Here is a 288,358-nt window from a genome sequence, read left to right on the forward strand (position 1 = left end):
TAAGCAGCACACAACAGTCCTGTCTCAGAGCTATGCCACATCTCCAGCTCTCATTCTTAATCTAACCCACAGGAACTTCGTTGCCTTGCTATCCAACAGACTTCACAGTGGCCTCCGACATTAATGACATAATGATGATTGGAACAAGGGAGAGGAATTCGCAAATACTGTTTATGTTTCTTAAGGCATGTGATAGAGGGTGGAAAATCATCTCCCAACAGACTTCACAGCCTGCCAACTTGGTAAAATGTCTAAAAATCCAATGATTCAAGTATATCAAGATGCTACCTGAGGGAACGACTAAATTTCTGCAACTCGAATTCCCTCTCATTGAGAGTAACTCATACTCTATGCAGTCTCCAAAAATTTCCTTTACTACCTGAGGGTAATGAGTCACGTATTATTCGTTGGTACTCAGCACCACTTCTAGTACCTTTGATACTCCCCTCTTTGTGTCAGGGGCTGGATGAATGAGAACTACATTTTCCATGGTCCCTTGCCAGAAGGGATCCAAATACAGTTTAGATTCTGCCCATGGGGTGTATGTGCACTTGAATGAAAAAAGGCAGAAGAGGGATAGAAGCCATTCATTCCTCTTTCTTCAGCCATAGTGGGGGACATGCAAACTTAAGATGTGACTTTTTGCAGCCAATTCTCTGTTCCCCTGCATCTTTCACCCCAGGGCTTCAAAGCAACTATGATTATTGACTTTGGTCTCTTGCATCTTTCTGACTTCTGCATGAAAGCAAGATGTTTCAGATTCTTTGAACTTCAGTGACTGTGAAAGCTGGTGGCAGCTCCTCTGACTTTCACTCCTCATGCCCTTCTAAGTACAGTACCTAATTCTCTGTAAATTAAATGCCTTTATCTGTAAATATTTAAATTGATTTCCATTTTCCTGGCTGAGACTTGACTGCCTGCAGGAACAGGATCTAATTCATTTTTGCATTTTCTATAATATTCAACAAATTTCGTTAACAGAGTGCAGCAGGTTGAATGACTAGATCTTTCCTGTACCATATTCTAATCATTTTATTTGTCATGAAGCCCTGCGGCACCGTTATATTTCCTATAACGGCACAGATCATTACTGTTTGTGTTTAAACCTCAAGCAAACAAGTCCTCCTAAAGGATTAGTACAGAGCATTATCACTCAAGCCATCTGGCTGTCTGTTATAAAGATATAAACAAGATATCAGTTGAGATAAAGTCCTTGTTTTAATATGGTACACAATTTGGTCCTATGTTCTGGGGCCACTTGGGCATCATCTCTTAGTAAATAATCTCAGGAGCATAGAAAACAATGAAATGTAAAATAATTTGAAAGTGGTATTTTAAATATTTATGACTTTTTTAAATTAACAGCTCATTGAGATATAATTTACATACTATACAATTCACCCATTTAAAATATACAATTCAATGGTTTTTAGTACATTTATAGAGTTGTGCAACCAGCACCACAATCTAATTTTAGAACATTTTCATCATTCCAAAAAGAAACCCTATAACCACTGACGGTCACAAGCCTCCCCCAGCCCTAGGCAACTCTGTCTACTTTCTGTCTCTATGGGTTTGCTTATTCTGGACATTTTTCATTTCTCCATATCCTTGCCAGCATTTGTTGTCTTTTTTTTTTTTTTTTTTTTTTTTTGAGAGACAGGGTCTGGCTCTGTCACCCAGGCTGAAGTGCAGTGGTGTGAATGGAATTAAAAGATAAAAATAAAAAATACAACTTTATTTCTCAACATTAAGCTTCATCAAGGTCAAGACACTTTTGTAAGCTATGGTACCAGTCATTTATTTAGTGAATCTCTAGAGAACTGAGGGTCCTGGGAATTTAACCATGGCAATGTAGTCTTTTCTACATTATTAAAAAAAAAGAAAAAGAAAAAAAGGCCTGCCCTTTAAGGATTTTTTTAAGATTAGGAAACAAAGAGAAGGCAGAAGGAGCAAATCAGGACTATAAGGTGAATGCCTAATGACTTCCTATTAAAACTCTCTCCAAATCTCCCTTGTTTGATGAGAAGAATGAGCAGGAACATTGTTGTAGTGGAGAAGGACTCTCTGGTGAAGGTTCCCAGGCGTTTTTTTTGCTAAAGCTTTGGCTAACTTTCTCAAAACACTCTCATGATAAGCAGATGTTACCATTCTTCGGCCCTGCAGAAAGTCAACAAGCAAAATGCCTTGGGCATCCGAGAAAACTGTTATCATGACTTTTGCTCTTGACTGATCTACTTTTGCTTTGACTGGACCTCTCCCACCTCTTGATTGTGCTTTGTCTACAGGATTGCACTGGCAAAGCCACGTTTCATCTATTACAATCCTTCAAAGAAATGCTTCAGGATCTTGATTCCACTTGTTTAAAATTTCCATTGAAAGCTCTGCTCTTCTCTGTACCTGATCTGGGCATAATGGTTTTGGCACCCATTGAGTGGAAAGTTTACTCAACTTTAATTTTTCAATCAGAATTGTGTATGCTGAACCAGTTGAGATGTCTGTGGTGTTTGCTATTGTTTCTGCTGTTAATCATTGGTCCTCTTCAATTAGAGCATGAACAAGGTTAATTTTTTTCCTCAAAATTTGATGTGGCTGGTCTGCCACTGTGTCATCTTCAACATCCTCTTGTCCTTTCTTAAAATAAGTTATCCATTTGTAAATGGCTGATTTCTTTGGGGTACTACCCTCATAAACTTTTCGTAAAGCATCTATGATTTCACCATTCTTCCACCCAAGCTTTACGGTAAATTTAATGTTTGTTCTTTCTTCAGTTTTAGCAGAATTCGTGTTGCTCTGATGGGGCTTTTTTCAAACTGATGACTTATCCTTCTTACCCTTTTTAGTGCCTCAAACTAGATCCTGTTCAGACATGTTACAACAAGTTAGTATGAGTTTATTTTGGTGCAAAAAATTGAAATCTCCATATAATTTTTCATAATATGCATTTTCCATGAAATTTTAAAAATCCATTTATATGATTTACAAATATTTTCTCCCATTGTGTGGGTTGTATTTTTGCTTTCTTGAAAGTGTCCTTTGAAACACAAAACTTTTTAATTTTGATGAAGCTCAATTCAATCTATTTTTTTCTTTTGTTTTTGGTGTCATATTTAAGAAATCATTGACTAATCCAAGACGCAAAGATCAACTCCTATGTTTTCTTCTAAGAGCTTTATAGTTACCACTCTTTTAAATATAATTTATTTCATTATAAATATCCACAATTTAATTTTTTTTTTTTTTTTGAAATAGGTTCTTGCTCTGTTGACCAGGTTAGAGTGCAGTGGCGACATCATAGCTCACTGCAACCTCCAATCCCTGGGTTCAAACAATCCTCCTGCCTCAGCCATCTGGGTAGCTGTGACTATAGGTGTGTATCAGCATGCCTGGCTAATTTTTAAATTTTTCGTAGAGATGAGATATTGCTATGTTGCTCAAGCTGGTCTTGAACTCCTAGGCCCAAGTGATCCTCCTGCCTTGGCCTCCCAAAGCACTGAGATTACAGGTGTCAACCTCCTGGCCCATAATTTAATTTTTAATAATAGCTGAGCTTAGTAACAAGCTCTCAAAATTCCCTAAAGTTTAACGATTGGCTCTCACAGTCTGATGTGAGCCAGTTTCATCAGCACACCATTGGTACGAAAGGTATACAGTGCTGGGTGGGCCTACAAGAAAGACAAGCTAAAACTCTGACATTGGGACCAATGGGGGTGAAAAAGAAATTGTTAGACACTCACTCATGAAGGCAGAGGTACCCAGGGGAATCTAACCCCACTCTGAAAACTGGTCTTCCTGAAGGGAACTAGGAAAGTAATCTAAGGCTAATCCCATGAGAAGTTTCAGATTTGGTTCTAGAAACTGTAGTTATGACACACCAATAAGAATGGGATCCCTGAGGACTAACTCAGAAGACAAGTTGGGGTAGTGTTTTGGAAGCATTAGATTGACCTATATTCTGTAAAAGAGATTAGGGCACAAGGAAATAGATTCTAACCTCAGTGAAAGAGCACTGGTAGGACATAAATGTGGTAGTTTGCTTGAGTCATTAGATTGAGCTCAGAGCAAGGTTCCATACTCTGACACTGGACAGATTAGCAGTCTTTGCAGAGTATGAAAGCAAAGAAATGGCACTGACTACTCTGGACTAGACCCATTCGGATTGCAGAGTTAGAAGGAATGAAGGATGGAAGGATATATTATTCCTACCTACCCCCTACTCAAAACAACTAGAAATATTGGATTTACTATAAAATAATATTTTAAAACATTTTATATAGCTGGCAAGATAGTAAGAAATCTATAGAAACAACAAAGAAAGAAAAGACTCCTGAAAGGTACATGATTTTTGAAACTGGTTTTCATCCTAAGGGCCAACCTAAGAAACCTTGAATTAACATTTGAAAATTGGTGTTCAGAAAACAGTAGACAAAGCTAAAGATCTACCTAAGGTGAGGAAGCTAATAAATAATGCTTGCATAGAGCTGAGATTCTAATGGGCAACGCTTTTAGTATAAAAGTGAGAAAAAATAAATCTTCCTTAAAGAAGACAACATTGAAAACTTACCTTTCTCAACCTTTGCCCTGGAAGAATGAAAAAGAAAAAATTCCCTGAGAATTCATAAACTCTAGCAAGCTGTTATGTGGGTTTAAAGCCAAATTCAAGCAACTCTGTAGAGTTGCCAGATTTAGCAAATAAAAATAGAGGATTCCTAGTTAAATTTGAACTTCAGATAAACAACGAATAAATGTCTAGTATAAGTATGTCCCAAATATTGCACTAAAAATTACTTGTTGTTTATCGCTCTCACACATACTGCCATACAAGTATTGCGAGCTAACCAGTTGCACCACTGGAGCACGCTTTATCTGAAATTTAAATTTAACTGGATGTCCTGTATTTTATATTTGGCAACCCTACCAATGTGTATAAGACATCAAATAAGAAACTGAATTTAAGTTGTTTCAGGTTAATAGTGCCCCCTGGTGACATAGAAATAAGCCCATATCCTCTTTGAAGGAATGCAATTTCAAACCAGTTTTCAAAGAATTTCCACAGATAAAGGTCCAACACAAGCTCACAATAAAAAAAAAAAAAAATCACAAAGCATATAAGAAATGAAGTCAATATAATTATGAACCAGGAAAAAGAAAATCCAAAAAGTATAATCAAATCCATGAAAACTTCAAATATTAGGTTTATCATCTATGGAATATAAAATAAAATGGTTAATATGTTTAAAGAAATAGGAGACTTAAAAACATGAGCAAGAAAAAAAATACAAGCATATTTGGAAAAGAACCAAACAGAGGCCCTTGGAATGAAAAATACAGTACTCCAAATTCAAAACTCAAAGCCTGGGTAAACAGTATATTAGACAAAGCTGAAGAAAGGATTAGTGAACTGGAGGAAATGTTTGATGAACTTATCCAAAATGAAGTTCAGACAAAGAGATGGAAAATACAGTAAGTCCCCTTATCCTAAAGGGATACATTCTAAGACCTCCAGTGGATGCCTGAAACCGCTGATAGCACTGAACCCTATTTACATGGTACTGTGTTTTTTCCTATACATACATACATACCTATGTAAAGTTTAGTTTATAAATTAGGCACAGTGAGCAATTAATAATAATAAATAATAAAATAGAATAATTATAATAATATACTTTAATAGAAGTTATGTTAGTATTGTCTCTCTCAAAATATTTTATTGTACTATACTGCCAGTAACTGAAACTGTGAAAAGAAAAACCACAGATACAGGGGACCACAGTATAGAGAGGTTAAAGAAATTGAGGACAAAGTCAGATTTCTAACATAATTCAATTAGAGGTCTAGGAAAAGGAAAGAAAGATTATGGAAGGGGTTAACAAACAACAGGAGCCCAGTCATTGTGGAGGGTACACCAGAGACCAGGACTGAGGAATAGGATGCTCTAAGCCCTTCCAGATGGTACAATGAAGCTGCTGAAAAATTTCTTTCTTCTGTCAGGATTAAGCTCAAGGTCTTGAGGTCAAATACTTTGAGCTTCAACATTGGGGACTATGAAAGGTAGATCTCCACAGAGAAAACGAGGCAAAGATTGATTTAAAAAAAGTGTAGCTGCTCAAAGTCTTCAGTGAGGAAATTACTAGAAAAATCAATGTAAAATATTGTTATTTGGAAATTTTGTAGATTTGTCACCTAACTTTTTTAGGACAGATGAGATGAGGCCTTGATGTGTCAGCATGAATCAGTCAAGTCATCATTTATTTCAGAACAAAACGATATCAAGTCTGTCCTATGTGCTAAGCAGAGTGTTAGCCTCCATTAAAGTGCTAATTATTCAATGAGAGGATCATGGCAGGTAGAATATTTTAACTACTCCCAAAAAGATAAAAATAGAGGAGGAAGTTTTCACAGTGCAGAATATGTCCCTTTGGTTTGAAAGATCAGATGAAGGGGACCTATGGAATGGATATTACAGGAGGATTGAAATTTTTTCTGTAGGTAATAAAGACATTTTAGGTGAAGTGAACATCATACCCTAGAACATAGCTGCTGAAATCTTCAAGGATGCTCTTAACCACTTCATTACACTGCCTATAGACAATGTTGCCTATTTACAAGACCCAAGGAATTTCTGGCAATTTATTAAGCCAAATAAATTTAGAGTTATTGATAAATATTTGACCAATAGAAAACTTTCAGCATTGCTGATGATTTAAGAAGTGCAACTGTAACCAATTAGGAAGTACCCAGTGAATAATAAAACTAATGTCGTGAGGGCTTTTGGGAAGTAGATCACCTTTACACCACTTTTTTCTTCTTTTTTTTCAAAAAAAACCTATAACATGGAACATTGTTCTTAATTTATCTTAGTGATAAATTTACTTTTGATGTATGTGTCAAGTAAATAGTATAAAAGAAAGGAAAAAAATCCAAGGATATGTGTAAGTATATTCTATTAGAAAGGCAAATGTCACCAAAGTGATGAAGATTTGGGAACTGGTTAAATAAATGATGGCATATTAATACAAGAAAACACTATAATATAGTACAAATTATGCAAAATATAAAATACTTATTTGAAATAGTTATTTGAAAAATGTTAATAAAGTGGCATAAACAGTATTATATATTGTTTATATATATAGAAATTATATCTAAAAAATGTACTGTTGCTGACTGGGTGCAGTGGCTCACGCCTGTAATCCTAGCACTCTGGGAAGCAGAGGCAGGAGGATCACTCGAGATCAGGAGTTGGAGACCAGCCTGAGCAAGAGCGAGACCCCGTCTCTACTAAAAATAGAAAGAAATGATCTGGACAGCTAAAAATATATATAGAAAAAATTAGCCGGGCATGATGGCTCATGCCTGTAGTCCCAGCTACTCGAGAGGCTGAGGCAGAAGGATTGCATGAGCCCAGGAGTTTGAGGTTGCTATGAGCTAGGCTGATGCCACAGCACTCTAGCTCTGGCAACAGAGCAAGACTCTGTCTCAAAAAAAAAAAAAAAAAAAAAAAGTACTGATGCTAAAAAAGTGATAAGGATTGAAAGAAATCAGAGGAACTTGGGTAATTAATACTTTATGGTGAAGGGATTTTTTCGGTTTTGTTACGTATAATTATTTTGGCTTTCTTTCACTGTATAACTAGATCAATAGACCATGAAATATATTTTTGGAATTGAAACCACACAATATTTAGACAAAGAGCTTTTAGGTGGTTGATGTATTTAAACATATGACTATCTGTAAGGAAATCCTTTATTGTGTATGGGAGAATAGACTCAAGTTTCCTCCAACTCTGATTTATTTTTCTCTGGTACTCAAACATTTTCTATTTTTCCATTTCTTATATCTTCTAACAATAGTCAAAGAAAACCTCATAGTATAATTGTCAATTATACTCTAATTGGAATGCAAATAAGATTAGTCTTGCCAAAGAAGGCTTGTGTGATGTCTGTTTTAAATATCAGTTGCACAACTAAAAAATGAGGAATACTTGTGCCAAATAAGCAATGAGATTAAATTTGAAAGATGTGAAATCTGTTAACCCAGATATTATTATTAACATCCAATTAATACAATCTATGTTAATATCTCCCTGGAAAAAAAATAATTATAGCTCACATTTAAAATGGACAATCAATGAGAAGTTTAAACATGAACTGCATCAATACTTTCAGGTACATTAGGAGGACAATGAAACCAATAAATAGTAACACAGAGCCTTCATGACCCAGAAAGTGGAATTTGATATAACTCTTAACTCTTTCCTTTTAGTATTCAGGAAATCTTACTAGAAAATAACAGTAACAAATCATGAATGGAGATTGGTCTATTGGAAATTATAATGATGGTTTTACAAAATGTATATGATACAAAAAATAGCCAGGAAAACACAGTTTCAAGCTAAGAAATCTTGTAAGATACACTATCAAATGAGAAGCTAATCCCCAGCACTAATCAAATTCAGGAAGCCTAATTAGAGCTGTTAAGCCTAATCCGCCAATCTGGCATTTGCCCAAAATGTGGTCAAGAGGAATAACTACTTCAGTGTATAAAAATAAAGATTATCTCAAAGCCAGCAATATAAGACATCATTATCTTTGGAGTAATTATACAAACTAGCATATACCTCATAATAAGTAAATGATCCCTCTTATTTTGACTGAAGAAAAAGAATCAGTGTTCTTGATGTGATTGAAATGTTTTTACAGTGATTATTTCTTATTCTTAGCCAGAAAAGAAGAAATGCAGTAAGCATAAAATAATTTAGGCAGCTGATGAAGTGTACCAAAAAAAAAAAAAAAAGAAGAAGAAGAAGAAGAAGATTCAGAGATAGTGAAAGTGTCCAATCCAGAACCCCCTAATTTTCTAACTCCGTATACCTTCTCCCTGGGTGACCTCATCCACACCAGAGTTTCAATGACCACCTGTACATCTACAACTTCCAAATTGGCAAAAGTCCTCCCTCAGTGTCTACCTGTCCTCCCAGCAAGTGACTTTACCACCTATTTTCATCAAGAAAATTGACATCTTTTGAAAGTAGTTCCCTTAACCATAACCCCCTCCGAATATTTGCCAGGATCCATCTTTCCTAACTAGCTTTCCTCTATGTGAGATTGATGACTTCCTTCTCCTTCTCATTCTGACTCTAAATCCCCCTATTATTCAATCAGTTGTTGTCCTTTACTGTACTTTTGGGCATTTACTTGTCTTTTGGGGCATTTAAATAGAATCCAGCTCAATGTCACTCTCACCCCCCAATATCTAGCTAAAGTGGCTCAAATTCTGACAGCATGTGACAATCCAGCCCCTCCCAAAGATTTCTGTGCATTCTTAAGGGCTTACAATCATAGGAAACTTCTAGCCTACAGGCACAGGAGACCTTGTGTGTTCTCTGTTTCTCAGCCCTCTCTGGTTTCCATGATAAAATCACTCACAACTAAGATTGGGGAATTTAATTAATGACTTTGCTGAAGATATCTGAGAGATCCAGGGGAGCATCCTACTACCCAGCACACTCTTTGTGCTATCATGCTCACTTACTCATCCTTCTCCCCACTCTCCCACTTCTCTTCCTCCTTGTTCTGGGCTGCTCTGGGAATACCCAATTCATCCCACTTCTAATGCCCTGGTGCCAGCCAACTGATTTTCTCTTTCTGTGCATTATCAATCATTGAATTTTAGCAGCTATTGTCTTGCAATCTCTTAATTCTATCACTTTTATTTTATTTTGAGACCAACATCTTTGTGTAAGTTTCTGTCCCTCACACTTGGATTACTGCAGTATTACAGTGAATTAACCGGAGCTGGGGCTTCGATTCTCTGCCCTCTCCTATAAATCCCACATGGGCCTGATAGATGTGTCTTTCCAGAGCCATTCTTCACCATGTCAGTTCCAAGGTCAGAGTTCTTTAACAAATCCCAATTCTGATGTAATAAAGTCCCAATTGCTTAGCCTGGCATTTAAGACCTTCTATAATCTGGTCCCAACCTAATTTTACAGCCTTATCTCCCAGTCCTCTGCTACCTGACCCAGTCAAACTGGCAGACCCACTTTCTTTAGCATCTATTTGCACAGTCCTGCCTCTGCAACTCTGGATTGTGTCACCCTCACTGCTCCAGCTCTCTTAATGCACTCATTTTCAAATCTGGTCTCAAATATTACTGCCCCTTCCCAGCCTTTCCTGGCTCTCTAACTGAGGGGTTTCTTGGGGCATGGGACTTTCAGTGCTAAGACAGAATAGTCCTGGGCAAACCGGGACAGTTGGTCACTCTATCTGTAATACATGTGTTGAGTGTCTTGGGCCAGGAAAGGAAGGCAGTGTTTTCTTGTGGATGCCTATTGTGGAAATTCAGAAATTGTGTGGCAGGACTGGCCATAAAAAACTCCAGGGAGGGAAAAGGAAGGTGAATGAGAAAACTTGTTGGACCGAATGATAGGCCTGGGGCGAAGATCTTCAAATAAACATGTAGTCAAAGGGATCCTCCTTTGGCAGTTTCCTTCATTTTACCTTTTTTTTTTTTTTTTTTTAAATGGAATTAAGAAGAGCAAGGAGAAATGTATAAAAAAGCTGCATTCCAAGTAAAGAAGTTTTAATCAGTATCTAAGTGGGGGTGGGAAACGTACAGATCATAGGAGTGAGAAGAAAGGCTAGATAGGTAAACAACCTTTTCCTTTTATTGTTACCTTAGAAATAGTAAGAATCAGAGCTATTCATTACAAGGAGAAATAAATAAAAACCAAAAGTTAAGGCCAAACTTTTGAAAGGATTTTGATGCCAAGTTGAAATTCAAGATCAGTTATAAAGGTTTGGTAAAAGAGCAGCAGATTAAGCAGAGAATTGTGTTAGAGATTTGTAATATGCCCTAGTTGTATTGTTTGAGAACATTCAGATCTGTTATTGAAGGAAAGAAAACAAATGAAATGAATGAACTAATATGTGTTATGAATAGTAAGTGGTTAGTAAGTAAAGCAGGTACATGTTAAATGTAGATGCACATTAAAAGAGATGGAAGGACCAAGAGGTGTCTAATAATCATGAGGCATTACATATACATGAAGCACCTGTGGCCAGGTGCACTTGTCCTTCCATCTTTCTAATAGAGCAAGTGGCTTAGGCAACCTTCCATGTATGGGCCCCTTTGCTTGAACCTCGGTTCTGCTTCTCATAACCACACTATGAGCAGAAGGCTGATGGAGCAGCAGAGAGACAGGTTGAATGAATACGGACTCCAGGATTCAGGGTAGTATAGCCCAATCACACCACTTGCATCCGATCCTAAGTGTGTTAATGTATCCCATTTCTTTTCCCCTGGTTCTCGCTATGGGTTTGTTTGTTTTGAGATAGGGTCTTGCCTCTGTAGCCCGGGCTGGAGTATAGTGGCATAATCATAGCTCACTGCAACTACAAACTCCTGGGCTCAAGCAATCTTCCTGCCTCAGCCGCCCAAGTAGCTGGGACTATAGGTGTGTGCCACCACTATTGCCTAATTTTTCTATTTTTTGTAGAGAGTGTGTTGCTCAGGCTAGTCTCGAACTCCTGGCCTTAAGTGATGCTCCTGCCTGGCCTCCCAAAGTACTGGGACTACAGGCATGAGTCACAGTGCCCGGCCCTCACTGTGTGTTTTAAATTGATTTAGTAAACTGTGTGATGTAAGTAACTTAATTAGCTGTGGGAGTCTTTTTTTCCATGACCTCTGTGATAGCTTGCCTGACAGTAGATTTGAAGGCCATGTGACATCAAGATAATTTCAGGCCGGGTGAGGTGGCTCATGCTTGTAATCCTAGCTCTCTGGGAGGCCGAGGTGGGAGGATTGCTTGAGCTCAGGAGTTTGAGATCAGCCTGAGCAAGAGTGAGACCCGTCTCTACTAAAAACAGAAAGAAATTAGCTGGACAACTAAAAATATGTAGAAAAAATTAGCCAGGCATAGTGGCACATGCCTGTAGTCCAGGCTGTTCAGGAGGCTGAGGCAGAAGGATCGCTTGAGCCCAGGAGTTTGAGGTTGCTGTGAGCTAGGCTGACGCCACAGCACTCTAGCCCGGACAACAGAGCGAGTCTCTGTCTCCAAAAAAAAAAAAAAAGATAATTTCTTACATGACATGATTCAGAAAATTGTCCTGTCTGTCATGAAGTCATTCTCTCTTCAATTCTCATTGTATTATAAAATAACTATTTACCTTAATAAATAAGTTATACTTCTGAACAAATTTGAAGCTTAAGACAGTTTATAACAATTTATCTTGGTAAACACACTTATGGCTCATTATTTACAACATGTAACAACACTATAATAGGATATGCTTGTTGTCTTTTCTTTCTTACTTTATTTTTTTTTCTTTTTGTTGGAAACAGGCAGAGTACCAATAATTACTAATTACAATATTCCTGCATCTCAAGGGTAATGCTTGGGAGGTGAATTAGCTATGTGGATGCTGAAACAATCTCCACAAATGTAACAACTTATGATGAGGGTGGACGTAAATGTCTACAGGCACTGTTAGACTTATGAACAGGCAAAACAGCAGACAAAAGGCCTTCATGTCTCCAAAATCTCCATCCTTGGTTTCCATTACAGTCACCTCTTTAGGATCAGGTTCAATCTCTAGAAAGTTCATGAAATAAATAACTCATTCAATAAATATGTATTTAGAAATTCCTACATGCTAGACTCTAGATGAAGACCACAAAATCCCTACCCTCATGGAGCTTACATTCTAGTAAGAAAAATAAATAATATGTGAGTAGTCAAATGATAGTATAATTTTAGATAGTGATAAACATTAAAGAGAAATTAAAGCAGTTTAATGGCTAACAAAGTGGCTGCCTACATATGTATATAAAGTGTATAGTATGTTTCCCTGCCATTATTTTGTCAAAATAATTCGCTGGGACTTATTAGTACATTAGCATAGTTGAGTTTGTGAGACAACTAGTTTAGCAAAAGTATGACCTGAGAAAAAGTGACAGGGCAGGTACGTTTGTGTGGGGAACGGACCTTGAAGTTCTTGACTGTAGATTGTATGTCATGATGGCACTTGGACACTTGGTTTCTTTGGAGGAAAAATAAAATCTCTATCTCATATGATATAATCGAATGAGTTCCAGATTTATTAAAGAATTAAATGTTAAAGGAAAAAAGTAGAAGTCTCTATAAACAATCTTGTGAAGTGAAAACACTTGAAATCATTGGAACAAAGAAATAAAACCACGAAGGAAAATTAATACATAAGATTACATACAAATTTTTAAAATTGCCTGCTAAAAACTGCATACGAATTAAAATACAAGTAACGAGTTAGCGAAAATGTTCAGTATATATGACAAAGTTTTTTAAATAATCAAGTAGATTTTATGAAGTAATAGAAAAAGATAACTTACAAAAAAGCAAAAGCTCTTTACAGAGACGTGCAAGTGGCTATTAAATATATGAAAAATATTCAGATTCATTAATAATTAAAATAAGATTTAAAATCATAATGATTTACTCCTTATAAATGAAAAATTAGAGTAAATGGTACAATTTCATAAACTTTTAGGAATTGCTTATAAGCATGTAAATTTGTATGAAATTTTTGGTGGATAATTTGCCAATATGTTTTAAAAAACTTACAATAATTCACGATCTTTTACCTATCAAGCCTCCTAGGAACTTATTTTAAGGAAATAAATAAGATTCTGAAGGTCAGAGATGGATGGGATAGGAACGGTACAGTAGCTTGAACCTGAACTCTTCCCATCTGGTTATCTTGGCAGTGTACATTTTTCTCTAGGGAGAAAAAGGGCTGTGTGTGTAAAGGAACTTGCTATCTCCATGAGTTCTAGAATTCTCATAGGTCCAAATAGTCTTCTGTGATACCTCCCACCTGGCCCTAGACCTAGCAGAATGAAATATATATGGAGGAGTTGTTCTCATTTGCAAGAGACTGTCACTGTGAATACTGAGAGAATCCACTGTGGCCAGGTGAACTATTAATAGCTGCTGATCTGTGGTGAGAGCAGAGGACTTTCTAGAATGAAGACTGGACCAGTGGTGCTCAGTAAGACATGGGCTGAGAATGGTTGGCAGCTTGGAATAATTCACTGGTGATGCCAGACACTGTTTGAAAATCTGGAGGTATTTTGGAGGGATTTCAGAAAGGACTGGTGTCCTGGTATGAGTTGGTAGGTTCATTTAGCTATCAAGATGAAGACATTAATGTTAGCTAATTTGTGGCCTCAGGGTGGAGAAGCTTGGGGGGGGGGGGTGAGCAGGTATATGCAAAGCTACCCCCTAAGGGCCAAAGAAAGAGGCTGAAAAATCTAGTTTCTCACTTTTTTTTTTTTTTTTTTTTTGAGACAGAGTCTCACTCTGTTACCTGGGCTAGAGTGCCATGGTGTCAGTCTAGCTCACAGCAATGTCAAACTCCTGGGCTCAAGCGATCCTCCTGCCTCAGCCTCCCGAGTGCCTGGGACTACAGGCATGCGCCACCATGCCTGGTTAATTTTTTCTATTTTTAGTACAGATGGGGCTCTAGCTCTTGCTCAGGCTAGTTTCCAACTCCTGAGCTCAAGCAATCCTCCCACCTTGGCAGCCCAGAGTGCTAGGATTATAGGCATGAGCCACTGTACTTCAGCCTCTTAGAAATATTTAATAAGGACTGATGAACAGAAGCCATGTTTCAGACAAGTAGATCCCTGGGTGGATCCCGCACCTACTCTCCAGAAAAGTATCCTTTGTGTAGCAAGCTTCTAGAGTAAAGACTTGTGCAGCTGGCCATGTCTCAGACTTACTTTGCCAAAACTCATTGCATAGAGTTAGCTACGCTCCCAGCAAAAAATCGGTGCCTTTGGCAAGGATCATCACAAGAGATAAGGCAAATAATAGAAAATAGAAAATAATAGAATATAGAAATAAAAGAATACACAGAGATGAAAGTACAGCTTTATAAAGTATAGATTTTATAAAAGTTGGGGGATCGGGAGACCTCCAGCATTCCCATGAGCTGTGAGGCCCCAAGCAAAGTGTCACATCAGTATTTATTGGTACAGTGATCAGTTGCCAGGGGTAACAGATTTACGTAATAACAGGTAGTTCCTTTTAGGTCAAAAGTCTCCCAAAAAGCTTGTAGAGATCCCTTAATTAACTTTATGTGAGCAAATGGTTACAAAATCTTTCTTTCTAACACAAACTTCTAAGATAAAACTATCATTTAGCAGAAAGGTTAAACAGAGATATAGTGGCTCTATATTTCTTTATCTAGTTTTTGTGGATTGAGACAGGTAGTCAGGAGTGAAGCAGGAACTGTCCCTTAGGCTAACTGCTTTTGGCTGCAGGTGTCTGTCTGTCGGGCAGGGACTCTTTGATCAGTTCTCACCCCGTGGCTCCACGCATGCCAAGCTTTGTCATGCAGAAGTGGGGGTAACAAACCGACAGGTCTGAGACACAGAGTCATTTTAGAAAGCAGCTGACTGACCAGTGAGATGTCCTCCTGAGGCGAGACAGCTTTTGATATGTGAACTAACACGTTCACATATTCCTTTAGGGCAAAGCCCTGCAAAACTCTTGAAATCCGCTGGGCGCGGTGGGTCACACCTGTAATCCTAGCATTCTGGGAGGCCGAGGAGGGTGGATCGTTTGAGCTCAGGAGTTCGAGACCAGCCTGAGCAAGAGCGAGACCCCGTCTCTACTAAAAATAGCAAGAAATTATATGGACAACTAAAAATATATATAGAAAAAATTAGCTGGGCATGGTGGTGCATTCCTGTAGTCCCAGCTACTTGGGAGGCTGAGGCAGGAGGATCGCTTGAGCTCAGGAGTTTGAGGTTGCTGTGACCACCTAGGCTGATGCCACGGCACTCACTCTAGCCTGGGCAACAGAGTGAGACTCTGGCTCAAAAAACAAAAACAAAAACAAAAACAACAACAACAACAAAAAAAAAACAAAGAAAACCCAAAACACTCCTGAAATCATTTCTGTCTCTATAGGGCAACAATTCTATAGAGCAATATTAATCTATGGAGCAACAACTCATGACCACTGGAGAGGTTAGATAAGCATCTTTATGAAGGGTTATGTATGCTACAGGCGTTATTTAAAGACCTTGCTGCAGAACACCTTGGTATGCAGGTCAAACATCCGTCATCATGGCAGCTTTGCTTCAAGATGGCATCACTCTTGCCATGCAACAACAGGCTGTTATTCTACAAAGCTTTATGACATTAAGATTACCTATGATATCTTTTCTTTAAAAAATTATTTGGGTGTGTTGCTTTCTTTTTTGACAAATCTGAGTAGCTAAGAGATCTAATGCTTACAAAAGTTTTATGCATTCACTAAACTACTATTCATTGAGCAACCTTCATGCGCTTGGGAATACAAAGATGCTAAAATGAAGTCTCTGCCTTCAAGTGGCATAGAGTCTATTATAGGAAATGGGAAAATGCGGTAAAGGGGATAGTCAGGGCAGGCACAAGGTGTATTAAAGCCCACAGGGGGCACACCTAACCCAGGTGGAGATGAGGTCAGGGACTGCTTCCCAGAGGAGGTTGCTGACAGTTCTGGACCATAGCTGTGGTCTGCTGTGATAGCAGTAAGCTACTTCAGTTCACTGACATGGGGAACAAACCCCGTTTTATTATTGTTAGATGGTGCTGAGAATGAATTAAGGTTAGAGATAATCAAACTAAAAAAAAACACTAGGATTTTTTTAAAACCTTGACAGAATCAATAGATATTAAAAATCAATTAAATAGACAAATTTGTAGGTATTTATTTATTTTTATGAAAGCAAAAAAGAACCAGGTTGTCCAATGCCTTCAGGCTAATGTTCAGGGTCTTCAGCATGACTCCAGAAGGCTTTGATAATCTGGTCCACGCTTCCCTCCCTCTCCTTACATTCTTCCCATTCCTTCCTGTCACAGTAAACAGCCCTTCTTTTCCCCAGAGGACAATGTGCACTGCCAAGATGACTGGACTGGAAGGCTTCAATTTCAAGCTACCCCACTGTTCCTGTACCACAACCCCTGATGTATTGAAGAGCTAGAGCCCATGTTCTCATAGAATGTTGCACATTCTGGATTTGTCTGATTCTTTCCTCATCATGTTATTTTATTTGTTGCTTTAGTCTCTGTATTTCTAGAAAACTGGAAATTATGTTTAAAGCCTTAACGGCTTCAGGTGAAACATTTTTGGCAAGAATATTTCCTAGGTGATTATATAGCCTTCACAGGAGGCACAGGTTGTTCCATCATTATTGATGCTAAGTTTAATCACACATGAAAGGTGGTGACACCTAGATTTATTTATACTGTGCAAAGATATGTTTTCTCTTCAGCAATTAGCAAAGTGTTTTGTGGGGTAATATTTTGGCAACTTATAAATATCTTGTTCCCCATTAGACTTTCATGTAATGGTTTTAGGATATATTGATGAGGTAGTAACTTTAAATCAGTTAGAATGGTGGGAAAATGGTAATATTCTAATTCTTTCATGTCTTTTACATTTATTATCCGACAGTCTTCTGTGAAAACCAGCTTTCTCTTAATACCACTTCTCCTAAAAAGGCATAAGAAATGCTTAATTCTTTCCCTTTAATTACCAATTCTCAGAGTAAGGATACTTAGGAGTTGTGTAATTGTCACTTCCAATGGTGGCCTGTTAGTTTTTCTTTTTCATTTTTTGATTATCATTATGGACTTAAGGATTTTATGCAGTCAGGGTGTTATAATATCACAGTTGTTATACTTTCTTGATGTCAAGTTGTCTCCCACTTGCTCAAAGAAAGCTGTTTCAACCTAGTTCCTGTGTTTTGGATAGTCCCCATTTGTCTTTGCTTTTTGGGACAATAAGATGTCCAACGTTCACCTTATACTTCCCCTGCCCCAGTCGTTTCTCAAAGAAGCTCTGTGAAAAATATTTTTTAGGACTTGGGTAATTCAAATGTTCCTTCACATGAGAGGTGTTGGGTAAGACTCTATATTCATAATACCGGTGGTCGACAATAGGTGGCATTTGGGCTGATAACTCCGCTTGGGTAGGGAATGAAACGTTCATATTTCTCTTGGTATTTATTAGAGGAGGAAAAAAAAAAATCTTTCCCCTACCCTCTTGGTTCAGTAGCTGAGGCATGTGAATTAAACTGACAAAAGACAAGTTAATAGGAGAAAAGTTTTATTATGCATGCATGTAGGGGTTTTACAAGAAAGAAGTTAAAAGCCCAAAGGAGCAGTTAGATCTGGAGGCTTATCTACCATTTTAAAAAAAGGTGATAAAGTGTGAAGAGGCTAGAAAAAAGAAAAAGGGGGTTGGGCTTCTGGTAGGGTAAATTGTGGGAAAGCTACTAGGAAAGCAAAGGTAAATAAGGGTTGCTTAGTAAGGTGTGTAATGCAGGTAAGACTCCTTTCTTCTTCCTGGTATGGGAGAGCTGGTACACCATTAAAAATGGAAATTTACCGTCACCTTTACAATGAGAAATTTATGCCCTGCTTTTAGGCAGAAAGGGGGAGAGTTCTTTCTGAGTCTGCAGTTTCTCAATTGCCTCCAGCTCAAAAGTAATCCTTATGCTAAAGTCTAATATTTGGGATGGCATAGTCTCATTCCCCTCAATGTTAACGTGGATTACTTTGTCAACGGAAGAGAAGCCAAACTCTGTAAAATAATTTTAAAAGGTTTATTCTGAACCAAATTTGAGGACCATGGAGCCATACCTAAGAAACCTTGAGCAAGTGACCTCACTGTGGCTGGGTTACAGTTTGGTTTCATATTAATACATTCAAGTGAGACAGGAATTACAGGTAAAGTCATAAATCAACACATGGAAGGCATACATTGGTTTGGACTGAAAAGGCAGGATATTTCGAAGTGGGGGTTTACAAATCACAGGTGGATTTAAGGATTCCTTAGTTGACAATCGGCTGAAAGAGTAAGGCTTTGTCTAAAAGACTAGGAGTCAACGGAAAGAAATGCTTGAGTTAAGATAAGGGTCTTCTATCTTTCATGTGATCCTATACCAGAATCAGCTTAGGAAGTAAACTACATTATATAGGGTTAAAAAAACCTGTTCAGGGAGATTTTTATCATTTGTAGGTATGACTCACCAGGCCCAACAGAAAGGAATTTGGAGAAAAGAAAAAGATCAGAGTTTAGTCCTCAACTTTTTGCAGCTGTTATTTTATTACTTACTGCAGTCACCTGTTTCTCTGCTATTAGATGATCAGCTCCTTAAGAAAAGACCTGTCTTACTCGCACAACCTCAGCATTGCATAGAGCTCAGGCATTGAATATTAAGAGACCTGACTGGACTGTACCTCTCTACAAGCCCATAAATGCTGTGGGCATGGAAACCAGATACTCAACTTGTTAGAATTATTTTAAAATCAGAGTAACTAGCTTGATGACTTCTAGTGTATGGTCTTTATGCCAACTTTATTGTGGTTGTGCAGGGATCTTCTCTTCCACCCCCATTCTAAGATGTACTGAAGGTAAGTGAAGTGTTATTATTTGCAAAAGGGACTGGATTATTTTGTTTATGTATGCGCCTAATTTTTTTGTCCTTCCCCTGGTTTCTTTGCACTGAAAACAAAAAACAGGCAAACAAATCCCAGTAGTATTCTGCCCATTATAGTCACATCATTACCCTATTCTGCAAACACCAGTAGCTGGTTTCCACTGAATGTCTAGGCATAAAACCATTGCTAAAAATTTGAGACTTTGCTACAATTTGCATTTTTTTAAAAGCCAGGTAAAGAAAATATTTCATGATACAGATGTGCAAGGTCTAGTTGTTGTACATCTCCCTCTTCCCAAGTATTTTGCAATCAGAGCCCTGTGTTTTCAAAGCTCTTTGCAAAACTAAACACATGGGTTGTCAGGAGACACCGGGCCAGGGAATGCTTTCAGCCCAGTCCCAATCTCAACCCTCAAAGCGTGGGACGGGAAAAGCCGCGCCACAGGAAATAACTGAGGGCTGCCAAGGGCCGTCGGGGCAGCCAGGCTCGGGAGGGCGGGCGGAGATCCACCCCAGCGCCGCAGGAGGGGCCCGAGCTCTCCGCGGCGCCGCGCTCGCCGGTCTCGCCTTCCCCGCCCGAATCCGGGTACCGCCGGCGCATCGGGTCGGCCCCTTCCGGCTCGTTCCGGCGCCCGGCGAGGCATGCGCCTGCTACTGCTACTGCGGCTCGGGGGGCTGCGGCTCGGGGGCCTCCGCGCCTCCGCAGGCCTGGCCGCCCCGGCCGGGGCCCCAGCCGCCCGCTGCCGGCCCCTGACCCGCCCCCGGCTCCGCCCCGGCCTCGCCCCCAGCCCGGGGCTGCCGCGCCGAGTGGTAGCCACCGCCTCCGCCGCCCGCCCGGACTCGCTGCCCGCTAGCGCCGCCGCCATGGAGCGCCCCGGAGCGGGTGAGACCGGGCTGCCGAGCGGGCCGGAGGGGGGCGACGGGAGCCGCGGGGGCTAGGGCCCAGCTCTGCTGCTCGGCCTCGGGAGGGCCGGGCCTCGGGGAGAGCTCGGCCCCGCGCCGGCCCCGCGCCGGGTCTCCTCTCCCACCCTCCACAAGGACTCGGTGTAGCACCGGGCAGCCCACTTTGCAACCCCGGCGTGCTCAGAGCTGCGGCGACGGAGCGTCGTAATGCACGCTTTGTGGGCACCACGGAAGGCGAGGGGTGTGAGCCCATCCCTACGTTTCAGTTTTGTTTTTCCCTTTCTCGTCCTGTGACCCTTAGCGCAGAGTTCATGTCAACACACCTCCTGACGGCGTTGGTGTGGTAAACAAAACCCAGAACAAGAGCGATTTCATCTTATATAACAAATATTAAATATCTGAACCACCGTGCTGTCTCGTTTAGGATTTTACGCTAGGTTTGGAAATGACCGCTTTAAAAAGTGGCGCCAAATCTATACTGGCGCCCGGAATGAATTTCCAGCTTGGGTCAGCATTTGCTGCGTGCGAGCGAGTTATGGGCAGGACTTTCCATGAAAGAGGCTAAAACCCAATTAGAGAAGAGGTGCTCTGCTGCAAGATTTTGGCAGCATAAACATATATAAAGGCCTAAAAAGCATAAAACGTTAAAATGTGTTATATAAATAGCCATTAACTAGTATGGATATGTTTATAATTGTTATGCAAATGAAGTGATTAAAACCTTGTGGGCGGATGCCTATGGCGTGAATTTTTGAGATGCATTTATAAAATGCAAGGGAATGGAGATTGCTTAGGAGAGGAGTCACACCCCTGTTCCTTAAGTGTTAGAGCCTTGCAGTTCTGGATGCTGTTAGCATCTGTATCGTTTCCTTACATTGACAAAGTTTAATGGAGGTTACAGCTTCCTTTCATTACTTTTCAGATATTACTCACCTGTTTTGCCTATCTCCCCCTAATAATTTGGATTGTACTTTTGTTCTCTTTTTATGATGAGGAAACCAAAGCTTGAAGGTCAAGTGAGTTGTTTATTATTGCACTGCTCTCAACATTTATCCAGATGTAAGATGCTATTATTTTTAGCAGCAAAGGCAGGAGGAGAATGGATGGCATTGGCTCTGTCTCTTGGTTCTTGGAGAACAAACTTAACTATTTACCTACTAGAGAGAGGAGAGTCTTGCTTTTTTTGCTGTGTTAATAATTCCTATCTATTAATACAAAATTTTTTCAATTCTATAACAATGGAAGATAGTTTCTAGACTCCTGTTGATTTTGACATAACATTGCAGTCAAGTTTAATATGCTTTATTTAACAAGATGGAGAAGGATGTTGAGCAAGTGATATTATGCCTCAGTTTTTATTTTTATGTCAAATCAAAATACCTTAGTACCTTTCCTTCATTCATCTTGTGAAATGAGAGAATCTATGATGTGCTGAGATTGCCATTAAATATTGAAAATTATTTTTCATGGGCACTCAGTTTTTTGTAATGTAACCTGAGTGATTGATTGATTGATTGAGACAGGGTCTTGCTTTGTTGCCCAGACTGGAGTGCAGTGGCATAATCACAGCTCACTGTAACCTTCAACTCCCGGGTTCAAGCGATCCTTCTGCCTCAGCCTCCTGAGTAGCTGGGAGTAGTAGAGGTGTGTGCTGCCACACCCAGCTGATTTTTCTATTTTTTTGTGGAGACGGGATCATGCTACATTGCTCAGGCTGGTCTTGAACTCTTGAGCTCAAGTGATCCTCCTGCCTCAGCATCCTAAAGTGCCGGGATTACAAGCATGAGCCACTGTGCCTGGCCCATTTGCTTCTTAATAATTGAATTTCCAGAAAAACATATTTGCAGCCATGTATTTTTAACTGAATTTCCAATGTTAAATGTAATGTTGGAGAGAAACTACTTAAAAGTCTTTATGGAAGAAAAAAATAAAGTCAGAATTTACGGAAATAATAACACATAAGTGATACTGTTAAAAATAAACATGAAAAAGACTGACAAAACCTTGTTGGTTTGTTCAGGTAGTACATTTCTTAAGAGAGATTAATTTATATTGAATCAGCTGAGTTGTTTTCATGTAGGGTATGAGTTTAAAAAAATAACAAGTTAAATAGTCCTTTTTTCTTGTTGTGATATATTAAAGGAGAAATTCATTCTAATGAGTGTGAACATGTGTCAAAGAAAGAGAAAATGTCAGAGGAATTTGAAGCTGATACTATGGATCGTCTGGTAGACCTGCCATTTGCTACTATAGATATTAAAGATGATTGTCGAAGTAAGTACTTTATTAAGTAAAGATGTATTTAGAAGCAATGGATAATAAATTTAGTCATATATATTTTTTCTTAATAAATTATTTCACTTTAAATACTCATGATGTTTTTGAGTTTTAGTTATTAATTAATAGTTGTTGTCTGTATCTATTGATATTGTCAGAACTATCACAGATACCATTAAGACATGTCTCACAAAATTTTGAGCCAGATGATTCTATAATGTGTAAGCTACTTGCTACTTCGAAAATAATGGGCCAGAACATTCCATGGTTTATAACTTCCTTCAGTTATTCTGGAGCCACTGATAATTTCAGCTGTGCCTATTCATATAACAAATGTTTACTATGTACCAGGCACCTGCCTAGGCCTTGGAAAGATCCGTCAGTGGACGAGATAGGCGTTATCACTACTCTCATGGAGCTCAGCAGGTAGTGTTTAAAACAGTTAAACTTTTAATTCCTTTTTATTTTTTATTTTTTTAGAGATAGGGTCTTACTCTGTTGCCCAGGCTGGAGTGCAGTGGCACCATCATAGCTCACTGCAGTCTTGAACTCCTGGCCTCAAGTGATCCTCCCACCTGAACTCCCCAAATCCCTGGGATTATAGGCATGAACCACCAGGCTGAGCCTGTTAAACTTTTAATTAAATATACATTTATTGGATTGATTCAGTCCTTGAGAATTCTGTTCACAAACTTTAGGAAACCAATGCTTACTTGATTAAAATACTGCTGGAACTACATAGATATCTAAATCTGCATTTCATGTCATTCTAAAAACAATACTGTATTTGATATTTGGGGCTACCTTCACTGAAAATGTTAACAGATTTGCCTCTTATGCAGGTTGTTTGTGGGTAGGAAAATAAGGAGAAAAGCATCAGTGTATTCAGCAAATATTTATTGACTACATGCTCTTGCCATTCATTGTTCGCAGCTTTCCATGAAGCCTGGCTATGATTTGATGTAGTTTTTTCATGACTGTGGTTCTAAGCTGGGAGGCTTAAAAAGAAATTATCTACTTTAGTCTCTTCATTCTGAGAAGAGAAAAATGAGACTTAGAGAAGTTACATAAATTAGCTAAATTCACACAGTTGAAAAGATCCAGTTATAGAATCTGATTTCTGGTTTGTTAGTCATTTCTTTGATGAACATTTATAGACAGACATTGGGCTAGACATTCAAAATATTAAAACACAAGACAATCTTTACCCTCAAGAAGCTCACAGCTTCACTGGGGTACCAGTATGTTAATAATTATAATCTCATGAGATGAATATCATACAGGATGCTCCGGGAGCACATGGGGTGGGGATGTGTGTGGGGAGGCATCTAACCTGGGTGTGGGAGTAGAGGGTGTCCAGGAAGCCTTCCTAGAGGTTTGGTAAAAGTAGAGGCTTGAAGGATGATTATGAACTATATCCAGGACTCTTGAACTTACCTGATCATCAGAATTTTCTGTAGAGCATTGTAAAAGTACAGATTCCTTTCTTCCACCGTTGCATCAGGCCAGTGAATGTTTTTTTTGTTTTTTAAACATCCCAGATGATGCTGAGGCTCAGCTCAAAAACCATACTACTCTCTGTCACACTTTCTTCCAGATACAGTGAACCTGGTTTATATTTTGGGGAGATTGTAAGAAGAGAGAGATACTTAAAATGTATTAAATCCTGGTATTTTATTAATCAGTCTTTCCCATTCCATAATCCAAGGGGAAAAGGAAGCAGGAAGAGGTGTTTGCTCAGCCAGAGTGTGTGTTTCCCATCTTTTCCTTCACAGCTGGTCTGGAGAGAAGAACAGCACAGCTGTTTAGGGAGACCTTCATTTGAAGAATTTGCATACCTGTTAAGTAGGAGAAGATGCCCTTTGGAACAGAGAGGCAAGAATAGCAAGGATTTAATGTTTTCTTCTTAACACATCAACTGCCATGTGCGTTGTATTTAACTCTCTCAGGTTTTGAGCCTGGGACCTCATGAAGCATATGTAACTTACGTCTCTTCACCTCGGGAGCCGAGAGAACTGTTTTTCAAATTGCATATAACTCACACACAGAAAACAATGAAAAATAACAATTTTTTCATTAAATGAGAAAGGATTGTTTTGTTTTTGAAAGGATTGTTTTGTTTTTGAAGTTTTTATTCTATTTTCCTAATACAACACTGTGGCCCCAAGGAAAATTTTTTTTTCCTAGTGTGGCAGTCAGTGCATTAATTCCCTACTTGTTGAGCAAATAAAGTGAGTATGTCTGAAACATTCTATCACTTCCTTCTGATTTTATTACTCTCTCCAATTTGGATATAAAATGAAGAATTCTCATGAATAATCGTGCCCCGTGTGCCCATGGTAGGTGCCTCCCATCCCCCACTTCTTCCCTCTGAGCTCTTTTCCAGTCTCTGAATCATTCCTATTGGAGCACTCAGAAGTTAGACTGGAACAAGAAATGACAGTGTTTGCTATTCTGCCTACAGGTACTTCTGACTCATACGTATCTTACACGTACCTAATATATATGAAAAAACAGCTTCTACTAGAGATGGACAGCAAGATACATCCAGAATCCCAGAGAACAAATAGTATTTCCATAGCCACTGTTTTCTTGTATCTCTCTACTGGTGAGGAGACCAGTGGCCACAAGGGCTGGAAGAGGGAAGGGGATGGATGTGTTTGTGGCCTGCATTCCCTTCCTGCTCTGAAAGGGACAGCTGCTTCTTCAGAGGATAGGCATTGGGAAGGGTAGCCAGTCCTTCATCAAAGAAATAATGTTATCCATGTATATTACGGGCTCAGGCCAGTCCACAAAAGTCCATTTTTAACTATTAATATATAGTATTATACTGCTTTTTGGTAGTTCAGGCTTTATGAGTTAAAATTCTTTGTGGGTGAGTCTAGTCTCCAAACCACCACGTACAATATTACTTTTGCGGGAATTGGATTTCAAATACCAGGCTCCAACTTATACATGGTAGTGTGATATAATGAGAGAAACAGAAAACTTGTATTTTAAGTTTTGGTTATTTCGTTTTCTACTTGTGTGACCTTGGGCACTTAAAATGTGGATAATAATTATCTCCTGCTTACTTCATAGCGTGGCTATGCAGATAAGAGATAATATATGTAAGAAAGCAGTTAAAAACATTATATACAAATGTTATTTATAAAACCTTTGAAACATACCCCTTAGTTATTTGGGGACAACTTATTTTTTTAATTTTTTTAATAGCATTTACTAAATCATTAAGGCAAAAATAATAAAATTCTTTGCAAACTAGAAACAACTAGTTTTTGTGAAGTGACATTTTTATAGAAATGTACAAAAACTGGGAGTTTTGTTGCCAACCCTTAAACTGTAAGATAGATATAATAATGGTGTTTGTACCCCAAAGGATAGTTTGTGGCTTGAATGGACTTAATTTGGCTTTCTCTTATTTTTCAGTTGCATGGAAATTTAATCAGTCTACTTTACTTGTTCTGCGGTAGATAGCGACCTTAAAATTCTCAGGTTCCTGGTCATTGCCTGTGGTTCCTCCAGGTTTTTTTTTTTTTTGCATGTGGAAATTGTGAGTTAACTGCCAAGAAATTCTTGCCGATAGAACCCCTGGCAGGGCAATGAGGAAAGTAGTGTTGACAAGAACAGCATGGGAAGGGGAGTCCTTTCTAGTCAGAAAACTCCTAAATTGGTTAGTTTAGTGTCTCTCAGTAGTCAACTGTTTGACCTTCAGTGTGGGTGCAGTATCAGGATTAGGCAGCATGTGGTGTGGTTGGGTGAAGTGGATCTTTACATTTGGTGGCTAGTTTTACTTTTAAGGAGACTTTTTACTAGAATTATATGTTAGAATATTAAGTGCATTAAAATATTACATTATTAAATCTTAGACTATAGCATATTAGAATATAAAAATATATTAGAAAAAATTCAAATGTATGTACAAAAGAAAATCTTTTAGAAATGGTGAGGAAACAGTGCAACCTATGCCACATCTTCAGCTCCATAGGTTGGACATGTTCCAGGAGAAAATCCAGCATTGGTGAGTGGTTGACCTTGACCTAGATGGGTCTCTTCTCTTTACAACTGTGGTACCCAACCCCTGGTACCGGTCCGTGGCCTGTTAGGAACTGGGCCACCCACAGTAGTGGGTAAGTAGTGTTGCTAGCCATCCCTCCCCACCCCGACTCAGGTCTGAGGAAAAATTGTCTTCCATGAAACTGGTCCCTGGTGCCAAAAAGGTTGGGGACTGCTGCTTTACAAGGGAAGTGTTGTGAGTGAATGGGTTGGAAACCCAGTAACCCATCCCGAAAATGTCTGGGGTTGCTGTTATAATGTTCTGCGTCTGAAAGTTGAATGGGTGTCTGCAGTAGAGTCATTCTGCTGCTAATGTGAGTAGCTTAGTGTGCTTCCCACAATGTGAATTTGTGGGCAGCTTTAGTTTAATTGATTCTAGTCTCTTAAGAGAATCACAATTCTTAACTGTCAAACCACATTTAAATCAAGATTCAAAAGAAAATATTTGAGAAGTTCTTTTTTTTTACTTATATGTCTTTAATGAGTGTGGAATTCAGTTCTCCTTATATTGAAATAATTATAATCCTTATTTCACCTCACATCAAATTCTAATCTTGTAATTATTGGAGATTTGAGAGATATGGGAAATTATTTTGTTCCTCATTTAGTAACCAATATTATTGTTATATTTTAAAAACTACTTAGACTCTTAAATATTTAAAAATATATTTTTTCATAGAAAAGTGCCATACCTAATTAAGATTAAATCTCAGTACCAGATATGGTGATTATCCTGAGTCAATTAAAAAAAAGTTAAATTATGTTCTGTGTCCTGTCTATAATTAATTGGGGAGGCATATACTATATATTCCAGATTTTATTATGAAAGGGCTTAAGGCAAATATTTGTCTCAGGTAATACAAAAGGTGGATATTTTTTCTTTTTTTGTTAAAAATAAGACCACGACTAAAAATCAGAACAAGTTCAATAGATATATTAAGTCAACACATTTATTGAGTGTGCTATATACCAGGTACTATTACTGGGGCTGAGCAAAAGATGTAGAAAATAAAATTCAACTAGTAAACAAATATATGGAAAGTTATTCAACTACATAGGTAGCAATGAATGCAAATTAAAATATGATTTTAACTTATCAGGAAAGTTTTTTAAATGGCAATACTCAGTGCTTTTAATGTATCTACATTGCTTCTGACAATACAGTTTATTGTTATAGTTTTTTTTTAGGATGTAATTGGTTGGGATCACCAGCAATGTTCATATATGGGATGGATCCAATCATGAGACTCCAATATAAGGACATAATCTTACTAGTGAAAAAATTTGATTCACATTTTAATAGTAAAAATATTGGGAAAAGAGGGCCGGGCGTGGTGGCTCATGCCTGTAATCCTAGCACTCTGGGAGGCCGAGGTGGGCGGATCGTTTGAGCTCAGGAGTTCGAGACCAGCCTGAGCAAGAGTGAGACCCCATCTCTACTAAAAATAGAAAGAAATTATATGGACAGCTAAAAATATATATATAAAAATAAAAAAATTAGCCGGGCATGGTGGTGCATGCCTGTAGTCCCAGCTACTTGGGAGGCTGAGACAGGAGGATCGCTTGAGCTCAGGAGTTTGAGGTTGCTGTGAGCTAGGCTGACGCCACGGCACTCACTCTAGCCTGGGCAACAGAGTGAGACTCTGTCTCAAAAAAAAAAAAAAAAATATTGGGAAAAGAATGCAAATGTCCACGATTAGGGAATGGTTGAATATGCTATATTAGTGCCTCTAGGTTACACATTATGCAATTATTTGGTATTAAATAATATTTCTGAAAATGATGTTATAGCATTGGGTACATTCCTATATGTGTGTGTGTGTGTGTGTGTGTGTGTACACGCATATTATATCATGCAAGGTGAAAAAAGTAGGGCAAAAATTGTATGTGCTATTTACAATTGTGTAAATACTATATGTGATCTGTCACCAGAATTCATAATGACTGTGTTAAGGAAGTAGGTTTATGAATATTTTTTTTTTGTTCTTTTCTCTAGTCCTCAAATTTTATGAGTGTTCTTTATTCTATATAAAAATAACAATTAAAATTTTAATTTTATTTATTTTCTTTTAGAGATGGGTTCTTGCTCTGTTGCCCAAGTTGGAGTGCAGTGGTACAATCATAGCTCACTGTAGGCTCAAACTCCTGGCGTCAAGTGATCCTCCCACTTTGACCTCCCAAAGTCCTGGGATTAGAGGTGTGAGCCACTGCGCCTTGCCCTAAAAGTTTTAAATGTGGTTAAAAAACTTGTACATTTTCATTAATTTAATTTCACCAACATTTTTCCTAAATATATTTGCTAAATTAAATATTTATAGAAATTTTCCCTTTAAGAGCAGTATTTCATAGTAATAATATTGAGTCCTTCCAGCACATTGTTAAATGCTTTATATTTTCTTAATTCTCATAGAAACTTGGAGATAAAATTATTTTTTTAGAAAGTTTTAGTAACTTGCCAAAGTTTGAGATAGCAAGGGGGAGTGATTCTAGAAGGCAATGTTCCTAAGTCAGATAACTGAGGAGTTTTAGTAATGTTTACTTCAAAGTTTATTTTAACTGCTTAAATAAAAAGAAAAAAAGAATATCAAAACAAAATCTAATTCATTATTAGCTGTTTAGCTAAGAGCAAGTGTGAAAACAATCAACCCATAATAAGAAATGGACATATTAATTAAATTAATTTCTCCCATAATTCATTCCTTTGTAATATTTGAGGGAATGAATAAAACCTGAGGAAAAATTAGATAATTTACATAAAATGACATGTGGTGCTTTAGTTAAAAAAATGCATGGATCAGAGAGTTACAGCCTTTGTCAACAAGACCAGATTCATTAGAGCACATTAAAATGGCTACTGAAATCTTGAAATTTAACAAGTAGTATAAATTAAATTTATAAGACAGGTTTACAGCTGATGACTTTTTTGTTAACCAGTCAAGTTACTCTAAATAATCCAGGGAAAAGATCCAGGACACATAGCCAGAATTTTCTACATTTTGTTTCTGTGGTCACTAATCTTTAAAATTTTTATCAATAAACTAGATGATTACATGAATATTTTGCTCTTTATATTTTCAAATGAAGCTAAATAAAAAGAATAACAGAAAATTGTATTGTAGCACCTACATTATGATTTCAGTGTTGGAAATAAAATGAAGTTCAGTAAGGAAAAGCAGAGGGATTTTACACTGTGGCCACACTAATAAACTTTACAAATAAAAGACAGGGATGATATGCAAACGGGAGAAGAGATACTGGGCTTGATGTGTAATAAATTGACAGAAAATCAGCAGGACTCACTGAATTAAAAAAATAAAAAATATACATATAAGGGTTAGTAAAACTGTACTGTAGCAATAAATACTTCCGGGAACTTTTCCTTTTTTACCCAGCTCTCACCAGATAATTTTAAACTTTGTATGGTCTGTGATACCTAACAAAAGAAAATTTTATATTATCCAATTCAAAGGAAAGTTAAATAGTTATTTATTGTAAGATTATAGAAAGCTAAAGAAATTTAAATAAATCCTGTACTATATTATTTTTACCTAAATGTATTCTGAGTTGGGTTTTACACTATGTCATTCTCATGACACCAGAATTGTTAGAATCGTTTTGTGTTATAACCACTACCTTGAGAGACTATGGGTTTTTTTTTTTCTGGATGTTAGCAAAATGGACTTATGGGATATTTGAAATGGCAAAAATAAGTTGCTCCAGATAGGAAGACAATTTAGTGTTAATGGATAATGTATAAAACAACTTAAAAGTGTCAGTGATCTTTTAAACACCATGTTAATTCGGTTCCTGTCATTAGTATTGGAGTGTGAGTAAAATATAACAAAAATGATTGTATATCTTACATTCACAGTAAGGAATATATTTTACATTGTCACTCAACACACACGTGTATGCAAAAAACTGAAATAAATGTTTTGCAAAGCAATAACTTATACTTACTGTCTACATGACTGCCATTCCATTCCATTCCATTCTATTGCATTCCATTCCAGGTTTTGAAAAGTACTCTTTATTATCTTCTAAGCTGATTTCATAACTTACTAGTGGGTTGATGCTTGCAGTTTGAGGAAAAAAAACAACCAGACTCTAGGTTCTGAAATCATTCTTTAACTTCACCATGAAATGTCCTAATTGGTACTGATGTTAACAGTACCTTTACCACAGATTACTAGAAAACTAGTACTGGAAGAGACGCCAGAGAGAGATTATCTAGCTGTCCCTCCCTGTCCCTGTTTTTCTTTTCTTTACTTTTTCTTTTTTAATGGTACATTATAGAAACTTTCCAGTGTATGTATAGTGGGAAAAATAGGACAATGAGCCTCATGTATTAATTAATTCTTCCTCAGTGGATTATTTTGAAGTAAATCCCAGACATGTCACTGTATCTGTAAATACTTTAGTATGTATCTTTAAAAGATAAGAGATCTTTTTAAAAAAATCATATTCAAAATATTCTTACCATATCAAAAAAATGTTGGTAATTCCTGATGTCATCAAATATCCAGTCAATCTCTGATTGTGTCATAGTTTTAAAAAATCTAGATTATTTGAATAAGAAACCAAAGTCTGTGCACTATGTTTCATAGATATGTCTCTTCAGTTTCTTTTCCTCTATAGATATCCTCCTTTTGTTCTTGTATGTGTGCATGTGTGTGTTTATTGTTGTTGAAGAAATCAGATATTTTGATATTCTTGTCATTTAATATATTTCTCTGTCCGTTATATTCCCAGTAAACTGGTAGTTAGATCAGGAGGCTTAAGTTTCTCAGTGTTGGCAAGAATGCTCCAAAGATAGTATTTTGAATTTCCTATTGTATGGCATCAGTAGGCATATCATGTTTGCTTGTCTTGCCTTTTTGTGATGTTAAGATTGTCAGCAGTTGCAGGTCTTATGACCCTAAATGTATCCATTATTAAAATTCACCATCAGCCAGCAGCTAATGGATCATCCATTGATGATCTTTGAGTTGATCCATGACTTTGTTAAGCATTTCAAAATGGTGATATCCTAACTCTATCATTTGGCATTTATTAGCTGGAAATTTCTGTAAGGAACTTTACCTTAGTTAACTATTTGATTTCTTTATGACTATTTGGTTGTAAGGAAAGGTGGAATATGCTTGATTTTTTTCCCTTTATCATCAGATTTTTAGGCTGTTTCTCTAGACTTGTCCAAAGGTGACCTGTCAGTTTTTGGTTTTAATTTTTCTTTTTAGTATCATTATGAACCAATGGATTTAAACATGTGATTTACTTCACACCACTGAAGTTATTATTCTATTTGTGGCCCAAATTGTCCCATCTTTGGCCAGTGGGAGGACTTTCAAATAGACTCTAGAGACCTTCTGACATGATCCCAGGAATCATTGAATTTCCAGGCCTACAAGAGTACATTGTATTTCCAGACCTAGAGTCAGCTCTTTCTCCAAGCATTGGTCAGACTTTCAAGTTCTCAGATAAACAAGTTAAATAACTTGATTAAAAGATGCTTGTTGGAAAACCAGTCTTTGGGCCAGTGCCCTTTTAACCATCTGCTGCCTCTACAGATTGAAACACACAGTGCGAGTTACCTTCCCCATAGTTGTAGCCCCTCCCTCTTCTTTTTGGAGAGTATTTCTTCCACAGCATAGGTTGATGACTGCCAGATTCTCACTATCCCAGCTTCCTGTTGCTTGAGGTTAGTCCTGTGTCCTGATTTGGACGTTGAGATGTAAGGGGACAGATGCTGGAAACATTAGAATTGATTTGTAATGTTACCTTAAAAAATGGGTGTCTTGCTTTTGAAATTTATTTTTCAATATTTAATTTTTTGAAAACTATTCAAAACAGCTTTTCCTGCTCCATACCCATAGAAGGTACAAGTGATCTGGATGATAAAAAACAATAGATAGTTTATAAATCATCTGTTTCTCTTTGGGAGTTGCTTAAATGACCTTTAGCAGATGCAGATTTATCTCCCTAATTATGTTTAGTTTGGGGTAATATCTCATAATAGATAATAATGGTACTTGCTTTGCACCAGGAAGTGGTTTAAATGCTTTCATGTATTAACTGACTGAATCCTCAAAAAGATCCTATGAGGTAGCTATTTTATTCCAAATTACAGTGGGGAAACTGAGGTAAGGAGAGTTTATAGTACTTGTCTAAGATCTCACAGCTCGTAAGTGGGAGAGCCAGGATTCTAAGCCAGGCACTCTGGTTCCAGACTATATTAAAATTGGTTTCTGTTTCCAGAGTACCAATTATCCCAACAGTAGGTGGAAATGGGCTAGAAATGTATTTATTAACTGAAATGGATTAAAATGTATTTGTTCTTCATTTTGTGGCTTCTGTTTAAAGTTAGTACATTTAGTAATGAACTAAATTACTACAGTCAAATCTAAGACCTTTTCTTAGGTATCTAAAATTGCAGGCAGCCCTATAACCTATTGATTTGATTTTTCCATATTAAAAAACTTGCATAAACCAGGCACGGTGGCTCATGCCTGTAATCTCAGCAATTTGGGAGGCTGAGGCAGGAGGATTGCTTGAGGCCAGGAGGAGTTCAAGACTAGCCTGAGCAACATAGTGAGACCTCATCTCTAAAAAAGAAATTAGTAGTCCCAGCTACTGGGAAGGCTAAGGCAGAAGGATTGCTTGAGCCCAGGAGTTCGAGGCTGCAGTGAGCTATGATTATACCACTCACTCCAGCCTGGGTAACAGAGTGAGCCTCTGTCTCAAAAAAACAAAACAAACAAAAATAGGAATAAAGATTTAACAGACAAAATCATTCTGCCCAATTGTTATGAAAGTTTCTAAAGCATTCTCTTAATTTTTTCAACAAATAGTTTGTAGTGTGGCAAGGGCCACAAACCAAACTTTGAGTGGCAGTGCTACATCTGGTTATGTCCTAGATAACCAGGTGTCCAAATAAATATACATACACAGGATAGGTAGAAAAATAAATGATCTTTCCTAGTGTTATGAAAATTGTGGCATTGAGGAGAGAAGAGTTGTTAGCTATGCTGTAGATCAGGGATTAGCACACTACGGCCTGTGGGCCAAATCTGGCCAACCACCTGCTTTGTAAATAAGGTTTTATCAGAACACAGGCATACCCATTCATTTATGTTTTGTCTACAGCAGTTGAGTGGTTGCAAGAGAGAGCATATGACCTGCAAAGTATAAAATATTTACTATGAGGTCCTTTACAGAAGTGTTTGCGAATTTCTGCTTTAGATTTGAAAATGATAATTATGAATGATTGCTACTTATATATCGCTTGTTTCTTTTTTTCTCACTATATTACCTTTGTTTAAATGTATTAGACGTACTGTTGTTTGACTTTTTTCCTCCAGTCACTGATGAACCTCAAATAAATTTGGAGAGAAGTAAAGAAAATGAACAGAGCAAGAGTGATCAAATAAAGAAGAACAAAAAGCAAAAAGATTATCAACCCAACTATTTCCTTTCCATTCCGATCACCAAGAAAGAGGTGCTATTTTTTAAAAACTATTTTTACTGTGAAGTTTTATTCTAACATATATTTAAAGTACACTAAATGCTTATAAGTCCACTTGCTCTCAGCTTCTAAGACTCTTCGGTGGCATTTTGGCAAGACCATACAGGGAATATTCCTGTGTAAATAGTAGGAATGTATTTAAACAATAATTTTGAAAAATATTATTTAAACAATTATTTCTAAACAATAATTTTGCAAAGGTCACTTGAAGTGTCATCGGATCACATCAGGGTCCTTTGCAAGCATTTGTTCACGACGTCGGAGAAATCCTTTGGAAGCAGAGAGCAGTGACCCGCTGAGAAAAGAGGATTCTGAAATCCTGGGAAAGTAACTCAGGTTTCTTGCTGGTTTTTCTTGTTTATGGTAGTGATTATTGCAACATACTTTCTTTAAAAATTACTCATTGTTGTACCAGCTTAATATTGTACCATGAACTTGGTAGAAATCTATTAAAAATCTGAAAAATTAATGTGGTATGAATAACAGGAAATGGGACCAGCCAATTAGCCCATACTGAGGAACCCTTGAGAGGGAAAACTACTGTATCTAATTACAACCGCTAAAGCAGTGTGGTAGGAATTAAAAATGCCTCAGGAAAGAACACCTCCCTTGGAAGACTGACTGTTTTTACATCTTGGCCCAATTTAGGAGCCAGATCTGAATTTCTGTTTGATTGTGGATTAGTATCTCTTTGACCAGGCACATTTTCAGGTTGCTTCTCCCCTTATTTCACCAGAATGTCTCTAGGGAATGCTAAGGAATTTTTAAAAATCAAACCAAATTGAGATCAAAGAAATATATATCAAAAGAAAATTCTGTTGGGGGCATTCTAGGGAATATCTAGTCTGTGAGGCATGGTTTATCTGGGAAGAAAAGATACATGGAAAGAGAAAAATTGCCTAGCCATAGAGATTTTAGATTTGATGCAGTGAAGAATCATATTCTGATTTTACTGATACATATTTGATTCCTTTGCCTGGTTAACAGTAAAATAGTCCTTAAAAGTGTTTAGGTGGTACATAGTTTAGTGTAATCTGCCATTATATATTATATTAAAATACTTGCAAGTTGTTTGGATAGGTTTTCTTTGAAATTTAGGATCATGTATACATGTGGGGATTAGCAGAGCTCACGGAGTGAGAGTTGGTGCTGCTTTAATGAGCAGTCCGACAGAAGCCAGGTCCTAAGGAGACTGAATGTCAGACAGTTAAAGTGACTTCCCTAAGGACACATGATTTGTGATTGGAAGAGAATCCAGGTTCTTTGTTTTGGTTTGTTTCTTAGAGATTGTTCCAGCACAGAGTCTCTCAATGTAAATGTTCCAGAAGCACTCCTAGGAGTTGCTTTCATTAGGCCACTCATTTTATTCTTCTCCCCTCACACCTCTGTTCTTTGCTCCCATGGTGGACTGAACAACAACTCTGCATCACCCTCACGCCTGCCCCCACTCTCCTCTTGGCCTGGTTCTGGCTTCTTGCCTCTTCCAGTGAGGATGGGAAGATTGCGGGGATGTGCTGGTGGGGTAGGGAAGGTAGGGAAGGGGACAGAGGGGAAAGAGAAATTCTTCCGTTCTAGGGTTTAGGCCACAAGGGTGTTGGGAGGAAGAGGATGAGGGAGTCCTATCTACAGCACTTAGTTTTCGCCCTACAAGCTGCTGTAGCCTTTGTTTCTGCTTCCCCAACCCTGTGTGCAGATAGTGGAAAGAGTGTGGGCCTTGCAGTTCAACAGACCTTGCTGGAGTAGCAGCTGGGTCACAGACTCTACTGTGGGTGTAGGTCAAGTTACCTAATTTCTTTGCGTTTCCATTTCTTCAGGTGTGCAATGAGGTAGGTGTTAATACCTACTTCAAAGGATTATTTTCTAAACCCAAATCTGGACATATTACTGACTTGCTTATACAATTCAGGATTTTCCCGTTGTTAGCAGAATAAAGACAAACCCTTTAGCATGCTCTGTCAGGCTTTGTCTGTTCTGCCTTGGCCATTTCAGCCCCTACTCTTCCTGCTTGAGCTCCTCCGGCCTGCCTGGGACTTGCCAGGTTCCCTCTGCGCCACGGTAAGCCTCCTCCGGCTGGGAGTCTTCTCTTCCCTCCTCTTGGTTTTCTTAATGCCCAAATTTCAGCTCAAACCTCTCCACCCGTGACCACCCTGACTAGGTCAACAGCGCCTGTTTCCTCACCCCATCCCCCCAGCTAACGGCTTTCATAGCTTTCTGTTTGTCCTTTGTCATCCTAGCAACTTGACGCTTCCTTCTTCCCAAGGTTTTTAGAACATTCCCAGTACATAGACCAATGCTTGTCTAAGAGTAGGTGCACACACACACACACACACACACACAGCTGTCATTTCAAGGGGGAAGGTGTGTTTCTGCTATAACAAGTAATAATCAGCACACTTGAAATAATAAATACAGTGTTACAAATGCTGGTTTCATGATATAGGTTTAGTAGCAGTTATTTGTTTTCAGAGAGGTAGGGTGATGTACAATAGTAGGAAATGCAGGTTTGAAGTGACCTTGAAACCATATAATTTGATGTTTCCCCCCAAGAAACTTATTTGTAGTTAACAGTTTAGAAAGCTTACATATAAATATGGGGAGAAGATGTAGGGATTGGGCAAGATTAGGAGATATATTTTATATCTTCTACATGAGTACCTTTTTTGTTTGTTGGTTTTAAAGTATCTAATGTTAATTTTCATTTTAAACTACTTATGAGCTTTTGTGGGAAGGCTTGGGAAAAGAAGCACCATTTATAACATTGTTTCAATGGAAGACTGTATTCCAAGTTCCAATTAAGTGACCTGCAAACAAGCTTTTGGAAGCTAGCACATTCACAATGAGTTGCTCTACTTTTGGCCTCTACTTGTTGGCATCTAGTTTTAAAGAAAAAAGTGTTTGAAATTACACAGGTCTTTGATTTTAAACACATTCTTAGAAGTTTGTAATTCGTTATTAATGGAAAATCTTGATTTCATATTTTTAAGCAATAGAATTGGAAAATGAATTAAAATAGTTGCATAAAAATATCCTAATTGGAAGTATATGAAAGTATGTGTTTCTTTGTTGACGTGCAATTACATGTTAGTTTGAAAATAAAAGAAGAAAAAATTTTGATGGGGTTATAATAAATCCGTAATGTTTCTTAAATGGCTAGAATTGTTTAGTTATTAATTCTAGCTGGATTTACCCACATGTTGGTTTTGTATAATTTCTTAGATAATAATGTAAAGTAAATCAACATGGAAAAAATACAAGGCATAGTCAGAAGCTGGTTGAAATTAGGAATATATTAACTTTTTTGGGTATCTTTTAAAAATATACTAGTGGAAAAAGATGATTTTCTTCAGGGGTTTTAAAAGGCATTTTTTAACATTTAATTCTGTATTTCATCATTTTGTAATGTGAAAATTACTGGTTTTATGAAAATGTGAAAGTAGATTAGTGCATTTAGTTTTTTTCTGGAAAGTGTAATAGTAAAAGTATTTGATACCATCATGTATATGTTAAGCACTTGGTAGATATAGAACATTCTTTTATTTGAGTATGATGTTTTTACTTTTACTCCAGTTATTGCTATATGATAAGTTTTTCAAGTTCTTTTCATGGTTGTAGGCAAACAATACAAATGAGAATATTCAGCTTTAAAAACAAGTTAGTTAGCAAATTGATGTGATAATTCCAGTAAATGTGAATAAGGCAAGAAATTTAGGAAAAATGTATGTAACAGCTTGGAGAAATTTCAAAAACGCTATCAAAAGATAAGGTCAAAGACATTCTCCTACCATGTGCTAGAATGCAACTCTTTTCTCTCATGCAGAAGCATCCTAACTTTGAGGCATTTTCTTTGAACTGACATACGATTTGAGTCAATTAGAAAGCTTAAAAGATACAGGAACAAATTGCATTATTTTTAGGCATGTGGAATATGGCTTAGTGGTGATGTTTAGCAGATGGGTGTCTGCTTTTATTCTTTTAATGCAAAGAAATTACTCAATGAATGAAATATTGAAGATTTCAATAAAGTTTTTATTTTTAGAAGTTTCTTTCACTGTCATATTTAAATTTGACTTTTTAGTATTAGATTTTAAAAATGTACTTTGTACAATACTGCCAATAGCTGGGGATTATGGTGACAGATAAGCTTTAATGACTTTATAGAATTTTAAACAGTGGCTGTTAAAATTAGTTTCCTTTGGCCTTTGATGACATTGGTACTTTAAAAAAATGACATATAAAGAAGACTCTGAAGTGTTTTTCTTTTTCTTTTCTTTTTAAGAATGTAATTGGGAACAGAAAGCATTAACAATTTTAAGATGATATCAAGGAACATATAAATTAATTTGGAGCATGAAAGCATACTTAGAATATATTGGTTGATTATATTAACTTTGAAATTTTCATACATTTGAGGCTAATCCTGCATTGTGAGTACTGTGTGACTTCAGGGAGATAATAGACTTAAAAGTGTTTTAGTTTTTAATTTACAATTTTATAAGCTACTGGGTAATTCAAAGATATTAATACTAATGGTCTAAAACTGTGATACCATGTTGGCATTATACTAAAATGGAGAATATACAAATGGATAGAATTTTGAACATTGTCCTGAATTTACATGTATTGTAATTAGTACTTGAGCTTAGAATAAAGACTAAGTTATTATGAAAATGCAAACATTCTACCCACCAGGTACAAATAGCAATCTCTCTTCCCCCCAAGATTGAGACAACCAAAAATGTCTCCAGGTATTGCCAAATGTCCCTGGGAGGCAAAATTGCCCTGGTAGAGAACAACAGATTAATAATATTGTTAGTGTTGTAACTTTATATTAGGCAATTGTGGAGAACTTACAAAGTACTTTCATGTACTAAAGTGATCTTTAATGTAACCATGTTAGTTTGGCAATGCAGGTTTTTATTATTCCTATTTTGCAATTGAAGAAACCAAGGCTCAGTGAGACTAGGTGACTTGTATGGCATCACAGCTCTGGCAGACATGGGTTAAAATCCAGGATTTGTGACCTGAGTCTAGCACCCTTAATTTACATCACTCTCTATTATATAACTAAATTCTTACCTTAAGCCACTTTCTCATCATAAATTAAACCAGAATAACCATGGTACCAGCTGAGATTTGAAGATGTAATTGCATTGTTTTGAGGTCTGACTTTTTAAGTACCTATGATGTACTTGACGTTGGGCTAGGCCCTTTCCATATGTACCTGGATTCACTTGAGGTACTCCATTATTCCTGTAAGCCAATCTCAGCACTGCATTGCATCTGGAAAAAACTCTGAAAATTCCAGTTTAAAACATTTCAGAGTAATGTGGACTTAGGCTAAAGGCTTTTTAAAAGAGAGCCAGTGTGTTCCATTGTCCTAGTCCATTTTGTGCTGCTGTCACAGAATACCTGGGACTGGGTAATTTATAAAGAACAGAATTTTATTTCTCACAGTTCTAGAGGCTGGGAAATTCAAGATTGAGGAGCCAGCATCTGGTAAGGGGCTTCTTGCTGTGTCATCTTATGGCCAGAGAGAAAGCGCGAGAGAGAGCAAGAGGGGGCTGAACTTGTCCTTTCATCAGGAGCCCACACCGGAGATGATGAGCCCACTCCTGTGACACCAGCATTAACCCCTTAGTGAGAGCGCTGCCCCATGCCCCAAACACCTCCCATTAGGCCCCACCTCCCAACACCCCCTCATTGGGGATCAAGTTTCTACCACATGATCTTTGGTAGAAGATCAAACCATAGCACATAGTATCCAGAAAGGCTTGCTAAAAATCCACTTCAACTGTCTCTTCCCTTGGTATTTCATTTCTTAAGTCAGTTCCCACATCTCTGCCTCTTTTTTTGCGCCCCCCCCCCCCCCAAAACAAACTCCTTGTAACTCTGTTGGCATTTTTTCTTACTCCATTGCTTTCTAGATACTTCTCCTCAACCCTCCCAAATCTTTTCCTCCAGGTGCTCCCCTCATCTTTTCTCATATGCACTTTTTTCTTTTCTCAGGCTCCTTTGCTTTGTGTGGTATATGGTCTTTAAGGGGTGTTTAAAAATCGTGTTTCAATTTATTTTAATAGAGATAATACCAATATCTACTTCATAGGATTGTTGAGAAGCTTCATTGAGCTAATATATGTAAATGGTTACTGTGGGACATAGAACCTAGTGAGCACACGTAAAGATCGGTTGCTTTGCTGCTGCTGTTGTTTAAATATTGTTTTTATTATTATCACCCAGCATTATGGTGAGACAGCGGTGTAGAAGAAATAGACATTGTCCTCAAGGAATTATAATTTCTTTTTTTTTTTTGAGACAGGATCTCACTCTGTCACCTTGGCTAGAGTGCAGTGATATGATCATAGCGCACTGTAACCTCAAGTTCCTACGCTCAAGTGGTCCTCCTGCCTTGGCTTCCTGAGTAGCTGGGACTACAGGCATGTGCCACCACACCTGGCTAATTTTTTATAGTTTTTGTAGAGACAGGGTCTCACTATGTTACTCAGGCTGGTCTTGAACTTGTGACCTCAAGTGATCCTCCTGCCTTTGCCTCCTAAAGTGTTAGGATTACAGGCGTGAACCACTATGGTTGGCCTTATAATTTCATTTTATTTATATAAAGTAGAGAAAATAGTGACTCTATAAAATCTTTGCATACCATTATGTTTGGAGCATTTTATTTATCAGGCTATCCATATTCTTTAATTGGGTATCACAGAGGTGACATCTTGTATTGGTAAATGTTATGTTAGGTGTCATTGTGTAACTTTCTGCTGGAAAAACCATTTCTTCTGTTAATCTCTTTTACTTACAAAGCATAGAGAAAGACTGAGATTATTTTGGGTGATGTGGATTTATTGTAAAAGTACATGATGTTAAAGAAAAAATATTCATGACACGTGTTAATGATGGTAAGGCAGGCTTCATGCAAAGAGGGACCATGGTGATAGGTGCAGACCACTGCACTGCAGTCTTCCGGTGGGGCAGAGAGATTGAACTCAATTCTGACTCGAGCAAGGCCAAGTGGGGATTTATGCCAAGGAGCAGGGTGGAGGTCAGTGGATGGAAAATTACTGAAAGGAAACATCAAGAATAAGAGCTTTCTGGCTAAATTGACTTGATAGGATTATCGGTGAAGGCAGGCCAGGGTGGTAAGGTCTCTAAGATGGGTGGTCAGATACAAAGGTGGTATCTGACTTAGTAGGATTCTTGCTCCAACTAGCTTCTATAATACAGGGAAGAGAGAAGAGAGAGAAAGCCAAGGTCTGGCCTAGTCAGAGGACTCAGAGGAGCCTGAATAAAGTTTTAGTCAAAGGAGAGAGTCTTTGTCAATGAGAAGTCAGATTCCAGGACAGCATCTCATGATTTGCCCAATCACATTCCACAGATAATGGGAACATTGTTCAGGATAAAACAGCCACTCTAGTATCAGAACAGTCTGCTATGCTCATGATTCAGTGTTTTCTTATCTCTGCTTTTTTATGGGTCCTGCTTCTGCTGCCGCCACCCCCACCCCTTCTCTCTCACTAATTCTGCTGCATCGGGGCCCTCTGTTCCCTTAGGGCTTCTATGTGCTGTCTCCTCTCTCTTTCTCTCTCTTTTCCTCTCTCTCTTTTTCTGGATCTGCTATTTCATGTCCAAACTGCTTTCCATTACGCTCAAATTTAGAAGTTGACTAGAGTTGGATCTAACTGGAAGTGGAGAAGGGAGGATGTGTCATTCCTCCTCCTGTTTCAGAGGAGTAGGTACTGAGAGGGGAGGCAGGTGGGTGACGAGGTCAGTGGGGTGTCACCTGGAGGCAGGCTGTGACTGTTTTCCTAAATTGTGCATTTGAACTTCTTTGCAACTCTGTCTTCATGGTAGTGCCCCTCCTCACATTTCTGGACAAGTGACTGTTGTCAATCCTATTGAAATTATTGCTGTCCTAAAAAAATTTTAAAGGTTATGAGGAATGGGTTCTCAGACACATTCATTTGGTGACAAATAAATATTGCTTCTAACAGAAATGGAATGTTCTTTGCTGGTTTGACCTTTCTGTGGCAAGAATAAAGCCTTTTTCTTAGGAAAGATCATAATTATTGAGTCATATTGTGTATTTCAAGGACAAATTTCTGAAAAGATGCATGGTCATTGAGAGTTTTTCCACTCAACCACTGATCTGATCTGCAAAATAAGGGTGTTGGGCTCAATGTTCTTAAGATGGACAAGCATTATGTGATTTTTAAAAAAACGTATACATCCTATTAAGCTGTCCAAGTCAACTATCTAGGATATTTGAGAACAAGTAGACAATTAAACATTTGTTGGGTAGAAGAGTCTTGACATTGTTCTAATTTTGGTCGTTGCTTATTTTTCTTCTTGATTTCCATTTACCATTAAGAAATTTTCTTACCTAACCTCCTCTGTGTCTTTTTTTTTTTGTGTGTGTGTGTGTGTCTGTGTGTTATGTGTGTGATTAGATTACAAGAGGAATCAAGATCTTGCAAAACGCAATAATACAACAAGATCAGAGACTGGCCAAAGCAATGGTTGGTGATGGTTCCTTTCATATTACCCTGCTAGTGATGCAATTATTTAATGAAGATGAAGTAAACATGTGAGTAATATAACTTTCTTGAATATTATTTTCCAAATTATTACTTTAATATGAGTAAACATAGAACCCCAAGAGGCACTGAAATTCTAAAGAAGTATTCTTTATTATAATTTATTCCAACTAATAGTTAATGCACATAATTAACTATATAAGTATCCTTCTATTTAATCTAGACTTTTTTTCTCTGTTAGGGTTATCAAATGGTAGCCCTTGGTTATGTAATTGTTTTGCCTGCACTCATTATATAAACACTCTGGAGTTTGACCCTTTAGGTTAGGATTCTAGGTAAGGAGTCTGGAACTATGGCACAACCGCCTCTTACTAGCTGTCCAACTTTGGGCAAATCATTTATTTTGTAAGTAAATGGAGAAAATAATAGTACCAATACGTGCAAGAGCTCTTTGTATAGGGCCTGGCACATGGTAGGTACTCTATTATTAGATATTAGAGCTGCCATTTTACTATGCCACTGGACAATTTCAGTTTCACCTTGGTCATTCTTAGAGTCCCTGTACTCCATTCCACCCCACCCCCATGCCAAGATAGTGCCATAAAGGTTGAGTATGAGTCATTGGTTACTGTCTTCTAATCTGGAATGGAGAGACCTTGTTCCTCCCTGAATTCTGTGGGACACTCCATCTGTACTTAATATTCTCCCTTTCCCTGTTATCTCCTATATTGTCCACTGTCTTAAGCTCAAGCTTAAGCTCTTTGGAAAACCAAAGCCAGAGTGAATTGCAGGTTACTTCTGATTTCCACCTTGACATATATTGCTCCTGAGGGAATGAAGAACAAAAACTTGAACTTGGAAGGGGATGAAAAAAAGGAAAAATAAAAGGGAGAAAACAAAACAATTAATAATTCAAAATGTCAAGCCCCATTATGATTATTATAGTTATGTCTTTTAAACAGTAGAATCTCATCTCTTTAGAGATCAATCTTTTGATCTGTCCCAAGCTGATCTACCGCAGAGCAGCCTTGAGCACCCTGCAAGAGGCAGAGAGGAGCAGAGATTTCACTTTACTTACTTTGGCTGATGACTTTGCCAAGCAATAGAAAAAAATAAATGCTCTAATGCTCTTGAAAAAAGAGAAGCCAAGGAAGATGTGGTATAAGAAGATGACAGGCTGAGAGAAAGGAGTAGTACTCTGAGTTAGAATGGTCTATTAGTCAAGGTTCTCCAGAGAACTAGCAGGAGGTATATCTATATAGATATCTATGTCTATCTGTGTAGACATGTGTATCTTTATGCAGAGAGATTTATCTTAAGGAATTGTCTCACATGGTTGAGGGAGTTGGCAAGCCTGAAACCTGCAGGGTAGTCTAGCAGGGAAGAGTCAATGTTGGAGTCTCAAATCCAAAGGCAATCTGGAGGCAGAATTCCTTTTTTCTCAGGGGACCTCAGTTATTTCTCTTAAGGCCTTCAACTGATTGGATGAAGCCAACTCACATTCTGGAGGGGCAGAGGTGTCAGTTTTCAAATGATGGTGAGATTCTTCTAGGTGTGGCCTCACTTTGGGCAGCTGTATAGTGACAGTGAAATTGATTGAATTTCTGGGAAGACATTGTTTATATGCAGGATTTTTGAAAGGTCTCCAATTTTTAATTTTTATCTTTTATCCTATACTGTAAAATATGCTAGACACCTAGATTGTCTTATATTTACTCTTACTTTTCAAAATCTAATATCAAATTTTAGATGTTTAATAAAGTATTGATCAATAGATTGGGTATGGAATATACAGAGACTTTTTTTTTTAAATCATGAATTTCTTCAGGTAGATGTTGCCTAAGGTCTTCTGTGTCCTCACAGTGTAGAAGAAAGGAATAGAAATAAATATATTTGGCTAAACTCAACTACTGATTTGAAAAGATGGCTGTCTTGTCTTAATTTGAAATAGTCTTTGGGTCTGAACTCCAGTTTCAGAATTTTATTTTTTACATAACATATACTTTTTACTTATTTTACCATAAAGAAGTCTTTCCACATACCACTTTTGAAAACATACTCTATTTAGAAGAATTGAAAGTTAGTAATACACCCCAGTAGATACTGTGATTCCTTGTCAGTCTGTGAATCAATGGCTTCTTATTGGGGCAAATTTATTTGTTTATACTACTAAGAGAACTGAAAATTGGACTGAGTGTAGATCATTTATATTTCTTTAAAGAAAAACAGTATATAGAGTTCACTATCTCTGAAAAGTCTTAACTTTTCTCATGGTCTGCTTTAGCGTTTAGTTTCATTTAAAATAAGTATCTTGGATTCTCCCAGTTTATCATGTATGAGCCAGAGGTGGCTGTTTTGTTATCACATGCTTTAATTCACAGCATACAGTGAAGGACAGTGTTGAATTAGATATGTGTTCATTGTGTCGTTTTGAATTAACATAAATACTGTTAGGTAAGACTGGATTTAGAATGTGGATTTGGGGGTACAGTGAGAAATGTTGACATTTACAAAGCTATTCTAAAATATTATACATTGTGTTATGACAGAGAAATAAGACTGAGTATGGAAGTCATCAGAAAATCAGTTAAAAACTTTACATGATGACTAATTTAGAAGTATGAAATATTTAGAAAAATACCTAATTTTTTTCAAATATTTGACTGGTGAACAAATCACAGATCAAAATAGTTTACATTAGTGATACTTCACTAGAAGGGCATTTTAGAGCCCTCTCCATTCTGTAAGAACATGCTTATTTCTTTTGTAAGTAATTGCTGCCCTCTAGTGAGAGTTTATTTTTTTCTTATAATAGAGTACCTATACCAAAATTCTCTTCAAGATGAAAAGTAATTGATCCTAATTTTCAAAAAACTCAAAATCTGATAATGTCTAATTCAATAATATAGTAAACATTTGTTTTTATAAAGAAAAATAAAGCATCACATGTACTCACCAGAAAATTGGTTTCCCTGAACATCACCTAAATACACATCTAGGAAGGACACCAATCGGATATCAGACTGAGGTGGGGGGTGGGGGAGGGGATGGGGGTATGACTACACAATGAGTGCATTGCACACCGTTTGGGGAGTGGTAACACTTGAAGGTGCTGACTCGGGAAGGGGGGGGGGGAGGGACATATACCTACATGATGGGTGCAACGCGCACTACCTGGGGAACGGACACGCCTGGAGCTCTGACTTGGGGGGAAAGGCAGTACATGGGCAACGTATGTAACCTGCAATTCTGTATCCCCCATAACAATAAGATGAAATAAAAAAAAAAAAAAGAAAAATAAAGCATTTGAAACACAGGGTAGCCCTATAATCACATAGGCTAAACAGCTATAGCAACAAACACAGTTGCAATTGGGGAATGTAATTAAACTTATATTTTGTTAATATTTGAATCCGAGTACAGTAAATTATCTTATTATAGAGACTATTATATTTTAAAAGATTATATATATTAAGTTTTAATAGAGTGCCTCATAAGTAGTAAGTTCTATATAAGTATCAGTAGTTTTATCAAGAACCTAGAACTTTTAACATAGCCTAAGATACAAGGTCTTTTGGTACTGTGTTTTTGGGGATATGTTATCAGTAATTTTTTTTTAATTGTCCATGAAGTATTTCCTTGGTTAAAAATTTTTTGGTGAGCTATAAAATGGTATCACTTTCATTTCTTTATAGCAATTTATAATTAGGTAAAGACTTAATTCACTTCTATCATAGTTTTTGATAGATTTTTTTTTTTTTTTTTTGAGACAGTATTGCCATGGCATCAGCTTAGCTCATAGCAACCTCAAACTACTAGACTCTAGCGATCTTCCTACCTCAGCCTCCCAGGTGGCTGGGACTACAGGTGTGTGCCACTATGCCTAGCTAATTTTTTTTTTTTTTCTATTTTTAGTTGCTTGGTAATTTCTTTCTACTTTTAGTAGAGACAGGGTCTTGCTCTTGCTGAGGCTGGTCTTGAACTCCTGACCTCAAGTGATCCTCCCACCTCGGCCTCCCAGAGTGGTAGGATTACAGGTGTGAGCTACCATGCCCAGCCTTTTGTTAAAAAATAATATTAGTTTTATTCATATAGGGTAGATTTAGAAGACATTTTAAGCTTTAAAATAATTAGTACAAATATCAAAATTAATTTATCTTTCTAAAATTGAGTACTTTGTTTCTTATTTGGTTTTGTATATTTTATTACTTAATGTGTTACTGAAAAGTATATTGTCTCTTACCAGGGGTATTGATGCTCTTTTGGAATTAAAACCATTCATAGAAGAAATCCTCCAAGGAAAACATTTGATTTTGCCCTTTCAAGGTATTGGCAATTTTGGAAATCAAGTTGGATTTGTGAAGCTGGCAGAAGGAGATCACATAAACCCACTTTTGGAGATAGCAGGTAAAACAGACAGCAATACACTCACGAAATCTCATCTGTTGAGGAAGCAATTTTTTTTCCCCAATTTTTGTAATAGAGACTTGACATCTTTTAATTTTGGGGAGTCAGTATAACCTCACTTTATAAGTGAGCTGCTTTGTTGTTTGCTTGTGTAAGTAAATGGTAAAATAAAGGGCCTGAAAAGTTATCTTGATTGTTGGACTTGAGGAATATGTTGATTCTGGGGCTTTCTGGAAGGTGGTGGACTAGACTTAAGTATTTGTTAGGACTGTCCCAATAATAAGTCTGAAGAATCTCAGTGCTTCTCATGACATTTGACATATCGTTGTCACTTAATAAGTTTTGAATGAATTAATAAGAATCTCCAGTTGCTTATTCAAAGGCTTGTGGGAAGAGTTAAGTGTTTGATGTGAGGCTTTATTGGGTGTACATAACGGAAGGCAGTGGAGTCTGGATGGGGTAATGCTTGGAAGAAAATGGAATAATAGGACTGAAGATTAGGGTTAATACAAGTATGAGTGAGAAAGTTAGAAGTTGTGATCAGAGAGTTATATGTTGGATTTTAAGAATTTAGGAGATTTCTGGTTAATAAAGAGTGTGAAGAAACCTTTCTTTTTGACTTCACAAAGAAAAACAAATGGTAGGTAGAAGTTTCAAAACAAGACAAAATACTGAAACTAATTATAGGATTCAGCAAGGTTGCTAGGCATAAAATCGGTACACAAAAAAACTGTAACTAAATTATTTTTCTATGAGATATAATTTATAACAGCAACAAAATAGTAGGAATGTGTAGAAACAAATCTACCAAAGGATATGCAGAACTTCTGTGGAGAAAATATTTTGGCTATTGCATGTTTACAAGGTTTGTTTATCACAACACTTTTCTACGTTTCTCCTTTCTTTTTCTATTGTAATAGCATCTATTTCTCTCACTGAGAAATATATTCTTAGACTAAGCCAGTCCATGAAAAAATTGCATGTGTACTTAGAAAAAAATCATGTAAATCTCTGTGGAATTCATATTACAGAATTGCTTTTACCATAATTCTTTTGGCATATATTGTTGATTTTTTATGAGAAATGGATTTATAGAAATCCTCTGTTGTTAAGTATTTTTTACAAAAATAAATGTTGATTATATTTTGTTAAGTAATATAAGAACTGATTAGAAAAATTTCATTTTTAATCTCAATGTCAAGATTTTATGCCTTGAACAAATTAGTTTTTTCACCTCATGAATGTTGAATATTTAACTTGTGTTTTTGGGTTAGAATTGGTTGCTTGAAACTTAGAACCTAAGTTTATGGCTTATTACAATTTAGAATATAGAATATAATGTCATCATTTTTGAGCACTTACCCCATACCTAGCTTCATCTTATCTTTCCAGTTTTAGTTTTTCTTTGTTTCATTTTCCTTATTTTAAATTAATTTATCCTATTACAGAATATACTTCTTTGGAGTCATCTTAAATCCAATTTTGGGGGCGAGAGTGGAACAAAATATGTGTAAACAATAATGCAAACAAATAAACAATATTTAAAAGTCAAGTAAGACTTCAAATCACTATTTGGCCAAGGAGAAGGCAATTCTAATAGTTTCGATGGCAAATCATTCAGAAACTGATGCTTACATTTAAACTTCATCTGTTCTTCGTGACTGCTCTGGAGAAAATGCTAGACTTATATCTTTTCTTTTGGAATATAAATATGTCTGCACTCAATAAACGTTTCTAATCAGTCATTCATTCATTGTCCTTTTAAATAATTCAATGGGTGCTTGCAACATTGAGAATTCCATCCATTCTTTGCAAATATTCTCACAAAGGCGTTTTCCAATATTGATGAAAGATCCATTGTGTGCTGAGGAATGTGGAATCTCACCAGCTTTAATATGAATATGACTGCAAGGATGTTGGTTTGTCATTTTAGCAAAGGCCACTGCCCCTGTAATTCCTTTCTTGATTATAGAGGTATTAGGTGCTATCGTTTAAAAATATTTATGTTTTTCCAAAAATTTCAACAAAACATTATGAAAAATGGAGGGAGAACAGTATTCTTTTCCCCTTATTCCATCACTGTTATACTTTTAATCTTTTATGTGTATATTGCATTGATGCTTTTGATTATAATTTTATGTACTTTTATAAGAAACCTAAGTATTTGAATATGTTCATTTATTTATCCACTCACTGAAGCAACATGTATTTATTAGTTATTGAGGATTTACTAAGCCAGGCATTGAAGTTTAGTTGGATCCTCTATTTACATAATGTTCAGAGAGTGAGATTATTCAATACATAGAATTTTTGTCAATATTTTACTTCTTTAGATTTATTTTTTAAATAATGCCTCAGGATTAGTGCTACTAAAATAATGTTTGTTTTTGTGTTGTATTTTAGAAACCACTTGTTCAAATGATATATTTTACCTTTCAGAAGAATATATTCCATTGACCAGGGCGCTACATTTCTTAAAATTTTGTAATAAACTACACAGGAGTAGCAAAATCTTGTTTCTTCAAAATACTGGAGGCAGAGCTAGTCTGACTTAATGGAAGACAGGAGAATTTGTGAAGAATGTAAGTACAGTTGACCATGAATAACATGGGGGTTGGGGTGCCAACCTCCCTACCCTTAGTCAAATATCTGTTTGTAACTTTTTTTTTGAGACAGAGTCTCACTCTGTTGCCCAGGCTAGAGTGCTGTGGCATCAGCCTAGCTCACAGCAACCTCAAACTCCTGGGCTTAAGTGATCCTCCTGCCTCAGCCTCCCGAGTAGCTGGGACTACAGGCATGCACTACCATGCCTGGCTAATTTTTTATATATATTTTCAGTTGGCCAGATAATTTCTTTCTATTTTTAGTAGAGACGGGGTCTCGCTCTTGCTCAGGCTGGTCTCGAACTCCTGACCTCGAGCGATCCACCCGCCTTGGTCTCCCAGAGTGCTAGAATTGCAGGCATGAGCCACCGTGCCCGGCCCCTATTTGTAACTTTTGACTCCCCAAAAACTTAAGTACTAATAGCCTTTCTTGTTGACCTGAAGCCTTACTGATAACATAAACAGTGGATTAACACATATATTTTGTACGTTATATGTATTATATACTGTAGTCTTACAATAAAGTAAGCTAGAGAAAAGAAAATGTTATTAAGAAATTTATAAGGAAGAGAAAACATTTAATATTCATTAAGTAGAAGTGGATCGTCATAAAGGTCTTCATCCTCATCGTCTTCATGTTGACTTGGCTGAGGAAGAGGAGGGGTTGGTCTTGTTGTCTCAGGGGTGGCCGAGGCAGAAGAGGTGGAGGAGGGGGATGGGGAGGCAGGAGAGGCAGGCACAGTGGGTGTAACTTTTATTGAAAAAATCCACGTATAGGTAAACCTATGCAGTTCAAACCTGTGTTGTTCAAGGGTCATCTGTGGTCTGCTACCTAATTTTCATTGAGAGTTTTTGGATTTACATGTTAAAAAAATAAATTCTTAAAGTATACATAATTGTTATGAAAAAAAGAATGAATTTTAGACATCATTGTTTATACTCCTTACTGAAAATTTTCAGGATAAAGAATAATTTAGAATTTTTAATGCGTAAAATTGAAGGAAATTATTGTACATTTTGAACTGGTAGAATCTGAATTGATGAGTTTTTACCATTGATGGGAGTCAAGACAGCTACCCCAAAATATTTTAAGCTGAAGGAATTTGAGACCTCTCACCCTTTTCCCCTGAAGCTGGTCACAAGACCCACGTTTGGGAGGTGCCCTCCCTGTACCGATAGGAACATCCTTATCTCTAGGACACAGGGAGGAAGAGAAGCTACATTCCCCCCAGTTTACTACAATTAGGTCATACTTTTTTACTCAGTTGTACTTCTCTCCTGCTATCTACTTCTTCATCAAACCTAGCATTAAAAATATACAGGTTTACATGTTTCTTTGGATCTTCATTTCCTGTTGAAGTCTCCCGTGTCACAAGAAGCTTATATTAAATACATTTATATTCTTTTCTCTTGTTAATTTGTCTTTTGTTATAGGGTTCTCAGCCATGAACATAGGATGGGTGAAAAAAAGATATTTTTCTTTTCCTACACCACCAATACTTGAATTATGCTGCTACCGAGGGTCATTTTTGATATGTGCTGTGGGCTGCAGAGACCAGCCCATCTTTGCACCCCTGGTACATGTGGATTTGTGGTGGTAGCCACTTGGGGGTAGGTAAGGTGTGTGACATCAGAGACTGTGTCCACTTTGACCTTGAGTGATCTCGTTTTTCCAGAATAAAACAGGACCTTCTCCTTTCCCAGTATTACCCAGTAGTTCATAGAAGTAAAAAAAATATTGAAAATTATGCATCTATAGAACATGTCCCCACATTTTACAATGATGAAATTGCACTGAAAAGCTTTTTGCATAGAAATGGATATGTGATTTCATTCATTTTTTTCAGCTAAATGTAATTTTGTTAAGAAGGTTATTTGATGGAGAGATTGCTGAAAATTTAGCCTACTAGAATTATAATAGTTCTTGCAAATCTTTTTTTTTTTTTAAATGGGAAGAGTGCCTTTGGTTATCATGATAAAAAATTTTAAGTACATTTATTTCATAAAAGAAAAAATGAAGTGTTTTTAGGATGTTCATTTGAACATTATGCTTTCTCTTATTTTGACTGTCATTTCCCCCCAAAGGTGGGGAGAATACACCCTGTGTTTTCTGCTCCTTGTGGGGAATCTGTTCAGTTTCTGGTATCTTTGGTCCCTTCTAGGTTGCTCTGTTACTACATGAAGTCTTGGACTTCTAACCATCAAAGGCTGGTGGGTGTCCCAACAGCTTGCTGATCTTTGTCCTAATGACTTCGGCTAGGCTCACTTCAGAAACATCAAAACAACTTAGCCACATTTCATTTAGAACTAAGGAAAGACCAGCTTCTCTCCCAACCAGGAAGTCTGTGTTCACAGTCCTGGACCACTGAGGACCATCAGAGCCTCAGTTTCATCCCCTGCCTCTGTTTGCTTGCTCCTTCAAGCACACTGCCTCCATTCTTCCTTCTTTTCTCACCTCTCTCTTCACCCTTTCCATCATCCCCTTTCTTATTTACTTGATTTTCAATCAAACACCTTCTAAGTGGACTTACTTTGTACCATCATCTAATCATCTTACAAATATTCATTTAGTCTTAACAAGTGTATGAGCTAAGGGCCTGTCTTAGTCTGTTTTGTGTTGCTATAACAGAATACCTTGAGACTGGATAATTCATAAAGAAAAGACATTGTTGACCTCACGAATCTGCAGGCTGGGAAGTTCAAGACCATTGCACCATGTCTGGCCCCTCTGGCCAGCTTCTGGTGAGGGCTGGGTCAAAACATGGCAGAGAAGTGGAAAAGTGAGTGGGTTTGTGCAAAGAGATCGTGTCATGAGAGCAAGCAAGAGAGAGTCTAGGAAGCTGAATTTGGTTTTATAACAACCCACTGTCCAGTAACTTAGCCAGTCCCCTGGGAACAAGAACTTACTTCTAGGAGAGGGCATTTATCTATTTATGAGGGATCCACCCCCATGACCCAAATACCTCCCACTAGGCCCTACCTCCAGTACCACCACACTGGAGATCAAATATCAGCATGAGTTTTGGTGGGGACAACCAACATCCAAACCACAGGAGGAGCATTATCCTCACCCCCCCATTTAACAGTGAAACTGAGGCACAAAGAAGTTAAGTGATTTGTTAGTAAGTGGTAGAGCCAGGACTCAAATCCAGATAGTCTGACTCAAGATTCTGTGCTCTTAATCACTATGCTGGTCTATTACATTGTAAATTAGCAACTGGACTCCCTAAACATTTTCCTAGAACACCCCTTTTACCTTCTTGCCTTAGCTGAAACTTGGCTTTTATCTGAGCTCACAGCTTCCTCTAGGTGAAGGCTGCTCCTTTCACCCAATCCCTCATCCTATGGGGCCTGGAGGTGGTGTCCTTATTTTCTTAGTTCTCTGTCCCTTTGTCCTTGTTCTACTCCCAGACGAAGGCCTTTCCTTATTGGTGGTTCATGCTGTCTGGTTTTATTACTCCCTACCCCTCCCTTTTGCTGTTATCTGAATTCTTGCTGTCACTTTTTGAGGATGTTGTTTCTTAGCTCACATTGCGATACTGGCTTGCTTCAGCATCATGTGCCTGATCTGTCCATCCTGGCTGCAAATGAGATTTTTAGTCGCTCAGAATTGACTGAGGAGCCTGGTACCAGCTGAGTGGCCTTAAGCAGTTTACTTCACCTCTCAATACTGCAGTTTCTTTATTTGTACAATTGGCATCGTAGTATTAATAACTATTTTGAAAATCAAGTGAGGTAATGGATATGAAGTACTTAGCACAGTATTTGGCGCATATACAATGTTAAACAGATGATAACTATTATCATTATTAATAATAAATACCCCATTCCCACTACTACCATCACAGCAATTACTTTTCTTAAAATTCCTTAACTTCTTTAACTTAAGCATACTACGCCCATACACCCCTCCTGCAGTTCATCAGCCTAGTGAAGCCTTTGACTTTTCATGTGCCAGAACTAGCCAGTTTCTGAGACTTTAAACTTGGATATAGCTGTCTAGCACCACAACTTTCTACTCTTGCTATTTCACTTCCTTTACACCACTGCTTATTACTGAGGCATCTGGTCTCTTCCAGACCAGCGTGGATTTATTCTTTCTTAAACTAGTCAAAACCTCAGGTTACATTTTCTTGGCTCTGACAGTTGTCCTGTCTTCTTGTTTTTGTTTGACCTGACTGGCAAACATCAGTAGTATATCAATATAGTCATTTGCATTTTTGTCCAACATGTGGGCAAGTCTTTCATCCCCTTGGTTAAGTTTATTCCTAAGTATTTTATTATTTTTGATAGTAAATGCAATTGTTTTCTTAATTTCCTTTTTTTTTTTTTTTTTGAGACAGAGTCTTACTCTGTTGCCCAGGCTAGAGTGAGTGCCGTGGCGTCAGCCTAGCTCACAGCAACCTCAAACTCCTGAACTCAAGCGATCCTCCTGTCTCAGCCTCCCGAGTAGCTGGTACTACAGGCATGCACCACCATGCCCGGCTAATTTTTTTCTATATATATTTTTAGCTGTCCATATAATTTCTTTCTATTTTTAGTAGAGATGGGGTCTCGCTCTTGCTCAGGCTGGTCTCGAACTCCTGAGCTCAAACGATCCGCCCACCTCGGCCTCCTAGAGTGCTAGGATTACAGGCGTGAGCCACCACGCCCGGCCATTAATTTCCTTTTTGGATTGTATCACTGATCTTTAAAAAAGACTCATTTAAAGTGTCACTTCTAAAATAAAGGCTTTTTCTGATTCTTCAAAGCAGAAATGACAGTTTTCTCCTCTAATTCCCTTGCCCCTAGATAGATATCTACTGTAGAAACTGTAACACTTTATTGCATTTAATTGTTTAGAAATCTATTTTTCTCAACCAGAATGAAAGCTCCTTTGAGGGAATCTTTCAGCTCTTTGTCCCCAGAGCCTGCCATGTAATAGAGATTCAACAAATATGTTTTTAAAATGTGTGATGTAAACATAAAAGTCTAATTGAAAGAACATTTAACCTTTGGTGATCTCTCTTCCCTCATTTACATTCGTGTCTAAATCTTTGCATGAGAGTTAAACCCATTTCTGGTGTTTCACAATTTCCTAAGGATGATGTACCAGAGCTTTCTTACAGTTTACTTGGACTTGCTGGTTGTTAGGATAAGGAGGGACCTGAGAGATAATTTATTATGGTCTCATTACTTTTACTGTCAGGGTTAAGTGATATGCCTAAGAACACAAGCTGAATAATAGGAGAACTAGGCCAGTGTTAGAATGCTCAGTCTGGTTCTCTTTCTCCTCAACTGCGGTGGAATGAATATAATTCCTCTGGCGTCAAGGTGCAATTTTAAAGACTTGCTTTTAAGAATGAAACATTTAAAAATTCTATTTGACAGTTTTACATAGTAATCAATTGTAAATACTTAAAATGATGAGCATAAAAATTTGAAATTGGTTTCAATATATGTCAGCTTTTATATTGAAATATATAATTCAAATCACTTGTTAAAAATATCTAAAATGGTGGTTTAAGTAGCATATGGAAACAGGAATCCTTTATTTATTTATTTATTTATTTTTGAGACAGAGTCTCGCTTTGTTGCCCGGGCTAGAGTGAGTGCCGTGGCGTTAGTCTAGCTCACAGCAACCTCAAACTCCTGGGCTTAAGCGATCCTACTGCCTCAGCCTCCCGAGTAGCTGGGACTACAGGCATGCGCCACCATGCCCGGCTAATTTTTTGTATATATATATTTTAGTTGTCCATATAATTTCTTTCTATTTTTAGTAGAGACGGGGTCTCGCTCTTGTTCAGGCTGGTCTCGAACTCCTGACCTCGAGCGATCCACCCGCCTTGGCCTCCCAGAGTGCTAGGATTACAGGCGTGAGCCACCGCGCCCGGCCCAGGAATCCTTTAAATAGTAATATCATAGGATTAACAAAAACAGCTTTATGGCTTTTATTGATTTTGAGTTTTAGATGACTAAAAGGCAATTCTAAAATTTTATTGAGACTTTTCATATGTGACATAATTTCACTATAACTTTACAGTGGTATTAGAAAGTATCTTCCAATTGGAAAACATGGAAAGTACTCATTGCTTGCTATTATACAGTATATTGTTTCATTACAGATAAGTCTTTTTAGAACAAAAATCTAAGATTGTTTTTGTTAAATCTATATACTGAAATAGGATATACAGATACTCATCTTACCATGTGGCTACGTTCGAAAATGTGTTTAATACACCTGCCTTACCCAAACGTCATAGCTTAGCCTACCCTATGTTAAAGGTGCTCAAAACGCTTACTTTAGCCATTAGTTGGGCAAAATCATCTGGTAACACAGTGCACTGTAGAATATTGATTGTTTACTCTTGTGACTGTGTGGCTGACTGGGAGCAGTTGTTTGCTGTGGTTGTCAGGCATCTCAAGAGAGTATCATACGGCGTGTTGTTATCCTGGGAAAAGACTAAAATTCAAAATTCCAAGTACAGTTTCTACTAAATGTGTATCGCTTTTGCACCATCATAAAGGTGAAAAATCTTAAGTTGAAATATTGTAAGTTGAGGACTGTCAGTGTAAGCTTAAAAATATATCAGGACTACTTAATTTCTTTTAGCATTCCAGACTATTCAAATTAATAAACCTCATTATGATTATTCTTAAATCAGAAATCATGCTATTGTACAAATATTCTTAACAATTTTAGAAAAAGGGAGAAATGGCAAAAGGGAGGACGGGGTGGGAAATATTTGCTTTGCAAAAAAGGGTATATAGTGATACTTAAAAATATATGATTTTGTTAAAATTGATCTGTTAGAATTTACTTTGAGGCAACTTTTAGCAACTTCTTTACATTTTAAATATAAATTTATTGCTGCTATATATTTAAGAGAGTTCACCTAAAAAACGGATAAAGCTGTATTTTTTAGGGTTATAAAAGTATTGTTTCTTTATTAAACTATTTATTTCAGTATTCTTTTATATAGCAAAGTCTCATAATATTTAAAAAATATTTTAAAGAAATTGTTCTTCAGACAACTTTCTTCTTCAGCTGTGAGATAAATTATATTATTTAGGAAGCACCCTTACCTGACTTTTGAAGAATATCTTACATATTTGTTATGTGATTTTCTACTTAGTGCTTGAAGGAATGTCTGTGGTAGTAGGAGGAATTGAACAATCTCTTCAGGTGTTCATAAGCTTCTCTTCCAGAACATAAGTTAACACAGATGAAAAATGACATGTGGTTTTTTTCATTAGCAAAACTATTTTTATCTCAAATATGATGTATTTCTATAACCATGACCTAATTCTCTGGCTAAGCAATAGACTATACTTCTATTAAGAATATAAAACCAATAGTAAGAAGTACTTTTCAAAAAGAAGGCATTTTCTTTTTTCCTATTTCTGTGTACCTAGAGGATATACTGTTCCGAAAAAGCACACCAATAAAAATTAAATGTTCTTTGTGACAAATATTGTTTAAGACAGTATTTTGGATAAATATCATCAAAAATTTCAGACTCAGTGAATAATGAGGACTGTTGAGTCAAAATTTGATGTAACTGAAACTATTAATAGTAAATTGAAAAAGATTTTTTTAGACTCAGTTAATAAGATTGTTATATCAAATAAGATAATACGTAAACATTAATGTAGATAGTAAAAAGAATAGTAACAAGTAACTATTTTAATTTCTGTTAAGAAAAGTCCTTTTATTATATCTACTGAGTTTTTTGGTAACTCTGAACATTGGGGAGTCTTTCACCTTATTGGACTGAAATCTGTCCCATGACACTAAAAGTTCCATAACAGCAGGGAGATGTTTGCTGCCATCAGCAGATACTGTGCTTGGCACATACGGGAAGTGCTTAATAAGTAACTGAATAAAGGAATTTGTGCTTCCACACCTTTATGCTATTTGCTTTCTTAGGTGATACGAACATGTTGCTAACATACCACATTTTATGTGATAATTCTTCAAATACTTGAAGACTTAGGAATGATGCCCTCTCATCCTTTCATTGAACTCTTAGGAACTTAGTAAGTTAGTCCACCATGGTATTATATTACACCATAAGATGTTGCCAATATTTGACTGTTTTTGAGGCATAAAAATGTATGATTCAGACTACTATTTCAACATGAGGTTTTTTTTTTTTGAAGGACAGCATTTATTTAAATCATTACTCAGAATTCAATATGCCCAGTGTTGTCAATTTTCTACTGTAAATGTATAGTTGCAGTTTTGCCATCTTTTTGGGTCTTGTCTCATGAATGTATTGATGGACTTGAGGTCAAGTCTATGAATTTGTGCACTGAATAATGAAGGCTTGTAAGTCTTACAAACAAGAATGAGATTAGTTCATACATACAATTTGTTAGTAACAAGATAGTGACTGAATTTTCTACAACTATTTCCATGATCAGTGCATGTTTTAATATAAATTGGTTGCAGATGGTATATTAAAATGTGGACCTAAAAATAATTCCACTGTAAGTTTAGCCATTGTATATTTAAATTTACTCAGTTAATTTTTATTGCCTTATTTGGTCTCAAACTATAATCACTTCTGGCAGCAGCTATGGAACAATAGATAAAATTTAAAATATCTGGATAAAATATTTGTTACATAGCATCCAATGATATAAATGAGGGTCATTGAAGACAGTCCTTCAAAAGTGATAACATAAAATTTTTAAACTCATTATTAATCAAAGAAGTTTATATTTTAAAAACAATATGCCAACATTTTAATCTTGTAATTAAAACTTAGTGAATAAAGGCCAGTAAAATTGACATCTTAGTACTCGCCTGCTAGTGTAGCTATTTAGTAAAGTACCTCAGAAATACTTTCCAGAGCCTAGAAATATTCATATTTTTGATCCAGTAATTCAACTTCTAGGAGTTTATACAACAAAGCACACTAATTCCAAAATCTGAATAATCTGTATACTGTAAGAATTACTTTATACATTATTTGTTATTATTGTTTTTCATTCTTCTACATATGGCTATCTAATTTTCCCAGCACCATTTATTGCATGGTGTACTTTTTTGTCTGCTTTGTCAAAGATCAGTTGGTTGTAGGTATATGGTTTTATTTCTTTGTTTTCTTTTCTGTTCCATTGGTCAATGTGTCTATTATTATATTATACCAGCATTATGCTATTTAGGTTACTGTAGCCTTGTAGTATAATTTGAAGTCCAGTAATGTGATGTCTCCTGTTTTTTTTTTTTTGCTTAGGATTGCTTTTGGCTATATGGGCTCTTTTTGGTTCCAAATGAATTTTAGGATTGTTTTTTCTAATTCTGTGAAAAATCACATTGGTATTAATATTTTGATAGGAATTGCATTGAATTTGTAGATGTAGATTGCTTTGGAAAGTACGGTCATTTTAACAATATTGATTCCTCTCGTCCATGAGCATGGGATGATTTTCATTTGCTTGTGTTGTTTATGATTTCTTTCATCAGTATTGTATAGTTTTCCATCTTTCACCTCCTTCATTAAATATATTCCTAGGTATTTTATTTTATTTTATTTTTTACAGCTTTGGTAAATGGGATTGAATTCCTGATTTGGTTCTCAGCTTGGTTGTTATTGGTATATAGAAATGCTACTGATTTTTGTACACTGATTTGTGTCCTAGACTTTACTAGATTCATTTATCAAATCTAAGAGTCTTTTGGAGGAGTCCTTAGTGTTTTCTAGGTATAAGATCATATCATCAGCAGAGATAATTTGACTTCTTCTTTTCCAATTTGGTTGCTCGCTCTTTCTTTCTCTTGCCTGATTGCTCTGGCTAGGACTTCTAGTACTATGTTGAATAGAAGTGGTGACAGTGGGCACCTTTGTCTTGTTCCGGTTTTTAAGGGTGAATGCTTTTAATTTTTTCTTGTTCAGTATGATGTTGGCTGTGGGTTTGTCATATATAGCTTTTACTATTTTGAGGTACGTTCCTTCTATGCCTAGTTTGTTGAGAGTTATTACCATGAAGGAGTGCAGAATTTTATCGAATGCTTTTTCTGCATGTATTGAGATGATCACATGGTTTTTGTTTTTAACTCTGTTTGTGTGGTGAGTCACGTTTGTTGACTTGCATATGTTGAACCATGCTTGCATCCCTTGAATAAAACCCACTTGGTTATGGTGTATTATCTTTTTGGTGTGCTGTTGGATTTGGTTTGCTAGTATTTTGTTGAGGATTTTTGCATCTATGTTCATCAGGGATATTAGTCTGTAGTTTTTGTTGTTGTAGTTGCATCCTTTCCCGACTTTGGTATTAGGGTGATACTGGCTTCATAGAATAAGTTAGGGAAGATTCCTTCCCCTTCAATTTTTTGGACAGTTTCAGGAATATTGGTACCAATTCTTTGTACATCTGGTAGAATTCAGCTGTGAATCTGACTGGTCCCAGGCTTTTTTCTTGTTGTTGTTGGGAGATTTTTTATTATTGATTCAATTGCACTAGTCATTATTGGTCTGTTTAGGATTTCTGTTTCTTCCTGATTCAGTCATGGGAAGTTGTATGTTTCCAGAAATTTATACATTTCCTCTAGGTTTTCTCTTTTGTGGGCATAGAAATATTCATAGTAGTCTCAGATGATCTTTTGTATTTCTGCGGAATCAGTTGTAATGTCTCCTTTTTCATTTCTGATTGTGCTTATTTGAATCTTCTCTCTCTTGGTAGCTAGTGATCTATCAATTTTGTTTATCTTTTCAAAGAACCAACTTTTCATTTCGTTGATCCTTTGATATGTTTTTTTTTTGGCCTCAGTTTAGTTCTGCTCTGATCTTTGTTATTTCTTTTCTTCTTCTAGCTTTGGGTTTAGTTTGATCTTGTTTTTCTTCCTTGAAGTGTGACATTAGATTGTTAATTTGTGATCTATCTTTTTAATGTAGGTATTTAACGCTATAAAATTACCTCAGTATTGCTTTTATTTTGCCCCAGAGTTTTTGATATGTTCTGTCTCCATTTTCATTCGTTTCCAAAATTTTTAATTTATGTTTTGATTTTGTTGTCCTAAAGATCATTCAGGAGCAAATTATCTAATTTCCATATGTTTATATAGTTTTGAGAGTTCTTGGAATTGATTTTTTTCTTGTATTACATTGTAGTCTGAGAAGATACCTGATATGATTTTTATTTTTAAAAATTTATTGAGGCCAGTTTTGTGGCCTAACATACTGTCTGTCTTGGAAAATGTTCCATGCACTGATGAGAAGACTGTATATTGTGCAGTTGTTGGGTAGAGCACTCTGTAAATGTCTGTTAGTTCCATTTGTCCTAGAGTCCAGTTTAAGTCTGGTGTTTCTTTCTTGATTTTCTGGTTCAATGATCTGTCTAGTGCTTTCAGTGGGGTCTTGAAGTCCTCCACTATTATTGTATACTAGACTTCTTTTCTTAGTTCTAGTAGTATTTGTTTTATGAATCTGGGTGCTTCAGTGTTGGGTGAATATACATTTAGGATTGTTATATCTTCTTGTTGAATTGATCCCTTTATCATATAATGACCTTTGTCTTTTTTTACTGTTGCTGTTTAAAGTCTGTTTTATCTGATATAAGTACAGCTACTCTTGCTTGCTTCTGATTTCCATTTGCATGGAATATCTCTTTCCACCCCTTTGCTTCGAGTCTATAAAAGTCTTTACCAGCTAAGTGAATTTCTTGCAGGCTGCATACATACAGTTGGATTCTATTTTTTAATCCATCCCATCACTATATCTTTTACGTGGGCCATTGAGTCCATTTACATTAAATATTAACGAGGTTCTGTTCCTATCATAATGTTAATTGTTACCTAGTTGTTTTGTAATCTCAAGTGTATAATTGCTTTCTAAGACCTGTGAGTTTTATGGTTTCCTGTGCTTTTATGAGAGCGAGTATTGACCTTTCATTTCCATGTTTAGAACTCTCTTGAGCATTTCTTGTAGGGCTGGTCTAGTAGTGACAAATTCCCTTTGCATTTGCTTGTCTAAGAAAGACTTCATTTCTTCTTTATTTATGAAGCTTAGTTTAGCAAGATACAAAATTTATGGCTGTCAGTTCTTTTCTTTAAGAATATTGAAAATAGGACCCCAGTCTCTCTTGGCTTGTAAGGTTTCTGCTGAGAAATCCACTGTTAGTCTATGTTTTTTTATTTTTACACGGACTTCATATGGACCAGTCATTACAGCAAAACCCTTCATTTTCTTAGAAAGGATAATATGGTATCTTTGTTTGTTCATGCATCTGTTTCATTTTAAGTTCCCATGTAGGAAAACAGAAATCTTACACTATGTAAGAAATATTCAGGCAGGATGGAGATATACTGGGTTTTATTTTCATCCAATTATTCTGGTTACAATTATGTACATCATTAGTAACTTCCACACTACAACAGAGTTGGTGGTTAAAACTGAAGCTTACTATGACTCCAATATTGCATTAAAAACATCTTTTATTTTTAAGGGTTTCACCCCCAGGATTATACAGTGAAAACATGACCAGCATAGGCCACCTCACCTCCAGTTCCTTCTCTACCATAATGAGTTGTAACCTTAAGTATTGACTTCCTGTGTTTCTGTTGTCTTATCTTTAAATTGACTTATTACTAATAGCCCTACCTGTTTTTGGATAAAACGACCAAATGAAAAAAGTTGTTTACTAATGATCTTTGAAAGGTATGGATTTTTCACATATATGGCAAATAATTCTATCTTCCTATTTGTGAATTCTAGTATGATGCTTGTGCAATCATAGCCATGTTATGTTATTAATGTATAGTGTATTTGTTGTGTTTATTTATTTATTTATTTTTTGAGACAATGTCTTGTTCTGTTTCCCGGGCTAGAGTGCTGTGGCATCAGCCTAGCTCACAGCAACCTCAAACTCCTGGGCTCAAGTGATCCTCCTGCCTCAGCCTCCCGAGTATCTGGGACTACAGGCATGCGCTACCATGCCCGGCTAATTTTTTCTCTATATTTTTAGTTGTCCAATTAATTTCTTTCTATTTTTAGTAGAGACAGGGTCTCGCTCTTGCTCAGGCTGGTCTTGAACTCCTGACCTCGAGTGATCCTCCCGCCTCGGCCTCCCAGAATGCTAGGATTACAGGCGTGAGCCACCGTGCCTGGCCTTGTTATGTTTATTTTTAATTCAAAATAATACATACTCATTGTAACATTCTAATAATATACAGATATATAAAGAAAACATTACTAGTCTCCTCTGCCTTTATTGAATCTCAAATGTGATTTTTCCATGTTAGCAAAAACATATAGGGAATTAATTTTTTTTATCTGTCTTTAAAAATATTCCATGGATTCATGTTATAGATATAGTAACTATGCTACTTGCCTTTTTTTTTCCTTAATTGATCATGGAAATCTTCTCAGGTCCATATGTGTAGTTCTATTTAACTCTTTGTATTAGCTGCATGGCAGTCCTTAGTATGGCCATATGACAATTGATCAACCATTTCTTTATCAATGAAGGTTATTTCAAGTTTGTGCTAATTCAGATAATACTTTAATAAATACATTTTTGTAGAATTTTATGTACTGGTACTTTTATGTCTGTATTTTCCTAGAATTGGAATTGCTGGTTCAAAATGCTTGTGTAGTTTAAATTTTAATCATTACTGCCCAGATTACTTTCCACTGTGGTTGTGGCAACTCATTCCCCAACAGTCATTATTTCTTCAGTTATTTTCTCTGACCCCTCTCTCTAACCCTCTTTTCAAGGACTTCAGTTACACATATATTAGGCAACTTAAAGTTGCCCCACAGCTCACTGATGTTTTCTTTTTTTCTTCCCTATTTCCTTTTTCTTTCTGTGTTTTATTTTGGTTGGTTTCTATTGCTGTGTCTTCAGATTTACTATTTTTTGTTCTGCAATGTCTAATCTGTTATTTCCATAAGTTTATTTTTCTCAGACATAGCAATTTTCATCGGTATAAGTTTGATTTGGTTTTTTTAAAAAAATAGTTTTGATGTCTCTCCTTGACTTTTTTTTTTTTTTTTTTCAGGCAGAGTCCCACTCTGTCACCCTGGCTAGAGTGCTGTGGCGTCAACCTAGCTCACAGCAACCTCAAACTCCTGGGCTCAAGCAATCCTTCTGCCTCAGCCTCCCGAGTAGCTGGGACTACAGGCATGCACCACCATGCCCGGCTAATTTTTTCCCTATATTTTTAGTTGTCCAGCTAATTTCTTTCTATTTTCTAGTAGAGACAGGGTCTCGCTCTTGCTCAGGCTAGTCTCGAACTCCTGAGCTCAAACCATCCACCCCCCTTGGCCTCCCAGAGTGCTAGGATTACAGGCATGAGCCGTCGCGCCTGGCCTCTCCTTGACTTTTTGAACATAGGAATTACAGTTACAATAACTATTTTGATGCCCTATCTGCTAATTCTAACAGTTATGTCAGCTTTGGGTAACTTTTGATTAATTGATTTATTTCCTCATTATGGGTCGTATCATCCTGTTTGTTTGCATGCCTGGTAATTTTTGATTAGATGCTAGGCATTGTAGAGTTTACCTTTTTGGGCGCTGGATAGTTTTTTATACCTTTAAATATTCTTAGGCTTTGTTCTGGAGCACCATTAAGTTGGTTGGAAGTAGTTTTTTTCTTTTTGGGTCTTGTTTGTAAGAGTTGTTAAGTGGTATAGAACAGTACCAGTCCAGAGCTAATTATTTCCCACTGCTGAGGCAAGACTCTTCCGTTTGCCCAGTGTCTCATGGATCTTGAGATTTTCCAGTCTGGCTAATGGAACAGTTTTCCTAACGCTCTGTAAGAACTGGGCCCTGATCCCTCTAACTCTTTTGAATGTGTTTTCCCCAGCCTCCTTGCACACATGCACTCATCAGTACGCAGTTGACCATTCCTGGGAGACCCTGTACAGACCTCTGGAGTTTTCTGTCTGTTTAGATCACACTTCTCAAATACACTGTTCTACAAGCTATAGCTGCCTTGACCTCTCCTCTCAGCTCTTTTTCCTCAACCCAGGAGATGGCTGGGCTCCATCTGGGTTTCTCTTCCTTGCACAGGGGCTGGACACTCAAGGATGTAAGCTGGGGCAATTGAAGGGCTCACCTTGTTTGTTTCTTATTTCTCAGGGAGGGTTCTTGTTACTTCATCTTGGAAGCAGAAGTTTTAGATATGAAGGATTACAGATAAAGTAGCTCTTTTTTTATATTACTACACATGGAAACCACTGGGATGTTCAGTGAAAATCAGCATCATATCAGCCAAACAGTTATTTTTTAGATGTTTCCTTTTCAAATTATTGCTTTTGTGTTCTTTGCTCCATTTGAAATCATTAGAGATTTAACTGTCATAGTATTTATTATACACATGTGGATATTTTCTCTCTTTAAAAAAATTAATGATATCTCAAACAGATATATAAAATAATCATTATAAAATAGTTATTTTTGAAAGCGCCGAATCCAAGCCACTAGACCACCAAGGAGCTGTAAAATAGTTATTTTTGAATTGACATTTTTACAATTAAAGGCAACTATGTGTTATGGTAGCATTTTTATGTTTCTCTTTATTTTCTTCAGAGATTGCAAAAAGGACATTTCAAGAAAAAGGCATCCTGGCAGGAGAAAGCAGAGGCTTTAAACCTCATTTGACCTTCATGAAATTGTCAAAAGCACCATGGCTCCGGAAGAATGTGAGTGCATTTTTATTGTAAGCCTATTTACCAGGCTTCCTCAGCCTTAAGCATGGTTGGGGCATGAGTGATATTTGCAGTAGCCTTGGACGCCCTACCACTGTTGCTCCTGGGATTCCAAGTCAGGTTGGTTCCAACTCCCAAGGGTGCTGTGGATGCTAATGGTCCTCCATGCAGGCTGTTCCAGCTGTGCCTTCCTTTGCCACCGTGCCTTTTAGTTGCATACTCTGACCATCATCATTTTCTCCTTTTTCTGTTGCCACATCTGCCCTATTCCTTCAAGAGCCTAGAGGCGGTACCAGAGTTCACTTTTACTGCTTTCTTTGCTTATGGTTATTTGCATCCTCTTGCTCTCAGAGCTCCCTCCGCTGGCCTGCATACACTGGTGCTACTCACTGCAACTGGCTTCTTCAAGGTGGGCAGAGCTTTTTTACCCCTCGTTATGTAACTTTTTCAAAGTTTCCAAAAGACCACCTTGATCTGTCAGCAGTTGCCTCCCTTGAGGGCTTGAAGCAGGTGTGCTGGGGACTGGGGACTTCCTCCCAGAGGTACTTAAAAGTACTTCTCCCTAAGGATGGTCAACAGTGACCCAAGACAAGGGACTGGGCTTTTGACTTCACCTGTCTCAGGGTGCTTTACCGTCTTGCCAGACCACCCCCTCCTCCTTCAGAGGTTGGAACAGCTTTTGACTTTATTCTGGATTCATGAATATTTCTCCTAAAATCCTAAGGGCACCCTTCATTGTTTTTCCCATTTCAGCCTAAGGGATTCCTCATGCAAATTAAGACATCTGATGGCCTGATTTGATATTACCAGTTTTGGAGAGGGGCATGCAGGTTAATATCCTCTTCCTGCTCTCCATGACCCTTTGCTGCAGTTAAGACTAATTTGCAGCTCAATAAGTGAAGGTCATGTTTATTAGTAAGTGGAACTTTTTTCTAAATTTGGCATGTTTTGAATTTAATGTCTGTATCCTTACAAAGTCTTTTTGGTCCTTTAAAACATGGATTTGGGTGACTCACCATCCTGTGGTTATAGGTTTTCTACAAAGTATTATTAAAGATCTCCTCAAAAGGATATCTTGCATGGTTTTTTGGATAACAGTGCCACAAATTTAGTAACGTCTATGTTAGGTACCATTCCAGAATATGTTAGGTAAAAATAATTGGTATAAATGATAGATTTTTAAAATCTGTAATGGTAACAACTTATAAAACTTGTAGACTGACAGTTTCCTTCTTTACTGGTTATCTTTCTTGTTTTGCTTTCAAATGGATTGTCCTCTTCCAAGTGGTTTCAAACTTAATCACAGAATGACAAATCAGTGGTGAAGGTAATATCCCCATTTTAAAATGTTTCTTTGTCTTTACAGTATTAACTTTGAAATGAGAGTACCCAAGGACATTTATTAAAAGAATGTCTGCACTACACTAGAACCTATATTTCAACATTTCAGGCTATATTTAAATCATCTTTCGGTAGTTAATTTCACAGAATCAACTCCATCACCCTATATAGCAAAGGGATATGAGACTTAGAAAGTTTAAGTGGTATCAATGAGCTCACAGCCTCGTCAGTTACAGAGCCTTGTCTCTGTACCTGGGAGCCCATCTCATCTAATTCTCAGTCTTTCCTCCCACCAGCCAGCTCCAGTTCACCCAGAGTCATTTCTGTGTGTGAGGAGCTCTCTGGTCTAAATCGTGTTAATTTAACAAATATATATCGAGTGCCTACTGTGTGCTGGACATAGAGTGGTGATCAAAATAGAGACAGTCACTGCTTGAATGGTGTATAAAATCTAAATCAGATTGTATTTTGTTTAAATTAGAATGCTTAATTGTTAGAAAATAAAATAGATCTTACCATCTTCCAGAAAGCCAAATAAAATTTTTTTCTTTTAATTTATGGAATGACTCTATTCCAGTCACTATCATGATTATCAGTGTTCCTCAAAGCTTAAGGGAATAGGTATTATTCCCTTAATACCTACTTGTGAATTTTGGGATTCACAAGTCAGCTGGGGTGCTTGTTGAAGCTGCAGATTTCCACCCCCTACTCTTAGATCTGGAGGTGGACCCAGGTCCTAGGCTTCTGACGTTCACCGAGTGCTGTTTATGACTGTGATGCAGATGGTCTGCAGCGTAGTATACTTTGAGACATGTAGGCTAAAATAAATATCGAGCAGTTTCTTTATGTAGCAAATCCACTGTAAAAGTTAAAACCAGTATGAAAAGGTGGCATATATACAAGTGGTTTTCATTTTACTTTATTATAACTTGTGGTTTGGAATGTAGATTGTTTGAAAATATATGACTCCTCAATCTCTTTCTTCTTAACTTTTTTATATTTCTGGCTATTTTCCTTTCTCAGCACTAATTCCCTTCCTGGTTTTAATTGTGGGTATATTCATTTACAAGAGAGTGGCTATTAAGACAGTAATGGAATGCATTGCTAACTTTCCATATTATTTAGATTGATAATGAAGTAAAAGGGAGGAGAAGGGGGAGGGGGACAGAAAGGGAGGGGAGGCAGAGAAATGAGGGAGGGGGGAGAGGGAGAGGTGTGAAGTAAGTTTTTTTCCCTATTCATATATTAGGAGATTTGACTCATTTCAAGTACTTTATTTTTTATTTTAAAAAGTTGATTATAAAAGTATGTTCACTGTAACAATTCAAATATATATAAACTGATAGAATAAAAGATACAATTTCTCCCTCATTGTGACCTTGCCACGCCCTCCCTCCCTATATTATTTTTCTCTGTGTAGGGAACCATTAGTAGTAAATATATCCTTTCAGATCTTTCCCTATGCATTGCAAATATAGAGACACACATGCACACATATAATTTCTTTGAAACAGAAAGAAAACTGTAAATATTATTTTGATTTATCATAATTTAAACATCTTCCCTTGATGAATAATGAGTTTGATTTCTGTTTCTTTGCTATCACAACTGTGCTGCAGTGAACATCCTTTTTCATGTTTCTTTGGGTAGATATATTGGTATTTCAAAGAACCAATTCCTTGAAATAGAATTCTAAGGTCAAAAGGTATTATATATTATCAATTTCCAAAAAACACCTCAAATTGCATTTTAAAGCAATGGTGCCAATTTATACTCCCAACCCCAGTGTATGAGAAGAACGTTTGTTAGGGTAAATTTGTGGCAGAAGGATTATAAAAACTTATGAAGGTGACTTATAAGATTGATATGGCCCTTTGAGCTGTGACTTATGCACCTGACATCAAAAAACATTAGAAAATTCACATTCTTTAAGATGCCTTTGCTGCTGATATTATCCTAAAGAAATAATTTTAGAAAGAAAGTTATTTATTTGTAAAGATGTTTACTTAAACATTATCAATAATAGGGAAAAATTAGAAATAACTTCCACAACAATAGGAGAATGTTTAGGTCAATTATAGTGAATCATATCTATGATTTAAGCAGCTATTAAAGTAGATACTATAAGGACTCTGTAACATCATTAAAGGTAAATAAAATATAGGATGATACTGTAATTAAAGTTGTATAGAAATAGTTTCCTTGGGTTTGCCTTGTATAATACCTTGCCGTGTTTCAATGCATTTCAAAGGTAAAAAGTGTGTTCCCTAATTGCTCTTTTAGCCCATGATTTTTCTGGCAGATCAGTGAATAGAGCTGACCTTAATAGTCACCCAGAATACAGTAAACCCCCCTTGACATGCTAAGGATTCCCATCTTGGTTGATTGGAGGTTTGCTGGGGTTCCTAGGAAGGATGGGGCCTTGCTGAGTAAGAGGGGCAATGAGCATGTCAGGTGCCCCATGGCAAATCAGGAGTGAGGAGAAGCCACTGGATTCGGAAGACCTGAAGGGTTTCCATTGTCTTGGGCTGTGTTCTTTACTTTCTGGTATGGAGGGGTGGTACATAGTGAGAGTCTCTGGAAAGGAGCTAAATAATGTCTCTTGTTAAGATGCTCTGTTTTGAAGGTTGGTGCCAATTAACATACTCCTCATTTTGATTTGATCTGGTAGAAGGTAGTCTGGAAATAATTTTGTGTATGATATTGGTACACTCTTAAGATGCTAGTGGTACTATTTTTGGAGTAGACATGATGATTGTTGGTAAAAAGGGGTGTGCTAGGTAGATGAGTGCTCTGGATTATTATAGGAAAATTCATTCTGAGATAGTTAAGATAGATGGTCCCTTCATTATTGTCTGTAGGAGGTTTAATGAGATATTCTGTAGTAGTACCTCCGTTGAGGTTTTTTCATCTAGTAATTGTCATTTTTTAATGAACAGAAAGGCTGTTAATGCATATCAACTTGAAAAAAATAGTGTCAAAGTCAGAGCTGTGACCGGTCTGTTTATGAAGGTGAAACATCTCACTGACATCAAAGATGTAGAAACATGGCTGGTTCAGGGGATAAGTGTTTACCCCCTGGGGTGGTGCAGATCTAGTCTGAAGAGTTCCCAGTGGGGTGCAGAAGTCCCTGGACTTGTGGGGTCCTGTCCTCTGGTAGGCATCTGTTTGTAGGTAGTAGCATGCAGTGGAAGTAACCAAAATTCCAGTGGGGTAACCAAGACTTCTATATATTGTGTTTAGAATTTTGAAAATATAACAACTTTTCCTCAAATTTCCTGATGTGGAATTTCCTCTACCACAGCATGGAATTCTGGTTCCCAAGTTAAAGAGCTGACTCGAGGCTAAGGACTAATTGTAGGAAACATAAGGCTTTGCTTGGCAATTATATATTTTTCTAACATCAAGGAGACATTAGTCAGTGTATCAGCTTTGTAGATTCTTAATTTCATGAAATTCTTATGGGTACATTGAATAACAGAATATTGAGAGGAGGTCCTATAAATTTTAGAGCTGTTCTGATTATCACTGTGCTTTGTAATCTTTTCTCCATATGAATGAAGCCTCAGAAAATCTTATTACTATGTCTCTGAAATAGTAACTAAAATGCAAGTTATTTGTACAATTTCCTTAAAATATAGTTGTTTGACATGGTCAGTCTGCCACTTGTTTAGCTCCATGCTTTTTATAGTATATCCTTTTGGATTTATTTTTCTCATTGAATGACTTTGTGTTTCTGTGATTTAAACATTGCAAAACCTGGTTGGTTAGAAGTATGTGCTAACACTTGGTGGCAGAAGACGACCAGTTTCAAGTCAAACAAGCATCTTAATGCAGATCTGGATTCCTCAAGATCTCCTAATAGATAAGTTGTTTTTTAAGTGTAAGTTATTTTTCTGGGCTTCTTAGATACCTTCCCTGATTTATGACTATTTCAAATTATTAATACTACCATAACACTTTGAACTAACAAAGATATGGTTTATTAATTGGCACTTCTTGCAACAGCTTTTCAGAGTCAGACAATGAGAGTACTTTAGAATGAAAAAAGTGATCTTTGAAAATTCTCTCCTTTCCCTGAGACTGGTTTGTTTTGAGTGCAGAGGTCGATGTGCACATCACAAGGGCCGAGGGGCAGTGTGGGACCACATGATGATGAGGATGTTGAGGGGAAGTGGGAAGAGGGTACAGGGCAGTCATCAGTAGGAGTGGCAAGGGGAAGCAAAGAGGAGAACATGTGGGTGAAAATTCTGTTCTAACGGTACAATTAAGGGGAAACCCCAGTTCCTGAGTTGTTTGGTGACTAAATACACAGAACCAAGACTGTAATTAAAAATTTCTCTATTAGGTTGGCTGAATCCTTTCTCTGCACCCTTCTCCAGCTACAACCCCTGATTTCATTTTTCCTTACCCATTAACATTATTACCCCTTTCTATCTATCTGTCATCTATCAGGTAGTGTATTTTTTCAGGATTTGGTTAACTGGGCCTGGTGTAATTTGGCTGCCACTCACTTTTGGGGGGTCTGCACGACATTGGGCCTTTATAAGCCATTTATTAACTTAAGAGCACTAAGACTATTGCTTCTCAGAAGAGTCTCTGTAATAAATTTGAAGGAGCATGAGTTTTCTTGTTTTAGGTTTGTTCTTTATCCCTGGACAAGCCACATAACCTCTCTTGACCTCTGTTTACTCATAGTGAAAGGAGGAGCTTGGACTTAATCAGTGGTACCCAACCTTTTTGGTACCAGGGACTGGTTTCACAGAAGACAAGTTTTCCATGGACTGGGTCAGGGGGCATGGTTTCAGGATGATTCAAGTGCATTACATTTATTACATTTGCAGCCACTCCCCAGCTATAGCATCACCACCTCCACTCTACCTCAGACCATTAGGCTTTAGATTCTCATAAGGAGCGCAACCTAGATCCTTCACATGCAGTTTACAGTAGGGTTCATGCTCCTGTGAGAATCAGATTCACACTCCTATGAGAATCTGATGCCCCACTGATCTGATAGGAGGCGGAGCTCAGGCGGTGATGCGAGTGATGGGGAGTGGCTGTAAATACACCTGAAGCTTCACTTACTCACAGGCCACTCATCTCCTGCTGTGCAGCCTGGTTCCTAACACCAGGTACTGATCTGTGGCCTGGGGGTTGGGGACCACAAGTCTTAATGACTCTTGACTCCTGTGCTGTTCTGAAATGTCTATATGATAAGCACTTTGACCAAATAGGCTAATTTGGCTTCACATAGAGACTTTTTGGCTTTACATAGAGGTTTTGTGGTTTTTTTTTTTTTTTTTCCCCAAACCTCAGATTGGCTTTCTCGTCTTTCTCAAAGGAGAATGACAGAAAGGAGAAAGATCTTCAATAGGATGACCTGATAGGAAAATGGTGGCCATTTAGATCTCAATCTTTCCACCTGTCTTCTCGGAAACCACACAGAGCAAAAAGGACAATGGGAAAACTATCACATGCTGCATCTTTAGTGAAACTAGGAGAGAGAGAAATCCTGTAAATACCAAATTATACAGAAGGGCTGATGGTAGAGGCCTTCCTGACCTGGGAGGCAGAGCAGGCGAGCCTTCACAGGGATGTGTATTTTGTTTTATTTATTTTATTTTTATTTTTTTATTTCAGCATATTTTGGGGGTACAAAAGTTTAGGTTACATATATTGCCCTTGCCTCCCACTCCCCGCCCCAAGACAGAGCTTCAAGTGTGTCCATCCCCCAGACTGTGCATTGCACTCATTATGTATTACACCCATCCCCTCCTCCCCCCTCCCATCCACCCAACACCCAATTAATGTTATTCCTATATGTGTACTTAGGTGTTGATCAGTGAAACCAATTTGATGGTGAGTACATGTGATGCTTATTTTTCCATTCTTGGGATACTTCACTTAATAGAATGGGTTCCAGCTCTATCCAGGAAAATACAAGAGGTGCTATTTAACCGTTGTTTCTTATAGCTGAGTAGTACTCCATGGTGTACATATACCACATTTTGTTAATCCACTCATGTATCAATGGGCCCTTGGGTTGTTTCCACATTTTTGCGATTGTGAATTGTGCTGCTATAAACATTCGAGTGCAGATGTCTTTTTTATGGAATGCCTTTTGTTCTTTTGGGTAGATGCCCAGTAATGGGATTGCTGGATCAAATGGTAGGTCTACTCGTATCTCTTTAAGGTATCTCCATATTGCTTTCCACAGAGGTTGCACTAGTTTGCAGTCCCACCAGCAGTGTATGAGTGTTCCTGTCTCTCCGCATCCACACCAACGTTTGTTGTTTTGGGACTTTTTTATAAAGGCCATTCTCACTGGAGATAAGTGATATCTCATTGTGGTTTTGATGTGCATTTCTCTGATGATTAGAGATGTTGAGCATTTTTTCATATGTTTGTTGACCATTATTCTATCTTCTTTTGAAAAGTTTCTGTTCATGTCCTTTGCCCATTTTGTGATAGGGTTCTTTGATTTTTTTTCTTGCTGATTTTCCTGAGTTCTAAGTAGATTCTAGTTATCAGCCCTTTATTGGATGTGTAGCATGTGAAAATTTTCTCCCATTGTGTAGGTTGTCTGTTTGCTCTCGTGACAGTTTCCTTGGCTGTATAGAAGCTTTTTAATTTGATCAGGTCCCATTTATTTATTTTTGTTGTTGCTGTGATTGCCTTTGGGGTCTTCTTCATAAATTCTTTGCCTAGGCCAATGTCTGTAAGAATTTTTCCCACATTTTCTTCTAGAATTCTAATAGTTTCACACCTTAGGTTTAAGTCTGTTACCCATCATGAGTTGATTTTTGTGAGAGGTGAAAGGTGTGGGTCCTGTTTCAGTTTTCTACATGTGGCTATCCAGTTTTCCCAGCACCATTTATTGAATAAGGATTCTTTTCCCCAGTGTATGTTTTTGTCTACTTTGTCAAAGATTAGATGGCTGTATGAGGATGGTTTTATATCTGGGTTCTCAGTTTTGTTCCACTGGTCAATGTCTCTGTTCTTGTGCCAATACCAAGCTGATTTAATTACTATAGCCTTGTAGTATAGTTTGAAATCTAGTAAATTAATACCTCCCATTTTGTTTTTATTTCCTACAATTGCTTTTGCTAAACAGGGTCTTCTCTGGTTCCATACGAAGTGTAAAATTATTTTTTCTATATCTGTGAAAAATGATGTTGGTAATTTAATAGGGATTGCATTGAATCTGTAGATCACTTTGGGTAATATAGACATTTTAACAATGTTGATTCTGCCAACCCACGAACATGATATGGTTTTCCACCTGTTTACGTCCTCTGCTATTTCCTTCCTCAGTGTTTCATAGTTCTCCCTGTAGAGATCTTTTACCTCCTTAGTTAAATATATTCCTAGGTACCTTATTTTCTTTGTTGCTATTGTGAAGGCTATTGAGTCTTTGATTTGGTCCTCAGTTTGACTGTTATTGGTGTATATGAATGCCTCTGACTTGTCTGTTCTGATTTTGCATCCTGAGACTTTACTGAATTCATTTATCATTTCCAGGAGTCTCTTGGTTGAATCCTTGGGGTTTTCTAGATATAATATCATATCATCAGCAAAGAGTGAGAGTTTAATCTCTTCTGCCCCATTTGGATCCCCTTAATTCTGTTCTCCTGCCTAATTGCTCTCGCAAGGACTTCCAGCATTATGTTGAATAGAAGTGGAGATAGTGGGCAACCTTGTCGGGTTCCAGATCTAAGTGGCAATGCTTTCAATTTTTCCCCATTCAGTAAGATGTTGGCTGTGGGTTTGTCGTATATGGCTTGTATCATTTTTAGGTAGGCCCCTTCTATGCCTATTTTGTTAAGCATTCTTATCATAAAAGGGTGTTGAATTTTGTCAAATGCTTTTTCTGCATCTATTGAGAGGATCATATGGTCTTTGTTTTTGCTTCTATTTATGTGGTAAATTATATTTATAGATTTGAGTATGTTGAACCATCCCTGGATCTCTGGGATGAAGCCCACTTGGTCGTGATGGATTATTTTTTTGATAAGTACCTGGATTCGGTTTGCTAGGATTTTGTTGAGAATTTTTCCATCTGTATTCATAAGGGATATTGGTCTGTAGTTTTCGTTTTTTGTTGCGTCCTTTCCTGGTTTTGGTATCAGGGTTATGTTGGCTTCATAAAATGTGTTGGGGAGGATTCCATCCTTCTCAATGTTGTGGAATAATTTCTGCAGGATAGGTATTAGTTCTTCTTTGTAGGTGTGGTAAAATTTGGGTGTGAAACAATCTGGTCCAGGACTTTTCTTTTTAGGAAGGTTCTTTATTGCTCTTTCAATTTCAGTTCTTGATATTGGTCTGTTCAGGAATTCTGTTTCTTCCTGGTTGAGCCTAGGGAGGCTGTGTGTTTCTAAAAACACACAGATTCATAGATGATATCTTGTATCTCTGTGGCATCAGTTGTAGTTTCTCCTTTCATGTTTCTGATGGAGCTTATTAGAGATTTTTCTTTTCTGCTTTTCGTTAGTCTAGCCAAAGGCATGCCAATTTTGTTTATCTTTTCAAAGAACCAACTTTTTGTTTTATTAATCTTCCGTATAGTTTTCTTGTTGTCAGTTTCATTTAGTTCTGATTTAGTCTTATTAATTTCACTTCTTCTGCTGGGTTTGGGGTTGGTCTGTTCTTTCTCCAGCTCTTTGAATCGATTCATTAGGTTGTCTATTTGTGATCTTTCTGTCTTTTGGATATAGGAATTTATGGAAATAAACTTTCCTCTCTGGACTACATTAGCTGTGTCCCACAAATTTTGATAACTTGTGTCTCCTTTGTCATTTAGTTCGAAGAATCTTTTGATTTCCATCTTGATTTCCTCATTTATGAAATAATCGTTCAGGAGAAGGTTGTTTAGCTTCCATGACTTTGTATAGAAATGAGAGTTTCTGTTATGGTTGATTTGTACTTTTATTCCACTGTGATCTGAGAAGATGCATGGTATAATTTCTATTTTTTAAAATTTTTTAAGACATGCTTTGGGTCCTAGGATATGGTCAATCTTAGAGAATGTCCCATGAACTGATGAGAAGAATGTATATTCAGTGGATTTTGGATAGAATGTCCTGTAAATGTCAGTCAGGCCCATTTTTTCTAGAGTTCTGTTTCAGTCCATTATTTATTTATTTTCTGTTTGGAGGATGTGTCCTGTGCTGTCAGTGTGGTGAAGTCTCTGGCTATTATGGTGTTGCTGTTTATCACTTTGTTTAGATCAAGTAGGGTTTGCTTTATGAATCTGGGTGTACCTAAGTTGGGAGCATACATATTTAGAATTATTATGCCTTCTTGTTGAACTGTACCCTTCACCATTATATAGTAACCATCTCTGTCTTTCATTACTTTTGTTGATTTAAAAACTAAGTTATCTGAAATCAAAACTGCCATGCCAGCCTTCTTTTGGTTTCCGTTTGCTTGAAATATTGATTTCCACCCCTTTACCTTCAGTTTAAATGCGTTCTTGCAGGTTAGATGTGTTTCCTGAAGACAGCAGATACTTGACTTGTATTTTTTATCCATTTGGCCAGCCTATGTCTCTTGAGTGGGGAGTTCAAGCCATTCAGTTATTGAGAGAACTGATAGGTGTGGCAAATTTCTGTTCATCCTGTTGGGTAGAACTTCATTGCTTTGTTTTCTCTCTTGAGCCATTGTGGTATGTGGCCTTTGATCTTTAGCTTTTGAGTGGTTTTACATTCGTGAGTGTTTATTTTGCTGATCCGTGTGCAACTCTGTTTTGAGTACTTCTTGGAGGGCTGGTCTTAGTGAATTCCCTCAATCTTTGCTTATCTGAGAATGTCTTAATTTCTCCTCCATATACAAAACTTAGTTTTTCTGGGTATAAGATTCTAGAATGGGCATTATTCTGTTTCAGAAGAGTGAGAATGGGGCCCCAGTCTCTTCTTGCTTATAAGATTTCAGTTGAGAAGTCTGGCGTTATTCGGATGGGCTTTCCTTTGTATGTTACTTGTTTCTTTCGCCATACACCTCATAGAAGGGCCTTTTTAGTGGATACTTTAGTCAGTCTGATGACTGCATGACATGGTGTCTTCCTATTTGCAATGAATCTCCCAGAGGTCCTTTGAGCTTCTTGTACTTGTATATCTAGATTTTTAGCAAGGCCTGGGAAATTTTTTTTCTATTATATCTTCAAATAGCTTATCCAACCCTTGCATATTATCTTCTTCACCCTTAGGAATGCCCATAACTTTCACGTTAGGCTTCTTCACATAATTCCACATTTCTTGCAGGCTTTGCTCTTTCCTCTTATTTCTCTGCTCTGTCTCTGTGACTAATTGGAACGTGTTATCTTCAATCTCTGAGATTCTTTCTTCTGTTTGATCTACCCTGTTCTTGAGGCTTTCCACTATTTTATAGTTCCCTGAATAAATTCTTCATTTCTAGGAGTTCGGTTTGATTTTTCTTTAATATTTTGATTTGTTTAGTGAAGTTTTCTTCCAAGTCCTGGATTTCTTTTGCGGTTTCTTTGTGTTGGTTATCCATTTTTTCTTGCATAGCATTGAGTTTTCTTACAATCCATGTTTGAAATTCTTCTTCTGTCATTTTAGTGTTCTGAATTTGGTGAACGTCCTTTGCTAGAGAGCTGGTGTTCCTCTTTGGGGGTTTGCTTTCCATTTGATTCTTCATACTTCCAGAATTCTTTCACTGAGTCCTTCTCATCTGGATCAGCCATTGCTTGCCACCTTTCAGTTTTTGTTTGGAAAGTAACAAGCCCTGTGTAGGCTGTGTTCCAGTAGAAGCTGTAGGAGCAAGGCAGATTACAGCTGCTGCCTACCAGCCTGGATGTGTGCACGTCTATGCTTGCTTGATCTGCCGCTAGGGGGAGCTGCTGATATGTTGTTCAGGGTTCTTCTATCACAGTTGAGAGGCTGCTCCTGGTGGGAGGGGTTACTTGGGAGCTTGTTTTGGTCTCTTGCTGGGGTTTTTGTTCCCTGACTGCAGACCCCACTGTTGGCAGCCAACCAAATCCTGCCTCAGAGTTATGATCCTACTGGATGACCTAAACTGTTCTGATGAGCAAAGTCACTGGGCTGTCAACTTTTGATCTTTGTCAAGGCCTCACAGATTCATGCTGGTTGCAGAGGGAAAGTGGTTTTTCTTGTCTCTCCCTACCTGCAGAAGTGGAGCCTAGCACTTTCAGCGCAAAAGATGCTGGCTAGGGGGAAGGGGTGGTGCCACGGTCCGCCCAGCGCCCCAGCGTCTGTAAGTCCTGCAGGCAGGCATTAGCCACCCAAGACTAGGGAAGCACTCAGAGTTCACACATCAAAATGGGTCTGGCTAGTTGACTGTAGGTCATGTAAGGGCGGAGCTTGTCACGAGAGTCCCTGGTCTGTGGGAAGGGAGCCGCCTGACATCGTATCATACCACAGCGGCTGGGTTGTGGAACCCAAAAATGGCGACCACCCACCTGCAGAGCACTAGCACTGGGGACAACTTTTCAGGAGTTGGCAGGTGCCGGATCTGGGGACTAAATCATCAGGATGCCCCGTCGTCTCTTTTATGTCATCCTCCCACAATCTCGCACCTGTCCAGCAGGAGCTCTCACTCTTTCTGATCTACCCTGAGCGGGCCTATTAACCCATGGTGGTTTCCAGGTTAGAGTCCCCTATTTAGTGTTCACCTCTGTCGATCTGGACCTGCTGAGTGCCAGAGGCAAGTTACCTGTCTCCTGCCTACCTCCAGCCGTAGCCCAGTGCAGTCCTGGCACAGAGCTCGGGGAGTTCAAGATGCTTCCCGCTATTGTCTCCTCTCCACAGAGCCCCACGTCTCCCACGGTGATTTCGCACCGACTTCAGGCAGATCCCTGTCTGAGTGGGTGTGGAGATCAGTGGGGAAGCAAGACGTTCTCCTGTGGGTCTGATCCCACCTCACTTGCTGGAGAGGTGGGCGCAGCCGTCCCGCGCTCTACTCTCTATTGTTTGTCTCGCACTCTCCAGATTTCACGATCTTACCTCCCGTTTACCTTTTCTTTTTCCTGCTTTTTGTGTCCCGCGCTGATTCTCTGCCGATTCACAACGCTGTTCTTGTGGGGGAGCGATCCACTCATGTGTAGCAGACCGAGATCTACGCCTCCCTCTCTGGGAGCAGGAATCCAGGAGGTTACCTCCACTCCGCCATTTTTTTTCTCCAGGGGTGTGTATTTTAAAGTATGCTCATTCACTGTAGCAAAGGTGGAGGGAGCCCTTGAGCAGAGACGCCTTGGAAGACCACCCTGCCACTTCCCTACCCCTTCCCTGGCACAGGACACTTTAGATGCCCTCAATGTCAGTGAGCCTTTATTGTTCCAGACAAAAGCTTAAAAATTCCCTTAGTGTAAGATAAAGAAAATTGTTTTGATAACCTATTCCTGAATCTCCCAATGCCAAATGTCTTACTTGCTCACAGTTTTTAGTTGTTTTTGAGTCATTTTTCATATTACCCAGTGTACTTAACAACAGATCTTTTTTGTTGTTGTTGTTTTAGTGGCTTTTTAAAACTGAAAATTCAGTGAATTCTGATGTGAGATGGAATTACAAGAGCACTATTTATAACCAGTGACTTCACTTATGTTTCTAATGCCATTTTCAAATCTAGACTGTTGTATTATCTATTTCTATATATTGCAAAAAAACAAAATAAGTAAGTCTACAATAGCTTAACCATTGGAAATTATATTTACCAAGGTAAACCTGCTTTAATGTTCATTTGGAACCTTTCAGTAATTTAGATGTCTTTAAAAATTAAGAAACATGAGAAACAGTAAACAGGAAGCTAAATTATTTTAACAAGGGATTTTAGTAATTAAGTCAGGATTACAAATCATTCCTTGTTGGCCCTGATTCTACCAGAGAATTTGAAAACTTTGAAAACCCTAGAAAAAATGGCAGGTAAACCTAGTAATAAATCTTCAAAGTGGAATACAGATTTGAAGCAAGTATTTTCGTTAGCATTTTCTAAAATATTTCTCTCAGAACATCTCTCAGGGTTTTATGTGAGACAGGAATCTGTGATCAAATTATTGTTAGCAATGATGGGTTAAATAAAGAATCTGATTCGTTGTTTCAGAACTTCTTAGGCTCTCTGAAGTACAGATGTTTATTGTGAATCTCAGAAGCTTACAACAAAAAAGATTCTTTTTTTTGCTTATTTCATGGATCATGTGTGTCTCTGTGCCACCTCGTTTTTGCTTGGGACCTTGGCTGAGCAGCCTCCATCCAGGACATGGCTGGACTTCTGGCAGAAGGAAAAGAGAGTTGGTGAACTACATGCCGATTCTTAAAGCTTCTGCTACCAAGTGACACACATCATTCCTGATCACATTTTATTGGCCAAAGAAAGTCACCTGGTCCCTTCTGATTGTAGCAGAGCAGGATATGCAATCTGCTTGCATGCAGGAAGGGATATCACAGGAGGGGCAGTGAATATTTTGAACAGTTACATAGTCTACCTCAGCATTGTTTCCCAGCCAAATGCATTTGGCCAGCAAGTCCTTTTTTCATGGACCATCTTTTAGCCCTAACATTTGGTAGAACATGGTTTAGGAAATGCTGATCTTGAAAATTGTATTTTTACTTTAAACATCTATATTTTGTGGGCATTTTTACTTATTTTCTGGCATTTGCATCTGTAAACAAAATTCTGATTTAAGTGTTATTTAAGAAATAGAGTTTTAGAATTTATATTAAAAGGTACAATAATGAAGTGTTCAAGTTAATTAAAATTGTATGTGTTTGCCTTAACAACTATATTAAATATAAATTTTATATCTCAGCTATTACCATTAGTGATGGGAAAATTTTTTTCTCAACAAGTCATTTTTAGATATTTTGAAACTTCCATCAGCTGGTAATTAATTTCATTTTCTTAGTCAAGGACAGAAGGGAACATCATGATCTTGTAGGAAACAGACAAGCCCCCACAGTGGATTGATTACGGGTAGAGACAAAATAGAATATATGGTCAAGAAAACTTACATTTTATTTCAAAATTGTGTTGATACAGAACTATTTAGCTTTTTTATTAAGTAGCTAATTTCTGACCCTCTTGAATGGTCACATAAAAGCAAACCAGCTAAAATTATTTGGACATCAATAAGATTTTCTCTGTCACTGGAAAGATTGGCCGCCCTCACTGGTGAACCAGCTCTTATTAATTATAACTAACTGCATAATGAAAGAAGGTAAAGCTATATTTTTCTTGAGAGACTCACTTAGATTTGAGTGGATACTGAGGTTGCAATCCGAAACCATAACTAGTTTATATTGGACTTACACTACTGTTCCTAATATGAGCTGGTTTATTTTGACCATTCATTAGAATCTTATTCTTTTAAGGAATATACCTTAAAAATAGAATAGTGCTAATTATTTGAATTACTAAATTGTTCAGTTCTTTTTCAGTTTGTTACTCCAGTAAATTAAAAGGAAAAAAAAAACAAACAAACCGGTATTGGCTTCTTTGCCAGGGCCAAACTTCACATTGTCTATAGTTGCAGACCTAACAAAACTTGCTCACATCACCTTAGGGGCCAGCCACCCTTGGCTACAGGAATTTCTACTGTAGGTGTTCTGTCTCTAAAACCCACCTGATAGCAGTATTTGTAACTGTTGGCCAAGTTTGTGATGCCATTTTGGAGACCCATCTGTAAGACTTCGTACAACTGTATCTTTACACTGCCCTCAAGCTGATGGCCAGAGTATGAAACTATTTAATACTTCTCTTCCTTCCTTGACTACTGCCTTCCCCACAGCTGAATTTGGTTATACTATTTTGTTACATAACTGATAATAATTTCAGGTTTGGTCTCCAGCACGCCTGTGGACCTGCATCACCCATTACTAGGGAGAATGTTCTATGTGACTCCTTCTGCTGGTCTTGCACCTTTAGCAACAGCCCATCCCTATCTGTCCTCATTCCATTTTTCATTACTTGGTCCCCTTGGATTCCTCTTTGCTCCTCACCCTCCCTGACCCACTCACCCTGAGTACTTTGTGCTCCTGGACCTCCCACCAAAATATCTCCAGAACTTAGTTCAATGGAATTAAGTTGAGAGAGGGAGTGGCCCCTGGAGATAAGCTGAATGAATAGGGAACTCATGTCAAATGTACTTCTCAACACCTGGTAACTTTCCACCGCACATATTCCTACTGCCAGGATCCTAAAGTGTACAAACTGGGGATGGATGGATGTGGAGGGGATGGTGTTGTTTGGCTTGTCTAGCTTTCCTGGGGTCATGCGCACAATGATAGCACCTACTGGTTATAGCAAAAGGGGAATATGCCAGTGTATATAATTTTTTTGCATTCTGTCATCTTGCTTTTTGTTAGATTTTTCTTTTCCTACCACATCCACTGTTTATTTTATTAGTCTAGAAGTACTTCTTGAAATTTTGAAAAGATCGTTAATTTTTAAAATCTCTAGAAGAAAAGGCTGTGTGGAAATTACTGACTGTCCTGATGCCTTTTTAACTGTAGTTTTAAAAAGCAACATATAATCTAATATTCACAGGTGTAGGCTGACTCTGAGTGCATTAGAAAAACTATGTAATCCCTGTCATTCTATACAGATGTTCCTTAATTTATGATGGGGTTACATTCTGAAAAACTCATAAGTTGAAAATATCATATGTGTAAGATGCATTTAATAAACCTAACTTGCTAGTCTAGCCTAGCCTGCCTTGAGTGTGCTCAGAACATTTCCATTAGCCTACAGTTGGGCAAAAACATCTCATCTCATGCAAAGCCTATTTTATAATACAATGTTGAATATCTCATGTAGTTTATTGAATATTGCACGGAAACTGAAAAATAGAATGGTTGCATTAGTACTCGAAGTACAGTTTCTAGTGAATTCATATCACCTTGACACCACTGTAAAGTTGAACAATTGTAAGCATTTTGCAATTAAATATTTGATTAAATTTGAAATGTGGACAAAAGAGTTTCCAATTACATGTTATATATAAAATTATTTTACATAGCAGTGTGTGTCCTATTTAAAAAGAAATCTTTGAATACAATTTCTTGCTCTACCTAGAGAGAAACATTCATTTTTAAATTGGCTTAAGGGCCATACATGATTCCTGCATCATATGTTTAATGACTATTCTATATCTACTAGTGCTTATTTTTATACCAACCCCCCTGTTATCTATTGTGATATCCAGGGAGCATTTCCAGCCAAATAAGGTGAAGGGGTTTGTATCATTAAGCACCTTTCTTCCTTGTTCCATTTCCTAATCTATAGGACAGTCATTGTAAATCTCAGTGCCATCATTTGTTCCCCATTCCTTCACCCAGTTCTTGTATGACAACATTCAGTTGTTGGAGTCCTTCCTCTGTTAGGTAGGGGCTTCTGTCCTAAGTCATGTGCCGGGAATACTCCTGGGTAGTTAGAAGAGTATGAGTTAGCTGAAGTAAGGTGTTCTATTGAGAATAATGTTGACAGCCCAAAGAAGAGGGAAGGAAGAAGGAAGAATGTTGATAGGAGAGGAATCAGGGAAATTGATTAGTTCATAAGAAAGTGGGAAAAGAAGAAAGTACTAGGTGCATAGGAGCAGGATGAACTGGGAAAATGCTTTATGTATTGTTTAAATTATAAGGCTACAATTAGTGGTATCTATGGATGCATTTAAAATATTTTGCCAGTGTACAGTCCCTTCTGCACTGTCTAGGTGCAGTATTTAATTCTCATTTGGATTGTATCTGAGGCTACGTTTAGTTCCGAAGTTCTGTGTGTAGATAACATAACCAATTGAGGCCAAAGAGTCCATACTTTTGACCTGTAAGCTATAAAAGCAGAATGCATTCTACCATAATATAAGTATTAATATGTTGCATATATAGGCCAGTGTTATTGGATGAGTTAAAATTTTTAGAATTTTTCTGTGAACTTATTTCTGAATGATTTTCTACAGAACAGCCTCACTCTCCTGTTTCCTTGTTGAGGGCCTGGGAATTTTTTTTACTAGTGGCTTGCTGGCATTAATTACTTCATGTTGGAAAATATTGATTAGAAGGAAAATCTATGTCATTGAAAGAGGAAAACAGATTAAATTGTAAGTGTATAAACCCTACTTGGTGAGAAATTTGGGATGGAGGATTTTCATGTTTTATCTTTATATAGAGAAATAAATGGTTAAGTTGGTAAATTGAGGAGAACATGTACCAAAGAGCAAAATATTGGGAAGACAGATGTGATAGGGAGGAGGCTGTAGCTTGTTTACATTTGAGTGACCGGAGACTGCTGAACCAAGACCACAGCTGGAGTTTGATGAAGGGGAGCTGAGAGCTCAGCTGAGATTGGGCTGCCTGGGAGCCATGCTTGGATGCCTCACCATGGAGCCCCTTCTTTGTTTCATTATAAGGAGAAAAGCCACATGCAACTATAACACAGTTATGTGGCCTCTCGTGCTATACTTGAGAAGGAATTGAGAAGGAAGAATTGAGGTTGGCTGAGTAGACAAAGAAGGAGCTTATATGGGAACAGACTGTGTTGTAACTAAAAGCGTTGCAGTGTTCCAGTACCATACTTGAGCTGGCAACCTTGAGAACTTACTGGTGCCCGTGACCTTTTACCTCTGTGGTTAACACGGCCTTAGTCCATATAAATGAACCAAATGTTTGTGGACTGGAGCCATGTTTCTCCTGTTCTTTTTGATGCCAGCACCGCATGAAAAGAAACTCCATGACCGGAAAGCAATACAGCATCTTCTCTTGGTGGGTGGCCTTTGTGAAGTGGCTTGTGCTGTTAGGAGTTGTGTAACCTTCCCTCCGTGACTGCTTGCCTTGTCACTTGAGGCCACCAAGCAGCATCCAGGGCCTCTCAAAGTATTATGACAGGTAACAGGAGGTGTCAGCAGTGGATTTAAAACCTACAGCTCTAGCATCTGTTTCTACTTACTACTTGCTGAACGATGTAATATTGTAAATGTTACATAAAATGCTAGGGTAAAGAGTTTATACTTTTTATTTCCCTAAAACCTCAAGATTAAACCAGGCAAGAATGCTAAAAGCAAGTTTATAATTAGAGGAATTAGGTAGATGCTTGCTTAAAACACCTCCATGGTGAGCTGTATAGATGCTCTAGCATAAAGTAAAATGGAGAAGAAATATTATACATTCAAATAAATAGCTGGTCTAGAAAACTCAGACAATCTCTGCCAGTATTTTACTTGATTATTTGGATATTAGTCATGTAAGAAGAGTTCTTTTAACAGGCTGGACTATTTAGATAATTTTTGGTGTATATAAAATGTAGAGTCCATGAATTCTTTCTCATCTCCCTCTGTGAAATTAATTTACTATAGACACATACTTATCACTTGGTTTATTAATATTAATGCAGCTTATTAAAGGAAGGTATTTTAGAATGCCAGAGATTCTCAAAGTAATTTTGACATTGCTTTTAGAAACATGGTAGTATATATGATTATATCTTAAGAATTATTAATATTTTTAGAATCTTAATATTTTAAAGTAAATAGTGAAGAGTGTGAATACTATCATTCTGTTCTTCTTTTCAAATTATTATGTTCTCCACTTATCCTGAATCTAAATCCAAGCTCTACCTCTTACTAGCTGTGCCCTTTGGTAAGTGACCTAATTTCTCTGTGATTTGGTATTTTTATTAGGGGTAATAATGTTATTGTGATTATTCAATGAGTTAATAAAAGTTCTTATAGTACCTGTCCCTAGCGAATGCTATGTATTTTCTATTATTGTTATACAGATGATAGGAGGCATCATTTTTTCAGATTGGTCCAAAATAATAAAGTGACATTGTCTTTTCTATTTCTCGTCACTCACTCCTCATTTTTCTAAACTTACTGACAGGCACTAGGCAGGGTGTCAGGGCCTCATTGAGGCAGGAAACAAGCACATTCGAACAGGGGACCAGAGCAGAGCCCAGCCACGTAGGTTGGCCCAGAGCAGCAGGAGGGAGAAGGTAGGAAGGCTGCGAGGCAGTTTTCTGTGCTGAACACTGGATCTAAAGCCACCACACTGTTCTGGAGCCCACTGGCTGGGGTGGTGAAGCTCCTCATCTCTTTCCATCCCTGTCAAGGACAGGGGTGGGTGGAACCGAGCCTGCCTGGGAAGGGCCTCCGTTGTCCCAACTTAGAGGAATGGAGGGAAGGCTGCAGCTGGCAAGGAGGTCGTCAAGCGTTCTGTGTCAGGACGATGAAAATGAAATAGTACCACTAACAGCAAAAAATGTAGTTATGCAGAGGTAAAGAAGTCATGAAGAATTTTAAAGTCAGATTTGCCTCAAATAAGCCCTATGTCAATACATACTATTTTTATAACTTTGAATCCCCAATATATAAATTTTCATTAGGGGTAGTGATCACTAAAAATGATTTCCATTTTTTAACCAATAAACCACTAAAGAAATGTAACTTTTCCACTTAATGAAAATAAGATGTTGTGAAACCTTTTTTCACACACACGAAAAAGCATTTAAAATAAAGATTATACTATTCCTCTGTAAGCAGCCCCAAATGAAAAGTCAGTTTGGTTGGCTCTTCATTTACATGCTTAATTTTGGTTTCAAGTCATTATCATAGGAAATGTACATTTCTTTTATAGCTACTGTCATGGTAGGAACAAACTATTGGAAAACATAGCAAAGATCCAGGAATGCCAAGCTTACTATCAGTAGGACAAATAATTTCTTTGTCTGATATGGAGCCTGTTTATATTTTCATCATGGAAGTTGTGATTATTATGACAACTAACAATAAGAAGTTATCTTCTATTACAAAAAAGTTCTCAACCTTCGTAATAAAATTACTATTCCATTGCTCCGACCACAATAACTTTGTCATAGAAATTAAAGATGAATAATATGTGTTTTATCTTTCAGAATCTTAAATGAGTGATTTTTACTTTGGTTGTTAACTAACGTGAATTTTCATGTTTTGTGGCTCTATTTCCTGCATTGGAAATAGAGTTGGAGGCATAGTAATAAAAGTCTGAGCCCTCTTTGGTACATATTAAATTATGCACATCATTTAGCTAAATGTAAGTGTTATGATGAGTACTTCCTGAGTAAATAATTTCTGTTACTTATCTGATTCAGCCATCTGATGATTCTAAAAATACTTATGCTTTCAATGGCATTTGTTCTGGAGTTGGCTGTTTGGGTGCCAAGATATAATCAAGAATGAAATTCCTCAGTTTCATGGCACATTGTATGAACGGTTATCAAGTGGCTTTGAACATCACTGATAATTTCCTCTACATTACTACTTAAACTAGGCGAAAGGGAAGTAAAACTTCAGTCATTTCTCATCATTAATTATGACAGTCTTGAAAATATTTTTTCTGTTTGATGTTTCTTGCTACTAATTTATTGTTTCAAAGTCTGATGCCCTGTATTTAACTTTTTATTTTCTCTTTCAGTGTTGTGTTGTATAATTGATATGTTGCTTATACTGGATACAATTATAAATGTGAAGCTCTTAAAAAAATATGCCTTGTCCTTATTAGGTTCAAGGCAACAATAACCTTCACAAAAAGTACTAGACCATCAATAAATGTGAAGCTCTTAAAAAAATATGCCTTGTCCTTATTAGGTTCAAGGCAACAATAACCTTCACAAAAAGTACTAGACCATCACCAATCATATTCAAAATTCCAGGGTTGCAACACCCTTAGCATGATTTTGTTGACAATGTCCCACATATTGTTTCTCTACATTTGAAATAGTCCCAACTCTCTTAATCTTCTAGGTCAAATTTTCCTGGCTTTAATCATTTTTGTGATATTCTTTGAGCTCTGCTAACATGTTATACCTCCACTGATATCTAAATAGTGGGGTGCCTTGCGAAGATCTGACCTATGAGGAAGGGAAGCAGAGAATAATTTGGGGGTCCAAAACCTAAAAATAATGCTATCTCCCAGCCTTTTTAGCTTTAAAATATAATCTTGAAGACTGGTGTCTCTGAGACTGTTTTGGCAACCCAATGGATTCATTCAGAAAATAGGAGCCTTCTTAGCCTTATTCTAAGTGATATCCACTTTTGATATACTCATTTATTTTCTCAGAATGATAGTTTTTTCTTTTGTTATGAAAGAAAACCACCACCTGCTGCAGCTGGATGGCGAGATTAATTCATATATTGCTAGAAAAGAAATAGATTGCCAAGCAAAAAATTCTGCAGAGAACACAGATCATGCTAATGTTGTAATATAAATTAGACAAAGCATATTCCTATCTATTTCTAGATTGTTTATTATTGAAGATTTTTCTGATGAGGGAATATACTTTCAGTGCCTTCTAAAGGTCTCATGCCTTTTTGAACCACGGCTTTTTCTATAAATCATGAGTTAAAGAATTAATTACATTTCACTTGCTAGTAAAAATTAACTCCTTAAGACTCATGTTGTAAGTCATCTGTGCAGAATTCTTGCAAAATAGTTGATGCTTACCTTTTGCTAAAATTAAGTTAATTAGCCTTGCAGATTAGAGTAATTCTCATGTTTTCTTTATTTTTTACTTAAAAAAGTGACATTTTACAAAACTGAAGTAGAGATTATACTATTAGCGGCTAGTCAATGCTGGCATTGGTATCTTTAAAACTGAAGGTTCTTCTATGTTATCACTAGTTTTCTGTCTGATCTAAAGGAATGACTCCCAACCTCCAAACAAACATATACATACACACACAAATGAAAAAGCATTTAAAAGAAAAGTAAGAATGATCAGTTTCCATTTACTCAGAACATTTTTATTCCTGAAATCTTACTCTGACTGAAATTGTTCCCTAAATTTCACTAATAATAATAATGATTATATATGTGTTTTTAAATTATATATAATATTTACTACATTTCATCATTTTAAGGACTTTTATAAATTAACTTACTTAGTCCACATAACGCTTTGAGGTAGATGAATGAACGGAAGCCACATAGTGCACAGTGGCAGAGGCAGGATTTGAACTCACGCATCTGGCTACACCTCAGCATCATACCCCACTGCCTCTCTCAAGGCATCCTATTCTCCAAACCAAAAGAAATCCAGATGGTTTCATTCTTGTTGAACTCTGAATGAACAATGTTTGGAGTTGTCAACTATCCTCTTCTTGAGACTTTATTTTCCTTTGGGTCTGTGACAACTGTTTATTAAGTGATGCTCCATGTCAAGCACTGTTCTAGGCACTAGGGGGGTATTTCAGTGAATAAAATTCAGACAAAAATCCCTCCTCTTGTGGAGCTTACATCCTAATGGGGAGAGACAGATAATGACAATGAAAAATAAACATATACATAAGTTACATAATATTTTAGAAGATGGTAAGTGCTATGGAAAAATATGCATAAATATATATAAAGATAAAAGGGTAGAATGGATTTGGGGGTGCTTCTTGGGGTGGAATGCAAAATAAATGGGGTGGTCAGGATGCCCTACTAAGCAATATTTGAACAAGGAATTAAAGAAGATGAGGGATGAACCCTGAGGATATTTGGGGGAACATTCCAGGAAGAGGGAACAGAGAAAGGCAGTACAAAAACTTTGAGGTGGGCTTGTGCTTGTTCACGGGGTACCAAGGAGGTCAGGGAGGTGGAGGGGGTGAAGGTGCTGGGAGACAAGGTCCAGGAACTTCAGGAGTAGGCAGAATAGGACCTCGTGTGGAGACCCTCGCATTTCCTTTGAGAGAAATGGGGACCCTTTAGAGGCTTTTGAGCAGAGGCGTGAACAGATCTGATGTATGTTTCTATGGGATCACTCTGGCTGTAGAGGAGGCAACGGTAGGAAAACAGTCAAGAGGCCAATGGGATAATCTAGGTGAAAAACAGAAATGGGGGTGGCTCACACAAAGATAGCAATGGAGTGGTGAGAATTGGATATATTTTGAAGCTAGAACCAACACGATTTGATTGGATGTGCGGTTGAGAAAAATAGGGGAATCAAGGATGACCCCCCCCCCCCAAGGCTTTTAGCCCGAGGAACTAGAATAGAGTTACTGCCGACTGAGACAGGAAAGGCTGTGCGTGGAGCAGCGGCTGGGGAAGACCAGGAGCCCAGTTTGGGATGTAGAACAAAAACACATATCAACAAAAACATGTTTAATATAACATTGAAAATTGAGAGCAACCTAAATGTCCAACAATAAAGAATTGGATAGATAGATTATGATACTTCCATACAGTGGAGTACTACAGAGACAAAAGTATTTTGTACATCTATATGTTACTTTTTTGAAACAGCATATTTGCTGAAAAAAATAGTTATCAAATAGTACTCAGGGCACAACCACATTCCTACAAAAAGAGAAAAATGTATTTGCATAGGAAAAATAAAACATATAACAAAATCAGAGTAGTAGCATAGCAGTTTGCGGTGATTTAATTTTTTTGTTTTTATACCACCATTAAAAAGTTTCCTGTAATATGTTTGTGTCAATAAAAACTGAAAATATGTATTCCATTTACCTTCATCTTATGGACTGTGTTTTGGGACTATGAGGCTGAGTTGCACAGCCATCGTATAGTATAGGGAGGCAGAGATATTCTTTCCCATGTTTTGGGAAACTACAGAGGCACCAAGGGCATCGCACTGTAATTTTCGACAACCAGCTGTTCCTGCTAAGAAAGTACACTGCAAATAAGGAGGGACAGATAGAGAAGAACTTAGAAGACCCACTGACTTCTGACTCCAACTCAGATAACCTTTGTCTTTCAGATGATTGTCACATAAGGAGTTTAAAAATTGCATCCATCTTATTAGAACATTTTTCCCACTACAAAATATTAAGATCAACATTACTTTAAAAAAAATTCATCCATTTCTCTATTGTTGTTGGGGATGAATACCCTTTCCTTGCTATCTCAAATTTCAACTAAAAATGCTTTATTATTTCTGAGGCTTAAAGTATATGAAGTCCTGAATGCTGCCAAATTTAAACTCAACACTGTTTATTGATGGTTTTTTAAATACAACTCATCCTAGGCAGGGAGACTTTAAAAATAACTTTACAACATTTTTGTAGTATCCATTTTCAAGTGCCAGTAGGCAGTACTTTATACCAAAATGTAATATTAGTTTCTAGGAAAGTGATATAAATATGAACTGGCTGCCTGGGTGAAATGATTGATTGATGTGATTTTTGTTTTGTCATCTCAAGGGAGTGAAAAAAATAGACCCTGAATTATATGAAAAATTTATCAGTCACAGATTTGGAGAAGAAACGTTGTATCGCATAGATCTTTGCTCCATGCTGAAGAAAAAACAAAGTAATGGTTATTATCACTGTGAGTCTTCAATTATGATTGGTGAGTGTCATTTAAAAAATTATTTATTATCTTTATTTTTGATTTCTTTAGCATCACTTTATTTTGGCAAATATTCAGCCTTAGTTGTATATGTTTTTCTCAATGATGTATTTTCCTAAATATTATGTTTTGACAATACTATGTTGAAAATTTTATAAAGCATTTTTAGTATCTATATTTATCAGTCAAGATTTTACTACCTATAGTTGTTATACTTCTGTGCTTTAATTATAATTATATTGAAGTCTTGAAATGTTGATTCAAAATTAGTTTTGGTTATTTTATTTCATGAACATGAAGAAAGCATTTTTTCCAGTGAAGTCCTAAATGACCTTCCACACCAGGCATTTTCATGTTTGCTGCTTTAAATTAGGAATAGAATGACCCAGGCCAGAAAGTTTTACTCTGAGAAGAGAAAATGTAGTTGGCCTGCAAAAATCAAAAACTTCAGTTTCTTCCCTACAGAAAATTTGTTTTGAGGGGAAGCAAAGATTCATGCCTAAATTCTTCTGTCAGATGTCATGAGCTAAGACACAAGTATGTTTCCAGGTGGAAAGTGTGTATACTAAAGGAAGATCTTTTAACCAGAACAGGGCTAGTTCCTTCTTTTTGCAATGTGGATGTATTTCAAAGGAGCCTGCTCCGTTGTGATTCAAATTTACGATTTTAAACCAGACACTATTCTTATAACATTGTCAACTTCAAGACAACCTGATTTATAAACGTTTAAAGTAACATGAAGGCCGGGCGCGGTGGCTCACGCCTGTAATCCTAGCACTCTGGGAGGCCGGGGCGGGAGGATCACTTGAGGTCAGGAGTTCGAGACCAGCCTGAGCAAGAGTGAGACCCCGTCTCTACTAAAAATAGAAAGAAATTATCTGGCCAACTAAAAATATATATAGAAAAAATTAGCCGGGCATGGTGGCGCATGCCTGTCGTCCCAGCTACTCGGGAGGCTGAGGCAGGAGGATGGCTTGAGCCCAGGAGTTTGAGGTTGCTGTGAGCTAGGCTGACGCCACGGCACTCACTCTAGCCCGGGCAACAGAGCGAGACTCTGTCTCAAAAAAAAAAAAAACCAAAAAAAAAAAAAAAAAAAAAAACCATGAAAATACTCAAAGATGATATATACAGGCATACCTTGTTTTATTGTGCTTTGTTTTATTACGCTCTCCAGATATTGTGTTTTTTTACAAACTGAAGATTTTTAGCAACCCCGTGTCAAAGTAAGTCTATTGGTGCCATTTTTCCAACAGCTTGTGCTCACTTTGTGTCAATTACATTTTGATAATTTTCATGACATTTCAAACTTCTTCATTATTATTATGCCCGTTATGGTGATCTGTGATCAGTGATCTTTGATGTTACTGTTGTAACTGTTTTGGGGTGCCACGAACCGCACTCGTATAAGACAGTGAACTTAACTGATAAATGTGTATTCTGACTGTTCCACCAACCAGCCCTACAGTGGCCTCTAAGTGTTCAAGTGAAAGAAGGAATTGTGTGTCTCTAACCTTAAATCAAAAGCTAAAAATGATTAAGCTTAGTGAGGAAGGCATGTCAAAAGCGGAGATAGGCCAAAAGTTAGGCCTCTTGAGCCAAATTGTTAGCCAAGTTGTAAATGCCAAAGAAAAGTTCTTGAGAGAAATTACAAGTGTTACTCCGGTGAATACATGAGTAAGTGGAGCAGACTTATCATTGATATGAAGAGACTTTTAGTGGTCTAGATAGAAGATTAAATCCGCTGCAACATTCCCTTAAACTAAAGCCTACTCCAGAGCAAGGTCCTAACTCTCTTCAATTCTGTGAAGGCTGAGAGAGGTAAGGAAGCTACAGAAGAAATGTTGGACACTAACAGAGGTTGGTTCATGAGGTTTAAGGAAGGAAGCTGTCTCCGTAACATAAAAGTGCAAGATAAAACAGCAAATGCTGATTGATGTATTAATGTATTAATAGCAAGTTATCCAGAAGATCTAGCTAATGTAATTGATGAAGGTAACAACATTAAGCAATAGATTTTCAAAGTAGATGAAACAGCCTTCTATTGGAAGAAAATGCCATCTAGGATATTCATATTTGTAGAGAGGAGAAGTCATTGCCTGGCTTCAAAGCTTGAAAGGACAGGCTGACTCTCTTGTTAGGGGCTAATGGATCTGGTGACTTTAAACGGAAGCCAGTGCTCATTTACCAATATGAATATCCTAGGGCCCTTAATAATTATGCTAAATATACTCCGCCTGTCTCTATAAATGGAACGAAGCCTGGATTACAGCACATCTGTTGACAGCATGGTTTACTGAATAGTTTAATCCCACTGTTGAGTCCTACTGCTCAGAAAAAAAGATTGCTCTCAAAATATTACTGTTCATTGACAATGCTCCTGGTCATCAAAGAGCTCTGATGGAGATGTACAAGGAAGTGTTTTCATGCCTGCTAACACATCCATTCTGCACCCCATGGATTGAGGAGTAAGTTCAATTTTCAAGCCTTATTATTTAAGAAATACATTTTGTAAGGCTATAGCTGCCATAGATAGCGATTCCTCTGATGGATCTGGGCAACGTAAATGGAAAATCTCCTGGAAAAGATTCACTATTCTAGATACCATTAAGAACACTTGTGATTCATGGGAGGAGGTCAAAATAGCAACATTAACAGGAGTTTGAAAGAAGTTGATTCCAATCCTTGTGGATGATTTTAAAGGGTTTAAGACTTCAGCAGAGGAAGTAACTGCAGATGGGGTGGAAATAGCAAGAGAACTGGAATTGGAAATGGAGCCTGAAGATGTGACTGAATTGCTGCAATCTCATGGTAAAACTTTAAGAAAGTGATTTCTTAAGATAGGATCTGCTCCTAGTGAAGATGCTGTGAACATTGTTGAAATGACGATAGATTTAGATAGTACATAAACCTAGTTGGTAAAGCAGTGGCTTTGAAAGAGTTTGAGAGGATTGACTCCAGTTTTGAAAGAAGTTATTCTGTGGGTTAAATGCTGATTATCCAACAGCATCACATACTACAGTGAAATCATTTGTGAAAGGAAGAGTCAGTTGAAAGAAGAATCAATAAAGTAGCAAGCTTTATTGTTGTTTTATTTTAAGAAATTGCTGCAGCCACCTCAACCTTCTCCAGGCACCACCCTCATTAGTCAGCAGTCATCAACACTGAGACAAGACCCTTCCCCAGCAGAAAGATTATGACTCACTGAACAGTTAGATGATTGTTAGCATTTTTTAGCAATAAAGTGTTTTTTTAATGAAAGCATGTACATTGTTTTCTTAGACATAATGTTATTGCACACTTAATAGACTACAGTATAGTGAAACATAACTTTTATATGCACTGGGAAACCAGAAAATTTGTGTGACTTGCTTTATATTGCGATGTTTGCTTCCTTGTGGTAGTTTGGAACTCAACTGGTAGTATCTCTGAGGTGTGCCTGTATATGTATTTAATATCTAAATATTTCAAGGTTTTTAACCAATGTAATTTCTCTGGATATATACATCCTAAAAGAATCTAATACTGAAGTTTATTAAGGCATTTAAAAAATGTTCAAGAGTCACAACTTTATTTCCAAATCTCCATGTATCTTTAGAGAAGTCATCATTTTACCTTCCAAAAATCTTAGCTATCTTAAACAGAAGATATTCAGTATGTTATTTGAATTTTATATTCTGAAACATTTCAAGTCTATTTTAAGGAGGATTTTCATGTTGTCGGAATCTCTGTGAGAGACCTGTCTTCCATCCAAGTTTTGAGGAGGACCAAACATTTCTGTTTAGGTTTATTGTAAAGGAAAAATTTAGATTCTTCTTGTGCGGTACAGATTTTGGCCAGATTTCTCTATCTTCTCTGTGATTACTTGAGGGCCAGCCTCCAAAGAGAAAGAAGCACCTTATTGCCTCTCCTACTCCCATTAAAAAACAATGAGGAATTTGTAGATTTTACTTAAGATATTGTGGGACTGACATTTTACATCTTATAGCTCCATTAGACAGTTCTGTTCAGCTCACCCCACGTCACTATGTTCTAGCCACTGAGATTTCCTCTTTCTTTTTTTTTTTTTTTTTTTTTTTTTTTTTGAGACAGAGTCTCACTCTGTTGCCCAGGCTAGAGTGAGTGCCGTGGCGTCAACCTAGCTCACAGCAACCTCAAACTCCTGAGCTCAAGCGATCCTCCTGTCTCAGCCTCCCGAGTAGCTGGGACTACAGGCATGCACCACCATGCCCGGCTAATTTTTTTTCTATATATATTTTTAGCTGTCCATATAATTTCTTTCTATTTTTAGTAGAGATGGGGTCTCACTCTTGCTCAGGCTGGTCTCGAACTCCTGAGCTCAAACGATCCGCCCACCTCGGCCTCCCAGAGTGCTAGGATTACAGGCGTGAGCCACCGCGCCCGGCCCGAGATTTCCTCTTTCATTGCTCTTTTTCAGCTTAGTCTTTAAATTTCCCTTTAGTTGAGGTAATTTCTCTAGATCTTTCCTTCAGGTCTCTTTTTGTCTCTCTTCTCTAATTAAAATTTTGCTTTTTTTATACTTTGCCAGTCTTACATCCCCAGGCCAATCATTTAACATTATTTTAAAAAATGGGTTTTGCCTATTATGAATATTTTTTTGTCGTAATTGGCAATACCAATATGAACTTTAAAGTCATATCTGCATCTAAAATAATTTATTATGTTATAACTTACCAAGTTTAGTATACACCAGAGTTTTTATTTATTTATAGATAATTATCAATTTTCTCACTCTTACCTGAGTTTTATAATGAAATATTTGTCAGGATTTGGGATACTTTCTTTGTTTCATTTATTAATCAGATTTAATTGGCTTCCATTGGTTTGGTTTCTCTTTGATTTGATCCTAAGTCAAATTTAATGTCTGTTTCCTGAGCCTTAAACCAGTATTTTATATCTTATGCATTAATAGGACAGAATTCAGATCTTAAGATATTTTATATTCAGAGTTCTGAAGTAAAAGTTGGGCTTCAGGGACTTCGGGAACTTCCTGAAATTGTTTACAAAATTCTGTAGGAACATATATGAATTTTTCTGGGAAGAGAATTTAGCTTTCAACAAATTTGCATATTTCCTGTCTCCTAATTGGGTAATGATGCATTCTTGGAGAGTGCTGGATTCCAAGTCACTGATATCTTTTCAGCCATCTCTATTATACCATTTATGGCATTTTTTTTAATACCAATGACTATGTGCTGCATTTTCAATATTTCCAATTGATTCTTTTTTTTTAAATATTTCTTGTTCTACTCTTTGCTTCATTGATACTCTTTCTTCTTTTATTTATGTCTTTGAAGATTTCAATATAGTTAATTTTTTTTTTTTTTTTTTTTTTTTTTTTCAATATAGTTAATTTTTAAAATTCTTTTCACATTTTAAAAAATCTGTGGTTCCTTGGGTATGAATTCTTGTATTTGTTTGGCCTTTTGTAGCACTCAATTCACATTCCTTTTGTGCATTCAAGTTCCTTTTGTGCTTTTTAAGTTTTTTTCAGAGCTCATCTTATTGTGTATGTTTCCCCTTCAGAACCCCACGTGGGCTTTGCAGTTGTCTCAGCCCTGGTCGCGCAGGGTACATTACTTTGAACTGCATTAGGAACTGGCAACTGCAAATCATCCTCCTCCATAAGGAGTTGGAGCTAATTCTTGATTCTCTTACCAATTTGTGAGTTGGTAGTAAAGATGCTAGCCTTTTGTTTGCCATATTGGCTTCAGATATTTTCCAGATTTTATTTTGGCTTTAATTTTGGACAAGGAACTTTTTATATTAAGTGTTAAGTTTTATTAAATTATAGGTAAAAATTTCTCCTGTGATCTCTTTAATTACTATTATGATTAGAATTCTCTCCAAAAATTTGATATTCATTTATATTCTACTTTTTTTTGTTTGTACATTTAGACTCTTAATCTACTTGATATGATCATTAATGTAGGTACTCAGACACAGAGGATAAACACAGAAATCCAGTTCCATTTTTATCCATTTTTAATAGGTGTGACATAGGGATTTAGTTTTAGAATTTTTTAAGGATATTTTTATACCCCACCAATCTCTTATTGTATATATCAGAGACCACAATTTAGTAGCCCTGCATGTACTTGATGGGCACAGGGGTTTTTTGTTTGCTGGTTTTTTATAATTTGAATTACTTGCCAATACTGGAGTGATTTTATATTAAAAATCTGGATTTCTGCCTTCTTCTCAATAATCAGAAAAATGTGGCCACACTGATCCCACATTCTTGCATGGCACTATGATTTCCTGGGTGGAGTAATAGGCATAGTGACCTCTAACATTGTTGCCTTTTGTCATCCCCTTTAATCTGTTTTTCTTCTTGTACAAATCTGCCTGGCTCATTCACATTACCTACTTGGCTCCTGAGAGCATCTGAATTTGAACCTCCTGCTAGCTGTTGCTATTCCTTGTGCCTGTTTTACATTTCCATGGTGAACATTTTCCTCTTCATCTTCTGCCACTGCATACCTTTGTGGGGAGGGTTAGGGGAATTCGGTACGATATGGAGGCACCATTCATATTTTCAGATATAAGAAAAGGTACAACATTTTAGTGGTCTCAAAGCTTTGGGTAATACTTTGCCTACTTATCATTGGGCTACAACTCCTTGCAAACCTAACTGCACTAATCAGCTAAAATTCAAATCCAAAAAAAAAGAAAGAAATTAAAAACCGCATTTCTTTCTGGGGAAAACCAGGAATAAAATATGGTTCAGATATCCTGGGATTATGAAAGCTGTTCTCTGTGAGCCACTTACTGGAGTTGGGTGAATTAATTTTTCTCAGGCAGCTATGTTCCATTTATATTTCCCTTGGGAAGGTAATTGACTAAATGACACCCTTTGTAAGATTGATGAGCAATTTAGTGCTTGCAAAGACTAGTTTACTTTTACCTGTCAGACATATCTTATATGAGGCAGTGGGGAATTTGGAAAGGTCTAGAAGTTTTTTTTTTTTTTTTTTCTTTTCATTTTTTTGTAGGCCAGTGTATTTGTTTATAACTTCTGCAAGCAGAAGTGGAAATAGAATGCTTTTTTGGGGGAATGCCAACTGCCTGTGTGTTTTGTTTTTTTTTTTGCTTAATAATAATTATTCAACATTAATTTGATGAATGGTATTGAACATGTACAATGTGCCTGCTCCTCTCTTGGGTTTCATGAGGTACAGAGAAGTATAAGACATAGCCCTTAAGAGTGATATAGAGTTGCTGGACAGCTAAGAGTACGTCTTAGAAATGGAGAGAGCAGAGGAACAGTTGAATAGGGCTTGTCCATAGCAATAACGGGCTTTGATAGGACACAGTGGGAGCAGCTTATAATGTCACCTTCTAGGAGAGTTGTGGTGATAGGGAGTAGCAGAATTCAGCTGAATGGGAATGAGATTGAAGGTCAGAGAGATGGATAGTAGAGGAAACTTTCTAGAGCAATAAATATGATTTACAGTGGGAGAGAAGCAATGGATTGGGAGGCAGGGTGGAAGCACTAACAGTGATAGGAGATACCTTGATTGAACCTACAGTTTAGTTAGGTAAGGCAGCTACAGAGTGGGAAGTTGCGAGGTTTGTGTATATGAGGAGTTGGTGAGGGGATGGACATAGTTACACATACTGAGGCAGTGAACATATAATAAGGGAGACTGAGTAGATAGATATGGGGAAAAAAAGGTGAAGTTTAATACTCAACATGACCCAAGACTGGATCCTAAAGATAAGACCTTCAGTTAATTCCAAACTATAGCACAGAGGCAATGAGAAGGTTAGGGTTGGGCCAACCATAGGCTCAAGTAGAAGCAAAAAGGTCTGCACAGACATGGTGATAGAATAGGAAAGGGTCACAGTCGGGTCAGTCAGAGTCACCATTGCTATAGTTTACTCAGTCTGTGTCCAAAGCCAAATAGGTCAGACCGACAGGATGCCAGACTCAGACTTTATGGGCTGAAATATTAAGGAGAATTCTGAGTGAGCTGGGTGAATGAATTTATTCCCTTCAGCTGTCCTTGCTTTTTGAGAATCACCCTTAAGACACCCAGACAACTTAGATTAATCCTGTTAGTCTTAAAGGCTTGTCATGGCCCACCCAAGGATTCCTGGTAGTCACCTCTGGGAGGCGGTTCAGCCAGAAGAAAAGGACGTTTGGCGTTGTATCTGAGGTTGGAGTCCTTTCGACTGAGGAGACCCTCAGCTCTGACTTTGATGTCCTAATCTTTAGTGCTCCTTCACCCTTAGGGGCCAGGGCAGAGCTCCAAAAGCGTGGAGTTGCTCTCCCTGGATCTGCCCAGTGGTAGTGTGTGGGCATGGGGTCTTCTTGGGGGGAGCTAGTAGTGCCAGTGTAGTTGTCCCATTGTTTGATGTGGCAGGAAGGGGTGGAAGAAGGAAACCAACAAATTTTTTCATTGGGTGAAAGGCATAGCTAGGACAGGAATCTCTGAACTTTCTAGAATCCTCACACCCGGACCTTTGTCTGACAAATGATAGTTTTAAAATGTTTAATTTGTGGTGACAGGCACACCAAAACCCCTTATTTAAGCAATATGCAAGTTATCCTTGTAAAAAAAAATCACCTGTACCCCGTTAATTAATATTTTGAAATAAAGTTTAATTTGAAAACATTTATATTGCTTAAATGCTTTATGCCCACTTGAATGTCCACTTAGTGGAGAGGGATGTTGGTGAAAGATATGTGACTGAGTGTCTTTTTTAAAAAAATTTACTTTTTGCAGTAGAAAAATGTACTTCACTGTGATTATCTTATAAATGATTTAATATTCTAATAATTTACAAGGGTATACTTTTGTTGGGTTTTAAATTATTTTAAAATATACTGTAGGTTAACCAGTTCTTACAATTTGCTCCATGGATCTCTAGCAGTCCCTTAGATACTGTTAGGGGGTCAGTGAGGGCAAAACTATTTTTATAATAATATTAAAACATCATTTGCTTTTTCCACTGGGTTAAAATTTACACTGATGATGCAAGACCAATGGTGGGAAAAGCTGTGTGTGGCCAGTATCAATCAAAGCAGTTGCAATTAACAAAAAAAAAAATTTAAAAGGCAGTTTGACATAAGAATGTTCTTGCTGAATTGTAAAAATTATTAATTGTATTTAGTCTCATTTTTGAGTATATGTCTTTTTCATATTCTGTGTAATGGGAAGGAGACATAAAGCACTTCTGCTACACATTGAAGTAGGAGGTTGAACTGAAGTAAGATGTTCATGTAATTGTTTAACCTGTGAGCTGAAGTAGCCACTTTCTTCCATGGAACACCATTTTTTCCTGAAGACGGATTGACAAACTATAGTTTTCAGACTTGGTTATTGAAGGACATTTTCATACACATGAACAAGTACACCTGCCACATTAAGTACAACAACTGACATTATTTATTGCTAATGATCAAATTCAAGCTTTCAAGCAAAAATAAGAATTTTGGAAAACTCAAATCTATTACCATGAGCTTGACAGCTTCCTAAAACTTAAAGACATTTTCCTGCTTTTTGTTGTAGACATTTTTGTGCACAAAATAGAGAGCACAGTGTAGAATAATGAACTCCATTTTTTGTTTATGTCTATTACCCTGTCTTATAAGTAAAATTTTAAAAATCTCATTTTATTGAGCTATAACTCATATGCAAAAACCTTCACATACTTCAGGTATACAACTTGATGAGTTTTACATATGTATATACTATCAATGTACTGAACTTTCCATCACCCCAAAAGTTACTTGTGTTCCTTGCCAATCTGTACTTACAGACCTTTCTAATGAGGTGGGGGTGACATTAATGAATGTGGTTTTTGATGTTGTATAATGAAATTGGTTCAGAATTTGAAAGATCTTCATCACTCAGTGAATCAGTATTTTTTTAAATGACCAATGCATGTTGTTACAAAGCCACACAGGGAGAAAAGATCCATTAAAATCTCAAGATAGATCAAAAGATTTGAACGCAAAGAATATAAAAAGTTTATTATGTTTTAAGATTCTACATTGCAACTAAACTTGAAGAAACTATAATTTGTAAAGTTTTGGTATAATGTCAAAAAATGTCTGCAATTATCTGAAATTAGTAAATATTTATGAATATAACCCACATCAACAAAAGCTCTAGGCAGGTGGGTCGGGGGTGGGGGGGGGTTGTCAGTAATTTTGAGGAGGATAAAGGTATCCAGAGGCCAAAACATTTAAAAACTTCTACTTTTAGTTCATGGATCCAGGGAAACCATGAAAAAATGTAATCCTCAAACAACTCTTCTAAACTTAATTTTGATCAATATTTCCAATATTTTCTTCCAATAAATTAATTTTGTTGCCTGCTTGGCTATCTCCATGTAAAATATAAACTGGTTTGATTTCTGTATCAATTTTTTCCTGCCTCCCTCTTTAATTTGTTTTCGAACATTGTGTGGCAAAAAGGTAACAAGTGCAAAAATACCCTAGACTGACATATCTATATGAAATGACTCATTTAAAAATCATTATTATGAGAAATTAATGTTATATAATATAGGAATGTCTCTTTTGTGGTGGGCGGGACCAAAACATTTGTCTTGTTTTCTTTTGCACAGGCTGACAGGGAGATGATTAAGAAAATTTCATCTCTACTTAGACCGATTAAGATGAATTTATTTCAAGTATGTTAGAAGAGGGAACAGTGAAAAGACAGTTTATCATCTGAGGGAACTGTGTGTGTGTGTGTGTGTGTGTGTGTGTGTATACATATATATATATTTTCCACTTGAAAACTTTAGCAGTTGGAAATTTTCTCTATTCAAAATTATGAAGTAATTTAATAAGAGTTGAGGACAGGGTATTTCCTTATTTTCTTCATGACACAGAAATTGGGTGATCGTATAATTTATCATCCAATGATACACTTGTAAGTATGAAAGGGGGTCTATTTATGACTACGCTGAGATGAAAGAGGAAAACGAAGACTATCCTAGTTCAACTGGGACTTATGTCACCCTACCTAGAAAGTATGATGTTCTTGAAAAAAATGGAACATTTGACTTATTAGATACTATATTTAAATGTCAGCCCTGTTCCTGTAATCTAAGTGTCCTTTTATATATTTCTTTGATGAAACATGTCTTCTAAAAAGAAAATGTTTGAAATTCATTGTTATATGCCCCTAATAAAAATGAAAGGCAACTAAAAATTGGAACTCTAATCTTATTTTTTTTATATCTGCCTAAGTTAGAGGAGGCTTCAGGATAAGTAACTGAGAAAATTAATCTTAGTGATGGCTCACTGTATTTTAACTGGTGCATCAGCTAATAATCTGGATGCGAACATCAAGTGGCAGCTGTGACTCAGCCTATTCTGAAAATCTAACCATCTGTTGGCCTGGTTTCAAACCTTATGATTTATATTAGACATCTTAGGAACCCTACATATTAAAGGGGAGTGCTAAGTGGTAAATTTAACTATCTAACAAATTAGGCATCGCTACTAGAATGATGTAGTAAGTTAGTTCATGAGTTAATTGTGGAGCCTTCAATTTTGAGTGTGTTTTAGAAAATATGAAGGTAAATATTGAGTTCTAAATGAAAAAATAAAACTACGTGAATGAAATTCTTGGAGTGTGGAGTCTATGGTCAAGCAAAGCCATTAAGATATAAGGAATTAGTGTTAGGAGACACTTTGGTTGCCAAAAGTTATGGCTAACTGGCCCATCACATTGCCTAATTGCCTCTGAATGAATACATTTTTCACCACACTTATGTTTATTAACCTTTTAAAAGTGTTTAGCACAGTGCCTGATTATAGTATTATAAAAATGTTACTTATTAATAGCAATGCTAGTCATACAGAATATTTATTGCAATAGTTTTCTTACTCTCCTAACATCAGAACACCCATATTATGGTTACTAAAAGATTTGCATTATTCCTAATGCCTTCCTTAAATTGGCAGGTGAACAGTGTGTTTCAAATATAAAAATACATATATATCTCAAGTGATTTTACTTATGTACTTATATAATGTTTTCTATTGTATATATGTATATAAATACCTAAGTGAAGATAAAAACTTGGTTTAATTTTTTTTGACTATGGGAAAAGGAATAAAATTGTTATGGCAGATCTATATAATGTAGTATTATTTAACACTGTATAGATTTCAGGGAAGCATAGAGGAATCAGAGTGTTAGAGAAAGAAAGTACACACAAACTACAGAGAGAAAAGCGTAGTAACTCATAAGTACCTAGAATCAGACAGCTCTTGTTTTAATTCTAATTGTCACTGCCACTTCCCCGCTGGGCAACTTTGTGCACACTGTTTAACAACTCTAAACCCAGTTACCTTATCTATAAAATGCGGACTATGATGGTTATTTCCTCATGAGGACCGAATGAGGTAATACACAAAATCTCTTAGCATCATACCTGGCACATACTCAGCGCTCACCGGTGCCCATTGTTATTGCTGTAGAATGGCTACAAGCTGTATATAGAATTCTTATGACCAGGACAGTGAGGCTGAAGAGTGACTTAAGGAAGGGTAGTGTAAAAAAACAGAAAATGTCAATTTCTTCTCAATCTTTACTAGAAGTACACTATTTTAGGCATTAGGAAAAACTTTAGACTCTAAAGGATTATTAAGACTGGAACAAGATGTTGAGGGATTTGTAAAATGTCTTTCAAGATGGCAGAGAGTACCATTCATGAGGTTATCTAATATGGAGGTCTGAATAACCTCATGAGGTTTCTTCTATTATTAGAACTCACAAATTCTCTATTGTGTGTTAAATTGTTGTATTTTAGTTTTTTGCCAAAGGTAGACTTTGATTATTATTGCATCTCTGATGAATTGGGAGAGAGGTAATAAAATTCTCATTCTCTAGCTCTATTTGAAAATCCAATTCCACTGTATCCTTCTTTTGTTATATGGTTATTCTTAAAATAGGAATGGGGGGAGTGAAGTATGGTTGTAGTGAGTAAATGGCTCTGGTTGTCACTCTGGCAGAGTGGATTTAGGATTCATCAATATTCCCTGAGTTACCAGTTCATTCATAGCCCCCTCCAAGCATTTGAAGTGTTGCTAACTACTGTGCACATAAAGGCTGCTCCTTTACTTTGAAACTTCTTCAGTCCAATTTTCGTTATCATTTATTTGTGCAATTGACTGACAGATATTTATGGAATCTACCAAATGCCAAGTGCTATGCTATGTGAAGATCAAAGATGGGCAAACCCGAACCATACTCTCAAAGACTTTTCTTTCTAGTGGGAAGTGCAAACAAACAATTACAATTTAAAGTGATAAAGACTGTCATGAAGTTATTGGGAACCAAGTGAGGGTGCTTCCAATTCTGCTTGGGATTTTCAGGAAAGGCTGCACGGAAGAAGAAAAGTTTGAGCTGAAAATGAGAGTGTTGGGAGGGTGGCAAATTCAAGGGAGATACTTTTCAGGCTGAGGAAGCAGCATGAGAGTGACCCAGAGGACTCTGTGCAGGGATGTGTAAGTAATTCACTCTGCACATGAATTACCCTTAAGGAGTTCAGATCTTATTTTGCAGGGAATGGCAGCCATCAAAAAGTTTGGAGCTGGAAATGATATGATCAGATTTGTGCTTAAGAAAAGTCACTCTACCGGCAGGGTAAAAGCTCAGTGGTTGAGGGGAACAGGAGGCTGAATCAGCAAGACCAGTAAAGAGGCTATAGTGTTCGTCTAGGCAGGTCACGATAATAGCCCGCACTTGACATTTGTCGTGGAGATGGAGGAGAAAGGGTGCATTGCAGATCTCAGTATCAGGAAAATCAATACTTTCAGGTTTGGGGTGGATTATGAAAGACAGAGGAGAAGCCTAGGATGGCTTCCAGATTTGGGGTTTAGACAACTAGGTAGACAGTAGTACCCTACACCAACATAGAGGATAAAAGAGAAAACAGATTTTGGTGACGTGAAGACGATGAATTCAGTTGGAGGCATATGAAAGCACCTGTGGCCCAATCAAGGGGCCTGTGGAGGAGAGAGGCCTAGGACATAGACGATGGATGTAGCTGAGAGATACAGGATTCAGTGACATTCGGGCAGTAGTTCAAGCTGTGGGTGTGAATGAAGTAGCTGAGGGGTACCTGGGAAGCCTGGGACTCCAGACTTGCTTTGCAGCTCGTTATCTAAATACTGTAGAGAAAGGGTGGAGACTGTAAACAAGAGGCTAAGATAGAGATAAAAGGTTGTGGAAATTAAGTAAATATGACAAATCTGTTTATTGCTTCTTGTAGGTCTATGGGACAGCAACAGCATGAAAATGTCCCTCTACTGTTTCAGTTTGCTTCTTTTACAGAGAAATTTGCTCTGGTAGAAACAGGGGTAATGAGGGTTAAAAAAAACACAGTATATTTTATTTCCCTTTATGAAGTACAATTCTCTTTTTTCATTAACCCCATGAAGATCCTATGATATTTTATCTGACTTCAATGTGTTCGATATAAAATGCCTATAGGACTAAGTGTAGCTAACTGAGAGAACAATAGTTTGTCAGATTATGAATTGTGGTTCTATTTGATCTTCTGTTGACTAATGATTCAGGTGAGTATTTTGTCTTTTTCGGGCTATGGATAAAGGAAGCTGTAAAGGAAGCTGTATTTGAGCATCACAGTTTTATATTTCATACCAAGGAACCATAGCTGCCAGATATATTTTCATTACTAATATCTCTGATCAAAGCAAGAGCTTTTACTTAAGCGATCAGTCTTAGCATCATAAGGTTTAGAGAAAGCGCAGTTCATAGTTTTGCTACTTGTTCTCCAGCCATGTATGTTAGCAAGAATTTAGTTTATAAATATCAGTATATGATAGAATTTTTTATTAGCATGATGCTTTTCTCAGTGGTTTACTTTTTAGTAAAAAAAAATTTTTCTATATAAAATTACTTATAGACCCTTTCAATTGCTTTCTTGATTTTAATTAACCAAAAAGTAGACACCACATTTTTATTAAAAGGTAAATATAAAAGTCTAGCAGACACTGGTGGTTTGCCTAGTCTGGGCCCATCCTCTTTCCCCCCTTCTCGCCTCCCACCGGGATGCAGTGGGCTTGGGCTTGGCACTGCAGGTGATTGGCTCCATTCTTCTTGCTAGTGATTAGTTCAGGGAGGGGCATGTGGTCCGATTCTGGTATGTGAGGGAAGTCTACTTGGGGCCTCAGAGCATAGTTTTCTTGCTGATAAAAAGGGATTTAGAGGGAAGAGAATACCGTTTTTTAGCTGGAAATTCTTGGGTATGCATGTGATGCCTGGACTTTGCCGCCTTCTTAACTGCAGGGGACACTAGAGGTGAATGCAGGCATCTATGCTGAGTGTGGGCACTAGAAAGGTGAGTCTTGACGATCTTGTTTAAGCCACTGAATTAACCAGCTCGAAAGTGACACTACCACAGATAATAGGAGATAATGACATTTCTTTTTAACCATTTGAATCAAGAGTTTTTTCATATTTGCAGCAGATGCATCCTACCAGATATACATTTCAGTTTGAATTAAGAAATGCATTAATGGAAGATAGACTCTGTGTTTTAGTTTTATGGATATTTAAACAACAGTTCTGACAGTTACCACATGTTGTTATTATTAGAGGCATCCATAAACAGACCAATAGAATGAATACCGACATAGTGTATCAGATGAATGTCAGCCTGGGCCATGTGGACCACGACAGATTCTGAGACCTGCCAAAAACAGTCTTGACTTAATGGCATTTCATTAGTATAAAGGAATTTTCATTATCTTGGGATTCATGTGTTGACTTATTAAGCACCTTTTATTTGAAGCTTGACATATAGGAAATATAACTGTTGTCTTGCCCAAGGTCAAACAGTGGACCACCTTTATAGCTAGATATAGATTGAGAGCATTCCACATAAAGAATAATTAGGACCTGTGAAAGAAACTGTAGAACCAAATTTTGTGTTGTTTACATTGTTAAACTACAAATAAAATCTACACGCTGAGTCCTATTGGCATTTCTGAAATATATTTCTTTTCTTCCTATGAAGGGTGTTGCTTTCTCCTCCAAAAGGCCTTACAGGATTAAAGACATTTGGGTAAGCAAGCAGCCATGTCTTATAATACAAATACTGGCCAGAAGACTAAGTATATTTTTTGCCTTTCCTCTTTTTTTTTTCTCAAATAAGGTTTTAACGTCCAAACATTTAACTTGCCCTTAACTAAGTAACTCATGTCAGTTTTTGTGATTCCATTAATGTCTGAAAAGGTCAGAGTGTACAAAGCAGGGCTGAACAGTATCTATGTAGAATAAGTGGCCGTTACTGGGATTTACCAGGATGGGAATGCTGAGCTACCTCCTGCTCCCCCAGGGCCGTGACTGCATAGGGAGGCGCCTGTCCTTTGGCCCTGGCTCCCTCGCCTGCTCTGGCTGCACTGCTCTACACAAGAGTTAACATCATCCCAAGAGTTTATGTGGTTACCCTGTTAGCACATAGTATGTGCTCAATAAATGGTGGCCAAAATTAATTGGATAACATGGTGTGGTGTAAATGGGAAGAATCCAAATAATACACTGCAACTCGTAAGCCGTTCTTCCAGCCTCCTACCTCTGTTGCTCTACTGCGGCCTGTCCTCTGAGCAGGGAAATAAATTCTCCTAATTTATTTCTCAATTAAGGAAAAGGCTTTGACAACGTACATTGTTTAAAGTTGGGCCTCACACATAGAAAAGAACCGTGACTGAATAGTAACCATGGAAGAGACAATTTGAAAATTGGCACTAAGCAGAAATGCACCAGCAGGGATTTCGGAAAGACTGCTGTAATTGGTAAAGAATAAGGACTTCTTTTGTGACTCTGTTATCTACTTGTTTCTTCCCCTTTCCTACATGCATATATGCTGTATATGGTACGTTATGTTTTTCTCCCTTGTGTTTTATAGAAAAAAACACATTCTCTTTCCACTTACTATACATACTAAAATTGTATAGCATATGGCAATTTCAAATACAAATACCTATAACTTTTAGAGAACAACAAAAGCACCACAAGGAGAAGTAAAAAGTCTGTTGAAAATATGGCTAAAGTAGGAGTAACAGTTTTAAAAAAAGATTTTTGGCTCTCAAATTTTAGTTAAACTGAAATTCTTTTCCTGCATAAATAAAAATAGGACTTAACAGTGAGATTTATAGATAGTCCCTAAGGTTTTCAGTTATGGTTTTCAGCCTCTTCCCCTTACAGACAACCCCTCATAAGAACAACTTTCAAATACCAGTATTTAGTGATGTAGGTTTAGAACCTTTCTCTTTGGTTACAAAATGACCACCAAGATGTAGCAGTGGCTGAACCATGAAGGAGCATCTTCTGGGCCTAGGGGTAGATTTGTGCTTATTATGGGTCAATAATTGAGAGTCAGATTTTTTTTTTTTACAAGAACATAGATAAACAAAGCACAATATTGGGTGTATCCGTCCAGTCTCCTTCAGGCCCAGAATAATTATCTTTTGGCGCCTGCCATCAACATAAAAATTGGGATATATTCCAAAACATTCCAGTTTCCATGAGTTACATTTCCATAAGTTGTCAAACATTTCTTGAACTTACATACATTTTCATTGAAACTGACATTTCTTGGAATAGCAATTTCCATACATGTGCTACCTGCTGTATAATGAAATCCTCCTTGCTTAAAGGCATGTCTTCCAAGGCTTGGTTCCTGAATTCGGAGGGATAAAGCAGTTTTCCCCTCTCTTTACACTCATATATGTAATGTCCTCCTTTTTCTCTACTCTTTTGAATAAAGGGACATTTACTTTTTCTTTTCTCTCTCATGTGTTTCCACAAGTTGTCAAACTCAAATTTCCTTTAATTAATGAATTGGAGGTCTCATAAGAATTGGTACTTTATATAGGTAATTATTCCTAAGTAAATTTTTTTAAATTTTTGAAAATTCATACAGTTTTATAGAGTCAGAATCTTACAGTGAAGTTAGCTCTTTATTTTGAGTCAGTCTTTTCTGAGAGGTTGCTCAGAAATCTAAAAATATATATATGTGTTCAGTTATACTTAGAAAAAGATGCCAACCAATGGCACAGGAATAGAATTTTTGATCATAGTTAAGAATTATCTTTTTCCACTAGAGACAATAATCAGAGCTGATATTTCAAAGTAGCAGCTTCCCCCCCTCCCCCCATACTTTTTAGTTTTATTCCTGCCATTTTTAAACATTAAAATAAAAATCGAAAAGACTATAACCCATACCGGCAACTGACCTAACTATGATTTGTCTGCAGCCAGGCTTGTGAGAAAAGAAAGCATGGAACAGTTGTGGTTCTGAATTTATGGACATGATATCAGATATTTTTCCTCATGAAGGTTGACCTTCCTCTTTTATAAATCTTCTAGTTACAGTAGACCTCCCCCGTATATTACTGAAGAGTATGTTAATCCCCTAATAAAAGTCCATTAACATCCTTGGGGATTATTTATGAATGGTACCAGTTGCTGTTTTTCCTGGAAGATGTTTGCATTCAGGGGCTGTTCTAGTATCTCTGTGATTGGGTTGTCTCTCCGTGGTGCTGCAGGCAACAGTGCTAGACTCTGGCTCCCAAAGGGCTCTGTCTTTAGGTCGTTTGTTTAAAACCAGGATTATATTATTCTAGCAACATTAATAAAGGAATTTGGTGGCAAAACAGGAGAAACCAAGGCAAGATTTTAAACATGCTACCATAGAGCTTTTTTAAATTCTTCTGTACATTATTCTGAAATCGTAGTAGGGTATTTCATCAAGTATATGCCTGATCCCATACACAAATCGTGATTAATAATACAGGACTCTGGATCAGATGCTTAGGGTTTGTAGAGCCAGACAAATTGAGTTCAGATCCCATTATTGTCACATTCTCTCTGAGAGATTTTGCCCAAGTTACTTTTCCAAGCTTAAGTTTTCTCATCTCTAAAATGGGGATAGTAATAGCACCCTCTTCATAGAGCTGTTGTAGGGATTGAGTGAGGGAGTAAAATATAAGACACTTACCAAGTGTCTGGCATATAGTAAATGTCCAGTAAATGCTAGGTTTTTAAATTCTATCTTGAATTTCTCCATTGTTTCCTAATCTTTTATTATTATTCACTTTTAATGCTTATGAAAAAAGTCTCTAACATTGTATATGTAGTTCCCTCTTAATTGCTGAATATCCTGATAAATGCTGTTACTTAGCTAATGACATATTTTATATATTTTATTCTTTTTTTTTTTTTGAGACAGAGTCTTACTCTGTCACCCAGGCTAGAGTACAGTGGCATGATCGTAGTTCACTGCAATCTCCAACTCCTGGGCTCAAGCAATCCTTCTGCCTCAGCCTCCTGAGTAGCTGGGACTACAGGCCCAGGCCACCACACCTGGCTAATTTTTCTATTTTTTGTAGAGGCAGGGTCACTGTTGCTCAGGCTGGTCTCAAACTCCTGACCTCAAGCGATCCTCCCTCCTCGGCCTCCCAAAGTGCTGGGATTACAGCAGGGAGCCACTGTGCCCAGCCTGTATTTTATTCTTAATTGCACATTTTCAGAAGAAGTGCCAACAGGGAATAATTAATAATAAAGTTAAGTTGGTAGGGTTCATCACAAGAATGTTATCCTCCTCCTTGGGTCTGCATTCAAATGGGGGGCCTTTCTGTTTATAGGCAGATGCATAAGTATTAACTTAAGATGGCACCTAGCAGGGTACAGACTTAGAAGAGAAGGAGGCAAGATTGCTACTTGGTGCTAAAAAGACTGGGCTGCATATAGATGCCGTCATGGCAATCTGTTCTCTTCTTCTTCTCCTCCCAAATACTATCTACTTTGCAATAACAAATTATAGACTTTATAATGAATTACCTGATTTACAGGTGAAGATATGAAAACTCTGACAAAGAGGTCCAGGTTTCATAACTGTTAATCCCTGAGAGATCCGGGATTCAAACCCTTGGTTTTCTGATTGTAAAGGTTTTATCAGTGCACCAATGCTGGTGATTGGGAAATGCCAGGAGTTACTAATTTTCCTCAGTGAAGAATGTTCACTGCAAATATTTTTCTTTTAACACAAAAAGTAATGTTTAGGAGGATTGCTCACTGGTTGGTAGACTATTTCCTTTGTTCTTTTGATCACAAAAATCATATAATTTTAGCACTGTAGAAGATCTTAATATTTCAGCTGCCTTATTTTTAGATGAAGAAACTGAGGCCCGGGGAGGACCAAGGTCTTGTCTAGTGTTTCTCAGCTGGTTAGTGGCAATGTTAAGGCCAGGAAGGACCCCATGCTGTGTCATGTCTCCGGTGTTCAAAGTATACTCTTGGTTCTGATTTTACCTTTTGTAGGGCTGGTGTTCAAAGTATACTCTTGGTTCTGATTTTACCTTTTGTAGGGCTTTAGGCCATTTGTTTGCTTTCTAATATTAATAGGGTTCATATTATTGCTTTTAGGACTATTTTACTTTTACATACAAAATCATATATTCACTCATGTGTTGGTGAATTTGAGAGGGAATAATGGAACAGCTTAATGTTGCTGTTAATTTACAGGCTGATAAGCTGTGAAGAAACAAAACTGGTTGTAAAAATGGAATTTCACTTAAAATTCTATGTTCATTATATGATAGAATAGAGTGTGCCCTTTAAATCAAGGCTAAGTATGCGTTATATTTACACTTTAAATAGTCTGAAAAACTGAAAGCAATTTTAAGTTATGTAACATTTCAAATGTTAATTTTAATTATGTGGATAGACCTACCAGTTTCATTTAATCAATCCAATCTTTGCTTTTTGTTACATAGATCTTCACAATATTTATAATTTTGGGAAATCAAAGTGCATATTAATGTACCTGTGATCCACAGAAACAATTTACGTTGCTTGATAACTCTAAAATACTCCTTGACATTTGTATCAAACTGTAATTATCAAAATTCTTTCTAAAAAAAAGCATTGAAAGTATATTCTAGTGTTTTTCAGCTTCTTAACTGAGATTAAAAAATGCAACATATAGAATTTGTTAAATTGACAATTTTCATTATTCCAAACTGCACATGCTTTTTGTTTGGATGTGTGGGAAAGCAGACGTACTATGTTCAGAACCACTCGAGGTTCTCAGCATCATCCTTTTTCCTTCCAACTCCTGGTAAATAGGTGTGTGTGCGCCTAGCTAGGAAGTGGAGGAGTACAGTAAGAATTTGGATGGAATTTCTAGCACTAAGAGAATTTTTCATTCCTATAAGTGTCACAAAGCAAGTCTGTTCCCTCTGTAAGATAACAGATTTTGAACAATTACGTGAAATCCGTTATATCATGTCATAAAGTGCAAGATATATCGTGTCTTAAAATTAGTTGTTTGCAGCCCCTGAATTTGTTCAATCACCTTGTGGCTTCATACAAAAAGATACCCTAATCCTTGGTCTTTTTCTCAGTGATGCATCTATGTGTGGGTAATTTTCTAGGCCATTGACATAATTGATGTGACAATTTCAAAATTCATAGTATTGATTACTGTGTTAGTAGAGGCATAAGGCAATTTCAGAAAGCAGGTATTTAACTTTAAAAGGTATGCTATAACGTGTAGTTAACACTTGGTAGTCACTTCCCCCCCACTTTCCCTGTCATTTCTATTGTGCATGCAGTTTGTTAGGTAGTTAATTATACTTCATACAAGTTGTGTTTTCAGTGTTCTGCTATGCTGGGTTCCCTATTCATATAACAAACAAGCACCACAATGATCTCCCAGGGATAAAAGAAAGCTCTTCCTCTTTAAATAGCAGACAGAAAATAAGGGGTTTTTCTGGTGCGAATTTCCATGCGTAATTACTACATTTGTCTGCAGGAGAAAGGACTCGTGGTTTTTCTCGGTTATCTCTCTGAAAGACACACACAGAGAGCCGTAAAGCGCACGTGGCACTGATCTGAGGCCAGGGGCTCGCGGTTTTGTGAGAATTAGGCCAGTGTGCGGCCACTTCTTTCACTGAATGCCAGTCCCAGAGCAGTCGCTAGGCTGGAGGACTGGAGGTGGAGCCTTTTTTGCTCACCGCAGCGAGTAGCTTCTCTCTCCCCTCTGGAGGCGTGTGCATTGGCTCTTCACGCTTGTGTGCTGCTCCGTGGAGTGCAGGAGGCAGGGTGTGCTCGCAGACCGTGCTATAAGCTGCAGTTTCTATTTGGGGTGCTCTCGGAGAGGAACACCAGGAAAGACAGACAGTACACCAGTGCCATGGGCCAGCTTTGCTGCTTCCCTTTCTCAAGAGATGAGGAAAAAATCAGTAAGTGAGATTTGTACTGTGCAGAATCCTAAGTGCTGGACTATTTTGTGTGGTTGTCTTCCTAGGGATAGTTTTGTTTTTTCTCATGGAAAAGAGCAGACTAATCAGCTGTGATTTTTAATGTGCATTTCTTACAGGGACTGGTAGATGTGTAGCTATAAATTAACTGTGAAAGTACAGTAACTTAATAGATAGGCTACATTAAAAATACAAAATACTGGAAAATTTCTGATTTTCTTCTGTTGGTAGTCTTATAGCTCATTTTTATCAGATTAGCTAGAGTCAGAGTTTAGTTTTGAGTTTCTTTAAATCACTGCATTCAATTTGCTGTATTGTACAAGCCAGACTTTATATTTCTTTTCCGAAACTGGCCTATTTTCAGAGAAAATATGCTCAATAATAACATATAGAGAGGTAAAGCTGGTTCTAAAATGATGTGTATTATACACTTACAAGTATTTGCATGTGTCTTCTGCTTTGTTCTTCCCGGAAGGGAAGTATAACTATAAGACCACTCCAAACAAGAGATGCTGCTTTGCTTCCAGCAGAAACCTCGTTGAATATTTTTAAACAAATACCAGGCAAATTTCACATCTGCTTATGGCCCAGAAAGCAGAACTTAAAGTGGTGACATTTGCTTTGAGATTTTTTCCTCACCAGCTTGTATGCATCCACTTACATTTTAGCTTTGCTAAATAGGATACTGGCATTTTAATTAGTGTGCTGGATAGAGTTTGTCTTACACTCATTGCCCTGAAATCTGGAATTTTTACTTACTTTTCAATAAAATGTTCCCAGTCATATTTAGTAAATTGCAGCCACATTTCTTTCACATCAGCACTTGATTATAATTTAAATAGGTCCACAGAATTTCATATCTGGTTCAGATACTCTAAGATCCATATCTGGTTTATATTTCCTTCTGCTAGTTTCCTCAGGAAACTATCCAGGGACAGTTTAAAAAAATTAATACATATCCTATACCCATTCCCTCGGGAAATAAGTGAGTTTTTGCAAGCAGTTTTTTGGGAATGCTTTGGAATAAATGCTGGAGTCTCCAAGCATTGGAGACGTGGGAGCATTTGATTGTTAAAAAGAACCAACAAACTATGCTCTAAATTTTACTTGTGAAATGATACTGTACAGTACGTAACAATCCTGATCTTACAACCTGAGATGACCTTACAACAAAATCATTCACTTTCTAACAAAGAGCATTGGCATTCATTTGGCAGCCTGAGACTTGTCAGATTATTTGTCAGAATGATTCATTTGCAGTTCCTGAAGATTTTTTGTTGATTGATTCATTTCTTGGGGAACATCCCTATCTGAAAAACCTTGGCACGAGCAGATACAGGGATAGTGAATTCTTTCCTTATGCTTCTCCACTTCCTATTGCACTGCTCACAGTTTTCCTTTGGAGCACCTGCTCTCCTGTTCCGTTTCTCTTCCTGCCCGTGTGTAAGCAGTCTTGCGGCTTTATCTGAAGAATTCAAGTTTCAACTCAGTGAGGAATTTGCTCTTTTCTGTCTTTCGTATCTAGGACTGTTGGATCACAAAGTCTTGTGTTTTATATACAATGCTTCCTAATATTAATTTATGGGGCATGATGTATACTCCTTTTGGGGTTCACTTTCTAAAATTCCAAGCTTTAAAAAAAAAAAAAAAAATGAAGACAGGACTTTGTGTCCAAAGCCAAGTTCTAGTCTAGAAATGCAAATTGTGTTTAGAATAAATGCATTCACGCCCCCCTCCTCTCATTCACTCCTGCTGGCCCCCTGGTCTTCCCCATTTTCTTCCCATCATTCTTTCTTCTTTCATTTGTTGTTATTTCACTGTTTTTCTCCTCCTAATCTGCTTCACATCCATCCACACAGCCCGTGAGCACATATATGCACATTATAGAGCTATTTACTGCTGCTGTGTTTAATGTCTCTGCTACAAGAATGGTCTAAAGAGAAGCTTCTGTGCCAGGCACTGCTATCCTCCTGGTGATACATACCTAACAGTACTCATAAAGGGAGTGTAAAAAAGTGGCAGAGAATTCATTGCCCAGCCACACAGAAATTGGCACTAGCTGTAGGTATCCAGTCCAGAAGTTGTGCTGATAACATGTGAAAGAATCCATAATAGACATTTCGGAAGACCCAACATTTTTCTGATCTTGCTGGATTGTACAATAACCTGCTGGGTCTTAGTCATCTTTGTGTCCCCACCTAGTAGTCTTGTTAGCTTGTTCTGAGCTATATGCTTTATGAGCACCTAACTAAGGCCAGAGCACAAAAATGTGAATACCCACACCCTTCTAATTGTACTGTAAAGGGTGGTGGCCCTAGAATGTTGCTCCTGAGGGCAGCTCAAATTATGGAAAACTTGATGAGTTTCTGGTGAAAGTTTAAATTTGTGGGTGTTATTCTCAAAACACAGGTGAGTTGGAAAGCTCGTCCTCTGCAGTGCTACAGAGATACAGCAAAGATGTACCCAGTTGGCCAAGTGGTAAGAGTCAAGTGACCTTCTTTCTCCCCTGCTGCTGTTTTATCCTGCTTTTGCCCTTGGTGGTGGTGGTAGATAGAAAGAATTCGATTTAATCGATATAGTAGTGCTACTATTTTAATCTATTGATAACAAACAAAATGACTTTCTAATCAACTAGTTGCACGGGGGCCTAAGTTTGTGTGGAAGTTTAACTACATGCATAGCCAGAAATCTTTTTTTATGCATTTTTTGTTGATGCATAATAATTGTACATATTTATGGTATACATGTGATATTTTGACACATGCATACAATGTGTAATGATCGAATCAGAGTATTTAGGATATGTATCACCTCAAACATTTATCATGTTCTTTGGGGAACATTTCAACTCTACTCTTCTAGCTATTTTGAAACATGCAATAAATTGTTAACTATTAGTAACCCTACTGTGCCATTGAACACTAGAACTTGTTCCTTCTATCTAACTGTATATTTTTACCCATTAACCAACCTTTCTTTACCCTCCTTACCCCACACTTCCCAGCTTCAGGTAACCACCAATCTACTCTCTATGTCCATGAGATCCACTTTTTTATCTCCCACATACAAATGAGAACATGCAAGGTTTGTCTCTCTGTGCCTGGCTCATTTCATTTAACATCATAACCTCTGGTTCCATCCATGTTGTCACAAATGACAGGATTTCATTCCTTTTCGTGGCTGAATAATATTCCGTTGTGCATATGTACCACATTTTCTTTATCCATTCATCCACTGATGGGCACTTAGGTTGATTCCACGCCTTGGGTATTGTAAATAGTGCTTACAGTAAACGTGGGGATGCAGGTATCCCTTTGATGTACCAATTTCCTTCCCTGTGGATAAATACCCAGTAGTGGAATTGCTGGAAATCTCGATAGTGGAGTGAACCGTCAAATACAGTAGAGCTGGTCATGGTTTATCAGTTAATGTGTCACAAAGCAGCTAGGCCCTTTTTATTTGAATCCCAGCATAAACATTTTTCCAAAATGTATACTTCTTTTTGACCACAGTAAACAGAATATACTGAAATGCATGTTTCTTAGAATATTAAGCTCTTTCTATTGCTACACAGGAACATTCTTAACATTAAAATTACTGTAGATATTATAGGGTTAACAAATATGTAGATATTCTCTAATGTCATTTTTGCTGAATACTTATAGGACTTGTTTTCTCTGAATGACTTAATTTCTCACAGTGAGCTGCCTGAAAGGAATGTTCATGAACAGAAATGTCATTGCACAGGCATGCCGACTGCTACAGTTTATCTCATTAAGTAAACTTCAAAAGAAAACTTAGTAACTAAATGGACACATCTCTAATTAGAAAACACTGTACTTGCCCTCCTCCTCTTGCAGTTTTTCCCATTTTAAAGTATATTGCTTTTGTGTAGAATGAAATGGGTGAATGTCCAAAGATGAGCTGAACTGCCTCACGAGGTAGCCAGTCTCCTGTCCCTGGAAGTATTCAAGCATAGGATGGGAAACCACGCCTAGGGGTGTCGTAAGGGAGAATGGACCTGCTCATGAATGGATGCGCTGACACCTCGGTTACTTTCCAGCCTTGATATGCTGTGATGCTGAAAATGAAATATTAGAATATGTATTTTAACATGACACCCATTTTAATTTTATACGTGAAATGTTTTAATATAGTCTTTTTGTGTGGGATGAATTACCAGGACCATTTATAGTACTCATTTCATGAGTCAAATCTCCAGATAATTTCTGATGATTTGGAGTCTGATGGTATTACATTAATATATAAATTGAGGTACGCAGTGTGGACTTCATGTCTGGTGAATGCTTACATTTTTGAACCTTAATTACAATGGTGGTGATTAAGTTATACCCAGGGAAGTCTGTATTTTGATTCTCTAATTCTCCAGAAGGCTTCCTAGAAATCCTATAAGCCCTATACTTTGCCCTTCTCATTTGCAATGAGGACACACTGACTTCATAGTTATCTTTCATGTCTTATCTTACCACATGAATTCAAGCTCCCCATATTCAGAATATGTGTTGTATATCTCTCTTAGTAGCATCAGACCCTCACATAATATTCTAACCCAGGGGCGGCATGTTCTAAATGCTTGTCAGTGAAGAGAATGATACACATTTCCTGATATGAGTGAAACAGAATTTCATTATAAATAAGCCTATCAGAGGGCAGAACATGGAATGACTGGAACCCATGAAGAGCTTTGGTTACTGAATGTACCAGAGAAACATTCTGACAGATTCTCACTTAGACTCTAAAGCCTGGCCCCTACGGACTGCAGATAGGCAACCTCCCATCAGTGGACAGTGACATTTATTGTCCTTCCTTGCCAGTAGAAATGCGTTTGCACAGAGGACACAGCATAACACCAGTTCTGCTGCTGCCTATTGAAAACATATGGCCCGTTGCTTGGCATGCAGTTCCTACCATAGACAGCACAGGACTGAGTGAGAACTATGTCCTGTCTGACTCTGCGCAGGCTGCTGATGTCTTAGGGCCTCATTCAGATTTAAGAAGTGGAGGTTGAACTGCTATGATTTGGAAAGTTTATTCATTTTTTTCCCCCATTTGTCACTTAGAGCTAAGAGTCTAGGGAATAAAAGAATGAGAGATATAGATATGATGTAATTCTTTTTCTTCCTCCTTCAACTTTTCTTCTCCTTCCTCCTCCAACTCTTCTTCTCCCTCCTCCTCTTCCTCCTGTTCTTAGTTTATTCAGTGCTATGTGCCAGGTACTATGCCAGGATTACTTTTCAAACCACTTATGAAATGCAACTGTTAGAAAATAGATGCTCCCCAACTGTTCCATTTAGGAGAGGAAGTTGCTGAAAGGCAGAAGCGTGGGGAATTTCTCAGTTACAATCCTGCAGGGGTGTTACGGGGCCGAGAGCTGGTAGGAGGCTGGGATGCCAGGCAGCTCAGTACCTGCTGCCCCCTTTCTGAGGCAGTGAAGCCAGAGGTGCTGTGTGTAACCTGAGACTACATTTTGCAAAAGATCTCTGTGGGTCATATTGGGGTGGCAGCAGGAATGTTGTACGATGTAAAACATTTAGCCATAGTCACTAACGATTAGATTTTTCCCTTATTAAATAATGTATACTCAGGTGGTTTATGTTTCTAAAATCAAGTATAGGAACATTAGAGCAAGTGCTAACAGTTACTGTTCTTATCTTAGTCCTCTGATTCTTTCTGTTTATTCACAGGCTACATGGTGGTAACTGTATTTCCTTTTCTTCTTGTTCTCAGACCTGTTTAGAGTTTGCCTGGATTCTACTCTCAAATGTTGAGTGATTTTCATTAGGTGCACCACGGCTGTAGAATTGTCCCCAGCCCCTAGTGTGACCATTGGATGCTGTGAGCTCTGCTTAGATGACCTGGCCCTCAGCAAGGGGATATGACCTGAGCTTGTGTCATTTTTCCTGGGGCCATGAAAAAAGAAGCAGGGAATCTGATATCCACAAAGGTTTTGGCTAACAAAAGAAAGTTCATATTTGTTATTCCTTTCTGAGGTATTTGCATTTTAATAAGGCCAAATTATCCCAAGTGCTCATGGGAAGTATTTGTAGTAAAATAATAAATTAAGCAGCAGTGATGACTAAGCCCAAAATAATCTGTAATGGCAGAATTTCAGACATGAGGCTAAGGCTAGTATTAATAAAACTATTTCAGGACATCTAATAGATCACTTGCTATAGATAATTGCCTTCTGTTTACTTCTGGCCATACTTAATATGTAGGTCCTTGAGCTTTCATCTACAAACTTCTGATAGCTGCAATAAAGAATCTCAAAAGAGCTTCAAAACTCAGCGTCATATGGCAGAAAAATAAGAATTTTGGAGACAGACTGGTTCAGTTTGCATTTTTGATTCTGACATTTACTATTTAACTTCTCTAATCTTCTGTATGCTCATCTTAAATAATATCTACCTATTATGAAAATTACATAAGCTAATGTCTATAAAATGCCTGACACTATGCTTGGTGTATAATAGACTCGGTAAATATAATTTCTCTGTAACAAATAGTGTGTTAGAATAATTGCATAACTGTGGTCACCTTGGAAGTCAGCTTGGCAGAACTGTTTTTATTTCTACCTTTCCCAGAAGGGAAAAAAGGAGGAACTTAGAATTTCAGACCTAGAGTTGTTGAGTAGACTTGCAGCATGGATCTGCACAGCATCCTTTCCTATGGGGGACTTCCTCCCCGTCTCCTTGGGGTCCTGTCCATCCTGATGCCTGCCTTCCTGCGCTGGGGAGAGAGGTGTGGGGCCAGCAGAGTCATCCTTAAGATTTGATAGAGAGTCTGTCTTCCTTTTGGGTTGTGAATAGGAAGGATGTAAACATAATATTACAGTACGTGCTCATACTGTACAAGTATAGTGAGGATGAGTCTTTCTGAGAAGCCAGCACAGAAGAGAGTAGAGCCTATGCGGGGAGAGAGAAAGACAGTTTTGGTGATAGCATTTGAGCCTCTGAGTTCAGCCATGCCAAAGACCTTCTCACTACATGAAGCAACAAATCTTCCCCCCTTTTCTTTGCTTACACTTGAGTTAAAATTTTATAACCTGCAACCAGAGGCTTTGGATGCTATTCTAGGGGCCCCTCAGTGTATATAAGTAGAAATAAAACCATGGTTCTGCCGAGCTGACTTCTGAGATCACCGTGGTCATGCAATTCAAATACTCTGGTCTGTTGCAGATAAATTATATTTACTGAATTTATTATATGCCAAGCCCCAGTGTATGCCCTGAAACAAATATTACCAAATGTACTAGAGAAGTGAAAGCTGTCTGATTTTATCTGAATCTTCATGTTCCATTTTAGTTGCAATGAAATTTAGCCTTAAGTGAGAGCTGCTGTGAAGAGCAATTAGTTCACTTCAATTAATATTGTTGAGCCATCACATTTGGAAAACTGAGCCCGGTGTTCTGGAAGATACAATGATGAATAACACATGGTATTGTTGGAGGGTTTTTTTTTTTTTTTTTTTTTTTAATTTTTAATTTTAAAAAAGAAATCTCTTGGATCCCAAGGTTTATTACTCCCTGAAAAGAAAAAGCTGAGATAAAGGATCTTTATGCTTTCAGTCTAACCATCAAATTCATGGCTCTTACGTGCCAGGGAAGTTGCATAGGGAAGTCGCATAGCTAAGTAAGCAAAGTCCAGCGACAGTGAGTCAATAACCACCAAGATTGGAAGTTACCTTATCTCCTACTACAGGCAGGGTTTACAACTTGACATGAGCAAACACATTTCCTATAGCAAACATTTTAGTAAATAAAGTGTCCCGTAATAAACATTCATAATTTCAGCGTTACAAGTTAACAGACCTTGGAACTATTAAAATACATTTTTCAGTTTCATTGTAAAGTTCTTTGGCTTTAGCAAATAGTTGTAGACAGAAACTGAACTGTATGATGAAAACTTTATAAAGAATAAGTATAGCTTTAACTTAAATTTTCCACTAACCAGGACATAAATGTAAATTTTATTAAAGGCTGAATCAAAGATAGTTTAGGCTTATAATTTTCTGTGTTTACACACTCCCCCAAAACTTATTAATTTAGTCAAGGACACTAATAAGCATAAAATATATATACAGAAAAATGTATACTACCAGGGAGAAAGTGATGTACAAACAAGATGCTTGGAGTGGATGGAGAGAGAGTTTCACATTCCCAAGGGTGACAGAACTTACTTCATTGGTAATGCTGATGGGAGAGGAAAGAAGGAATCTGGTGGAAAAGGGTGATCCACTTTTAATGACCTCCCTCAGAGCCCCTCCTCCTGCCTCTCTTCCGGCTTTGTGATCAGATGACTGTTGTTGGCATTTGCCATTGAATTACATCAAGCTGCAGTTTGATGGCTCACATTTGACTGTGAGAGCAAAAATAAAATTCACACTTTTCTAAGCATTTTAAATGTTCAGCTAAAGCTAGCCGTAAAGTTTATCCTGTTCAGGGTTTTGATTGATGTTTATGATAGCTAATAAACTGGCAGGCAGATGATTTGTTAATCTAAGACTTTCTATCCAGGGCTATTGTAGTCAGACTTTATTTAGAGTTCTCACAAGCTGCAGTGTCCTGAGGATGGCCGGGAGGGAGAGGAGCCTGGAAACCACATCCCAGGAGGAAGGCTGCTTAGCTAGGGCAACGGAAGGCAGAAGAATTAGTTATGTTCAGACATTTAGGGAGTATTTTAATGTGGAGAGGAAAGAAGAGTTATTTTGTATGGCTGCAGAGGGGCAAAATTAGGACAATGGTTGTGATAGTTTTTAACGGATTTTCTTTTGGTGATCTTAGAAGTCGAGTGGTAAGGATACATTAAACCCAGTAGTATTCTCATTATGTTTGCAGTAAATCTTGTTTTAAACAATGAAAATACTGAAATAGAATCCTAAAATAGAGACACTATCATAGTCAAATTTTGCATTAATAATTCATAATACATTGCCTGAAAGAGGATTTTTAAGGCAGAATTTTCAAATTATTTTAGGCCAACAAATTCTTTACATGGAAGACCAAAATTGATGAAAAATATATGTCTTTATTATTTCTTAATTTTTAGTAACTGTTAAATGACTTTTAAATTAGTATCTTGAGAATCGCACTTTTTCTAAAATAGAAGTGTAATAAACAAATTTGGGTTTTTGTTTGGTAAGTTGTTGTATCACCTATACACCACATAAATATTGATTATTGAACTCATGGTAGTAATAGCTGGCAGTTGGTATCAATGAGTCCTTGAAATAACAAGCTAAGGCGTATTGCCTATTGTATGATTGTCTTCGTAAATGAAATTTTTATGAAACTATTTTGTCTAAATTTAGATTTTAAATTTTCTGAGTATGGTAAATTTCAGGTAAAAAATTGATATGCTATGTGTACACACTATTATATGTACTTAACCTCCAATATAAAATTAGATTTGCAGATTTTATGGAACCTAAAATGTATATGTAAAATGAGATGAAGTATGAATATTAAATTAAAAGGCACGATAAATATTGTTTTATGGAGAAGTTCATGAAATAGGCAGTTTTTCTGAAAAACTTAAAGCTCATAGCTGCTCCTAACTTGGTACTCTTTGCTTCTGTTGTTCATGTCTTAGTCCTCTGTAAACACAACATTGTGGGGGAAGAACACAGAAGTAGTTTGTACCATTTAGGGTCCAGGAAAATAGGAACTACACCAGTTATTTCAACAGAGAGAATTTAATATAGGGAATTAGTTCAGTAGGTTTTGGAGGAATAAAAGATGGAAAGGCAATATTGAGGAGAAACAAAGACAGTAACTTTCAGGCTGGGTTAACTTGTGGGAAGGACTCTCATGTAGCTGAGGCTCAGACCTTTGAGGAGGGGTGGCTGTCCTCAAGGAAGTGCCCCAGGAACATAGAAAACAGACCCTCAAAGCTGGGTTTCTGGCCTCTGAGGAGAGGGCACTGGGAACCTTTGCTGTCACCTCTGAAGGAATCTGATGATGCCGATTTCAGCAGAGAGGGAAAAATTGAAAACTGGAACCAGCTGCTACCAGAACCAGTTGCCACAGCCAGAGGAAATAGCCATAGCTGGGGCAACACTGACAGCAAAGGACAAGATCCTTTTCCCTTTGTGCAGCTGTCCAATTTCCCTCTAGCGCCCCCTCTTGGCAGAACCTGACACCCAGCTGGCGAAGGAAAAATACATTTGCTGAGTCCAAGCTCCGGTATCATAAACCTGACCAAGGAAGGGTGGGTTTGGAGCCGACAGGCAATAGTTTAATAACTGGTACATAGTTGTTGGCTATGTTTTAACAATATCTATTTTTTTTTCCTAAGGTAAGCATTTAGTTTAGGTCAATTTGTGATTCTCATTTCTTTTGGGACAACAGTAATAACCATATTAAATAATAGTGTATTTTCACTATAAAATTTCACAAAGTATGTAAAAATGTGACTATTTTAAAAGAAATGCAGTTAAAAAATAAGTATGTTACAGTAATTCAAATTAGTTGTTAATAAGATGTTTCCAAGGAAAACCCTCACCCAGATCAATTTAACAAACTTAAAAAATTATTTTTAAACTAATTTATCAACAGTTTATGAACATTCTTTACAAATAATTTAACTCATTTTAAGTTTGTTAAGCATGTGTTCTGCAATCTTATAATGTCTTTTTTTTCTTTTTGGTATTTTTTTAAACCAATTCTCTTATTTCATATTAACAATGTTCACTGCCAATCTATGATATGGGGAGAGGTTAGTGAATTAGGTGGGAGTTAAACCTGCAGCCAGGTGATTAGCATTTGAGAATAGTAAGCTGTGCTCTCATGGCTTCCGGTTGCAGGGTACCAAAGGCTCAGATGCCAGGAGGTCAAGGTAGTGGCTGGAATTTTTTGAGAAGTCTGAGGAATTCTTAGAAGGATCTGGGAACCAGTCAGAGCAGAAATAGAAAAGTGCAGTAGGAAGAGTCAAGGCAGTGTGAGGATAGATTCCAGGAGGTCACACAGGTCAAGGCAAATTTATTCATTTTTTTTACCCTAAAGGGAGAATTTATTGGCTCACATGTGCAAACAAGACAGGGATAGAAGTTGACCTTGAGATTGATTAACAGACATTATCAGCCTTCCACCTCTCCAACTTTTCTTCTGGCTTCCGTGTTCTCACCCTCCCTGGCTTCGCTGGCTAGTTGGGGATATGGCTTCCAGCAGCTTCTGTGTTCTCACCCTCCCTGGCTTCTCTCAGTGATGGAGATATGACTCCCAGCAGCTCTGGGGAACATTCTTACCGTTCAACATTCAAGTAGAACGAGTTTCTCTCTCCTAATTCCCTTGTATAAAATCTGGAGAAAGGTACAGGTTGTAAACTGTGCAACCTGTGAGGGCACTTATATATCAAAGACACTGTAATTTGTGTATTATGGTATAAAGTGTCTTTATATATTAACAAGAACAGTATTCTTGTATTATGAAAATTCCCCGAAAGGTGGAAATGAAGTGTCTTGAAGAAGGGGTAGCATATGGCCCAGTGGTAGCTTTGAATCAGTAGTCCTGCTGGAGCCTTGTAGAACGTGACAGGAGCAGCTTACCAAAGGGGAGACGTGGAGTGGGTGCTCTTACAAGGAAAAGGGTAGAGGGTCGCTGAGGAAGGGATTTGGGGCCGGCCATTGGAAAGTGGGTGTGGCCTGGAGCCCTGTGGGATGGTGCAGCCATGAAGCACTCACTCACTGTGACCCTGAAGGACCATGGTGTGTGCTTTGGTCTCTTGGCAGCAAGAACCACCATGCATCGTGCATGCCCTTTCGCTCTGAATATCAGGAAGCCCAGAACTCAAAACATGGCTCGTAGGATCTGTACCTCTGCAATCTGTATTTCCCCCTTTTCTTTACTTGGTATTATAGTGTATGTTTTCTCTTGGTGCTGATTTTTATTTACAGTGTAGCTTTTGCTGAATTTTCTATGACATTAATTATATCACATCTTTTGGGGATTTGACAAAAAAATGAATGAATGGTTGGAAAGAAGCCCTGTGACTGAAAGTTTGTATTGACTGTACCAGGAAGGTGAGAGCAAAGTTCAGACTAGGGACGATCGTGAAGCTTACTACGTATGCCTAACACATGTTCTGAGGTAGATAAGTTCTTGGAAATTTGCATATAAACTGAACTTGATTTAGTCTGGTGTATTTAGAAACCTAAATCCATCGGTATTACTACACCCTTTCAGCTGTCGTCTATTCATATGTCTGCTAGAAGCCTTTTGCAAGATTAATTAGCAGTAGCTCTTCCCTTTACCCATGTTGGAATATCACTTAGTTGTAAAAGAATATAAATGTAAGCTATATAGAACAATGCATTCAGATTCTTGTGTGCGGTTATTCCAACATTGTTTCAAGGAATATATTTTGTATAAAGTGGGCAGGTTTCCCATGTTATGTTTGCTCACAGAGACGTTTATCAGGGAGATCATAAACAAATAGCCTGTAACCTTATACAATAAATTGAAAGGGGGTCACAGTATCACTTTCATTTACATCAAAACAGCAGTCATAGTAGCTAATTTTATTGAATGCTTACTATAAGCCAAGCACTGTGCTAAGTGCTTTGTATTATCGTACTTAATTTTCACAGCGGCGCTGTGGTGTGGAACTACTGTTATCCCTGGTTTACAAATAAAGAGAGCGGGCCAGAGATGGGTTGAGCAACTTCACAGGGATGCAGAGTAGTGAGTGAGGGAACTAGGATTCTAGCCCAGGTGTTCTCACTCTGTGAATCAAGAGGAAGCACTATAAATATTTTCTTGTTAGCGGTCTCATCTTAGACCAAAAAAAAATTATATAAGGTATCCTAGACATGTATTTCCAGTTGTCAGAAATAGAGCAGCATCATGGGATAATGGCAAGAGTGTGATGTTTTGGAGCCACACGTAGATCTACATTTGAATCCTAATTTTGGCAGTTTTTAGTTGTATAGAGTTGGGCAAGTCTCATGTGGCTTTTCTTACTCTTGGTTTTCTCATATGTAGAACAGTGATAATAATGGTAAGCTTTTGACTTCAATGTGTTGGGGGCAGAAAAAGCCAGGCACATAATAGGTGCTTAATATGAAGTAGGTTTGTTATTATCAAAAGGATCTGTACATGTAATCATTACAACTGAGTAAAATGATGTTCTGTGTTGGAAAATATGAATGTGTGGAGATTTGAGGCTCCGTGTGCAGGACACTAGGTCTTAGAAGCAGCTGGTGATGAAGGAACATGGCTCCGCAGCCCCCAAAGCTCCTGGGCAGAGACCTAAGCAGCTGCAGTGGGGCAGAGTCTGGTTTATTCTTCAGGGAGAACAGTGGGACGTTGTAGAGGACAAGACCGGGATCGTCCCTGATCTCCTCCTCCTAACCATCTTTTCAGTTCCTTGCTTTCCCCACAGAAATCAAGTTCGCCTTGTAGGAAACTTGATTCTGTAGGAAGCCCAGCATGATAATGACTGTCCTTTGTCCACCCTGGTACTACATGTGCTTGTTTCTTATTGACACTTGAAATTCCTTTGGGAGCAGTTCTTGCATACTTAGAGATCAAGAGCTTAAAAAGCAAATGTCAACTGATAGACCAAATGAATTAACATTTACATATCATCAGCGTGTTATCACTCAACGACTTTAAATGCTATTTTAATTTCCTGCAGTAAGAATTCACACATTCAAAAACCTTTAATGAACAGCAGATAGCACCAAAAAGAACTTTAAAACTATTTGGTTTTTGTCTGAATGCTTTTTGGAAGCCTCTAGCGAAAGAATAGTCTTAGGTCATCGAGAAAAGAAATATCCTAAATTACTTTCTTCATTTCTCCTGAAGCTAAAGCAATAAATTTATGAGGTTGCCAAGCTTCAGTTTTTTAAAAAAGTGTGCTCTGTTTGTTCATTTTTATTACATTTCCAGGAAGGATGGCCAAGGATGACCTTTTCTCTTGATTTTTTAAACTTTATTTGAGAATATTATGGGGGTACAAATGTTTTGGTTAGATGGATCGCTTTTGCACTGCTTGAGGCAAAGATACAAGTGTGCCCATCACCCAGTTAGTGTACATTGTACCCATTAGGTATTTCACCCTTGATTTTTTTAATGATTAATCATCTTATCTTCAAGTTCTCTTTAGCATCACACATTCTCTATTTGATCCATTATTATTGCTTTTATAATGCCTAATAGACTTGGTCCACAGATTTTTTAGTATTCACAAGCAAAATATACTGACCAAATTTTCTATGTACCTCGATTTTGGTATTCAGACTTTAAAACTGTTTTGGGAAACCATCAAAGAAAAACAGCATCAGTTCAACCTATTTTATGTGTTAGCTAGCTGAATAGATTGAAAAATTTGCAGTGTAAGACACATTCTACACACTCATCCAAAAAAGCATTTGGTTTAGTCAGCCGAGTTAATTTTGAATAATTTATTTAAAACAATTTTAATTTTTTTCAGCTTGTGATATTTAAAATATTTACGATGCTCTTGGTTACTTTGTAGTTTATATTTTTGTCCCTCCTCGCTAAGCTTAATGACTAGTTATTGGTGTCAGACCTAAAATGAAGTAAAATCAGTGGTCAGTGGCACATCTGATGTTTTCCTATAAAATAATAGGAATGTTCTGAGACCCAAGTTTACATTTTAAAACAGTACTGGTTTTCTGAAAGTTGACTTTTCTTCAACATTATACCTCACAGTTGAAATAAGCAATACCTTGAAGACAAGCCTTAATAATTTGTGTATATCTCAGAATCTAGAAGTATAACTTGACCATAGTAAGCACTCAAGAAATAAATGTTGTACAGACTCTTCATTATGTCCTCCTGGAGCCTTCATAGTCTCTCCCCGGCATGTGTTTCCAGCCTCATCATTCTCCTCCCTCCCACCTCATCAGTCACTTCATATTAGAGCAAGTTCTACCCCATTACTAAACTAGCCAAGCTGATCTCAACTCCCTGTCGGGCCATTTCTACCCTGGCCCAGCTGAGAAGTACTCATTTTACAAGCTCCAGCTTAAGCAACACCTCCTATATGACACTTTTGGGGGATATTTTCCCTTAAGTAGAATTGAATACTGTTCGCTTTGTGCACCCATTCTACATTGTACATCTTTCCTTCAGAACATTCATGATCTCTTATTTATTTGTTAACATGTGTTTCTGCCTCTACTGAATTTCAGGGTTCCTGAAGGCAGGGCCCATGTTGGATGCATTTCTGTGTTCATAGCACAATGCTTATCACAAATTGAGGGTGCTGAGTGAGTACTTGTGTTAGGAAAAATGGAAGGAAGGAAGGCAAGAACTGTATTGCATTAATCAGTATCCATTACTTAGTATTGAAAATTTTAATCTGAAAAAGAAATCTGACTTTTTCTGTTCTCCAATCAACTGATAATTATGTGGTGTTTCTCACATAATATTTCCCACATATATACCTTCATTTTCCCAATGAGAGCACTGTGGAGTATCTGCCTAGGGGTGAGTGTCCTGGATGAACTAAGCTTCCTGATTTCCAGAGAGGGAATCACCTTTCCTATTCCTACTGCTCTGCGATTACAGGCAGTTTATGTGATCTCTTGAGTCTCATTGTTTTCACCTATAACATGGGAAGAATACCACTTATTTTCCCCAATAAGTTTTCTGTAAGAACCAAATGAGATGTTTCTGAACGTACTTGGAGAAGTATGAAGTGTTGTCTACATGAATGGAGGGAAGTATTCCTGTTGCTGCTGTTAGTCACCTGGCACCATGGGACGTTTCTCAGCCCATGGTGGCCGCTGATCTGGGTGTGTCTTTATTGCTTATAAAAGAGGTAAAGTGATATCTACAATTTATGATTTATTTTACCAGATTAGAGTGAAGGCAACATTTATTCTGCTGACCTGTCTTGGTGAGCACTTCCTTTAGCACAGGAAAATGACCTTTATTTCTGCCTGAATCAACTCCTAGTCTAGAATATCCGCCTGTAAAGACAAGTGTATATTATCATGAGCAGCTGTGTTGGCTAAATAGGTGAAATTGGTCCTAGTTAGTTGTGCCTTAAAGTTTTATGTAAAACTCTTTTAAAATAAGTAACAAGTCACATGAATATAATAATATTTAGATTCTTAGCAATGCTCTATTTTCTGGCTTCCTTGTTTTTCTGCCAGTCAAAAGCATACTTTTTTGAAAATTTATTCTGGTGACATGTTTAAAACTATATTTGTTTCTTCTTTGTCTTAAAAATAATTTTTCAGTGATAGCCATACTTCTGTTCATACTCCTGTGGACCAGAACTTATGTTTGGAATGCATACTTCTTTTATCACTACTGAGAATTGCACCTGGGAGTCAGTTTTGCCCCAGATGACTGAAAGTGGTCCTGAGCAACCAGTCAGGGATCTTGGGAAGTCCCTATGTTCCAACCTGAACAAATACAGGAACCAAAATTCAGGGAGGAAACCACGATGATTGCTATATAATAGAGAATAATTTATGATATGGAACAGCAGATGGGAGCCTACAAACAAGACAGAGCAAAACAAATGAGCAAGACAAGCCACCGTGAGCACAGTGCCCCCTGAAATAGACTGCAACAGCAGAGTGATGGTGATCACTTGTCAAAGTACTGGGTACCAATTCCAGTTTGTACTCTGAGCAGATTGGAGCAGATGATATATGTCTGATACACTGAAGAGGAGAATTAATTTATTTGGGTCTCATTTATGCTCAGAAACCATCTCGGTCTGTTTCAGTGGAAATTATTTTTCATATTTTAATATTGAGCACAACAGAAAAATATGATTCAGAAGGAAAGCAGCTGAAAATCTGAGGCCTGCAGCTATGAGAGATTACAGATATTACAGTTGAGACATGTCTTAGAGCAGAGAGGGGAGCTAAGAAGTCATCCTCATTACCGTACACATGCTAATTACGATGAGTGACTCGGCACTAGTCTGTTCACTGAGTTCACATGTTGACCCCAATAGAGGCTGAGTTGGTCCCTCATCATGGGGAAGAAATTGTTCTCGTTACTGTTTTCTTCTAAATTGAGGTATAATTTACATGCAGTAAAATTCACTTTTGCATAGAGTTCTGTGAGATTTGATCAACACATGGAGTCACGTCACTGTAATCAGGATTGTGGACAGTTCCATCACCCTCCAGCATCTTCTCGTGCCACCTCATAGTCAACCCTTCCTGTTACCCCCACCCCTGGAAACCACTGATCTGTATGTAGTCTAGTTTTGCCTTTTCCAGAATGTTATATAAATGAAAGGATACATTATGTGGCCTTTTTGAACTGGCTTCTCTCACATAGCATAATGTGTTTTAGATTCATCTGTGGTGTTCCATGTACCAGTATTTCATTACCTTGTACCGAGGACTGTTCCATTGCATGGACTTATCATAGCTTGCTGCTTCAGTCACAGTTGAAGGGTATTTGGGTTATGTCTAATCTAACCCTTTGTCATTATGACTCTTTGGCTGAGGCTGCCTGGATCACCGCCTCAGCCCACTCAGACTGTCACGTGCCTGTTGGGAGCTCACGTCCCCTTGTTTCCCTCAAGGCTACTCTTGATACTCAGTTTAGCTGCATTCTACCCCTACCCGCCCCAATTAATAAACGATGAGGGTGGGGGTGGATGGAGGGATATACAGTGTAGAGGTCTCGAAAACCCCTGGATATTGTCCTTTTGTACATTACAGCAGCATTATTTTTCTATTTACTCTTTGCTCCTGAATCTGGAATAAAACATTGGCCAGGTATGGTAGCTCATACCTGTAATCTCAGTTTTTTGGGAAGCCGAGGTGGGAAGATCACTTATGCCCAGGAGTTTGAGAACAGCTGAGAAACATAGCAAGATCCTGTCTCCACAAAACAGAAAACTTAGCTGGGAGTGGTGGTGCACACCTGGAGTCCTGACTGCTGGGGATGCCGAGGCAGGAGGATCGCTTGAGCCCGGGAATCTGAGGCTGCAGTGAGTGAGGATCTCGCCACTTCACACTGGCCTGGGCAGCAGAACGAGACTCTGTCTCAAACACAAAACCAGAAACCCAACTTGAAAAGGCATGGTTCCTTCTCTTTTGAGATTTATATCTTAGAAAATATTTTGAAATATGGTTTATTTAATTCTAAAATTTTCTGGTGTGTGTATTTGGGGTGAGTTTTGGTATTTGGCAAGAGGAGGGGAGCTTTATTTACAAGAGCTCTGTTTCCTGGGGCATTTGCAGCTAACACTGTTGGCAGACAGGGGTTCAAGGACAGTGTCAGTTTAAATGTGCACTTGAGGGTGATTCCTGACCTGCCCTTCCTCACAGATTAGTTGCAGAGAGTTTGCAAGGCAGCTGAGTGTGCCAAACTAACTTTTTGAACAGCCTACAGATCTTTCGTTAGTGTTTCTTTTTAGCTAGGTGGATGAAAGAAAAGGTAAGCTCAGTTAAAAAATTACTTCTAAGAAGGACACAATTATGCTTCGGGAACAAGAAGTGCAGAGTGGTACAAGTGATGGGAAGATGCTTAGGAAGCCTTTGTTCAGATATCAAATGAGATTTTTGATAGTTCCTATCTTAGCAAGTGAGAAGTTTTTTTGTTTTTTTTGTTTTTTTTTGTTTTTTTTGAGACAGAGTCTCCCTTTGTTGCCCGGGCTAGAGTGAGTGCCGTGGCGTCAGCCTAGCTCACAGCAACCTCAAACTCCTGGTCTTAAGCGATCCTACCGCCTCAGTCTCCCTAGTAGCTGGGACTACAGGCATGTGCTACCATGCCCGGCTAATTTTTTCTATATATATTTTAGTTGGCCAGATAATTTCTTTCTATTTTTAGTAGAGACAGGGTCTCGCTCTTGCTCAGGCTGGTCTTGAACTCCTGACCTTGAGCGATCCACCTGCCTCGGCCTCCCAGAGTGCTAGGATTACAGGCGTGAGCCACCGCACCCAGCCAGAACATTTTTAAAAATTGCAAAATATTAAAGGGGTCCAAATGTTGTTGTTGTTGTTGTTGTTGTTGTTTCCATAGATATGTTGTATAATGCTTACGTGAGGGCTTTTAGTGTGCCCATCACCTGAGTAGTGTTCATGATGTCTAATAGGCAGGTTTTTACCTCTCCCTTCTTGCCTTGATTTCCAATGACCTTTATGTCTCTTTGTGCCCATGTGTGCCCATCAATTAGCTCCCAAGTATTAGTGAGTACAAGTGGTGTTTGTTTTTCCATTCCTGAGATATTTCACTTAGGATAATGGTCTCTAGTTCCATCCAAGTTGCTGCAAAAGGCATTATTTCTTTCTCTTTTATGGCTGAGTAGTACTCCATGGTGTATGTATACCACACATTTTGTTAGTCCACTCATGAATTGATGGGCACTTAGGTTGATTCCACATCTTTGCGATTGTGAATTGTGCTGTAATAAACATTTGAGTGCAGGTGTCTTTTTGATAAAATGACTTATTTTCCTATTGGTAGACACCCAGTAGTCGGATTGCTGGATCAAAGGGTAAGTCTATATTTATTTCTCTGAGGAATCTCCATACTGTTTTCCTGTGTTTCTTTATTGATTTTCTGCTTCAATGATCTGTCCAGGTCTATCAGTGGGGTCTTGAAGTCCTCAGCAATTACAATGCTGCCGTTTATTTCTTTGCTTAGATCTAGTAGAATTTGCTTTATGAATCTGGTAGCTCCTGTTAGGTACATATATCTTTAGGATTGTTATGTCTTCTCATTGAATTGCTCCCTTATAATGACCATCTCTGTCTTTTTTACCATTGTTGATTTAAAGTATATTTTATCTGATATGAAAAAGGCTATACCTGCTCTCTTTTGATTTCCATTTGCATGGAATATTTTTTTTTATCCCTTCATTTCAGTCTGTTAGTTTTTGGGTGTTAGATGTGGTTCCTGGGGACAAGATACTTGGGTTGTGTTTTTTCATCCACTTAGACGGTCTTTGTCTTTCAAGTGGGGCATTCAGACTGTTCACGTCAAGTGTTAGTATTGATACGTGGGATGCTGTTGTGTTCATCATGTTAGGTTTAACCTACTGTTTTGTTTTCCCTCTTGTGCTATTGTTTTATTAGGGCTGTGAGCTTTAACTTTCAGGTGTTTTTACACTGGTGGGTATCTATTTTGCTGTTCCATGTTTATTGCAGTACTGAGTGTTTCCTGTAGGGCCAGTCTAGTAGTGACAAATTCCCTTAGCATTTGCTTGTCTAAAAAAATCTTTATTTCTCCATCATTTATGAAACTTAGTTTTTCAGGATACAAAATTCTTGGCTGACAGTTGTTCTGTTTAAGATGACTAAAAATGGAGCCCCAATCCCTTCTGGCTTGTAAGTTGTCTGCTGAGTAGTCTGCCCAATGGGTTGTCCTTTGTAGGTTAGTTCTTGCTTTTGTCTTGCTGCTTGTAGAATTTTCTCCTTCATTTTGACTGTGGTCAACTTGATTATGTGTCTTGGAGATGTTCTGTTTGCTATGAACATTCCCAGTGTTTAATGACCATCTTGTATCTGTATATCTTAATCTCTGGTAATATTAGGGAAGTTTTCCTCAATACTTCCCTTGAATAGATTTTCTATGCTTTGTGGATGGAATCTTCTTCTCCCTCAGAGATACCTATAATTTGTGTATTAGTTCACTTCACATAGTCCCATATTTCTCTGAGTGATTGTTCTTCTTTATTCTCTTTTCTTCATCTTTGACTGACTTAGTTTGAGAGCATTGTCTTCAAGCTCTGAAATTCTTTCTTCTGCTTGGTTTAGCCTATTGTTGATGCTTTCTGCTGTGTTTTGAAATTCTCTAAATGACTCATTTCTTTAAGTTCTGTTATTGCCTTTCTTATGTTGTCTAGCTCTTTAGTGACTTTTTAATTTTTTCATTGATTTCCTGAAATATTCTTTTGGCATCTTTTTGTTTTCTAATTTCACTTCAATTCCATTCATCTTATTTGACATCCATATTCTGAATTCCTTTTCTGACACTTTGACAATTTCGTTTTGGTTGGGATCCCATGATGGTGTCAAACTGTTTTTGTTTTTTCATGTTGCTGGAGTTTTTTTGCTGGTTTCTTCTCATCTGAATCCTCTTCTCTCAGCTCAGGGCTGATAGGTTTGCAGGGCACCTGTTACATTCTTTGCTGGAACTCTACTTGATGAGAAGAAGGAGAGGTCCCTAGATGGCGCTTTTGTGACCTACTCTGGAAGACTGACGATGCAGGGGAGGGGCGGATGCACTGAGAGCCTGTAATGCAGCTGTTCTATGTTGCCCGTTCCCCTGTGATTGACACAGTCTAAACCTGTGCTGGATGATCTTCATGCAGAGTGGTGGATTGTTCCCCAGGCTGCTGTTGGAAGCTCAGGTTGGTTGCTGGGTGAATGTGTCTCCATGGAAGATGACATTGTAAGAGATTGTTTTGCCCATATCTCCCCATGGTGGTGACGGTGGTAGCTGGGTGAGGATATCTAGGCAGTGATCATAGATGTCAGGGCTGGGTGTGTTCACTCCAACTAGGCCCAGGTGAAATGCGGCTGGAGGCCAGTGGGTCCCTGGTGGAGCGTTGCACTGTGGGGGGGGGGGGGGGGGGGCGGGGCGCGTGGTTCCTGCCAGGTGTCCAGTGGAAGCCATGGGGGTGAGTTCCGGCTGCAGCACTGGAGACTTGGCAGTGAAGCCATGGGGCCTGTTCTAAAGCCTCAGAGGCAGGGCCCTGGAGATTGGTGGTAGTGCTGGAGCCCTGGGTTCAAAGCCAGAGTTACAGGGTCCAGCTGGAGCCTCAGGTCAGAGCTGCAGGGCTGGGCAGCAGCATGAGAACTGTGCAGGCAGAGCTGCTAGGCTGGGTAGCAGCATGGGGGTCGTGGGGTCAGGGCAACAGGTCCGGGGTGCTGGGCAGCCAGGGCTCTCCCCCCTGCCCAGGTCCCATGGAGGCAGTCGCTGCAGGGCTTCTCAGGTGGTGTCTGGTGCCCATTCTGCTCAAATCCCCTGTGGGGGGAGGGGTGCCTGGCTCCCAGTCATGGTGTGTGAAAGCGTCTGCTCAGCTCTCCCTGCTTCCTCCCAGCCTGGCCAGGGCCGCACGGAGGAGGCTGCCACAAAGCTGAGCCCTGTGTAGACCAGGTGCTCTGGACCTGAGAGCTCAGAATGGGGTCAGCTGCAGTGACCCAGCAATGGAAGCCACCTGGTCCCTGCTGTGCCCACTGTCTAGTGCAGTGTCACTGCATAGATTCCAAGCAGCTCCCTGATCAGTCTGGAGGGCTGCAGTGGTGTCCTGCTGCCCCCCACAAAGCTCAGGTTGCAGTGTCCATGTGGGGAGTGTGGAACCCAGGGTTCTCGCTTCTTGTCCTTCCCTAGGTGTTCCTTCCAGTCTTGCAGAATGAATCACCCCGTCACCTTCTCCTTCACTCTGAGTGTCCCCCCCCCATCCTTCTCTGATGATTCACAATGCTCTTTTCAAGAAGGCCCATCCCTAGGTGGACATCCACCTGCAACTTTCATCCTCTCCTTGAGCGCGGTGCGTGTGGGCTGCTTCTAGTCTGCCATCTTGCCCTCCCTCAGAACTTTCAATGCTCTCGTGTTTAATGTTTGAATTTTTTTTTATTTTAATGTGGTTTCACTGTCTCCCTTCATCTTACATTATATTGTAATGAAGATTTTCTTCATTTCCCTCTTCAGAAAATTAGTGGGATTTATTCTTGTCAGAATAAACAGGTTCCCAGATATTGGCAGTAGATGTGGGGTGTTGATGGTTTTCGGAGCCCTTCATGTGACATCAGTTAAGTTATTGTCAACGCACTAAGACCAGCTGAGCCACATTAACGTTGACCTTCAGTTATCCTAACAGGTGTAAAACATTCTTGCTACCACACAGGAGTTCATTTGTTTTCTTTTTTATGATTACAGAAATAAATTCTGTCCCTGTGCTGGGTTGGTATCAGAGATCTCCGGTACTGTAAACAAAAAACAGAATCCCAGGTACAAATCCTGGGTTCATGATGCTACAACTTCTACGGGAGGTAGAATTGCTTATTTGAAGTTTGTTGAAAAGTTTCTTAAGTCTTCTTTTAGAGACAGTACTGTATTTGGTCGGGTTAAAAGATTTTTCATTACCTTTCTTTTATATTTTTACTATTCTCCTAAGAAGTTGATCAAGAATATTCTGGGGGGATTTCTAAAATAATGGTGTCCAAGACAAAGGTTAATCTGTCATTTTATGTAGGTATGATATTAAGTAACCCAAGTAGACCAAGAAAGAATATTTGAGTTTGTTGTTTACATTGGGAATAATTTTTGTATGTACTTTTGTTGGAATATCAAAAAACGGTTTATATACGTTGCAGTGGCATTTTGAACTGTCATTGTTAACCAGGCTACAATTGAAATACAATGAATTTAGTCATTTATCTGAGACATCCTTGTGAGAGACAGATAACCTATTCCAGCAGTGGGCAAAAAAAAATACACCATAACTTTAATCTTAAATGCCTCTTTTTAATTAAGTTGAATTAAGTCCACTAAAAGTTGGGACATAAATAAGATCTCACTGGAATGAAGATACACATTTTTTTAATTGCTGTATCTTTGCAGGGCTCTGTCATAAGCCTTTGTATGGGCTTGTTCCTGGATTAATGTTGCTATCTGGAGGATGCTTTGCAGAAATCGTAAGGGAAGCTGGAGTCCAGGATAGATCTGGATGATTCATTAGTTTTATTTGTTTTTCTGATTGGTTAGTTAATTATTGTAGGTAGTTAATATAGTTAATATTTTGTCTTATTGACCAGTTTCATCAAGCAAAGTAGATGTGGATTTTTCACATGGATATTTAAATTATTTTGGAATTCTCTGCTCTTGTTTTAATATTAAATATTAACTTTTATGTTTAATATTAAATTTAAATTTCTGGCCATGGCATGCTATCCTTATAGGAAGACAATAACATCTAAAAATGTTGTTACTGCCTTCAAGGACTTCAATCAACTATTCTCTCGACTAACAAATGTTTATTGAGCCAATAAACTGTGCCATATGTTAGCAGAGGGGGAGATAACTGAGAAGCCCAAGATGTAGTTTCTGTACTCACGACTATGTTTTTATTAAATAGCAGAGCAGATAATGAATCAGTAGTGTTGAATAAATACATTAATACACAATGCTCATAATTTGTAAAGGAATTAAGAATAGAGAACCAGTGAGATGTTGCTTTGCTCACTGCTGTGTCGTTGTGGGCTGGAGGAGTTCCAGGCATATAGTAGATCCTCAGTGCACACTTGCCGAATGAATGGCCAAACGGCCATGCAGTAAGAGTTATCAGAATCCAGTGAAGGCCCATACTTCTAAGCTGGGCTAGTCAGGGAAGGCCTCATGGAGTAGGTGGGATTTTAATTGTGGAGAGAGAGAGGGCTGTCTATAGCTAGGGAACGGTGTGCAGGTTCCTGAGGAGATGTCGGAGGCTGACAGTCACGTGGCAGTAGTGGGGGATCAGGCTGGAAGGCAAATTTTAGAAAGCGTTGGAAGACAGGCTTAAGTTTCCCTGTAGAGTGGAGAGTGAAAGGGATGTTTCAGAAATATTAATCTAGAGGTGTCAGACCAGATGCATCGAAGAGGGAGGAAACTGAAGCGCACGTTGACAAGGCTTGGTAATTAAGTGGGTTGATGAGGGAAAGGAAAGCGTCAAACATGGTGACAATCTTGTTTTGAGCCTGATTGACTTGGATAATAGTAAATGCATAAACAAAAATAGGACAGTCAGAAGGAGGAATTAGCTTTCTGTGGGAAGATTTTTGTGTTTTAGATCTCTTGATGTTTCAAGCAATAGGGACACTTGATGTGGACTGATAGAAATCACGGAAGCATGGAATACCAGACCTAAGAGGGGTCTTGGAGATTGAGTTATTAATTAGACTCAAATACAATCCTGTTATTTTACCAGTGAGAAAGCTGACTAGGGTCAGAACAGACCCCAGAAATGCAGTCTCTGGCCTCGTGGCAGAGCACGAGTAGGGTGGCAGATGCAGAGAGTCATTTGCAGTGTCTTGAAGGGTGCTTAAAAAGTATTCCTTCATTTGCAGTTTGAGTTCCCCTTTTAAATTTGAAGAGCCATTGTACAAATAGTTCCAGGTAATGCATTTGGAGATGTCATCTATAGTGTAAACACTGTGTTGTAACATTGAGATAAAAATCCTTTAAATATTAGGCAGTATGCACATTCATTCTTAGTAATATATATACTGTTAACTTGCCCCCAAAAGTGATATCAGTAATGAATTTCTTTTAATACTATCCTAACATATTTATGTTTAGTAAGTTCTATATAGTTATCACCGAGTTGAAGTGTACTCAATTCTAAACATATTTTGTACTTCAAATGTTCTATCGTGGACTTTTGGTCTGGGGTGCCATGTTGCCTGGTCTGAGGGGAAGGTAGCTGCTAAAGCTTCCTACTGTTATACTCTCTAGATGGGTCTCACCCCATCCTCTCTTCTCTTCAGATGTCACTAGGAATGATGGGGGTGGTCATAAGTGGACTTGGTCCTGGACGTGTGTAACCTATGAGCAATGGGCTCCAAAGGGTTGGGGGCCAGTTTTCACCCTTGGCATAGCTGCTTCTGTTCTTCAATCCCTGTCATGTATGAGGATAGAAAATAATGTCCATCTTCCAGCTCACACCCTTTGTATCCGCCTGTCCCAGACCCAAAGATGCAAGTGCAACAGTGGCTTTGCCTTCTGGAGCCCTTGGGTGATCTTCCAGAACTCAGCTGATCTTAATGTGTGGGCATTCCAGTGACTTCTTTGCCTCCAACCATCTGCCTTCTGGGTCCACCGCTCAAGGGAAGGAGAGTGCTGAATGGACATGGGAAAAGGGCCCCTTAGTTCCTTTCTCCAGCTAAGGGAGACAAGGAAGGGAGTGACTGGGAAATGTATAGTGTGAGAATAGATGGGAACCAGCTCTTTTAAAGTAGAATGAAAGGTGGAGTGATTAGACCGGGATCATCACTCATAAGGAAGCAAAATGACCATAAAATATTAACATCTAGTTATTTACCATCATAACCCAAACTGTTCTTTGGAGAATTTCCTCTTTTTTAAATTGCAGCAATAGCACTGAGATTAAAAAGAATATTAGTCTTACAAGCTTATTTTAAACCAGTTCCTAGCAGTAAGTAACTACTTTTGTCGTCATGGGGATGCTGAGAGTTTATTAACAACCAATCTATAGGCCAAGCATTTTAAAATTAGTGATCTGAAGGAATGAGATGGTAGGAAATCCCGACCAACTGATATTTGGCATCGGAGAAGGGGAAGCAGAGGTAGCTCTACTTGGTGAATTCACACGTCTGAGGCTCCAGGTAGTGGGCACACGGACGTTATAGTAGCAATTAGCCTTGGATGGGAGAACAAAACTTCCAAGTATAAATGGGAAAGTTGCAGCATTGCTAGGTAGAGCACTTCTAGATTGGGACTCATGAACTACTTTTCAACCTGAAGGCTTCAGGAATTGGCAGGCTCCCGATTCTGCAAATACCAAACGAAAAGCCAACCCACTATTCTTGGATTTATAGATCCAGTTTACTAAATTGAAGGACACTTGCTCCTTTTTATCTAACGGAACTAGCCGGCCCCTGCATGCTGAGTTTCTGTGGCAATGTGATCTCAGTGACCTCTCTTCTCTGTTGTGGAATGTAGGTGAAAAGAATGGAGGGGAGCCCGATGATGCGGAACTGGTAAGGCTCAGTAAGAGGCTGGTGGAGAACGCAGTGCTCAAGGCTGTCCAGCAGTATCTGGATGAGACACAGAATAAAAACAAGCCAGGGGAGGGGAGCTCTGTGAAAACCGAAGAGGCTGATCGGAATGGCAATGACAGTGAGAACAACAGGAAATGAGTCCCCAGCCAGGTTCCTGCTGCTCCCTGAAAAGCATCCCTGCTCCCCCCTCTGCTGAGTCTAGAGACTGACTTGCCATGTGCCATTTAAGTTTCTCTTGTTGGAGATTGCCTAAAATTTTCGTGATCGATGTGTTTGCATATCTGAAACACGACAGAAGAGGAATGGAGAGCTGGGACTGGTAGAGGAAATTACTTTATGAAAGAAGAATGTCCCAAATTTCACTTGCCCTCCACCAGGCACGAGGGAGAGGGGACTTGGGTTATGCCTCCTGGACACAAAGGCCATGGAAGAGGCCTTGGCATAAACAGAATACTGCCATTTATATTGACTAGCAGGGCATTTGACTACTTTATCTGAGGCCAAAACTCTCACACACAGCTATCAAGTGCTAAGTTTGAAATAACCACTGTTGAAATGATCATCTGCCCATGTTTCATGTTTGTCCTAAATGTGCTATTGCTATGCAGTGATCTTTATTTATAGTCAATTATGTCTCATGTAAATGATATATTTTTGGTGAAATGCAACCTTTTCTATAAAATGTGGGCAACATTTTAAAGGTTTTTTTAACCTTAATTTTGATAAGTCAGTGTGCCATATGTGATGTTTTTCATTGGCATTTGTACTTTAAATGTATTATATAATTTTTTTTTCTTAGGCAAGAAACCTCTTGGAATTCAAGACTTAATTAATGAAGCATTGCATCAAGAAAGGATGGGTCTGAAGTCCAAAGTGAAACAGATAAAGGAACTTTTATTAAAGCCTGAGACTCAGGACAAAATTAGGAAGGAGCTTTTTGAAGGAAGACTCATTAGCAACAGTAATCAGGCAAATGATGTTGATTTTGGCATGACTTTGACATAAGCTCTATGTTGCTATTATGGCAACATAGTTTGTGAAATCTTTTCAGCTTATTAAGTAACTCTTTGGTAAATACCAAAGAAGTGTTCCGACAGTGTCTGCACAGCAGCAAACCAACATTTGGTAAGGAATTAATTTCTTGCCAAAGAAAATTGATTCAGCCCTATTACTTTTTCAGCTAAACTTGTGTTTTAGAGTGTCTGTTTCTGTTATATTGATAGTTGTTTTATAGAAATGACTTCTTAATGAGCTGTTGTGAGATGTTTCTCGGGTCCTTGTAGATAAAAAATATAGACTGTGAAAAAAATCATTTACAGACAAAAAACAAAGCCAACAACAGTATTTTAAGGGTCACTTGCCTCCTGTTAACGTGATTGTTGTTAAATCAAAAGAAGCATTGTTCAGGCCCGTCCACATCTAGTGTTACTTTTAATGAGAATTTGAATGTTTATTGAACATTAGTACTTGAATGAACATTTATAAATGTAATTATTGTAATCATTGGTTAGGAATGTTTTATAATATCCATATATTATTTTTCACAGATCAAAATTGTAGTTTGCTTTTTCATTTCTTAATGAATAAATGTTTGGGATTTTTATTTTCTACTTTTTTGAAGATAATCTCCAGGTTTTATCATATCCCTTGTAATCTGAATTTGTTTGCACTGGTTTATTTTTAAAGAGCACTCTTGAAAAATTTCCCCAAATGTGATGATTATTGTTAACAGCTTTTTCTATAGTCATTGTAAAATTGCTGCTACCAATAGATCATGATGGAGGGGAAGTTATTAGAGATCAAATAGGTAATCATTTCAGATATAAAATCCAGTTTACTCATGGATTTTAGCTATTTTTTCACTGGGTAAATTATACTACATTTATTTATAAATGAGTTTATGCATTTTCATGCCTCTTAATAAATGTATTGTTTTCCCTTGTTGCCTTTCCTCATTTTTTCTTCTCACTCTTGGAAGTTATTGGACTTGTGTTGGTATAATGAAGTCACAGACAGAAGCTCTGATAGTTTCACTGTTTCTTCACCTGTCCTTCATGCCAGGATAGCACAGTTGTCAAAGCACCTTCAACTTTAGGCTTTTAAATCATTTCAAATCAGTCAGCTTCACAGAGAATTCACAACAGAACTTTACATTCAAAAAAAGTCTAAATAACAAACAGCGAAGAATGTGTCTGTCACTGAAGTGGCGTCAACAGCAAAGATGATAGTAGCAGATCCACTCAGGTGCAGAAACTTGGGAGCTGCTTGCCACAAAACCCCTTTCAACGGTAGAAGGGTTTTACTGTTTTGTAGATGCCTTCCCTAAGTATTGATGAATCCTTAAGGTAGGAAACAAAGGTATTTTTGGCCTTGCCCTGTTTTTCAAGTGAGCAAACAGACTCCCAGAGGTGGAGTGCCTTACCCAAGGCCACGACTATTAGGGAGCTGGACCTAACTATAACCCAGGGCTCTATGTCAGTGTGCCACATCCCATAATCTCAATTAACAATATTTCTAGAGAGATAGCACTTTTCATCACATATCTATAAATATCCTCAAGGAGCTATTCCCAATCCATCTGAATAATTCGAAAGGCTAAAATAATATGCTTTTTTCAATTTGGGGTTACATGTCTTAGTGTTACTTTATTTGCAAATCATAATTTCCATTGTTAAATACCCGCTAGGTCCCAGGCTGAGTGCCAGGTGATTTTAGCACATGATTAAATTTCTTCCCTTCAGTGACCCTGTGAGAAAGTAATTAGTGTTTTTGCAGATTGGGAAAACGGGGCCATATATGGTTAAATGGCCCAAGGTCATAAAGCTAATAAAGTTTGGGCTAAATTTAAACTTGGATCTGTTCTACTTCAAAGCTGACAGTCTTTCCGCAATGTAACACTTCCTCTCTCCACCAAGTATAATATATTTCACAAATTAAGGATGTGTAACAAAGGGAAAGCCACTTTCTTTTGTCTAAATCAGCTCCTTTGCAGCCCTAATTTCTATGAACATATATGACTGGTCAGCTGATGTGATGGAACTGGGAAAAAAAAAAAAAAAACCCAGGTATTTAATTGAGGGATTAAGGATTCTAATCCTTATCGATAAAATATCCATTTAAGCAGGTTTACGAAGACAATGCAAAGTATAAAATAAATTGTCTTTATTTTCTATTTTTTAAAGTTAGTAAGACATTAATTTGTAAAAATCTAAGTTTGGGATCCGAAATGTTCAAAATGACTTTGTTCTCATTAATCAGAGTCACGGAATAGATGATTGATTGTTGGGTCACATAGCCAGAGTGAGTTGTCCTAAATTGGTACTGTATGTTATATACCCTTGTCTTCTGACAGGGAGACTGCATGGTTGTGACAGAGTGCTGGCTTAGGCCAGGAGATGGACTATGTCTTTTAGACTTGAACTTACTAACACGTGATCTTGAGCAAACCCATTCATTTTTCTGAGTCTCACTTCCCCATCTGTGATTTGAGAGTTTGGCTAGGTGATTTCCAAGGACCCTATAGCAGTGCTCTTTGTGACTATACTGCCGTGCTACTCATGCTAATGCCACCGTCTCAGCTACGGCCTTCTTGTTGGGGCCCCACTCTTCCATCTGTTGGCAACAAGAGGCCTAGAGTGCTAGAGGACTTTATGTTCCGTTTTGCTTGTGTTGGTTGTCAGTTTCATGTAAGGAAGCCCCAGTGGCACATATGCACCTTTCTAAGCACATTCCAACAGTTTGGGGGACGAGTGACTGGAAAAATAGTAGATCCTACATCAGTATTTTAAGGGATGTCAAAAAGTAATATTTTCAACAGCAGGACAAGATTCTGTCAGCTTTGAACTTGGCCTCATTTATAGAATCTTAGATTATTAATATTATTGTATCAATCTACATCTTAGTGCTAACTATATAGGCCTTTAATATACTATATTTATGTCTGATAAATTTTAATTAAAATTTAAATTAAAAATAAAAATATTTTTAATTTAAGATTAATTTTAAAATTCAAATTATTCATTCCAAAATCCCAAATGTGTCACCTCCCAGTCCTTCTAGAAACCAGATGTTCCCATGAGGAGGTAATTAAAGCAGTTTGACTTCATATGCTAGATGTTATTTCAGGCATATGACCAAAAAGATGTGTTTGCACTTCTGTATTCAATCACAGATGCATAAACCAGCTACCATATTATGTAACAAAGAATTTATTTCATTATACAATCAAAGACAACAAACTTATAGTATCTCCAAACAAATTGATGAATGGATAACCTATCATTGTTTTCAACACTTTCAACTCTCACCTATAATAATTTTATCTTTAAGTTGCAGATGCATTCCTGAATTCCAATTTTTCCAGGTATATAGTATTTATATGAAAATAAACAAACTCAGTGTACTTCTAAAAAGGAGTTTCCAGGTCCCTATGTGAATTTGATAGCAGCATACATGCTAATAAAGACACACCCTGAGATCATTTTATCCACAGCAAAAATGAATATTAGGGTGCTTTACTTGGAGTCAGTGAATTTAAAATTGTGATACTAGCTACAACACTTCATGTCTGGATCACGGTTTTGGGGATAATAAGGCTTGTTATAAGGTAATTTGAGAGCTTTTGAAGGAAGGTGCTATTATCATCTCCAGTGTAACATGCTCAAAACTACTTATTTGAATCCATTAAATGTAAGTGATAAATTCAGGCAATTGGGGATTTTAAAATAGTAAACTGCAGTATTTATTCCTCTACATATTCCATCATTAGTCACTTATCAGAAGACCATAAAGTTCTGTCATAGCATCAAAGGAACAATGAAACTGAGAAATTAATTTATTGTTTCCAGTAAACCTATATTGCTTTCCCTTTAACGGTCCAAATTACTTCTGAAAAGCTCCTATCGTATAACACTGCCCTATGTATTTATGTGGTATGTTCTTTGACCCATCTTTGAAAAGTGACACAGTCCTGCCTGCAGTGCCGCCAGCTTAAGCAGCTGTACAGGTGCTTCTTAGGTAACCAGATAGCAAATCAGTACAACACTTCAAAGTATTCCCTACCAATTCCTGCCAAAGACCATTTGGGCACAATGTCACCGTAGTAATGTCTTTGAATCAAAGTATACTGCAGTTTCTTCACTGATTTTTTTAGTCACATATATGTTATCTTACCCACAATTTCAAAACATTTTTTGAAAACACTCATGGGATATATATATAAAGTTGTATGAGGTGAGAGGGCAAAGAAGTAGGAGTTTACAGCTGGAAAGGAATTACATTGCTGAGGAAAGAAGCGAAAATAATACATATGCACCGATCCAAAAAGTATCTGATATGCTAATTGAGGTAGAGAAAATGGCATGAATATGCAACAGTGGGGAGAAACTAAGCATATCTTTTTAAGATTCTGGAAGACAAATTTAGAGAAGATATTTTTACCAGCTCTATGCTTGGTAAAGTGCCTTTAGGGAGAGGCATGTGACAAGGGCTTTTGGTGATTTGGTGGACATTTGTCATACTTAAGTGACTGCCTAGCATCTTTTGAACACCTTTCCTACATTTGCGTAGCTTCCGACCTTGTGAGTCCTGCTTCCCCAGGATAGAGACCAGGAACTCACTGTCTCAGTTTTCTATGTCACTGGGGTTCAGACGTGTGACCTGGGCTCTGCCAAGCAAGAGAGAAACCCTGCGTGGAATCAATTCATTCTGGTGAGGATGGTGGAGAGATAGCCAGTCCTCAGAAGCAGGAGTGGCGAAGGTCCTATCTGGGGTATCACACACTCTGTGTAGGTAGCACAGGCTGGCAGAGGGGAGTGGCAACAGAGCTCCCCCAGAGCAGCTGGCAGCGTAATGGGTCATCGTTCCTGCTTAGCCATTTGGCCCACTTTTCTGGACCGTCTGGGGAGTCTGTGAGCTACTAGGTATTCTTTAATAAGTTCCTTTCCCACTTAAACTAGCTAAAGTTGGTTCTGTTGTTTGCAACTAAAAATCTTGACAAATATAGGCTACACTCCACTAAATCAGTATTTCAACACAGGGCACAGTTGGCATTTTGCTTTGGATACTTCTTTGTAGTGCGGGATGATTTCTGTACATAATAAGAAGTTACCATTTCTGACCCCCAGGGTTAAAATGCCAGCAGCAGACTCCAGTTATTGTGACAACGAAATGTAATCCCCCCATTCCCAAATCCACTCCAGGTTGGGGTCACATAGCCCCCAGTTGAGGAGCACACTATTAAATATGCTCTCCCAGCAGCATAAATGAGTTAATGCTCCTTCTCATCTCCACTTCATCAAGAAGTAATTTAGTCTTGAAGAGCACGTGCTCACTGGCACTCTGTACACACATTATCCAGGATAGAAGCAGGAAAATGAAACCACCTGCATATTTTGTGTGACATAAATCCAAACACCTAGTTACTGCACTTGGAAAATGGCTGAAAGGATCAATTGTGGTGGTAGTTATGATGTCATTGTTGCAAGAACTTTTTTGGTTTGTATGATTGTTTGGGCAGACTTAGAGGGAAAAAAGAAGATAACTTCTAAATTCTAAAACAATATGACATGATTAACATTAGGTAATATAACAAGGCTATTTCTTATTCACTTTATAAAAACATAAGTTAAAAATATTTTATATTACTGGGACATAGGCTCTTAATCTGTTAAAGGGTATAAATATGTATTTATATAAATAAAGATAATGTAAAATTTTAATTTTACATTATATGCTTAAGAGAAAAAATCTATAATGCACAGATGTAGGGATTCAGTAGTTCGCTTTATTGGTAGGGGTTGGGGATATGGTCCAAGACTCACAACGGATGCCTGAAACCATGGAGAATACTGAACCCTACGTAGACTATATTTTTTCCCTATACATATATACCTATGATAAAGTCCAGTTTATAAATTAGGCACAGTAAGAAATTAATTATGAAATAGAACAATTGTAACAATATACTGTAACAAAAGATGTGAATGTACTCTCTCATAATGTTGTACTGTACTCATCTATTTTCAGACCGTGGTTGACCCCATGGGTAACTGAAACTAAAGAAAATGAAACCATGGATAAGGGGGGGAGGACCATTGTATTTTAGGAAATATTAGCTATATTAAAATTCCCCTATATTCCTAATACATAAGAGAGAAACACATTGATTTTCCCTGAGACTCATGATAGAAAGATTTCAGATATACTTAATAGAAATGGGAAAGAGTTATTCCTTTTGGGCTCTCCTAACACCTAGAGAAAGATGGCTCCTAAATTAAGTGACACACATGGAAACAGTAAAAAGGTCAATGGAGCATTCACATCAAAGGAATGAAGTAAGTATACAAATGACAATGAACACATCACATTAAGTACAGATTGTGAAAGATTTGTACTTTATTTTCTTAAGAGAAATTAGTCTTTAGTGTAATCAGAATGTCTTTCAAGCCCATGCTAAATAAGTATTATAGTTTGTTGTTTACCATAATGAAGTATTTTAACAAATCAATGAATACTCTGTACCTAACTATTAATACAATGGTATACAGTTCTTTGCCGTCTTTGGGGAATTGGTTTCAGGACCTCTCAAAGATACTAAAATCTGCAAAGTTCAAGTCCCTGGTGATATAAAATGGCATAGTTTTAATATAACCTACACATACCCTCCTGTATACTTTAAATCATCTCTAGATTACTTATAATACCTATTATAATGTAAATGTTATATAAATAGTTGCTGTATTCTTTTATTTGTATTGTTTTTTGTTTTTTTCCTTCCAAATATTTTTGATCCAAGGTTGGTTGAATCCACTCATGCAGAACCCTCAGATTTGGAGGGCCAACTGTAAATAAGAGTGTTTAGGCCTGGGGTAGATTGGATTATTATTCCCAATTCTTTCCTCTCTCTATATCCTTTTCCACGTGACTGCCTTTTCCATGTAAATTACAGTTAATCTCATCCAGAGCAGAGTACAGTTGACCCTTGAACAACACAGGTTTGAACTTGGAAGGTCCACTTAGATGCATATTTTTTTCAACCAAATGCACGAGTCAAAGATACAGTATTCTCGGGATGTAAAATTTGAATATATGGAGCACCAACTTTTCCTATATGTGGGTTCTGACTCTAGGACTTGACTATGCATAGATTTGGGTATACACAGGCAGTCCTGGAACCTATCCCTTGAGTATACCGAGGAATAACTGTTTATTTCTTTGCCCTATTGATGTTGGGCTTGGCTGTGTGAATAGTTTTGGCCAATGAGATATCAGTGGACATGAAGCAAGTAAAGGCTTGAGATATAGAGACATGGAACACGTCTGAACCAAATCTGCAGCCAGGATCAGACCCCCCATGTGCAGTTGCAACTAGTAGACCTGCCCCCATAGACATATGGGTGAGAAATAAATGATGGTTGGCTGCTATGCAACAGTATTGTGGCAAAAGTCGACTAGTCCTGCTGGACCTAGAAATTGAACTGAAACACAACAGCAAACAAGCAAATTTATATTTTAAAAAAAAAAGACCATAGCATCCATGGAGGACCATTTTTTGGCTATTTATTATATAATTTACCTTAGGATTTTTAAGTAATATATGTTTATATATGCATATAAAATGTTGATGATTTCTGAGTGGTGGAATTACAGGTGAATTTACTTCCTAATTTACATACTTTAGAATTTTCAAAATGTCATATTAATAATAAACATTATAAATCAAATTATAACTGCTATTTTAAAATAAACTAGTATATTCAGATATTAGATGATATATTACATTTCAGCATAAAATAAAGAAGAACTGTATTACTCATAAACAGGGTCCACTTATTCATTCATTTATTGAACATTTCCTGTGGGTCAGATACTGGGCTGGGTGCTTGGTGTGCAAAAGGCCCATCTGTTGGAATGACACAGCATATTGATTTAGGTGTTTTTATTACTTTCTCTGAGATATCTTTGTTTTGGCTCATCACCCATCTTATTTCACATGTGACCTTGTCTTCGGTGAGGGACTACCCTACAACCAAAATAGAGAAATGAAAGAGGCTGATATTCATGTTTTTTGGCTTTTGAGCTCCCAGTGGCCCAATTCTTGGAATGAGCCATCGGTTTTGCAGTGTAACAGGATGTTGGAATTGTGCTCTGTGTGCCGTTTCCACTGAGGCATCAGCAAGCTAGACACAGAATCCCACTGTGTGTGTGAGACAGACCCCTCCCCATAGTCACGTGAACGGAGGGAGTGACATGCAGACCCTTCAGTGAGGTCAAGAACATAAGAAAGGGCTCAAAGAATTTTGCGAGGAGGATGTATTTAGAGCACGCTGTACTTTGTACTGTTACCCTCTCTGTGGCAGGGAGTGTCTGCTAAGAATTGTGAAAACTGTCTGTTGTAAGGAATCCATCTAAACCCCTACACTGAGAGATCTGACCAAACTCTGCCATGGCTTTTAGCAGCTCAAGGCTGTGTCCCTGGGATGTCCTCCCACACCCTTGTGTTTCCATGTGGAAAAGGTCAAGGCTGTGAAAAGAATTTCCCATTTGTTCCAGCCAACACCTAACCATGGGCTTCCGACCTCCCTTTCTTAGCACATTTACAAAAAAAAAAAAAAAAAAGCAGCTTACAATTGTAAAAGCTTCCTTTGTCCCTTTGGGAAGTATTGTATCTCTTAGGACCCAGGAGTGTTTTTCTCAAAAACCTGAAAGCCACTCCTTTGAAATGTCATCCTCAGGAAGGAGAAGGCCTTTGTTTCCCAGTCTCTTTGCAGTGCAGAAGCCTGCCTCCCATAAATGAGGTTGGCAGACATGATAGCCTAGCCGCTTTTGCTTTGAAAAACCCTCTTATTGGCTTTTTGTATTTTTCACTCCCTAGTCTATGCTCAAGCCCTGGCTCACTTGCCCTCCCTACTTCCTCATTCCCCCCTTTAAAATGCCCAGGCACCTCTGTGCACACTGCAAGGGAGCTCTGCTCTTTCCTGAATAAAACCTGTGTAGGGGAAAGAAATATCTTTTCTTCCCATCAGTAGGTTCTGGTCTGAGGCACCTATAATAAAAGACAAATTAACAAGAGAAAAGCTTACACATTTATCTGCAAACATATAAGTTTTACATGACAGGAGAGCCTTCAGAAACGAACACCCAAAGAAACAGGGAAACCTGTGTATTTCTTATGCTAGATTTGATGCAGAAGCCGATGGTTGAGAAGTATGATTGGACAAAAGGTATCATCCAACAGTAATAAACGGGGGGGAACTAAGCAAGGCCGTTTGTTCAGCTACTTCTCTGTATCCCTGTGTCTTCAGAGATAAGTCAGCCTTCTCCTTTGGGTAGAGGGTGGGCACCTCTCACTTGAGGGTCTTTATGACCTACTTCAAGGGAAGGTCAGAAAATTCTTTTCTAGGTTTTTGGGCTTCAGGGGATAAGGGCAGAAGAAAGTCACAGAGTTCTTCCTTTTTCTGCAGTTTTCCCAATAGCCAAGGTGCCATATTTTGGGGTAGGTGTGTCCAGAAGCCTATCACGTTTCTTCTACCTTTTTTGAGACAGGGTCTCACTTTGTCACACCCGTGGGAGTGCAGTGATCGGATCACAGCTCACTGCAGCCTCGAACTCCTGGGATCAACCGATCCTCAGCCTCCCAAGTAGCTGGGACTACAGGCTCTGGCTGTTTTCTCCCCCTTAACCAATGTCCAGCTGGTCTTTAGAGGACCCCGTGGAGAACCTGGGACTGCATTCACAGCAATTGGAGCAGCAGAGGACTGAAGCCCCAACGCTGGGGTACAGCCACTGCCGGGGGAATCGAGAGAGAAGGAAAGCATGGACTCTAGCCTGCGTGGATGCTGCTGCGTGGGGACCTGCCGCAGCCCAGAGCAGGTGCGTGGGGACGTGCCGCAGCCCGGAGCAGGTGCGTGGGGACCTGCCGCAGCCCGGAGCAGGTGCGTGGGGACCTGCCGCAGCCCGGAGCAGGTGACTTTCCCATGGGGAGAGGCCAGGGAGGCAGAGGGCTGAAGGCCTCAGCCAAAGAGGTGGGAGGCTTGGGGGAAGGAGCGCGGGGCCCACTCAGAGCAGAGCTCCATCCTCTGGAGTCGAGGGAGCTGGCTTAGGCGACCTGCAGGACAGCCCACAAAGAGATAGGACACTCCAGGTGCTCGTTTTCTCACTCCTGATGCCAGCTGGAAAGCAGTGTCAGTTCGGAGAGCCTGAAGCTACCTGGCCTAGGTGCCCCTTACGTCTCCTCCCTGCCTGACACGGAGTGGGGCTACAGGCAGGGAGTCTGGAGGGGGGACGGGCAGAGGAGGACAGGAAGGAAGGACCCCACACCTGCCTCCAGACTTGGGCTGAAGCAGCCGGGCGTGGGCAGGACCAGAGATTCAGCGTTGGGTCAGGGGGCTTTGACCATCACCAGGACTGGACACTCTGATGATCGAAAGGAGATGGTGAGATGCCGTTTGTGACTTAAAATGACTGCAGGAATATATTTAATACAAAAGAGAAACCCCTAAGTCCAAGGGACTGCTAGAGTTTTTATCCTGGGTGAAGATGATCCTCACGGACTAGTTTAAAGGGATGGGGAAACAAAAACAAAGCTGTATTTGGATTTCATGACTCCTGTTTATTCAACAAACTGGCTCCAGCAAGAGGATTGAATTAGACTCCTATCGCCTCTGCCCAGGCCGGATAAGAGCCTCACACCTGGGGGTAGGGGAGGAGAGGGAGCTCAGCGCAAGGTAAGAGTTGTGTTTGGGGGGGGATGCTGTGCCCCCCATGCCTCCTCTCACTTGCTCTGGGTGATGCTAGGACTTGCCCTTCCCTTTAAGTTTGGGGAATCTGAGAGTGGAGAAGTCCTTTGCCTCGTTTCTGGTGGAATTGCCAGAGAGGTGGGCTGCTGAGGTCCCGCTGCTGCCCTGTTCAAGTCAGCTGTAAGCAGAAATGGAGACAGCCTTGTTTGGGTTTGAGGAGGCAGAAGAGAGTCTGCACCTCCCTGGCGGGTGAATCTTCTGTGGACTCAGAGAGCCTGAGAGAAGATCTCAACTGATCACGAAATAGGCCAAAAACATATTTCCCAGAAAAAGATACAAATTGGCCAAAATCTTATACAAACATGTGGACCTCACTAATAAGTAAAGCAAGTTAAAACAATAATGAGATAACTTAATCTATCAGAGAAGTAAAGATGTAAAAATTTGATAATACATGGGCTTGGAACATTTATGTGAATCAGGAACTCTCACATCCTTTTGGTAGAAATATAAATTGATACCAAATTTTGAGAGGACAATTTGGTGAAATTGCTGACACTGAAAGTGTTGACCCAGCAATTAACTTTGCTTCAACTTTTTCTTCTACAATTATATTTACATGTGTTTGCAAAAATATAATGACAAGGATGTTCACTGTACCATACTTTATGATGGCTACAACAGAAAAAATGAAAACAACTTACACAATAAAGATTTAATTAATAAGCTGTGGTATATTCCAATTATGCTATTAAAAAGAATAAAGTGGATATAGTTATTTTGAAATATAAAGACAAGTATATGAAGCAAAATGCAAGTCACAGGACAATACGAATAATATACTTCCATTGATAAGTGTGTTTTCCAAAGGTGTGTGCATAGAGCATGTAAATACAGGGAAGGTTCTGCAAGAATACCGAAGAAATCACTGAAGATCCTTCCTTTAGAGAGTGTAACTGAGGATTTTGGAAGAAAATAAGATTGACTTTCCATTGGTGTATGCTGGGAAATGTAAGCAAGGTCTCCAGGAGGAAGTCTCAGATCAGGACCCAGCCAATGCCGGGGACTGGGGAACTGGGAACAGAGGGCAGGACAGGGAATCCCTCAAGAAAAGTTCAGTCTGTGATAAGGAGAATACATAGAGTCACCATGATGGACAAAGACAAGATAGCAAGGGATGGAGGAAGACTGGGAAGAGGTAGTAGGAATATACCGTTCTCAGGACAGAGGTGCAAACAGTAAGCGCTCAGAGCAGGCTGTGGCAAATGTGGAGATCCTTAGTGAGAGATCCTAAGACACGCCATGAGAACATAGTTTCTCTCCTTGGGATTTGTCATTAGGGATTTGCTGTCAGTACAGGATTTAGAGGAGTTAGGGAAGAGATGGCATGGATACTCCTGTTCCCAGAAACACAGCAAAAGAGAAAACGCTCACCCCAGGAAAGATGTTCAGGCGAAGGCATTAGAGTCGGGAATGTCAGGATCCACAATAAACTAAAGTGAGAAGTCTTTGCTCTCTGATGCCGACTCTGGGTTTGAAGACAACACTGTATATGGCAATAGTGTGTATTCAAAAATAAAATATCATACCTGATGTTTTATTAACAACTTGAAAGTGTCAAAAGGGAAGGATGCCAGAGACAATAAGGGAAGGAGAAGTATATGCAAGTCTTCTTTAGACTCTGTGTTGGGCCTCACTGATACCAAGTGGTTTGATAAAAGAAAAACCATGTCTCAAAGATGTGCAAATGATATAATTTTCTCATAGTTTCTGGATATTCTCTTGAAGAGGAGTGAAGAAAATTAAGAGAATTTGTGAGACATAGTTTTTGGTATAAGAGAACAAAAATATCTTGTTAATTTATGTATCTTGCTAGTTATATATTTAAAAAATGTTACCCAAAAGCTAGAGAAAAGAAGTAAAAGTCAAGAAAATGTGAAAAGTGGGTGCTTCATGCCAACCATTAATTAGTTTGAGTTATACTACTTAGTTAAGAGGCTTAGGTGATACTGAAATAACAATGCTACAGTCATGCTTTAATGATGCTGATTAACACTCTAGGTGAGATGCTGAATATCGGCATCATTATAGTGAGGAGAATCTTATTGTGTTGGTACAAAATAGGCACTCAATTTTTAAATCAATATTTAAATTTTCTATATTAAAATTCAGTTTGGGGGAGTGTACTATTCTATTAGTTGTTTATGCACGTGTAGATTCTTGTAATCACCACGGTAGACAAGATATAGAACAATTTTAACATCCTGAAGAATCCCTTCACACTTCCTCTGTGCATTCAGGTTCCTTCCCCCCTGCCCCCCAACACCTGGCCACCACTTATCTGTCTTCTGTTCCTACATTTTTGTCTTTTCCAAAATGTCACATGAATGGAATCATACAGTAGGTACCCACTGGAGGCTGGGTTCTTTCATTTACCATAAAGCATAAATATTATTTTAAAAATAAAAAATTATCTTTGCTGAACACAAGGTAAAGGGAGAAGGCAGGAAAGATTCAGTTAACTGCAGAACTTACATGGATAACATCTTGACATCCTAAAAGGAATGGAGAAGTAAACGAAGCCCTGCTGAAACACTGTTTTCCTTCATATGTAACAAGAACTTCATCTATTTAAAGCATATGTATTCCGGTTTGCCTTTTCTATTTTGGGCATATTCAAATACATGTCCTCTAGAGGGAAGAAAATTCACCTCCCTACAGACTTTCCTGAGTCTCTGCATATGGAAACATAATTTTTCAGTTTTAATTAAATTTTTTCGTTAGTTGGGCACTGAGTTTATTCTCATGCTGATGAGATAATCCTTAGCAGCATATTTCCTCCTTCCCCAGAAAACTGCTGACCTTCCAGGCAGGCATGGGTTTATTTAGCACGGGCTGTGCTGCTCAGCACAACTGCACGCACCACAAAATTGAGTTGGATCTATAGGAAGTGAGAAGGGGCATGGCTTGTATCTTACTGCCTGAGGGACATCCCAGGCACTGCTTCCACTTCTAAGTAACACATTCTCTTTGCTGCTGAGTTCTGCTCTTTCACATGCTATAAGACCATTGTTTAGGGATGAAATTAATATTGTGCTTTAGAATTCCCATTGAGGTGAGCATATTTAGCAGGGAGTTCGATACCTGCTGAGTAAGTAAAAGCAGCAACTTTGATTTCCAGCTATCCTCCTCTGTCTCTCTCACACACACATGCTCATGTGTTGTGCAGGGGTAGGGGAGAGGTGGCTTGCAATATTAGATAGGATGGCCAGGGAATAGTTGACATTGCAGATTTGTTTGCTGTTGTGTTTTTAATGGCATGGGCTGCTTCCATAAAGAAGCAGATGTGTTGTGGGATGTGTAAGATATGCCACTGAGCCTAGATAATAGCTAGGAGAAAACTTGCTTGACTTGTTCAAATGGTTAATATCAGGCCATTTGAACTGATCTAGTTTGCCACTGGGCTCAATTCTGTACTTCCTAGGGTCTTCCTTAAATTGTGTTACACTTACAACAAATGGATTTTTTTCCAGTTTTAATTTTCTATTGCATTTCCTTGGAGGTTTATTTACCATGTTCTGTTTGCTCATTTAAAGCTTCATGTTTGAAATTATGGAAAGTTTGTGATCAAGAAAGGAAGTAGTTTAATAACCAGAGCATTGAAATGTGTTTATATCACCATTGTTGTGCTGAACATACTAGAAAACTCTTCATTGGTTGGTCTTTCACACTGGAGATAAAGTACTGTACTAGAGACTAAAAAGTGAGTAGACCATTGCCCATACCTCATTGGGTAAGTCAAATGGACTATATTTCTTCTGGCCTGGTAACCCTCTTCTGCAGTCAGGATGTTATAATGAAAGATCTGCTTTGAGTTATAGGTGTTTGGCTGCCACCCAAACTGCCCTAAATGCTTCCTCTCTGTGCTCTCCCTTCCACCTCAGACAGAGTCTTGTCATCATTGGTTTAATGCAGCTGTTCTTCCCTCTAGTGTCTTGGAGAACTTCAATGACAAGGAGTTTTTTCATTATATACGAAGGAGCCCAATAAATGTTTTTGTATTGAGGATTATATAGCATTACCAGTATTTCTAGACCTAAAAGACAATATATTACGGCTTTGAAAATGATGTTTTGGAGATCTAGTCTGCTGTAAAAATAAGCCAGTCATTCCTAGGTCACCCCTCCCTACTCCACAAAGCAAGAATTTCTGAGAGGCCTCCTCCAGTATCTTGTGCCCTCACTATTGTTTATTGCCGTTCTTCTGCAGGAACCCACCCAAGCATCAGCTGCTAAGGGTCTAGTACTCCCTTCTCTATGCTCTGCCCCACATGCCCCTCTTACCCTTTTGGAAGAAAAGTGTGGTGTTACTTGCTCCATCCCCAAAGTGGAAAACATTGAGGTGACAAAATGGTATTGTCTTCCCTTCAATCCTCACTGAGTAGAACTATGATTGTTTCTCACAGAAATAGAGAACATTCCCCTTACCTCAGTAATATGGCATATTTTATCATCTGGACCTCTAAACACACTGCCTAGTCTCACAATGGCATTCACAGAAAACTACTCCAAACATCTACTTTTGGCTGGATGAAACAGTGTGACCAGATACCACCTTCCCCCATAAACAACTAGAAAACTGGACATAATATATAGCACAACTGTTTTCAGACATTGGAGAACAAGCAGCATAAAAGTTGTGATCCTTGAAAGAAGAGAAACAAACCCTAAATATCTCATCTTTCAGCCCAAAAGCAAATTTCAGACTAGTGGGAGAGCCCAAAAACCTCTGGTGTCCTCATTGAATTGAAGATGGAGATCAAAGTTCAGGGAAGCTGAGAGGGCTAAGAAATTTTGGGACAGAGTTCTGGAAAAAGGGAAGATAAAGACAAAAAGTTCTAGGAATCTGTTTAGGGGTCCTCTTGAGTCTTTGCTAAGTGCTAGGCCAAACATGTATAGATCAAAACTACACAACACAAAAAAAGTCTGGGGTGTTATAAGCAGAACAATTCCCAGAGTTCACACAGGACAAGGTGATGTTTGAAGGACAAAGTGAAGATTCCTCAGTGGTTATCTGAGGCATCCAGTAGAGATTGCAGAGTGGCAATGCCTTGGTAGTAGATCTGAACTATCTCTTGGATAAAGACTATATACTATTAATGGAATCATTAAAGCTTAAAAACAGAACTCAAACTGATCTATCTTTCAAAACAAAGACCAATGCTCTTTTAAAAAAGGCAAAAAGCTTCAGATACTCAACTTGATAAAGTTTGGCATCTAATGAAAGATTACTGAGCTTACCAAGAAACAGGAAATGTGACCCATGACCAGGAAATTGTCAGGAAAAATTGACCCCAAAATGAGAAATATTATGAAATTAGTAGACAAAATAATTAGAACAGGAATTATAACTATGTAAAGTACTTAAAGGAAAAGCAAAAATGAAAAATATGACTTCTAGAAATGAAAAATCTAATATATGAAATGAAATTTTCACCAGATAAAAGAAAATTAGACACTGCAGAAGAAAAGATTAGTGAGGTTGAAGGCATAGCAATAGAATTTATCCATCATGAAATACAGAGAGAAAAACAATTGGAAAACAAATGAACAGAGCCCTAGTAACTTATGGAACAATATCAAGGAGTCTGACATACGTGTAATTAGAGTCCAAGGAGGATACTGTGAAGGACAGAAAACATACCTGAAGAAATAATGCTTGAAAATTTTTCAAATTTGATGAAAATCATAAAAAAAAAAAAAACACCTCCAAGAACTTCAACAAAACTCACAGTTAAACATCTACATATCTATATCTTCACACCACATCAAGGCCTAATCAAGTTTCCGAAAACTAGTTATTTAATAAAACATAAGAATGATGGCAGACTTCTGGTCAGAAACTATACAAGTATCTTTAAAGGACTAAAAGAAGATTTCAATATAGAATTCTATAACTAGCAAAAATATTCTTCTAAAATTAAGGCAAAAGAAAAAAGCCTTTTCAGAAACAAATGCTGAGAAAAGTAGTTGCCTGCAGGCCTGCATTATGAGAAATGTTAAAGAAAATTCTTCAGATGGAAGGAAAATGATACAAACTCAGACCTACAATAGGGAGTAAAGAATGCATGAAATGGTAAATGCCTGAGTAAAGATAAAAGTTATTTTTTTCTAGTTAAAAGGTAAATATCAAATTGGATGAAAAAAGTAAGGCTCAATTATATGTTGTCTTTGAGAAGTCCACTTTAATTAAAAAGACATACATTAAAAGGATAGGAAAATACATACCGTGTAGACACAACATAAGAAAGCTAGCATGGCTGCACTAATATCAGACAAAGTAGACTTCAAAAGGAAGATTGTTAGTGATAAAATGTGTTGTTTCAAAATAAAGGGGAAAATTCACCCAGAAAAACAATATTAAATATGTATAAACCCAATAACATAGCTTTGAAACACATAAATTAAGAACTGACAGAACTGAAATAACACTGTTAACCAACTTCACCTAACTGATATTTATAGAACATTCCACCCAAGAACAACATAATGAACATTCTCTTCAAAAGCACATAAAATATTCACCAAAATAAATCATATTCTGGGCCATAAGATGTCTCAAATTTAAAAGGATTGAAATATTGCAGAGTACATTTTCTAAACAGACAAATTAAGTTAGAAAGAAATAAGAGAAAGATATCTGGAACATGCCTAAATATTTGGAAATTAAACACAAACTTACAAATAATGCACGTGTCAAAGAAGAATTATAAAGGCAATTATAAATTTGTAAGTGAATGAAAATAAAAATAGAGCATATTGAAATTATTAAATACAGCTGAAGTAGTGAATTAGAGGCAAACTTTTAGTTTTAAATATTATAGTAGAAAAAGAAAGCTCTTAAATGATCTAAGCTTCTACCTTAAGAAGCTAGAAAGAAGAAAAACAAAACCTGAAGTAAGTAGAGGGAAATATTTAATAATAAAGAACAGAAGTCAATGAAATAGAAAATAGGCACACAATTGAGAAATTAAAAGATACTTATTCTATGAAAAAAATTAAGCTGATAAGGCTCTTTTCAGACTAATCAAAATAGAAAGAAGATGCTAAGTTACTAATATCAGGAGTGAAAGAAGATATCTTTACACTTCACAGATATTAAAAGGACTATAAAGGAGAATTGAAAAAAAGGTAAGAGATGAAATGGACAAATTCCTTGAAAGATACACATTACCAGCAGAGACTTAAAAAAAAAATAGAAAATTGAATAGTACTATGTCTACTAATAAAATTAAATTCATAATTAAAAACCTCCTAATAAAACTGCTGGCTCAGATTGCTTCCCTATTGAATTCAAACAAACATTTAATGAAGAACTCATACCAATCTTACACAAACTCTTCTAGATAATAGAAGAGAGGGTCCATTTTTAAATCCATTTTATGAAGCCAGCGTAACTCTAATAGCCAAAAAAAAAAAAAAAAAGACAATGCAAGGGGCAAAACACTGCAGGTCAATGTTTCCCATGAATAGACATAAGTAACAAAAACATAGCAAATAAAATAAACTATCTGTGCGTGTGTGTTTGCACCAAGTATGGTTTACATTAAAATTGAAAGGTTGCTTTAATATCTGATGAGCAATGTAATTTACTAATTAATAAAGGAGAAAACCATATGAACATTTCAAGAGATGCAGAACAAGCGCGTGACAAAATTCAATACCATTTCATTGTATAAAAAAAAAAATCTCAGTAAGCTAGGAAAAGGGAACTTTCTAATAAAGAACATTTATTAAAAATCTATCACTAACATCATACCTTAATGATAAAAGACTGAATACTTTCCCATAGGATCAGAAATAAATTAAGAATGGCCACTGTCATGCTTTCTGTTCAACATTGGTCTGGGGGTTGTAGCTAGCACAACAAGGCAAGAAAAAGAAATTAAAGGAATACTGGTGTAAAAGAATAATTAAAAAAGGTTTCATTCACAGATGACATACTTATATACATAGAAATGCCTATCGGCTATTAAAAAGTTGGTAGAACTAATAAATAAGTTTAGCATGTTCATAGGATACAAAGTCAAAATACAAAATTCAATTGTATCTTGGATGTATTAGCAATAACAATTGGATATTAAAATTTTAAAAAATCATTTATCATAGTATCCAAAAACATGAAGAACATAGAAAAAACTTAAAACATTGCTGAGAGAAATTAAAGAAAACCTAAATAAATGAATAAACCATGCGTATGAATTAGAAGACTCAATATTGTTCAGGTATCAGTTCTCCCCAAGTTGATCTATGCATGGGTTCAATGCATCCTTTTAGGTAGAGGGTGCTCTCACTTTAGGCATGGGGAGATTTCCCTTTGAGATGGTTCATCCTTATGTTCTGCTGAGCTGGAATGCCCTGGTTGAGCTCACAGTCCCTGGACTTTATGCTGCATGGAGAAAATGATTGTTTTTTTTTATGTGTTCTTCCATTAAATTTGATATCCTGGAAACATGCTTGTCTGGATGGAATGTTTTCTTTGGTAGCAAAGGTGATGACATTTCAAAATTAAATCTTGTAATATTTTCTGGTTTCAAATTAGTTCTTCATAGGAACCATTCAAGAAATGAAAAGGGCGAGTAAAGTAGTAATAAGTATTTGAGTTCAGCTATTTTCAAGTTCTTTTGGGGTTGCTATTACACTAATTGCCAAAACAGACCTTTATTTTTCCTTTTCATAAAACTGGTCCAATAACTGGAGTTTTAATTGGCAGTGGTTAAGTTCATAGTGATCTAGGACTTGAAACATTACCCGTAATTCAGTATTGGAAATGAATTTGACAGCAATTATAGTACCTTTGCTTATTCTTTATGGCCTTACTTCTCGAAAAGGGTAAAAAATGGACTAGGAAAATGGACTACAACAGGACACCTGTTAGACATGCAGAACCTCAGAACACCCCCCAACTGCTTCAATCAGAACCTGTATTTTAACATGAGTCACAGGTGATTCTCATGTACATTAAAATTTTTGAAGTACCACATATTTATTCTCTGTGAAGCACCCCCGCCACCACCAGTTAATCTTGGCTACCAGATTTTGTTCTGCAAGAAGAGTGAAATGGCAGGGATATCACCAATAAGTATTGTAATTTCACGGAGACAACTTTTCTTCTCAAACTTATCACATGAAATGTCCAATAACTTTGATTCATTAGTTTCCTCTGACAACATATGGAATTAGTCTCAATTAGTATATTATTGAGGTTTTGCAAGCCTTATATTTGGGATTTGACTGTATATAGATACTTTAAAATTATATGTGCTTAAATGAAGTCTGCATATATAATTGTAATATAGATAAAAATAATTTTATGCTATGCCTTCTAGTTCAGAAAGGAACCATTTAAATTTTTTTATGTACATCTTAGGTAGCAGTTCAGTTATTAATTCATTCATCCATTTTCTCATTCATTCATTCTTTGATTATCTATTAAGTGCCTACAGTGTATCAGGCACTATACTAAATGCCAGGGACACAAAGTGGGGATAAAACATGGCCCCTGCTTTTGAAAAGGTAGGAAGGAAGAAAATGCCATAAAGCATTAGATACTGTGATAGAGGCATCTACAGGGTCCAGGGACTAAGGAGAAATTTGCCTTGGGAGGCAGTGTTTAGAAGGAGTTTCATAGAGGAGATACAGCCTTAATTGACTATTGAAAAATGCACTGGGGAGGTGTCAAATACGAAGGGAAGGTGCTCATGTTTGTTTGTTTTTGTTGTTGTTTTTTTGTTTTTTTTTTTTTTTTGACAGAGTCTCTCTCTCTCTCTTGCCTGGGCTAGTGTTGTGGCATCAACCTAGCTCACAGCAACCTCAAACTCCTGGGTTCAAGTGATCCTCCTGCCTCAGCCTCCCGGGTAGCTGGGACTACAGGCATGTGCTACCATGCCCAGCTAATTTTTTCTATTTTTAGTTGTTTGGCTAATTTCTTTCCACTTTTAGTAGAGATGGGGTCTTGCTCTTGCTCAGGCTGGTCTTGAACTTCTGAGCTTAAGCAATCCTTCCACCTTGGCCTCCCAGAGTTCTAGGATTACAGTTGTGAGCCACTGCGCCCAGCCGGTGCTCATGTTTTAAAAGGGCTATATTATTATTGTTAAAGTCCATTCATGTGAAATAATATATGCATGTATGGAGGGGATGTGTGAGGGGCTTTATAGGCATAAAGGGATTCAATGTTAGGATGGCCATCAAAATGTTAGTGGTACTGTCTCATGGTGTTGGGATTCCAGGGACAAAATGAGTAAACCCAGAAGTAAAACATGTCTCATTTAAAAGCAGGCAAATTTAAAAATCTCTACATTTCTTAATAAAGAACAGTTATATACCCTTTTAAATCATTCCAAATATATTACTTTTCTTGGCTCTCATGCCAACCCAATAAGGTTGAAAGCGTAAGTATTCTTACCCTTAAAGATGGAGCAGAGGCTCATAGACTAGTGCCTTGTCCAAGGCCTTTTAGATAGTAAATAAAAAACCAATGCATACTCTTTCTAAAACTCAACCTATCCATATCATACTATTATAGCAATCACTGAATGGTAGTTAACAGAAGCTGGCTCTAACAATATCCTATGGGAAAAGTAGAGTGTGGTGTGAAATAATGCATGTATGTGCTTGTTGGAATTTAAAGACTGCTTCATACACATACATTACAGCAAGCCTGTAGTTTATCATTAACCATGTTTTACAGAAGAAACTGGGGCTTAAGTCATTTAAGAAGTTAATGACTGATGTAAAGGATACAAAATCAGTGTGCAGCAGTCCTGAGACTCAATTATTAGTCTTCTCATCCTCCTCCTATTAACAACACAGTCAAAGGATGACTCTTAGGTCATGTTGGTAACCTTGGGAGTAACCACTCATCCAGGATGAATAAATTTCAGCAAGTAGTTTTCTATTTTTTAAGATTAGCTTTCTTCTGTGCCTCATTCTTAACCTGTAGATCTTTGTATTACAAGCTCATTTACATTCTGAAGTACCTAAATTGCTTTTTCCTCTCATTTGTTTTGCAATTTTGTTGAGGACTGGACAATGTTTCACACATCACTGCATCTTCCGTAGCACCCAACACGATGTCCTGGTAATACAAAGTGCTCAAAAGAGGGCTGTTAAATGAATAAATGAGTGAAAGAATGAATGGATGAATGCGAACTGTGGTAATATGCCCAAAACCACCCAGAGAGACAATAATGAAGCAAAAACAGAATTAAAGTTCTTGGCTGCAGACTTGGAGACAAATCAATGCTGCTTGGCTTAATAGAAAAATCTCAATCAAAATTTCTAGCAAACAGTACCGAAGAACCAAATTTAGATCTCTTGTCTGGCTCTCATTTTGGGGATGGCACCTGGCTGATTCCATATTTGGAATTGCACTTTCATACAGAATTGGAGTTGGATCAAGTTTTAAATCAAAGCAGCCAAGGGGAAACAGGCAGTGACTGCAAATGTAACGTCTGTGCCACTGTCCAGTCTCAATGGTTCATTACCCACATATCATCATTAGGTATGTGTGTGCTGGAACCAGCCCTGGGTGGTGGTCATCTGGGTTCTAGTTTTAACTTGGCCACCTAATTTCTATTAGACTGTGCATAATCCAGTTAACATTTCCAAACTTCAGCATTCTCCATAGCTGACCAATGATGTTTGTATGGGATGTGAGTTGTATTAGATGGCTTCTAGGGATTTCTTAGCTCTAGGGTTTTTTTTTTTTTTTAAATATTATTCTACCATGTATAATAACCATTTTCTTCTCAACTGCTCAAAGACCATTTTTGTCAGATTTTGTGTCTGATTAAGGTGGTGGGTTTGCAGAGATCAAAGAGTTGTGAGCAAAGAAGGTGCTCAAAGAAATTACTGCTAGAATAATGACTGCTGCTAAAAGAGCTGTAACTCAGATATTTGTTCAACCAATATATGTTGAATGTCTTGGGGATGCTAAGCCCTGGGAGTACAGGATGAACAAAAGACTTTTGCTTGAAAAAATTATCATAGATTAGTGATAAACCCCCTTATAGCAGGAGGCTTAGTTCAAGGAAGATTTTGTGCAGCAAGTACAAAATCTAGACCTGCGGAAATGGAAAGAAGCTAGTGTGACTGGGGTACAGAGAGTGACGGGGAAGGTCATGGAGGTTGTGGCCGTCAGACCTGATCACAGGCAAAAGGACAAGTAAGATGCACTCTTAACCCCAACTTCTTTGGAGTGAGCAACGTTGCTGAGCTCGCGGCAGGCCCCTTTAAAGGGGTGGTGGAGGCCACAGCAGAGTGGGTGGAAGATCATCCAGGAGATGAGGCCACAGATGTGAGATCAAGCACCATCTTGAGAAATTTGATTAGGAAAAGAAGGAAAAGAGAGAAAAATAGATGGGGAGTGTTATGGACTGAATGTTTGAGTTTTTCCAAACTTTCTATGTTGAGATCCTAACCCGCAATGTGATGGTATTAGGAGGTGGGGCCTTTGGGAGGTAATGAGGTCATGAGGATGAAGCCCTCATGAATGGGATTAGTGCCCTTATAAAAGAAACCCTAGAGAGCTCTCTCATTCTCTATTCTGCAAGCAGACACACCAGTTAGACAGCTACCTATAAGGAAGAAGGTCCTTACCAGGAAACCTAACCCTACGGGCAACCCTGATCTTAGAATTTCAATTTTCAAAACTGTGAGAAGTCAGTGTTTTGATGTTTAAGCCACCCAGTTTATGGTATTCTGTTATAGCAGCCAGAGCTAAGACAGAAATGAAATTATTTGGTTTTATTTTATTTTATTTTTTCTAATGGGAAAGGATAGAATGGCGAGGTTAAAGACATAGGGGAGAGAAGAGATGGAATTCCTGATAGTTGAGGTATGGGATACAGAGCACAAATGGAACTGGTCTCACGTGAAGGTGCACACTCTATTGTAAACCTGGCCAGACTGTGTAGGGGAGGAGGGCAGAGGGATTCTGGGGTTTTCCTAGTCTTTCCCTGAAGAAACGAGTTCCCTAGATGCCAAAGTGATGGACTGCATGAGCAGTTTGCATGATTCACAAACCAAGAGCTGCGAGATTATGCCAGAGACCCTTTGAGTGTGCAGAACTGCAAGGAATGCTGGGAAATAGCCATGTGATGCTCCGAAAAACTGGAATATTTGTTAACATAGTTTGTTCTTCTGCAAATATTAAATAAGTTTGATGTCCATTCACCTTATTGTCGGATCTAGCCTAGTTTGTGTGAAGGTATAAAAGACCCTTCGGTAAACTGAATAATCTTATTTGCTGTTACCATTAGTTGTAAAATGTTAGGGAAGTAGGATTTTTTTTGTCAACAGGGAACTTTTGAAAAGATGTCACAAAGATTTTGAAACATCTACATATGTTATGGAGTATATGTTTTCTGTAATGATTCAGTTACCAAGACTGAATTGGGAGCAAGACTTGCTCAGTGGCTGGGTGATGCTGAACATCTCTGCCCAGTCCTCAGAAGCTTTCAAAGGTCTTCCGCATGTTTTCTTAATGCTCCTCTCTGGCTCCCTAAATCATGATTGAGGCCTGGATTCTATTAGATTGGGCAAGGACTGGATATGAAATTCTGCACCAGGCACATGGTTAATCTAATTTCTTTTATTTAGAATTCTGCTATCTGTACAATCTGATTATCAATTCTCTTTTTCATGGTTTGGCATTAACAATGGAAAGAACAAGTTCAGATGTCCCTCCTCTCTGAGGGATTCCAGTGTATTTGCCATTTTCTTTGACAACCTTCTGAATATTTTGACAGTTGGTTCCTCAATAGTTCACCAAAATTATGTGAATGAATAGAATTTACAATCACTGAATACATACCATGTGCCATATATTTTAACATAACATACCTTAGCATAAACTCAAAAGGATTAGCACTGGGACTTGGCACCAAATTTAGGATTTCTTCCATGCTCCAGCAATTTTCAAGTGACAGTGGAAGTTTTTCCCCGTGTTTCCCAGTCACTATGTTGCTTTCATTATCACAGCACAAGACAGCAGCAGCCTTTCATAGCAAATGTTATTATAACTACTTTAAACAGTCTTCCAAGTTATCGTTCTTATAATCACAGAAGATAAAGTGAAATATCTGTAAACAGTAGACTACACTTAAAGGTAAAGGCTTAAAATATTTTTAAGTATTAGAAAACCCGAAAGAATTCTGATTTTTCCTTCTATGCTTTCCTCCGCCCCAATTCACTTTTTAAATTGAAGTATGATTTATATACTATGAAATCCACTCATTTTGGTCATGTTTTAAGTCTTTACATTTTAACAAAAACTAAGTTGGAAAGTAAAACCACTTGTTAGGATTTTTTTAAAAAAGTTTCACAAACACAAATATGGAATGAATTGAGAAAGCTATTGATATTCCTTCAAAGACATTAAACTTAGGTCAATTTATGGGTGTATTACTTCCTTCTTTCAAGGATCAGCTAATTCCATGCTATAGAAAGGAGTTCGGGATAGAGAAAAAGATTAATATATTGTTCATTTCATTTTATGAAATCAACATAAACTCAATATCAAATAGATAGACAAGTTATTATGTGAAAAATTATAAACAAAGGATTGAGTATAATTTAGAAATATGTAAATAATTTACTTTGCAATGGGATTTATTCTAGGAATATGATGGTAATTCATTATAATCACCTAATATTAACCTAATATCAGGAAACTCACTAATATAACACAAATAAATAAGTTAAGAATGGGATAGTTTCTTCTCAAAGTAGGTCACATAAGTATTTGAGAGAATCCCATTTTTTCTTTAAAATAAAATTTAACACTCTTTGGAAGAAACATTCCTTAATGTGACAAAGCATATCTATTACATTTGAGATCAACAACATAGAGTTTAATGGTGAGACTCAAAAACGTTTAGGTTATCCTTTATCAATATTATTTTAATAACACTCTAGAGTTTCTAGTCAATACTTTAAGATATGAAATTGAATAGAAATACACATTAGAAAGGAAGTCTCAATTTTATTAATATTTTCAGTGACATTATCACACACTTCTACATTATCATACGCAGACAACTCAAAAGACTCCACAGAAAAATTATAGGAATTAATTTTAAAATTCAACAAAATGGCAAGGTATATAATAATCACATCAAAAATTAACCTAAATGCCAGAAATGAGTTTAAATATAATGAAAAAAGCAGCACTCACAATTGCAATGATTAAATTACCCACCAAAAAATCTTCACTAAAAAATGATCAGTCATGAGATTCATAGTATTCCTAAGATACACCCAAAGCAGTAGTTTAGGAAAAGTGAAGATTGTTCCAGTAATGAGTCCTTGGAGGTGTGGGATGGTATGGTGTAGATAGCATCCTAAACATACATTTATGAAAGGTACAAAAGCAATTTTTTCTAGGGGTCACTTCAAGTATTTATCAAGGCATTCCAAACTTATAATCATGCCTAAGTATAATTTTGTGAAAGCTGTCTAGGGGGCCAGTGATATATTTCAGATGTACGGTTATCTGATGGTTTAGCTTGATTTAAAGACAGGTTTAAGATAGACGCAGCGTAGAATTGGCATGGCACTATTGGCTGTGGGGGTTGGGTGATATGCACATGGAGGTTCATTATACTATTTTGTCTACCCTTATGTATGTTTGAAATTCTCTATAATAAAAGATTAAAACAAGACCAAAACAGCAGTTCTTAATATAGGCCCAACAAACCCGTAGAGGGATTTCAGGGGCCCAATAACCCTCCTAAAATTATATGCAAAACGTTTCATGTATGAGCGTATGTGCATTTCCTTCTAGGGAGGAGGTCCAAAACACTAGATTCTTAGTCTATTTTGCTAGAATGTTAAGAACAATTGGAGTAAATAGCCTATCTAACCTTTATCCAAACCTCTATGAGGATTATTTCTTGCAACTAATATTTATAATGGAAATTGGGGAATAGAGATTGTAAAGCTAAAATCCCTTGCAAAGACCGTGAAGTACAAATGAGACTTCTGAGTCTTTGCAAGTCTCATTTGTACTTGCCAAACAATGAGGGTTCTTGAAATCATTACAGTAATAGAACTAGTGACTGAGGAACCCAAGACTTAGTGGGAAAACAGAGTTGGGAGGATTGAAGATGCAAATGAAATTGTGAAGGCTGTTAACGTATTAAAACACCACAGTTGGGGCAACATATTAAATAAAGCAAGTGAAAGTAACATCTTATACATCCTATGAGTAATTATGGACCTTATAAAATTAATTTCCATTTATTATTTCTAACTCTGGAGAAACTTATTCATCATACTTCATTGAGCTCCTTTCAAATTCATTTTGCTTTGCTGCCTGCCCATAATTGCACTCTGCAAAGCTCTCCCCCTCCCTACCTCCTGCTGCCTAGTTTGACTCATTCTTGGCTCAAATGTTCAAGACCTTTTAAGTTTTGTCACTAGAAGTTGTCGATTCCCACCTCCCAATCCCACAATGTTCTAGAAACAAATAGAGTGACACAGCACTTCTTAAGAATGTTTCAATACCCTCTCTTAGAAAAGACTTGGGCCTGTGATGATTTTTCAACTTCCAATATCTCACACATGGTTTCATTAGAAAACTTTAAATTCTACTTTGTCATCCACATCCAACCTTTCCTTCTATAAGTAAATGATTTTTAATTAATAAGCAGCTATGTAGTGATGATGACAGTTAATAATTACTTTGTGTCAGATATTTTCATACGTACTTTGTGTATATTAACATATGCAATTCTCATATCAATCTCAGTAGGTGGTGTCAGAAAAAGTGATCTGAAACTTGAAAATGGGTTAAAAAACAAAACAAAACAAAAAAACCACAATTGCATTTTTTCCCCAGGGCATTTCTGTGGTTGTAACTTTGATTTTCAATTGCCTGGACTATTTTATAACTCTGTAGATGCAGAGGTTAACTTGTAGATTTGTGTCAAGATGCAGATAATTCTGTTGGGTCAGTGGGCCAGGGGGATGTGTGTTGGAGGGATGTGGTGATAATATCCAAAGTTTTAGTTCAAGAAATAAAACCTTTGACACATGTTCATTTATTTTAAACCTTTGAAAAACATACTGTAACACTAGGTATATTATATTATTTTTTAATGGTTATAGCTTACTCTATTTTGTGAACTACAAGCAATTTACTAAACTGATTCCCTCATAGTAAGATATTGAGATTGCCTCTAATATTTTTCCTTTTAAGAAAAAATGGTATATATTTTGTGGCTGAAAAATTGCATTTGTTTCATTATGACAGTATAGTTGGAATTTCTGGGTAAAAAATATTCACATTTAAAAAACTTTAGGCAGACCTTGCTCAGTTGCCTTCTGGAAAGTTTGTACCAGTTTACAGTTCAGCAGAATATGAGAATGCCCACTGTCATTTCTCAGATCCTTTTTCCCATTAGGGGTGACTCATACATGTAATAAAAAGGAGGAATTGATGAAAAAGGATAACTAAAATTTGGAGAAAGAAGAACTTAGAGTTGGAGATAACTTGCTGTATTACACATTAAGGGCAGATCATATGATTTGAGAAATAACTGAGTAGGACTGACCATATTTAAGCTGTTAGGAAATCTAATGTGCCTGGATGACTGCTCAATTCTGCTTTGTGCAAAGATAGGGCAATGGATTATTTCAGACAAAACAAAATTCTCTCCTTTCTCCTTCCCTTCGTTCCTTCCTTCATTTCTAGAAGAGTTACCTGGAGCTCTCCAAAACATAAATGAGTGTAGTTAGCACTGCAGATTTTTGTGTCATAAAGCATGACAATGCTAATTTCAGAGTGGAAAATATTCACAATATTTATTATGAATACCCTAACTATGGCCTTGCACAAATAACCCAGGGAACATCTAACTTTAAGCAATATACTTTCTTTATGTAAGTATTTTTATAATGAAATTTAAAACTTATTGTCTGAAGTTAAAGAAAAAAGACAAGTGAATTTAAAAAGATTTTAGCAAATATATGTTTAGAAAAACGTAACATGGTAGTTCCCATATTATCCATATAGAACTTAATTTTATTTTCAAGGCATCAGAAATGTAAATTCCTTAAACTTGTGATTTCTTAAAGTTAACTCAATATAATACCCATAATATTTCCGTTACTATTAGTTTTATAAACTTTCGGTACCTTTTGAACATTTGTTTTAATATTTGATGAAGGATGTCAGTAAATGCAGACAGAGTGGGTTACTGGAAATCTATTTAGGGCTCAAAGAACGAAGAAGAGGGACAGATGTAGGGAGGAAGATTGACTGCTTCCAGAAACAAGTTAAATGTATTTTCTTCTTGTTATGGAAGAATTTCCAATACAATGAAAACATTGTAAACTTGTCTTGAATACCTCACAGCTTCCCATTTAGTCTCAGAATGGTCTTAGGTTGGGAAGGAGATATCTATATATGTGTATGTATATGTGTGTGTATATGTATATTAGCTGGAGTAAACTCAATATATATAAGCTTGAGTATGAAAAAACCCAATCAGAGAAATAAGATTCTGGTGGTAAATTAGGCACCATGGGCCCCAGTGTCTGGGATTCCTGAGAGAGGTGAGAAGCAGGCAGAGAGGAGGAAAACGACAGCAGGTGATCACTGAAAAATCCAAAAATCCAGGGAGCATGCTCTCATCTCACCAGATCTCTAAACTGATATCAGACCTATTTGGAAAAAAATACCCTTGTTATGCTATTCTAGGAACTGCCTGTCATTATCCTTTTGTGTATTTACTGAATTTCCGCTAAAAGCACTTAGTTCTTTCTAGTTCTTATACACGTTCCAGATTTTCATAACCATTAAGGTGAACAACAACAAAAGGGTTACCAAAGTCATTAACCTCAGTGCTCAGATATCCTGATGTTGGGGGATGTTTACCAGAAATTTACCCCAGTGAGCCAGACTGCTTTGGCATAGATTTTGAATGTCCTTAAAGCTTTCTTGGAAAGTATTTTAAGAATATCCTCTTTGGCAAAAGTGCCAAACCTCAGGTCTGAGATATTAAAGATTTATTTCTAATTGAAACATTTTAAAACAAGGAGATAAGTCTGTTCAGAAGTTAAAATTGAGTCCAGAGCAAGGCTTAAATGGTAAAGAATTTGAGAGATTGAGCTTTCTGCCTACTATAAAATAGAGTGTGTAGCTTGAAGGTGAAGAACAGATTAGGTCAGTGAGCAAAGGAGCTTGAGAATTCATACTTGCCAATGACTCTAATTGCAAGTACTCTGCATGTCTAAATCTCTATGAAAACCATTTTAACTGAAGAAAGGGGGACACAATATAGTGATTTCCCCGACCATCTCTATCTGATTTCCTTCGGGAAATCCCTTTCCCTTAAAGTTCAGTATTCATAGGAATCTACCTCCTGTGCTTCAATGCTCCACTCCCAAAGACCAGCCCAGTGTTCCAGCCCAGCACCTGGTAGTGTAGAGTCTCGGGTGGGACAGGTCTGCATGCCCAGAGAAATTCTGGAGCTGAAAGTCTGGGTTCTGGTGGGTGTTGCTATTGTAGTGCCAGCCTGAAGCACAATTGTAGGGTAGCCACAAGAAGAGAGAACTAGGGAGACACTGGGCTAACCCAGACTCCCAAAGGCTTTCCCTGAATGGGATTACAGTTGTCCCTCAGTGTTCATGAGGTATGGGTTTGAGGACCACCTCAGATAACAAAATCCGGGGATGCTCAAAAGTCCATGATATAAAATGGTATATGGCCGGGCGCGGTGGCTCACGCCTGTAATCCTAGCACTCTGGGAGGCCGAGGCGGGTGGATCGCTCGAGGTCAGGAGTTCGAGACCAGCCTGAGCAAGAGTGAGACCCCGTCTCTACTAAAAATAGAAAGAAATTATCTGGCCAACTAAAATATATATATACAAAAAAATTAGCCGGGCATGGTGGCGCATGCCTGTAGTCCCAGCTACTTGGGAGGCTGAGGCAGTAGGATCGCTTAAGCCCAGGAGTTTGAGGTTGCTGTGAGCTAGACTGACGCCACGGCACTCACTCTAGCCCGGGTAACAGAGTGAGACTCTGTCTCAAAAAAAAAAAATAAAATAAAAAAATAAAATGGTATAGTATTTGCATATAATCTATGTGCACCCACCTATATGCTTTAACCCTGTGGTCTCCAACCCCCAGGGGCACAGACTGGTACCAGTCTGTGGCCTGTTAGGGACTGAGGTGCAGAGCTCCGCCACCCTGCCCTGTCTTCCATGAAACTTAGGAAACAGGGGGTGGGGCCGCACAGCAGGAGGTGAGTGGCAGGCTAGTGAAGCTCCCCATCACTGGCACCACCACCTGAGCTCCCTTGCCCCCATCTGTGGAAGAATTATCTTCCATGAAACCAGTCCCTGGTGCCAAAAAGGTCGGGGACCACTGCTTTAAGACATCTCTGGATTACTTTTAATATCTAATAAACATAAATGCTATATAAATGGTTGTTATACTATGTTGTTTGGGGAATAATGACAAGATAAAGAGTCTGTATATGTTCAGTACAGACACGATTTTCCCCCAAAATAATTGTGATCTGCAGTTGGTTGAATCCACAGATGCAGAGCCCACAATCTGAAGGGTGACTGTATAATTGTCACCCTGGGAGTTTTGAAATATAGTTATTTGTTCTAGGATTAGGTCAGAGTAGGATCTGCCTCAGTGAGAGGTGATAGAAGTTGAGATGACTTGTCTCACAACATATTTCCGAGTATGCTTTCTTCTAGGTCAGACATCAGATTTAACTTTAGCACGAGACAGTTGGACCATTACTTAATTTCATGGCTGCCTTACACCATACTGCCTTTTTGGTCATATAGAAAACTAGTGTGAAGGATGGAAACTGGGAGCTAAATGGCACCTTTTAGATTGGAGTGGTGGAGAAAAGACTGGTGGCTGAGAGGGTGTGGTCAAGAGTCCTTGGTCAGTGCCAATGAGGGGAAGGAGTGGCTCCAGGCCACCATCTTGGATGCAGTGAAGGATCTTGGATAATTACCATGAATGGGAGATAGACCATCCTTTCCAGGCCCTTCCCCGAATGTCTTCTCTTCTAGATTTTAAGATCTAATGTGACAACTAGAAGAAAATGCCAAGGATGATTTGTTATGAGTGCAGGATTTGATCCAGGGGACATTTAGGGAGTTATTTAGAAAACTGTACTATTAAAAAGTCCCATTGCTTCCAAATCATGGTACTTCAGGATATTGCAAGTTGTGGTTCTGAAGTAACAAGGCACAAGGAAGGCATAGCTTTCTGAATAGAAACATACTGCCTTTGCAAAAGCTCTTAACCAAACCTGATTTGATTTTTCTACATGTTCCCTGTGTTCTTTTCATTTCTCAGAAACCAATTTCAGAGGTAAACAGTCATCTGTCAAATTTAACAAATGATTTAACAAATGTAATGTAATTGTATAATTTTTCACTGTTTCCCAATTACTCTTCTTCTTATGCCTCAGATTGCTAAAGGAAGCTATTTACTCGTGACATTAACTTGTTTATCTAAATCCTAGGCAACTTAGTTTCCAAATAAATTGACATTTATAATCTTATAATGTGATACTGCAAATGTAAGGCTAATATTTATCATGGGAATAAGTATTTTAAGCACATGGGTTTATTTCCAATTTCCTTTCTTCTCATTACTTCTTAGGCTATTTTATTCTGATAGCTTTCAGATTACTGCATACTCTCCAAGGAAACTCTTTGCAGATTTAAATATTTTCTGTGATAATTTCTAATCCTGGTCAGAAATATGACATGAAATATATATTTCAGACCTTGTTTGGTATCAATGTGAATGTGAAGATAAATTGATATGTTTTTATATCAGTCCAATACAGACACTAATAAAATTAGCTTTAAAAACGTACATTAGCTTAAACTCCTAAGGTTTGAAAAATACCTGTTAAAATTATTTGGTGGGTTGTACAGCTAACTAGGAACAATAGTAATAGCTCTATGTTCCAAGAGTTGAAATAAAGCTTTTTGCATGCATTCTTTTGCTGAATCCTTACAACATATTGTGAAATGAATATTAAGAAATTTATCTAAATCACATAGCTAGAAAAAGAGGCAGATCCAAGGTTTAAAAACTAGAGGTGGAGAACCTTTTCATGTTGGAAGGCTGCATTAGTTTACTTCTAATTAAAAAAGCCCACATTCAAGAAACTTCAATTGGATATACTTTATGTACATTATTTTGAAAAAAAAAAAAACAAGAACTACTACATGCTTAACAAATAGTTCTAATTTTTTGAACTTATTAAGTTTAAAGTTCACTAATCTTTTAATGACTTTGTTGTGTCTGCTTTTTGTTGGAAAGCATTTGAGTATTTGGTTGCAGCATGAAGGTCTGCAGTTTCAGTTGACCCCCTAGGTGGGTGTCATTTGTGACCTTAAGGGTGTCTTGATTTGGGTTAGGTAGGAGAATGTAGATTGGTAGCAAGACATGGTTGAAAAGCAAGAAAGCATTTTTCAGGTATGTTGCCAAAGGCATGGGTATTCTACTGCATTTTTCCATATTTCAATTGGATCTTTCTTGGCATCAAACAATGACTTTAAAATGTCATCTGCTGAGAGCTCAATCAATTCCTTCTGTAGTTCTTTGGGTACCTCGTTGATATCAAGTAGGTGAGACTGAAATGCCATTTTGAATGTGATGTCATGGTTCCCAAAGTTAGTGAACCTTTCATTGTATTCTCTATAACAGCTGTGTATTCTTCAAATTATTTGCATATATCATCCTACTCAATGACCTTTGCTAACTGGGGAAAACGTTCATCTGAAGTTTCCATTTGAACAAGTGTTTCAAAAAAAGTTTTTTGAAATGAAACTGCTGTGTTGCCTTTGCACAAATATGATTAACGACACTTATAACTTATTGCAATGTGTAACTTAAAATAGTGGCTTTAGCACAGAGATTTTGCTGATGCAAGATGCAATGAAAAGAAATGAGAGCATCTGGATCTGTTAATTTATTTTATTTATTTATTTATTTTTTATCTGTGCAGTAAACCTTTCATGTTTTCCTGTCATGGAAGGTGCACCATCTGTACATACACTTACCAAATTTACTAAATTCAGTCCAACTTCATGACATTTATCTTGAAAGTTGAAGATATCTATTCCCTGTGTTCTGTGTGCAAGAATGCCCAAAGAGAGTAACTCTTCATAGCAAAGAAAATCTTATGACCCTAATGAAGTATAAAACCTGTGCAGAGTCAGTAGTATCAGTTGATTCATTCAAAGTGATTGAATAATATATATTTTCCTTTTGAAGTATTGCATGAAGTTGTTCTGTTAAATTGAAGGCTAATTCAATTGCTGATCAGTTATGATTCTCCTTGAGAGACAGTTGTTTGTACTTTGAAACATTATTGGGGTCTAAGCACCCTATAACCTTTTTTTCTTTTTTTTTGAGACAGAGTCTTGCTCTGTTGTTCAGGCTAGAGTGCAGAATGCTGTGGCATCAGCCTAGCTCACAGCAACCTCAAACTCCCGGGCTCAAGCAATCCTTCTGCCTCAGCTTCCCAAGTACCTGGAATAGGCATGTGCCACCATGCCCGGCTAATTTTTTTCTATATAGTTTTAGTTGTCCATCTAATTTTTTTTTTTTTTAGTAGAGACAGGGGTCTCACCTCTTGCTCAGGCTAGTCTCGAACTCCTGAGGTCAAACAATCTGCCCATCTTGGCCTCCCAGAGTGCTAGGATTACAGGTGTGAGCCACTGCACCTGGCCAGCACCCTACAACTTTGACAATGCATTCTTTCACAATTTCTACATTGCTGAATGGCTTCCCCTCCCCCCCCCACCCCCGAGTATGTAAGCTACTTTATAAGTTGCTTCAGTGGCATTATTTCCAGGTCTTATTACTGCTTAAAAGAATTGCCTTTACTTTTCATCTTTTAATTTCTGCAACAAAACCTTTTGTGCCTCTCCCTCATAATTTAAAATATTTGTGGTCCTTATGAGTGTTATAATGCAGATGAGCACTGAATTTCTTTAATGTTGATGTTGCAGTATCACAAAGTAAATCATCTTATTTTTAGTGGAAAGAAAATAGTATCGCAATTCCCAATCCTCATTAAAAAAATCTGTTTTCTTCCTTCAGTGTTCTCTTGGACTTCGACATGATGGGCTGTTAAGCAGACAATTTAAAAAATACTATTGAGCTGTGCAACTTATTCACAAATTTCACTTCAAACAGAAACACAGTGCACCATTGTCAAAAAGTGATAGCAGACTGGCATACTTGACCCCCATAAACTCTCGCCAACCAGCCTCTTGCCATAGTAGTGCCAGTCAGGTGGGTAAGTTACAACTAAATCATGAGTGTAGCAGCCGTCAATTTAGCCCTTATGGCTTATTAATGTTCTAATTATGCTGGTCAATCTGGGAGGATTTCATTGAAACTTATTTTATTCTTTGATGTTTTAAATATGTTCATTTTAAAAATAAATGTAAAATGTGAACAAGAATGTATTAATAAAAATAAAAGGATTTGTTCTGTAAAATTTGGATTCAGTCAAAAAGCCACACTTAAGGGCCCAGAAGGCCACAGGTTTCCCCATCCCTGGTTTAAACCCAGGTTTCTGATACCAATGCCTTATATTCCTAGAAAGTCTCCTTAGCCAGATTTAGAATAATAAACGTATAAATATAGTCATACTTTTCTCCTTGAGGTCCATTAAATCTCATTCTTTGGTTTTTAAGATTCTCTGATTTCCTAATTTAAAATTCATTCTATATGAATTATCATATGATGTTTAACATCAAGAAAATAGGTTGATAGGTGGTGGAAGTACTCAAGTTGGTATCCCTAATGTTTTAAAGATGTTCCCGAGTTTGTCTTTGCAGTATACCTAAATTCTAGTTTGTAGTTATTAAAACATGATTAGACACTGAAATTACATTTGAGTCTATCTACCATCTAATTATTTTATTCTAATTGCTGGGACTTCCAGATGGTATATACATCTTTATCTTATACCTGACTTCTTCCTGGGTAATTTCATGTAGAGGATCAGGAATTTTTCATATGTCTTTGAAATGAGATCTAGTTCAAAGTCCCTCTGACCTTTATGGCTTATTCAGCGAGTGATACTTCCCCAATCACTTGCAGAAACATTGTCTAGACTGAATTTCGTGCTTATATTTAGAATAAAATGACCTCAGCCAATGTTCAGTACACGACACACTCGCCATTATGCTTTCTTTTGCTACTTTGATGTTCTGTGAATTTGTACGTACTTGATTTTGTTTTCAAGCCTCCCACCAAGACCTTTTCTCATACTATTGAATCAAGTACCCATTGAAGAAATTCAAAGGATGACTTTTGACTTTTCATTTTATTTTATATTATTGCCTTGCAATAAAGTATATTTAAAAGAAAAACTAATATAGGAAAGAAAACCCACAGGGGAATTTATCAGAATTGAATCTCATGTTCTTTGCAACTTCCCCAAGGCCATTTTTCAACCTACATTGTTTTTGCAATAAAGCAGTTGGTTTCACGTAACATCTGTCGCTATGGTGATAATAGGACAATGATAGCTGGAAAAGCCAATAGTGCTTTTCTAACTTGCCTTCTGGAATGTGTAGCTGATGTGGGATCAACAGCAAAGTGATTAGTAAAGGGAGAGGTCAGTGAGCCCCTCTGGTGGGGCATTGTTGATTCTCCACATCAGGAAGGACCAGGGCCTTTGACACCCCCCTTTCTTGAGGGTCCAGCCTTTCATCTGTTGTAGAGCCTGGATTCCTTGAGAAGAGGTCAGAAGAAGAATAAACATTGCTAAGAACAACATAATGGCAGGAAAGAGGGATGGAGAGATGCAAATGTAAGCAGCAGTGTTAGGGCTTCAGATGACCTAAGTCAAAGTAAGCCCTGTGAGAGGGAAGATGGGTTAGCGGGAATTGCATAAAGGGGTAAGTGGAGGGAAGAGAAGAAGGCATGGGAGGCATAGTCTGCTAGCATCCATGTTGCAGTTAACACAGCCTGTGTGATTGACAAGCTTAAAAGCATTTGCTTTTTATATAGTCATATCCATGTACTTCTGGCTATATAGGATTATTTGAGCACAGATAAAAATACAGAAGAATATATGTAATTGCTAGCATGGGTTACCTCGGAAATGGCATGTATATGTGGAAATGAGGTGGGAGAAGGCAAGTGGGAACCAAGAAAAAATAAGGTGAAGTATCTATGTGGTCACATTTATGAATGTCTGTAATGTTATAAAAAGATGCATAAAGAAATCAGTAAGCCCCTTCAGACTTTTGAGGGACTTACTTAGCACAGATAATCCCTTGGGACTTGATGAAAGGAGTTTTACCTGGGTGTGTCAAGTGAGGGGCTGAAATGGACCAGAAGACAGTATGTAGGCTGCTCTCTGCTGCCCTAGTACTCAGTTCTAGGTTCTTTCCTCAGTTTTCTTATGCTTTTGGCAGTAGGGGTGGGGGGGCCATGGAACTCAAGAAAATGTTGGAAAAATTCTTCTATTATAGATATTGGCCTAAGCAAAGAATTTATGAAGACGGCCCCAATGCCAATCACAGCAACAACAAAAATAAATGGGACTTGATTAGATTTAAAAGCTTCTACACAACCAAGGAAATAATCAACAGAGCAAATAGACAACCTACAGAATGGGAGAAAATATTTGCAAGCTATATATCCAATAAATGACTAATAACCAGAATCTATAAACAACTCAAACAAATCAGGACAAAAAAAACCAACTCCATCAAAAAGTGGACAAAAGAATGAACAGAAGCTTTTCAAAAGATAGACAAATGGCCAATCAACACATGAAAAAATGCTCATGTCACTAACCATTAGGGAAATGCAAATTAAAACTACAATGAGATATCACTTTACCCCAGTTAAAATGGCTTTTATTGAAAAGTCCAAAAACAATAGATGCTGATGTGGATGCGGAGAGAAAGGAACACTTACATACTGCTGGTGAGATGGCAAATTAGTATAACCGCTATGGAAAATAGTATGGAGATTCCTCCAAGAACTAAAAGTAGACCTACCATTCGATCCAGCAGTCCCACTATTGTGTATTTACCCAAAGGAAAAGATGACTTTTTGTCAAAAGATACCTGCATCCAGATGTTTATGGTGCATAATTCACAATTGAAAAGATGTGGAATCAACCCAACTGCCCATCAATTCAGGAGTGGATAAACAAAATGTGGTATATGTATATGTATGGTATATGTATACCATGAAGGATGTGGTATATGTATATGTATGGTATATGTATACCATGAAGGATGATTTAAGGCCTTTTGCAACAATAGGGATGGAACTGGAGACCATTATCCTAAGTGAAGTATCCAAAGAATGGAAAAATACATACCACATTACTCACTATTAATTGGAACTAACTGATGAGCACATGTGCATAGAGGAAAGTGTAACCCAATGAAAATCAAACAGGGGAGAGGAAAGGAGGGGATAGGCAAAAACCTACCTAATGGGTACAGTGGACACTATCTGGGTGATGGGGACACTTATAACCCTGACTCAAGCATTACAAAAGCAATCTATATAACCAAATACATTTATTTATACCCCCCCGTAATACTTTGAAATTTAAGAAAAGTAAAAATATTTATAGATGCCTAAAATTTCACCTATAATTAGACAAGGGGTGGTAAATAGGTTTGAACTCAAGGACAACTCCATTCCATTGGTTGTCACTGTGTAGTGTGCCATTCTAATTATTGCTGTCTAAAAAACTAGCCCAAAACTTAGTGGCTTAAAACAATAGATATTTTATTGTCATTCTTGGTTTCTGTAGGTCAGGAATTCAGGGAGGGCTTAGTTAGGCAATCCTGATGCAAAGTCTCTTGTGTAATGTAGTCAGACAGTGATTCGGGGCAGTGGCGTCTGGAACAGCTGGGGGCTGACTGGATATCTCTATAACATGTAGATAGATATGTGTGTATAAATGTACACATATGTGTATGTATGTATTCATATACATACATATGTATATTTATACACACATATCTATGTATCTCTCTGCAGGGCTAATTTAGCCTTCCTTACAACATGGTAGCCTCAGTGTAATTTGAATTGCTTACCTGGCAGCTAAAGACTTCAAAAGAGTGTGTATTTTACCTTTAAGAGCAAGCATTTCAGCCAGTAAGGAGGAATCTGCATTATTTTTCATAGCCTAACCTTGGGAGGCCAGCACAATTGCTGCTGCTTTATCCAGTTGGCTACCAGTGAGCCACAAATCTGCCCAGACTCCAGAGGAGGGAAATCAGACTCCACTTCAAGGAGAGGGAACAAAAAGGCTCACAGAAAACACGTGGGTGGAAGATATGGTTGTGGACATCTTTGAGAAATACAATCTGCTACAGGTGCTTTATTGTGAGGGATTTAAGGGCCGTGCCATGGCATGGGGATGCTGTGACGTGTGACTGTGTAGGCGTCCGTGTGCACGGCAGGAAGCGATGAGTGATGGGAGGGGTTCACGTCATGAGTTTGTCCTCTCTGCATTATGTACTTTCTTCTCTCTAGGCCTTTTGAAACATGACGGTGCCCTTGCTAAGAATTCCCATTATTATTTTCTTCTTTGACAGAATCTATTAAGTCTGCAAAAACAAAACAAAGGTCAAAAAAACCCAAAACCCCCCCCACAAAATCCAGGGTGACTTAGAGGATGGAACATAGCAAGAGAATGTGTGGAAACGTACAGAAAAGTGTTCTGGGGAAAAAAAAAAAAAAACAGACAAAGACTGACTCTGAAAGATATTATAGGAATCTACAGTTGCAAAGGCGACAGACAATATATTTCCTTGGGATAGAGATTGTAGTGGGAGTGAACTTCTTAAGCAAAACATTTTTTTAAAAAAGTCATAAATAATACAAATTGACAGAATTTCCCCCCCCCCCCCCAGAGAAAACATAAAAACAGAAGACAACCAGAGGCTGGGAGAAAATGTTTGCATACACATAACAAAGGATTATATTTCAAAGAGCTTCTGGCAAATGTGCAATTCAGTAGAAAAATGAGCTGAGGATATCAACAGGCAAAAGAGAAAATGTCTGCAGGGGAGAAGAAATAATATCTTTTTCTCATCCACTGTGGCCTCATGGCTGACATCCCTGTAACACAGGACAGATTAAGAAGAGACAAGCACAGCACGTTTATTGAACCGAAGTTTTATGTGACATAGGAGCCTTAGAAAGGAAGGCCCAGGGAAAACTGTACTTTTATGCTAAGTCTGATGAAAGAAGTGGGTAGTTGTGGGAGAAACCCGATTGGACAAAAAGGGGTATGATCTAATGATGATAAACTGAGGGGAACTTGGTATGGACTGTTTGTTCAGATCTTTAAAAACCCCACCTCCCCCCAGTGTGGGGCAGGATACCTGTCACATGAGGATCTTCGGGGTGGGGAGGGGGGGAGGAAGGAAGTCAGAGAGTGACCTTCCTAGGTTTTATGGCTTGCTTTAGGGGAGAGGAATTTCAGTTTCCATGACCTGCTGCAGGAGTCAGAGGTTGGGAGAAAGGAAGGTGGGAGAAGGACAGACCTTACTTCTGTGGCATCCCAATCTCTTTCAGCTCAAAATACTCAGCACGCCAAGGGGCCAACACCTTGGGGGTATTTCTGTTCTGAGCCCCGACAGGTCCAAAAATATATGAACCTTATTGGTAGTCTAGGAAATGCAAATTAGAAGTGAAAATAAGCTACCATTTTCAACCATTAGATTCCAAAATATTGAAGGCAGACAGACTATGCCACCCTGAAATATGCTACTTTGGCATAAGGATTATTTTGAGATGAAGGCAATTGAGAAAAAGATAAGGAAAGCTCTTTGCCCTCCCCCGATTTGCCTAAAAGCAAGACAGAAGTTTTTCAAGGTGTTCTTACCCCTCCTCTCCCAGGAAGGACAGAAGTTAATCACTGCAGACAACTCTGTGCCCTTATGAAGGCACCCCAGAAATCTACTGAAACTTTATGAACTAGTCTCATCTTTCATCAGTTTCTCCCATACATTTGCCTTATTGAAAAGGTCCTTTGCTTTTGTCTCGCCCCTTCTCTAAGAATGTATTATTCTTTTCTTGAAATGCTAGATAAGCCCAAGTTCTAACCACCCTTTGAGTTGCTCATTGCTGAGTGCTCCACGTGTACTGCTGGTGCATGTGCCAATGAACTTCTGTTTTACTCCTGTTGATCTGTCGTTTGTTAATAGTCCACAGGGTCCCAGCTGGAAAACATAAGATGCTCCTTTCCCATAGTATCAAGTGCTGGCTTGAGTTTGAGGAACTTATATGCATGTTGGTGTATTTGTAATTGCCATAGTTCATGCAAAAGTAATCTGGGATCTTTATTAAAATTAAAAGTGGATTTACTGTATCTTTAATGCAGCAATTATACCTTTGAGCATAAATTCAGCAGAAAATTAATTTTCATATAAATTTATACATTAAAGAATGTTTATGGTGGCAATTTTCCTATTTAAAAAAACTAGAAAAAAGGAAGACTGTCAATAAGGTAATGGTTGAATTTCTTAAATTATTGAATTTTAGACCATAGAATATTTTGTAGTTAAATGAGATATATCTCTATGTTATCGTATATCAATACAGAATTTTAAAAAGGTACAGATTATGTATACATACATATCTATGTTTTAGAACAAAGGAAATAAAAATATTTGTTAACATTATTTAAGCAAAGGAAGCAGCACAGATGAATTCACTCCAAATTGTCAGTGGGATTAACAAAGTATTGTTAACACTTATTCGGGGTAAGATTGCAGGGGAAACTTAATTTTGCTTTATGAACATTTTTATCTTTGGAAATGTTTCTGCAAATATGTATTCTTGGTGTTTGATCCAAAAGACTAAAGAAATGGATATTAGGTGTTAGGCAGGCCAGTTCTTGATACAAATGAATATCTGTTGAACCAATGAGTATCTTGGATCTGTTGTTACGATTAGGTGTGTCTGTTTCCTGCATGCAGGGAGCTTTGTGTTTCTACAGTTACATACATTCAAAAAATCATGGGATAATACTTTTTGTTCTTTCCACAAGGTAGATTGTTCCAGTAAATTAAGTTTCTATTTTGATACTTCAGTCCTAAGTAATATCTATTGTCAAAATAATTCTGGTTAAAAAAACAAATGTAAATGGCTCTACTGGGGCTTTATTTAGTTGGAGGATCAGATATTTGTAGCACAGGTTTTCCAACTTGATTCAGTTCCCTGCCCAAATTGACTAGAAAATTCTCATTTCATGCAATTATAGATCTTTATTGCTTTTCATTATAGAATGTTTTCCTTAAGGAATAGACGATTTTTGAGAAAGACTAATTTTCTGGAGTGATTTTAAAAATTGTGGCACCTCATTCTTTTGAGAATTGAATTTGAACAAAATCCAAGAGCACTTTAAAATTCAACTCCTACTTTAGAGGACTCCATTATAAATCCATCAATATCCACAAAGCACCAAGAGTCTGTTTCTACTTATTTTTATTATGTGATTTTAACAATGGCTTAATTTTTGATGAAAATATTAGTACTTCCCACCTGCATTATCATCTCTGTTTGAACCTGGGTGAGTGCTAACTGCATTCATTCTCTAGAGAGGAGGATAGAGGAGCCTCCTTCAACTCCTGCCCCTTTCTCATGGATCCAAGGTTATTGTAAACATCCTTGGATTGTGAATTCATTATCCCTCACACTGCACATAACACATGAGCATCTCTGCATATAGCATGAAACACACATACGAACCTGTGCCTCACCTCCTGGGCTGCTCTGTGAAGGCAGAGCACCCACTAGACAAAGAAGCTTCCTACAAACTTCTGCCTTTTCCCAACTCCTGTGTACGTGTCATAGTCTGGGTGCACTGCAGAAAGCCAATGCCCACTCAGGAAGAGAAACTCACTTTATTCTCCCACCTGCAGAGAGGCTGGGAAGGTCATGCAGGTCAGGGTGGTGTAGCCTACGAGAGAGAGAGAAAGGCAGAAAGACCTCAGGTGACTTTGAGAGTGTTTGATCATGGGAAATGATAAAATGCAAGCATTATTTGTGCAGATAAGGATTTTTTTCCAGGAACGAGTGGTCTCAATCTAGAGGATCTTCTCACCTACTAAAATAAGGAGACACGCAGCCCTCTTGTGACAGTGACAGGCAAGCCATAGGAGCCCCACAGCTGAGAGGCAGAGAACTGCTCAGTTTTCTCTGGGGACATTTTTCAGAGAGATTGGGAGTCTGAGGGAGCGACTTTAATTCTGTGTGATTAGGGAGTGAGATAGAGCACAGAAACCCAACTGATGCAATCTCAGCGTGTAAGATCTAGACTTTGAACAATTATTGGGGGACTGGAAATGTTGGGATGTTGGTATTAAGTGTCATAATGAGGACATGACCATTCTAGCCAAGACCACTCTAAATAGAAGAGGAGCAGGGGACGTTGCAGATGCTGGACAAAGATAGAAAATCCAGACCAGGAAAAAGAACTCCTTTAACCATATCTAATGATTTTACTAATCACCAATGAGAGGGGATTGAAAGTTAATAGAAAACCACAGGATATTCAATTTATGGTTTCAGTGTATTAGCATAGTCTTAATTACTTAAGTTGCTTTCTGTAATTCTCATTTCTTTGTGTGAAATTATACATTCTTATCTGTCCTTCTCAGGAGGAGACCAAATGGAGGCTGTCTCAGTCTAGGGAAATCACAAAATCACGCACACTGGTCCAAAATAGACGGTTGGCCCTGTCCCACCTGGGTCCTCAGCACTGCCCAGTGTTCCCTCCCCGGTGTGGCCACTATGTGACTCCCTGGTCCATTCTTGACCTGGGTGCATGGGCCAGAGAACGTAATGAAATGATGTAGTCACGGATGGATATTACCTAGACCATACTAGCTGGTCAGTTGGGGAAGTCAGTCATAAGGTTCAATTAGAATCACATTTAGAATACATGCTCTCAGGCAAAGTTTGAAAAATCTCATTGTTCCTGATTACTAATTCTGATGCATGTGGCCCATGGCTCACACTAGGAGAAACATTGCTTTAAGGAAAATTTGGTTCCTGAGCTAAGCGATTTGCTGATTTAGTAGAGAGTAAACAATAGAAATTTCACGGCTGATACTTTCAGTCTCTGTGTGTAGAAATGAGCTGAGATACAGGTGTTGTCAGGAAGCAGGGTTCCTCTGGCCCGGTTGGCTTGGTGCTCTCTGGGCTGCCGTAAGCATTTTTCACACCATGTAGAGATTTCCTTCTTGAGGAGATGCCAAATCAGAATGCTATAAATATGGAAAGGGGGGGGAGGGGAGGAGGAATTTTTTTCATAAGGATTAAAAATACTCCAAATTCAGCCTCTCCACAAAACCAAGTAAATCAATGAAAGTAAAAGCTAGAGTAGGCAGAAAAAAAAGCACCATTGCAATGGTAAAAAGAGGCTATGAGAATAGTTGTGGAACAGTCAGCAAAATGCACTGCAGGAAAATAAGGACAGCCTTCTGGGCACAGCGGTAATCTGAAGGTCTTCCTTCCTCTTTACAGGAGGGGGGTTCCTGTTTCAGCCTCGCAGGGCAACAGCTTACATAAGCCCTAAGCACTAATGTGTTCATTTCTTTCCGAGTGTATATTTAATAATGGAAAGCAATTCTTTTTATGTGCTTATGGAAACATTAGTAAATCTGAGTTCTTCTAAAGAGACTTTAAAAGGACCCGAGACAGGGCATTTTATGAAAATCACGCTTCTCCTGGAGTTTACCTGCACTAGGAATCTCAGATTTATCCTTTATCTTTAGGTCTATGGTGGGTTCTTTTAAATTGGCTTCTCCCCAAAAGAAGGTAACTCAATGCTGATTTTTAAAGTTCCTCCATCTCCTTCTTAATGTTGTTAATAAGGCCACATCTTTGAGGGTTACTGTAACTGACCTGGCTTAATGGAATCTCACAGACAACCTAACCTTCCCCTGGAATGATTTGTTCACAGTCAATACTTAGTCTGAGCTTCATCTCCTCTAGTCGCTCTTTGGTGAAGATGTTAATAAGCCACAGGGAACAAGACACAGCTAAAATGAGGCAGGTGGGAATTGTGGAGAGGTGGCCATGATGCAAAAACACAAGATGATGTCCTGGGTTCCTGACTTTGAGCATCTTAATGATCTACCCGAGGTATGTCCTTGTCCACCCACTTCACATCTACACCGAGCGAGCCCATTGCTGTGGTACACACAGTAGACTCAGTAAATATGGCCTGAAAGACAACACATTCCTTATTGCTATTAATAAAAGAAAAGTGGATAATTCATTCTATGTTTTTCTCATCTCAATCCATGTGTTTCAAGGTCAGTTCTCCTGTTTGGAGTGAGGGCCTGCTATTTAATGTCACCTCTGCTTCTTCTGTTCATGCCAACTGTCCATATATGTGGCATCTACGTCTCAGTGGCTGTGGTGAGCACTTTGGGGGCAGGATGAGGATAAAGGGAGGAAAATAATAGAGACTAAAGAGTACTTTATGGGGTGGAGGAGAGAAACCTTGGTTAAAAACAAAAAAAAACCAGGTCCTATCACTTAATATATTTGTGATCATTTCATAGCACTTTTTTGAGCCTTAGTTTGCTCACCTGTATGGTGGGAACAATATCTACCTTCAGTGGTGTCATAAGGGTCAGATCAAATGAAATAATTAGAGTTGGCAGATTTAACAGATAAAAACAGTGTTTTAGCACAAGTCATATCCCATCCAATATCTGGGACATACTAATACTAGAACAGTTTTTGTCGTTTCTCTGAAATTCAAGTTTAACTGATGTCCTGCATTTTATCTGGCGTGCCTAGAAATAACGTGTGATAATAGCTGGCATCTTCTGAGTGCCTACTTCATGTGCCAGGAACAACTAGGTACTTCAATTACATTGGTCACCGTTCCAACAGCAGCTGAAAGCAGTTATTACTAAACCCATTTTGCATCTAGGATGTGGAAGCTTTCCAAAATCAAGTAGTCAGTAAATAGCAGAGACAAGATTCAAATCCACTGTATCGTGCCACTTCTTCAGGAGTTGAAAGCACCTTGGAACTGGAAAGTCCCCACGTAAACACTGTGATCTCTGTTCATTACCTTGAGCACAGCCAAGGGACTGTAGAGAGTAACGGGAATATGGAGATCGAGAGCTGCCATCAAGTGTAGCAAAAAGCCTGTGTTTACTTCTCAACTTCTAGGAAATGTGTGTTCTAGAGGTACCAAGGCAAGGGCAGTAGAGGCTCTATGGCAACACCACTGTGTATAACGCGACCCATGAGATCATCTGCCCCAAAGCCCATGCCAGGGCAGAGATTTATTGACTAACTGTATCTTAAGGTAAATTAGTTCTGTAAGGTAGCCATTCACATGTTTACCTTCTCAGGAACCTTTCAAATAACCAGAATATCCTAAACAATGGGTACCATTGCCTATAACAAATAACAACTAAACAAAAATCTTAACAGGGATTTTCTCTAACTCCTCCCTTCCCACCCTCCCAGCCACAAATAACTTCCAATCTTGCCATCAGGTGACAACAGATTCAGCTTAATTTACCTGTATTTTCAATCTTACAAGTATGGTCAGAATTTCATTCGTTCATTTGTCCATCATCCATGCATTCCACAAGCACTTACATAGCACTTTCCAGACACTGTTCTAAGTGCTTTATAAAAATATTTATCAATTCTCATATAACCATTCTATAAATAGACATTATTACCCCCATTGTAATTTGGAATGGTGATCCTGGGTTCCTGCTAGAACTTTGTGGTTGCCAGATGGCCCCCAGAGATGTCCATACCCTAATCCTTGGAACCTATGAATATATTGTATTACATAGCAAAGGGACTTGCAGAGATAATTAATGTTACAGACTCTAAAATAGGGAGTTTATCCTGGATTCGAGGTGAGCCCTTAAATATGGGGAACTTTCTCTGAAGGCAGAAGAGATGCAGAAGGAGAAGTCAGAGATTAGAGGCACAAGAGAAACTGGAGGCACCGTCGCTGGGTTGACAATGGAAGGTGTGGCATGATGTGTGATGCAGGTGGCCTTAAGTTGCTGCTGGGCCTCCCAGCTGCTAGCAAGGGACGAAACCGGACTTCAGCCCTGTGGCTGTGAGGAAGATGATTCTGCCAGCAACCCGAGTCAGTCTGGAGGTAGATTCTTCCCAGAACCTTCAGATGAGAGCCTAGGCCAGCTGATACCTTCATTTCAACCTTCTGAGACCCAGAGCAGAGCAATCAGTTGAGCTCCTATGAATGTATGACCTAAGGAATGGTGGGATGATGCATTTGGAATGTTTTAAGCTACTAGATTTGGGGTAATTTTTAAAGCGGCAATAGAAAAACTAATGCAGGTCATGTCATTTTAGGGTAACATTTTTTACATTTCAAGATGGTAGTCACATATTCTTCAGTTAACCAGAGTATTTAGTTAAGTAGAGTATTTCTTTCTGTAATGACTGTGCTGACCAAGTGTACTTTGTATTGTGTATAGTTGCAGAGGTTCGCTGTACAGTTCCTCAAATGAACTCCATCCAATTCTAGGACTCATCCCTGCATTACTGATTTACCTGGAAGGGTAATCAGGCTAACAAGAGAGACTATAGAATGGAAAAGGGACAGGCTCGTGACATGACTAGAGAAGGCAGCAGGATGAGCATGTTAAGAGCACAGACTCCCAGCCCAAGTCTGGGCTTAAACGCAGGCCCTATAACCTTCTAGCTCTGTGGCTTTGGAAAAACTACTTAACATCTCTGGGCCTTGGTTTATCTTCAAACTATGGATGATGGTACAAATAGTACCGAGGGCTGCTGTCATGATTTAAGAGTTAACATGTGTAGAGCACTTGGGAAATGGCCTGAGTACTGCAAGGATCTAAGTGTTAGCTGTCATCATTGGTCTCCTTGGCAGAAGGGTTTCACAGGAAGGTGAAGGGGGAAGCACACCAAATAAAGAAAAGCTCAAAAGGATTTGTAATCAGAAATGGAAATTGAAATAGTGAGATATCCCTTTAAACCAATCAGATGGGCAACAAATGAGAAAGCTGGAAGTGGCCAGAGTTGGGGAGAATGTGGGACTTGGGCACCACCCTCACCACTGCTGTTGGGAGTATGATCTGTGCTATCATTCCATTGAGCAATCCAATACCACTCAGGATAAATTTACACATCCACTATGTCTTAGTTTGGATTCTCCCAGAAACAGCCCCTGGGGTATGGATTTGAGTGGAAGTGGTTTATTTAGGAGACACTGGCAGGAAGGGAAGGCACTCAATAAAGAGTGTGTTTTCAAGCAAGGTACCACTGTGGGTCACTGGAGCTTAACTGGGGACTTGTAGGAGCTAGTGTAGAACAAGAATGAGTGTCAGTTTTCCCATGCAAGGGCTGAATGAGCTGGGGTATTTATAAACAATGCCCCTCATGCATTGTTGAGGGCCACCAAGACAGCCCACAGCCAGAGAGATGCAGGTACAGAGGCCCGGCCGGGATGGGACGAGGGCATGTGAGTGTGGCTCAGACAGTCTGCCACCCGCTATGGCCCAGAAAATCCACTCCTGGGTATAAACCTAAAGAAAAGATCATGACATTTTATGTGAGACACCTGTGAAGATGTCCTTTGAGGCATTATTTGTGATGGCAGGAGTTCCAGGCAGGCTGGGTGACCCTCACTAGGATGGTGAGTAGAAGCCCTGCGGGAAATGTGCATATGGAGAATTGTGCAGTCGTTGGAGCAACAGATTGAGTTAGACAGAGCTACATAATGAGTCTTAAAAATAATCCTGGGTGAGGAAAGAAGCAGAATGAGATCTATAAAACACACACGCACATCCCAAAGAGCATTTTATAGCAACACACTTAACCAAAAAATTCACATAATAGAGGAGTGGAGGAAAGAATTGGCTATGGGAACAAGACAACAAGTAAATAATTGATTTTTTTTTTTTTAAAGCAGCACAAAAAGGGGACCTTGTAGAGACCACTGATAATGTGACTGGATTGAGCACTGTAATTTCCAGCAAGAGCAGTGGAAATATTTAACGCAGAAATATTATAGAGTAGAGTTTTGTGCAGCATGTAAGAAATTCATCAATTTAAATTTAATTTGAAAACCATGATGAATTCAAGGTACTATTCCCAGCACAGTCATGTACATAAAAGTTAAAAAAAATGATAGTTTATAAAATTGATCTGTCTTAAGGGTATATGATGCTGTTGGAAGTCAGAGAGTGTCCCAGAAACAGCCTAACCATGGCAAGAACTTTCCAAGAAGATAGGTATTTTTTTATATCACGCTTCCAGAAGAAATTTAGAAATAGAGCTTTTGCTCTAAAGCCAGTACCTAGGGAAAAAAATGATTTGACCAAGGACTTGGAACAATTAGCAGTGTTTGCAGTTGACTACAGAGGTCTTATCTTCTACCACACCAGCTTAGCTCTCTTCCGTTGTATTTGTAATATAAAAGCGTTCTGGCTGATCTACTCAGCTTGATGGATGGTAAGATTATTTTTGCCTTCTTAGCCATGTGATACCGGACTCTAATCGATTGAAATGCTTTGCGGTGGCAGAATGCCTTCTCTATGCCAATGCAAGAAATCCTAGTAAATGGCAAATTATAAAATCTCCTGGAGTAGCCTCCCAGAGGAAATATTGTTTGTATTCTCCGTAATAGATCTTTCTTTTGAAGCAGCTGCTATTTCAAAGGAGATTGTAGGCATTTGAAAAATCTAGGTCACTCCTCACACATTCCAGAAAGAAATCTGTGATAGACTAAGGGCCTCAGGACCCATCTGCAGCTGCGTGGGAACCCTGTGAAGTTGTAAATAAAGCCGGTGGGGGACTTGGAGCAGCTTTCAAAACCTGACCCTCAATGCCAGGATTTCCAAATACTGAAAACTATGGATAAGGAAAAAACTGAAAAACAGGATCTTTGTTAGTACATAATTAGAATGCTAATCATTCACATTAATAATGAGGATTTTAATATTGAGGAAAGAATGACAAAGGAATTGGGTCACATGGGAGGATTATTGAACTCAGCAAATAATGTGTTTTCCCTAACAATTGACCATTCTCAAAAGGAAGAGTTACACTAGCCTCTTTTTGGTTAAAGGAAAAGTCACATTGGTAGTTTTTAGGATGAAGGGTTAACGATACTTCCAATTGATAAGCGATCTGATTGGCAGAAGGTTCAAGGTTGACTTTCCCATTTGTCAACGTCCTGCACGTGCACACACAAAAACTCGGAGACTCTCCCAGTACTCTTTTTTCAGATTGTTTTTTTTCAGATTTTCTCAGCAGCTTTCTCTCTGTTCACGAGTGAAGGAAAGTTTTAGCTGGATATATTCTGCCAAGTTAGACACATGGCAGCTACTTGATAAAATTCACTAAGATTTCAGCGAAGTGTGGGTTTTCACTAAGCAGGAAGGGGAAAGACCAGTGAAAAGAAAAGGTAAAAAATCCAAAAAGATGGTGGTAGGCTGCAACTAGTTTAAGTTGAAAACTGAAAACGTTTAAGACTTAAAGTGATTTGAAAAATTGTTTCATAAGTTGGCTTTTCAGGTGCTCAAAAATGAATGAAACCTTTTGTTGCCAGGAAGATGGCGTAGATATTTTTCCCTATTTCTTCTAAGTATAACTAAAAGTCCTGGACATTATATATGAAACATAAGACGACTCTGAAAGGTGGCTCCCTGCACAGGGACCTCTGAACACAAGGAATGATACAGTGGCGAGTTCCTCAGGTTTTCTTTTGCTTCATAAATCCTTGACTAGGAGCTGAAGAAGCTGCCACCACAGAAATACCTGCAAATACAGATGAAATGGGCCAGATAAAAGCCTACTTTCTCTAGCCAAAGAGCCAGGAAAGGGTTAGCAAAACAAAGCTTTTAAAAAAATAACCACTCTACTCCAGTCAAACACCCCAGAAAAAACTGGCACACTTAGCCCCACACCAGCAAAGGTTGAATGGGGCTTGACTTCCAATCTTGTCAGCCTATAACGCCCTAATCCCTCCATCAAAATGATGTCATAGAATGCATAGGGAACAAGGCTTTCATTCCCTGTCACACTGCAGTGTGAGGGAAGACCACGTGGAGAGCCCTAGACTTCCACCTCAACCCAGCAGTAAAGATGTGCTGCACCTCTTTGCTGGATGGCATCAGAGGAGGCCTAGTAGAGAGATAGGACCACCACTGCCCAGCAGTAACAGGCCACCCCTTCCCTCTGGTGCCAGTGGGAGCAGCCCCCTGAGAAGCAGTAATGAGGCATTGCAATCCTGCCAGCCAGGGACTGTCAGCGGAGGTCTAGTAGGGGGCCGGGTCTCTCAAGTCAGAAGTAATGAAGAGACATCTTGGGTGTCAATGGTGGTTGTTTTAGTCAGAGTTCTCCAGAGAACCTATATATGTATTTTGAGAGAGAGAAAGTGTGCACGCGTGCACACGAGAGCAGGATGAGAAGGGATTTATTAGGGGAATTGGCTCAGTTGATTGATTACAGAGGCAGAGAAGTCCCATGACAGGCCATCTGTGAGCTGGAGAACCAGCAAAGCTGGTCCTATGGCTTGGTTCAGGTCTGAAGGCCTCCAAACCAGGGAAGCTGATGGTGTAACTCTCAGTCTGAGGCCAAAGGCCCAAGAGCTGCGGTTGAGGGCACTGGTCCAAGTCCCAGAGTCCAAAGGCCACAGAATCTATGGTTCCGATGTCTAAGGGAAGGAGAAATAGGGCGTTTCCAGCTTTGGAAAAAAGCCAGAATTTGCACTTCTCTGCCTTCTTGTTCCACCTGGGCCCTCCAGCTGATGGATGGTGCCTTCCCACCTTGAGGGTGGCTCTTCCTCACTCAGTCCACTGACTCAACCACCAATCTCCTCCAGAATCACTCTCAGATGCACCTGGGGCAGCCCAATCATTCTAATCAAGTACTGCATTGCCTGGGTTTCCCTTCAGTATCTACTGTAGTAGGAGAATAATTAACGCTTTACCAGCTATCTGGGCATTCCTTAATGCAGTCAAGTTGACACTCGGAATCAATCACTACAGAGGACAAGTGGGAAACTTGAAATTCTCCTACCTGGCCATAATGAGGCAGTGCCCTCCCTTTCCTTGCTGGAATGGCGTCAATGAGAGCCAGCTAAAACACAGAATTTAAGTAAGAACTGGAGTCTCATAACATGATACTGGAAAGGTCCAGGTTTCAATTGATAATCACTCATTATACCAAGAATTAGGAAAATATCAGACTTAATGAGGAAACACAGTAAGTAGATGCTGCATTAGTCTTATAGGGTTGCCATAAAATATCACAAAGCAGGTGGCTTAAAAATTTCTCAGTGTTCTGGAGGCTGGGAAGTCCAAAATCAAGGTGTTGGCAGGGTTTGTTCCTCCTGAGGCCACTCTCCTTGGTTTGTGGGAGGCTGCCTTCTTGCGGTGTGCCTACATAGCCGTTCCTCTGTAAGTGTGCATTCATCATGTCTCTTTTCTCATAAGGACATCAGTTATATTAGATTAGGGCCCTGACCTATTGGGCCTTATTTCAACATAATCGGCCCTTTGAAGGGCCTATCTCCAAATATAGTCACATGGATTAGGGTCCACCCATATGACTTTATCAGTAATTACTTCTTTAAAGACTATTTCCAAATATGGTTACATTCTGAGGTTCTGTATGTTGAGATTTCAACATACGGATTTTGAAGGGGGAGACACACAATTCAGCCCACAACAGATGCCAACATCAAGAAGACAGAAATTTTAGAATTATCTGACAAAAGTTACAATGCAGCCGTTATAAAAATGCTTCAAAAAGCAGTTATGAACAAACTTGAAATAAATTAAATTGTCTCAGTAAAGATATAAAAGCCTCTGCAAAGCAATGAGAAGTATAAAGAGCCAAACGGAAATTTTAGAACTGAAAAAAAAATAATTAAAATTAAAAACTCAGTGGGTAGATTCAACAGAATCGAGGAGACAGAGGAAAGAATCAATGACCTAGAAGAGAGAACACTAGAAATTACTCAGTCTGAATAGCAGAGAAAATAGACTGAGAAAAAACTGAACAGAGCTGCAGGGACCTGGAGGACTGTAACAAAAGACTTAACATTTCCCCCCCCCCCCCCCACTGGAGGTGTGGAAGGAGAGGAGAGAGAGGGTGGAGCTGAAAAAATAGTCAAAGAATGATGGCTGCAAATTCCCCACATTTGGCAAAAGACGTAACCCTGTAGATTGCAGAAGATGAGCCAACTCCAAGCAGGATAAACTCAAGTGATAAATTCATGCTACATCCAAACTTCTGAGCACTAGATACAAACAGTAAGTGGTAAACTGTGCCCTTCTGCACATTGTGTGTGTAAGGACAGCAGCAATGTAGAGGTTGGAAAATGCATGAACTCTGAAGCCAGGAGTATGTGGGTTTCAACTTGGGATTTGCTACTTCTAACATGTTTACCCTTGGGAAAATTACTAAATCTTTGAGTTTCAGATTTCTCATCTGAAAAATGGGAGAATATGCTTCCCCCTGCCTCCATGGTACTATGATGAGGATTAAGTGAGAAAATATATGTAAAAATCAGACAGGATTTCTGTGTTGTAGTCTTGGGACTATTAGGTAGACAGCCAGGGACGTCTGGCCTCTTCAGGGGACAAAGCCAGGTGCCCTGACCAGTTGCTATATCTGGAGGAGGAGGGAACATCCTACAAATCTGCCAATCAGAACTTAGCATGCCAGCTGCAAAAGAATGCAGAGGACACTCCCAGCCCCTGGGCCAAGCAGCACAGGTACAGTAGGGTCTGGAAGGTGACCTAGGACAACCTATGGCTAATTACCATGTCATTAGCTTAAATCTACATTGCGGTTCACCCCCAAAATGGGCTTTCAGATAGGTTTTATATGACCTGAGTCTTACTGCACATGCAGAGAGGCTCCTATGAGCCTAACTGTCTAAAGTGATTCCACGGTGACATCTGAATCACAGGAGGGCCCAATCCAGACACTATAAAACAAGACCCCAGACAATGACCAAGGCCTTTTAGTTACAAGGTGTCTTGTTCTTCTGTGACGAACGTATCTTGCTCTTGCTCTATAATCCTGTCTTTCTCTCAATAAGCCTCATTCCATGCTTACCTGGGCTTTCGGTGTGTCTGGTCATTTTTCCGCCAAGAGCACACCGAGAACTGGCGTTTCAGATTGCTACCTGACAAAGTCCAGATTCCTTCTTCGAGGAACCTCAGTTTCTGCTCCTCAGGCCTTCGATTTATTGAATGAGACCCATCCGCATTATGGAGAACAATCTGTTTCACTCAAAGTCTAGCTATTTAAATATGAATCACACCTGAAAGATACTTTCACAGCAACATCTAGATTGGTGCTTGACCCAACAACTGGGCACCATGGCCTAGCCCAGGTAACCATCACATAGAGAAATTAATTTTACTTTTAGTGAAGTTGTTTGACTTTCGTATGTTCAAGATAAGTTTATTGCATGCAATTTTTCCAAACTAGGCAACTAACTACCTGGGGGCATAGCAAACTGTCCAAAATTGGGATGTTAAAATACATCATTCCTATGAACAGTACATTATCATGTACTATTTTCTCTCAGACATTCAGCTGTATAACTCTGCTGACCTCAGGTACCTCTCTACTGCCTGCCTTAAGGAGATGGCTGCACCGTGAGGCTACAGTGCAGCTTCTTGCATGCATTGTGAAATATGTGATGGGCAATTTTCTTTTCACATAAATGCACTACCCACTTAAATTGTGGTAGAGCCAATTTTTATTTCTTCAGATGTATGGGAAAGCACGTCTGGAGCCTAGGAGAATGAGTCATAGTTTATCAGGCAAGGGAGGAGAACCTGAAGACATACAGAAGGGCCCATTGGGAGGTGTTCAGAGCATGTCTGAATTAGGAGACAGGAAGAAGTTGATGAGGTGGGTAGAGAGAGAGAGAGCCGAGATGGGGCTTGGGCCCAGCTCTGGAAGGTTTTTAGGCTGTTTGCTGGCGAGTGCTTTTCCCATGGAGGATTCTACCATGAAGGTGAAAATACACGTAACATGATGCTCCATCACAGAAACTTTCAAAAAAAAAAAAAATATGGCATGAGGTTTGATGTAATCAGATTTATTTTTCTGAAAGATAACAGATTCTCAGTTGCTTCACTTAGGAATGAGATGAAATATTCCTCCTATGACATTTGTTGTAGGAATGAAGTAATGCACGTGAAAGTGCCTGCTAATCATGTAGCAAGATATAGACGTGAAATATTTATTAATGTCTTTTGGCAATAAAATCAGATACATCTTCCGTGAGAATGAATATTGAGCAGACGGCATACTTCTGTGCATCCATAGCAGTTTGATATTTAATCCTGAGGATATTTCAGCCAGATTTTTCAGGTACGTGACAAAGAATACATCAGTGATGCCGTCCTCAAAATTACCTTAACTCACTTGCACATTAATGTTCTACACATGGCTATTAGGGTTTTTATAAGAAACAGCATAGAAATGGCTTCTGCGTTCACTATGACACTCCAAGAAATTTGGCCATTAAATATCTCAATTTTTTTTTTCCATGAGTAATGTATTTACAATTAATGCCTACTAAAGTAGTGAGGATACTCAAGTTTAAATACTGGAATGTTCAATGGAACATTTGTAATAAGGAAAAATTGGAAATGACCTAAATGGCAATTCTAACCAATAAATTATGATTTATTGACATGGAATATTTTACAACTATCAATAATCATGATTTCAGACTCTTTAATAAAAAAGTATTTACAATATTAAATGAAAAGAGTTGTGGGGCACACCAATTGCTCCCAATTTGGGGACCAAAAAATAGCAGTTCTCCCCCAAAAGACTGAAGAGGTCAAATTGTAATAATTTCATGCAGAAAATTAGAAGATTTTTCAAAACTTAAAATGTTATTAATTGTATAATCAGGAAAAATTAATAAGTTTTAGTTATTTTAAGTAATCTTGTGCTGAGAAATTATCCTTGATTATTCTTCCATGGTTTATGCTTTTGTATTTTTTTAATGGGATCTCTGTTCTAACTATTAATGCCAGTCTGGAAAATTTCACTTTAACAACTACAGTTTTTTTTTTTGTTTTTTTTTTTTAAATAAAGAAAAAGAAAAGAGACAAGGTCTTGCTCTGTCACCCAGGATGGAATGCAGTGGTGTAATCATAGCTCACCGCAGCCTTGAACTCCTAGGTTCAAGCAATCCTGCTGCCTCAGCCTCCTGAGTAGCTGCGACTATAGGTATGCACCACCATGCCCAGCTGATTTTTAAATTTTGTAGAGACAGGGGTCTTGCTATGCTGCCCACCCAGGCTGATCTTGAACTCTTAGCCTCAAACAATTCCCCTCCCTCAAAGTGCTGGGATTATAGCCATGCGCCATTGTGCTTGGCCAATGGCAGCTTTCTGAGTTCAACTCCCTTTTCTTTGAGAGATGAAGAACCATTCTACTTTCTCACCACTCTGTCAATTGTTTCATTAATAAAAAACTTGACTTAAAAATATTTTAATCTGGCCAACCAAAATATTCCAATATAAAACCAAATGTGCTAAGGACATAAGTCTATAATGTTATTTCTGCACATGAAGAGTTTAAGATTTATGTGGGAAGATGAGACAAATGCAAGGAACAATTACAAGAATCAGTGATTTCATAAGATTATGATTTTCTGAGATTAATTCATCACATTTGTTTGGTGGATGAAAAAAACTGAAACTGAGAGATGAGTAATTTTTCCCAATACTGCATGAATAATTAGGAATAAGGATCCAGGTCTCCCTGTTCCATGCGGTTGTAAAAATCAGGGTATTACACAAAATCCAAGAGGAAACCATGGTTAGCTCCTATGGAAGGGTTAAAGGAAAGAACAGGTGAGGGGGCTGGCTAATAGCATTCCAGGGGCTATGACTCTTCAGCAGGTAACGTGCTCGAGGAGCCCTTCTACCACTGAGACCACCCTCGTGACGGTGTCCCACTGTCTGTATTTATGTCTGTGGCATTGGGCACAAGACTTACAGGTGTAGATCACTTTTACCAAGCTAAAAATCAAATTTTCAATTCGGGTATGAATTAGTCTGAATACTCTCAATTGCAAGTGAGAGAAAACCAACTCAAATCATAACAAACTAAGTTAAAAGTCAGGGAAGAATTTATGGATACATAACTGGGATGTGGTGAGCTGGCTAGCTTTAGCAACGGCAGGTTCAAGGAACTCTGATGTTTTGGAGGTTCCATCTTTCTATCTCACCTTGTGTCTTAGGCCATTTTGTGTTGCTATAACAGAATATCACAGACCGGGTAGTTTATTTAAGAAAATTTTTTTCTTCTTACAGTTTTGGAGGCCAGAAAGTACAAGATCAAGGAGCCTGTATCTGGCAAGGCCTTCTTGCCATGTAATCCCCTGGTGGGAGGCGGAAGGGCAAGAGAGAATGAGAGGGGAGGGGAAGAGAGAAAGAGAATGAGCATACACATGCACAGGAGCGGGCCAAACTCGCTTTTATAACAAATCCACTCTTGTGACGAGTCCACTCCTGCAATAATGACATTAATCCATTCTTGGAGACTCCCTGCCCTCACACCCTAGTCACCTCTTAAAGGCCCTGCTTCTCAACACTGTTGCATTGGGGATTAAGCTTGACACAGAAACTTCGGGGGACACATTCAAACCACAGACCTGTCTCTGCTTAGCTTCATTCTTTGGGCTGCCAGAAATCAAAGGCTCACACTCTCCTGCTTAGGGACCCGCTGGAGCCGTTTCCCTGGAAAGCTCTAGCTGAAAAGCCCCTGGGAAAACCCTTGTTCCCCAGACTGTGCCATCTGCTTGTCCCTGAACCAGTCACTACTGGAAGGGAATTTGGATCTTTGGAGGTTCATCCCTTTCCTAACCACACGGAAAGGATTTCCCTTGGTAAAGGGCTAGGGGAAGCGAAGGGGGTCTTACCAGGTGTCCACGATGGGCAGTAGTGCCAATGACTTAAGTATTAACAGTGTAGTATAGGTGATAAATGCCAAAGAAGGGAATAGTGGGACTGCTATTATAGTTTTCCAGAGAATGTGGTGATGACACATACTAGGGTAATATAAAATTCTGTTAACTAAATAAAAGCCTAATTGTAAAGTAAATCTCCTTTTATGAAAACTCACGCTCTACTTACAGAGACTAATTTTTTATGACATTTGCTTTTAGTCGTAACTGCAGTGATGAGACCAGTCCAATTTGCAGCTATTAGGAATGAAATTCTTTCTTGAACACTTAGAATGAAGTCTGAAAAGCAAAGTTGTAATAGCAATGTCTCTTTAGATAATGACTACAGAGGCTAATCATTCATACTGTTAATGGAGATTTTAATTAGGCAGCATAATTTCTGAAAACAAAGGAGGAAAAAATGCACAAAAACAGCATTACCTGTACATGAGAGCGAGTTCTCTCATCACCAATGTGGTAGCAGAATTCATCACAACAAGAGCTCCTCCTGACACTTGCATCATGCCCAGCCCCCCCCCCCTTTTTTTTTTGAGACAGAGTCTTGCCTTGTTGCCTGGACTAGAGTGAGTGCTGTGGCATCAGCCTAGCTCACAGCAACCTCAAACTCCTGGGCTTAAGTGATCCTACTGCCTCAGCCTCCCGAGTAGCTGGGACTACAGGCACGTGCCACCATGACCAGCTAATTTTTTCTATTTGTATTTTTAGTTGGCAAGATAATTTTTCTTTCTATTTTTAGTAGAGACGAGGTCTCGCTCTTGCTCAGGCTGGTCTCAAACTCCTGACCTCGAGTGATCCACCTGCCTCAGCCTCCCAGAGTGCTAGAATTACAGGTGTGAGCCACCGCGCCTGGCCTTGCATCAATGCTTTTATGATGTCAGGTATTAAACTTGGTTGATCTTTATAACATACCCAGGAAACAGACGTTTTATAGCCATCTGTGTTTTCTAGATAAGAAAACTGAGGCAGAGAGGTCACACAGCTAGTGAGAGGTTGCCAATTTTCCCACTGGTGTTTTTCCAGAAAGGAACACACGTTCAGAGGGGAGAGAGAACCGAGTTTGAATCCTGCCTCCAGTCTTTTTAACCCTTATTTTCTAGATGTAAAACAGGCGACAAGCATACCTACTGTAATGAGTCTAATATGAAAAAATTCTCATCCTAGCTCCTGTTATGGGCTCGCTCTCCTAACACCGTATGCCATTGAGTTTAGCCTTGAGGCTGGAGTGAGGCAGGAGGAGGAAGGACCAAAGCCTGTCCTCCTGCCACGCGCCTCATAGATGCAGCTACACGGATGGTAAAAGGAAGAAGGCACAGTCTGTCTTCTGGCTTGAGAGGTAAAAACAGAAACGGAAGTGGAAGGAAAGGCAGAAGCAGAGTTCCAGTTTTCTCCTTCCACCTTTCTCAGGCCTAACACTGAGGGCAAGGGATGGGGGTGAGCTGACAGCAGGAGGTCTTCTGCCTCTTTTCACGTGCAGACTCTGGGAGGAAATCTCATCTGCAGGCTGGTCTGGCCCTGTGCCGAGCAGCCACGTCAAAAAAGCTTGGTGCACAGTCTGTTCAGGCAGAGAGAAGGACCCAGTTAACCTCTCCAGAGGCTCTTCCTGTCTGGGAATTTGCTAGTGTCCTAACAACTAAGGTCTCCAGGCAGACAGAAGGACCCACAAGATGCACAGGGATCAGAGTCAGAGGTTAAGATTTAGAAATTCTAAGTCTAGTTGAATGCTTTTTTGCCTTTTACCATAAAAATACATTTCTGTTTTTATTAATGTAGCAACTGGGATTCTCTTTTGCAATTCATTTTTGCAGCCACTATCTCTTCACTCAAAAAGCAAAGAAATTCGTAATATCCTTCAGAAGCATTAACTAGCATGGGATCAAGATGAGGTTATAAGCCAGAATATAGGTTCTTTCCAATCAGCTTTAATGCTTGTTTCCTGTGAAAGGCACAATGCCTTTTTTTTGTAGTTACAATACTACTGCTTGCTGGTGTGGCTCAGCCTTTTGCCCCAAGAGCTGATGTGCCCAGGTCCTCATGGGAATGCTCTGCAATTAGGCTGTCAGAGTCACCAATTCAGAGGTCCAAACAATTGCCAATGCTGTTAAACTTGAAACATGATGTAAACATAGGTTCATGGACATTATAAGTCTGCATTTCTTTCCAGACTTCACCTTAACAAAATGTAGTCTGTTTGGCCAGACACTGTCATTCACAGAACCGAACATTCTCCTTTCGGACACGCTCTCTCCTCTCACTGCGTGTTCGTGCAGGGCAGAGCTTCTTGACCTCAGTGCCGCCGCCATTTTGGACCAGATGATCCTTTGTAGTGGGGGGGCTGGTAGGATGTTTAGTAGCACTCCTGACCTTTACTGACTAGATTCCAGTTGCAACAATGAAAATGGCTCCAGATAGTGCCAAACGTCCCCTGGAGTAGGGTCAGGGTGGAGGGAATCACTCCCAGGTGACAGTCACTAATGTACAGTGACATTTGAGTGCACTTGGTCTACATGCAATGTGTCCTGGTGAAGTACTCGATATATTTATGTAAGAATGATTTTTTAATGCCTTTCAGAAATTGCTAACTACTCTAAACTATATGATTTCACCTGGTGATAGAAGCAGTAATTAACAGTTTACCTTAAAAAAAGTAGTTCATTGACTATCATCTCTTCCGGGGAGGGGAGGGAGGGGGGTCCCTTGGCCCAGCCTCAGCCTGAGTCTATGTTAAGTCGGTAATTCAGGGGAGCTTGGCTAGTGGGTGCTTGTGGGTGCAGGTACCTGTGAGGAGGTGGGTGGGGGGTGGAGAAGAGAGTAAAGTCCTAGCCTCTGGCAAAGTCCATATTTGCTTAATTCTCTGCAGAATGAATTCAGTAAGTTGTCAGTACAACTACCATGACAGGCAAGGACTTTTTTTTTTTTTTTCCACCTCAGGATAATTTAAGAGTTTTTTTGGTTTATTTCAGTGTACTTGGCAAAGACTATCATTTTTAACACGTGCCATAACAAATTTTGGGAAGCATTGTGATAGCTATTTAGAAGGACTTCCTTAGTACTCAGAGCTAGAGGTAATTGTTTAAAGTGCAGGTTCCTGGCTCTCATGCCAGACATTGCATCAAAATCTCATGGTTAGGAGACCTGGCAATCTGCATTTTAACCACCATAGAATGACAATTTTTCCTTTAATGAAAAAAATGTTTTTACTTTCCTTTGCAGTGTCGAGATCAGCATTGGAAACACAGGAGAGCGACTAGCAAAGGGAGGTTCCCTCAGGGGTTTCTCTAAATCCAGTTTCTAACGGTGATTTTGCTGTTTGCTGTGAGCAAGTTTGCCCGCTATCCCCTCAGTTGGCTGGAGGGTTTCATTATTTCCCAGTGAAAATCCGAAAAGTTGGGGACTCTCGCCCAGAAATGACATTGATTATTTGACTAAATAATTCCCCCAGAAATCAATACCCTGTGCTGTACACATCTGCAGCCTTTTATTTTTCTGAAAGTCAACGTGTTTGGCTCAACCAGTAAAAAATTATGAACTAAAACAAACAGCTGGATTCATTTAAGACATTTCCTTTTCATTTTAACCTGAAATAAACTCTTCAGCAGATTGCTTTGTGGTAGTTGAAGGCCAATATAAATTTAAACAGTGGGTTGCTTGTCTTTAAGAAACCAAGACTTCCTGGTGCTTCTGCCAACAAAGCCTTCCTGGGGAGTTGGCAGGCGCTGGGAAAAGCACCGCTCTGTCAGCTTCACGCACAGAAGGGGACGCTGGCTTTCGGGGAAGACGTGACCAATTCAAATACAGCCTGGCAGGGGCATTCTGAGGACGTGGCTCACAAGTTGTCAACTGATATCGTATCCTGCTACTCACCATGGCCCCCTGCCCAGTCCCTCGTCTTTCCTCTCCGTTGCATGCCTCCTACTCGGGCAACAACACAGAGCTAATTTTCCAAAGGGGGAAAAGAAAGCGAGAGCATGCTGTGAAAATCTCTATTGACTGTGCAAAGCAGTGTTTGTCCTCGGTTTTCAAACCTCAGCTTTTGTTCATCAGCTGTAATTTTCTCAGCAGGAACAAGGCTATCTAGATTACCAAAGGATTATTTGCCCTGAATCCAGTCCAGGTATGTCCATAGCTGTATCTATGGATACCACCCAACAAAGTGAGATGAGAAAGTGCAGATGAGCAAGCTGATCATTTCATTTGTTAACTCATTTGACAAGTATGTATATCGGATATCAGTCACGTGCTAGACTCTGTTGGAGGCTGGAGACACAATGGAAGACAAAAATAGGCAGTCTTCACCATCACTGGGTGAGTATCGACATCAATCAGACAACCACTCAAATAGGCATAAAAGCACAACTGTGAGAAGGGCCCTGAACAATGGCTGGCTAGAAGGTCAGGGAAGGCCTCCAAGAAAATGAGGACCGAGTTGAGAGCCGCAGGGTGGGCAAAGAAAAGGAGTGGGAGGTAGCATTTGTTTGAGAGAGAAGTGTGCTCCCCCGAGGTGGGGATTGCGTGCCACATTTGGTGGACAAGGTGCGTGTGGCTGGGCCACGGAGAACCAGTGAGGATGTGATGAGAAATGAGACGAAGGCTGGATCCAGGGGCCAGACCTTGCAGATCCACATTTAGGGTTGGGCCTTTATCCTCCGAGCAAAGAACATATCACTAGAGGGTTTTAGCAGGGATGCGGTAGGACCAATTTTGTTTTAGATCATGTAGGGGAGGCCATAGTTTATTTCTACCTTCTCAAAGCTTTTCTGCTGGGCCTGTGAATTAAACTGACATAAGATTGATAAGCAGAAAAGCATACATGTTCAAGTTTTATATGACATGGGAGCCCTTCATAAGGGAGCGAAGACCCAAAGAAGTGGGAAGTCTACATGCTTTATACTAGGTTGAACAGAGAGGCAATTGTGGGAAAATAACTGAAGTATGTGAGGAGGCTAAAGGAAGATAAGAATGATTTTAACAAGGTTTGTCTTACAGAATTTCCTCATTCTCCACTTCCCGATAAGAATGTTACTTTCCTCCTAAGTTACGAACAACTTTTGGTTCAAATTGCATACAGTAAGTTAAAATAAATTGCTACATTAGCTAATATGAGTGTCTTTTTGAAAGCAAATTATGTTGATGTAAGTCTTATTAAAGACCAAGCAAGCAGACAAATAAAAGCAATAAAAGGTCATTGTGGCTGCAACAGAGAAAACGGATTGGAAGGAGGCAAGGCTGGAGACAACTCTGTAAAACCCTGGAGAGGGGTTGGGGGTTTTAGTGTGTTTGAAGTGGGGCGTTGGGTTCTGTGTGCAGAGACCCAGTTGGGGGTGGCCTGAGTCCTGCACACTCAGGGCAGAGTCTGTCTGTGTACTGAACAAGATCCAATGCCTGCTCCACGTGCATGCGTTAGGACAAAGAGCATCCCTGAGGGGCGTTTCAGCCTGGAGACCAGAGGGTCTTTTTCAGAGCATCATTCTCTGGGCTCTCAATGCTCAATTATTTAGAGAGGTAAAATACTGTGACTTGTATATACCGAACGTTGTAAAGGCAAATCATACTAGCTACATAAAGTTTCTTTGTGAAGTTTGCACTTTGGGGATTAGACTCTAAAAGAACTTCTGAGCACAGACATACACACAAAAGGAGCCAACTCACTTCTTTCTGCTCAGGGATGATCTCCACGACCTATTCCACCCAGAGTTACTTCTGCTTCCTCCCACTTCTCCGTTTTCTGGCTTCCCTAATTGCAGCTTTGTGTCCTTTTTGTCCTGTTTTGTTGTGAATCAGCTCTTCCTCCAGATGGTCAGCTCCCTAAAGGGAAGTTGTAGGAGGGCTGACCATTGGCCTCTAGGTCACCTATTGTAGACCTGTAGCAAGTCAGCTAACAAGATAGACCCACACAGGTGCTTGCGGTCAGTGTAACCTCTGGAAGGATGTGTGAGCATCTGGTGGTGGCTCTGCATCTGGGGAGGTAAAGGGATGCTTCTCTTCACTATTTCTGAATGCTTCAGGTTCTTTTTTGTTGTTGTTGTTTTAGAATAGCAGTGCATGAATGTAAAAGTAAATAAATGCTAAGCAAGTAGAAGATACCACTTAAACACAGGCATTTATTGCCCGCTTCAACCAGGTGATCCAAATTCCTATAACTTTTTCATAAGGAACCATTTCCCAACAATTTTATATGCATTTACTCATTTAGTTCTTAGAACCCCGTGTGGTAAGTGCAGTTGTCATCCTCATTTTACAGATGAGGCAATTGAGGTACAGATTAGGTAACTTCCTAAGGATTGCAGAGCTCTGAAGTGACAGTACTAGAATCAGAACTGAGACAGTCTGGGTCCAGAGTCATGATCTCAGCCACCACCATATACTATCTGGCCTGTGACTGCTCTAGGAGGCTATGTAGTTGGTTTGATGGTTTTCCCCCTTTTCCTCGATTCCTTTCTTGGGAACATCTGTCCAAGCCTGTTGGAGTGGGATCTCTAGGAATGTATTTTACCGGAGGGACCAAAGCTTGAGAAAGAACATGGGGAAGGTGGAGAAAGGATCGTGTTTGGTTATAGGATCCCCCTTGATGTCTCTCAGATGACCTTCCAGGCTGGCCCTTGCTGCATCATGGCTGGGACATGTGGTGAAGTAGCTGTAAATCCATTGCATGTAAAAATGAAGATGGCTGTGACAGCAAGAACACCTGCACGTCTCTCTCAGTCTCAGGAGATGGTGATGGAAGGGCAGGGAGATGCTACACTCAATGTAGGAGTCTTCCCTGCTTGGCTCCAGCCCCAGCTGCTCTGTGGGCCTAGTGGGTGTCAGCAATGGAGCTGGTAGCAACAGCAGAGTTACAACTTTTCCTATCAACAGTGACAAGACCCATCCCTACTGTGAAGTGGAACAAGTGGGAGGAAAATGGCAACTGCCATTGCTGAGGGATTAGCTCCAGGTACTTCTGGAAATTCCTGGAGATATTTGGAAAGAATTTCAGGGACACTGAGTGACTGCAGAACGAGGTGCAGTGGAATTAGAAAAATATTCTTTCAATTCTGACTTTACTCCTAGGATGCTGTGGTAGGATTTACACAGGCTCAACTGTAAGTCTAAATTTTATAAGGTCTGAATATATTATACAGTCTGGCAGGCCTTCAAGGATAGAAAATTACAAACATAAAATTAGGTACAGGTCTTGGAAGAGGCCCAGGTAAGTAGCTTCACTAGTTTTAATATATTCACCTCTGTCGAGGTAGGAAGTCTCAGCGATACTTACCAAATGTATCCCACATTCTAGAGTCTTTAACCTGTTTTGCTCAGCTATGGGTTTTTTGTTTTGTCCGTTTTTAAATATGGACAGAGCAATTTGTTTTGTCCAAACTTGAGGATTGCAACCTGAAAGCATAGATTCAAATTGATCTGAATGTGCATTCTGATTAGCAGCAGTTACAAATGGATTTTTAAAAGCAAATGGCGGGGGGAGGGGGGGGCGGCAGGGGGAGAGTGGGCTGATACAAAGTTGTGTGTTAGGAATTCTCATTGGTTTACAGAAATAACATTGATAAGTGATTGGCTCTCCATTGTTAAACAGCTCTGAGTTTTGAAAAGGTCTCGTTCTAAGAAAACAAACATAATTAAGTGTAAGAGTCAAAGTTGCAAATACTGCTGTCACAAAACTTCAGCGTGTTGAATAGTGTGGAAATGATTGCAACCACCCCCGACAGAAATGTGTCCCTAACATTTTTCAGTTGCAAGTGTAGGTATGTTCTGCTAAGTAGCAGATTGAAGGTCATGCCAAGAGAAAACCAATTATCTAGTGCGAAATGCACTGATTCTTAGTACTTTTTATAGGCACAGAGCAAATTGCTCCAGAAAGGAAACATTTGCAATATGAAAAAATCACTTAAATGACACTCTATGGATGTCTTGTACTTTTGTCTCCCACTGAGGCAGCGAAAGTGGAAGAAACTAACCATTGAGCATCCCTGAGAACTAAAGCCACAAGAATTCCAGTTTGGTAACTGTAATGACTTGGTAATTGGTAGTGACAGGAAATGTTGGGTAACTGTAAATTTAGGTGTATCTTTGGTTAAATTTGTGTAGCCAAAGTGAGGAAGAGAACTGTAATACTGGATTTCAATCTTTTTCATACATAGCAATTTTTTGATATTGCCATTAATTCTTTCAAATTTTGGTTTTGTCCCAATTACTAAGCTAGAGATAATTCAAGCTAAGGCGAGTTTCTACTTTGCTTTTGCTTTTTTTTCCCTCCACAATTTAAAAATATTTCTTAATTCACTTGAAAATATACAATACCCATAACACTTAATAAAAATAATTTTCAGAACGGAAATGTATTGAAATGAATGGTATTGGTGTACATTTTTTGTCAATTTCTTTAATGTTTTGGCTTAGAATATGGCTGGATTCTCATATGTAACTTTTATTTCAGCTTATTATGGGGGTACGAAAGTTCAGGCTTATATATTGCCCATGCTCCCCCATCCCCCCGAATCAGAGCTTCAAGCGTGTCCACCCCCCAGACAGTACACATCACACTCATCATGTAGGTATTCACCCATCCCCTCCCCCCAGCCCCCACCTCTGTCCGTTACCCAATTGGTGTTATTCCCAAATGTGCACTTAGGTGATGATCAGGGAAACCAATCTGCTGGTGAGTACATGTGGTGCTTATTTTTCTATTCTTGGGATACTTCACTTAATAGAATGGGTTCCAACTCTCCAGGAGAACAAAAGAGATTCTATGTCACCGTTATTTCTTATAGCTGAGTAATACTCCATGGTATACATATACCACATTTTACCAATCCACTCATGAATTGATGGGCATTTGCGTTGTTGCCACATCTTTGCAATTGTGAATTGTGTTGCTATAAACATTCAGGTGCAGGTATCTTTGTCATAGAATGTCTTTTGTTCTTTTGGGTAGATGCCCAATAATGGGATTGCTGGATCGAATGGTAGGTCTACTTGAATCTGTTTAAGGTATCTCCATATTGCTTTCCACAGGGGTTGCACTAGTTTGCAGTCCCATCAGCAGTGTATGAGTGTTCCTGTCTATCCTCATCCACGCCAACATGTATTAGTTTTGGGACTTTTTGATAAAGGCCATTCTCACTGGAGTTAAGTGATAATCTCATTGTTGTTTTGATTTGCATTTCCCTGATGATTAGAGATGTTGAGCATTTTTTCATGCGTTAGCCATTCTTGTATCTTCTTTTCAAAAATTTCTATTCATGTCCTTTGCCCACTTTTTGATAGGGTTGTTTGATTTTTTTCTTACTGACTTTCCCGAGTTCTAAATAGATTCTTGTTATCAGTCCTTTATCTGATGTGTAGTATGTGAAAATTTTTTCCTATTCTGTAGGTTGTCTGTTTACTCTCATGACTGTTTCTTTGGCTGTGCAGAAGCTTTTTAATTTAATCAGGTCCCATCTGGTCCGAAGGTAGCGAGTTATCTCACTCGATTGTTCACAGTCAGTTACAGATTGAACTCCTTAGGAATTCTTAGTACCACACACAAGGCTTCTCACGCGAGGACCAGCCCCTCCCGGTAACACATCCCCTCTGGGTCGCCAGCTCCCCGGCCCTCCAGCAGAGGGCGCCTTGGAGCCCCGAGTGCCCTTTCCCCACTCCTGGTAAACAATTACCCTCCTTTTAGACTCAGCTCCAGTGACGCTTTCTCAGAGGAATGATCGTATGTTTTTCCCGTATCCACTCTCCCCCATGGACCCCTGGCCCAAAGCACATCGAAACTTCCAGCAATTATTTGCCAATCTCTCCCCTCTAGGCTGTAAAGTCCCAAAAGGCAGAGGAGACACCTAAGACCATGCCTTATGTCACACGCTTTTCTGCATTGTCACTACTTAGTGCTGGGTGCATACCAGGCACCTAATGAACATTCAGTGACTCATTAAGGAATGCACTGGAGAAGAACTTTGAGATAAACTGTCTTCCTCCAATATCTGAACATCCTTCAGGTGTCTGCACAAATGCCACCATATGTAAAATGGCATTTCTCCTCTTCCACTGGCACCGCCATGCCCTGCTTTGTTTTTCTCCATAACACTATGTTTACTTGTTTCTTTATTGGTTGTCTGTGTCTCCGAGGAGAATGCAAATGCTACAAGATTAAATACTGTAGCAACAAAGAAAGGATTGTTATGTTCCCTTCCTAGCACTGAGGGGAAGAGTGCCTGACAGTCAATACGTTTTTAGTGAATGAAATTAGTACAGCGATTCTCAACCAGGATTGCATAGTCCCAAGAAAAAGAGAAATGCAGTCATGTAGGAGGAGTAAGGTTGCTGGATTTAGCAAGTAAAAATACAAGATGCCCAGTTAAATTTGGATGTTTAACGTAATAATGAAAAATGCTTTTAGTGTAAGTATATCCCATGGAATATATTCATGTTAAAATTTATCTATCTGAAATTTAAATTCAGCTGAATACCTTTCATTTTACCTGGCAATCCTTTTTAAGTTTAATGTAATTTCTCTTGTCAGAGAAGAAGCCAAAGATTTGAGTTAATCTTGCTGTATTTTGCCATTGTTGACAGTGAGATTATTGCACGTCCTTCAAATGTTTTAGGGTGAAAAAAGTGATAACCCTCATGTAAGCCAATTTTTATATTTTTATCAACAAGGAAAACATAGGACCAAGAAAATGATAGAACCAAACTGGTGTAAGTTTAGTGGTTTTCCTAATTCACCTCACTGTGTTTCACCATGAGTGGTCAAGCTACACAGTAAAAAATTATCCTGGTTTCATCAAAGGAAATCAACAATGTGAAACAATTCAGAGTAGTAGAAATGCTAAGCTGTTCAGTGTTGGTTCTAGACGTGATGGAACCCAGAGAGGCTGAGGCTGCCAGGGAGTCCAGGTGTGGGGGAAGGCTGCGGGCACTGACCTGGCTGAATACAGGCAAGTGATGGAGGGGCCACCCTATACCCCTATAACACAGTGTGCCCTTCTCACAGAGCGGGGGAGACGCCTGGTACAGACATCCCTAGATGGGGCAGAGGTTGCACACACGTGTGTTTGCAGGGTAAAGGGATTACGGAGGGAGATGAAAGCACAAAAAGCACAGTGAGCAAAAGTTATTTCTAGGCTGCAGTAGCCAGAGCTAGTTCTGGAAATCAGAAGTCTGGTGGGCTCAACTAATTTTTCTACTCTGGGTTCTGACAAGGCCTAAATCAAGGTGTCAGATCGACTGGGCTCTTACCCTAAGGCTCATGGGGGAAACCCACTTTCCCGCTCAATTCAGGTTGTTGACTGAATTCAGTTCCATGCAGTTGCAGAACTGAGGTGTCCCTGCTTTCTTGCTGGCTGTCCGCGGGGGTGGAGTGTGTTTCCAGCTTCTAGAGGGAGGCTGCCTGCACTTCTTGGCTCGAGTCCCCCCTTCTCCATCTTCAAAGCCAGCAGCAGTGGGTTGACTCCTTCCTGTGCTTTGAATCTGATTTAGGCTTCTGCCTTCTCTCTCCTGCCTCTTCTGTAATGATTAGCTTGTCCCCCACCCCCATCCCCTAACTCCAGGATAAATTTCCTTCTGGGATCCATAACCTTACTTCCCTTCATGTCTATTTTGCCATGTAATGTAACATGTTCAGATGTGACATCAGGGGTGAAGACTGTGGGGCCACAGTCCTGCTCCCACAGCTCTCTAGCCTTGGAAATAAGTATACATACATATGTGGATATACACACATTAGGGACACGTGAAACAAGAAATGTGTGGTTGGCCATGGTTAGTGGTTGGTATGAAAAAGAGGTTTTGGACAGACTTCTCAGAGTAAAGCATTTTATATCATTTTGATTTTTGAAACAGGAGAATGTGTTATCTGGTTTAAAAATAAATATCCTTAAAAAATTGAGAATTACCATAGTGCAACAGTTAAGTTCTGTTGATTTGTGCTACAGGGTGCCCAGATAAAATGTTATTTCTGGTTGAGTCTGTGAAGTTATTTCCGGATGAGATTGGCATTTAACTTGGTGGACTAAGTATTAATAGATTGCCCTTCTCAACGTGGGTGGACATCATAAAAATCCACGGAGGGCCTAAGTAAACAAAGTTGGGAGGAAGAATTTGCTCTCCTCCTTTTTCTCCTGCTTGCCTGCTTGAGCTGGGACATTGGTCTTCTTCTGCCCTTGGACTGGATTTATACCATCAGCTCCTCTGGTTCTCAGGCCTTCAGACTCAGACTAGAATTATACCACTGCCTTTTCTGGGTCTCCTGCTGGCAGATGGAGGGACTTCTCAGCCTCCATAATCACATGGACTTATAACGAATAGGAGATAATAGAATTGGTCCATTTCTCTAGAGAACTCTAACATACATATGATCCAGCAATTCCACTTCAGGGTATATATACACAAGAGATATTTTGTACACCCATGTTCATAGCAGTGTCATTCACAATAGCCAAGAAGTGTAAATAACCCAAATGTCCATTGGTAGATGAATGGATAAAAATGTGGTCTATGCATACAATGGAGTATTATACAGCCCTAAAAGGAAATTCTGACATAGGCCACAACACGGTTGAACCTTGAAGACATTATGCTAAGTGAAATAAGCCAGTCACAAAAAGACAAATACTATATGATCCACTCATGAGTTATCTCGAGTAGTCAAATTCCTAGAGACAGAAGGTAGAATGGTGGTGGCCAAGGATGGGGTGGGGAGGGAGAGAGGAAGTGGGAGTTGTATATTTAACATATGTAGAGTTTTCACTTTTGCAAGATAAAAAGGTTCTGGAGATTGGTTGTACAACAGTGTGAATATGTTTGACACCACTCAACTGTGCACTTAAAAATAGTTAAGCGAGGCATGGTGGCACATGCCTGTGGTACCATCTGCTTAGGAGCAGAGGTGGAAGGATTGCTCGAGGCCAGGAGTTCAAGGATGCGGTGTGCTATGAGGGCGCCTGTGACTAGCCACTGCATTGCATTCTAGCTTGGGCAACATAGTCCACTTCTAAAATAAATAATGAGAAACTTATGAGTTTATGTTACATGTGTTTTACCATTAACTTAAGAAAAAAGTTATATTATCTCAGGAAGCAGATGAGATCAAGCAGAGAGAGGAGTTGTCATCCCTGTGGTCCAGAGCCCTGCCCCATCCCCCCCCCCCATGCTAGCAACTGGGCTACTGTGGCCAGTGACTATTAGTCCCACAGGTTAAACTGGAGCTGCTGCTGGGCTTTCTTTAATCAGTGGCCTAAATGCTACAGGGCTGCATCCGTATAGCAGAGGCTGACTCACCCCAGCCATGGCAGTGTGGCAAATCTGTGTCTATGTCTTGGACTTCAGACTGAATTCTCATAAGGATGTCTTGGCCTATGGCTTGATTCCCTGGGTTTCATCTCCTGTTCTAAAAAAGTTACTTCCTCAGGTGACCGACAGCAAGAATGTCCAATCCCTTGTGGGAAAATCCCCATTCTTCACCCACAGAAAGATACCTTTGCTCAATTGTCCCAGCAGAAAAATTATTTCTGAATACAGTGGTCCAACAGGTCTTGGTCATGAATAACACAACCACTTCTGGGATGGGAATATCAGTTCTTTTTCATCGTCTGGGCTAAGATGCCATGAACCAAGTTCAATTCATTTTGTGTTTCTGCTTCAATTCTTGTAGTTGTCTTTCCCATTTCTTATCTCTTACAAAATGAAAAAAAAACACAAATCCCCACAAAACAAAACCACCAAATCAAAAAAACAAACAAACAACAACAACAACAACTTATCAGGAGATGTTATCAGCTGAATTGTGTCCCCCCCAACTCATATCTTGAGGTTCTAACCTCTAGTACCTCAATATATGACTGTATTTGGAGATAGAGTCTTTAAGAAGGTAATTAACTTCAAATTAGGTCATTAGGGTGGGCCCTAATCCAGTAAGACTGGGATCCTTATAAGAAAAGGAGATTAGGGCACAGTCAGAGAGAGCTGTGAAGACACCGGGAAGATAGTCACCTACAATCCAAGGTGAGATGCCTCAGAATAAACCAACCTTGCTGACACCTTGATCTCAGACTTCCAGCCTCCACAACTTTTAGAACATAAAAGTGTTGTTTAACTCATCTAGTCGGTGGCATAACTTTGTTATGGCAGCTCTAAAAAAACTAGTTCAGGCCAACAAGTCAATCTCCCCAGAAATAATCAATAATTCCACATAGAGAAAATAAACATTTTCCTGAAGAAGCCAAAAAACAAGATCTGCTGAGAGTTAGTTCTGGCCACACGTACACACAAGTTTACTTTACGAGAATTAATGCATCCTCTTCTGGCTACAACATCTGTTCTTGTTGCTTAACAATTTTCTCGAAGATGCATGTGCACTTTAAGTTTTCGTAATTAGAAGTGAGGTGTGTTTGTGTGCGTGTTGGAGCAGGAAGGAAACTCGGCACTGGGAAGGGGTGCTGCTCCAGCTGTCCCTCCAGCTGAGGCCTGTTGGGCCTTAGCAGCGGCCACTAGCCTCTAAAGCACAAAAACGTGGTGCTTCCAGAACAGTCCATTGCAGCCAAAGTGTTGCACAGCTGACTCTGGACTTAACTCCTCACTGATCCTTATTCTCCCTTCCATTTCATATTGCCTTCCACTCTCACCCTCTTAACTCAGCATGAGTATGTAGGCTTAAATCACTACAAAGTGAGAGGTTGCATTGCTACTGGTTACGAGACACACTTGCTGCTCCAGGAGTGTAGGGAGAAAAATGATGATGGCGTGCTTCCCTGGAAAAGCACAGAAGTGAGACAATGTTTAAGGCCCTCTTTCACTTTAAAATGTTTCTACACATAGTTGTAGGAAGATTCATGTTACTTTCTCTCCCCATCCAGTGTGTAGGGAGAATGAGGCCAGGAAGATGGCACGTCAGGAAACCAGGAGACATGCCTGTTTGTGGTATCAGAAGGGGAGAGGGGTGCTCATTCCCCACACAGACTTGTAGGCTACTGACGCCGAGCTGCAGTGATGTCTACGACACTGTGGTTAGTGCCCGTGCAGAGGTGCAAACTTGGCTGTGCTCCTTGAACTTGTGAGTTACACGGGGGGCTTTCCTTAGTGGAATGGGGGCATGGGGTGAACAGACTGGCCTCGTTGGGATTCCCTATTGCACACCCACTGCGGGTGCTTGGGAGATTTGAGCTGTAAAAGAGTGAGGCTGTCCTAATAGTTTAGTTATAAACATGCTTAGACGCAGATAAAGGAATACTAAACGCGATATAAAACAGCCGATTTCTCTCTGGCCCTAGAGGCTTTTTGCTGGTTTCCTCAGCTGAGCTGGAAAGGCAGTGTGAAGCCTGAGGGTTTATTTCCAAATGCCTGCACACCCCATGGCTCTAGTTTATTTATAAAAATACAGACTTTAGGCCCCATCTCTGTAGAACCCCGAGTCCCCTTCTCATGGTTAGAACCGAAACACGAGCCTAAGCTATTTTGAATGTAAATTCTTCATTTTTTTCCATACACTAGGAGCCTTTCAGTTTGACTTCCTTGGTCAAAAAGCCAAACTGTTATTAAACAGCGACTGTTGATCATGTAAACCAGGAGGGAAGAGTATCTAGAATTACTAGATGTTTTAAAAATATAGTTCTTTTAAATCACAAACAGAAACAATAGACCTGGAGTCAAAGTCATTGAGATCTGCTGGAACAGATCACCGTAAATTCAAACAGGTGAAATCCCACAAGTCAGGACCTCAAAGGGCAGCTTTTAGCCCCACAGAAACACCCCCCAGTAGAAACAAACAGGTCCCTTGTTTGGTCAACTTGGGTCTGGGACGGCTCTACTTATACACAGGCAACAGGAGAGAAGCTCGCATTTCAAACGCTGAATCACTAACCATGAAAAGTCACCCTACGAAGGTGGGAGGAGCAGCTGGCCTATGTCAACTGGCAAAAGCAGCGTGACCCAGTGATGGCGCATGGCACGTCCCTAGTGCAGACGGAGGGTGGTAGCGTCGCTAGGATGCTACAAATCGCTGTGGAGCCGAGGTGGCTTGTCGCTCAGGAAGTTGGCCAACTAGGGAAGCTAGATGTCCACGGGCCTCAAGTTCTCACGTGTTAAAAATGAGGAAGTTGGACCAGATTGGCGTTTCCCAAGCTATCATCTACTAAACTAGAACTGCATGGGTAAGATTAGGAAAGTCTGGATTCAGTAAGAAAAATAGGATTCTTTACTTCAATATTTTTTGTATTTAATATTGTGACTTCCTCCAAATGAGGGTAAGGTAAGTGACGTTTCCTAAAGGTGTTTGCACGTAGAATCCTTTGCCAACGCTGAGCCAGCGGGCCTAACGTTCCAGAATTCCAGAAGGAGAATGAGGCCACGGAATGCGGGAGTGGGGAAAGAGAGGCACCTGGCTCTGCCTCCAGAACGCCCTCCAGGCCTTCCTGAGAAAGGAGGAAGCTGGAGGAGCCCCAGGAAGTTCTCACGGCAAGGACGGGGCTTACAACTCAGAAAAATGAGGCACCCCACTACAGCAGTACTTTCTAGTTAGAGCAGAACGTGTTCAGGCGGAGCCTGCACCGACCCGTGATGTGTTGGCTTAGATGCTGAAAAGTTAACTCCACACCCTTAAAATTCTTTAGCCACCAACAACGAATCTTAGTTCTAGCCACATTTGTGTCACGTTAAAATGCAAATACTCCAGATGAGAGCCCTTTAAACCTAATATAAGTGTGTATGAAGTTTTTTTTGTTTTGTTTTGTTTTTTTTTTGGAAAGGTTTTGACAGAGAGAAAGCAAGCGCGGGTGGGGGAAATGGAGAGAGAGAGAGAGAGAATTAGAGAAGTAGCGTAAGAGCGCTTCAGATTGTAGTGCATTTCATTGTCTTCCATTAGGTTCCCTAGAAGCAGAGCCCAGAGAGGGATTTTTGTAGAAGAGGTTCGTTGAGGGCATAGCTCTTGGGAGATGGGGGAATTAGGAAAGCAAGACCTGAAAGGAAGAAAGCTAAGCAAGGATAAAGTTCCCCTACAGCCAGACCGCACCAGCAGCCCCCAACCCACACCCGCCCTCAGTTTGTCTCCCCTTAGCGGGGGAGGCCATGCTTTTGTACCTCCGTGTCAGGCAGTCATTGGCTGCTGGCTGTCCCACCCTCTGTTCCTGGGGGGCACACCCTCTCAGGCCAGGAGATTCCCTTCAGCCAGGGCTGCTCTGGGGAAGGGGCCGACACCTGGAGGGGGAGGATCCGGGTAGGCACAGGCTGCGCCCACTCCACACGTGTTCAGAATTGACTCTGTTTGACTAACCAAATTTCGAGCAACTGAAATAGCTTATGTTCCTCCTTTTCTTGGAGTCCTAAGTGTTGACTAAAAAAAGCCTTCTCTGGCGAGAGCTTGACATTTCCTTGGGGGAATTTTAACAATACTCTAAGCTCTTCTCTCGGTTCCAGTGATTATTAAGGATTAAAGGAATTGTGTTGTTCTCCCGTCTGTCTAGATTATTTTTCTTTCTTTCTATCAAAAGGAGTTTTCAAAGGACACTTGGCATGCCCATAGCCTTTGGAGCAATACGAAAGATCTGTATTGAAAAAAGGGGAGGGGGGAGTTATCTTTTGAAAAGAAAAAGCTAGTTTCATGGCTTTCATTTTTCTCACAAATCTACCCACAAAAAAAGTTGAAAAGAGAGAGAGAGAGAGAGAGAGAGAGAAGAAAATCTGCCTTTCAGATATTTTTTTCTACCATAAAGCAATTCTAGACCTATTTCAAGGAGATTTCAAGGTTAATCCTCTGTAGTTGTTAGTGTAAAGTAAGAGCACTGTGCTTCTTAATGTAAAGATTAATTAATTTGCCTCATAATTGTTATTTAGCTGTAAAGTCTTTTCTAGCATGTGCCTTAGAGAACTGTGAAGGGCTTAGGCTTCTCTTCTTAAAGCTTCTAGTTTCCTTTTCTATATATTTATCAAATGATAGAGGGAATTCTGCTTAGTCCATTCCCCTATTTCTGCTGGTGTTTAGCAAGCTTATTTAGTTGATCTCGACAGCCTGTCTATTGTATAAAGTTACATTTCTAGTCCTCCTGGAAAATCATCAGGGAAAGCTCCATGGAAATTTCCAGAAGATCCTATCAGAGGCTGTATGCTCTCTGGAAGCCCAAGCACAGAGCCAGGAATCAGCAAAATCTTGGTCAATGTGAAGAAGACAAATGACACTCTTCAAGCTTCTGTTGAGAGGGTCTGTCACCCTCACCAGATTATACAATCCTTTTCTGAAAGGGAATTTTCTTTTATTCCCCAAGAGCCTTGCACAAAAGAGGCACTTTAAGTAAATTACAAAACTCCTCACTGTCCTGCCTGCTGGCCAGACTGCTATATTCCTTCTGACGGTATTGTGTGGGTGGGGGAGGCGGGGGGCAGGGCAGTGAGAGTGATGCCATCTGGCAAAAACTATTTTGTCATCTTTTCCTTTTCCGTGGCTTATTTGCAAAATATATGCTTTTGATTTTCCAGACGTTGGTTCTATACTCAAAGTTAAGCTCTTGGAATTCCAAAAATAATATCCTCTTCCCCTTTAAAAAAGAAAACCAAAAAACCTTCCTATTTAGTCTCTCAAAAAAGCCTGGCTTATGTAAATAAAAAGTGCTATGGCTTCCAAGCAATTGGGTCTGCTATGAATGTACAAAATCCACGCAGCAATTCATTTGACTTCAGGCTCCCTCCCCTGGAGAACAGCGTGTATCTAAGCATGGCACAGTGAAAGCCAAACTGTGGTTTCCAGGGTGGAAATGTACAAGGAGGAAAGAGGAACAACAGCTTCCTGATGTGGCCAAACACTACCCCTAATACATCAGTGCCTGTTTGTAGAATTAGATCACATGCTATGGACACAGCTGAGGGTTTCCAGTAGGGACGGGGAATAGAAAGCCACCCCCACCAGCTGGCAACACATCCGGGTCTTACGAAGACACTCCCCAGCATAGTGACACATCCTCCAGAGAAAAAACAGAAGTCCTGAGACTGAATCGCCATCAATTTCCTTCCCTGACCCTCATTGCTAAACTAATGTCAATGCCTATTCTTTCCTTTTTTCCTCCTGACTCAAAAGATGAATTGTTCCTATTTCTGTCTAATGCTGACCCTGGAAAATGTCTAATTGTCAGTTAGGGCACGGGGCCAATGCCCCCTCTTGGTGACTCCTTGGCTGAGTCAGCACCCGTCACCCCACCTCTGTGCTCTTCCCATCTTGTCATTGCTCGCTCTGCTCTGAATCTCTAGACACATCTGTCTCTCCCACTGGGCTGTGAGCTGCTCAAGTGTGGAGACCAGGTCTTGTTCCTGTTTTCTCTTCAGAATGTAGCACGGTGCTTCCACATAATACGTGCTCCTCCCAGGAGTGTGGAACAGGGACAAAATGAGTCACACGCTTCAAGGACATCAAAGGGGAGTGTTGTGTAAAATGGACAGGAGAATAGAAAACTTGGCGATGGGGTTAACTGTAAGAAAGCTATCATAATAGTCTGTGTGATGGGTAACGAGCTCCTGAATAGCCAAGTGTGGCAGGTAGAGGGAAAGGTCAGGTGCAAGAGAGTTCAGAGGCAGATCTGGCAGGCTGCGGTGCTGACATGACGCAGACTGGTAAGGAGGGGAGTGGAATCAGAAATTTGAGAACCGTTGTCAAATCTTGACAGCATTCATTCATTCAATGAGTATGTAGTGCTCCTTTCCCATGCCAGGTACTATTATGAGACTGAAGAAAAAAAAAAGGAAACAAAAATAAATATAAACCCAGTAGAAGAATGAGATTTAAGGGGGAAAGGGCAGTAATACATTCAAATTTTTTTTTAGCTTGTTAAGTTTGACATGTACTGGACAGTTGGAAGTCCAGTATTGGATCTCTGGAGAGAGTTCAGATATTTACATACATATTTGGGAGTCATTATGCAAAGGAAATAGTTATTCTAGGAACCCAGGGTAATGATTGCAGGAAAAATTAATGAGAATATATGGTCTTGTGAATTTTTAAAAATATATATTTTAAAACATAAAGAAAAATATCCTATCAACATTTTAGCAAAACTGACAAAAGTTACCCTTTTGGGGGGAACACGGGCTAAGATATACTAATGTAGAAGCTGAAATAGTCATCAGGATTAGTTGCAAATATACTGGTTTCCTTTTCCTTCTGGGAACACAATAGAATTACACATCCTTAACCATGCTTTGTGCAATGGACTGTGAGTGGAATGATGTGGCTGACGTCCAGCTGTAAGTTTTAGGAGACAGCGCACAGTTTGCCAATTCCCTTTCTCTCCTGTGTGCTCATGAAAGCACATATTTAGATGAAGCCCTCCATTAGGCTAGATCCTTGAGTGACTGCATAAGTAGAGCCACTCTGCTGATCTGTGTTGGACGTATAGCAGGAGTGAAAAATAAACCTTTATTGTGTTAAGCCACTAAGCTTTGGGGGTTGTTTGTTACTGCAGCATAACCCAGATTATCCTGGCTGATACACAGGCTAAACTGCCATGATAGACAACCTGAATATACTGTCTGCTACATGGTCATGCAAGGTCCCAAGTTCCTTCTGTTTTATAGCCTTGCCATCCCCCTAGTGCATTTCCTCATCCACATAGTTAAAAATTGTTCACTAGTTCCACATCGCATTCCAGACAGAGGGAAGGGGGAAAAAGGAAACGAAAGGCAATCAATTTCCTTTTATGGAAGTGAAGTTAAAGTTGCATATATCACCCCTCCGCACATTGCATTGGTGAGAACCTGGTCACAGGGTCACATTTGGCAGCAGGGGAGGCTGGGAATTGTAATACCCAGCTGTGCAGGCACGGATCCTACTAAATCTGGATGAAAGTGGGATGAGTTCTATTACTAGAAAGAATGGATAACAGGACAATTTACAGTGTCTGCCACAGGGTACACAGCACGTTCCAGGAACTGAAGTAAATGCAGTGTGGCTGGAGAGCATGGTGAGGCTTGGAGAGTGGCTTGGGGGGAGGCAGTGCTGAGGGGAAAGATCAAGGAGACCTGACAACATTTATTTGGATGCAATGCAAAGCCACTGAAGGGTCATAAGTGGAAGAGTACCACAGTCAGATTTGAATTTTGAAAGATTCCTCTGGTTGCAGGAGGCAAAAAGATTGAAGAAGATCAATTAGGCAGTTTTTGCAGAATCCATGTAAGAGCTGATGGTCAAGTCACTTAGACTGGGGCAGGAGCATAGAGCAGGAGAGGAAATTGAATTCTATAGCTACATAGAACAAAGGATCAAGAGTATGGAAAGATTCAGGTTAGAGGTATAGGGGCTGAAGGAAAGGGGAAAGTTAAAGATGTCCCCAGATTTTCTGGCGTTAGGATTGAGGGGTATAGTTCTGTCATTTTCTGGAGGGAAAATTCTGGTAGAGGGACAGGTTTACTGGAGAAGAGATGAGTTTCATTTTGAGCATGCTGTGTTTAATGCCTGTGGGACATCCAAATAGAGATACCTAGTAGTCAGTCAGGTATCTGTGGGCTTGGGCTCAGGAGCGAGATCTAAGATAGACCTAAGGACTAGGAATTGTTAGCATGTGGATGATACTTAAATGCAAGGAAGTGAATGAAATCACCCAGGAAAAGTGGGTTACAAAGAAAAAACGATCTCTGAAGAACACTAACATGTAAGGAAAGGGGATGGGGGAGGAGCCAACTATCATAATTGAGAAGAAAGTGCCCAAGGGAAGGCAAAACACCGGGAGAAATGTGGCTTCATGGATGCTGAAGGAAGCAAGAATTTCAAGGTGATAGTAAGCAAAAGTATAAAACCTTGCTGAGAAGTAAAGCAAAATACATATAGAAAATAAAATGAGATGAAATATAGTCCACACATCAAGAAGCAGAAAGCACTAGTATGAAAAATACTAGTCAGCATAAAAAATAGGAAGCATGCAATAAAATGATTGAAGTTAGGTCAAATATAACAGCTATGTCATGAAGGGTAAGGTGCAATGAAAAGATTTCAGATTGTTTTTAAAATCAAAATTCAAATATATGTTATTTACAGGATGCTTAATGGAAATTCAAGACATCAATAACAGTGTCTGATGGAACAAGGCAGCAAACACTGCTTAGAAAACCTGAATAGTAAAATTAATAAATATGGAATGATTAATTTCACAAAGAAGCCACTCTAGTTTCAGGTGTTTATACAATGATTAAAAGTAAAACCTTTACAATGAAAAATGTTCTGGAAAAAAATTACCAAAATTAATTCAAAAACACTATTAAAAATCTTAACAAATCAATCAGCATAAAAAAGAATACTTTTTAAAAGATGTGAGGGCTGAAAACTCTTATCTGTTCTTTTTTTAATTCAACAAATATATTACTTTTTTGCTACTGAAACTAATTCAGAATGTGGAAAAGGTTTCAATTTCAAAATTGAAAGAAATAATTTGGACTTCATCAAAATTAAAAACTTTTGTGCATCAAAGGACATCATCAAGGTGAAAAACAATGCACTGAATGGAAAAATTATTTGCAAATCATATATCTGATAAGGGCCTCAGTAACCAGAATATATAAATGACTTACAACTTGGCAATAAAAAGGCAAATAACTCAATTTAAAAATGAACAAAGCGTCTGAACAGAAATTTTTCCAAAGAAGATATACAAATGGCCAATAATCACATCAAAAGATATTCAAACATCATTAGTCATTAGGAAAATACAAATAAAGACCACAATGAGATAAAACCTTATACTCACGTGGATGGCTAAAATCATAGACAATAACAAGTGTTAAAAGGAATGTGCAGAAAGGGAACCCACATACACTGCTGGTGGGATTGTGAAATGGTGCAGCCATTTGAAAAATAATTTGTCAGTTCCTCAAAGAGTTAACCATAAAGTTACCATATGACCTAGCAATTTTATTTCTAGGTGTACTCAAGAGAGTTGCAAACATGTCCACACACAAAAACTTGTACATGAATGTTCATCGTAGCATTATTCATAATAGCCAAACAATAGAAATAATCCAAGTGTTCATTGACTAATAAATGGATAAAATGTGGTATCTCCATTCAATGGAATATTATTCAGCTATATAAAGAAATGAAGTACTGATATGATATATGCTACGATGTGGATGAACCCTAAAAACATTATCCTAAGTAGAACTCTGTCCACAAGGTGTATATTTTATGATTCCATTTATACCAAATGTCCATAGAGATAGAAAGTAGATTATTGGTTGCCAGGGGATGGAAGTAGAAGGGATGAAGAGGTTGCTATGCTTTCTTATTTCTTATAAGAGTGATGAAAATGTTCTAAAATGAGACAGTGGTGATGGCTGCACAACTCTCTAAAAATACTAAAAACCACTGAATTGTATGGTTTAAAAGGATTAATTTTTTGGTATGTGAATCATATTTCAATAAAAAATATATTATGCTGTCTTTTATATTTACCTATACAGTTGCCTTTATTTCCTTGTGTAGATTCAAGTTACTGTCTAGTGTCCTTTCTTGTCTACCTGAATGCCTCCCTTTAGTGTTTTTAGTAGGGCATATCTGCTAGTGGCAATTTCTCTTAGTTTTTGCTTATCTGGAAGAGTCTGAATTTCTCCTTAGCATTTGAAGGGTAGTTTTGCTGCATATAAAATTCTTGGTGAATTCCTTTTTTCCCCTCCAGAACTTTGGCTATGTCATCCTGTGGCCATCTGGCCTCCACAGTTCCTGATGAGAAGTCAGCTGTTAATGTTACTGTAAATCCCTGGTACATTTTTCTCTTGTTGCATTCACATTCTCTTTTTTAAAAGTTTGACTACAATGTATTGATGTGAAAATCTCTTTGTTTTTATCTTACATGAAGTTTACTGATGTATAGATTAATGTTTTTAATTTCTTTGGGATAGTTTTAAGCCATTATTTCTTTATTCTTTCTATTCCTTTGTCTTTCCTCTCCTGTGACTCCCTTTAGGTATATGTTAGTGAAATTGATGATGTCCTACAGGTCTCAGAGGCTCTGTTCTTTTTTCTCTTTTTGTATCTTCAATTTCACTTACTGTTTCTTATGCTAATTCAATCTGCTGTTAAGCCCTTCTAGTGAATTTTAATTTCAGTTATATCTTCTACTATAGAATTTCTAATTATTGCCTTTTACAATTTCTACCTATAGATATTCTATATTTGGTGAAACATTCTCATAGGTAATCATTCTCATAATTATCTTTAATTCTTTAGACTTGGTTTCCATTTGTTTTTTTGAACATATTTATAATAGCTGATTTAAACTCTTTGTCTAGTAAGTCCAACATCTGGGTAAAATCAGGGACAGTTTCTAAGGACATTTCCACATGTGTATGAGCCATATTTTCATGCTTATTTGAATTTCTTATGTTGTTTTGTTAAAAACTGGACATTTTAAATAATAAAATGTAGCAGCTCTAGAAATCAGATTTCACCTTCCCCAGTTTGGGGTTGTTTTTTGTGACTGTTCATTGTTGCTATTGCTGTTTGCTTGCTTAGTGTTTTTTCTGGATAATTCTACAAAGTCTATATTCTTTGTGTGTAACCACTGATGTCTCTGTAGCTAGCTTAGTGATCAGGTAATGGTTGGACAGAGATTGTCTTAAGTAACCTGAACCAATAATTCTTCCAATCTTTGCCAAATGGCTCTATGTATGTGTTGAGGCATGACTTCAATGACCTGGCAGATAGTTTACAACTTTGCTTTAATTGAATTTTAGCCTTCCTAAAGCAGATTTTCATGCTGAGCCTCAAGGTCAGCCTGACATGAGATTAGAGCCTTATTAGTTCTTTCCTGGGCATGTACATAGCCCCAATCATGCATGTGAGCTTCTAGAATTCCAGGCATATGTTGGAATTTTTCAAAGCCCTTTATGGATATCTCACTCTTCAGTTTTTCCTTTTAGTATTTTTGTTCAGCCTCATGTTAGCCCCAAATAGCATCGCTGCCTCAGGCAGTGGTAATTTCAAACAATTGCTACTCATTAATTTTGACAAATGTTCTGGTGATAGGATTGTTTACACAGGGCATGCTCTGAGTAGGGTAAAATAAAGACAATCTCTGAGAATGAAGCTTTTCCAGCCTCCAGGTCAAATATTGACCTATTTGGGGGAGATCCAAACCCATTATGCCCCCTCCAGTGGCTGCCAGCCTGCTGGTTTATACAGTTACTGTGGTTGCAAGGCTATTGGTTTTCAAGGCTACCAGGGGTGAGTACAGGTCAAATTAAGACTCCACAAAAGTCAGTGCTCTTACTGACATTCATCTGATTTCCTGGAACAGACACTCCTCAGATTGTTGCAAACAAACCTTTGGTTAATTGCAAGAATTCTGAATTTTATCAAATTTTGCCATAGCATTCTCACTGCTTGTATGGAGGAGCAGATTTTTGGAGGTCCTCATTCTCTTAGAAAGTATTTTAAACTGAATTAACATGAAAACACACATAATATAATAAGTTTGGGGGGATGCTACTAAAGAAACATTGGAGGAAACTTTATAGCACTGAATACCTGTATTAGAAAAGAAGAAAAAGATCAAAACCATGACGTGAGCTTTCTCCTTAAACTAGAAAAGGAAGATTAATGAAATACACAGTAAGTAGAAGAAAAAAACCAGTAAGCATCAGAGTAGAAATCAATGCAATAAAAGACAGATAAACAATACTGAAAATAAATCCAACACAAAGCTGGTGAATTGAGGAGATTAATAAAATTAATATACCTCTAGATAGTTTAATCAGTAGAGAGGGGTGGGGGTAAGAGATCTCAAATATCCAACATGAGGAATGAGAGGGGGCCATCACTATCACTACACTTTCTGCACATATTAAAAGGATTATAAGGGAATGTTATGAACAACATTATGTCAATAAATTTGACAATTTATATGAAAATAATAAATCCCTAGAAAGACAAAAACAATCAAATATCGGTCAAAAAGTAGATAAACTAGATAGTTCTATATCTATTAAAGTGAATTTATAATAAAATTTTAATCATAAGCACTACGATTAAAAAAATCAAAGATCTAAATAGAGAGCTATTCCATGTCCATGGATAGGAAGTTTTAATATTATTAAGATATCAATCCTTTCCAACTTGATCTGTAGGTTTAATGCAGTCCAAATCAAAATCCCAGCAAGTCATTTTGTGGATATTGATAAAATGACTCTAATGTTTATATAAAGAGGCAAAAGACCCAGAAAAGCCAATAAAATATTGAAGAAGTAGAAAAAACTCAGAGGACTGACACTACCTGACTTCAAGACTTATTATAAAGCTACATTAATCAAGACACTGTGATACTGGCCAAAGAATAAACAAATAGTTCAATGGGACAGAATAGAAAGTCCCTAAAATAAACCCATACAAATATAATCAACTCATCTTTGCCAAAGGAGCAACAGCAATTCAGTGAAGGTAGAACCAGTTTTTTCAACATGTGGTGCTTGAACAACTGAACATCCATGTGCAAGAAAATGAATCTAGACATAGACCTTATTTATCCCTTTCACAAAAATTAACTTAAAGTGAATCATAGACCTAATGTAAAACGCAAAACTATAAAACCTCTGAAAGGTAACATAGGAGATAATAGGTGACCTCAGTCAGGTTTAGCAATGAGTTTTTAGATACACCACCAAAAGCATAATCCATGAAAGAAAAAAATTGATAAATTGGACTTCATTAAAATTAGAAACGTCTGCTCTGTGAAAGGCACTGCTGAGGGAATGAAAAGACAAACTACAGACTAGGGAAAAAAATTTGCAAAACACATATTTGACAAGAAACTTGGTTCTAAAATATAAGAAGAACTCTTAAAATTCAACAATAGGAAAACAAACACCCAGTTAAAAAATAGGCAAAACATCTGAAGATATATCACTAAAGAAGATACACAGATGGCAAATAAACATATGAGAAGATGTTGTGAAAATACGCCCAATCGCATGTCAACTGGGAATTGCAAATTAAAAAAAATGAGATACTACCACACACCTATTGAAATGGCTAAAATCTAAAATACTGATGATGATATACCAGAAAGATATCTTGAATTGTTAAAGAATGTTCACAGCAGCATCGTAATAGCACAAAAAAACCTGGAAATAATAAAAATGTACATAGGCAGAAGACTAGCTCAATATATTGAAGTATATTCACACAATGGAAGATTATAGAGCAGTTGAAACAAATGAGCTATAGCCACAAGAAACAAGAGATGACTCATAGCAACAAAATTGTGTTTAAAAAGCAAACTGTAGATTATTACACAATGTATAAAACAATTTTTATAAAGTAAATGTGAACAATATGTTGTTTAAGGATGGGTTCACATGTATTCAAAGTATTTTTGAAAACCCAATGGAAAGCTAAGCTGAAAACTGGCTAATGGATTCTTCAGGGGAATGAGGTAGACAGAGGGGAGCCCACGGTGGTTTCATCGTATGTAGCTATGTCCTATTTTGTAAGCTAGGGGGTGAGTTCATTTTTTAAAAATGTATATTTCATAACTTGCTTATAAGTTTTATACAACACTTTATATGCATTAAATATAACAATTTAAACATTTTAAAAGGGAGTCTACAGGTAACTTGACTAAGAAACCCTGTCCCAGACTCTGATTTTTATTTTATTTCATTATTATTTTTTTGAGACAGAGTCTCACTCTGTTGCCTGGGCTAGAGTGCCCTGGCGTCAGCCTAGCTCACAGCAACCTCAAACTCCCGGGTTCAAGCAATTCTCCTGCCTCAGCCTCCCGAGTAGCTGGGGCTACAGGCATGCGCCACCATGCCAGGCTAATTTTTTCTACATATTTTTAGTTGTTCAGATAATTTCTTTCTTATTTTTTTAGTAGAGATGGGGTCTCGCTCTTACTCAGGCTGGTCTTGAACTCCTGAGGTCAAATGATCCGCCCGCCTCTGCCTCCCAGAGTGCCAGGGTTACATGCGTGAGCCACAGCACCCAGCCTCTGATTTTTTATTTTGAAAAAAGTTCAAAATCAGGGTTAACAAATCTCTTTCATACCATTAAAGAAAGTCTCTGATAAAGTACTCTCAGGCAGATAAAATTTAATTAATGTAGTTTCTTATTAGATACTTTTGGAACTTATATAATGTACCCTTAGTGAAGTGATGAGTTGTATTCTCAAATAAAATGGTAAAAGTCATTTTCCAAAAATCATAGCTTTTGCTTTGGAAACATTGAGCTTTAACTCTTATTTCTAATAGTACTATAAATAGACAACAAGGCCAGGCTCTGTTAAAATAATTACTGTTGTGTGACAATGAGTCATGTTGTCTGCACAGGCAGGAGTGCTTATTGTTCTATGCTTTATGCATTCAGCACATCCAAAAGTGGTCTGAAATTCTTTGTGACTCAGGTTACGCCCCTCATAATTCCAGCAAACACTGTTATCAGACCTGTGTTCCCACAGACCCTGACACTTGTAACAATAAGGAGATAGTTCTCTATTAAAATCAATAGCTGGGGTTGTGTTTTGAATCCAAAGAGCTTGGCTCATCCTCAATACCAGCCCATGGTATCAAAGGATAGTAAAGATCAGGAAAACTTTGAACAACCGTGTTGAATTTCTTACCTTGCCCTTAGAAAATTTTCCATGAGGTGCCACGAACAGGAGAGAGAGTAGCCATCTCTATGGGCCTAAGGATCCGGGATTTATACTTAATTAAGGAGGAAATTGATATTAATATTACATGAAATATCCAATAAGTTATTGCTTAAAATATGTGGCAGTAGAGGTTTACCTTTTTATTTAAAAAAATAGGATAGATTATATGTGTCCAAGCAAATGACAGTATCAGGGAGTATATGTGTGAACAAAATGGCAAGGTTGGCAGTATTCTTGGAAAGATCTGGAGTCAGGAAATACTCCCTGAGTACTTTATTTTTCCAGAAGTTTTCATTCTACCTTGAGTGAATTACTGAATCTAATCACAAAGTAATCTTAGATATTTTAGAAATATCTTTCGGTATTTCATGAATTTTAGACAAAAAGCATATTCATCAAATGGCATTTCCATTTTTGGTCAGCCTCCCTCAGTTGAGTCAGCATGGGATTCTAACCTGAAAAAAGCTGCAAATATTTTATAAACTTTGATTGTGTAAAAAGTGGCAGAGCAAGAACCAGATTCTCGACATCAGGATGGCTGATGCTGGCTGGTGGCTCTGCGGGCCTGGCACAAAGCCGAGCCCTTCATGTGTTTCTCTCCTTCAATTCTCTGATCACTGTGAGGTCAGTGCTATTATCATCCCTGTTTCACAGATGAAGCTTAGAGCCTTACAGATTAAACGTTGCACTGCTGAATCCCGAGCCTCTTCACCATTTCAATAAATAAACAAATACAAAATGTAAATCTGTGCAAGATGATGCATATACAGAGGACGTGGAGAAATTTCATTTCCACCTGTCCTATTATAGCATAGATGATTCCTCCCAAGGAGATCAAGGGTTGAAGGGGTGGTTTGGAGGATTTGGCACTCACCTCTCTTTCTCCTCAAGGTTTCCTCTCTACATCAGAACCTGAGCAAGCCGATGGCCACCCAGCTCCTTGTGGAGCACTGCCAGGTCATCATGAATGACTACCATGCCTTCATAGATCCATCCATCACTCTACCAATCAATTCAACAACACACATTGAATTCTCACTCTAGGTGCAAGGATAAGTAAGATAAACAAGGCAGGACACCCATCTAGTTGGGGAGAGAAAGTGTAAGCAAGGGTTACAATATTGTTATTAATAGTTAAGTGATACCTTAGCATACAATCTATTGATGCCAGTGCTCCCTCCCTCCTTAACACGCTGAGTGCTCCTTTGGGGTTGTATATGCCTTGTGACAGATCCTGCTTGAAGTATGTATATTTTCAAATGTGTGAATCTTTTATTCTCTTAGGTGCTGTAAACTCCATTTTTAAATGGGATTTGCTTACTCCAGGAGGTGCTTTCTCCAAAGCTAAGCATCTTCACAGACTTGACTAATGTGGCATCATGTTTGCAGCTATTTATAGCAAAGGCTAGAAATGAAAAGAATTTACTCTAAGGTTTAAAAAGTATGTGAACTAACAGCTTCAGCTTTTGATATTTGTAATACTTGAAAGATCTCTATGTGACCAAAACACAACCACAAATTTGAAATATTACCAAATTAAAAATCTAAAACTACATACATTTGCACTAAATTATAAATCCTAATGTAATCATCTCACAGTGTGTGCAAGAGAGGGAATATTTGGGATAGCTTTGTTTCAAGAATGACTATATTTATAAGGGATATTTTACAAACAGGATGAGTTTAAGAATTTTCACTATTGGACACAGTTAGAAATTCCAGATCCTTAGGAATCAGTAATTCTATGTCTATGAAACTGTCCTAAAGACATAATCACATATGGGCACAAAAATTTTAAGTCTAAGCATGTTCGACATAGTATTAGTATTATTTATATAATATTGGAAAAGCATCGAGATAAAAAACTAAACTGCCAACAAGAGGAGAATGGACTATTATACACCCATATAAAATACTTACATGAAATAGTTTATAATATGATAAAATGTTAATGTAAAGTTAAAAAGTAAAAGACTTGCAGACAGCCTTTCCCATCTTGCAAGATGGCGGGTGAAAAGGTTGAGAAGCCGGATACTAACGAGAAGAAACCGGAAGCCAAGAAGGCTGATGCCAGTGGCAAAGTAAAAAGCAGAAACCTCAAGGCTAAAAAGCTCATGAAGGGGAAGCCCCACTGCAGCTGAAATCCTGTTCTCTTCAGAGGAATCAGCAGATATTCCGATCTGCTATGTATTCTAGAAAGGCCAGGTACAAGAGGAAATACTCAGTGGCTAAAATCCAAGGTTGAAAGGAAAAAGGTGAAGGTCTTTGCCACTGTTACAAAGCCAGTTGGTGGTGACAATAATGGTGGTACTTGGATGGTTAAACTTTGCAAAATGCCTAGATGTTATCCAACGGAAGATGTGCCTCGAAAGCTGTTGAGCCATGGCAAAAAGTCAACACGTGAGAAAACTGTGAGCTAGCATCATTCCCGGGACCATCCTCACCAGGCATCACAGAGGCAACTCAGCAGTGGCTTGTTGCTTGTGACTGGACCTCTGTCCCTTAATGGAGTTCCTCTGCGAAGGATGCACCAGAAATGTGTCATTGCCACCTCCACAAAAATTGATGTCAGCAATGTGAAAATCCCTAAGCCTCATCACTGATGCTTCCTTCAAGCAGCAGCAGCTGAGGGAGCCCAGATACCAGGAGGTGAGATCTTCGACACAGAAAAAGAGAAATACAAGATTACAGAACAGCGCAAAGTGGATCAGAAAGCTGTGGACTTCCAAACTCTACCAAAAGTCAAGGCTATTCCTCAGCTCCAGGGCTACCTGTGATCTATGTTTACTCTAACGAATGGAGTTTATCCTCACAGACTGGTATTCTAAATTTTTATAAACAACCCAATTAAATAACTGGAAGATAAAACAAAAAAACAAAGACTTGCAGACAACCATGACAGTGACCTCAGTTTTTTCATAACCATGCTGCCACCCCTAGGGAATGCCCTCCCAGCAGCCATATTTGTTTTCTATTCCCAATGAATTTAGGGTTGGGATTGAAATTGAAAAATACTCTTCTCTGCTGACCACACGTAAGGCCATGTGCAAATGGAGCTGGAGAGAGAAAGAAAGAGACAGACACACTAGATGCCTGGATTTCTGATGGCTTCAAGAGCAATATCCAGGCTCTCACTGGTACTACTTCAATTCTTTCCCTTTCTACTTAAGCTGATATCATTGCATTGAAAAATTACCACATTACAATTGGATAATCATAGAAAACATAGGTGCTTTTCATCTAAAAAATAAGTCTGATTTTCCTTACAGCTCTCCTGGGTAGTAAGAAAACTGTAAGACATAGTCAGTAAATGCAGTACCATCCAATGATTTAGAGCAGGTCAGATGACTCATATGCTATGGATGATTTAATATTTTTGATTAGCTCCCCCTCACTGCTCTTCCCCAACATGGCATCTGGGAATTTCAAGGCCTTACATCAATTCAGCATTCTTCTGACATGCATTGCTGAAGCAGGCAGCTAGCATAGCTTGAGGTCTGTTCTCTCATGATTTAGCTCATCTAGTGAGCTCTGTCTACTGACCCATTCCTTCCTTAGCCCTTGCTCTTTCTGTGGGCCCCTAAAATGTGGCTATGTCTCCTATGCTAGAGGTGTATTCCTCAGCTACAGAGTCTCTTTGTCCTAACAATGGTGATCTCCTCCAGCAAATGTCTAGCCAAATGCTCCCTTAATTCTAAACACCCTTTGAGGACATTGGACAGGTTCTGGGATCCCATCCATTCTGTATAGAAACTGAGACTGGCTTGGGAGGGCCAGACTCAGGCCCACTGCGACCCATCTCAGCAGGTGGTGGGGACCACCTGTGAGATGACCTCTCCTGCACTTCCAGGTGGAAAGTGGGCAGTGGCCCCTCCCCTTGATGCCCCTCTCTCCTGCCTCCCCTTTCCATGACGTTGGCCAGAGGAGGGTGGAGCGCCCCTCTCACCACAGATTTGCTTTACTTTTCCTTTCTTCTTTGTTCTTTGTCTTTTCACAAGTCACCAGAATCAGATGGAAAGGGCTTTCTTCCCTTCATCCTTCTTACCCTCCTCCTACATGAAACGCTCCTCCTTGCAGTGGACATAGCTCCAGGGAAGGGAACAGGCGGAGTATGTCCACTGATGAGGTGGGGTGGAGAGAAATCAGCCTCCTGATAAGGGAGGTATCAGGATTGGAAGAATGAATGAAGTAGATTCTTATTGCTGGGAAACCAAAAAGACTAAGGCAGCAGCATATGCAACTCTATGCAGAAGAGAATTCTGGATCTATAAACATACACATTCAAAGACTCTTTAGACCACTGTCTCTGCTTTGTTTAGATTTGAAGTTGGTTGTTCTCCTTGTTAACTGAGAGTCCTTGTTACAGAAAGTTCAACTAAAAAGACCATAAGGTAAAGAAAGCTTCTTCATGTTTTGAAATGTGCATATTCTGCTTAGATCCCCATATATCAGTCCTGCCTGGAGTTTCTGCCAGCGTGTTCCTGCTGTTACTTGATTCCTGTAAGTCAAGTTAGATGACTCAGTTTCTTTGCTGAAGAATAATAAAAGGTTCAGAAGGATGTTCTGAAAGATCCCTTGCAGCTATGCTGCCCTGTGATTCTACAAGGCTGAATCTGGGGGAAAGTCGGGAAGGAAGAAAACTGTCTTTCAACACTTGACTTCACCTCCTCCGCAAATTTTTTTCTGCACCAGTCTGGTTGATCTTCTTCTAACTCAGAACTTTAAATACTTTTCTTGCTTTCTCTCTTCCTGGTCTTATTACAGTAGGCAAGTTTTTTTTTAACCCTTATGTGTAAAATGATGACCATAGTTGTGCATACTTCAAAGGGCTGTTGTGGCTGGGCACAGTGGCTCACAGCTGTAATCCTAGCACTTTGGGAGGCGGAGGTGAGAGTATCGCTTCAGCCCGGGAGTTTGAGTTTACAGGGACCTACAATCTACCACTGCACTCCAGCCTGGGTGAAAGAGCGAGACCCTGTCTGTAAATAAAAATAAGTTTTAAAAAAAGTTGTTGTAATGGTGCTGGGAGAATTGGTTAGCCACATGTAGAAGACTGAAACAGGACCCACAGCTTTCACCTCTCACAAAAATCAAATCACGGTGGATAACAGACTTAAACCTTAGGTGTGAAATGATTAGAATTCTAGAAGAAAATGTAGGAAAGACTCTTACAGACATTGGCCTAGGCAAAGAATTTATGACAAAGACCCCTAAGGCAATCACAGCAACAACAAAAATAAATGAATGGGACATGATTAAATTAAAAAGCTTCTGCACAGCCAAAGAAACAGTCACGAGAATAAACAGACAATGGGAAAAAATTTTTGCATACTACACATCAGATAAAGGACTGATAACAAGAATCTATTTAGAATTCAGGAAAATCAGCAAGAAAAAATCAAACAACCCTATCAAAAAGTGGGCAAATGACATGAATAGAAATTTCTCAAAAGAAGATATAAGAATGGCTAACAAACATATGAAAAAATGCTCAACATCCCTAATCATCAGGGAAATGCAAATCAAAACCACAATGAGATATCACTTAACCCCAGTGAGAATGGCCTTTATCAAAAAATCCCAAAACAACACATGTTGGAGTGGATGTGGAGAGACAGGAACACTCATACACTGCTGGTGGGACTGCAAACTAGTGCAACCCCTGTGGAAAGCATTATGGAGGTATCTTAAACAGATTCAAGTAGACCTGCCATTTGATCCAGCAATCCCATTATTGGGCATATACCCAAAGGAAAAAAGGTCATTCTATAGCAAAGACACATGTACCCTGTTGAGCCTAAGAATACTGAATTATAGAAATGCCCCCTGTATTTCTGGAGACAAGATTTGATTTCAGAAGTCAAATAAGGCTTTGCCTTAAGGAAAAGATAAATGTGTTAGTTCAAGAGCTGCCTCGTCTCAGGAGGGCGTCTTGCTGGTCAGTAGAAGCTGCATCTCAAGGAGACAGCTGTAAACTGGGCCTTTGGTTCTCACCTGTTTTGAAAGACAAGGCAGGCCTCCCTTAGGACCAAAGGTTGCTGGTGCTGCTGACAGGTGGACCCCCGGAGATGAGAGCTAATCAGATAGATATGCTATTGCCCAAGCCGGGCCCAGATGGAACCATGCGGTTAAAGTAATTAACACAAAGCACAGCCCATGTTGACCTCTGGGATCATCTCTGTCTCCAAGAACACAATCACCAGAGCCAAGATGTCTCTGTTTGTTGCTAAAGTAATAGCCTTATCATAAAACTTAGAAGTTTGCCCCAAGAAGATTTTATAACCCATTGTTCCCCTAGTTAGAGTTAGTTAAAGGATCTGTAGTAGACTTTTAGGAGACTTTGACCCTAAAGCAAACTGCCTGTTAGTATGCAAATCCCGTTGCCCTTGGCAACGGGGAAGCCTGTATGTACCCTATATAATACCTGTGTGGAGTTTCAGTCGGGGAGATATTTGATGCGGGTAAAATATTTCCATCCGGATACCCTCCTTTATCTATTTTCATAAACTTTTACTTTATAAACTATATCTTTGGCTCTGTGTATTATTATTGCCATTACTTTAAATTTTTATTTCTGTTTCCTACTATATTTTTCATCCTTTGCGATGACCCCTGCCTGAGAGACCAGATCGGAGGAAAAAACCTCTTTGCAGGGAGCGTAGCTAACTCCCTGCAGTACTCGAATGTTTATAGCAGCACAATTCACAATTGCAAAGATGTGGAAACAACCCAAATGCCCATCAATACATGATTGGATTAGTTAGCTGTGATATATGTATACCATGGAATATTACTCAGCTGTAAGAAATTATGAAGATACGACATCTCTATGGTTCTCCTGGAGAGAGTTGGAGCCCATTATATTAAGTGAAGTATCCCAAGAATGGAAAACAAGCATCACATGTACTCACCAGAAAATTGGTTTCCCTGATCATCACCTAAATACACATCTGGGAACGATACCAATCGTATATCAGACTGAGGTGGGGGGAGGGGGGAGGGGATGGGTGTATGCCCACATAATGAGTGCATTGCTCACCGTTTGGGGAATGGTCACGCTTGAAGGTGCTGACTCGGGAAGGGGGGGAGGGGAGGGGAGGGGAGGGATATATACCTACATGATGGGTCTAACACGCACTGTCTGGGGAACGGACACGCCTGGAGCTTTGACTTGGGGAGACAGGTGGTACATGGGCAACGTATGTAACCTCAAATTCTGTATCCCCCATAATAAGATGAAATAAAAAAAAAAATGGTTGTTGTAAGGATTTTGACCAGAAAACCTTCAAATCTCCAAGGGATTCCAGATACTTTGGGACAGGGCTTCTTGCTAGAACCTCAAACTGAACTTTGTAGGAAAACTCTGCTTCACTTTCTTCAAGAGGTATCTGTTTAGATAATCTTCCCAGATCAGAAGGTCAAGGTCCCTGAGATAAAAGGGGTTAAAATGTATCGATCAGTGGTTTGAGAAGTATGAGTGTTGGGAAAAGAGAAACGGTTTGAGTTGGGATACCAAGGTTGAAATCTCACTTGGATTCTCAGTAGTTCTATGAGTTTGGGCAAGTCACTTGGCCTCTCTGAGCCTCAGTTTCCTGCTAAGTGCAAAAGGTAAATCTTTTTCCCTAGGAAGATCATTGGAAGAGAACAATTTTCAAAAGAAAAAAGTGAATAGTGAATAAATGTGTAAGAAGATAACCAGCTGCACTAGTAAGTAAGCAAATGCACATTAAAGCAATAGAATATGCCTCAGAGTGACAAAGATTTTAACATATGATAATATTGAATATTATTGGCCAAAATATGGGGAAATAGGAATTTATTGTCATTTCTGGAGAAAATGTCATTGATATAATTCCTATGCAATTAAATTTGTTTATATTGAGTAAATTTGAAAATATATCCACCTTACAACCTCATAATTCTACTTCATGTATATAGTCTGGAATTATATTTTATATGTGAGTACAAGGAAACATATCCAAGGATATTTAATTGAGCACTTCTCATAATAACAAAAACTTGAAACTCAAAATATATATCAAAGAGGGATATATAAATTAAATGTGCTATTCATTATAACTGAATACTAGATAGAGGCTAAAAAGAATGAACAAGATTATATATATTGGCCGGGCGCGGTGGCTCACGCCCGTAATCCTAGCACTCTGGGAGGCCGAGGCGGGAGGATTGCTCGAGGTCAGGAGTTTGAGACCAGCCTGAGCAAGAGTGAGACCCCTGTCTCTACTAAAAAATAGAAAGAAATGATTTGGACAGCTAAAAATATATATAGAAAAAATTAGCCGGGCATGGTGGTGCATGCCTGTAGTCTCAGCTACTTGGGAGGCTGAGGCAGAAGGATCGCTTGAGCCCAGGAGTTTGAGGTTGCTGTGAGCTAGGCTGATGCCACGGCACTCACTCTAGCCGAGGCAACAGAGTGAGACTCCATCTCAAAAAAAAAAAAAAAAAGAAAAAAGAAAAAAAAGATTATATATATTGTATATGTAAGATAATGCATTTTGACATGGATAGATTTTAAAAATTTAATGTTATACCAAAAATAGAGTGCTAATGTACAAACACATGAAGTCATGGTAGTCACCTCTGGGAAGAAGGAGGGACAAAAGGCTGGAAATGGGAGGAAAGGAGATTTCAACTATATGGTAACATTTTGTTCCTTCGATTAGAAAGAAAAGTAAATATGAGCAAATGTTAACCGTTCTTGATTCTGTACTTGGCTATATTTTTAATTTATTTAAAATAAAGATTATCATTATTCTGGACTCACACTTATGATACTATTACTTCAAACAGATTTATGAATTTAAAGAAAAATAATGTAAGTGAAACTTGTGTTTACTTAATTAACTTTTAAAAGCAATGAGTTATAAGATGAATACGTTCTGGGGATCTAATGTACAGCATGGTGACTATCGTTGATAATCCTGTATTGTTTACTAGAAATTTGCTAGAGTAGATCTTAAGTGTTCTTCCCCCACACACACACACAATAACTATGCATAGCGATGGGTGTGCTAATTAATTTGATTGTGGTAATCATGTCATAATGTATGTGTACATCAAATTATCACTTGTACACCCTGAATATACATAATTTGTATTCATTTTATTTATACAGTAAACCTGGAGGAAAAAAGATGACCAGACTTTCCCCAATGCATCTCTTACAGACATAAGACTGCTTATTTTGTGTCTTTGTGATATCTTTCCTTCATCCTTTCTCTTTCAAGATCTCCCTGAATGTTCATTGTAAGCTTGTCTCATCTGTACTAAAATACTGAAGTTGAGAAGGGTAGCCCAGGATTAGCCCTGGCATCCCATACAGCCCTGGATATAGATTGAGAAGCGCCACCACCCACCTGCCTACCCCAGCTGGACAAACCTTTTATTTTTTTCTATCATGCTTTCAGTGATCCCTGGTTTGCAAGGTTGTCATCCCTTCTATAAACAGAATATCAGCAGCATTGAGCAGTGTAGCTCTGAAGTTTGACATTAAATAAAAGCAATATTGAGGCCACGCACAAAAGAAAAACAACTCTTTCACAGGTTACTGTCACCTTCATTAGGCCATGTGGCTCTCCAAAGTGGATTTTGAGCCAAGGCTCTCTTGTACACCATCGATTATTAAGTGAATCAAGGAAAAGTCATTAAAAGAGGAAGAGAAGGTATTCTGAGACATTTTGAGTTCTTGAACTTTCTCCTTTCAGTTAGCAGTGATAGGAATGCAGGAGTGGAGGGGCCGGGGAGATGGTAAACTGAAATCGTAAATTGCTGTGACAACCACAGCGTTGCAGACTTCTAGACTTCACAGAAATCACTAAGATAACTATCCGAATTAACTGTGGCTGAAAGGGCATTGTGGGAAAGAAATCACACCAGACCTAAAAGAAAGCAGATCTGATGGAACAGAATCAAAACGGGTATTTGAAATTGCAGCAGTGGTTTCTGCATTAAGCATTCCTTCCTTGAGTCACTCATTGATCCAGTCTTTGTGTACACTATGCTTTAACTCAGCAGTTTTTTCCTTATTCATCTAAGATACATACAAAACAGAAATCTCACACAGAAAAACACGATAGCATTTTCTAGTTGCCACATCTATCAGTACTGATGACTGGGATTTTATTGCCTGCATGAATTGTAAAGCACATTAGCTTTAACTACACTCATTGCTCTGAAGAGTGAATACTGGAATGTAACAGTTTTATAGGATAATTTTGAATTTGCAAGAATTTATTTTTAACGGAGATAATTTTCCAAAGCTGGTATTTTATAATTGGTAACATATTATTGGTGTCAGATATGACAACCAATCACAACAAACTAGTTTCCATCAATAGGAGATTAGTGAAACCTGATGATTTAGATTTCTGGTGGCCAATTTTAAGTTGCAAGGTTAATTAAGGAGAATTTCAAAAAAGTGAGAGAATAACCTCACAAATACTTGTTCTAAAGTACAAATATTTCTACTACATCATGGGAAGAAAATATTGCTGCTGACATGACAAAGAATCAGTATTTTTTACAAATATTATATTTTTATAACATACAGAGCTAAGATGATTTGATGAGAAATACCGTAGCTTCCTAATATATAATTGCAAAAATTTTTTAAATAGGTCATAAGAATGAACTAGAATTAGTAAATATGGGAAAACTTTCATCTTACTAATAACTAAAAAAATGCAAGTTAAAATAACAAGGAACTACCACTTTAAGGCCTTAGAATTAACAATTAAAAACAGCTAAGAGAAAATTGTTCCCTGTGTTTAGGTGGGTACCACAAAATGACCATTTTCATAGATTACTTGAACCAGTATAAATAGATACAACCTTTGGGATAGAAGTTTGGCAAATAAATATCTAAAGCCTCAAAAATACTCATAATCTTGGGCCCAGTAATTAGCTTGCATGAAGCTATACTCATGAAAATGTTTATCAAAATACAAATTATAGTAAAAATGAGGAATTTATAATTAAAAATTGGTAACAACCCATTTGCCTCTGTTAAGTGATCTTTGGCACACTCATAAGATGGTCTATTATTTAGCCATTCAAATGATAAGCATTAAAGACTAGGTAACTACATAAAAATCATAGTCAAATTATATTAAGTAGAAAAATTGAATCCACAATTGGATATGTAATATTGCAATAATGTAGATGAAAAGAAACAAAAACTTAGGCATAAAAAATGGAAGAAAATATCTGCAAAAATAAAAACTAACTGGGACTGAGAAGGTAAAAACTCTCCCTGCCCATCTTCAGGCTGGGATAACAGACCAGACCCAGATCAAGCCAGCTACCAAGGGCTCTGATGAGCCACAGCAGTGGACATTATTGTTCTGTTTAGGCCTCTGGGAAGCCTAGCTTACTTTAGGGTCTTAGCAAGAAAAAGTCTGGAAGCCTTTAACTTAGAAATACTGAAATATCTGCTCTTCAATCCTTCTTCAATATTCTAATGATTTAGTAACATTTCCTGTTTGAGAACTAAGACTTAAAAAACGTCATCCTCGTGCTTTGACTCAAACCAGAAATGAACATTTCGGAAATTTTATCATCCGTGTGACTTATTGGCATGGCTTTGTTTAAATTCATCTTATGGCACTGTGCAGTTTCTGAGGCTTCTTTGATATCCTCAGTTAAAATGAAATGCAAAGGGGAAGAATAGGATGAAGATTTTTAAAAATTATGGTAAAGTGTATATATATAACATAAAATTTTCCATTTTAATCTTTAAGTGTGCAATTCAATAGCATTAATTACATTCACAATGTTGTACAACCATCAACAGTATCTATTTCCAAAACATTTTCATCACCCCAAATAGAAACTCTGTACCCATTAAACAATAACTCCTCATTTTCACTTCTCTCCTCTACCCCTATAACCTCTAATTTACTTGCTATTTCTATGAATTTGCCTGTTCTAGATATTTCGTATGAGTGAAATCATACAATATTTGGTTTTTTGTGTCTGGCTTATTTCACTTAACATAATATTTTCAAAGTTCATAGATGTGTAGCATAAACCAGATTTTCCTTCCTTTTTATGGCTAAATAATATTTCACATATGTATATACCACATTTTGACCATCTGTTGATGGACAGTTGTTTCCACCTTTTTGCTATTGTGAATAGTGCTTTTATGAACATCAGCATGCTAGTATTTGAGTCCCAGTTTTCAATTCTTTGGGTATATACCTAGGAGTGCAATTGTGGGTCACATCATAATTCTGTGTTTAACTTTTTGAGGAATAGTTTTCCACAGTGACTCTGCCATTTTACACTTCACCAGTACATTATGAGGGTTCCAATTTTGGGATCGAGGTAAATTTGGAATCTGATTTCTAATCCCAGCTCTTCTAAGAATTTTGTTTGTTGTTTACCAATAACTCTCATGATATAGCTCATTCTTTGGTTCATGATTCTTTTCTCTTTCTTCCATTAAATTACTAATGACAACTGTCTCTGGGGAAAGATTAATTGATCACTTTCTTTGGTATGTATGCTTGTAGATTACCCTTTATGTATTAATAATAACTCTGGTATTTCAGTTGCTAAGAATTTTTGGCTGGATCAAGTTGGATCTTCTTTATGCCGAATTCCAAATTTACAAATGGGATTACAGTGAATTTCATTATAATTAAAATCACCTAGAAATAACTGTGACTTTTTGTGCTATATGTAAGGAAATACTATTATACCAGGCTCCTGAAAAAGAAACTGAAAAAAAAATTTTCCCATTTTGATCCTATACACAAATTTTTTTTTTTTTCAGGAAAGATTTATGCTTTAAGGTTAGATAACTTTGGTTCCAAACCTTTCAGCACGCCACCCCTAGTTTACTAAAAAGCATACTAATCCTTCCAGATGGTAGCTTGTATTTTACTCCTAATTGTTCTTGTCATTTGGCAGTGGAATGTCTCAAGTGTTAAAATTAGTAAACTACAATGCCATGCAATCTAACTGGTAACAAGATGTCTAAGAGGCACGCCATATCTGAATCCTGAAGATACCACCCACTCTTTATTATTTTCTTGGTTATATCACCATCTGGTCATCCTGGTTTTGTAAACTTCCAGAAGGGTTATGGTAGAACTGCATATTCTTCACGCCCTGTCTTCCCTGGAGAATTATCACATTTCAAACACGGAATTGCCTGGAAAAACCAATATCCACATTCCCTCATGTCTCCACTCCAAAGGCAAAGCGTCAGAAATCTCCCATTTCCTCTCCAGACTCACCGTTCTCCTGAGATCTAGCTATATTTTGTCTACAGGTCCCCAGGCTCTCTGGCGTCTGGTCAGGTTTGGCCAATGGCGAGCCCAGGGAGAGTATCAGAGAAGAGTGAGAGAGTGAGGATGAGATTTTTTTTCTTTTTGGCTCCCTTCCTGGGCAGTTCCCTCAGGTTGGCTGGGACCCTCAACAAAAGGTCACTCGAGGACACTCTTTTTGACCCTTCTTTCTCTGCATTTTGGTGTCTTTCTCTTTGCTACTAGTGTCAGGTTCCTGCACCATTCCTTGTGCTTCTCCTACTTTTGTAAGGAGTTCCTTTGTAAAGAAACGCTTTCTGAATTAGTTTAACCTGTCCATCTGTTTTCTGTTGGAACCGTGAAAGATACAGGCAAGAGAGGGGTTTGCTTCTTTAAATAAAGCTCACCCAGGCTAAACTCACAATTTTCTATCTTGGGTTGTGACAGTTCAGGATGACACTATTTCAATAAGTGTCACAAAGTTTTCCAGTTTCCACCGTAATTCAAAAACAAAAATTTGACATTTAGCACCTGTAACAGGTGGGAGTGAAGGAGTGTGATTGTTAGCATCATTGACTCCATCATTCTTGAGATGATAATTGGCCATTAAGGGAGGTACATTCCAGAAGACAGGGCAAGAGACCAAGGAATGGCGAACACACATGCCCAAGGACTAGTCAGGTGCAGACAATAGAAGATCTTGGCTATTGTGAATAAGAGAATGGATGCTTTGCATAAAGCTATTCAAATTCAAATTAATATAAAGAAGCTGCAAAACTAGCAAAGCCAAGCTATAATTTTTTGGATGAAAGTACAGGTGCTAAAACTGCAGTGAAAAGTAACATCCTGTTTACCGACAATAGTAAATCCAGCAGATAACTGCGTGTGAGATGGAGACAGGGCCCTGTCATCAGGCAGGAACCCATGGGTCCTTCTGGGATGCCGTAACAAAATGTCACAGACTGAGGGGCTTAAATAACAGAAATTTATTTTCTCACAGTTCTGGAGGCTGGAAGTCTAAGATCAAGATGTCAACAGGTTCAATTTCTTCTGAAGCCTTTCTCCTGGGCTTCAGATGGCTGTGTTCACACGTGGTCTTTCCTCTAGGTGTGTGCATGCCTCACGTCTTTCTGTGTCCAAATTTCCTCTAATAAAGGACACCTGTCATATTGGATTAGGGCCCACCCTAATGACTTCATAGAACCTTAATTATATCTTTAAAGGCCCTGTTTCCAAACAGTCCCATTCTCTGGTACTGGGGGTTAGGGCTTTAATGTAAGAATTCTGGGAGGATACAATTCAGCCCATAACAGGTGCTAATGTTTTATTTCTTGACCCAAGAGTTAGTTTCAGGAGTTTTTAACTTATTAATAAAAAGTTATAATTATTTATTAAACTATATATCCTTTTTATGCACATTTATGACTTTTATACTATATTTCACAATTTAAAAAAGTTAAACAAACCAGTATACTGTGCTGGCCAAAGGAACAGTTCTGAGTCCACTATTTTGGGCTCCTTGTATAGGCTAATGTTTTCATGTCTATGAACATTCACAATGAGGTATATACTAGGACAGGGCCAATTCGTCTTCCCAGTACTCTTTTTCTTCTTTAAAAAAGTTACAGGACAGAATATTTTAGTATATTTACTCAGAATACCTAATACATAAATACTTTATATGACTTCATTTTTGATTCCTTCAGATTATTAAAACAGTATCAATACAAACTCTAGCGTCTATAACCCCCACATCTCTCAAACCTGCAGAAATAAGACAGGCCACCCTCCTGTGAATGATGCTTTGAATCTGTCCCTTGGGCCATGGGTGACCTTGCAAAACTGAGGGTTCTGGTAATGAAGCTTCTCTGTTAAATGAGAATAGCTTTCCCAAAAGGAGAAACATACCACGGTTTCGAGGTGGGCAAGTGTTCTGTTTTCCATGCTGCCCAAAGAAAAAGGATGTTCATTACAAAGCAGAAGTTTATCATGGTATTTTCATTTCCACACTCTGCCATTGAGATAACCTGAAGTGTAATTGGATTTTGCATTATCCGGTCTTAGCAGGAAGGACTGAAAATTAAATTGTGTGGTGTTATTTGGAGAGTACCAAAATTCTTTGTTTCCCCCAGGAGAGCTCCCTCCTTAGCTTGGAATAGAATACAAGATTCCCATCATTCTTCAGCAGTGCACCAGGTAACGGAATACACATTTGAAACAGATGCAGTTCCCATCCCTATGGCACTTTCTGTCTACTGCGAGAATCAGGCAGGTAAACTGGTAATTACAACTCGACAAGGGGAAGCAATAATAGAGGTCTATACATAGAAATATAGAAATGGAGGGAGATATTCAAAACAGTTTACAAGTCCAAGGAATTCTTTCCAGAAGTGATTTGGTGCTTAAACATAAAGGGGGATTGAAAGTGAATTGGGTTACAAGTCAGGTATACCTGTCCTGGCGAGAAGAACCACATGAAGAAGTCACAGGGACACTGGCCATCTCAAGGTGTATAACTATGGTAGCTTACATGTTCCAGAGGCAAAAATGGAAAATGTGGTTGGAGAGGTGAGAGAGAAAGGAACTTTGCTTTTATATTGAGAGTGATGATGCCATATTTCTTTGAGATGTGTTAATCTGGTGTCTGTACAGTGGATTGACACAGAAGGCAGAGTGACCAGCTCGGAGAGATGATGAGCGTCTGCACTGACAGGGTACAGTGGGTTTGGAGGGAGGGGTGCAGCTTGGTAAGACAGGTGGGGCTTGTGAGTGATGAGATATAAGGATGATGGAAGAACCAAAGATGGGCTGAGTCACCAAATTCTAGTTGGGACAATTTTATGAATGATAGTGCCACTAACAGAGAGAGAGTATATAGGAAGGTTTATAGACAAGGTTGATCACTTCATTCTGGGACTTGATGAGTTTATGGTAAGAGTGTGACATGGGTGAGTAGTTACACGTATATCCAGAAGTTCAAGAGAAGAGTCTTCACTCTGATTAAATGTTTGGAAGTCATTAGCACACTGGTGCTATTTGAAATCACATGGGTAAATGAGATTTCCCCATTATAACTACCATGTAGAATAAAAGCAATGGACAAAGATGGAATCCCAGGAAATACACTCTTTATAAGGGTAGGGAGAGGAAGATAAGTCCAAAGAGGGAACAATGAAAAAACTAAATATTAGAAAGAGAAAAGAACCAGGAAAATCAAATCTACCAAAAGTCAACAGAGAGTTTCAAAAGAAGAAATAATTAATATCACCAAAATAGTGCACTAAATAACTGAAAAATATCCACTGAATTTGATAATTAGGAGACTTTCATGACCTTAGCTAAAGTAGTTGCAGCAAACAGATAAGGAAAGAAGTCAGATTACCATAAATTGTGCAGTGAATGGAAGATGCGAATGCAGGTGGAATTTATACTACTCTTTTGAGCTGTTTAGGTAAGAGGGGAAAGGAAAGGTCAGATGGTAACTCAAGCAGGCAGGGTGTAGAAGTTTCTCTAGAGTCTCTAGAGGGAGTGAGGTCCTGCCAACACCTTTATTTCAGACTTCTGAACTCCAGAACAGTGAGAGAATAAATTTGTTGTATTAGGCCACCAAGTTTGTGGTAATTTGTTACAACAGCCACAGGAAATTACTCCAATCAAGGCCAAAGGTATTCAAAACATGTGCTGTTAGGATCATCCATGATGCCCTTCCTCCTGTCTTTCTTTCCTTCTTGATCACACTCATTCATACCTCTCTTCCTCCCCCTTTCTCTCTTCCTTCTTCTTGCATGCTTTTATTTTTACCTTCCTTCCTGCCTTCTTCCTGGCTTCCTTACACACACTGGAGAATAAGCTATGTGGAGAAAACAGTACTAGATTGTTTACAAGAAACAAGAAAAATGCCACACAGTGTTAAGTGTTTCTATGACTAATTTAGGGGCTTAAGTTATTGGATAATCTGGGATGGCCTGCCTGAGGAAGTTAAATTTGAACAGAGGTGAAAATAGTAAAAAAGGACCAACCATAAAAAGATCAGGGAGGACTGAGTTGCAGGTTTTAGGGTGGGAATGAGGTTGTAAGCACCCCACTGTGGCTGGAGATCACTGTCAATCATTATTTTAAGGCATGTGTCAGCCAGAGGAGGACAGCAAAAATGCTGACACTTTTGGTCACCACTGTTGTCCACCCGACCTGCTCCTAGCACAGTGACAGGCACACATTCAGTGGTTAGAAATGTAGAATCTAGGGCGAGACTGCATAGGTTTAAATTCTATTCCTGCAGGATACTTTCTCTGTAGAATTTGGGCAAATTTCTAACTCTCAGAATCCATTTATAAAATGGACAAATAATAGTACCAACATCATAATGTGACTAGGAGAATTAAATTCATAAAAGCATATAAAACACCAAAGCACAATTTATGACATATAGTGTACAACTCAATAAATATTTATTGTTATTATTATGGAAGGGTTCTCAATCAGTACAAGTTGAATGAAGGGATGCATTTCTGTAAATGATATCTGCAGGTATGGCCTTAAAGTTCAGCGGTAAGAGGATGGGGGGTGCGGGGGGAAGAAGCTGGCCGGGAATGGGCTGGATCCAAGTCTGAGTTTCAAGAGCAGCTCACCTGGTCTCCTTTGTACTCACCTGCTTGGTTTATCTGTTCTGAGGTCCTAGAACCTTCAGTAAGTTACCGTAGAGATTGTGCTCTGATCTCAGCTGTGGGGTAAGGAGGTAGGGTAAGAGACTAATGTTTCCTGGGATAGAGCAGAGCACAAACACAAGGGACTGGTTCCTGGGAGAACACATTCACTGGGGAAATCTCACCCGTGTCACTAGATGGAGGACACAGAAGTTCAGATCCTATTGGCCATCAGAAATCACCGAAAGTGCAACAATAGCCTCCCACGGTGACCAGAAGGCTATGCTGGAACTTGCACAACCCTCTCCCGGCTGCCTGTGGAGGCTGAATTCAGGTCTGCAGGGCCCAAAGCATATATAATTTGGGAAGCTCTCTTTAAAAAAATAAATGAAAAATTACAAATTCAAAAACAAGGGGAAAAGTGAATTTTTAAAAAGGATTTTTTCTTTAGCATTTTCTTTTAGAAAAGAAACTACCATAACACATTAATTTTAACAAACAGCACAGATATAACAAAATGAAGAAAAATATATAAATCTTCATTAACTGCCTGACACACTTCTAAATATATTTTCCTACATTTTCTTGGCTGCATTTTCTTTGATAACCTCTTCCTAAGATAATGATTTTGTAATATCATTTTTGTAGCAAAAATAGAAAAGTCTTGCTGGGGCTGGAAGTCATAGGGATTATAATGGGATTACACCCATAATGGGATTACAATCTCCTGCCTGAATCATGTCTCATTGTCAATTAGCACAGTGGGCAGGAGTATTCCTGGGAGCCATTCTCACGGCAGGACAGCCAGTAGAATGTAACTATTACTGAAAATGACTGAGAAGCACATACACATATCCCACTTATTCCTAAGCAAATGTAAGCCCATCTCAACTTCCCATTAGCTGGATCCTCAAAATTCTGGTGATCACGAGGGAGCAATAGAGGGATGTCAGAGTGGAAATAGTTAGTGGCCTTAACCAACTGCAGTTAACAGCTAATTTTGTAAATGTTACAAAATAACATTTTATGACATAAAATATATGACCAATTCAATACATTGCTGGAACCTTCCCAAGACCTTGGAAAGGGCTAGCAGAAGTAAGGGGTACCACAACTCAGCAGTTCCCTAACCTTTTCAGCACCAGGGACCGTTTTCATGGAAGACAATTTTTCCACGGATTGGGGGGGGGGGGATGGTTTGGGGATGATTCAAGTGCATTACATTTCTTGTGCACTTTATTTCTATTATTATTACATTGTAATATATAATGAAATAATTATACAACTCACCACAGGTTGGGGACCCCTGCTGGAGCTTACACTTCATTAGCTTCCCAGTGATTCCACCTGTGCACCCACACAATCTTATTTCTTCTGATGCTTCATTGGCTAAGCCCGTAAGATGTGATCCAAGAGACTTCTTTTATACAGAATTCTTCTCTACAGTTCACAGTGCCAAAAAGATTGCTGATTCTTATTTCAAGCCACTTTTCCCCCCAATTACTATTTGATGCTGAAGTTGTATAAGTTTTTACTGATATTTTCATCTGCTTTGAGCTTTGAAAAAGGGAGCTAAAGGTAGTGAGTGCATCTGCCGCTCTGCATCTTCCACCTCCCCTCCACCCCCGAATGGTTTTCTTGGATCTAAAACCATTTGCACCAAAATGCTTCATACCCTGATGAAATATCTGTCATCACACTACTTTCATCTAAAGGTTTCTAAACACTTGGAGCATGGATTATGAAATGACGTTTAGGCTGAAAAAATATGCCATTTTAAAGGACATTTTACATTTCTGAGAACACCCTACTGATTAAAAGTAAAGGAAGAAAAGCTTTATGTAAGGCTAAAGCCACAGCTGCAGGCTGTAAGCAATCTATCTTTTTGTTCATCATGTTGCACTGCCTTTATTTCCTTGCTGTCTGCAAATATGAATAACAATATGACAATTAAGTTCTTTTTCTTGAATTTGACAAGATGCCAAAGCCATAATATTGCTCAAACACCTAATCAGTCATGCAAAACTCGTAAGAAATTGTAATGGCTTTCAAAAACATTGAAATCAGAAAACTTAATTTAAATTTGTACATAATACACATTCAACAAACATTTGTTGATTTACATTCTAAAACAAAACTAGATTTGAAGAATACACTTTTGCAGGGTTTTGTTTTTTGGTTTTGCAATATTTTTTGAAGGGAGGTTACATATAGATACAAATGTAAAGGAACCATTATCTTTTAGTTATTTTGAAATTAAGAGGATCTCAAAAATATGTTGATTTAGTGGAATGTATATTTATTCATTCTATCACCATTATAAGTTTGATATCTATTATGGCTCAAATTTTTAAAAGATTGAAATTTTAAGATCACCAGTCTATAACTGACTCTAATTCACCAATTTGTGGTCATTGCATTTTTCAAACAAATACTGAATCAATATGACAGCCCATATTAAAATGAAATAAGTAACAAAGTACAAAGAATATAATAAAGGCTTGTCAGAGAACTGTGAATGGAGAAAACAAAATGTCACCATTAAATACAATTTGATAAGTAGAAGTGGTGAACTAAGAATTGCAAAGAAATGGAATTTTTTTTTTCAGAATGAGGGACTGTCTTTATATTAGTAGTTATTATTGTCCTTTTGGTTAGTAGCTCAATCTTGAGCCACTACTGACATTGTTATCCTTTAGCCAATGGCACTTAAACATTTATATCCACTTAGCTTATACCCTTTTACTTACCTTGAGTGAATTAATTCCTTTACTAGAAATCATTGTGAAAAACATGAAAAATCACAGAGGTTTTCTAGAAATGAAGAATCTTGGTTTAACTGTTTGACTTTCAATGTGAATTTAATATGCCTGAATAATTAGCCATTTAATTGCTTATTATCCAATTTTCCCATTAGGAAATTAGCCATACAGTCCAAAATGATGATGATGATGATGATAAAAATAAACTTCAGAGTAAAATCCAAACTCTGTACTACCAGTAAGACTGATCTCAGCTCCACCCCCACCCCCAACCCCAAACCAGGCCCTTTTTCCTGCCACTTCTCTTATTATCTCAGACATAAAATAGGCTCTGGACAGACAGAGAAATTCACCAATCCTTGAGTTCACCCTGAAATTGTGTAACTCCAGTGCTTTAGCTACATGTGTTCATGTTATCCTACACCAGATTCCCAACCCTGGGTTCACATTAGAATCACCTGGGCAGCTTAAACCACTGCCTCCAAACCAGTATTTTTAAAAAGCTCCCTAGTTTACTTCAAAATACTAACACAATACGGAGGAGGGGGCGGGATTTGTGTGGAGGTGGCGATGAAACAAGGTGAGCCAAGCCTTAATAATTGCTGGAGTGGGGTGGCGAGTACATTGGGTTCATTACACTGTTCAGTGTACTTTTGTAAATGTTTGAAAATTTCCATAATAAAATGTTTTTAAAAAATCCCACCTGGTGATTCTAATGTGCAATCAGATTTTGCCTCCTGGGGATCCCAACCTGTAATAACTATGAAACTGGAATCCTTACTCTCCTTTGTTTTTAATCCCTCCATGAGTTAATTACTTAGCTAATTAGTTAATTTAAAAATGCTTACAAATGTTTTCTCTGGGCTGGAATAGTGCTAGCCCCATGTGGAGCTCTGGAGATCTGTAAGGGGCTTATGGCTTGGTTAGATGAGACCTAGCTGCAAATGAGTAAGTTACAGGTGGAAGATGTGGGCAGGAAAGATAAGGCATAAGGTCAGCTGCATCTCAGGGAAGCATCTGGAACTACTTCATGGAAAAATGGCTTTTACGATAAGTTTGATGAAACTTACCTACCCTTTGAGATCCAGCTCAAATTCCACTTTCTACGTCCTTCATTTATGTTAACAAACAAAAATAATCTGTTTCCACTCTGCATCGTCACCTTTTGTTTCTACATTTTATTTCAATGACTTTAAGCCTCATATTATTATATTGTAAGTTCTTTGAGATGGAGAATTGTTTTAATTCAGTTTTGCATCCTTCAAAACCTTCTTCAAAAGTGACTTGATCATTATAAGACTTCAATAAAAGTATGCTGAATTAAATAAAAGTGGTTAGACTTACACTTTAGAGCTACATTAATTTTGTCATATCATTTGACATTTGAGTTTACACATGTGTCTTAATTGGCAATCAATATTAATTTAGGAAAGAGTATTGTTCCTTAAAGGAAAATATGCCAAGTTGGAAAGAGTGCAGTTTTGGTTTTTTCTTGGTCAAAATGGACACTGCTCTTTTTAAAGAGAGCTATAAATAGACACTAATTTTTCTGCTCACTGAAAGAGGCACACTATCTAGCCAAGTGCAGCCTTGAATGTTAATGGTGTTCTATTGAAAGCACCTGGGATTCAAAGGCTTTTCCTTCTGTCTTGCACAAGAGCAGTTTTATCTGCCACATAGAATTTGGAATGACCCAATTCTGTCACTTTGGTGGGAACAAATAATTAAAAGAAAGTTGGTTGACAGAGATAAAAGGCACAGAAAAAGAAAAAACCAAAGCTCAGGAAAATTATCAGTGAGACATTTCTTGGCACTTTGTTAGTTTCAACTGAGGCAGTAGTTTTTGTTTTGAACTTGATAAATTCAAGGCCATTTTAATACTTGGTTTAAATGTTCTAGCATAACTCGTAAAAAGTACCTGAAGGCTCATACCAGAGAGTATATTAGTAAACCTACTAATCAAGAATGGGGTAGAATAAGCAATGACTAGGCTCCACCTGCTTGTTGAGAGATTGACCAGGTCCCTAAACCTAACAATCTTGCAGCCAATGCTCTGAAGCCAGCCATTTAGAAACTAACTCTACCATAAAAAATAAAAATTCCTGAAGTATTTCTGCTACCAGTAATAGGAATTTTTTTCAATTTCAATGAGGACAGAACCATGAAATGATCGCTTAGGATTCAATATAAGTACAATTTACTGTAGAAAAACTTTTTAAACACTGTAAAATTTGTATTTTGAAACAAATCATGAGATATCACAAACAGCAGGGTTTTTTTAATACTTTTGTCAGCTTTTTGCTGACCAACACTTCTTACCAAGAACAACTAGAAACACTGGATAAAATATTACAAAATACCTATTTGAAAGCATCAGAGAACTATCAAGGCAGCTGTGGCTTAGGGGTCCAAAATCCCAGAGGGAAGAAAAGCACAATAAATAATGTGAGCCCACATTCAGTCAGCTTTACCTTGAAGGCATTTGCCAATTCACTAGCAACATGGAGAAACTAAAAAGTTGAGGGGAACTTCTGCTGATCTTAAGATACTAGAGCAGGAAAAATGGATTCAGACTCTATCAAGAAGGATAGACCTTACTGTTCAGTTGGGACCTAAAACATGCTATATACTGGGAGCTGGAGAAGTTGGAAATGAACAAAGCCTTACAATAACTGCAGCTCAGCATTGAAATGGCTCAATCCGTGATTAAAATGATTTGATCTATCTCTATCCCAATGTTTGCTGCAAGGAAAAGCACCACTGAGAACCTTAAATTTTTATTTAGATTTTTTCAAACCCAATATCTAACATTCAATAAAAAAAAAAATCAGGACGTAATAGGAAAGAAGGTGAAATGACTAAATACCAAGAGAAAAAACAGAAAATACAAACTGACCTGTAGAAGAGCTAAATTTTGGAGTCCTCAGACCCAGAATTTAAAATAGCTGTGATTAATAAGTTCAACCAATTACATATTATAGAGAATTTCATTAGAAGACTAGAACTCTAAATTAAAAAATCAAAAGGGAATTCTTTAAAAATTTCAATAATTGAAATTAAGAACTCAATATATAGGTTTAATAATATATCAGACAAAAGAAGATAGTGTCTATCTCTGGGAAACAGGGAAGGTATAGTAATGTGCAGTACAGGTGGTCTTAATTCCAAAGACATTTTCTTCTTTTCATATGGTAACGTGGGTGTGTTCACTTTATAATAATCCATCAAGCTACATACATATAATTTGTGTTGTTATGCATATGTTTTAACTGATGAGACTTGTTAATTAAAACACATGAAATACCCCCACAAAGATACTCACAACTGAAGTCTTGGATGGCTGAAACTAAGTCTTCCTTAGTTTCAGGAAGCTAAACTCTTACAGGTGGGGCAAACGCTGAGAAAAATAAATTAACATTTTTCAAGAGAAAAATCTTAGATTTCTAAACGACTTCCTCTGAATTGACTTGTAGATTAACTGATATTCAGCATTTCTTTTGTTAAAACTTCCAACAGGTGTCTGTGGAATGTTAAATACTCAGATAGTAGTCTCACATATTTCTCCATTTGTTAGGGCATATGATTACAAGAGTCAGTTGTGTTTGCTAATAATCTGATACATTAGTAAATATTATACAAACTAATGATATTTGAATGCAAAAAAAAATTGAATGCAAAAAAAAATTGTTTCTATGAAAAGTTGAATGGTTCCTCAATAAAGGTGATTTAGTAAGAAAGAAAAATAAACAGGCTGCCCAAGAATGAATTAGGAAGATTATTTCTGTGTATGCACACACAATATATTATACATTGAGAAAAATATGTGTGCCCCACATTCAAATATGTGTATATTAAAGATAACTCAGATACTAGTTCATAGGGTTGTTCTGAGAAACACATTATGTGATATATCTAAACCATTTTGAAAACATAGGCTAAATGGTAGCTATTATTAGTCATTAAGATAGAAAAGGAGAGGCCAGGCGCGGTGGCTCACACCTGTAATCCTAGCACTCTGGGAGGCCGAGGCGGGTGGATTGCTCAAGGTCAGGAGTTCGAGACCAGCCTGAGCGAGACCCCGTCTCTACTAAAAATAGAAAGACATTATATGGACAACTAAAAATCTATATAGAAAAAATTAGCCGGGCATAGTGGCGCATGCCTGTAGTCCCAGCTACTCGGGAGGCTGAGGCAGTAGGATCGCTTAAGCCGAGGAGTCTGAGGTTGCTGTGAGCTAAGCTGACGCCACGGCACTCACTCTAGCCTGGGCAACAGAGTGAGACTCTGTCTCAACAAAAAAAAAAAAAAAAAAAAAAGATAGAAAAGGAGAACTTGGATTAAGTCCTTAAACATACATAGCTGTATTTCATGAGGATTCTCTTTTTAAGTTCTATTGTGTTATAAAATAATTTTCTGACTTAGGTGAAAACTTGTCCTCTCCCCAAAATGACCATACTCTGACGATATTGAAATCAAGTGGACCCCTGCTAATAACTGAAAATGAACCCAAATCATATGGATTAGTAACGTTTAAGCGCACATTTTTTCTCTGCTGGGCAGGGACACAATCGGAAAATTAAAAGAGGTTGTTAAAGTTGACCACTGATGTAACCATACATTGAACAAGTAAAATCTGCGAGTTTAATCAGAACTAACTTTATTATTTCTCTCTTTTAAATTTTATGGCTGTGCATTTTCCCAGCTCACAAAAATTTAAAGTCCAAAACTTCTTTGGTCAACATTCTGGTAATAAAAACAATCTCAAGTCAGCAATTAAAATATGCAATCCTTGAATTTCATTCAGGTCTCAGCTGCTGTCTTTCCCCAGCTCAGGGCTGCCCAGCTGGCTCTGAACAGTGAGTGGGGAAGCAGCAAGATTGGCTACTCCCTCTTCTTCCTGGCAGGCCTTCTACCTGCCTGCCTTCTTGATGCCTCCATTTCTGACCCCCCAGAATCAGAGCTGTATGCAGGACAGGGAGAAAGAGGAAGGGGAAAGGGCTTTCCCTGGCCTTGGGGCAGTATTTGAAGCTGTCTCTCTCCCAGGACCATCTGTGGAATTTTGATGATCACCCATCACTGGAGATGTCTCAGCTGCAGTCCCTGTTCTGGGACATGATATCTCCTCTGGCTGCTTTGTTAGCCTCTGGGCCTATGGATGTCCATCCCCCTGTTCGGGTTCCTTTATTGCGCCTTGTACAGGTTTTCTATCACAGCTCATATCCAAGGACACACTCATGTAACCATTTCCATGACTGGCTCATGTAACCTGCCAGTGCAGTGACCCCTCTTTTCTCCAGCATCAGAGCAGCTGGCCAGCCCACCTCTGCCCTTTGGGTTCATCTGGTACTAGTTGAATATCAGCCCTTGGGTGACACTCAGTGTGCAGGGGACACTCATCAACTTTGCATTGAGTCATCTATTGTCTTGCACCTTCAACCCAAATGAGACAAATAATTCTCACCCCTCAAGTAATTTTTTGCACAACTAGAAAGGCAACAAAAGCCTACCTAATTCATTGATTTCTGACAGTGTAAGCACTTGCTAAATATTTACTGAATGTTACTAAATGTGCTAGCACAAGCTTTCCTATTTGTAGACATGATTTGACTAAGTGGTTATGATGGAAGATGAGTTCTTCCACCGAGACCTTTCAGAATGGTTTAAGTTGTCACATCAGAAGGGGTCTGGGCTACCTTCTCTGACACTAATAGTAGAAACTAGTAGAGGGTTGCAATCTTTTCCCACACTATGCCTCTAGAACCAACAGCACTAAACTTGTGAAAAACACTGAAACTAAGCTATTTCAGAAGTAGCTCTCTTTCTCTCACTCTCTCCTGAACTCTATCATCCATTCATTTTAGGCTTTTAGGCTTTGGGCAAATGGATTCAAAGCTTTACTCACCATTTTTGTTCCGGCTTCCAGCTGCTAAATAGCCCTCCAATCAGTAGGTGAAAGGGAAGTTTCACTTATTAATCAGGCTTCTTCAGACCCCTATTGGAAGAAATCAGGCCTTTAGAAGCATTCTAGTAGGCTGAGCGACTCCAGCCAGCGACATTCCTGCCTGCAGCTCTCTCTACGGTCAGAGAAACAAATACCTTTGGGTGGAACAAAAAGGAAGAGAGCAGGTGGGGGAACTGGAGAGAAGCAGAGAATGAAATGCAGGCTAAATAGCCTTGAGATAATGGAAGTCCTGGGAACTATTCAGCTGACTGTTCAGTGGAGTGGCATTGTTCTTCCATCTTTCCACGTGTCATGTGGGAAATCACCTGCTGCAATGGCAGCCTCCAAGTCTACTACAGACAAGCTACCCCAGAGGTCACAGAACAGAAAGCCTCACAGATCAAGTGCTTGAATCACATGGCTTATGAAATCAATTTAAAGCTCACAGGGAAAATCAATGGAAAAGAGATGGGGTGAACAAACACACTTAGGATTGAGTGCAAGTGGGGTGAAAAGAACACACCATCTGAATCCTAGGGTGTGCAATGTTCATATGCTGCCTCCCTCGAGAGTGCTCTCTCTGTGTATGTGTGTACATGGGTGCACTGCATTATCGTTCACAGCTGATGGTGATTATGAGAATTAGAGTTGAGGATCTAGCAAGGGGGCCCACAGACAGATGGTGTCTTGGGCCAAACACACACATTTGCTCTATTGAAGAGATACAGAGACAGGCACTCCTGGCACAGCTGTAGCCAATCAGCCTGCTAAACAGCCATGAGTTTTATTTACGTTTCTTGGGCAGAGGACACATGGAGCCAGAATGAAAGTCACCTATGAGTGGCTAGATTAAGACTTCACAAATGTTAAGTGCTCGTGTGTGGTGTATCCTGAATATTTAGTGCCTCTGGCATTTTTAGTCTCATATATATTGAGTACCCAGGTGTCTCATCAATATTAGATATCTCTTGATCCTTCCATTGGTCTCAGTCTATGTTAAACATACATTCTACTTTCTGACTACTTAATACATTCCATGAATTCTGCCCATGTCTAACAAACTTTTTGCTTACTAATTACTGACCTATACTTAAAACTCTTAAAAGGTGTTGCATGTTATACAAACTACAAATTTATTTATCTAACAAAATTAGTCTCAAAAGCAAATGCACATTATGATATATCTTTCATTGTGGAAACTATGTCTCATTCATCTATGTGTTTCATGTGTGGCTGGTAGCAACATATAAATACACGCTCAATACAGTAGTCTACCTTAACGTCAGGGGCTATGTTCCAAGACCCTCAGTGGATGCCTGCAACAGTGGATACTACCAGACCCTATACAAAGAGTACTATGTTTTTTGATCTGATAACCAAGATGGCTACTAAGTGACGATCGGTGGGTACATCTAACCTGTGGATACCCTGGAAAAAGGGATGATTCATGTTCCAGGCTGACAGAGCAGGAGGGTGCAAGATCTCATCATGCTACTCAGAACAGCAAGTAATTTAAAACTTATGAATTGATTACTTCTGGAATTTTCCATTAAATATTTTTGGACCACAGTTGACTGTGGGTAACAAACTGTGGAAAGTGAAACTGTGGAGATGGGTGGGGGGGTGGCTACTGTATATGTTTTTTACATAAAAAATGAATTTCATTGTCATTAGTACATGTCCACTGCACCAAAGAAAGCAAAAATGAATCAAATAGACCCTTTTCCTGTTAAGTATTTAAGTTAATAAGCTCAAAACTTAGTGGCTGAAAACAACTATTTATTATTTCCAGGAGCCTTTGAGTTGGGAGGTGGTTTTGCTCACTTGATCTCTGCTGGGCTTGCTCCTGTACCCTCAGTTATCCGGAAGGTCAGTTTGAGGGTGGATGGACTACGATGGGAAGAAGCTTTGTAGTAAAAAGCAGGGAGGGAAAAGATGTCTGCTTCCTTAATATCATAAGTCCTGAGTTAACTATTTTTTCATAAAAAAATAGGGTCAAACTCGTGCTATTAGAAGGAACATGAATTTCTAATGTAATGGGATGGCCCTCAGAAGTACAATCTTTATGATGACAAAGGTTATTTGATTCCAAATGCTTTTGGAAAAAGCAGCCAGTGCCAAGGGTGAAATCTATGTGATATTTTCTCACCATCTACCTCCATTCAGGGGAAGAGCCTGCCCATTACCTCCCCAAATGCCAGTAGCATAAGGAGCAGAAATTGAAACCGTGCCCACCTCTGCTGTCTTTGGAGCCAGCTGTCACTAAGCATTGAAGACAACCATTGGCATTTAGCACTTGCCCGAGGCTGTGGAAATAGTAAGGCAAAAGGTTTTTCTGGGAGACTAGGATGACCTCATTATTCTGTAGGGCAGAGCAGTTGTCATAAATTTGTTTACAATGGTTGTTGCCTCCGCATCCAGTTTTAGACCTGACGTAAGTTGTTTGAAACCCAGTCTTACCTGTCACCTTTGGCGGAGTCAAAACCTTCTCACCCGTGTGGTGGTTTGTGATACAGACCACTTATTCCTCATCCCAGTGACCCAAAACCCACTGCAACATAAAACCAGGGTCATGGAAATAAGTTTCTGCCTTCATGTCTTTAAAGTAGTCAATCCACAGCCCCCCTGGGGAAAGCCTAAGGGACAGTGCCCACAGATAAAGGCACAGTCAGTCCCACACGTCCTCTCTCTCACCCCATCGCTGGGGGAGCTCCCTGCCGCCTCCAGCCTTCACAGCGCCACCCCTCGGTACCCCCAACCTCCCTGGGATCTGAAGTAATAAATTTCTTCTGTTTCATGTGTTTTGGTTTCACCTCCTCATTGTGTCTCATCTGACTAACACCTGACTCTAACTCCCCCCCTCCCCACCCAGGGCCCTCCTAGAGAGTGGCTTTCTTGGCTTGTGGTGGCTCTCAAGGGAGAAACCTCAAGACCAAATTAGAAAGAAACCATCACAGTGGAAATCATAACAATTGGCGCAGTGAGCAGAGTGTGCAGTCGCGACCATGAGGGGCACAAGAAATGCCTCCCGGCTGCCCTTGGCGTCCTAACTGTCCCTCCCGCGCGGCTGACCCCATTTGGGAAGGCTCCCCGTGGGCCACTGCGCATCTGCACTGTGTGCGCTGAGTTGAGCGCTCCCAAACTGCCCTCCCTACGTTGGGTGGGTCCTAGAACGTCCAGGGGCTTTCAGGGACCACCAATTGCCAGCCTTAGCGAGGCAAGAGAGGCAAGTACCATCAACACCTGCAGCTGCTGCTGCTGCTGCTGCTGCTCGGAACAGGAGTGAAATTGACTATATGCTAAAGGCCTAGCCCGGTGGCTGAGGGGCTTGTTACCGAGAGGCACAAGGGGGTACCCTCTGCTCCCCGTCCCCGTGGGGGGCCGTCAGGTAGACGTTGGGCCAGTGCGAGTGCAGGAGGGAGCCTCGCACTCTGGCTACCGCTGACCTGCTGAGGCAGAGTCTGGGGAGGTCACTAGACTTCCCTGCTTGACACAGGGATGCCCCCCCCCTTCACCAGGAAATAATGACGCACTTTGGCAACGGTGCCACTGTGGTCTGCGATCTTTATGCTGCTGCCTTCCCTTGCTCTGTCCTGGTTGTCCCCGGACCCTAATGAGGTCAATGGGGACATCTCCGAGAGGGAGGCAGCTATCTACAAACTGGCTGATGGGAACCTCACTCCCAGCAGGGGCCCCTCGGACAACCAGGTAAACATCCAAAGAGAGAGGGAAAAAAAATTTTAGCCACCTAAAAAGAGCCATTCTAACGCTTTTACTTAAAAAGTGGGCAGTGCTTGTGGGGAGACTGATTATCTCGGGGGAGGATGCCAGAGAGAGGCTACTGCTCAGAGGCACCACCCTTCCTTCTTCCTTCCAGAGACACGAACTAAAACTGGGGCTTCAGGCCGCTAAAAGCAGAAAAGAAAAAAACAGACAAACAAACAAACAAAAAAAACTCCAACCAAACAAAACAAATAAAGAACCCAAAAGAACAAAAAAAAAAAAAAAAAAAAAAAAAAAAAGGAAAAAAGATTGCAGCTTTAGGCAGCTACAAGTTCAAGGAAAAAAGAAAAAGAAAAACTTTAGACTTTAAGTTCTGAGCAAATGCCAGGCCTAACAAACCTAATGCTAGTCTTAGATTACTAATTTAAAAACAACCCCTAGATACAGGGGGGAAGAAAGTAATCAAATAAATCATATATGCTTATATATAGTATTTTAATATAAATAATAAATAGGTAAAATATAAATTTGTATATATGATATATGACTAAATTAAAATAAATTCCCATAATCTGAGCCAATTGGAAATCTGAAATTTATACACTAAAGAATTTGTATAACAAAAAGAAAAAAGGGTACTAATTGGATTTGTGCCTATATGACATAGATTCTATTTTTAACAATCACTGCAATGTACTAACTGACAAAACTTCATGGACTTAATCAATACTGGGGTTCAAATTATAATTATACCTGGAGATCCCACTAAATTTAAACACCCTGCCCCTATAATCTTGAGAAGGTTACTAGATATAAAATAGAGAAAAATGAGTATTTCTCACTTTAAATATAGCCTTGCCTAAATTTCCCATAGTACTCATTGCTGTAATATACTCTTTATTGGGCATAGATGCTCTGACACAATGAATAATAAATTAAAATTCAAGTTAAGTTTTTGACATTTACAAATTGGCTTAATGCAATGGAACCCTATGAACTCCCCTAAGATAGTTAATATGGCTCAATATAAGTTAAAACAGGGCCCTCAAAGACTAAACATCACATATATAAAACCTAATAAATAAAGGGCTGATTATCCCCATTGTTTCTACTTTTGACAGCCCAATTTTTTTCTGTTCTCCAATCTGGGAAAAATAAAGGGTGTCTTATAATAAATTACTGCAACCTCAATGCTATGGGCCCATCAATCACAGCTCCAATACCCTATATTATTAAACTTACTGATTCTAGTCAATCAATCTGGTAAATATTTTACTCTTACAGATTTGGCCCAAATGTTCTGTTCAGTTCCTGTTCCAGTAGCCTCTCAGCAGCAGTTTGTCATCAGCTCCGAAGGGACATGAGATAGAATATTTTATCCAGGTTATTCATGATACACCTCAACAGCTTTGTCATACACAATCTTTGCAGACAAGATCTTAATGACATGCCCCTCTCCAGAAACACAGGTATGACATCACAGTACATTGATGGCATCCTTCTCCAAGGAGAGTCAGTTGACACACTCATTAAGAACATACAAATCCATTATCTTTTAGCACTTTTTGGGTCCTGGTGCCAGTATATTCCTCCTTTATAAATTTGAATTACAAATTTAAATCAGCAGACACTCTTGTTAGTGCGCTCAGACCCTCCTTCACTGTAGAGGCTTTGGCAGCCTCTTGTCATGCCTCCTGGAGTCTCTGGACCACTTCTGACAGCCATGTGGTGCCCCACAGCTTCTGATGCAAGAAATTGCCCCTTTTAGCCTTGTGCTATACACCATTTAAATACCGAATGTATGGCTACCTATCAGGCTTTCTTGGAAATAGAGGCTCTCACAGACCCTATGCCTGTGACCCCCATACCCAACTGCCATTATGCTTTGAGTCATGGCAACAGCGCCCCCAAGCTCGGCACAGCTACCAAGGCCTCCTTAAGATGGGACAGAGACAAACCTGGGCTCTCTAGTATATTCCACCTGCAGGAGGGGGTGGCTTCCCTTGTCCTCAGTCCCTAGCCAGATACCTGGGTGCTGGAGGAGGTTATTTCTCCTGCAGACCCTTGACTATTTGGAAAGCCCCTGGGGATTAACTGATTGAACAGCAATGGGACTTCATAGACCATGGAAGGCACTGCTACCCATCATACATGATGGAGCTTAGTGGGATGTTGCTGCTTTTCATCCCTTAGCCAGGATGTCCCTAATAAAAGATGGGGCCCAAGAAACAACACACTTAATCAGACTTCAGGCAGTTATCTTAACACTGGATGCCGTGGTCAGCAAATGGTCCCCTTTTCACATTTGTTATCAACTTTTGGACCATTACCTAAAAATTGTACCTTTAAAGGTAAAAAACAAAAACAAAAACACCCCCTCCAAAAAAAAAAAAAAAGAAAAACCCCAAACAAAACAAAACAAAACTCTGAAAATCTCTTGCTTCATAGATACCCAAAACATTAAGCAAAACTACATGTTTCCACATATATTAATACTAAGGCCACAACACAAGCCTTTGCCAAAACACACCTTATTCCCTTCAGAGTTACAGACATTACTCATAGTAACCAAGACACACATTTCACTTCTTAAAATCCACAATGCTGGGTTCTTGAAGGAGGCATTTGATAGGACATTTGCGTCCCTGAGAGGCCCCAAATAGGCACTTTAACTGATAGACACAAGGATATCTTCAAATAATTCCTTTTCAAATGCCAGTCCAACAAATAAACCCCTAATGTTCTCTGTCTCGCCTCAGGCTTTAACTTATTTTTTTATAAATTTTTAATAGTTCTCCCATCCCATAAGGACTAGAGGCCTGATCGAGGGCACCTACTCTCCTAGAATCATGAACCACAGATTGCCCTACAGACCAGGCTGCTGCTCATCTGATATAGGACCCGGATGAACTTCTGCCCAAGACAAAACCCTATTTGGTGCAGCTGCACACCACTGTGTTGACTGCTGGCTCTCTTGCTACAGGTTTGGGTGCTTTATGGTTTACAACCCAAAGGCCCACATCAACTCAAGAGGGTCCCACTTGAAAAGGATACCCTAGTCGCACATCTCGGATGACATCTCTGTGGCTGGAAACCTCTCTACTGGAGATAACTTTGCTCCCTCTGTTGGAGCCTACTTCACCCCAGACACCAAAACCTCCACCCAGTGATGCCATGGACCACCCCTCCTAAGACACAAAACGGACACTGGACTTTCTTTGCTTTTCTTCCTGAACTCACTGTCTGCTTCACCCATTCTGCACTTTCTGTTTAAATGCACATCCCTATACTTTCATTTCATACCTAAAGGGAAATCTGGTACAAGTTATTCGAACTAATGGAGATAATTTCTTTTCCCAGGAGGCCTCTGCCTCATACCAGCTCCCCGGGGGGCAGGACCACCCACTCCCTGTGTCTTTTCCTACTATTCCCCCTCCGGGTTTCCGCCACAGTCTCTGACAGTCAATTTCTCTAATACTCAATGACAACTGCCTTGCATTTGAAAAGGGACGCCAGGGCCTCAAGATGTGAATTGTAGTGAATTCTCATCCTGTGCCTCAGCGTCCATTTTGAATATAGGTCTAACTTTCTCCTACCAGAAGCAGCTCAGCCACGCTTGGCACAATTTCCAGTTCTCCACCTTCTCCCCATTGCTCGAGGTGGTCCATCTAGATGGCCCATCTAGATATCTGCTCCTTACAATAGCTCCTGGTGAGCCCTCCCCATGGGACAGCTGGGCACAAGCTGCTTGACTGGCCCACTGACCTCCACGCCCTGCACGGCCTGTGCAGATGGGCCACATCGACCTTCTCAGTCACAGCGTGGCTCCACCGCAATCAATAGGAACTCGCCCAGGGAGGGACTGGTGGATCAGAGCCTCAATTGTGGTTGCCTAGGCTGGGGAGACAGGGGCTGATTCCCCTCCCAGCGCACTCAGAAGGGATCCAGAGCCCTTACTGTGCCTGAAAGTCCACATGACTGTCACCTCCAGGATCTCTGCCCAGCTCTGGCCACTCTAGCTGCACTGGCCTCCTTGGTGTTACTCAAACAAGGCAACTGACACCTGCCTCAGCCTTGTCACTTGCTGTTCTATCTACTCGGAAATGACTTTACCAGATCTGTGCACAGCTCACTCCCTCACTTCCTTTAGGTCTTTGTTCCAATATCACTTCTTCAAAGAGTTCTCTCCTGACCATCCTCCTTAAATGGCTCACGGCTCCCTGCCTTACCCTGCTGTATTTCAATGCATCTAGCTCTTTCCTGGTGTGTTGATTTTCGATTAATGAATATCATCCTATTTGCTTTGCACTTGGGTGTGTTTGTGTCAGGTGGTGCATGTCATAGGTACAGATGTCTGATGATGTGACATGCGAGCTGAATGGTGGGAAAGTGTTAGAACCCAAACCTGGACCATCAAAATTGACATTGTAAAAAGTGAGCCTCTACTTTCTTCCAGACTATACAAGGAAATGACCATGTATTAATTTCCTTGGCCCATTACAAAAAGTACCACAAACAGGTGGCTTAATGACAGAAATTTATTTTCTCATAGTTTGGGAGGCTACCATCACTCTGGGGTTATAGGGGACTATCTGTTCTTTGCCTCTCCATTTTCTGGTGGCTGTTGGCATTCCGTGACTGTCATCTCTGCCTGTGTCTCCACCTCATTTTCTCTCCTGTGTCTGTGTCTCTGTCCTATAAGGACACCTGCCATTGGATTTAGGGCCACCTGGACAATGCAGGATGATCACCTCATCTCAAAATCCTAAATTTAATTACATCTGTAAAGACTCTTTTTCAAAAGAAGGTCATATGCCCAGGTTCTGGGGCCTAAAATATGTACATATCTTTTGAGGGGCCCTCATGGCCTAATCTCCTCCTAAAGGCCCCACTTCTTAAAACTGTTGTGCTGGGGATTAAGTTGCAACATGAATTTTGGAGGAGACACAAACATTCAAACCATAGCATTACCCTATGGGCAACTCTCCAGGACAGTAATTCATGTTTCTACCCTTTCCATCCCATAATCATTCAGAAATTTTTAGCTTTCCTTTTCTTTTTAGTGTCCCTAGAAGTAGTATGGCTGCCCCTTGATATATTTTTTACAGTTCAGATCATTGTCTGGTACTCATTGACATCCCTGTTATGGGTTGAATCATGTCCTCTCAAAAAGACATCTTGAAGTCCTAACCCACAGTATCAGAACACAATCTTATTTGGAAATAGGGTCTTTACAGAAGTAATGGCGTTAAAATGAGGTCATTAGGGTAGGCCCTAATCCAGTAGACTAGTATCCATATAAAAAGGGGACATGGGGGCACAGAGACAGACATGCACAGAGGGAAGACAGCCTCTGTGTCTAATTCTCCCACAGAGGGGAGAATTAGAATGATGTCTCTATAAACTGAAGACTGCTGAAACCACCGGAAGCTAGGAAGAGGCAAGGAAGGATCCTTGCCTGTAGGCTTCAGAGCAAGCGTGGTCCCGCTGACACCTTGATTTCAGACTTCTAGCCCTAGAACTGTGAGACAATAAATGTCTGTTTTTTTAAGCCACCCTGTTTGTGGCACTTTGTTATGACATCCCTTGCAAACTAATGGAAGCCCTAAACTACACTGTCTCACTTCCTTTAGCACACGGAATTCAGTGTCACTCTGCCAGTGGCCCTCCCCTGGTCTCTGTCTGGGTTTCGGTCTCAGTACTTTGGTGAGACTTATACAATAATGCAATGAAAGACTAATAATGATTTGTTCAAAATCAAATTTCATTTTGATTTATGAAATTCTGTCAATGAATCTTTCAAAAGTCTGATGAAAGAAATTAGATTACATTTTGTCTGACTCCAAAGATATATATCATTCTGATTATTGAAATTCGGATTCTTCCAGAAAGGTTTTCACCTTTGGTTGTGTATTATGCACATTTAAACTAAAAACATTTAAAAATACTCTTTGAGATGAGAGGCAAAGTTTACTATTGCAGTTGCTCTCACTGCGATGCTTTGCATGGAAAGGGAGCGATCCAGGGCCTAACTTTTCCTTTCCATTGCTCCCCTCTATAGCTGCACCTCTCTAGAGTTACTAGCATGGTCAGAAAAAGTTAAATATCTACGAGGGATGAGTCTATTATTTTTCTTCCTCCAAGGAAAATTATTTCAGAATAAAAAATGAATGTTGGATAATATATTTAAGAGTTGAATGGATGTTTTCATAAAATGCCTCATTTCTTTGAAAACCAACCTCCTCTGTTTTCTTAGAAAAATTTAAAAACTCCACAGAGCTGTTGGTGATAAACAGGGTTTGGCCACATTTGCCTGTGAGGGAGGTGCTGATGTGGTTTCCTTTTCTAGTTATTTCAGGGAATTGAGGATACAGGAGTGGGCTTGCGAGAAACTCATTTAAATTTCACCATTTATAAAAACCCCACCCCCAAACAGTGTTGTTTCATGTTGGTTGAATAATTCACGAATGGGCAGATGGAAGCGCACTTATAGCTACAATCGGAAAGTGTGCCTTCACACAGGCACTCTTCTGTTCAGAATTCCTTCCTCAGTTCCATCGTGGTTAAAGCAGTACATGGGAGGAAATAACAAAATCAACTTTTCCACTAAAATACCACATTCACGTGGATTTATTAAAACCCTTCCTAGTGAGCCAATTGACTCCAGAATCTTAAGGAACAGAGAAAGAGTAATTAGAATCTGGGCATGTACCACAAAATAAGCATCCTGTTAATGGGCTGTGTTCCTGGTTCTGTGCTTCTTTATTTCTTTAAATTTTTTTAAAAAATACAATTATCACTTTGCTCATTCAAAAGCATGGGCAGAAAAGTAGAACTAGGGCCACGGCCATGTTTTCCTGAAACTGCCAGCCCAGGCCCCCTGCACAGCAGTGGTGACTCAGGGAACTAGGCATCATGCTGGCTCTGGAGGCTTCATCTGATCCTCTGTGACCTCATGAAAATGACCTCAGCTGTCTGTGCCTCTGCTTGCATTTCAGGTGAGGAGAGTAATATCAGCCTCCCAGCAAGAGAGTGTGGGGTGAATCCCAATGAGTATAATTGAAAACACATTGTTAACAACATGTGAAGTGGCCGGTGAAAACCCTGTCAGTGTAGGGTGACTGGAAGGGGACAGATGACAAAGGACCTGCTCTGTGACTGGACCTACAGTTTGGACAGTGCCTAGCCTGGGAGTCCTTGGAAGGCTTTGCCATGGTCTAAGGGGATGAATAACTCATTTTACCCCTAAAGAAGCAAAACATTAACACTTACATAGTCAGGCATTTCAACAAGTATTTGCAAGACATATGTCTACTTCCAGTTTAGCCTAAGATCCTAGAGGCCCAGTGGTAGAGGAACCCCTCCCTGATAGGGCCCTTTCCTGTGAAACACAGTCGCCACCTCCTGGTGAACGTGTTAGGCAGCAGGTCTTCCTGATACCGACTTGAATTCTGATTCCCTGTATCGTCTACCCATTGGCTCCAGTCCTGCTCTCTGAAGCAACAAAATCAGTCTGTTCCTTCTTCCATGTATCAGACTTCCAAAAAAAAATTTTTTTTTTGAGACAGAATCTCACTCTGTTGCCTGGGCTAGAGTGCCGTGGCATCAGCCTAGCTCACAGCAACCTCAAACTCCTGGGCTCAAGCAATCCTCCTGCCTCAGCCTCCCGAGTAGCTGGGACTACAGGCATGTGCCACCATGCCCAGCTAATTTTTTTCTATATATTTTTAGTTTTCCAGCTAATTTATTCTATTTTTTTAGTAGAGCTGGGGGTCTCGCTCTTGCTCAGGCTGGTCTCGAACTCCTGAGCTCAAAGGATCCGCCTATCTCAGCCTCCCACAGTGCTAGGATTACAGGCGTGAGCCACTGCGCCCAGCCTCAGACTTTCAAATTTTTGAAGTCAGAGCTCCCATTTAGCTTGAGTTTCTGTGCTCAGGTAAAATATTTCCCATTCCATTCCTTATATGACATGGTACCCCTAGCCTCTCACAATCAATGTCATCTTCTTGTAACTCAGTCTAGCTTGTTATTGTTTCTCTGTAGCCTTCAAAATGGGCCACTATCTTAAGAGGTATATCTAATAGTTCAAAGTACAGTGAGGCCACTTTTATTTAAATTTTACTCAAACATATTCAGTGTCTTCTATGTGCTTGGATATCATAACGAACAAAATAGACATAATCCTTATTCTTATGAAGCTTATGTTTGGGGAATGGTGAGGAAGGGGAAAAAGACCTCATCAAAAGAAAGTTACAAAACAGTCAATGACATAATTCCAAGTCTTGAGATGTGTTGTAGTGGATGGCTGATTGACACTCAGCATTCATCCCACCTCCTGGTTTGCCTGCCTTTTCTGCATAGCCTGGATAGCTAACACTACATTTCCCAGACTGCTTTGTGGATGAAATTTTGGATAAAAATTAGGTTCCCCTAAATAAATGCAACTCAGGTAAGAGAAAGTGCTTGCCTAAATGCAATGGAAGGGGGTGGAAGGATTTTAGCAGTGTTCCAGCATGTATAGCTTTAAACAGGGTTAGGTGTCTGATAAGGCTAGCCTCCCTTTATTTTTAGTTTTGAAATTTTAAACTGTTTTGGCTTAGTTATTCATCTAGATGAATTTTTAAAAATAACTTTATCAATTTTTTAAAATCCCACTGTGAATGATTGTATTGGGTTAAACCTAAAAATCAGTTTGAGAAGGAATGGTTTCATTTTCCATGCTTGACATATTTCTCTCCACTTTCAGAAATTTTCTATCATTCATTGAAGTGAATAGTAAACTAAACATACTAAATATTGCCATAATAGGGAACTATTGGGGTACTGTAAGAACTTATGACAGTAAAACCTAAGCCAGACTCAGGATTGCAGGCAAGGCTTTCCAAAGGTGGCGTCTCAGTTGGTTCATAGAGAGTGAATAGGAGTTCACTAAGCAGGGGGGAGGGGGGAGGGGAGAGAGAAGGAGAGAGGAGGAGGAAGGAAGAAAGTTTCAGACAACTAGATGAACTTATAGAAAGCTCCAGCGGCAAGTGTGGATGGTGCTTTGAAGCACTAAAAAAGTTTAATATGGCTAGCACATATAATCCAAGGGGAAAGAGGGGCAAATTAGGTAAACAATGACCAAATTATGAGTAGTACTGTAAGCCGTATTTTGGAGTTTCATGGCAGAAACAACTTAATGTGGTCAGAGAGGATAGGGATGGTGGTGGAAAGAGCCGTGTTCAACAGGACGCCCAGGCTTCTGGCTTGGGAGCTGGGACAATGGCAGTGCCTTTCATAGGAGAACAAGAGGTGAATCTTCTACAAACGGGGAAGATGCACTTTTGTACCCACTGAATTTGAGATGCCTGGGGACACACACACACGTGGAAATGTCCAGCAGGCATCTGAATTGAATTATTGATCAAAACCACAGTAGATGGATATAGGTGGAGAGATTGATTTTTGAAGCATTGTGTTAATTGAAGGCACAGAAGTAAACAAAATCAGGCAAGGACACTGTGAAGATCAAAAAATAAAAACAAAACAAGATGTAACTTAGACTCTGCTCTGAAGCCTAAGGACGATCTCAATGAGGTCAGAGTCCCGTTGCACAGGAGACTCATACTGCACTCATGGAAACCTGGTTTCACATGAGGCCATTTGGTTGCAAGTGGTAGGTAACCAATTCAAACTAATTAAGATTTAGAAAAGGGAGCATGGGCGCAAAGAACTGGGAGATCTAAGGTGTGCTTCATATATTGATGCATCCAGGAATTCATACACTTAATGTGCTTATTTCTGATTTGCAACCTTCTATGGAAGCTTCTTTCTACATGGTAGAAAGATGAACCTGGCTGACCCAGCTCACATCCTCAAAGGTTAGCAATATCAGTGAACAGAATGTTGCTCTTTCCAGATGTACATATATTAATGCTAGAGAAGACACCAGTTGGCCCTGCCTGTCTTGTGCCCAACCATAAATCAGTTGCCATGGCCAGGGTAATGAAGCATTGTCATTGGTCATCCCACATCAGGAGTTCTAAGAAAATTAAAATTCTCAAGATTCACTCCAGACCTTCTGAATCAGAATATTTTGGGAAGAGTCCCAGGAGTTCATACTGTTATGAGCTGTTAGGGTGATTTTTATTGAGGGGGTTCCCAGACTGTGTTTTGAGAAACACTGCAAGCTCCAGAACTGGCTTGGACAGCATTCTGCAGGAGAAGACTCAGGTTTGTAGCCTGTCAATCTTTGTAAAGTTGGGAAATGTTCAGCTTTCTAAGAACTTAGATGTGTGACCAGGCAACTCAACTCCCCTGACATTTAGTTCCCTTATCTCAACAGGGAAAGTTCGTGCCCAGAATGGTTGTGCACGGTTAGATAAAATAACATTTTTTCATGAGGTCTGATTGCCTGTAGCTCTTACCGTTGCTCAGGCCCCCAATCCTATGACTAACATCTATGCCTTTTGTTGCTCAGTGCATGGGTCCTGCTTCCTGTATCATCTGCTATTTGTTGCAGAAGACCTCGGTTCTGCATGTTCAATCCTTTCAGATCCTCTCAGGTCCCTAATGTTGCATTTGCCAGATGCTACAAACTCTGCCTGTTCACCAAGACCCTCAATGTACCTCTGCCCCACCTGCCACATCATCTACCTTCCCCAACCTCCAAACCCAGCCTGCTTAGGGGACACTTTTATCCCCACACTCTACACTTCTGAACCCAGACTACAGGTCTGGAGTATATTTTCATGTACAACTTAGGTGCATTTTCTTAAGGTGAAAGCTAAACTGAGCATTTAGAGAGTACAGGATTGCAGAAGAAGCACCAACTGTCACTCTTTTTCAGGAGAAAACATCTCATATAAAGGACTTGAGAACAGGGAGACTCATGAGACTTCACCTTCCAAAGCCACACTTAGATAAAAATAGACAAAAACTACAAATGCCATGCTACATTCTTCATATATTTGCTCTCTCATCATTTTTTCAGCTTTATTTAGATATAATTGACGAAAATTGCATGTATTCAAGATGTACAATGTGATGTTTTGATATATGTTTACATTGTGAAATGATTATCACAATCAGGCTAATTAACATATCCATCACCTCACATAGTTATCATTTTTTTTTTTTGTGGTGAGAATACTTCTACTCTCAGAAAATTTTAAGTGCTGCATATAATACATTATTATTAACTATAGTCACCATGCTGTAAGTTAGATCTCCACAACTTATTTCTATTACAATGGCAAGTACTTTTTGACTTGGGAGAGAAGAGACCTAAATTGACCTGTAATTTAAAAAGAAAATGAGTCTACTTATGAAAACCCTGAGGGGCCATCGCAGCACATATGAGAAATGGGAAAATGAATGAAATGGTGTCAGCACTCTGTGACCTCACGTCACCAGAAAGTGTTTCACCAGGCAAATGGCCAGGCTGTCACAATGTGTTGAAAAGAAGTTTGTACAATTGCTCTTATGTGAAAATTCTGTCAAAGCACAACTTTTTTTTTAACTTCTAAACTTCTTGGATATCAAATGTATTTTGTATATTATCCTCTTCTTTCTGGCTGTTGGGCTGGTGCCAGAGGATAAGTCACTACAGCTCTCACCCAAATCATCTAAGGACCTTTATTCCATACTTTGTTCCTTACAGTTAAGTGGCATTTTTCTTCTACAGAACTCAAAGTGGCAAGATACTATTTTGGGATTGTTTTATCCTATTTTATCACGCTTTTCCCCCTTTGTTGAGACAGCTCATAAGTCTGTTCCTCCTCGCCTCTGGAGAGGAAAGGGCAGGATAAACTTGGAAATCCTAGCTTTGATTTTCTAAATCCTAAGCTCTAGAGGGATGGTACAATCTGTGGGCCCAGGGAAAGTGACCTTGCTAAGCATGGCTGGTAAAGGATTCCACAAGATGAGAAGTATTCTCCAGGGCCAAGGGCTGTGGAGAAAGAGATGGTAGGTCTTATGCCCTGCTGCCTGGTAGAGCTATCAGAGAGGGAGAAAGACCTGTGAGGATCTTTGGGTTCCAAGAACAGAAGGGACTAAGGCCTGGCCTCCAGGGCCACCAAGGCTTTGTGGGCTCTCTAACCAAGGTCATAAACCCAGTGTGTCCAGGTTCCTGGGGGTAACATAGACATGAGAATCGGGTTTGGAGTGGTGTCACTGGGAGACCAGGAGGGATGGTGCAAAACTCTAGAGTGTGTGCCCTGCCCAAAGGTAGCCTAATTCTATATTTAAAACTACTGTGAGGGCAAACAAAATGGATCTATTGTATCTGACTACTTTTTGGCTTATGAGGCCACATTGGCCTCATTAGGGCCACATTGAGTGGGACAAAGTATCTTACTAGTATGTAATATGGACAGAATACTAAGGTCCGGGGCCCCCCAATGCCTGGATGTTGTGTAAGCCTGCAGTCTTCAACCCCCCTGGCTGGTGGGTGGGCGAGCAAAGCTTCATCTGTATCTACAGCCACTCCCCATTGCTCACATCCACACCTGAGCTCCATCCCCACTCCACTCGTACCCCCCACCTGCTCCCAGTCTGTGGAAAAATTGTCTTCCATGAAACTGCCCCTGGTGCCAAAAAGTTTGGGGACCACTGGATAAACCACCAAATGTTAACTCAGTGTAGAATGGGAGGGGTGGAAGCCATGAAATGACCTAGGTTGACTACTCATAAGTTTCAGGATGAGGCTTAAAATACGGATTAAGCTGAGTTATCAAAATTTTCAAAAGTTTGTTGCACGCTTGACCTTATGTTACTCCTATTACCAGAAAGGGGTCTAGGATAGTTTTGGCTTCAACACTGTAAATCCTGGTCCTACTAATAACATCAGTTGTTTGATTTCAGAAAAAGTTACTTAGCATCTTAAGCCTCGATTTCCTCATCCATTAAAGGGGAACAATAGTCATACTCCCTTAAAACATGGCTCAGTTAAATGAGACACTTTAGGTCAAAGGCCTAGAACAATGCTTAACTCTTAATAAGCAAGCACTCAAATTATCACCCTGGATACCAATAATGCTGATACCTTGTGTTCATAGAGAATTGGGTAAAATAATAGTTGGTGACCTTTCCTTGTATCAATATTCAAGATGTCAATACATTAATTCTCTTGTCCCTTAAGATGTGTTTCCCATCTGGCTCCTGTAACCCTCATGTAAAGATATTCCTAGAGATCCTCCCATCAGCCCTCCAAACATACTCAGATTCACTTGAATCTTAGGCTTAACACAGTTTAGGATCAAGCTAGATCTTACTACAATACGAATTCCAATGAATTTGGGTTCAATCTATAAGTTAGAGGAAATCATAAAATTTACCTGAAACTTAAGACACTTTCATGAGGGGCTAAGTTACTATGGTCTATATCTGTAGTCTTTCGGGACCCCAAGTTGTTTCAAAGCCAAAAGCTAGAATATTCACAAAAGTGGACGATTAGATGACGCTTATACTAAAAACTTTAGGTATCGCTATCACCTCTCATAGCTAGACATTTGAGACTTCGCAACTCCTCACTCCTAAAATTCTGTGTTTATTTTTCTACTTAAACCCTTCACACTGGTGGAGAAAATCACACAACTCACAGATCTTCAGCTGATCCTTTAGTTTTGCCTGGAAATTCTGGATTTCCCCAGTTCTAGTTTTCCTCCCTATTACTTATAATAGAGTCTGTCCTTGGGACAATTGTGTTCTTAGGCAAGCCTCAATTTCTTTATTTGTGAAAATAAGTGGGGATAATTACATTATCTGGTGACAATAATATCTACCCCTTATGTAATTCATTTGCTTAAAAATAAATGGCACAGTGAAGAAGGAAAGCACTCATGAACTGCAAAGGGTTATATAAATGTCCCTCTTGCCTACGTTGCCTTCCCCATCATGCTGTCTCATCTGGTGTCTCTGTTCTCGCTCTCCCTGTCTATCTGCTCATTGGCAGTGAGGAGCAGCCGCAGCTCAGCGGCACCTCAGAGAATTCAGGCCACCTGGGCCCTCTTGCAGTCGACCCACTTGTTCCGTTGCCAGAGCAGCCCACTCCCATTTCCCTTCCCAGCCTCAAATCTGGTGATAGGAGCCCTGGCCCTGGCCTCAACCCCATTTCTCACTCCCATGAGGGCTGCCTAGGAATGACCCCTGCATGCGTGTGTGTGTGTGTGTGTGTGTGTGTGTGTGTGTGTGTTGGGAGAGGTGGTGATAGACCAGGGAAGAATTAGGTTACGCACTATTTCTGGTCCTCCCTTCCTCCCTCACTGTTCCAGGGAAGGGGGAGTACATTTTCCAATGCAGGAGTGATGGACAGAGCAGATGTAGCAAGTAAAAACAAGTCAAACCGATGCATAATTTATAGATCATATATTCCCTTTGTGAACCCAGGGATTATTTCCACCTATTTGCAGCACCAGAATGATGCCTACACATCAAATAGGGCCTTTTGTATTTATTTATATTTCCTTTTTAAAGCCGTTTTACACCTTCTAGCTTTGCTTGTCCTATTATTTAAAGATTCTCTGACTCACTCAGGCTGCTTAATGTACCATATTGAAATCTCTGACAGGCATCAAAAACGCAGGGAACTGATCTTCCACATCCTTTAAAGAAACAGCAGCCCTCATATCTGACACTGGGATCAACTCACAGGAGGACAACATCAAAGAAAATGCAAAGGAACACAGCACAGCTGTTTGTTCTTTGCTGCCTGGAACCAGATCAAATTACTTTTTAATGACAGAGAACTAGCAAATACTTTATACAAGCATCACCTTTGGGTTACAAAGTTACTAAAAGCATCATGACAGGCACTTACATAAATAAAGTTCATTTACTGGGAGTCATACTTCTTACAAAGCATTCTTTGTATCTATATTTAATATAAATTGAATATTGTAACATTTCCACAAAGGAAGTTATGCAGAGGTTTCTATAATTAATTTTCATTTCAAATTTGATTAGAAATTCATTTCATTGTCTTGATCATTCTTTTTTTCCTGTTTTAAAACTTTCTATATCCCTTAATGTGAATTAACTAACTACACAAAAGGTTCTGGATCCCACATAGCAAACGCTGTGTATATCGCAAATATTATGTTAAATATTAAACTGTAAAACATAGAACTACTTAATATATTATTATATGTTGGAAAAAAGCTGTGGTCCCTTTAAGTTTCTGAATAGATATAGAGAGGCTTCATTATTAAGCAGATATAATAAACATATGCACACCTGAAAACAGAGCCCCAAAATATCTGAAGCAAAAATTGACAGAATTAAAGGGAGGAATAAAAAGATAATTCCACACCGTAGTTGGATACTTCTATATTCTATTTTTTATAATGGACAGAACAACTAGAGAGAAAAGCAATAAGGAAATTGAGGACCTGACAACATTGCAAACAAACTAGACCTAAAAAACGTAGATCACCCCAAACCAGCAGAACGCATATTTTTCTCAAGTGCACATGAAACGTTCTCCAGGATAGACCATATGTTAGAACACAAAACAAATCTCAATAAAGTTTACAAATTTGCAATTACCACTAGAAATCAGTAACAGAGGAAAAGCTGGAAAATTCCCAAATGTGAGGAGATTAAACAAAATGCTCTTCAATAACACAATTCAACCCACTGCAAGAAGGATTATTGTTTTTTTCTCAATTCCAGTTAGAAGCAAACTGAAGAATGATTCTCATGGCCCAACTGGAGATTAGGTGACGCCCCTGGGCCAATCAGCTGTGGGCAAGGAAGTGGATCTGTGGGACGGCAAGTCCCGTTGTAGCCACACAATGGCATCTGGATCACTCCCCAGAGCTGGAAGGGGATCTGGTCAGACAGTATCATAGATCCGCCAACTGATGGTGGTTTGTATAAGGTCAAAAGAATTCTGAGGACATGAATATTTAAGATACATGTGGAGAAAAGAGGAGGAGACTGAGGAGCGCCTGCTGAGACAAGAGAAGGTGTCGTCTGCTGCTCCGCTGGGCGAGAGGAAGCTATGAGCCGGCTGTCCAGGCAGTGCCAGCCTCTGCATCTACCGGTGAACCCAGGAGTGGTGTCCTTGGCTTTCTAAGCCAAGAGATTAGATGCATTTCCAAATGTATCCTTAGAGCGACCTGAGCTAAACAAGAAGAGCTGGAGAACATGGGAAATGAGTCGAGGAGCCCAGGGAAAACATGAAGAGGAAAGAGGCACAGTTTAGATTAATTTGTAGACGCATCTGGGAAGGGGAGGTGAGGTCCAATGGAGTGACTTGGACCTGGAGTGAACATTGGGGAGCAATGAAGAGAGCAGTGTCCTGAAAGTCTAGGGAATCGGAGTCTCAGAAGAACACGGTACCAGACATTAAGAGAAAGACCAAATATACACTTGACTTTGGAACCAGATGGAGGTTAGTGTTAGCGCTTTCAGATAAATCACAGAGAGGAGAGGAGCAGAGAGTGCAGAACTAGACTGAAGCAGACTGAAAAGAAGATGGAAGGAGAGCAAGTCAGGGTAGAATGCTCTTTCAAGACACTTGACTGGGACTTGGCAGAGAAAGAATCATAAGTTAGGGACAAGGAAAAAGAAAAACTGGGAGAGAGTGAGGCAGTGGGTGCTTGGTTCAGGACAGAATGGGGATGAAGGTGTGGGAAAAGCAAGGCGACAGGAGGGGCTTTCATTTCGAGGAGTGGCCAAGGCTTTCTGACACAGGAACAAGCATTTGGCCTCTGGAGTCAGGCTGCCTGGGCTACCACTTCCTTACTTGTGTGGTCAACTGTGGGCGTATTGCTTACCCTTTCTTTTGCTGAGTTTTTTCATCTCTAAAGAGGGGAGAAAGACAAAGCTTACTTCATGTGGATGTTGTGAGGACAAGGAAATCTTATTTATACAATGCTTCATGTAGTGCCTGGAGCAAAACGAGGGCTCATTGAGTATAAACAGGCCATTATTGTTGTTGTTACCTCATCGTCATTACAGTAAACAGACTTTGGGGTCCGAAATATAAATCTGGGAATGTTGCATAAATGTTCATTCAGGCAAAGGTCCCAGTAGACTGTGGATTTTGCTGAAGGTTGATGAGATAGCACAGTGGGACCTCCGAAGAAATCTTAGTGCACATCAAGTCAAGGATGAATACTGAGAATCATAATTGTGCTTGGTATTTGTGTTTCTCTATGTTAGAAACTGTGATGAGGGATTTATTTGGATAAATGTACATACAATTGTCTTTATTCTTTATCAGTCTCCATCCTCTAGTTTATCTATTATACATATCCTAAGAATTCATTTATACTTCTACACTTACACTTACTGTGTAACATTTTAAATCTAATATAATTATGGGCCTTAAATGAAATAAACAATATTTCATTTTTAACACCTAGAACTTAACTCTTCTCTTCTACGTTTCAATTCATCTCTTTGAAATTCACATCTTTAAAATGCAAATCAGATATATCTGTCCACTGACCCTTCTCTACGTCAGCACTGCTGTAGTTAACCCAACCATGTAACATGTTAGCCTGCACATATCTAAATGTGCTCTGTGTTGTACTTCTGTTCCAGGTATGTACTGTATTTTTCACATTGCAAGTTCTTTGGGGAGAGAAATAGAAATTCTCTCTATTTCATCTTCCTAGGAAGAAAGGTTTATATTGTTATGTCACTTAAAGGGGAAGACTGGTAACAGGTAGCAGCCCCTGCTCCCTTCATGCAACCTCCCTGAGCGCTGATTGCAGGGTGGCTTTTCCACGTGCCTGCAGGTGGTGAGGTAGCGTGTGAATGCTCCAAGGGAACACGCCCGGAGCAGCTCAGCACTGGCAGAGCTGCGTGGTTCTCCAGGAAGAAGTTTCTTTTGTTCAGAAACTGCTGAGCTTGTTTCTGTGGCTGATAATTAACAGATTCTCCTTCACCCTTATTCAGGGAGAATTTCCTTTTTTCTTGCCCCTGGCAGTGACCAGTCATATTTCTTAAAGGCAGCTCAGTTAAATACCCCCTAGAGGAAGAATAAGCTCTTAGCATTATGGCAAGAGGAAATTCTCTTCTAAGGAGTTTAAATTAGGAAATATATTGCCTTTAAATAGTGTTTGGTCCTATTTGGGGAAACTTCATGAAATATCTTCAAGCATGTTAAATTCATTTATAAATTACACGTATAATTTCTCTGTTAGTACATAAACTATGTAATTTAATTAAAAAACCCTCAAAATACTTTAAAAATACAAAATATTATGTGTAATATTCGAGAAACAAATCCTCTTAAATGTGCTCAAACTGTAAACTTAGTAAGATTTCATTTTGAAATCACAAGTTTAAATTAATTACTCAATTATACATTTTAAATTAGAGTGACAAGGCTGATCTGCTAATTTAATTGGCCAAATTCTTATAACAAGTTCATAAATATAAAAATGCACAATATTAACATAAATAGTAATACTGTGGTTTTGATTCACTTACACATTTCTGTATTTAATTCTAAATGTTTAGAGTTGAAAGATGCTTAATCATCAAGGAAATAGTTGTACCATCACAAAAACTTTGAAGGATATCATCTCATGGAATATTGTCTTATGGAATTTCAGCTGAAATTTCGTAAGAATGGGGGATTTGGAGTAGGACAGATTGGATTTTTGTTGATAGCACTGATGGGACATGATTTGTCCTATTATCGCCTCTAAGTACGTTGGCCCGATGGCCTTCTTGATCCATAATCCTGTGTTCAGGTTTTATATTAGCCAGTTCTTTAGTCTACTCGGAGTATGAGGACCACCATCCAGCAGCATCATAAATCACTCACGTGTTCTTTTTACTCTTTCAGGAGGTATGGGCTGAGAGATCTTATTGTACCTACATAGCAAACTATTCTAAAACTTAACAACTTAAAAACATATTGTATCATATCTCACAATTTTGTGGGTCAGGTATTTGGGCAGGAATCAGCTGGTTCATTCTTTTGTTCCACCAATGATCTCTATTAACAGCACCACATGGAACAGAAGAATCACCCAGCTGAACCTCGTGGCATTACTGGCCTACAAAACTGTAAAATATAATAAAATGGTCTGAAGGGTCCAAGGTGATTTTACTCCCATGCTTTGTACTTTGGAGGGGTGGCTGGAAGGCCAAGCTTAGCTGGGACTGTCAATTGAATTGCATACATGTGACCTCACTAGCATGACCTCACACTTCTTACCTGGCTGCACAGGACACTAAAAGGAAACGTTCCTGTCAATGAGTGGGCTGTGTGGCCTTCTTTGATCTAACCTCAGAAGTCACTTCCACTAGACTTGATTGGTCTAAGCATCACAAGCCCCATCCATATTCAAGAGGAGAAGACATAGACCCCTCCTTTCCTCCTTCTTATGGCAGAAGTGTCAATGAATATATGATCATGTTTTAAAACAGTCACAGAGCAAGATATTTAAAGATCTTTTCCATTTAACTCAAAAGGTCTTTGAGTTTGATGTGCATCCTTCTCAAATATGTTCTGTATTTTAGGAACACGTAACTATAGATACTTAAAAAGCATCTAATTACATTCTAGGTATAAGCCATGACATCATCTGATGATCTGGCCATGACTTTAAGAGGACATTCTACTTGACAAATGAACTTAAAATGTCATTTATAAAAAAATATTTTTACTTTATTCACAAATGAACCACAGATACTATCTTTTGGAATGTACTCAGTGTGAAAAGTCCTAGTTTTACATTAATGATTTCTTGAATTTTCTTGACTGTTAAATGTGCAATGAAAAATATTTTATATTCTCCTGCACTCAACATATATACAATGAATATCTTCTGTAAGTGAAGTAATATTAAAGGAAGGTCTGGATTTTACCAGCTGTCAATGGTTTAGAAGTTATTCATGATGAAAGGGACAAGATGAATAGCCAAGGTTAGAAAGCACTCAACATTCTTGAGGATGGACATGCTAAGAAAAGACGAAGGCAGATCTACAACTTGCTTCCATCAGGCTCAGAGTCCAAGCTCCTTTTGTGTCTCATTCTATCTGGTTAGCTCCTGTGGAATCTTAGTCTTGATTCTATGTGTTGGGTGATTTTGCCTGGCTCCTCCCCCCACCATTGAAACAAGCATTGGTAGATGTTGATGTGACTGAGCCAGGTGTGGTACCTCATGCCTGTAACTTTGGGCATCAAACTCAACTTTGGCCATCAACTTTGAGCCTCTCAAACTCCCAGTGCTTTGGGGGGCTAAGGCAGGAGGATCACTTGAGGCCAGGAGTTTGAGACCAGCCTGGACAACATAGCAAGACCCAGCCTCTCCAATAAATTTTTAAAAATTGGCCAGGAGTGGTGGTGTGAGCTTGTAGTCCCAGCTACTGAGGAGGCTAAGACAGAAGGATGGCTTGAGCCCAGGAGTTCAAGGCTGCATTGAGCTATGATCATGCCACTGTACTACAGCTTGGGTAACAGAGTGAGATCCTGTTTCTAAAAAAAAAAAAAAGAATTGTTGACTGAGTAAATAAATGACCACTTTTCAAAGAATTTGAATAAATCAGCTCTTACAACTAAAATCACAGTGTTCATAATTTATTTTTTCAGAAATCAAAAGGCATTCAAGTCCTCTAGTAGTGCCTCATGGTCATTATTATAATAATCAGTTATCTTTGTTTTCCCAGTCAACTTATTTTGCTTTTCTGAGTATTTTGCTTCCAGATAAAGAAGTATATACATATTTCTCTCCAACTGGGTATTTGATCTAAACTAGATGATAGAAAACCAGGACTCCAAAAACACAGAGCGTGCTCACGGACACTCAAACATCTCCAGCTCTTCTCGGTGCCTACTGTAGTCAAACAGAAAGACGACATGCTCAGGAGTAACGTCTCATTTGGTTCCAGTGAAATGCATTGAGGTGAATACAATGCTTGGTGCATGGTAAAGGCAAAATAATATTACAGATTTACCATCTCCCAAATTCAGGTTTCAGTCTCACTCAGTCGTGTCTTACAATGTGAGTCTGGAGAGAGATTTGCTTGATCTGCCGCTGACATATATAAAGTTGCAGGATTGCTCTACGTTTTACATTTTATTGGTTGGCTCTATCTCCATATTAGTCTCCTCTCTCCCCTCCAAGTACTGCGTTCTCTTTGCTTTGTCTTACATGCCTTGTGCAGCTCTCAAAAATAACCTACTATTGTTTTCCCAAGAGGAAAAGCTATACCTGTGATTTAGGGTGATGCTTTTATTTCTCAAATGCCCTCTAAATATAGAGCCCACTTGTTTGAAAAAAATGTAGCAGATTTCTTGATTTTAAGAAGCCGAAGCCAGGGCTGACCAGAGGGGAGGAATGAAACATGAAAGGGGTTTTCAAGTCCTGTGCCTTGCAAATGAAGCTGTGCCTATTCAGGGTGTTGTGTTGTCCCCTTGGGCATGGGCCCCTGGATGTGTTGTCTCCTTGTGCTATTGCAGCTAAGTGACTGAGAGTCAAAGTTTCATTATCACTTAAAAACAAAGGGCTGCTGGCAGGAGGGCCTCCAGCTATTTTTGATTTATTACCTAATTTTTAGTCACTAGAAATTAACACCAAAAAAAAATGAAAAGGGGCAGAGAATAGCAGAAGCTCTACAATGATGACTCATTTATATGAATAAGTGGCATTATTCTCAGCATAAAGATAAACGAGATGTGATCATTTGAGAAACAACAAGGTCCCTGCTATTTTCTATTTCCCTGAATTTCATCATTGTACATTTGAAACAACTGGTCATGAACATTAGCTTCAAAAGATAGTTGGTCTGGCTTTTCATAAGTTAACCAGTAAAATACCTTTCATAATTTTGTAATGATAACTAAGACACATACACACACACACACACACACACAGAGGAAACAAAACCAAACCAAAAATAGGTTTTGCTCCTTTTCCTCCTACCGTCCTCCCTTGGTTTACGCCACCTGGAGTCTGAACAGAGACAGCCCTCTCAGCACCTGATGCACTTCAGGAATCTTATATAAAGGTGGGGGAACATTTTGCTTTGGAGTTTGCAAGAGTTACAGCTGCTCAGTAGCTCCAGTTCCATGAAGTCCACAGAGATGACTTTCTTTCTGTTGCCTTCTTACCTCTTTACTGCATGGTCTAGATAGATCATTGGTTTATAGACAAAACTGGTCCAAGGGATTTTAGTAAGTATCTCTATAGAAACAATCGTAATCGAAAAGTTAAGTTTAGAAAAGGAGGGTCACTGTTTTAGTGTGCCTAAATGGCTGAAAAATTTTATTAAATCAGATTATTTTAGGTGCAAATTCTAATGCTGATTTGACTTCCTTTTTCACTGAATATGACTTTGATTGAGCTAATTTTGCCATATGGTTTTTATTCAGGTAATGTGGTATATTTATTTGAATAGCTGCATTGGCTATTATTGCTATTTTATTATGCTGCTTTAGTTATTATGGCTTAGAGTTGTTTTCACTGGTCTTATTTCTGATTTCATTGGAAATAGATTTAGCATGTTTTCATTTAAATTGTTTCCTTTGTTTTTGGAGAGTGGATTAGATAACTGTTCCCAGTTTTTCCCTACATCCATGTTATAGAATTATACCTTCCCGTTTTGTCACGTTGGGTAGGATATACTTCCCTGCCCCGTTGACACTAGGCATGGCCATGTGACCTTATTTGTAATATCAATGGACATGACTCATGTAAAGACTTTAAATGTGTTCCTTTGAACTATCATAAAAAAGAGCACATCCCAGGTAGCTCTTACCCCTTTGCGAAGGCCTGAGAATGAATATATGTGTAGCTGAAATAAACCAGACCAGAGGCTAGAGTTCAGCTTGGCATAGCAAAACCCAGCCTAGATCAGCCAAACCCCTGAAATGTGTAGACTTGTAAGGATGAAAATAAACCTTTATTGTTGTAAGCCACTGAAATCGTGAGTTTATTATGCAGGTAAAGCAGATTAATTCAGACATTGATACTGGAGGCGGAGTACCACCTTTATAAAAACCTAGAATGTGCTATATTGTCTTTGGGACTCGGAAGAAGGCAGTACGAAACCTAGGATAGGAAGTTGGAAAACTTACACTCTGTGGTATGTACTAGCAAAACGTATGGTTAAACTATCACCTGCTATACCTTGGAAGGCAGAAAATGTACCTAATGGACTCATGGAATTAGAATGATTCCACGGTGGAATATTGATAGCGTGAACAGGTTGCTGCAAGAAAGAAATGAGCACAGAGAAAGGCCAATTTGTAAGCAGAATTGGAAGGGAATAAGGAGACTTCAGACAATGCAGGGTTGGATAGTGAAACTGTTTCTCATTGAATCATAGCCATGGTCATAAAGTCATAGGCCAAACCAGAGATAGGGCCTATAGCATCATTTTTTAAGACTTAAAAAAGTAAAGTGCTGCTAGGAGATCCTTATAGAAAGATAAATTTTGGTAAAATCCAATTTAAATTGGATTCTTTAATCATTAGTTCTTATAATGCCTTATCTAAGAATCTTTTGCTTATCCCAGAGTCAAAAATATATTATTCTATTTTCTTCTAGATATTTTACAATTTTAGTTTTCACATTTAGGCCAATGACCCCTTTTGTATTAATTTTGTCTACAGTGTGAGGCAGGAGTTAAGTTCAATATTTTTCTTTATGGATATATATTTTATTAATCCACTCGTGTATTGATGGGCACTTGGGTTGATTCCACATCTTTGCAATTGCAAATTGTGCTGCCATAAACATTTGAGTGCACGTGTCTTTTTGATTCAATGACCTTTTTTCCTTTGGGTAAATACCCAATAGTAGATTGCTGGATCAAGTGGCAGGTCTACTTTTAGTTCTTACCTCTAAGATAATTGTTTGACTGAAAAAAGTTAGGTATAGGACAGTGTATATAATGTGTTATCATATACATAAAAAGGAGAAAATAATGTTTTTGCATTCATATTCGTATTTATTTTTGTTGACATAAATATATGTTTTGCAAATATATATATTTGCACAACTATTCATTAACTCTCTCTAGAAGGATATATGAGTAAATGATAGAATTTTTTTCTTTCAGGAAGGACCTCCAAGAAACTGAAGGCAGGAGTCAGAGGGAACTTTATACTTTTTGAATTTAAATGCAAAATTATTTTAAAAAATGAATACCCAAATATTCAAATATATCCACATGTACACATACAATCTTTAGAACAATTTCTTTTAGTAATTTGTTTAATTTTTTTTTTAAAATTTATTTTTAGAGAGTTTCTCTAAAGCTGCATTTACTCATTACACATGTCTCTTAATTAGTAAAAGGTGATTTATATGATCTGAAAAGAAACCAGAGTATGACTTGTCTCTTAATTAAACAAAGATGTACATCCAGATTTGTTGACATAGAAAAATTTCCACATTATATACAGTAAAAAATCACATATATGGTATGTATATATATGTATATAGAGAGATAGAAGAGAAAGATGTATACACACTGCACAGACATACACCCCTACAGTGTTGCCTAGAAGTAGTAGTATAGGTATCAAATATTATCAGTGATAATCTCTCTCTAGGTGGCAGAATTTCCATAATTTTTGCTTTTTTCTTTGTACTTTTCTATAGCTGAATATACAGTTATTCCCCCAAAAATAAAGTTTTTGTAAAAGAATACAAAATATTCATAAGGTAGAAAAATTTATGCCACAAAGAATAATAGCATCAAGTATAATACATTTTTCTCTAAATTGCCATTTGAAATTACAATAAAACAGCCCATTTTCAAGTAAATGGCACTGGTTCCTTTCCTCAGTAGCATGCCAGCCTAACAAAAGCAGTATTTTCTAAGGTTCTAGATATTTCCAAGTCTCACAGTCCCACATAATTTTCTGCCAGTACTTTCCTGGATGCAAATTTAGAGTACATGTTATTTTCTCTTGCAAAAAAAGATTTACACAGAAAAAACTCCTAAAAGAAAGGCACTAATTTATCCAAAATTGTAAACCCTTTTACCAGATAGGATTTGCAGGCTGAGTACCACCAGTCTTACATTCGCCTAATTAGGTGATGATTTGGTCTGAATTTTATACTCTGTCTTAGTTCATTTGTGTTGCTATAAAGAAATATCTGAAGCTGGGTAATTTATAAAGAAAAGAGGTTTATTTGGCTCATGGTTCTGCAGGCTGTACAGGAAGCATGGCACCAGCATCTGCTTCTGGTGAGGGTCTCAGACTGCTTCCACTCATGGCAGAAGGTGAAAGGTAGCCCATAAGTACAGAGATCACATGGTGAGAGAGGAAGCAAGAGAGAGAGAGAGAGAGAAGGAAGGAAGGAAGGAAGGAAGGAAGGGAGGAGATGTTTGGCTTTTTTTAACAATCAACTGTTGAAGGAACTAATAGAGTGAGGACTCACTCATCCCCCACCCCCACCTCTACCAGGGAGGGCATTACTATTCATGAGGGATCTGCCCCTATGACCTGAACACCTCCCACTAGGCTCCACCGCCAACACTGGGGATGAAATTCACACAGGCGGTTTAGAAGGTCAAATATCCAAATCACAGTATTCCCCTCTCCAGGAGAACAGCTGGGTTATTCTCTCCTCTCCACCCTGTCCTTTGGCACTGATCTATTTTCCTAAATTTCCTCTTGAAGTCTTGAAGTTGCCAGCACAGTTGCTCCCTACCCTAAATTGTTGCATGATCTCTTTACCCAAAAACTGCTCATTTATAACTACAATATTGAAAGAAGCACAAAATTTCCAATGCCAATCACCAGTATATATATATTAAAAAATGAAAAATATATACATTAACTACACAGAGAAAAACATTGTCTTATTCCAATGTGGTGCCAGTTCTTCAGGACCAATAGGCTTAAACCTACCCAATGTATTATATATGTTGCACTCATTCAACTGAAATCATCAAACAATAAGTGATTTTTTTTTTTTAAAAATACATCCGTAATAGCTAATCTATGCAACACTCTGTACATACCAAGCCCTGTGGTAGGTACTTCATATTCATTATCTTCCAGAACTGAGAGACAATAAATTCCTGTTGGTTTAAGTCATCCAATTTGTGGTACTTTGTTACAGCAGCCCTAGGAAACTAACACAACCCCGGTATTTTTTATTTCCCATTATATGCTGTGGGAAAAGTATCAAGAAAGAAAGATTCAGGCTCCTGATAGCGTAAGAGGCTCTTTACTGCCTTAGCGTGCTAAATGTTGGGCACTTGATTGTAAAATTAGCATTTCTTTCTGGAATTTGATTTGGAATTGTTTATCATAGGATTCTCTTGCTCAAGGATTTCTAGTAAGGTGTTTTATATCTTTGACTAAAACACATTTAAAAGTGGCAAACTCTCAGTTGAGACTGGTACAATGTTGGATACTAGGGCTCCGCTACTTCCATTGCCTGACTACAGGTCATACAGGCTTAATGGTGACTCGTCCAGGCTGTCCCTTAGGACCAGGCCATGGCATAATGCCATCAGTCTTAGGGCCTTAGGCTGCTCTCTTCCCCATATTCTAATTTCATCCAATGTGAAATTGATTGTCCTGTAATTACCTTTACTCTTATTTCTCAGATTCATGACAAGGACTGTGATGGGTCTGAGATTTTATTTTTTTAATTTTTTTTTTTTTTTAGAAACAGCATCTTGCTCTGTCTGGCAGGCTGGAGTGCAGTGGCACAATCATAGCTCACTGTAGCCTCAAACTCCTGGGTTCAGGTGCTCCTCCTGCCTCAGCCTCCCGAGTAGCTAGACTACAAGTGTATGCCACCACGCCTGCCTAATTTTTTTTAAAAATATATTTTGTAGAGACGGAGTCTTGCTATGTGGATCAGCTGGTCAGGAACTTCTGGCTTCAAATGATCCTCTCCGCTTGACCTCCCAAAGTGCCGGGATTACATGTGTGAGCCACCATGTCTGGCCAGGTCTGAGATTTTACTGTATTTACAAGCTAAAAAGTTATTATAGATAATAGGAGAAGACAGACTCCTGGGTCAGAGACAAAAATATTATTACTCACAACAAAAGCAGTAGCCAGAGCTTCAAGTTCCTTTGTATCAGTTTCCCATGACTGTCAAGTCCATCAGGACAACACATAGAGCCCGTGAGGGATGCCTGCAGAAACAGTGAATTGCGTTGCAAGAGAGGATCAGTGAGCTTAGAGAATCTACCACTGTATCCTAAGCCTACTCTTTGTCTGGGGGACATGCTACCTGGTCCCTCAAGGGTACTCCTGCAAACAATCTTCAGGGTGGCCTGGTAAAGAGCAGTCAGGGCCTTGCATTCCTGGAATACCCAGTAAGAATGTGCAGGAACAATGAGGGTCCCTGGCAGAATTGCCTCTTCCAACAGGACAGGGGTTGGCAAACTACAGACTGTGTGAAAGCTGGTCTGTGACCTGTTTTCATACGATCTATGAACTAAGAATGGTTTTTACATTTGAACCACAATTAAGAAAGTTATTATACTCCTCCAAAAAGAATTGTATTCTTCTCATTAGTTGACCTGCATTACCAAAAAAAAAAAAAAAAAAAAATTGCATTCAATTGTTATCCGTATACTTTGATTTTCATCAATTAAAAAATTCCCCCTCTTATGTAATACCTACATAATATCCTTGATTTTGCCTCTTGGCCTACAAACCCTACACTATCTGGTCCTCAACAAAAAAAGTTTATTGGCTCCTGATCAAGAAATGGAGAGAAAGTTCACAAAGGGTCCTGCTTATTTGTCATTTTTTGCAACTGTTAATTTTACACCTAAGCTTATAGGAAATGCATGACTAGCCAAATTAGTTCAGGTGCCTATAGATTCTTTTTGCAAATATGATTTTTGAATAAATAAAGAGGTACATCATTTAATTCAAATTGGAATTTAGAAGGCTCCTTATCAGTGTTTCTCCACTCATCGGGTTGATCATAGAAGCTTCCATGGCTAAAGCTGAGTGTTTATCACTTAAAAACACCTTTGCTTTATGTTCAGTCTGATAATAAAAGAGCAAGCTTGAATCAGAGGGATAGAACACTCTTATCTAAACTGTCTTTCTGTATCCTTTCTTCTGCTTTCTGGTAAGCCAGCCTCCCCGGATTAGTTCCATCTGGTACACAGCACAAATGCCAAACTAGTTACATTTGGTGTTTCAGCTATCGATGAGTGCATAACGACCTACTCCAAAACTTAGTGGCTTAAAGCAATAACAATTTATTATTTCTCAGAATTCTATGGGTTGACCAGGTCATTCTCCTGCATCATGAGGTGTCACTTGATGTGCTGGGATGTCTAGAAGAGCCAAAATGGCCTTACTAGTGTTGTTAGAAGTTGGTACTAGATGCCCGCTGGAAGCTCTCAGTTGGGTTGTTGGTTGGGGACCTTGGTTCCAAGTGAGCCTTTCCACATGGTTTCCTGAGCTTCCTAACTGCATGAAAGCTGAGCTTTATGAAGGAGCATTCCACCCAGTCTAAGAAGTTACATATCACCATTGAATTCTATTCATTGAAATATACCATGGAAATGTATCCTGGTTTTGGAAGCTGTTAACATTATGAGAAGCTGGGTGAAAGGTATACAGGAACCCACTATACTATGTTTGTAACTCTTCTATAAATTAAATTTATTTTAAAGTAAAATGTTTTAAAAGAAATAGGTCACAGGGACAGCCCAGATTTAAGGGAAGGGGAAACAGACTCCACTTTTTGATGAGGAAATGACAATGTTATATTTCAAGACAGCATTCAGGATGCAAGAGGTCATTGCACCCACTCACTGGGCTTCTAAAATCTGTTCAGGACATCATAGCCATGGCATAAGTTGGAGGGGAGGATGTATGTGTATGATTTCAAATGCTTTCCCACCTAAGTGTGACAGTCTTCCTTTTCTACTTTTTTGAACCAGCTGTGTTCATCTTGCCATCTCCTCTCGCTTGGATTGCATTTTCCAAGTGTGATCTTAGATGAGACTAAGACTTGACTACTGTGTTGTGCTCACCCAAGTCTGAGAATCAGTCCATTGAGTGCAAAGTATAAATGAGCTAAATTAGAGAGTGTTGTTTTCCAAAAGATCTGAGTCTCTAGGCTGCACCCTCTAGAATATAGATGCACCGGTAATCAATATAATCAATATTTACTTTGTGAGCTAATGAATCACGAGACACCCTTAAGTTTTAAAGCTTGCCTCTGAAAATTTGCAAGTCTTTTGTAAATACCTCAGAATTCACTCACAACATATTCGTTCTGCCTTGGCCTTTCCTGAAGTTTCAAATTTACTTTCTGCGCTTTTAACTCTCCTTCACACCCCACCATAGGGATACAGGGTTTACGAGGGAAGAAGCAGCAGCCTGGGATTATTTGGCATGAAAATTCTATCAAAACTTCATTGTTGAAGAAAGCACCATATTTATAAATGAAATTGATCTATGTTTTATTCTTTTGTGCTATCTATATAAGATTTGGTATAAGAAATATGCTAGTTTTCTAAAATGAATTGGAAAGGTTTCTATCTTTTAATGTTCAGCATAATTTAGATAACATAGGGGCTGTCTGTTCTTTGAAGGTCAGAACAGACCTACCTATAAAATCACATGGCTTGTTTACTGAAGATAGTGGCCTCCGGTTCCACCCATGTTGCTGCAAAAGACATGATTTCATTCTTTTTTATGGCTGAATAGTATCCCATTTTGTATATATACCATAATTTTTTTATCCAATCATCCATTGATGGACATTTATCTTTGCTATTGTTAATAGTGCTGTGATAAATACAGGTACGACTGCAGGTATCTTTTTGGCATAATGATTTCATTTTCTTTGTGTAGATACCTGGTAGTGGGATTACTGGATTGAACTGTAATTCTGCAAGTGGGAGCTAAATAGTATGTATACATGGATGTACAGTGTGGAATGATAGATAATAGAGACTTGGAAGGGTGAGGGGTAGGAGGGGAGTGGGTAATGAGAAATTACTTAATAAGTGCAATGTACATTATTTGGGTGATGGACACCCTGAAAGCCCTGAATTCACCACTACATAATCTATGCATGTAGTAAAATTACACTTGTACCCGATAAATTTATACAAATAAAAAAATCACTTGGTCGGGGCCTATATTTTAGAAGTAGATTTTTAATAATGGAATCAACCTAAGTGCCTATCAATGTATGTAACAAAAAACACTTGTATTCCCTTAATCTATTGAAATTTTTAAAAAGTAGATATTCAATAAAAGTTTTTCATTGATTAGTGGTCTATTAGCTTTTCTACATATTCTTGAGTCAATGTTTAACATTTATATTTCCAAGAAAATCAGTAATTTTATCTAGACCTTCAAATTTTTTGATAAATATCTATGCCTAATACATTATTATTATGTCCCAAATATAGGCCTGTCTGTGGTTTCACTGTCTCATTAATTGTACATTTTTGTTTTTCACTTTTCCTTGATTAATATTAGCTATTCTTTTTTTTTCACTGACTTTTTTGAAAGTAAAAGCTCTGAATTTTTTTATTAATTCTATTATTTTATTTGCTTTCTAATTCACTAGCTTTATTAATTAATTTGTTTGGCTTTGTGAATACTCTCAATTAACTCATAAGGTTCAGGAACTAAGACACCTGGGGTAATAAATTTTCAACATGGA

General features: G+C 38.7%; 1 protein-coding gene and 1 pseudogene across 6 annotated transcripts; both read left to right on the forward strand.

Annotated features, from left to right (window-relative positions):
• The first annotated feature begins 20,186 nt into the window (after positions 1-20,186).
• Positions 20,187-141,978, forward strand: AKAP7 (A-kinase anchoring protein 7). Of its 6 annotated transcripts, XM_069487346.1 has the most exons (9): positions 20,187-20,362; positions 22,525-22,656; positions 34,074-34,210; positions 42,694-42,830; positions 47,027-47,187; positions 65,312-65,424; positions 90,911-91,058; positions 115,753-115,821; positions 139,979-140,730. In XM_069487346.1, the coding sequence occupies exons 1-9, from the start codon at positions 20,344-20,346 to the stop codon at positions 140,173-140,175; spliced, it is 1,113 nt and encodes a 370-aa protein (XP_069343447.1). In that variant the 5' UTR covers positions 20,187-20,343; the 3' UTR covers positions 140,176-140,730. The 6 variants fall into 6 exon arrangements, with proteins under 6 accessions (XP_069343447.1, XP_069343449.1, XP_069343448.1 ...); XM_069487348.1 differs by lacking the exon at positions 115,753-115,821 and having other exon boundaries at positions 139,979-141,978; XM_069487347.1 differs by lacking the exons at positions 115,753-115,821; positions 139,979-140,730 and adding an exon at positions 140,837-141,978.
• Positions 141,979-229,437: 87,459 nt separating this feature from the next.
• LOC138395624 (large ribosomal subunit protein eL6 pseudogene) lies at positions 229,438-230,262 on the forward strand (annotated as a pseudogene).
• Positions 230,263-288,358: the final 58,096 nt, after the last annotated feature.

The sequence above is a fragment of the Eulemur rufifrons genome, chromosome 15 (genome assembly GCF_041146395.1).
Source record: "Eulemur rufifrons isolate Redbay chromosome 15, OSU_ERuf_1, whole genome shotgun sequence".
Classification (NCBI taxonomy): domain Eukaryota; kingdom Metazoa; phylum Chordata; class Mammalia; order Primates; family Lemuridae; genus Eulemur; species Eulemur rufifrons.

Excerpts from the sequence above, each read along its gene's own strand:
- AKAP7 (XM_069487346.1), top strand. Across the intron at positions 42,831-47,026 it reads AATGAAGATGAAGTAAACAT|GGGTATTGATGCTCTTTTGG; the intron begins GTGAGTAATATA and ends GTCTCTTACCAG. Across the intron at positions 65,425-90,910 it reads CACCATGGCTCCGGAAGAAT|GGAGTGAAAAAAATAGACCC; the intron begins GTGAGTGCATTT and ends TGTCATCTCAAG.